The 251,864-nt window shown below is 42.9% G+C and overlaps 2 protein-coding genes across 5 annotated transcripts in view; one reads left to right on the top strand and one right to left on the bottom strand.

Moving 5' to 3' along the window:
• pde1ca (phosphodiesterase 1C, calmodulin-dependent a) overlaps nt 1-24,987 on the top strand; it is a 292,700-nt gene extending 267,713 nt beyond the window's left edge. For both annotated transcript variants that reach the window (XM_063054745.1, XM_063054754.1), the window contains one exon: nt 16,559-24,987. In XM_063054745.1, coding sequence (XP_062910815.1) covers nt 16,559-16,590 — 32 coding nt within the window. In that variant the 3' untranslated portion in view covers nt 16,591-24,987. The remainder of the gene's footprint in view (nt 1-16,558) is intronic.
• Nucleotides 24,988-125,336: 100,349 nt separating this feature from the next.
• On the bottom strand, nt 125,337-220,091 carry ppp1r17 (protein phosphatase 1 regulatory subunit 17). 3 transcript variants are annotated; one of them, XM_063034230.1, is made up of 4 exons: nt 220,007-220,091; nt 202,042-202,145; nt 172,467-172,628; nt 125,337-125,636 (listed from the first exon to the last, which is right to left on the bottom strand). In XM_063034230.1, exons 2-4 carry the CDS (start codon nt 202,118-202,120, stop codon nt 125,566-125,568), a joined length of 312 nt encoding a protein of 103 aa, XP_062890300.1. In that variant the 5' UTR covers nt 202,121-202,145; nt 220,007-220,091; the 3' UTR covers nt 125,337-125,565. The 3 variants fall into 3 exon arrangements, with proteins under 3 accessions (XP_062890300.1, XP_062890231.1, XP_062890153.1); XM_063034161.1 differs by lacking the exon at nt 220,007-220,091 and adding an exon at nt 218,766-218,829; XM_063034083.1 differs by lacking the exons at nt 202,042-202,145; nt 220,007-220,091 and adding an exon at nt 180,320-180,578.
• Between the last annotated feature and the right edge of the window lie 31,773 nt (nt 220,092-251,864).

Raw genomic sequence — 251,864 nt, forward strand, 5'->3', positions numbered from 1 at the left:
ATTTGGATTTTCAAACGGCTTTTGACAAGGTCCCACATAGGAGATTAGTGTGCAAACTTAAAGCACACGGTATTGGGGGTAAGGTATTGATGTGGATAGAGAATTGGTTAGCAGACAGGAAGCAAAGAGTGGGAATAAACGGGACCTTTTCAGAATGGCAGGCAGTGACTAGTGGGGTACCGCAAGGCTCAGTGCTGGGACTCCAGTTGTTTACAATATATATTAATGACTTGGATGAGGGAATTAAATGCAGCATCTCCAAGTCTGCGGATGACACGAAGCTGGGCGGCAGTGCTAGCTGTGAGGAAGATGCTAAGAGGATGCAGGGTGACTTGGATAGGTTGGGTGAGTGGGCAAATTAATGGCAGATGCAATTTAATGTGGATAAATGTGAAGTTATCCACTTTGGTGGCAAAAATAGGAAAACAGATTATTATCTGAATGGTGGCCGATTAGGAAAAGGGGAGGTGCAACGAGACCTGGGTGTCATTATACACCAGTCATTGAAAGTGGGCATGCAGGTACAGCAGGCGGTGAAAAAGGCGAATGGTATGCTGGCATTTATAGCGAGAGGATTCGAGTACAGGAGCAGGGAACTACTACTGCAGTTGTACAAGGCCTTGGTGAGACCACACCTGGAGTATTGTGTGCAGTTTTGGTCCCCTAATCTGAGGAAAGACATCCTTGCCATAGAGGGAGTACAAAGAAGGTTCACCAGATTGATTCCTGGGATGGCAGGACTTTCATATGAAGAAAGACTGGATGAACTGGGCTTGTACTCGTTGGAATTTAGAAGATGGAGGGGGGATCTGATTGAAACATATAAGATCCTAAAAGGATTGGACAGGCTAGATGCAGGAAGATTGTTCCCGATGTTGGGGAAGTCCAAAACGAGGGGCCACAGTTTGAGGATAGAGGGGAAGCCTTTTAGGACCGAGATTAGGAAAAACTTCTTCACACAGAGAGTGGTGAATCTGTGGAATTCTCTGCCACAGGAAACAGTTGAGGCCAGTTCATTGGCTATATTTAAGAGGGAGTTAGATATGGCCCTTGTGGCTACGGGGATCAGGGGGTATGGAGGGAAGGCTGGTGCAGGGTTCTGAGTTGGATGATCAGCCATGATCATAATAAATGGCGGTGCAGGCTTGAAGGGTCGAATGGCCTACCCCTGCACCTATTTTCTATGTAACTCCTCCTTGGAGGGTCAGACACCCTGAGCCAATAGGCTGGTCCTGGACTTACTTCATAATTTACTGGTATAATTTACATATTACTATTTAACTATTTATGGTTTTATTACTATTTATTATTTATGGTGCAACTGTAATGAAAACCAATTTCCCCCGGGATCAATAAAGTATGACTATGACTAGATGGGCCAAAGGATCTGTTTCTGTGCTGTACTTTTCTATGATCCTACGTCTTACAGTGGGAAGGTACACATGGCCCTGAACAATTGTCTTTAGTTATTCTGGTCAAGAGATAAAGGGTTATGTTATTGATTCCTACCATGTAGGTACCAATGACATAGGTAAGAACAGTGACGATGCTCTGCGAAGTGAGTTCGAGAAATTAGGTGCTATGTTAAACAGCAGGACATCCAGGGTTATGATCTGATAATTACTACCTGTGCCACAGGCTACTGAGGCCAGAGAAAGGAAGATCATATGGTTTAGCTTGTGGCTAAGGAGTTGTGTAGGAGGGAAGGCATCAGATAGTTGGAAAATTGGGCTCTCTTCCAGTGAATGTGGGACTTGTATAGAAAAGACTGATTGTACCTGAACAGGAGGGGTCTAATATCCTTGCGGGAAGGTTTGTTCGTACTGCATAGTGGGGGTGGGGGGAATTTTAGAGTTGTAGAGTGATGGAAACCAGAGTGCCAGAACAGATGGTAGAGAGGTTATGGAGACAGATGTTGTTGAGATCTCAGACAAAGTAAGGAATCAAAAGGTTGAGCATGGTGTGACTAATGTCCACAGCTGTTTATATTTCAATGCAAGAAGTATTGTGAGAAAGGCAGATGAACTCAGGGCATGGATCAACACATGGAATTATGATTTTGTAGTACTTAGTGAGACTTGGTTGCAGGAGGGGTAGGACTAGCAGCCCAGTATTCTGGGGTTCTGTTGTTTCAGACAGAACAGAGCAGGAGGGGTGGTGTTGCTAGTTAGGGAAAATGTCACAGCAGTACTCAGGACAGACCAAAGAACTTGTCTGTGGGTGGAACTGCAGATTAAGAAAGGTATGACCATGTTAATGGGGCTATATTACAGATGACCCAATAGACCATGGGATTTAGGGGAACAAATTTGTAGAGAGATCGCAGACTGTTGCGAGAAACATAAGGCTGTTATAGTAGGTGATTTTAACTTTCCACCTTATTGATTGGGACTCTCAAACTGTGAAATGACTAGATGGTAGAGATTTGTCAGATGTGTTCAGGAAACTTTCCTTATTCAGTACATAGAAGTCCCAATGAGAGAGTGTGCAATAATCTGCTAAAAGGAAATGAGGCAGGGCAAGTGACAGAAGTTTGTGTAGGAGAACAATTAGTGATCATAATGCCATTAGTTTTGAAGTAAATATGTAAATAGATAGGTCTGGTCCTCACGTTGAGATTTCAAATTGGAAAAAGGCCAATTTTGATGGTATTAGAAGAATTTGGGAAGTGTAGATTTGGACAAGTTGTTTCTCTGGCAAAGGTGTACTTGGTAAGTGTGAGGCCTTCAAAAGTGAATTTTTGAAAGGACAAAGCTTGTATGTGCCTGTCAGAATAAAAGGTATTTTACACATTTAGGGAACCTTGGTTTTCAAGAGATATTGAAGCTTTTATTAAGAAAAAAGAAGTTGCACAGCAAGTATAGACAGGCAATACAAATAAGGTATTTATGGAGAATAAGAAATGCAAGAGAATACTTAAGAAACTGGGAGCAGGGGGTGGGGTGGGATGCTAAAATAAGGCATGAGGTTGCCCTAGCAGATAAGGTGAGGGAGAATCCTAAGGGATTCTGTAGATATGTTAAGAACAAAAGGATAGCAAGGACAAAATTGGTTCTTTGGAAGATTAGAATGGTAATTCACCTGTGGAGCCAACAGATGAGGGAGATCTTAAATGGATTTTTTGTATTTGTATTTATTCAGAAGATGGACACAGAGTCTATAGAAGTGAGGCAAAGCAGCAGCGAGGTCTTGGCCCTTATACAGGTTACAGAGGAGGAGGTGTTTGCTGTCATGAGGCAAACTAGGATGGATAAATCCCCAGGGCCTGACCAGGTGTTCCCTTGGACCTTGTAGAAGGCAAGTACAGCAATTGCAGGAGCCCTAGCGGAGATATTTGAATCATCCTTAGTGACAGATGAGGTACTGGAGGATTGGAGGGTAGCTAATATTGTTCCGCTGTTTAAGAAAGGCTCTAAAAATAAACCAGGAGATTATAGAGAGGTGAGCCTGACATCAGTAGTGGGTAAGTTAGGAACCCTGGAGGCTTGTGACTAGTGCGGTGCTGCATGGTTTGGTGCTGGGTCTGTTGATGTTTGTCATCTATATTAATGACCTGTATGATAATGTGGTTAACCGGATCAGCAAATTTGCAGATGACACCACGATTGGGGGTGTAGTGGACAGCGTCGAAGACTATCAGGGCTTGCAGCAGGATCTGGACCAGCTGAAAAATGGTAGATGGAGCTTAATGCAGTGAAGTGTGATGTGTTGCCATTCTCTGGGACCAGCCAGGGTAGGTCTTAACAGTGAATGTTCAGGCACCGAGGAGAGCTGTGGAACAAAGGGATCTGGAAATACAGTCAATATTTTCATTGAAATTGGTGGCACAAGTCATAAAGAAAACTACTGGCATATTAGCCTTCACAAATCAAAATATTGAGTACATGAGATAGAATGATAAGACATTGATGAAGTCTAATTTGGAATACTGTGTGCATTATTGGTCACCTACCTACAGGAAAGATGTAAATACTTTGAAAGAGTACAGAGAAAATTTACAAGGATTTTGCTGGGACTAGAGGCCCCGAGTTACAATGAAAGATTGACTAGATTAAGACCTTATTCCTTGTAGAAGACTGAGGGGAGATTTGATAGTGATATACAAAGTTATGAGGGGTATAGATAGTGTAAATGCAAGCAGGCTTTTTCATTTGAGGTTGGGTGAGACTATGACTATAGGTCATGAGTTAAGGGTGAAAAGTGAGAAGTTTAGGGGGAACATCAGGGGACGAGCTATCAGCACAAATGATGCATACAAGCTCAGTTTCAAAGTTTAAGTAGAAGTTTGGATAAGTACCCGGGTGATAGTGGTATGAAGGGTTACCATCTAGGTACAGGTCGATGGAAGTAGGCAGCTCAAATGGTTTAGCATGGACCTGTTTCTGTACTGTACTTTCCTATGACTTTAAGGGGGAATCTGATAGGAGAGGACAGTGGACCATGGGAAGGAGGAGGGGCATCAGAAAGAGATAATAGACAAGTGAAGAGAAGAGGTGTAAGAGGGGAGCCAGAAGGGATAAGATAGGAGCCCTCCCGTTTCCTTTCCAAAGTTGTTGATAGGTCTCATCCAAAATGCCAACTATTTATTCCTCTCCAAGAATGCTGCCTCTTCATCCTCCAGCATTCTGTGTGTGTCGTTCTGGATTTCCAGCAGCTGTAGAATCCCGTGTTCATAATTTAGAACTTGCCTTCCTGCCATTTGGCACAGAAAGTTTGGATGGCAACCTACAGGAAGTCACCAGCAGAATGGCAGTGGTGGGACCACAGGTGTTCACTTTCTGAAAGGCAATTGTTGATTCCTTCTTCCTGGAACCACTAGTGGTCATCTTTAAAGGCCTTTTTGAGTTTTGACAACCAGAGCCATTATGGCTTAGTTTGAACCAATGAACGAATTTGCAGCAATGAAGTCTGAGCTCCCGCCTGAGTATGCAGATGTTAGATGATTTCTGTTTGTGCCTAATGGGAGCTGAGGCAGAATGTTGGAGGATTGATTGATCTGCAAGTATTGGAACCACCATGGCATGCACACTCTAAAGAATGGGTCCACAATCCTTGCAGATTATGTGTGAAATTCAGCTTGTTTGTATCCCTTAATATTTCACACATTCTTCTGGAGTAAATTCAGGGATATAAACAACCCAATTCGCCCACTCATGACCTTTTGGGTTGGACATCTGCCTGCTTTAACCATCTGGCTAGTACATTACTCTTGGTCCACAGCTGTTCGCCAAAAAGGGAGTAGGCACTAGATTACTCAGTTCAAAAGCAATGATTATGCTCTCCTTATGAATGATTTCCTCACCATGTGTGTGAAAAAGTAATTAAAAGCCCCAAGCAGGATAATCAACACATCAACTCTCATTACTCAGGCCATCAGCCAGCTTTGGAATGCTGCCACATTACAATTCTCGTTTTAGTTTTCTGGAGATGTTTTCATTTGAGTCCTTGCCTTCTGCTAACTTGGCACCTTGGATGGTCTTTCCTTCATCCTATATGAGTCATACATACATCCAGTGATCCACAAAAGCAGATCCCAAATCTAAACTATTCTCTTTCACATGCAGCATGCTAATTTCCAAAAGGGGAGCTGAACTCTGGAAAAGTAGTCACATCCTGGCCAGGTGGAAAAAGAAAGGCACATGAATGGGTTATGGTGTGAGGAGGGAGTGGTTTGAAATAAGGGATACAATTTGGGATGAGAGGAATGTAAAGGCATGGCTTAGACATGAGCTCTGTGCTGCCACCAGAGTGGTAGGTTGTTGGACCCTGGCTTGTCTGCAAGAAATATCATTTTGTTTCTTAAAAGAGAGAGAAAATACAAGAGAGTGACAATCTGCTGGAGAAACTCAGTGGGTCAAGTAGCGGAAAGAAAGTAATTGTTGATGTTTCGGGTTGAAACCCTGCATCAGGACTGAGAGGGCAGAGGGGAGATGGCTAGTGTAAAGAAATGAAGTGGTGGTAATGGAGTCCGAGGTGGTTGATGCACTGAGGAGGTACTGACAGGTAGGCTGCGCCAAGTAGAGGAGGGGAGAAAATATGGAGCTGGGAGACAGTGGGAGGTGAATAGCAAAAGAAGCAGACAAAGAGGAGTGGGAGATTAAGAGAAAAGGAACAAAGAGCAAGCGGGAGGAGGAAGGAGTGAACATTGTTGGTGCAGAAGGAGGGAGGAGTGGACATTGGAGATGCAGGAGGAAGGAGTGGACATTGGAGACGCAGGAGGAAGGAGTGGACATTGGAGACGCAGGAGGGAGGAGTGGATATTGGAGACGCATGAGGAGGGAGGAGTGGATATTGGAGACGCAGGAGGAGGGAGGAGTGGACATTGGAGATGCAGGAGGGAGGAGTGGACATTGGAGACGCAGGAGGGAGGAGTGGACATTGGAGACGCAGCAGGGAGGAGTGGACATTGGAGATGCAAGAGGAGGGAGAGTGGTCATTGGAGACGCAGGAGGGAGGAGTGGACATTGGAGACGCAGGAGGAAGGAGTGGACATTGGAGACGCAGGAGGGAGGAGTGGACATTGGAGATGCAGGAGGAGGGAGGAGTGGACATTGGAGACGCAGGAGGGAGGGAGGAGTGGACATTGGAGACGCAGGACGAGGGAGGAATGAATATTGGAGACGCAGGAGGGAGGAGTGGACATTGGAGACGCAAGAGGAGGGAGAGTGGTCATTGAAGACGCAGGAGGAGGGAGGAGTGGACATTGGAGACGCAGGAGGGAGGAGTGGACATTGGAGACGCAGGAGGAGGGAGGAGTGGATATTGGAGATGCAGGAGGAAGGAGGAGTGGACATTGGAGACGCAGGAGGGAGGAGTGGATATTGGAGACGCAGGAGGAGGGAGGAGTGGACATTGGAGACGCAGGAGGGAGGAGAGTGGACATTGGAGACGCAGGAGGGAGGAGTGGACATTGGAGACGCAGGAGGAGGGACGAGTGGACATTGGAGACGCAGGAGGAGGGAGGAGTGGACATTGGAGACGCAGGAGGAAGGTGAGTGGACATTGGAGACGCAGGAGGAGGGAGGAGTGGACATTGGAGATGCAGGAGGAGGGAGGAATGGACATTGGAGACGCAGGAGGGAGGAGTGGACACTGGAGATGCAGGAGGGAGGAGTGGACATTGGAGACGCAGGAGGAGGGACAGAAGCAGCAAAACAAAGGTTCCAGTAGTGTATTCTGATGTAAAGGAGATGAGAAAGTGAAAGTGAACCATTAAAGAGACTCAGACTCATACAGGTCAGAAGCAGACCCTTCGATCCAACTGATCCATGCCAACATAGATTCCCATCTCGCTGTGTTTGGCTCAATTCTCTCTAAATCTTTCCCATCCATGTATCTGCCCAAGTACTTTTTAAAGGTTGTTAATGTATCTGCCTCAACCACTTCATCTGACAGCTCATTGCATATCCCGACCATCCTCTGTGTGAAATCTCTTCCCTTTCACCTTAAGCCTATACACTTTACTCTTGAATCCCAAACCCTGGGGCAGAAAAGATTGTGGATTCATCCTATCAATGCATCTCATAATTTTATATATTCTAAAGATCCCCCTTCATTACTCTGTGCTTCCATGGGAAAAGGTCCAAACCTGCTTGACCTTTCTCCATAACTCATTCTCTCAAACCCCAGCAACATTCTTGTAAATTTCTTCTGTACTTTTTCCAACTTAATGGCATCTTTCCTACTGCAGGGTGACCAAAACTGAACACAATGTTCCAACTGCAACCTCACCAATGTCTTATACAACTGCAACATAAATCCCAACTTTTATTCTGTGCTTTGACTGATGAAGGCCTGCGTGCCCAAAGCAATCTTCACTATTCTTTCTGCCTGCAACACCAGGAACTGCATACTTGAACTCAAAGGTACATTTAATGTCAGAGAAATGTATACAATATACATCCTGAAATGCTTTTTCTTTGCAACCACCCACAAAAACAGAGGAGTGCCCCAAAGAATGAATGACAGTTAGATGTTAGAACCCCAAAGTCCCCCCCAGCTCCCCCATCCTGCGTGTAAGCAGCAGCAAGCAACAACCCCCTCCCCCATCTGCAAAGAAACCGCATCGGCACTGCATCCGAGCACTCAGCGTGAGCAAAGCAACAGCAAAGATACAAACTTGCAGTTACCCCAAAATCTTGCGTTTCACCCGGTATTCGACATATCACAGGTTCTCCCTCTTTCTATTAAGGGAGAAAGAGGTTTCTCTATTTTCCCAACAAGTGGGGAGACATAACAAACAACTCGCTGGTTTACGATGTTAAAAGTCCATCACGTCACTTTTTATCGAGCTCTGTGCCCAAAAAACTGGGCACACAACTGCAGATATTCTGATTCCCCCGACGACACATGGGTCTCCTGTTGTGACACCGACCCCACGATCTGTCCGTCTCCAGAGCCCTGAGATCCTAGGCTTCTGAATCCGAGCCGGACTCTTAGGCTGTCACTGTCTATGGCATCACCTATTTCAGTGTCATCTGAAAACTTACTCATCATTCCTTGTATATTTTCACCCAGATCATTACTATATGGATGAAAAATAGTTGTGAGCCAGCACCCAGCCCTAGGGAATAATGTGAGCCATGGGACTCCAGTCCAAAAAATAGGCTTCTACTGTCCCCCTCTGCTTCTACCACCATGCCAAGCCAAATCCAATTTGTCAGCTCTTTACTGGATCCCATGCATTCTAAATTTCAATTATAACCTACCATTTGGAAGCTGATTAAAGGCCTTACTGAAGTCCTCATAGACCCTGTGTACTGCCCTGTCCTCATCAACCTGCTTGGTTACTTCTTCAAAGAAACTCGTTCTTCGGACATGATGTCCCAGTCACAAAGCCGTGCTATCTTTAATCAAACTCCGCTTTTCCTAATGCTGGTATATCTCATCACATAAAGGCACAGCATTTGCCACCAACCAGTCTTCCACCACTTCAACCCCACCTAAAAAGCCGACGCATATCTAGCTTCCCACAATGATCTTGTGTATACTTGATCAGGCCCTGGAGATTTATCTACTTTAATACATTTAAAACATCTAATAGCTCCTCTGCTCTATTGCAGACTAGCTCTAAGACTTGTCATTAAATATCTCAAGGTCCAAAGTCCTTCTGCATGGTAAGGCCTTCATTATTTGTGTACGGCAACTTTCTGGAACACAATTAACACATTGTACCCCATCTAAGGCCTTGGCACTATGGCAGTCCCATTCTATATTAGCAAAGTTAAAATCCCCTATGATGACACCCCTATTATTCTTGCAACTTCCTGCAATCTCTTTGCATGCTTGTTCCTCTAATTCCTGTTGACTATTTGGAGATCAATAGCACAATGCCAACAAAGAGACCATCTCCTTCTTGTGTTTCAGTTTCACCCATAATGCCTCAATGGATAATCACTTAGAATTTCATCTCAGACAACTGTAATGTTCACTTCAATCACAAATGCAACCTACCCCCTCTCTTTCATCCACCTCTACCCTATCTATAGCACCTGTACCCTGGAATTTTTAGCTGCCAGTCCTGTCCCTACCAAGAATATGGAGAGAATAACAAATGGGATTCATGGAGAATTATAAATGCTTCATGGTCAGCACAGACCATGATGCCGAAAGTCCTGTTTCCTTGCTGTTTCCCCCTATAATTTCTATTAGTAACCATCAATATATGTCCACCTAAGTCCAAAGTCTCTCCGTGCTAGCCCTTTCCACTTGTATGGCTATGTGTTAGTTGCTGTTGTATAGAAAATTGACATAAAATCAGTGTTCTGGCCTCTAGAGGCACAGTTCTTTTTGTATGAGTATCACATCCAACACTTAAGCAGTTTTTTTTACACTACTTCCTGCACAGTTTGTTTTAATTCTGATTTGAAGCATACAGTGGAAAGACATTCATCTCCATCCACTCATTATTTGCCCTTAAGACAACAGTATCTGTGAGTCTTACATTTTTGTTGATAGAAGTAGACATTTAATAGGTATATTTTGAACAAAGTCCCACGTTTAAGTTTATCTTTGCGCCACGTGTTTACTCTTTTTTATACGGCATAGTTATGGAGTGTTGCATACGTGTACTTCTGTGGTTAACACCTGTTGTGAGAATAATCAACAGCATTAGTATATTCAGGCATACAAAGATTCTGAATTGAAGCTAATACGCATTTTGCTTAGCTTTCTGCAGTTTCCCCCGAAAAAATCTCATTAAAAAACCCTCAAAGAAAGCTTCCACCTCGGGTGATTTTTGAGAAGTTATTTAGATAGCTACATAGCTGTGTCCACATGCACAGTGTGGGCAGTAGAATTAGTAATCAGATGACTTGTCAACCTGTCTAGCAGACTGATGTGCCAACCAAACTGTACACTTCAAAATCTTTTACAAATGTGTTTTACACCAATCTGTACTCTGATGGATATCAGTGAACTGTGTTCTGCTGTACCTACTGTCCACTGGGTTTGGACAACACAGTGGCACAGATGATAGAGCTGATGGAACTTCGGTGACCGAGGTTTAATCGGGACCACAGATGCAGTCCGCTTGCTATTTATATGCAGGAGACTGAGACTGGGTTTTCTATGCATAATCCAGTTTACTCCTCCATTCCAAAGGAAGGCAGGTCATGTTGAGGAAGCAGGGAGACTGCAGAAAGACTTAGACAGATTAGGAGAATGGGCAAAGAGATGGCAGATGAAATTCAGTGTCTCCAAGTGTATGGTCATGCACTTTGGGAGAAGGAATAAAAACATAGATCATTTTCTAAATGGGGAGAAAATTCAAAAATCTGAGGTACAAAGGTAATTGGCAGTGTTTGTGCAGGATTCCCTAAAGGTTAATTTGCAGTTTGAATTGGTGGTGAGGAAGGTGAATGTAATGTTCAAATTCATTTAAAGAGGACTGGAATATACGAGGGGTGATTGATAAGTTTGTGGCCTAAGGTAGAAGGAGTCAATTCTAGAAAACCTAGCACATTTATTTTTCAACATAGTCCCCTCCTACATTTATACACTTAGTCCAGCAGTCGTGGAGCATACGGATCGTGGACCTCCAGAAAATGTCCACAGATGTGTAACTGGTAAGTTCGTAGCCTAAGGTAGAAGGAGATGAGTTATACAGCTCTTGTTACATGCACATGCAGGTCAACTCTTTGAGTGATTATGCAGAAAGTTTGAAGTTAATAACTCATCTCCTTCTACTCTAGGCCATGAACTTATCAATCACCCCTGCTGTGGACACTTTCTGGAGGTCCAAGATCCGTATGCTACACAACCGCTGGAATAAGTGTGTAAATGTAGGAGGGGACTATGTTAAAACATAGATGTGCTAGGCTTTCTCAAATTGACTCCTTCTAACTTAGGCTACGAACTTATCAATCACCCTTTGTTAAAGCAAGGATGTAACGTTGAGGCTGCATAAGGCACTGGTGAGGCTTCACTTGGAGTATTTTGAGCAGTTTTAGGCTCCTTATTTAAGAAAGGATGTGCTGATATTAGAGAGGTTTGAGAGGAGGTTCACGAGAATGATCCTGGGAATGAAAGATTTATCATACGAGCATTGATCGAAGACTCTGGGTCTGTACTCACTGGAACTTAGAATGAGGGGAGATCGCATTGAAACCTATCAAATGTTGAAAGGGCTAGATAGAGTGGATGTGAAGGGAATGTTTCCTTTGGTGGGGGGAGTCTAGGACCAGAGGGTACAGCCTCAAAATAGAGAGAAGTCTATTTAGAACAGAGATGAGGAGGAATTTCTTTAGCCAGAGGGTGGTGATTCTGTGGAATTCATTGCCACAGGCACCTGTGGAGGCCATGTTACTGGCTGCACTTAAGGCGGAAGTTGGTAGGTTCTTGATTAGTCAGGCAGTAAAGGTTATGGGAAGAAAGCAGGAGAATGAGGTTGAGAGAGGAAGGGAATAGCTATGATGATATAGCAGAGCAGACTCGATGGACTGAATGGCCTAATTCCATTCCTATGTCTTATGGTGTAAAGACACATTATTTGGTAGGTTTATTAGCAGAAGTAAAATTGCCACAGTGTGTAGGTGAACAGTAGATTAGGGAGAGTCTATGGGAAAACAGGAAGAATAAAATAGGATTAGAGTTATGAATTATCAATGAATACTCACTTGTTGGTGTGAACTTGGTAGATCAAAGCACCTATTTCTGTATACTATGACTATGAAAACTTTGGCACTTCAATTTCTAGAAACTGAGTTACTATGACATTTCATTTGCTCCACTAACCATGATCGATATCACCAGACAAGGAAAAATTCTGCAGATGCTGTTAGTCAAAGTAATACACACAAAATGCTGGAAGAACTCAGCAGGCCAGGAGCACCCATGGAAAAAAGTAAACAGTTTGCATTTCAGGCCAAGACCCCTTATCAGGACTGAAAAAGAGAGATGAAAAGTCAGAGTGAGAAGGTGGAAGGAGAAGAGAAAGAAGTACGAGGTGTGAGCTGGTAGGTGAAACCGGGAGAGGGAGGAGGGGTGAAGTAAAGAGCTGGGAAGTTGGTTGGTGAAAGAAATAAAGGGCTGGAGAAGGGAGAACCTAATAGGAGATGATCGAAGGCCTTGGAAGAAAGGGAAGGGGGCAGGAGAGCACCATGCACCATAGAGAGGTGATCGGCAGGTAAGGAGATAAGGTGAGAGAGGGAAGTGGAATTTGGGAATAGTGAAGGGGGGGGGCGGTAATTACCAGCAATATCACATTTAGATACAAAATGATAATATTGAAATGCATATTTTAATGACTATCTAAATGTTACACTTTGTAGTTTAAATAGTAGGGCTATTTTTATAACTATGCTTTCCCTCCATTGGGGTGGAACTTTTTAGTTGTTTTCCAACAAACTGCTGACTGATAAGGAAATTAGGTGAAATATGACTTGGTTCTAGACTCCAGCACTCAGTGGGGAATGGCAAGGACACCAAGTGATAGCTGTTGCTTTGGTGGCAAGCTAATCATTTCCTACTGGCAATATTTCTTAGAGTCATTCAGTGGGTCCAATAGTGATGACTATGGTTGTCAATTTTAAACAAAATATTTTATTTTTATTTATTTATTGAGATACAGCACGTAAAGGATTGACGGTGGATATGCAATGGCAAGCATTTAAAGGTTGCATGGATGAACTACAACAATTGTTCATCCCAGTTTGGCAAAAGAATAAATCAAGGAAGGTAGTGCACCCGTGGCTGACAAGAGAAATTAGGGATACGATCAATTCCAAAGAAGAAGCATACAAATTAGCCAGAGAAAGTGGCTCACCTGAGGACTGGGAGAAATTCAGAGTTCAGCAGAGGAGGACAAAGGGCTTAATTAGGAAGGGGAAAAAAGATTATGAGAGAAAACTGGCAGGGAACATAAAAACGGACTGTAAAAGCTTTTATAGATATGTAAAAAGGAAAAGACTGGTAAAGACACATGTTGGTCCCCTGCAGACAGAAACAGGTGAATTGATTATGGGGAGCAAGAACATGGCAGACCAATTGAATAATTACTTTGGTTCTGTCTTCACTAAGGAGGACATAAATAATCATCCAGAAATAGTAGGGGACAGAGGGTCCAGTGAGATGGAGGAACTGAGCGAAATACATGTTAGTAGGGAAGTGGTGTTAGGTAAATTGAAGGGATTGAAGGCAGATAAATCCCCAGGGCCAGATGGTCTGCATCCTAGAGTGCTTAAGGAAGTAGCCCAAGAAATAGTGGATGCATTAGTGATAATTTTTCAAAACTCGTTAGATTCTGGACTAGTTCCTGAGGATTGGAGGGTGGCTAATGTAACTCCACTTTTTAAAAAAGGAGGGAGAGAGAAACCAGGGCATTCTAGACCGGTTAGCCTAACGTCGGTGGTGGGGAAACTGCTGGAGTCAGTTATCAAGGATGTGATAACAGCACATTTGGAAAGCGGTGAAATGATTGGACAAAGTCAGCATGGATTTGTGAAAGGAAAATCATGTCTGACGAATCTCATAGAATTTTTTGAGGATGTAACTAGTAGAGTGGATAGGGGAGAACCAGTGGATGTGGTATATTTGGATTTTCAAAAGGCTTTTGACAAGGTCCCACACAGGAGATTAGTGTGCAAACTTAAAGCACACGGTATTAGGGGTAAGGTATTGGTGTGGGTGGAGAATTGGTTAGCAGACAGGAAGCAAAGAGTGGGAATAAACGGGACCTTTTCAGAATGGCAGGCGGTGACTAGTGAGGTACTGCAAGGCTCAGTGCTGGGACCCCAGTTGTTTACAATATATATTAATGACTTGGATGAGGGAATTAAATGCAGCATCTCCAAGTTTGCAGATGACACGAAGCTGGGTGGCAGTGTTAGCTGTGAGGAGGATGCTAAGAGGATGCAGGGTGACTTGGATAGGTTGGGTGAGTGGGCAAATTCATGGCAGATGCAATTTAATGTGGATAAATGTGAAGTTATCCACTTTGGTGGTAAAAATAGGAAAACAGATTATTATCTGAATGGTGGCCGATTAGGAAAAGGGGAGGTGCAACGAGACCTGGGTGTCATTATACACCAGTCATTGAAAGTGGGCATGCAGGTACAGCAGGCGGTGAAAAAGGCGAATGGTATGCTGGCATTTATAGCGAGAGGATTCGAGTACATGAGCAGGGAACTACTACTGCAGTTGTACAAGGCCTTGGTGAGACCACACCTGGAGTATTGTGTGAAGTTTTGGTCCCCTAATCTGAGGAAAGACATCCTTGCCATAGAGGGAGTACAAAGAAGGTTCACCAGATTGATTCCTGGGATGGCAGGACTTTCATATGAAGAAAGGCTGGATGAACTGGGCTTGTACTCGTTGGAATTTAGAAGATTGAGGGGGGATCTGATTGAAACATATAAGATCCTAAAAGGATTGGACAGGCTAGATGCAGGAAGATTGTTCCCGATGTTGGGGAAGTCCAAAACGAGGGGCCACAGTTTGAGGATAGAGGGGAAGCCTTTTAGGACCGAGATTAGGAAAAACTTCTTCACACAGAGAGTGGTGAATCTGTGGAATTCTCTGCCACAGGAAACAGTTGAGGCCAGTTCATTGGCTATATTTAAGAGGGAGTTAGATATGGCCCTTGTGGCTACGGGGGTCAGGGGGTATGGAGGGAAGGCTGGGGCGGGGTTCTGAGTTGGATGATCAGCCATGATCATAATAAATGGCGGTGCAGGCTCGAATGGCCTACTCCTGCACCTATTTTCTATGTTTCTATGTTTCTATGTAAGCCCTCCGAGCTTCGCTGTTCAGCAACCTGAGTTAATCCGAGCCTAATCATGGGACAAAACCCAATGAACAGTTAACCTACCCATTGGACTGTGGAAGGAAACCGGAGCACCTGGAGGAAGCCCATGTGGTCAAAGGGAGAACATACAAACTCCTGACAGGCAGTGCCAGGGACTGAACCTGGGTCGCTGGTACTGTGAAGCGTTGTACTAACTATTGTGATATACTGTTCATCAACATCTATGTTTATTCTCTCACAAGGTACAAAATCCTGGACTTAGTTCCACTGACCTTCTTTTACCACTAGTGTGACTGACCACTGGTGGACCAGGGCAGAACAGTAATGATTTGAACTGAGGTGCCAGGTACATTTCACATCTGGCTACTCAACTTTATAGCAGCCTGGCTAGAACACCCCATTCGTTTTAATTAAGGTTTCAACCTTGAGCATAAAGATAAATGTAGGAAAATGCACTGTATATTTTTCTTTGTTTTACTCTTAAGTTAATTTAAATTAATTATCAATTACAGGTAGTTACTGCCTGTAATGCCTCTGACATTCATGGCAACAATGAAGGTCCTCCATCTCTGTCTGTCCTTGGCCATCTTGGTCTTGGAGGTGTTCAGGGCTTCCTTCATCATGCCAGTACTTCATCTCAGTCTTCACTGTCAGTCATGCAAATCCTGGGAGGAGACTCAGGAATACCGGTGCACACAGACCCTTCATTGCTGTTTCTGAAACAGTTTTGTTTTATCAGTCAGGGTCGTTAGCTCTGAGCGGAACCCCTGAACCTGGAGGTCTGGTGGACCACTCTTAGTCTGGCCTTCTCCCTTTGATCTGTTTGGCATGGATTTAGCAGTTCAAGTACAAGGCCTTAACTCCAGCCAACATATCTCTTCGGATCATTGAGACACACAAGCCTCCAAACCCTATGACAAGGTTGTGATCCTCTTGGAGGATTAGTTATCAGTACTTAAAGTTGTAAATATTATCCTATTGTTGAGATTATATAAAACTACATTTTAACTTTTTTAAAAAGTAAAGAAAACAGCTCATGGTCTGTTGACAGCAATGAGTCCTCACTTCATTCCCTAGTCACTGCTCATTGCCTGCTCTGCTTTATAGGACATAGAAACAGAGAATCAGCTTGGTCAGGCGTCTTGTTTCCAGATCCAGTTAGTGTGGTTGGGCTGGGGAGGGGGATGGTTGGGTGATGACCTGAATGTTATACAGTGTAGCTCATTGTATTAACTTGTTGCTGCATTCCTTCCCTATTAGCTCTCATAACCATAACCAGAATATGACACTGATGTCTGCTTCTTTCTCTTGCAGGGTCAGACGTGCAGCCTGCCACTGGAAACTAGCGCCCTCGTGCTTGTTCAGATTGTCAGTTTTTTTTCCGTACAAAGTCTGGCTGACAGATGAAAGCTTGAACTGTGTTTCAAGTACTGCTCTTCCCATTGACCATTTTAAAAAGACTTACAGCTAAATTCACTGTTTTTTTTATTTAAGGTGTTCATCATTTTTGTTTAACATTGCATTATTTTTGGAGAGGTAAAAATAGTTCTCCATGTTTTTACTTTTTCTTTTAAGTCTGGGCCCTAATTCTCCCATTGTAATAACTGGTGTTTTAAAGTGTTATCCTGATGGCAGATCTTAGGAATTAAACTTGAATGCGTAAATGCTATGAAGCTATGTTAGAAATATTCATTGAATGCTGGTAAAGCACAAAGAGTGGAATTAAGGATAGCACAATGTAACATTTGTGTGTTATGCTATATTGATGCTTCTCTGCCAGAAAAATTTCTTTAGAACCGTACTGTAGCATATGTAGGAATAAAAGATTCAAGTAGAACCTTTTTTCATGAAATAGCACCATCTTCCTACCAGTTTAAGCTGGAAATACAATTTGATTTACTCTATTCACTTATATAACACTACTATATCATTTTGGAATCATTTTGTGTCCTTATTTGCAAAACTATAATTGACTTATTCATTTCATTCCTAAACCCACCACTTCCACCTCTGATATCATCACATCTCGACTTACTTGCTTTTGAAACCCATGTCTTTGCAAATGCTGTCCCACAAGTTTTAGTAAACACAAGATCATCCAAAACATTTCTGCTTGTTTCCTGATTGGAAAGTCCTGCTCGCCATTCCTGCTGTGACCTCTGCTCCCAGTTCTGGCAGAATGCTGATTTCAGTACTTGTGTCCACCATGACCTCCCCACCTATGACCATTAGGATCTCTGTACTTCTCAAATTTTAATGATTTAAGCATAATTAGGAATAAAAAATTGCAGATGGTGGAAATCTGAAATAAAAACAGAAATTGCTCTATAAACATTCAGCAGGAACTGGTTCAGACAAATGGTCCTGGGCGGGAGGGAACGTTGATCTGGACCATGAGAGGCCTGCGCCAGGCATTTTCATGCCTTACAAGGCGCAGATTGGAAGTCTGTGTGGGGCGCCACTCCTCGCAGACACTAGAACAATGAGTCTTGCTCAAGGACACAAACACGCTGCCACAGCTGAGGCACGAACCAGCGACCTTCAGCTCACTAAACAAACACCTTAACCACTTGGCCAAGCGTCCAACACGTGCCCTGGGTCTACAGTAACTGTTCCTCTTTTCACTGAGTTTGCTGTATTAATTATTCCATCTGTCTCTGCGGTGTAAGCTGCCAAGACCTAGAACACTACAGTTGTTTTCCTTACCCCACCAATCCACCCTCCTCTTCTCTAACCCCCCCCCAAAAATACTTATATTATCAACATGTTTTTTATCTGCCCTATTTATGTGATCTGATGTCTTTGTCACATTTCACTTGTTAACATTTCTATGAAATATTTTACAACATTAAAAGCACTAGATTAAAGTTGATGTTCATATACATTATTTTTGAGAGACAACACACTAACTTTGCATAAATGGACTTTGAATCATTGTAATCTCTGAGGTTGAGATGTAGGATAAAATGCTCCAGGATTTTCACTCAAGGTATATCAAAGAAGCCTGAAGATTGCTACAGGGCATTTTGTAGATAACAGTAGTGGAGAATGTGAAAGTTTTAAATGCTGGATGACCTGGTCATAAAGTGGGCTGGTTTAGAACATAGATCAGTATGCAGCACAGGAACAGGGCTTTTGGCCCACTACATCTGCACAGATAAACTAAATAATCCCATCTGCTTTATCCATATCCCTCTGCCTGCTCATGTGCGTGTCCAGATGCCCAGGAAACATTGCAATTGTATCTGCCTTTACCACCTTTCCTGGCAGTCTGTTGCAGGCACCTGCCACTATCTGTGTAAACAGAAGCTTGCCTCGTAAATCTTTAAAATTCTGCCCCCGCCCCTTAAACCTATGCCCTCTAGTATTTGATGTGGATACGTTGGGGGAAAAGGCTCTGATTATTTATCAGAAATTCTTCTCAGAATTTTATATGCTTCTATCAGATCGCTCCTCAGCTTCCAACACTCCACACAAAACTATCCAAAATTTGTCTAACCTCTCCCTATTTAAGCTTTAATCTGATTAACCTCTTCTTGTGCCTCACCAAAGCTCCCACCTCCTTCCTATAGTGTGGTGAGCAGAAATTGAGACAACACTCCAAAGATTTATGCAACTACAACACAATTTCCCAATTTTTTAAGTCGCGCACACAGTCTGTTTTCTTTATCACTCTATCCACTTGTGTTGTCACTGCAGGGAGCAAAAGGCTTGCACTCCAAGATCTTTCTGTAAATCAATGCTCCTGAGGATCATGCCATTTACTATATAGTTTCCCCCTTACATTTAACCTCCCAAATGCATCGCCTCACACTTGGCCAGACTGAGCTCCTCCTGCCATTTCTCCAACCAGGTTTCCAACTGATACTGTTCCTGCTATGTCATTTGACAACCTTCCTCAATATCCTCAACTTCACAAATGTCCATATTGAGTGCAAACTTACTCATCAATCTCCTGACATTTTCAATCTAATGATTTATAGATATAGTATATTACAAACAACAGTGGTCCCAGCACTGATACATGTCTAACACCACTGGGTACAGACCTGCAGTCAGAAAAAAATACTCCTTCATCACAGCACTCCATCTTTTATCTTTCATAACCAACCTAATTTTGTATACAATTTACAGTAGATCCCATGTGACTTAATCTTCTGGAACTTTTCAAATGTTTTATTCAAGTCTGTGTACCCTCATCAATCACCTTTGTCAAACCTCAGGAAACTCGATCAAATTTGTGAGACAGGACCTCAGCTCCACGCCTCCCCACAAAAAAAAGCTTATACTAACTTTTTCAAATGGGAGTAAATCCCGGATAGCATCATGCTGCTTGAGTTTTGACACAAATGCAGGTAAATGAAGTGTTTTCCACCATTCTCCTGATGAACTCTATTGATGGTGAAAAAGATTTGTGGTATTGGAAAATGGGGAAAAAAAACAACATTCAACTTTTTCTGGCTAGAGTAATTATATGTCATGTCCAATTTGATTTTGGGTCAGCGTTGAGAACAAGATACTGATCAGAGTGGGTGTAGTAGTGAGAAATACTTAGTATTTCTCATTAGCTAGCAAATGTGTGCCCCTGTTATCGTTCATAGAGCAATTGAGCGTTTCTTTCGAGCAATCCAGTTAGCTCTATCCCCATGGCCCTTCAAATCCATTTCCACAAGTACTTATCTAATTTGCTTTGAAATCATTGATTGTCTCAGCTTTTATCACCCTCTCAGACAGTGAAATCCATATCACTATAATTCACTGTGTAAAAAAAAGTTTCTTCTCAATTCCCCCCACACCTTATTGATTTTACTTATGAAGCCAAAAATTGTATATACTGTAATTTGCTAAATATGCTCTCAACATGTCTGCCATTCTCAAAGATCGATGCACTTGATCTCAGTTTTTGTCATGAAATTGGGCATTCATGTGTCTTTATCTTCATTTTCTAATTGCTCTTCATGTAAAGCTAAGTAATTGTGGCTATGACAAACTATTTAGATCGAGAACACTGAACCAAGTTCCTGACATGCACATCTAAAGCATTTACTATAGGATTCTGTGAAGAAATACAATTAGTAAAGACAGTTCTCTCTGCATTTTCCAGGAAAACAAAATTTTACCTTTTAAAAAAAATCATTATGGAAAATCATGATTTTCTTGGAACATTCATTGTCATTGGAGAAGGTGGCTAGTAAAACAGTACTTCAGCTTAATTGTTACATCTGCCTTTTTCCTCAATGCGCAATGAAACTGCTTTAACTCAAACTCCATTGATTGTAGTTGCCCAAATACATAGCAACTCCATGCCTGAAATGACCTGGATCTGTAGGTTGTTTTAGTTACAGCTTGAGAATATTATTCATACTAAAGTTACATTGTCTGTTTGTCGTTTGCCAAGATTGCTTGATCACCTATAATCTTTAGCATGTCGTTGATGTAAATTGTCAATGTTAACCACTACACTGTATGTCTTCTACAACAATATTCTAAATAGTAAGTGTGGATGATTAACTAGCACTACATTGCGCAATACGTGTCAAGACAATAAGATTTGCCATTAACTGCAGATTCGTCACCACCACCACAGTGATGTAGAAATGATCACTTTCAACTGTATACTAATGAAATGATTAACAAAGTCTATAGTAAGGAGACTCTTTTCAAGATATTCTACTTTTGTCCAATAAATGCTGTTGAACATTTAAAATGCAAAACTAGTAAGAAAATAGAAGCCAACAGTAGACAATAAGAATTAAGATTCTAGTTGGTGCCACACTTAATTCATGCATTCCACTGTTCCATCTCTGGATACTGTAAGAATTATTAAAAGATATCAATGTTATTCGTGGACTTAATGAAGTCAAAAGTAAAAGTAATGTTTGAAATCATACTCCTTGAGGACTTTAGTGAAGAATACTAATTTAGTTACTTGCTAAAATACACAAGTTGTTCCTGTGGTGGAATGTAGCTGGCTTAAAATTTTAGGCACAGTAAAATTTATCACCTATCACAACATTTATGTGCACTACTTGGTCAGGGACATAGCACATTAATCCCAACATTAGTGAGTTTGCTTCTGGGTTCTCATCCTGTGTGTGGATGCCATTGGACAAGCCGTATAGCATGCATTTAACATGTGATGATTCTTGTAAGTAAAAGTTTATTGATTAGTGCAGCTTTTCATCGGCCCCGTGCACTCCATCCATTCTAATTCTCAAACTTAACTTGGCAAATCTCAAACAGCAGCTTGTGTGATCTCCCTTGAATTCGACTTTAAGGTCATGGTCAACCCCACTAATGCCTGACTCATATACCTGACTCATTTCCTACTGCCAGAGATGTCCTTTCTGCAACATTTACAAACCCAGCCTGTACTCATATCTTTCTTGCTTTCCACTGCTCCTCAGCAATACAAGAAAACTTAAGTAAAATATGTTCTTTTTCACACTCTGCTTTGATTACTCAGTTTTACTTCAGAGTAGCAAATCCACACACATAGTAACAGTGGCCCTTTTAACCCATGAATTCTAAACTATTATTCCCCTCAGTTTTATTGTGATATCTTGCAAGTCCTGATCAAAACCTTAGCTTAAAAACAACAAGCTGAATTTTATATGAACATCTGATAATCGAGAGGAAACACATACATGCAGTGGTGTTCTGGAAAATATACTGAAGCAGTTTGGATATTATCTAAAACCCTAATGTTACGCTGTGTTTCCTAAATGGAAAGATAGCTAAAAGAAACATTTCTTTTGTGCTGTTGATTTGAAGTGAGACATCCCTGATATAATTAACCATTTGTTGGGACTTTTCACTCTGATATGTATAATAGATATGTCTGAGTGAAGATTAATGGTTGCATAGTTATATTCACTTGGGACTGGATAAATAAGTGATCATTTATCTCTCTGAGCAGATGCACACGATACAGCAGAAATGTTAGGAATTGTTATAACGATATTGTTACATAGGATGTTAATATTTTTAGCTCTATTATATGTAAATAGGTTAAGTGTTTGCGTATTGGATAATGTCTTGATGTTACCACTCCAGTCTTGCAGATGATACCAAGACTGGTGGAGTTGTGGTTAGTGTAGAAGACTGATAAAGAATACAGCATGATATAGATTAGTTGCAGATATGGGCAGAGAAATGGCAGATGGAGTTTAACCCTGATAACTGCAAGGTGTTGTACATAAGAAATAGGAGCAGGAGTAGGCCACTTGACCCGTTGAGCCTGCTCTGCCATTCAATAAGATCATAGCTGATCTGACCATGAACTCATTTCCACCTACCTGCCTTTTTCCCCATAACCCTTAATTCCCCCCTACTATGCAAAAATCTATCCAACCTTGTCTTAAATATATTTACTGAGGTACCCTCCACTGCTTCATTGGGCAAGGAATTCCACAGATTCACCACTGTCTGAGAAAAGCAGTTCTTCCTCATCTTCATCCTAAATTGACCCTCCCAAATCTTGAGGTTTTGTCCCCTAGTTCTACTCACAAGAGCAAACAATTTTCCCACCTCTATCTTATCTATGCCTTTCATAATTTTATGTTTCTATAAGATCTTCTCTCATCCTTCCAAATTTCAGCGAGTACAGTCCCAGGTGACTCAACCTCTCCTCGTAGTCTAATCCTTCATCTCTGGAATCAACCTGGTGAACCTCCTCTGCACCACCTCCAAACCTCCAAAGCCACCTTGGTAGGGCAAATGCAAGGAGACAGTACTCTGCTAAGGACAATACCCTTAACAGTGTTGCTGAGCATGGAGATCCTGAGGTCGAAGTTCATGGCTCCATGAAAGTGGTTCAGAAGGCTTTTGGAATACTTGCTTTTATTAGTTGATGCATTGAGTTCAAAAGTCAAGGCTTTATGTTGGAACTTTATAGAACTTTGGTAAGGCCACATCTGGAGTATTACATACAGTTCTGGTACCCCACCATAGGAAGGATGAGGAGGATTTGGAGAGCGTGCAAAAGAAGTTTACCAGGATGCTGCCTCGTTTAGGGGGCATTTGCTATCGTGAGAGGTTGGACAAACTTGCGTTCTTTTCTTTGGATCAGTGGAAGCTGAGGGCAGATCTGATAAAAGTTTATAAGATTATGAGAGATATAGATAGAGTAGACAGGGTGTAGCTTTTTTCCCTGCGTTGAAATGTCTAATATCAGAGGGCATGCATTGAAGGTGAGAGGGGGTAGGTTCAAAGGGAATATAGGGGGTAAGTTTTTAATTCAGAGTGGTGGATGCATGGAATGCACTGCCTGGTGTGGTGGTAGAGGCAAATACTTTAGAGGGTTTTAAGAGATATTTAAATAGGCACATGGATATAAAGGGGGTGGAGGGACATGGACATTGTGAACAGAGGAGGGATTAGTTTTTGTGGGTTTTTGATTTACTGTTTAGCTGATTCAGCACAGCATTAAGGGCTGAAGAACCAGTTCCTGTGCTTTACTCTTCTATGTTTTATATTCTAAAGTGTGGGAAGTGAGTGGATTAAAAACATGGAATTTTGATTTGTGATTAATGCAATGGTATCATTTTTATAACTTGTGGTTTAAAATATTTTTAATCAATTGATTCTAAATGAGTAATGGAGCATTGGGAAGATTTGCCATCAATCCACCATATATCCAGTGATTGCACAGAAATAATAAGGACTAATAGACCTTTCTCATGGATGAACTCTAAAACTGCACAGGTTAGTTTTCTTTGTGGTCTTTTAATGCCCAGTTACTGCAATTCGCTCTTTAGGGAAAGCAAAACCAAGTTGCATCTTATTGAGAACAGGAGAACAGTTTTAATGTTACTTGAGAAACTGTTGGACGACACAAGATGGCAATTCATTCAGCAGCAAAGTTCAAGGAAAATGCCCACTATAAGGAAAATCTGACTTAACTTGGTGTGGTAGCAAATGTTGATACTTATATGACAGTCTTTCCTTATTCTGATAAGTCCTTCATAGCATTTGCAAATTAGTTGCTGAGTTTTACACAATAAAATCTTTTTTTATATATATAATTTATCTTCTATACTGGATATATACTCCATTTCAAGATCTTAAGCTAATTAGATCTATTCAACACTCAACACTTACCAGGTTTATTTTATAAGTGAACCACTTTAATGAGTGCAGATTTGCTCCACAATTTTGCTTAAGTGCACTTTCATTTATCCGCGATGATGAAGTGGCAGTGTTTGTATTTTTGGTATCTTAGATAAATGGAATGTTGATAGGGGCTACAGAGGAGTAGCTGCCTGAAAGAACAACATATTAAAATATCATAGCCAGTATGGTATGTGTGCTTCAAATCTAAAAGTCTCCTATAACATACTACTGGATGCACCAGTTACGTGTTTGCAGTTTTCCCTTGCTTGAACAGTTCAGAATTCACTGCTTCATATGTAATGTTAGTTATCGTAGAAAACAGTTGAATAGTTCCCCCCCCCCCCCACTGTAAATCATAAGGCTGGTGAGAAATATGTTCGTTGGCTGTGTATACCTGTTTGTCATGCTCAATAGTTAACATATGAAAAACAAGGTCTCGCTCATTCGACAGAGTAAAAATGCACAAGGTAAACCCTGCTTATCGTTCCTGTCTCCACATTCTCATATTGTGTGTCGCATGTGCATATTCAGTCTTGTTCTTCATGTCATTCGATGATGAAATTGGATTCTGAATGCATTTCTTTTGTGTGGCTATCCCATCGTGTAATGTGAAAATAAACTCTGTGGAAACTGGCTGTCTGTAGTGATTTGTTTGATTTAATTGTCTTTTGAGTTATGCAAGTAAATCTGAAATGCCAGTTCATAGCTAGTAGTTTTGAAATGGAATAATGGAATCAGCTCTATAAGAATGGGATTTGGCTGCGTTCAGAGACAGAGCTCCATGTGGCAGGTGATGTAACTGATAAGTAGCTTCAGGTGAGCATATCTACTACCATGGTTTGATAGCTAATATAACAAAGGAAAATAGAACTTTAAGCAACACACACAAAACTCTGAAGGAACTCAGCAGGTCAGGCAACGTCCATGGAAATGAATAAACACTCAATTCCCTTAAAAGATCCATCATTAAGGACCCCCATCACCCAGGACAACATGTCTTCTTCTCATTGCTACCATTAATGAGGAGGAGGTACAGAAGCCTAAAGTCGCACACCCACATTTCAGGAACAGCTTCCTCCCCTCTGCCATCAGATTTCTCAATGGACATTGAAACCATGAACACTACCTCACTACTTTTTTTACACTACTTATTTATTATATATATATATTTACCATAATTCACATTTTTATTAATATGTATTGAAATGTTCTGCTGCCACAAAAACAACAAATTTCAAGGCCGATATTGTTGATATTAAACCTGATTCTGATGTTTTGAAGAAGGAGGAATCTGATAGGAGAGAACCGTGAATCATGGAATAAAGGGAAAGAGGAGGGATTCCAGACTGAGGAGATGGGCAGATGAGGAGAAGGGGTGAGGGGTAACCAGAATGGGAAATGGTAAAAGAGAGTGGGGGGGGGAGGAAAGAGAGGAATTACCAGGAGTTAGAGAAATCGCTGTTCATACCATCAGGTTGAAGGCTACCCAGATGAAATATGAGCTGTTACTCCTTCAGCTTGAGTTTGGCCTCATCAGGGCAGTAGAGGAGGCCATGAACAGACAAGTGAAAATGGGAATGGAAAGTTGAATTGAAATGAGTGGTCACCAGGAGAGCGTTTTTTTTTACAGGGGACAGAATGAAGGTTCTCTATGAAGCAGTCCCATGATCTACACTGGGTCTCAACTGGAGATGCTTAGAAGTCATGGTCAGTGAAATAAGGTTGCTAGACTAATTAATATTAATTAAGTAAAAGAATGGGGAGCAATTTAAAGATAATTCTTGGTAATGACAGCTTGAAAACGTGAAAAGCACCTCACATGCAATGTGGGAAGCAAGACACATTTCCAGCATCGAGGCCCTACATTTAATGGTATTGCGACATGGCATAAAAAATGTTGGGAGTCCCTAAATTCTAGAGTGAACAATTGTGCAGGAAATATCTCTAAATCCTCTCACTGGAAGTCTACATTTATGAGCTGGTACTATGACCGGAATCACTGGTGAGCATCAACGAGGCCAAGATCTTCATAGATAGCACAAAAAAATGTACAGATTGAAAGCAAATAAATGATCTCCAGGCTACAGAAGAATAAGGAGATTTGAACAGGTCAGAATTCACTGTTTCATAGGTGATGTCACTTATTGTAGAAAACGAGGAAGAAGTAGTCAATAATTTGAATTGTAAAGGCCAATGAGCCTAAAGCTTTCTTTATGACCCTATCTACCTGTGACATCACTATCAATGAAGTAATGGACCTGTATTCCCAGATCCCTTTGTTCTACCAAACTCTTCCATGCCTGACCATTCACTGTGCAAGACCTACCCTGGTTGGTCCTACTGAAGTGCAACACCTCACACTTGTCTGCATTAAATTCCATCTCCCATTTCTCAGCCAATCCAGATCGCTGTTCAAGCCTTTCCCACTATCCATCACATCTCCAATCTTGGCGACATCTGTAAATTTGCTGATTCAGTTAACCACATTATCATCCAGATCATTAGTATAGATAACAAATAAGAAAGGACCCAGCACTGATTCCTGCAGCACTCCACTAGTCACAGACCTCCAGTCAGAAGGGCAACCAGCTCCTACCACTCTCTGGCTTCTCCCACAAAGCCAATGTCTAATCCAACTTACTACCTCATATTGCTGAGCAACTGAACCTTCTTGGCCAACCTCCCATGCAGGACCCTGTCAAATACCTTGCTGAAGTCCATGCAGAAAACACTTGTCTTCATCCACTTTCCTGGTAACTTCCTCGAAAAACTCTAAAAGATTGGTTAGACATGACCTACCATGCACGAAGCCATACTAACAATCCTTAATCTGCACATGTCTATCCAAATATTTATATATCTGGTCCCTTAGAATAGTTTCCAAACACTTTCCCTCTAATGATGTCAGACTCACTGGCCTATAATTTCCTGGTTTATTTTTAGAGACTTTCCAAAATAGTGGAATAACATCGGCCATCTTCTAATTCTCTGGTACCTGACCTGCGTTAATGATAATTCAAATATCTGTGCTAGGGCCTTGGCAATTTCTTCACTTTCCTCCCGTAGGGCCTGAGGGAACACCTTGTCAGGGCCTGGGGATTTATCCAGCCTAATTTGCCTCAGGAAAGCATAAAACTTCCTCCACTGTAATCTGTAGAGGGTCCATAAAGTTGATGCTGCTTTGTCTCACTTCTGTACTCTGTCCATCTCCTGAGTAAACACTGATGCAAAAAATCAGTTTAAGATCTCCCTCATCTCTTTAGGCTCCACACATGGATTACCATTCTGATCTTCCAGAGGACTAATTTTGTCCCTTGCAGTCTTTTTGCTCTTAACATTTTTGTAGAATCCCTGAGGATTCTCCTTCACCTTGTCTGCCAAGGCAACCTCATGCCTTCTTCTAGCTCTCCTGATTTATTTCTTAAGTGTTCTTTTCCATTTCTTATACTCCGTAAGCATCTCATTTGTTCCTACCTGCCTATACCTGCTATGCACCTCCTTTTTTTTTCTTAAGCAGGGCCTCAAAATCTCTTGAAAACCAAGGTTCCTACACGTTATGTTTACCTTTTAATCTGAGAGGTAAATACAAGATTTGTACTCTCAAAATTTCACTTTTGAAATTCCTCCCACTTACCAAGTACACCTTTGCTAGAAAACAGTCTGCCCCAATCCACTCTTGCCAGATCATTTCTGATACCATTACAATTGGCCTTCACTCCATTTATAGTCTCAACCCGTGGACCAGACCTATCCTTTTGCATATTTACTGAGAAACTAATGGGATTGCGATCACTAGATGCAAAGTATTTCCCCGCATAAACTTCTGTCCCCGCCCTGTTTCATTCCCTAATGGGAGATCAAGTACTCCACACTCTCTTGTTGGGACTTCTACATACTGAAGGAAACTTTGCAGAACACATTTAACAAACTCTTTCCCATTTAGTCCTTTTACAGTATGGGATTCCCAGTCAATATGTGGGAAGTTAAGATCACTTACTATAACAACCTAATGTTTCTTGCAAAAGTCTGTGTTCTCTCTACAAATTTGTTCCTCTAAATCCTTAGGACTACTGGGTGGTCTGTAATATAGTCCCATTAACGAGAACATAGATTTCTTATTTCTCAGTTCTACCTATAACACCTCACTAGACAAGTTCTCCAGTCTGTCCTGACTGAGCACTGCTGTGATATTTTCCTTGACTAGTAACACCACCCCTCCTCCTTTAAACCCTCCTGTTCTCTTGCATCTAAAACAACCAAAACCCAGAATATTGAGCTGCTGGTCCTGCCCCTCCTACAACCAAGTAACACTAATGGCTACAACATCATAATTGCAGATGTTGATCCATGCCCTGAGATCATCTGCCTTTCCTGCAATATTTCTTGCATTAAAATATATGCAGCCCAGGACACCAGTAGCACCATGCTCAACCTTTTGATTCCTGACTTTGTCTGAGGTCTTAATAATATCTACCTCCACAACCTCTCCACTAACAGTTCTGACACACTGGTTCCCACCTCCTGCAACTCTAGTTTAAACCCCGCAGTGCAACGCTAGCAAACCTTCCCCCTTCCAGTTCAAGTGCAAGCTGTCCCACTTTCTATGAAAGGGAGCTCACTGATCCAAAAATCTGACACCTTCCCTCCGACAACATCTCCTTAACCACATATTAAACTGTATAATCTTCCTATTTCTGGCCTCACTAGCATATGGGATGGCTAGCAATCCTGAGATCGCATCCCTGGAGGTCCTGTCCTTTAACTTAGCACCAAACCTCTGAAATCCCGATGCAGAACTTCATCACCCTTCCTACCTATGTCGTGGTACATGGAGGTACATACATGGACCACAACTTCTGGCTGTTCACCCTCCCGCTTAAGAATGCTGAGGACTGATGCCCTGGACCCTGGCATCCGTGAGACAACATACCATCATGGAACCTCGTTCTCATCCACAGAACCTTCTTTCTCTTCCCCATACTAATGAATCACCTGCTCACCTCTTTTCCTCCCTTCCCTTCTGAATAACAGAGCCAGGCTCAGTGCCAGAGACCCAACTGCTGTGGCTTTCTTCTGTTGGGTTATTCCCTCCCCCCCCCCAACAGTATCCAAACTGATATACCTGTCATTGAGGGGGATGGCCACACAGGTACTCTGCACTGGCTCCTTAACTCCTTTCCCCTTCCTGATTGTCACCCTATCTCTTGTGTCCTGCACATTGAGTGTAACAACCTCTCTACATGTCCTATCACCCTCTCAGTCTCCCGAATGATCTAGAGTTCATCCAGTTCCAGCTCCAACTCCTGAACGTGGAATGCTGGAAGCTGCAGCTGGATGCACTTCTTACGCCTGTAGTTGTCTGGGACACTGGAGGACTCCCTGCCTTTCACATCTGGCAAGAGAAGGATTCCACTATCCTGCCTGGCATCTCTACCATTCTAGCTGAGCAAATATAAAAAAGGAAGAACAATAAACTATGGTGAGGGGGGGGATGGGTAAATCTACCTACAGCTTTTTGCCTTCTCTCACTCACGCCCCTCCTTGCAGAAGCCTCAAAATCACCACTCTAACTCTGACCACTCCAACGATGGCCGCTCCGTTTGCCCCTGCCTTACTTTAATCTGCTCTTGCCAATCAAACCCAAAAGTTGTTTGGGCACTGCTCAGAGCTCCCAACTGCCATGAGTTTCTGCAATCAGATAAATTGAGTGAGCTAAATTGGAGGCTTCCAAACGCCAATTGAGTGCTGCTCAAATATAGGCAGGAAAAAAAAAATCAGGATTTCACAACTGGATTATTCATAACGTTACACACTGTTAAGAACAGAAACAATAAGAAAGATGAAATGAATGTGTGACTCGAGGGATCATGCAAGAGGGTGGGACTAAACTTCTAAGATATTGAATGGAATCTCAGAAATTGGGTCTTATTTACATCCAGTCAGCTCTACAACCAACATTCTCACCCTTTTTAAGTATCTCAATATTTTACTAGTGGAGATTTTATGGGAAACTGCTTATTATGAGCATGTGAAAAGTAATGAATGACTGGAGCTCTGAACTTCTTAAAAATTGAACATCTCTGCACTATCTGCCACAAGCGGGACATCCCAGCGGCAAACATTTTAATTCCAATCCAATTCATGTCCAATGTATGCCAAGAGGAGGCCACCCTCACAGTGGAGGAGCAACGCCTTATACTACTTCAGTGTAGCCTCCAACCTAATGGCATGAATATTGATTTCTTCTTCAGTAAACAAATCCCCCTCTTACCTTTTCTTGCCTCGCCAATTACTTCCTACTGGGACCCCTCCTCTCTCCCTTTCTCCTATGGTCCACTCTCCTTTCCTATCAGATTCATTCTTCTCTAGCCATAAGACCATAAGATATAGGAGCAGAATTAGGCCATTCAGCTCATCAAGTCTGCTCAGCCATTCCATCATGGCTGATCCTGGATCCCATTCAACCCCATACACCTGCCTTCTCACCATATCAGAATCAGATTTATTATCACCGGCATGTGATGTGAAATTTGTTAACTTAGCAGCAGCAGTTCAATGCAATACATAATCTAGCAGAGAGAGAGAAATAAAATAAAACATAATATTAAATAACCAAGTAAATCAATTACGTATATTGAATAGATTATTTAAAAATGTGCAAAAACAGAAATACTGTATATTAAAAAAGAAGTGAGGTAGTGTCTAAAGCTTCAAAGTCCATTCAGGAATCAGATGACAGAGGGGAAGAAGCTGTTCCTGAATCACTGAGTATGTGCCTTCAGGCTTCTGTATCTCCTGCCTGATGGTAACAGTGAGAAAAGGGCATGCCCTGGGTGCTGGAGGTCTTTAATAATGGATGCTGCCCATTATTAAGGATCAAAGCCCATCCTTTGATGCCCTGACTGATCAGGAAACTAACAACTTCTGCCTTATATATACCCATGGACTCGGACTCCACTAGACTGTGTGGCAGAGCATTCCACAGATTCACTACTCTCTGGCTAAAAATATTCCTCCTCATTTCTGTTCTAAAAGGTTGCCCTTCAATTTTGAGGCTGTGCCTTCTAGTTCTGTATACCCCCATCATAGAAAACATCCTCTCCACATCCACCCATCTAGTCCTTTCAACATTTGGCAGGTTTCAATGAGATCCTTCCACATTCTTCTAAACTCCAGTCAGTACAGGCCCAAAGCTACCAGATGCTCCTCATATGTTAACCCCTTCATTCCCAGAATTATCCTCATGAACCTCCTCTGGACTCTCTCCAATGGCAAGATATCCTTTCTGAGATATGGGGTCCCAAACTGTTGATACTGTAAAGCCCTTGACCTTTCCCACCCACCCGGCATCAGCTATCTCCTTCCAGCTTGCCTCTTTCCCTTCGCCCCCACCCTGTTATGCTGGCATCTCCCCCCTTCCTTCTCAGTCCTGAGGAAGGGTCTAGCATGAAACATCAGTTATCTACTCATCTCCATAGATGCTGTCTGACCAGCTGAGTTCCTCCAGCATTTTATGTGTGCCGCTCTGGATTTCCCACATCTGCAGACTTCCTTGTGTTTATTCTTAAAAGTCAGTTTGAGTTGTAAGAATGATCAGTGCTGAGTACTGGGAAATTACGTTTTGTGTCAGCTGTAAAATGTGACAAAACACTTCTCTGTGGCAGCAAAGAAGCCATTTGATTGCACGGATGTAGCCCAAGAAGTGTGAGGAATGGGCCTGAGATTAAGAAAGAATCTGTGGTGCAGACATCTCTTTGTGGTCAACCTGAGGGCATGGCCTTTGTTAGATTCTGGATTAAAGTTTGTGTTTGCATTTGGAATGGAATAAATCAGAAGTAAGGAGAGCAGGCAGTTAGTGTAGGATTCCCTTGTGGCTGTTCCCCACAGGAACGAATGTGCTCTGTTTGCATACTGCTAGTGGTGGGGAGGGAGAGCTGATCATGCCACAGCAGCGGCTGGTCTGAGGCTCAGGCAGAGCAACAGTGACAGGGGACTTGATAGTTAGGTGGGGGAACAGACATGATATTCTGTGGTTGTGAAAGAGATGCCATGATGCTGCATTGCCTCTGGCATGCTAGCATTGAGGATGTCTCAAATTGGCAGCATAACACTCTGAAGGGGGAGGGGAGCAGCCAGAAGTTGTGGTGTATATTGGCATCAATGACATAGAAAGAGGGAAGAGGTCCTGGGTAACGAGTATAGGGATTTAGGAGAGGCTGAAAAGGTAGGACCTTGAAAGTAGTAATCTCTGGATTACTCTGTGCCATATGCTGGTCAACAGGATTTGAAGTTAGTAATCTGTAATCCCATATTCATGCATAGGTGATACAGTGTTCACTATTCATACAGTGCATGGGAAAGATGTTCGACTGATTGCAAGTCTGTACTGGCATCAGAAAGCAGTAATAAGAACTAGGGGTGGGAATTCACCGGCAGTTGAGATCCAAAAAAGGGGTTCGCCAGGGATGCATTATCTCTCCTTTATTACTTAACATTTACTCAGAGGTAATCTTCAGGGTGTTGAACGATGAAGCTGGTGTCCAAATTGGTGGAGTGACAGTGAACAACTTGAGGTATGCAGATGATTCAATGTTGTTAGTCGAGACTGAGGACGAGTTACTCAGAATAGTAGATAAGATAAATGCTGAAGGTGAACAATTTGGAATGAAAATAAATGCTGCAAAGATGAAGATGATGGTAGTATCACGGAAGAAAGAAGTCCCCAAATCAGTATCAAAATTAACGGTGTAGGCATAGAGCAAATCAAGAAGTTTGTGTACTTGGGACAGATGGTCACAGAGGATGGGAAATGTGATACAGAAATTAGACGAAGAATTGAGATGGCAAGGTCAACGTTCTGGAGCCTGAGTGATGTGCTGTGTGGCAAGAGATTGGACTTTGGGCTGTGTTGTAGAATTTGGAAATGCTATGTCTGGAGCAGTCTGTTGTATGGAGTCGAATCGTGGACCTCATGCAAGGAAGCATGACGACGACTGGAGGCATTTGAAATGTGGTGTTTAAGGAGAATGCAGAAAATTAGATGGGTGATGAAGGTCAGTAATATGGAAGTGTTGAAGAGAGCGAGGAGAGAAAAGGAGTCACTGAAGAATGTGCAGAAAAGGAAGCTGGAATATGCCGGGCACTTGTTAAGAGGTGGTAGACTGCAGAAATTGTTATTGGAAGGGATGATAGAAGGAAAGAGGGAAAGAGGAAGACAGAAAACCACTTAGTACGATAATGTGAGGCAATGGACTAGGCTGAGTTATGCTGAGGCCAGAAAAAGAGCACAAGATGGAGGTGCATAGCAGCCAACCCTGGATTCGGGACGGCACCCACTGACTGACTGAATCTGTAATCTCTGGGTTACTCCCTGTGCCATATGCTAGTCAGTGGGATTTGAAGGTAGTAATCTCTAATCTCTGCATTACTCCCAGCACCATATGCTGGTCTGGGCAGGAGTAGATAAATGCATGCATGGCTGAGAAAAAAGTCCAGGGGAAGGATTTCAGATTTTTGGATCATTGAAACCTCTTCTGAGCAGCTGTGACCTGTACAAGAGGGATGGGCTGCATCCTGACTGGGGGGGGGGGGGGGGAGGGTTCACTACTGCTACTCAGGAGGTTTTAAACTAGTTTGGCAGGGGAATGGGAACCAGAACACCAAGTCAGAGAGTGGTGGGGTTGAGAGCAAGATAGTTGTCATGGCTAATAAGGACCGACAGGAGCAAGGTAATGAACACAATGGGATTGACAGGTTGAAGTGTGTGCATTTGAGTGGTAGGGATATTATAGATAACTCATTATAGATCAGTGCATGGGAATATGATGTTGTGGCAAAAACAGACGGCTGAGAGTGGAACAGGAATGTGTTATTAATGTTACAGAGTTTCAATGTTTTGCATAACCTCATACAGATCAATTCATGGTACTTCATGAATGCTCACAAACTCCGCAGGTCAGACAGCAACTATGGAAATGAATAAGCAGTCGATGGTTCAGGCCAAGACCCTTCTACAGGACTGGAAAGGAAGAGGGTAGATGCCAGAATAAAAAGGTGGGGGGAGGGGAAGCAGCACTAGCTAGAAGGTGAAGCCAGCTGGGTGGGAAAGGTAAAGGGCTAGAGAGGAAGGAATCTGATAAGAGAGGAGAGTGGACCATGGGAGAAAGGGACGGAGAAGGGGCATCAATATTACATATTGATTTAAGCAAGATGTTTAATTCTGTAAAGTTGATGAAAGTTTCAATACAATAAGATTTAAGATTAGTTTAATTTTAAAGAACAAGTTAGGTAAGTGGGTGGTTACTTAAGCCCGAAGAAAGGAATTTTTACTTGCAAAGAGTGGGTGTACTTCTGGAATGGGGACATTATGGATGCTGGATCTCTGGAAGTATCTAAGGATGAGAAGGGCCTGTGCTTATATATATTTTATAATTGATGTTGATAAATGTTTGAAAGATTGAGGAATTGAAAGCCATGGTGAACTCAGGGATCCAGTTGCAGAGGCTGGTGATGACTTCGAGATCTCAGAGTTTGTTGAAGAGCTTGACCATAATACCATAAGACATAAGAGCAGAATTAAGTTGTTCAGCCCACTGAGTCTGCTCTGCGATTCCATCATGGCTGATTTATCATCCCTCTCAATCTCATTCACCTGTCTGCTCCCTGTAACCTTTGACACCCTGATTAATCAAGAACCTATGAAACTCCACTTTAAATATACCCAATGGCTTGACCTCCACAGCCATCTGTGGCAATGGGCAATGAATTCCAGATTCACCACCCTACAGCTAAAGAAATTCCTCCTCAACACTGTTCTAAAGGGATGTCTCTCTATTTTGAGGCTGTGGCCTCTAGTCCTAGACTCCCCCACTATAGGACACATCCTCTCCATATGTACTCTATCTAGGCCTTTCAATATTCAATCAGTTTCAATGAGATCCACCCTCATTCTTCTAAACTCCAGTGAGTACAGGCCCAGAGCCATCAAATGCTCCTCATACATACATTAACCCTTTCATTTCTGGAATAATTCTCATGAACCTCCTCTGGATGCTCTCCAGGGATAGTCAACATGGCATTGTTCAGGGCTGGTCATTTCTTACTTGGTTGTGTTTTTTTGAGGAGGCGATGGAGCAGATTGATGAAGATCGAGCTGTGGATGTTGTCTGCATGGATTTTAGTAAGGCTTTGACAAGATCCTTTGTGGCAAGCTTTAGAAGTTGAAGACTCATTGGATTCAGAGTGAATTGATTGTTTGAATGCAGAATTGGCTTGCCTATAGAAGATAGAGTGGAGTAGTTGATGGAACTTATTCTGGATGGAGGCTTATAACTAGTGCTGTTCCACACAGATCTGTATTGGGACCTCTGCTGTTTGTGATACATGACCTGAATGAAAACATAGATGGGTAGGTTAGTGCATTCGCAGACAGTATAAAGATTGATCATGTTGTGGATAGCATAGTAGACTGGTGAAGGATACAGCAGAATATTGATCAGCTGTAGAAATGGCAGATGGAGTTTAACCTGGCCAAATGTGAAATGTTGCACTTTGAGCGATCAAAAGTAAGGAGACAGAAAACTGTCAGTTTCAAGACTTTTAACAGTGTTGAGAATAGAGGGATTTTGAGGTCCAAGTTCATAGCTTTCTGAAAGTGGCTACACAGATAGATAGTGGTTAAGAAGGTATATAGTATGCTTCTTAACCACTCTATTGAACACCTCCGGACCATCTGCCAAAAGCCGAACTTCCTGTGGCCAAACATTAATTCCAATTCCCATTCCAACATGTCCGTCCATGGCTTCCTCTTGTGCCATGATGAGGCCACCCTCAGGGTGGAGAAGCAACACCTTATATTCTGTCTGGGTAGCCTCCAACCTGATGGCATGAATATTGATTTTTCCTTCTGGTAAAAAAAAAATCCCCCCCCCCAACCTCTTCTTCTATTCCACACTTTGGCATCTTACCTGCCCATCATCTCCACCTGATGTCTCTCCTTCCCTTTCTCCCATGATGCACTCTCTTCTTCTATCAGGTTCCTTCCTCTCAAGCCTTGCCTAACCACCTGGTTTCACATATCACTTTCTAGCTATCCTCCTTTCCCTCCCCCACCTTTTGATTCTGGTGTCTTCCCCCTTCCTTTCCAGTCCCGAAGAAGAGTCTCAGCTTGAAATATTGACTGTCTTTTCATTTCAATAAATGCTGCCTGACCTGCTGAGCTCCTCCAGCATTTTGTATGTGTTGCTCTGGATTTCCAGCATCTGCAGATTTTCTGGTGTAAATGGTATGCTTGCCTTTGTTAGTCAAGGAGCTGAGATCAAGAGTCAGGTTGTTACATTGCAGGTCTATAGTCAGGCTGCTTCTGGAGTATTCATTCAGTTCAGCTTGTCCATTATAGGGAGGATGTGGAGGCTCTGGAGAGGATGCAGAAGAGGGTTACGAGGATGCTGCCTGAATTAGAGGGCACATGTTATAAGGAGAGGGAGGACAGTTGTACTTGTTTTCTCTGGAAAGGCAAATGCTGAGGGAAAATCTAATGGAGGTTTATATGATTATAAGAGGGATAAAAAGAGTAAAGAGATTCCTCATTCCAGGGTCGAAAGGTCTGATATTAGAGGGCATGCATTTAAGGCGAGAGGGGTTAGGTTTGGAGGAAGCTTTTACCGCCCCCCTCCCCAGTGTGTACTTGGAATGTGCTGCCTTGGGTGGTGGTAGAGGCAAATACAATAGAAGCATTTAAGAGACTCTCAGATAGGTACATGAATGTGTAGGAAATGGAAGGAAGTGGACATTATGCAGGCAGAAGGCATTAGTTTAGCTGGACATTTGATTACTAATTAAATTAGTTTTGCAGAACATTATGTCCTGAAGTGCCTGTTCTTATGCTACTTCCTACGTTGAAAACTGGTTGGCATTTTGAAAGATTGCACATGACCAAAATGGAATGAATGTAGAAGTCAATCTGTAGAGTAATCAAAAAGAGAGCCCAATGCATTATTAAATAGCAATAATACGTGTATGCCAAAGGAAGTATAACATTTTTGGTGATTGTAAATTCTGCAGTTAACTTTATGGATTCAATGAACTCACTTTCCAACATGCTGTGGTTCAGCATGCAAAAATATAGTCTCAGTAATAGTAAAGCCTTGAGAAGATTTGAAGTGCTACAGCTGAAGATCAAAGATTTTTGTGTGATTTTCATGACTGCACTTACTGCCCACCTTTATGACTTTGATTTTTATTTATTGAGATACAGCGTGGAATAGGTTGTTTCGTCTCTTCGAGCCACACCGACCAGCAACCCCTAGTTTAGCCCTAGCCTAATCACAGGACAGTTTACAATGACCAATTAAACTACCAACCAATATGCCTTTGGGCTGTGGGTGGAAACCGGAGCATCCAGAGGAAACCCATGTGGTCACAGGGAGAACCTACAAACTCCTCACAGACAGCAGTGTGAACTGAACCTGGGTTATCTGTAGAGCGCTGAGCTAACCACTACACTACTATGCCACTCTGTAGGGATGACCTCTGCCCTGCCCTTGTGAAGACCAAGTCCCATCTTGATCTGACTCTTCACCCTCAGATGAAAGTTTGTGTTTCACTGTGCCAATCCATTCATGATTTCTGAGAGCAAATTTATGGCTCTTTATTCAACTGTGTAAGGCAATGTGTTCTAGTTGCCAGCAGGTGTCTTCTGAGTATGGCTGTGCCCCAGAGAACTATTATAAACTTGTGCAAATTTTCAGGATTTATTTGAGCAGCAATTCTCCTGCTTTCATAAATATCAGGGAACAAGAAAATGAAATTGTTCATGAACTCATTTTCAACTAACCAGAAACAATGGTATTAAGTAACACACACAAAATGCTGTAAGAATTCAGCAAGTCAGGCAGCATCTATGCACAGGAATAAGCAGCTAATGTTTCAGGGCAAGAACCTTCATTAAGACTGGAAAGGAAGGGGGAAGAAGCCAGAGTAAGGATGTGGGGATGGGAAAGTAGTTCAGGCTGCTGGGTGAAGGGTGAAACCAGGAGAAAGAGAAGATGGGTGGATGTGGAGAGAGGGATGAAGTGAGAAGCTAGGAGGTGATAGGTCAAAGAGGAAAGGGAGTGAAAAAGAAGGAATCAGCTAGGAGAGTGGACAGTTTGAATAAGTTGTCTGGATCTGGAAAAGTTTATGGAACTGTGATAAAGAGCCTTGGACTTCTTTTCCCCCTTTTGCCAAAACATTAATTTGACAGCAGACTGTTTATCTACACTATTTCAACATAATAGAGTCATAGAATATACGAGCAAGGAATTTATAGTACAATTTTATGAAACATTGCCTTGGTCACAGCTGTTAAATGTGCAGTTCTGCTCATCATATTTAATGGAAGGATGTGGTTGCACTGGAGAACATGCAGTGGAGATTCACCATGATTCTACCTGGGCTATAGTGTTTCAGTTATGATAAAGATTGAATAGGCTGTGTTTGGTTTATCTGGAATGGAGGAGTTGAAAGGCATTCTGATGGAGGTACACATTATCTGAGGTGACTCATTTTACGAAGGGGTAGTTAGCAGGAAACTTTTCTCCAAGGCAGAGGCATCTATAGGAAGAAGGTCTAGTGATAAGGTAAGATATAAGAAGTTAGGAAAATGGTTTTCCATCAGAGGGAGATTGGGACCTGGAACACACCACCTGATGGATGGAGGAGGCATTTACTATCATAACATCTAGAACACACTGGAATTGCAAAGGCAGAAAAGGTTACAGACCAGTGATGGCAAATGGGATGAGCATAGATGGGTAATTGATGGTTAGGGTGAAGGGCATGTTTCTCTGCCGTAAGACTCTATAACTATAAATCAGAATATAAATCTTGCCATGATAGTAGGTCTGACAAAGTTGGAGATAAAATCTGACAATCCTAAAACAGATCCCCAAATACATTGCCACTTAGCACATTGTTCCTTAAAAGAACCATGGATTTGTATTGTTTTCATAATTACTATGCCGATTTAATTTGTAAGACACCAAATATATAGCAGGTATGTTTATAATCAATATCAAGTTGCTGGCTAGTTGAACTAGAGATTATTTGAGATTGATAGATGCAAACTTTGCTGTCATATGCATAAAACCACCCGTCGATCATCACTGCATTTCATAAAAATAATGAAACCATTATGTGCTTCTAGTTCAATAAACATGATTCTGGAGGAATTCAGCAGGTCAAGCAGCATCTGTGGAGGTAAAGGGGTTGTCTAACTTTGCATCAGGACAGAGGGTGCAGCAGGGGCGAGTGGAGTCAGTTGAGGAGGGTTCTGATGGGTAAATGAAGGGGGGAAGCAGTGGACTTAGGAGACAATTATGGGTGGATGATTTTTTAAGAGATAGATAAAGGGAGAGAGAAATAGGAGTACGTAAACTATATAGAGAAGAGTGAATGGAGGTTGGAGATAGAGACAGAGCCTAGAAAAGTAAAAAGTGGAGATGCGGCACAGGAGGCTGCAGCTAATGGAATCTGATAAGGGAGGAACTAGATGAAGGAAAGAGATGAATAGATGGAATGAGTTTGGCAAGGAAACAAGAGAACTAGTAGATGAGGTGAGTCATTGATAGGTGGACGGAACCAGGTAGGGAATGGGAACAAAACTGGTTGTTGGGTTGGGGAGAGGTTGAGAGAACCTAGGTAGATCCATAAGATATGGGAGCAGAATTCAGCCATTCAGTCTATTGAGTCTGCTCTGCCATTCAATCATGGCTGATTTATTATGCCTGTCAACCATATTCTCCTGCCTTCTCCCTGGAACTTTTACCCTGATTAATCAAGAACCCATCACACTCTACCTTAAATATATCCATGCTCTCTGCTAAAGAAATTCCTCCTCATCTCTATTCTAAAGGGACACCCTTGTACTCTGAGGGTCTTCCCTCTGGACCTAGAATCTCTCACTATATTACACAATGTAGGCCTTTCAATATTCGATAGATTTCAATGAGATTTTCCCCTCATTCTTCTAATCTCCAGCGAGGACAAGCCTACAGCCATCAAATGCTCCTAATCATTTCCCTTTCATTCCTGGGGTCATTTTCAATAATCTCCTCTTGACCATCTCCAATGCCAGCCCATCCTTTCTTAGATAAGGGGCTCAAAGCTGCTCACAATCCTCTCTGCAGTTGGACCAAAAGTTTATAAAGCATCAGCATTATTTTCTTGCATTTATATTCTAGTCCTCGTGAAATGAATGAGAATGTTGAATTTGCCTTCCTCACCACAGACTCAGCCTGGAAGTTAACCTTCAGGGAATCCTGCATGAGGACTTCCAAGTCCCCTTGCACCTCTGATTTCTGAATTTGCTCTCCTTTCAGAAAACAGCATATGTCCTAGCTTCTTAAGTTCTCTCTTCATGACCTCCTCACTTTTCATACCCATATCATGTACACCAATATGTACCAAGACTTCTAGCTGCTCACTCTCCCCCTTTAAAATGTTGTGGACCCAGTCTGAGAAGTCCCCGACCATGGCACCTGGAGGCAACATACCATCCAGGTGTCTCTATCAGAGGCAAACCCCTCCCCAGTTGTGAACATTCACATGGAGTGTTGCTACAAGAAAGCAATATATATCATCAAGGACCTTACCATCTAGGTCATGCTCCATTTTTGCTAATACCATTGGGTAAGAGCTACAGGACCTTAGGTCCTACACCACCAGGTGCGGGAATAGTTATTACCCTTTAACCATCAAGCTCCCGAACTGGCAGTTCCAAAGCTGCAAATTGCTTGGAGAGTAAATCACTCAGTCAACGATGCAGTTAACTTGTGCTTTTATTACATTCTTCAGCATGTGGACTTCTGCAACACCTATGTGAGGATCTTCTTTGCGGACTTCTTCTCTGCATTACACACTATTGTTCCAGAGTAGCTTCACAGCAAGCAAACACAGCTAGTTGTACACGACGGTGTCTGTCAGTGGATTACGCACTTCCTGACAGGAAGGAAGCAGTATGCAAGGCTGGGTTCCTACTTGTCCGATCCAATGTCTACAAACACAGAATCTCCCCAGGGCTGTGTTCTTTCACTCTTCCTATTCGTCCTTTATACAAATGGCTGCACCTCCACAGACAAATCTAAGTGTAACCCCCTGGGAAAGGTTTCATTGTTACTGTAATGGTTTTTCTGTAGCAGCAGTGTTTGGGTTGTGAATAGCGATAACAGGGGCTTTGGAATGTGCGCTGTCCAACGAACGGAGTGTTTTTTCTTGTTGTGTGCCTGAGAACGAGGTGATTTGGTGCTTTTGTTCAGTGGAAGATGAAGAGAGAAGATGCCTGAAAGGAGAGCTCCCCATAATCCTTCATGGGTGCATTAGCGAGGACTATGCAAACTGGATCAGGCATTTGTTGCATAAAGAGTTCTTTAGAAATGAAACAGAGAGGGTGACTGGCCAGTAGAGAGCAAGTAGTCCATTAGTTTTGAAGCCCTAGCATCACCCAGGCCAGGCAAGGAGAACAACTGCTTGGCGCTCAGACTCAGACAGTCCAAGAGTCTGTAATAGGTGAGTTTTCAAAGTGACATATTTATCACCTGCAGGCGGGTCTTCTAGTAAACTCACCACTCTGGCTGCAGTGGAACTACATAGTAATGCTACAACATAGTAAAATTTGGTATTGACTATGGTGATTTCCTGTGGCACAAACTGCACTACCACCTGTGCAAACCATGCCACAGCCATAACAAAAGCCACAGCCCTTTAATTCCACTATGCACAAACCAAAAGCAGTCACCTTACACTAACATCATTACATCAGAGACTGTCTCTAAAAGTGAACAAAACAATTCAATGAGTGTTTGTGAATTATGTAGAACAGTTTCTATTATGTGTCATCGATCACCCATTACATTACCCTACACCTCTATCAAATCTCCCCTCACTCTCCTATGCTTCAGGGAATTCCCCCTTTCCCTCTCATTCAGGGCTTCAAATCCTGGCAATACCCTTGTAAATTTTCCCTGTACACATTCAGTCTTATTGATATCTTTCCTGTAAGTAGGTGACCAGAACTGCACACAATCTTCCACGGTATTATACAACTTCAACATCTCAACTGCTACATTCAGTACTCTGATGTATCAAAACCAATGTGTCATGAGCCCCATTTACAACTCTATCTACCTGTCACACCACTTTCTATATTCCCTGTTCCCTCTGTTCTACCGCACTCCTCAGTGCCCAACTGTTCACTGTATATGTCCTATCATGGTTTCTCCTCCCAAAGTGCAATACTTATCTGCATTAAATGCCATCTACCATTTTTCCATTTGGTCTAGAGACCACTGCAAGCTTTGATAGCTTTAGGGGCTTGTGACCAACATTGACGGTATTTTAGCATGGAGACTTGAGACCAGTGGTGTCCTTTTGGGATTGGTGCCACATCCACTGTTGTTTGATATTTGTAATAACAGAAACAGATCCTTCAGCCCAACTTGCCTCTGCCAGCCAAGACATCTATTTGAGTAAGCTCATTTCTCTGCATGTGGTCCATATTCCTCTGAACCTCTCCAATCAATGCATCAAGTTCTTCCAGCATTTTCTGTGTGTTGCTCGGATTTCCAGTGTCTGCAGACTTTCTCTTGTTTGTGATTGTCCCAACCTCCACCACTTCCTCTAGCAGCTCATTCTCTCTGACCACTCTCATGAAACAGTTTCAGCTCAGATCCATTTTAAATTTAAATCTTTCCCCTCTCACTTTAAACCTACTGGATGTTCTCTATTTTTGACCCTGTACCCAGGGGAAAAGTCTGTGACCTTATCTATGTCTCTCAAATTTATGAGCTTCTATGACATCACCCTCAGCCTCCTATGCTCCAAGGGGGGGGGGGAATTCCAATCTATTTGTTTCATCTAACTCCAATCTCTCCCTACCTACACCCACCAACCACTGTTTCCCAACTCTTCTACACCCCCCGCCCCATTACAGTCCACTTATCCATCATCCCCCACCACCTGGTTCCACCTCCCGTATCTCTCAAGCTTCTCACCCCTTTCTCCCCTCCACGCTCTGTCCTGATGCAGGGTACACACCTGAAATGTTGACCATTCCTTTCCCTCCACAGATGCTACTTGACCTGCTGAGTTCCTCCAACAATTTGCTTATTGCCCCTGGTTACAGCATCTGCAGTCACTTGGGTCTCCTGTGATTATTGTTATTTGAAGGTGATCTGTGTGTCCTTGATAAATGGTTTGTCTCTGTCAACATGACCAATACCATTAATATCTATGTATGCTTAAAATAATACATTTCATGTCAGTGGAGTACAGTGTATAAGATTAAATCTACTTTTGCCTGTGTGCTCTAATGTGGCAAACCAAAGGAACTGAACTAAAATTCCTCACATCGACATATCTCTTTTTAAAAAAAAGGCTGAACTCAAGGATTTGCTAAAAAACTAATGCAGGACCACTTCTTGTTTTTCCATCATATTGTGGGGGGGGGGGGCAGGGGAAGGGAGGGCATGGCTGAATTGTCCTGCCTGGACAAAGTAATATTAGCCTTTAGTTATTAGGACATTACATACATCAAGTATGGTAATAAACTATCCTCAAGAAAGATAAAATGGCTGTCTGTGGCTCAATGATTGGGAGCAAGATCTCATGACTGATCGACCATTGTGAGGGCCAAGCATTGACTGACAATGGAACATCCTGAAGAATATCAAATTATTGTCTTAAGCCAGTGGTCCCCAAGCTCTGGGCCATGGACTGATACATTGCCGCGAAAAATGCAGGTAATTAATTAGCTTGTTTATTTCGGCTTTTTTCTTAAAGATGTGCCGGGTGCGTCCCGGCCACCGCTGCACCCCTGCATGCTTTGCAGCAATGTATCGGTCCACGGCCCGGAGGTTGGGGACCACTGTCTTAAGCACTGAACTTCAACCAGTAGAACATCTTGAGAATGGAACTATCCTAATCCCCAAATGAATATGCCAGCAGAGTACAACGTTATCCACTAGTATTCAGCTTATGATTGGTATGGGAATATGAGCAAAATTCTAGGCAGTAACAGGGGGCTACAAGCCAGTGTGCATATTTTTGCAACAATTTTCACAAAAATATCAGGAAGGCTTTACCACCATACATTATTCTACAAAGAACTACTTGCATTTGCTTGTTCTAAGTTAAAAGTACATTTCATATCAAAGTATAGAACCTTGAGATTCATCTCTTTACAGGCAGCCACAAAACAAAGAAACCCATTAAGAAAAAGACTATAAACACCCAATGTGCAGAAAAAAACCAAATCATCCAAACAACAAAAGTAGCAACTAGCATTCAGAACTGAAGATGATGAGTTTCTGATGCAAGTTTTGTACATTTCATAATAGTTTTTGCTGATAAACTTAATCGTAGTATTGAAGTGAATTTAGTGAGTGCATTCCATTCTCATCCCACCCCAACATCGGAGTTTCAAAGTACCAGAGAGATGTACAGAAAAGGTGATGGTCTGCATTATGACCATCTGAAGTGGTCCATGAGAGTGTGATGAGTTATCAATTTGGTCTGTAGTCTGTTTCAATCAACGAGAATGGCAAATATTAACAGATAGTTGAAACAACAAAAAAAAAATCGTAATGTATGCCAAGATGAGGCCTCCATTAGGGTGGAGGAGCAACACCTTCTATTCCATCTGGGTAGCCTCCAACCTGATGACATGAATATCGATTTTTCCTTCCAGTAAACAAATGCCCCCGCCCCACTTCCTCTATTCCCCACTCTGACCTTTTACCTCTTCATACCTGCCTATCACTTCCACGGGTCCCCTCCTCCTTCCCTTTCTTCTACAGTGCACTCTCCTCTCCAAGCAGATTCTTTCTTCTCCAACCCTTGACCTCTCCCACTCACTTGGTTTCACCTATCATCTTCCACCTAGCCTCCTCCTCTGCCCACCTTTATATTACGGCATCTTCCCCTTTTCTTCTCAGTCCTGAAGGAGGGTCTTGGTCTGAAACATTGTCTATTCATATCCATAGACATTATCTGCTGAGTTCCTCCAGCATTTTGTGTGTGTTGGCAATGTAGCTAATTAATTAATGAATCCAGCAGACCGCTTACAAAACTAACATTGAGCTATTTCAGATTCCGCTGTCTCTAATGCCAGCGGTCCTGGATGCTTACAGACTATGATCCCCGCTGCCGCCTGCTTAGACCTCAATACCATCAGATGCCCCCAGATTACAAATCTCTCTGAATCCATCCCTGGCCCCAATGTCTCTGGATACCTCCATATCTAACATTGCCAACACCATATCAGTGATCCCGAGCGGATTCAGAACCCCAATTCCAGTGGCACCAATACCAGTTCCAACGGCCCTGGACACCTTCAAACTGCTAAATGCACAACCTCCAACTCTGGCTGGACCTTGACCACCAGCACCTCCAGGCCGAGATTTTACACACTGCCACTGGAACTCCCACCTCCTCACTTTCCCTGAACACCCCAACCTTCCTCTCTCCTCAGACACTACCAACCCTCTTCCCCACCTTTGATCTTAGCTCTCATCCATGCCGGGTTTTCACCATTCTCTCCAACCTTCCTCTTTCTGAGGCAGAATGTTCTGTCCTCAGTAAGGGCCTCATCTCTGTTCCCCTGCACCCACACCTCAGTGAGCTCCATGCCTGCCATGAAGCCAAGCTCGTCTTCTGTCATCTCTGTGCCTACTTCTTTGGCAAGGACTCTCCAGCCCGTACTGGTGACCCCTTCTCTCATCTTCAAACCTCCACCTCTTCCAGGACAACCCGTTCTGGATCTTTTTAAATCGCTAACTGCCGGTGTGACATCAAACATCTCAACACTCCTCTCTCCAATTCTAACTTCCTTCTCTCTGAATCCACTGCTCTCCATACTAGTCCCAATTTCACTATCAAATCTGCAGATAAGGGAGATGCTGTAGTAGTCTGGTGGGCTGACTTCTACCTTGCTGAAGCCAGGTGACAACTCTCAGACACCTCCTCTTACTTACCCCTCAAACAGGACCCCACTAAGGAACACCAGGCCATTGTCTCCCACACCATCACCAATCTTAATCAACTATGAGGATCTCCCATCCGCCATCACCAACCTCATAGTTCCCTCACCTCACACCTCCCTGTTCTACCTCCTACCCAAGATCCACAAACCTGCCTATCCAGGTAGTCCTACTGTTTCTGCCTGCTCCTGCGCCACTGAGCTTGTCTTCATACCTCAATTCTGTTTTACCCCCCCCCCCCCACCCCCTGGTTCAGTCCCTTCCTACCTACATCCGTGACACTTCAAAAGCTCTTGATCTTGTCAATGACCAAGTTCCCTGGCCCTAATTATTTCATTTTCACTAATAGATGTCCAGCCCCTACACACCTCCATCCCCCAACAGGACGGCCCTCAAGCTCTGTTTCTTTCTGGACAACAGACGCAACCAGTTCCCCTCCATCACCACTCTCCTCTGTCTAGTGGAACTGGTCCTCACTCTGAATAATTTCTCCTTTGGCTCCTCTCACTTCCTTCAAACCAAAGGGCACTCACATGGGTCTCAGCTATACCTGCTTTTTGTTGGCTACATGGAACAGTCCATGTTCCAAGCCTACACCAACAACACTCCCCAACTCTTCTTACGCTACATCAACTGCATTGGTGCTGCTTCCTGCACCCATGCCGAGATCACCAGCTTTGCCTCCAGCTTCCACCCTGTTCTCAAATTTATTTGATTCATTTCTGACACCTCTCTATTTCTCAATCTCTCTGTTTCTATCTCTGAAGATAGTCTATCTATTGATATCTTTTATAAACCCATTGACTCTCACAGCTATTTGGGCTATACCTCTTCCCACCCTGTCACTTGTAAAAATGCCATCCCCTTCTCTCAGTTCCACCGTCTCATCATATCTGCTCTCAGGATGCATACAAAGTCAATAAATCAATGGAGTTACTAAAAGTAGTTATACTTGTCTAATAATTTATTCCCTAGATATTGATTAGATCTCACATTCTATATATTTCTGCACAAGTCCAGCAAAAGTTATCCAGCATCAACCTTTTAGGATTAATAGAATGGCTACATGGATGTCACAAATGACTCACAAATTTAATTTTTTTCAATCTAAGTCAAATGTATTGGAGAATACGTTGAATTTCTTTGAAAGCGGAGGTGCTGTAGAGTTGTATGAGGAAGAGCATGTCTGAAATTGTTTATTCTCTCCATAGAATGCAAGTATTATAAAAAGATGCTATTGCTCATTCAGAGTTGTCTTTGAGAATGTAATGGTGAGCTGCCGATCTTAAACAGTTGTGAAATATAAAATGCAAGTAAGTGAAGTGTTCCAGGATTTTGATCCAGTGTCAATAATCGATTAGAATCTAATGTGTGTTAATGTACAACGTACTTGTTCCTGCAACTCACTCAAGTCCCTGATGACCTTTTCCTTCTAGAATGGCAGATTCTCTCATTTGGAAGATGGAAAGGCCTTGTTGAGTTAGTCAGTAGTGTCTCATAAATACAGAACATTGTTGCTACTGTACAGAGTAGTGAATAGTTAAAATGATCGACGTTCATTTTATCTTTTATGCTTAAAAAATATCTTCAATCCAGTTGGAACTGAGCTCTTGCAGACCCATAAAGAGAATTCCATCTTCAGGCATGTCTTAAGAGGTGTCATACAGGCTTTGGAATTCAAAAGGCTTTCTATTGGTATAGTGACATTATTCACTTAGGCTGATTTTCTGGTTGAAGGTGATGCTGAAGATGTTTATGATCAATTCAGCATTGGTGATGCTGTTGAATTTTAAGGTGAGCTAGTAAGATTCTCTTTTTGAGGCAGTCATTAACTGACATGTGAGTCATTCACACTACCCACTATATATCAGCAAAAGTTTAAATATGAGTTGTGTCTTGGTGCGTTTTTGGCATCCACTTCCTCATTATTGCTCATTCTGAGTTGTCCTTGGTAAGCAATTGGACCTGCCCAATCATCATTCACGGATGAAGATGTTAAAATTAGGTGAAACTAGGACATTTGTTCTGACAAAATTCCCTTATGGACGATCAAGTGCTGAGATAATCAGCTTCCAAAGATAACTCTTTTAAGAGAACTATGATTCCTGCAAATCGGAGGGGGGGGGAGGGAGGAGAGAATTTCCTCTTACCTTCCAGTAATATCAGCTTTCCTAGAACTGCTTGATGCTGTTTTCTTGGGCCTCACTCTTGTGCCACGGCTGGGTTTCAGCTGCTTTAGTTCATGTTTGGATCGAAATTCTTCTGAGGCATAGAAGAATGCAAACCTTATACAGTATCATAACCCCTAACGATCTTATCACAAGCACAGGCATTTCCTGATATCGCATGGATGAAGATTGTCCTCTATGAAGGTAGGGATCTTAGTCTGGAGCTTCAACTGGATCGTCACCTACAGGGCATTCTTGTATTTACCCTGCCCCTACGCAGTGCTCTGCCACTATTTACAAATCATCGTTCAAGTCAACTCTGGAGTTAGAAACTGTTTCTGACGACACAGATGTCACCCGAGCCACTGAATATTTATCTGAACATACAGTAGCTTCCGAACTTTAACCTACTGAGTGTTTCAAGTTTTTATGTGAAAAGTTTTAGATCACCTGGTGAAGTAGACTTTGTGCAATGTTACTGCAGGGAGTAGGATGGAGTTATGTGAATAAAGCAGATATTAATTCAAACATGAACCTGGCTTCAGTTCTTACTGTAAATGTAAATGTTCAGGAAGCTTGCAGTTAGCCTTCAGTTATTTTTGTAAATTGCAAGCAGTATATTGAAATTAAGAGCATAGTCTGCAGCATAGACTAAGAGATTGCATATGCAATCGCCAAACATTAAGACAATGGTTTTCTGTTAATTGGATTGCATCAAACCAGCAATATGGCTAAATTATTTGCACTATTGTGACTTGAGTGCAAGCTGGCAGACCAGATGGATGTTGTCACTTAGCCTATCAAATATGGTCACAGGTATAGGCTATCAATACTTACCACTTCTGTGTACTCAGATACAGCCCAGACAACATCAATTTCAGATGTCTGGCTCTCTACCCTCAAAAGGTTTTAGAATATTGTGGCGAGCATTTGGTCTACAAGGACAGACAAGGAGGCTCGTTGAACTCAACAACCATTTTATTGTGATAAACACAAAACAGACCGGGCACCATGACCCGGAGAGTGAACCCAACCAGTCTCATGTAGATGGAGGAGGCGACCGTCACACCCTCCCGTTATAGTCACGTATAACCCAAGCTAAAATGTAACAATAAATGAACTGGAACTTCGCACCTTAATCCCACAAAAACAATAAACGGTGCTAGTCATTAGAAATGTGACCAATGGCTGACATGGTGCCAGCACTGCACGGCTTCCTTCCACTGCACCCGATATACCACATCGGAGATGCGGTCGAGCACCTCTCCCAGCACCTTCCAGTGGCTTCCAAGCCCGGGGGATAATCCCTTCTTCCGGGAGGGGCAGCAGACCCATACTGGAGCTCCCACCATGAACTGCTGCATTGACACCCTAGACCGGCGGCCCAGCCCCTTCTGGAACCTGGAAGCGTCGCAGCAGCGCACGAACAGCTCCATGTCCTGCCTGTACCCAGGCCAGTAGAAGCGTTCATGCAGCCTGCCCCAGCGTCTTTGTGACCCCGAAATGGCCGGGCCCCACCAGCCCGTCCACCGACAGCAGCACCGTGGCGCAGAACCCCTGGGAGACCAGCTGCAGGAGATGTCGGTCACCATCGGACAACTGCCACCACCTGAACAGCAATCCGTCGGGGACCTCCAGCGTTCCCCACTGCGAGTACAGGGCTTTGGTCTCTGGGTCCAGGGCAGAGACCTATGCCCACTCCGGCCGTCGTCCCACACTCAGCCATTCCCTCACCCGGGCCAACATCGGATCGCTCACCTGTTCGCTGCGCACTGCTGGTCCGTGGTGGGGAGGTGGTCGCCGGCGTCACCGTCACTTGCTCCTGGTTCAGCGGTGTTGCGTTGGGCCGCTGCCGGGTGTGCTGCCCTGCCCCGGGCTGCTGTGAAACCGGTGTGGTTACTGCTCCCACTGGGACTTGTTCCCGGAGCTGCCCTGCCGGAGAGCCACGGTTTCAGCACCGAGGTAGAGTGTTGCCCCGGACACATCCACACGGGCCTCTAGTGGGACAGCAGGTCCAGGCCGATGATTCAGGACTCTCGGATGTCGGCGAGTCACACCTCGTGTCCACTGCGATGCACAACCTCTTCTTCCCTCGCATCGCCGCACAGTCACGGACCGCTGCCGTTGTCCACCGAGGCGGGGATGGCTGGTCCGTGCTGGGGAGGACACCGGGACAGATGGTAGTGATGGTTGACCCCGTGTCCACCAACATACGGCACCTGATGCCCTCCAGCACGCAGGCATCAACGTGTAAGCCTTGCTCTTCACCCAAACAGCCCGCCCGGAGGGGTTCTGCTGCTTCTGAGCTGTGGCGTGGTGCCGGGGCGGGGTCGTCCCGGGCCAAATGACCGACCTCACCGCACCGGTAGCAGAGATCATTTCATAGCCCGCGGCGCTAGTCGGACTTGTCTCACGGGCTCCTCCTCGTCACTTTCCTCCTCTGCCTCGGTGACACAAGCCCGGGCTCGCTGGTGGGGGGCGACGCTGAAACACCTTGAGAGACTAAAATTGCTTCTGCCCTCCCTCTCCGCCTCGTCCAGTGATGATGGCGACGTCAGGCGAACATGCTGCCGAAGGCGCTTTGGCATCAGCGCCTTTACAAAGGCGTGGAGGGAAAGTTCTTCCTGGGCCGCGGGAGGGAACTAGGGCCGGGGTGGCCATGCCGAGCACAGTGGCGGAGATCAGCTGCTAGTGCCCCCAGGCTTCCTCCCATACGGCGCCGTCTGCTCCACAGTTCTTCCCTCATTGCTTCCGCCAACGGCCTCTGCTCGAAACGCCGCTCCAGCATCACTACGAGGGCCCGTAGTCACGCAGCTCCGCCGGCGTTAGGTCGAGGAGGGCCCGCAGGGCATCTCGTTCCAGTGCCGGGGCACGGTGCACCGCTGTCTCGGTGGGGCTCCACCCGTTGTGCCATGCGCCAGGTGAGGTTCCGCTCTGTCCCCCGGGTTGAGGAGCCTGGGTACACTCACTCCATTGGGGCTCCCTGGGAAAGCACAATGCTCGGTTCCCAGGTCCTCCCTCCGGATCTCGTCTGCTTGAGCCCTGCCCGTGGGTGTGTGGGGAGACATACTGCTCGGTCCCTCGTCTTATTACCCGGGTTTAAGGCTCTCTGTCCGACGTCGTAGCTGTTCAATCTCCCGCATTCCATTCCTGACACCAATGTGGCGAGCATTTGGTTCATAACAACAGACGAGGAAGCTCGCTGAACTCAACAACCGTTTGATTGTGATCAACACAAACAGACTGGGCACCATGACTGGGAGAGTGAACCCAACCAGTCTCTCCAGATGGGGGAGGTGACCATCATACACCCCAGTTACAGTCAGGGTGACCCACAAATATACAAGCGATAACTGTATAACCCAAGTTAAAATGTAACAATAAATGAACTGGAACTTCCCACCGTAATCCCACAAAAGCATTTTAACACAAGAACAATAAACAGTGCTGGTTATTAGAGATGCAGGGGCGGGCTGCCGACCACGCCTCCCAGAGTGTCACAATATTTTTGTTAATCAGCTTCTCCCAAAGGTATTTGGGCCTTCAGAGATGTCTTATCAATTACAATGTGCTTCCACTATGTATCTCAAAGGAACTGTTTATCAATCCAAAATATTGAAGTAAATGATACCACTGTAACTATTGAAACTGTATTGAATTAACTGCTGTTAGCATTGATCTTAAGGGGATAAAGATGTGATGTACCTTTGGGCTTGTGAGCCTCTACTGAGAGTGTCTCCAGAATGATGCCTGTTGTGCAGAACAAAGACTTCTACATCAGCAGCTTCAGTGTCTCTCCAATGATTCTGATCTGCCACAACATTTGGGGGCTTGTCCAGGATCCATTCGTGACCCCATACTGTGGCCAGTGACTTCATCAGTCTAAGGATTTTTTAAGAGTATCACCCATAGTTAGATCTGTTTGGGTCAGTGACCATGGGATCACGGAGTATCAAAGGACACAGTCGAAAGCTGAAATAGTCGATATAAAAGTGGTGTGTCTGTGTGCTTTGTGTAAGGGACCAGCTACCCGATAGTGCTGGGCACTTTGTTAAGACAGGCTCAGCACTCGTGAAAGTTGTTTACTGACCATTCAGGACACCAGAGGTGTGTGTATGCTCATTTGGTGGACAATGGATTAAGTGTAGGATGGTTACTGAGAACAGTTGGGTAGAGTGGGAGATACCATTTGGGATGCCAGAGGGTGTGTATATGCTCATTCAGGGTATTTTTTGTGTCTGAATGCGTGTGGAGAAAACCTGAAAGTCAATGTCTAAGATAGGTGACAGTGCCGAAACTTTTAACTCTTTACATGAAGAGTTTACATAAACTGTGGCTAAGAAGGCATTGGCCTTCATCAATCATGGGATTGAGTTTAGGAGCCGAGAGGTAATGTTGCAGCTATATAGGACCCTGGTCAGACCCTACCTGGAGTACTGTGCCCAGTTCTGATTGCCTCACTACAGGAAGGATGCTGAAACCATAGAAAGAGTGCAGAGGAGATTTCCGAGGATGTTGCTTGGATTGGGGAGAATGCCTTATGAGAACAGGTTGAGTGAACTGGGCCTTTTCTCCTTGGAGAGACGGAGGATGAGAGGTGACCTGATAGAGATGTACAAGATAATGAGAGGTATTGATCATGTAGATACTCAGAGGCTTTTTCTCAGGGCTGAAATGGCTAGCACGAGAGGGCAAGGTTTTAAAGTGCTTGGAAGTAGATATAGAGGAGATGTCAGGGGTAAGATTTTTACGCAATGAGTGGTGAGTGTGTGGAATGGGTTGCCGGTGGTGGAGGTGGATACGATAGAGTCTTTTAAGAGACTCCTGGATGGCTACATGGAGCTTAGAAAAATAGAGGGCTATGGGTAAAGCCTAGGTAGTTCTAAAATAGGGACATGTTCGGCACAGCTTTGTGGGCTGAAGGGCCTGTATTGTGCTGTAGGTTTTCTTTGTTTCTATAAAAAGGATACAGAAACATCATGGCCTCAGTTATGAAACGGGGAGAACTCACAGAGTATATACTCCATAAACCTGAGATGGTTGAACAGGGAATGGACAAAAACTGAGAGGGTTAAGACCTGGAGCCTGGATAGACAAAGGCAATGCTGGAAAAGCCAATCTAAGAGGAAGCGATATCATAAGAACATAAGAAATAGGAGCAGGAGTAGGCCATCCGGCCCATTGAGCCTGCCCCGCCATTCAATAAGATCATGGCTGATCTGTCTGTAAACTCAGCTCCATCTACCTGCCTCTTCTCTATAACCCTTAATTCCCTTACTATGTAAAAACCTATCTATCTGTTTCTTAAATATATTTAGTGAAGAAGCCTCAACTGCTTCCCTGGGCAGAGAATTCCACAGATTCACCACTCTCTGGGGAAAACAGTTTCTCCTCATCTCCATCCTAAATCTTCTCCCCTGAATCTTGAGGCAATGTCCCCTAGTTCTAGTCTCACCTACCAATGGAAACAACTTTCCTACTTCTATCTTATCTATCCCTTTCAAAATTTTGTTTGTTTCTATAAGATCCCCTCTCATTCTTCTGAACTCCAGAGAGTATAGTCCCAGGTAACTCAATCTCTCCTCATAGGTTAACCCCTTAATCCCTGGAATCAACCTGGTGAACCTCCTCTGCACTGCCTTCAAAGCCAGTACATCCTTTCTCAAGTATGGAGACCAGAACTGCACACAGTACTCCAGGTGCAGCCTCACCAGTACTCTGTATAGTTGCAGCATAACCTCCCTGCTCTTGAATTCAATCCCTCTGATTGAATTCAGATGAGCTTTGGAGAAAGATAGGTATGGTCCTTGCGGGAGAGTTTTAAATTGGAGTAGGGCAAATTATGAGGGTGTTAGGCAGGAACTAAAAAGTTAATTGGGAGCAGCTTCTTTTCTGGCAAGTCCACATCAGATACGTGGCAATCAATTGCACAGAGTACAGGAGAGGTATGGTCCTGTTAGAAGAAAGGACAGGGATAGAAAGATAAGAGAACCTTGGGTGTTCAAAGAGGTGATGAATTTAGTCAAGAAGAAAAAGGAAAAGTATGTAAAGCTTTCGAAGTTAGGATCAAACAAAGCACATGAGGAATGTAAATAAGTCAGAAAAGAACTAAAGAAAGGAATTAGGAAAGCTGGGGGGGAGGGGGGCATGAGAAGTCCTTGACAAGTAGGATTAAGGTGAATCCCAAGGCATTCTATACATACATCAAGAGGAAGGGGATAACTGGGGAGAGGGTGGGACCACTCAAGAATAAAGGGGGGAATATTTGCTTGGATGCGGAGAATGTGAGTGAGGTACTTAATGAGTACTTTGCTTCAGTATTTACCAAGGAAAAGGACAGGTTGGACCAAGAGATTACTGCTGAGTGAATTAATATGTTAGGGCATTAAGAGGTCAAGGAGGAGGAAGTGTTTGGTCTCCTGAGTATTAAGGTGGGTAAGACCCCAGGGCCTGATGGGATTTACCCCAAGTTATTGAAGGAGGCAAGAGACGAGGTTGCTGGGGCCTTGACCAGTATCTTTGTGTCCTCTCGAGGCACAGGCAAAATCCTTCAGGACTGCCGAGTGGCTAATGTTGTACCTATATTTAAAAAGGGAACAAGGCAAAATCCTGGGAACTATACGTTGGTAAGTTTTACATCAGTTGTAAGGAAATTGCTGGAGAAAATTCTTTGGGATAAGATATATGAGCATTTGCAAACCCATGGTCTGATTAGGGAGAGACAGTATGGCTTTGTGCTGGCCAGGTTGTGTCTTACCAACTTGATTGAGTTTTTTGACAAGGTAGGGCTGTGGATGTTGTCTACATGGATTTTAGTAAGGTGTTTGACAAAGTCCCTTATTGCGGGCTAATCCACGGCAAATTGGCTGTTTGGATTCAGAACTGGCTTGCGCGTAGAAGACAGAGGACAATGGTTGAAGGGACTTATTTGGGCTGGAGTGGGAATGAAGAAATACAAGATTGTAGGTGCTAGGTGAAACCATGAGAGGGGGAGTCGTGAAGTAAAGTGCTTGGGAGTCAATTGGTAAAAGAGATTAAGGACTGGAGAAGGGGGAATAGGAGAGGGCAGAAGACCATGGAAGAGAGAAAAGAGGTAGGAGCACCAGAGGGAGGTGATAGGCAGGTAAGGAGATAAGGTGAGAGGGGGAGAGGGGGAAATGGAATGGAGTATGGTGAAGGGGGGGCAATTACCAGAAATTCAAGACATCTATGTTCATGCCGTCAAGTTGCAGGATTCCGAAATGGTGTTGCTCCTCCAACCTGAGTGTGGCCTCATTGTAGTTGTAGAGAAGGACACGGACTGCCATGTTCAAAGGGGAGCGGGAAGTAGAATTGAAATGGGTGGCTACTGAGAGATCCTGATTTTTCTGGTGGACAGAACATAGGTGCTCGGGGAAGCAGTCTCCTAATTTGTGTCAGGTCTCCGCGATATATAGGAGGCCACATCAGGAACACCGGAAATGGTAGATGACCTCAACAGACTCACAGGTGAAGTGTCACCTCACCTGGAAATGCCTGTTTGTGGCCCCTGATTGGTAGTGAGGGAGGAAGTGTAGAGGCAGATGTAGCACTTGTTCCACTTGCAAGGATGAGTGTCAGGACGGAGATCAGTTGGGAGGGACAAATGGACAAGGGAGTCGCTTAGGGAGCGATCCCTGCGGAAAGCAGGAAGTGGGAAAGATGTGCTTGGTGGTGACATCCCGCTGGAGATGATGACAGAAGTTATAGAGAATTATTTGCTGGGCATGAAGGCTAGTGGGGTGATAGGTGAGGATGAGGAACCCTCTCCCTGGTGGGATGGAAGGTGGGTGGGGTGAGGGCAGACTTGTCTGAAATGGAAGAGATGCAGCTGAGGGCAGCATTGACTTGGAGGAAGGAAAACCTCTTCCCTTGAAGAAGGAGGACATCTCATTAGTTCTGGCATGAAAAGCCTCATTCTGAGAGCCGATGTGGTGGAGAAGGAGGAACTGAGAGAAGGGGATGGCATGTTTAAAAGTGACAGGGTGAGAAGAGATATAGTCCAGGTAGCCGTGGGAATCAGTGGGTTCATAAAATATGTCAGTAGATAAACTTATCTATCATCTACTACCTTATACTGCTTCCTCCTTCTTCCCCCCACCCCCACCTCTTTATTCTGACTTCTCTTTTTTCCAGTCCTGTGAAAGGTCTTGGCCGCCAACATCGGCAGTTTACTCTTTTCCATAGAAGCTGCCTGGCCTGCTGAGTTCTGCCAGCATTTTGTGTGCATTACCCTGATTTCCAGCATCCTCTCATCTTCTCTTGTTTGTGGACAAACTTGGGCTGTTTTCTCTGGAGCAGTGGAGGCTGAGAGGAGATTTGGTAGAAGTTCATAAGATTATGAGAGGCAGAGATAGAGTGGACTTACAAAATCTTTTTCTGAGAATTGAAATGTCTAATATCTGAGGGCATGAATTGAAGATGAGAAGATGAGAGGGGATATGTTCAAAGGGAGTGTGAGGGGTAACACTTTTACTCAGAGAGTGTCGGATGCCTGGAATGTGCTGCCTGGTATGATCGTAGAGGCAAATACATTAGAGGCTTTTAAGAGATGTTTGGAATTAGAGACGTTTATGAATATTAAGAAGATGGAGGAATATGGACATTGTGTTGGTAGGAGGGAATGGTGTTTAGGTGCTTTTTAGCTGGGTCAGCATATCATTATGGGCTTTTCCTGTGCTGTACTCTTCTATGTTCAATGTTCTAAATTGGATAAGGCCCAGCAGGAGGTTGCTCACTGGGCAGCAGCTATGGGAATAATTACTGAGGAAGGTGATGGGGTAAATTGGGAAGTGCAGGATCAGGGAGTTGAGAAGTGTGGAAGTACCCACAAACAGGAGAGATTATACCCAGTACTGCCTGTCGGAATGGCACCTATAGAGACCAGGCAACTAATGGCTCAGAACCCCAGTGATTCGAGACAGCCACTCAGACTCATCGTCACCATCCACAAACCCTTTACCCCAGAGAAAAAGCAGAGCATTTTATCCAAACTGCCCTCATTTTAGAGTTGCTTGTGGCAATGCAGAATTCTGGTGTAAGTTAGAGGAAATGATTGAAATCCACTGGATGCACCCCAAAGACATACACGTACAGTGCCTATTAAAAGTATTCTCTCTCCCCCTTAGAAGTTTCCATGTTTTATTGTTTTAGAACATTGAATCACAGTGGATTTAATTTGGCTTTTTTGACACTGATCAACTGAAAAAGACTCTTTCATGTCAAAGTCAAAAACTGATCCACAAAGTGATCTAAATTAATTACAAATGTAAAGCACAAAATAGTAGATGCAAAAGTACTCACCCCCTCTAATATGACATGCCAAATCATCACTGGTGCAGCCAATTAATTTTAGAAGTCACATAATTAGTTAAATGGAGATCTGTTTTTGGAGACCCGTGTGCAGTCAAGGTGTTTCAAATGATTGTAGTAAAAATCCACCTCTGTCCAGAAGGTCTAACCGCTGGTGAGTCGGTATCCCGGCAAAAACTACACCATGAAGACAAAAGAACACTCCATGCAACTCCATGAAAAGGTCTTGAAAAGCATAAGTCAGGAGATGGATAGAAGAAAATTTCCAAGTCACTGAATATCCCTTGGAGTACAGTTAATTCAATCATCAAGAAATGGAAAGAATATGGTACAGCTGTAAATCTGCCTAGAGCAGGCCGTCCTCAAAAACTGAATGACCATGCAAGAAGGAGACTAGTGAGGGAGGCCACCAAGAGACCAATGGCAACTCTGGAGGAGTTATAAGCTTCAGTGGCTGAAATGGGAGAGACTGTGCATACAACAACTGTTGCTGGGGTACTTAACCAGTTGCAGGTTTATGGGAGAGTGGCAAAGAGAAAGCCACTGTTGGGAAAAAAACTCAAATGAAATCTCAACTGGAGTTTGCCAGAAGGCATGTGGGAAACTCTGAAGTCAGCTGGAAAAGGTTCTATGGTCTGATGAAATCAAAATTAAGCTTTTTGGCCATCAGACTAAACACTATGTTTGGCATAAGCCAAGCATCGCACATCATCAAAAACACACCAACCCTACTGTAAAGCATGGTGGTGGCTGCATCATGCTGTGGGGATGCTTCACCACAGCAGAACCTAGAAGGCTTGTGAAGGAAGAGGGTAAAATGAATACAGAAAATACTGGGAAATCCTGATGGAAAACCTGATGCACTCTGCAAGAGAACTGTGACTTGGAAGAAGATTTGTTTTCCAGCAAGACAATGACCCCAAGCATAAAGACAAAACTACACTGGAATGGCTCAAAACAACAAAGTTAATGTCCTGGAATGGCCAAGTCAGAGTCCTGACCTCAATCCAATTGAGAATTTGTGGCTGGGCTTGAAAAGGGCTGTTCACTCATGATCCCCATGCAAACTGACAGAGCTTGAGCAGTTTTGTAAGGAAGAATTGGGAAAAATAGCAGTGTCTAGATGTGCAAAGCTGATAGAGACCTATCCACACAGACTCAAGGCTGTAATTTGTGACAAAGGTGTATCTACTAAATACTGACTTGAAGGGGTGAGTAATTATCCAATCAATTATTTTGTGTTTAATAATTGTAATAAACTTAGATCAATTTGTAGAAATTTATTTTCTGGTGATTGGTGTCAAAAAAGCCGAATTAAATCCACTATGATTCAATGTTGTAAAACAATAAAACATGAAAACTTCCGGGGGGAGTGAATACTTTTTATAGGCACTGTATTGGTTAAAGCTAAATGCCCGAGAATTACATGGGACAGTGTGACGCCAGGGTTGCAGAATGAATCAGGGACATCTCATGAGAATGCCAGCAATGAGGAAAGATATTGGAATTTTAAGGAAGAAGTAAGGCAATGACTTGGAAGAAGAGAGAGTAACTGAGAATGATGATGTCAGTTGTTCAGAAGGCCTATGAACCTGCCATGGATTATGCAGAGCAAAAATACCAGGCCTATGAGGTATACTTAGGGCTTGGTAATCCAGGGAAGGATGATCCAGTTTTCCAGAAAATGCTCAAGGAAGGTCTGAGCGCTGCCCAACAAAAGGTTTTAGACTTTGGGATAACGGTGTTATCTGCCTACTCCACAGTAGTTAAATAGGCCAGGGAAATCAATGGATAGACAGTGCAGAAGGGTCATAAAGGTACTAGACGTAACTGCTGTGAAGATGCAGGGACCTTGCTTTGTTTGCTACTAACCAGGCTGCTTATTGAAGGACTGCAGCACTGAGGAGGTAGTAAGTGACCACTGTGGTCCCCCTGGCACAATGTCCTAACAGGGGAAGGAGACATGAATATCACCCACCAAGTCAGGTAGGGACCACAACAGAACCTAAATCCCCAACCCCAATAATGGTCTCGCTGTTCAATCTGACTGCTGACCAGATTATGGAACTATGAGGCTATCGTTACTAGTTCCATAATCTGGCAAACGGCTGGCAGCAGCCTCTGTTGTCAGCACTGGTGGCCCATGAATATACACAACAACATTGTTAGTGGGCCTGCAATACAATATGCTCATGGGCATAGAGACATTGGTATCAATTGCTGACCTACCCTTGCCGATGACTGGAGAGGCTATATATGTTACAGGTGTAGGGGGAAAAACAGTGAAGGCAGAAAGAAGTGAATAATCAGTGGAATGCAGTTGAGTATCGACATAGTGAGAAAGGCAGGGTTGTTATAGACTCTGGAAAGGGAGAAGTAACATGGACAAGTCAGAGGCAGAGAACATGTTCAACCAATAGAGTACACAACCTAGCCAGCATAGTGGCAACCAGTCCAAGCATCAGGGACTGGAGCCAGGATTCCGTCTATGGGTTATTTGGTCTGCAGTTCCCAAAGGTGTGGGCTAGACACAAGCAAAGACTGTGCTTGGGCGAAGAAAAACATAGTTAAAATAGAGCCAGGGGAGGAGAGGTTCTGCATAAACCTCATAAGCAGAATCGCATAAAAGCTGATGCTCTGACTGCAGTCCAGGGTATAACGAAGGAACTGAAACTCTGGGGGATACTAAACGAGATTTCGTCAACCACTACCTCATTTATATGACCAGTAAAGAACCCAGATAGATCATATTGATTAACAATAGACAATACTGCACTCAATAAGACCACAGTGAGATGGCATCCCATTGTGGCCAACACTACCACAATCCTGAAGGGCCTGTTTCCAGATCATAAAATGTTCTCAGTTCTGAGTATTGCTGATGGATTTTGGGAGCAGTTCCCAAAGGTGTGGGCTAGACACAAGCAAAGACTGCTTTGCCTTCACCCAAGGTGGGCAGCAGTGTACACTGACCAGACTTCCCCATGGATTCCACAACAGCCTTGCCATTTTTCATAAGGTCATGGCACAGACTTTGGAAATGCTCCACTCAACCATCTTACAATATGTAGATATCTACTAATTGCCTCAGAGGCTGAAGCAGGTCACTTAGGGGTGATGGCTAGTGTTTTAGAAATTCTGTGGGATGAGAGGTTTGAATCAGCCCTCAGGCAAGGAAACATACTTTACAGTACGTAGGATACATGATTTTGCAGGGGAGGAAGGACATGCCAGATGACAGACATTCTGTAATTAGCTCCATGCCCCACCCAGTCAACATAAGGGGAGCAAGGAGGGTAATGGGTTTACTGTATTCCATTACTGCCATAATTTCATACCAGTGTTTTCATCACTAGTGGCCCCAATACAGGCCTTAATCAAAGCAGGGAAGCCTCCTATGGAGGAAGTAAAATAGAGGACAGATGAGGAAAAGGCCTTTACAGATATAAAGAAAGCCCTGCTCTCTGCATCTGTGCTGGTCACCCCTTTCATTTTTACTGCAGCAGTGAGGGAGGGTATTACAACGCAGTGGAGGTGCAAGCCCATGGGGACACAAGAAGAGCAGTGTCATATTATTCAACAAAGCAGGCGCCTGTTGTAGCAGGACTTCCCGCTGTGTAGCAGCTTTAGACTGAGCTGCGTGGGCAGTGTGAGTGAGCGAACACGTTGTAATGATGGGGCAGCTTGTACTACACACACTCTATACCATCGTAGAGCTCCTGAGTATGGGGAGTCTGAGAGCAGTCACTGACAGCAGCTTGGGCAGCTTGTGAGACAGTTCTCATCCCCACAGACAAGTCAATCACGATAGTTAGGGACACTGGAATGAATCCTGTGAACAGCATCCTAACAGAGGGGGAGGCACGTGAGTGCCAAATAGAAATAGAGCTTGAGGAATATATCTATGTGAGGGAAAAACCTCTGGATAGGGAGGCAGAGACATTTTTTATAGATGGGTTTCAGCAGTACATAGATGGGAAGCTGTGGTGAAGGAAGCATGTGAGGAATTAGGTTCAGGAACTGTGCCAGGGGTTTGCTCAGCTCAGGTGGCAGAACTGGTGGCCCTGATAGAAGCACCGTGCTACAGTAAGGACAAACAAGTGCCCCATGATTGTCTGATGAGGTGGGTACAATGAGGATTTGTAAGTTCAACAGGAGCAGGTATTCAGCACAGACACCTAATACAACAACTGCAGGAAGCAGTGAGTCTGCCCACAGAGGTGGCAGTAATCAAAGTAAAAGCTCACCAGAAAGGGGAGAGCAAAGAGCTGAAAGGGAATAACTGGGCGGACGTCAGGGCAAAAGGGGCAGCAGGAAGAAAAAGAGGCAACTGACATTGCAAGTGTGCATGAAGAAACCACTGGATCCACTTTAGTAAAATTATATGAAGTGGTGAGGCAGATGAAAAGGAGAAATGGAAGATAGAGGGAGCAAGGGAAGGACTAGCTGGGAGCTGGACCCATGGGGAAGCAGTAGCCCCACCATGATTTAGGCAGATACTACTGAAGTTATATCATGGGGTAATGCATCAGGGAAGGCACAGCATGATCATGACCTGGTGATGGCCAGGGAGGGGCAGAGATGTTGAGAAATTCTGTCGCCATTGTATCATTTGGCCCAGCATCACTCTGGCAAATTGTCAGGGATTTGACAACGACTCCACATACCCTACCATCAGAACTCAGGAATGGTAGAAATGGTAGAAATGGTAGAAAGGTGGAAAAAATCAAGACTGCCTCAGCTAAAACTATAAGAGAGATGGGAAGGACATGGGTTGATGTATTGCCAAGCATCCTGATAAGATTGCAAGCAACACCAAACCGAATGCTGGGTCCTGGCCTTACGATTTATATAACCATATAACCATATAACAATTACAGCACGGAAACAGGCCATCTCGGCCCTTCTAGTCCGTGCCGAACTCTTACTCTCACCTATTCCCACTGACTTGCACTCGGCCCATAACCCTCCATTCCTTTCCTGTCCATATAGCTACCCAATTTAACTTTAAATGACAACATCGAACCTGCCTCAACTACTTCTGGTGGAAGCTCGTTCCACACAGCTACCACTCTCTGAGTAAAGAAGTTCCCCCTCATGTTACCCCTAAACTTTTGCCTTTTAACTCTCAACTCATGTCCTCTTGTTTGAATCTCCCCCATTCTCAATGGAAAAACCCTATCCACGTCAACCCTATCAAACCCCCTCATAATTTTAAACACCTCTATCAAGTCCCCCCTCAACCTTCTACATTCCAAAGAATAAAGACCTAACTTGTTCAACCTTTCTCTGTAACTTAGGAGATGAAACCCAGGCAACATTTTAGTAAATCTCCTCCATATTCTCTCAATTTTATTGACATCTTTCCTATAATTGGGTGACCAGAACTGTATACAATACTCCAAATTTGGCCTCACCAATGCCTTATACAATTTCAACATCACATCCCAACTCCTATACTCAATGCTCTGATTAATAAAGGCCAGCATACCAAAAACTTTCTTCACCACCCTATCCACATGAGATTCCACCTTCAGGGAACTATGCACTATTATTCCTAGATCCCTCTGTTCCACTGCATTCTTCAGTGCCCTACCATTTACCATGTATGTCCTATTTTGATTAGTCCTACCAAAATGTAGCACCTCACATTTTTCCAGCATTAAACTCCATCTGCCATCTTTCAGCCCACTGTTCTAACTGGCCTAAATCTCTCTGCAAGCTTTGAAAACCTACTTCATTATCCACAACTCCACCTATCTTAGTATCATCTGCATACTTACTAATCCAATTTACCACCCCATCATCCAGATCATTAACAACATTGGACCCAGTACAGATCCCTGAGGCACACCGCTACACACCGTCCTTCAATCTGACACACAGTTATCCACCACTACTCTCTGGCGTCTCCCATCCAGCCACTGCTGAATCCATTTTACTACTTCGATATTGATGCCTAACGATTGAACTTCCTAATTTACTGATGGGGCAAGCAATGAGACGCCCTTATGAGGTGACTACAGCTTGCAGTGAACCTAGAACTTACAAGGTAAAATGACTCAGTGTGTAAAGGACCTCTGTAACCAGCTTAACGTGTTGAAGGGCTGAGCAAAACAACATTGCTGATTAGAGAGAACCACAGGGAGAGAAGATAATCCTTCCCACAGCTGAGAGACTAAGTCTTGGTAAGGGAGCTGCTTGAAAAGGCAGGGTTTGCTCCCAGATGGATAGGACCACAGGTGGTGTTTCTGACACCTGACACTTGTTGTGTTTATGTACAGACCTGGCAAGGCAGCCAGTGGAAACACTGGACTCGCGTTAAACCGTTTGACTCACCTTCTGGTCGCCTTGCAGACAGAACAAGAGATCAAGTCTGCCCAGTGACAAAGAATGTAAGTGATGATGTCACATCTGACCACACCTGATGGAAGTAAACCCACAGACGAAAGAGAACAGAAACACGAATGCAGAGGACAGAGAGAGAGAGTATGAGAGCAAACCGCGAATCAAGTGCAACAGTAACTAAACTTTGTAATGATGGTTGGCTCTTGGAGATAGATGATTGGTTGTATAGATCACAATAGAAAGATATTGGGGAAAACAGAGGGGAAGGGATTTGAGTTCAGGCAGGGATATCAAGTTCCACCTCAATGGACTGAGAAATAGAGAAGAAATCGCACAGGAGTGGAGGGCAGCCACCCCAGCTGAATGGGAAGTAAACACAAGTAACCTGGGCCCTTTCAGTGGTTGAGCCAGTGATTGAAAAGACAGTTTGGGAAGAGGTGCCACTGGGGCGAGGTCTTTGCAGCTATTGGAATGGAAACCATCCCAAACCCTCCTGTAGCTCGATCAAAAAAACTGGTTGTCAGTATCACTCTGATAATCTTCTGTCAAGGCATAGAATATCAAATGTTGCCTGTGACCCTGAACCAAAGTTACCTTGTTGTGATCCTACTCACAGTGTAGCCTCTGTCAGCCATTACTGAGGGATTGAAGGATGTGACCAGATTTCTGGAACGTTTTATTGCCATCTCTGCGCTGGTGAACATCAGTAACTTCTGTCTGGTGGCCAATGAAACAAGGAAAACAGCTAAGAACTTTGTTGATCAGTTTTTCTGGTAAATGATCATCACAAACAAAAGCCTATAAATTCCCTTTGGACCTGGAGGCAATTCAATGTGGCAGAACTGAGGTGAGGCGAGGCAGCGGACCCATCGCCGAGAGGGAGGAAGACCCAAGGTTCAATCGATTCAATGAATCGGAAAATCCAGGTACAGTCTGAATCAAGGCAGCGGGGTCCAGGTCCCAGAGCATATCGAAGTGATTGAACCCAGTGTTAGGACGATGATTGAAGCACCAGGCCAGACTGAAAAGGTCAGGGTGTCAGGGCCTGAAGCGAGGGATGTGTTGATTCAAGCTCGCTGCTCCGCTCCGTGTTGAACTAAGTGCGTATGGATGGACTGCCCTTGTGGAGTTCAGTTCAGAAGGCTATGTACTTGTGCTTATTGTTTGCATGATTTGTTTCTCTCTGCACATTGGTTGTTTGACAGTTTTTAAAAATATTTTCTTTTGGCTTTCCTTGTTTTGTGGCTGCCTGTTAGGAGACGAATCTCAAGGTTGTATAATGTATGCAACACGCACAAAATACTGAGGAACTCAGCAGGCCAGGCAGCATCTATGGAAAAAAGTACAGTTGACATTTTGGGCCAAAACCTTTTGGCAGGGCAAAGGGTTATCAATGTATATATACTTTGAACTTTGATAGCCAATCAGAGACGTTAGGTAGTGTAAAGATAGGCACACATAGGTTGGTATTTGGAGAAGGGACCCAAATTGCATTTTCAAATCTTTGTTACAGTTTGTCCTTCTTGGGACAAATTTCTATCCAGGGGCCAAGAGGAGGGTATGAGAGAGAGTATTCTGGAATTATGTGAATATAGCAGATAATAATTCAAACAAGGACCAGGCTTCAGTTCTTATTGTACATAAATGTAAATGTCCAGGAAGCTTGTAATTGGCTTTCAGCTTTTTGTAAATTGTAAGCAGTGAATTGAAGTTAAAAGCATAGGCTGCTCCACAGACTTAAAGATTGCATATGCAAGAGTGCCATCCGATTCCTAAATGGACTTTGAAGCTTTGGACACTACTTCACTTTTTTTAATACACAGTATTTCTGTTTTTGCACATTTTTAAAAATAATCTATTCAATTAACATAATTGATTTACTTGTTTATTTATTGTTTTATTATTTTTTTTTCCCCTCTCTCTCTGCTAGATTATGAACTGCTGCTGCTATGTTAACAAATTTCACATCACATGCTGGTGGTAATAAACCTGATTCTGATTCTGATTAATTGGGTTATGTTAATAGGCCTGCATCAAACCAGGTGACATGGCTAAGTTACTTGCACCATTGTGACTTGAATGCAAGCTGGCAGCTGGGATGGATGTTGTCACTTAGCATATCAAAGATGGCCACAGGTACTGGCATAAGTACACAGTATAGAATTCGTGTACTTATCATATTTATGTATTCAGAGGCAGTCCCGACATTAAATTTGGGTGTCTGGCTCTCCGACATCAAAAGGGTTTTAGAATATTTTTGTTAATTAGCTTCTCCCAAAGGCGTTTGGGCCTTCAGAGATGTCTTATCAATTACAATGTGCTTCCGCTATGTATCTCAAAGAAAATGTTTTCCAACCCAAGATATTGAAATAAACAATGATATTGTAACTATTGAAATTGTATTGAATCACCTACTGTTACCTTTGATCCTAAGGGCACAAAATTCTGATGTAGCCTCTGCTGAGTGTCTCCAGTATGATCCCTGCTAGTGCTGAATAAAGGTTTCTATGTCATCAGCTTCAGTGTGTCACTAGACTCAAGACTATCAAGTGGAATTGGTACCCCATTCCACTGATGTCATTAAAGAGAGATTTGTTGATTTATTGTACCTCCTTTTGCAATATTGACACAAGGCAGGATCTAACTCAAGTGCTCTCCATCTTAAGGTGAAGAAAGACTGCAATAACTTAGTAACACTAAGCCTTGGTTTATTAACTAGGACTTTATAGAAAGTAGGAAACACCAAATATGTGGAACCTTTTCCTTGGGAAACAATAATGTGGTGAAAGGGAATATGAACATTTCATTTATAATTTGGAACCATTCAGGAAGCTAGTCCAAGGAAGTAGTTCAAAGCAGCCCGGTAGTGTAGTGGTTAGCACTTGTGACTCAGGTTCAATTCCCACCGCTGTCTGTACGTTCTCCCTTTGACCTCATGGGTTTCCTATAGGAGCTCCGGCTCCCCCCCCAATTCCCAGGACGTACAGACGCAAACAGGAGGAATTCTGCAGATGCTGGAAATTCAAGCAACACACATCAAAGTTACTGGTGAACGCAGCAGGCCAGGCAGCATCTCTAGGAAGAGGTACAGTCGACGTTCATGATGGCATGAACATTGACTTCTCAAACTTCCACTAATGCCCCACCTCCCCCTCGTACCCCATCTGTTATTTATTTATATACACACATTCTTTCTCTCACTCTCCTTTTTCTCCCTCTGTCCCTCTCACTATACCCCTTGCCCATCCTCTGGGTTTCCCCCCCCTCCCCCTTTTCTTTCTCCCTGGACCTCCTGTCCCATGATCCTCTCGTATCCCTTTTGCCTATCACCTGTCCAGCTCCTGGCTCCATCCCTTCCCCTCCTGTCTTCTCCTATCATTTCGGATCTCCCCCTCCCCCTCCCACTTTCAAATCTCTTACTAGCTCTTCTTTCAGTTAGTCCTGACGAAGGGTCTCAGCCCGAAATGTCGACTGTACCTCTTCCTAGAGATGCTGCCTGGCCTGCTGCATTCACCAGCAACTTTGATGTGTGTTCCCAGGATGTACAGGTTGGGAGGTTAATCGGTCTTTGTAACTTGTCCCGTGATTAGGCTAGGTGACGTGACTTGAAGGTCTGCTAGGGCCAGAAATGCCCATTCCACATTGTATCTCAATAAATTAATACACTTATTGTAAAAGTACGCATGTAGACATTACTATATTTTACCTTGAGATTCATTTTCTTGCTCGCATTTACAGGGAAAGGAAGTAGTACATTAGAACTTCATGAAATACTATACATGAACAGAGACAGACAAGCAACCAATATTCAAAAAAACACTGACAACGTGAGTTGTAAGGGTTCCTTGGAAGTGAGTCTGTAGTTCATTGAATCAGTTCAGTGTAGCGGTAATTGAAGTTATCCACGCCAGTTTGGGTGCCTGATGGTTGGAGGGTAATAACTGTTCCTGAACCTGTTGGTGTGGGACCCGAGCTTTTTATCCATCTGTCTGATGGTCATAGCAAGGAGAGGACTTTGCTTGGATTGTGGGGTTCTTTGAAGATGAATGCTACTTCCTTCTGGCAGTGCTCCATGAAAATGTACTTATAGCAGAACACTTCCAGACACATTTTGGCATTAAGTCTCTCAAAGAGTGACTTCCTTTAGAGTTCTAAGATTTTGTGAGAGGCAAAAATAGACTTTGTACAAATGGAAAGTCTGGGTTCAGTGGAACTAGTTACAACAATTGAAGGCAAGAGATTTCCCACAGTGATACTCCAAAATCCAGAGGCGAGAAGAACCGATCAATAAAGAAGTAATTAAACTTTGAACCTGTCAGCTGGCCAGAGATACATAGCTTTATTTCCTCACGTATTTGCACTCTCTGACACATTGAGAAATGGCAAAAGTGCCACATGAAGTTCTCTGCCTTAATATTGGAAATTGTTCTTGACTGTACATTTGAAAACTAAAAGCAGGCATTTTTTATATTCTCGTACAGTCTCTGATACCAATGAACATTCGTGATAGAGCCATTGTACTGTGAGTAATCTGGATGTTGAAAAGGCTGAAGGGATTGCAGCTCTAATTGATGTATGTATATATGATAGAATTATTGATAAGATTTGATGAATTGATTAGGCCATTAACAAAAAGTGTAGAATAATAGAGCCTCAGGAATTTTATATTAATAAGAAATATGTTAATATTGATCCATGAGTTACATCAACAGGAACAAACAAGTAGCTTAATGAGGATTACCGAAGGGCTTACCTGGGAGCAACCTCAGACATGCAGTACCTTAAAATAAAGTGCCAACTTGCTGCCACATTAACACAGAACTACAAAAAGACAAAATGGTGAAAACACTCAGTAGATCAGAAAACAGCTGCAGAAAATGAAGCACAGTTCATGTTTCACATCAAAGACCTTTTGTCAGAAATGGGGAGATAGGTGAAAACTAAATTAATTTTAATTTGCAGACAGGGTTAGAGAGAAACGGATAAATCAAAGGGGACATACATGGAGGATGGGATTGCAGAGGAAATCTGCAACTTCTTTAGCAAATAGTTGACAGATGAATGAGGGAATTTGAAGAGAGAAAACAGGAATGTTGAAGATGTGTAACACAGCTCTGAGCAATACCTGAAACCAAAAGTAGAATGGTGGAAATCAGGCAGATTCTCAGGAAGGTGACATTCCAGAGAGATAACCTTTAGGCAGCAATGGCATTTCATGTCTTTAACACGCAGACACGAGGAAATCTGCAGATGCTGGAAATTCAAGCAACACTCACAAAAAAATGCTAGTGAACGCAGCAGGCCAGGCAGCATCTGTAGGAAGAGGTACAGTCAACGTTTCGTGCCGGGACCCTTCATCAGGACTAACTGAAAGAAGAGATAGTAAGAGATTTGAAAGTGGGAGGGTGAGGGGGAGATCCAAAATGATAGGAGAAGACAGGAGGGGAGGGGTGGATCTAAGAGCTGGAAAGTTGATTGGCCAAAGGGATACCAGGCTGGAGAAGGGAGAGGATCATGGGACGGGAAGCCTGGGGAGAAAGACAAGGGGGGAGGAGAGCAGGCAAGGAGTTATAGTGAGAGGGACAGAGGGAGAACAAAGAGAGAGAGAAAAAAAGTGGGAAATATATATATATATATATATATATATATATATATATATATATATAAATTAAATAAATAAGGGATGGAGTGTGAAGGGGAGGTGGGGCATTAATGGAAGTTAGAGAAGTCAATATTCATGCCATCAGGTTGGAGGCTACCCAGCCGGAATATAAGGTGTTGTTCCTCCTACCTGAGTGTGGCTTCATCTTGACAGTAGAGGAGGCCAAGGATAGACAAATCAGAATGGGAATGGGACATGGAATTAAGATGTGTGGCCACTGGGAGATCTCGCTTTCTCTGGTGGACAGAGCGTAGGTGTTCTTTAGCACTTCTGTTTTCTCTCTCCAAATTCCCTCATTCTGATGTGGACTGAAAAGGGGAATGATCTGAAATTGTTGACTTTGTTATCTTTTATTGCTAACATGTGTTATAATTTTGAGGCTGTGGCCTAGGTCCAGCACATAAGTGCCATTACAAATAATAATAATAATTATTATTATTGAGATACAGTGTAGAATGGGCCCTTCTGGTCCTTCAAGCCACACTGCTCAGCAACCCCAGAGTTAACCCAGACCTAACCATGGGACAATTTATAATGACCAAAGACCAGGGCACCTTTGTACTGTAGGAGGAAACTGGAGCACCTGGAGGAAACCCACAGGGTCATGAGGAGGACCTACAAACTCCTTACACACAGTGGCAGGAATTGAACCTGGGTGACCTGTACTGTAAAGCGTTGTGCTAACCACTATGCTACTGCACTGCCCCATAAATGCAACTGATGAGCATGTACCGTAGTCACAGGAAAGCAGCATCCATCATCAGGGACTCCCACCTACTCTGTTCTTGTTCCTGTTGCCATCAGGAAGAAGGTATGGGAGCCTTAGGGCCCCACACCACCAGGTTCAGGAACAGTTATTACCCCTCAACCATCAGGCTCTTGAAACAGAGGGGATAACTTCACTCAACTTCACTTGCCCCATCACTGAACTTCACTTGTCCCATCACTGAACTATTCTGATAATCTATGGATTCACTTTCAAGGACTCTTCATCTCATGTTCTTGGTAATGCTTTTTTAAATTATTATTTCTTTTTGTATTTGCAGTTCATTGTCTTTTGCCCACTGGTTGTCCACCTTGTTGAGGTGGTCTTTCATTGATTCTATTATGGATATTGGATTTATTAAGTATGCCTGTAAGAAAATGAATCTCAGGGTTGTATATGGTGATGTGTATGTACTTTGATCATAAAGTTACTTTGAACTTTGAATATGTGGAAAGTTAATAAGTCAATATGTGAGGACTCTTATCAGCAGTAATAGGAAGGGAGGCATGGTCAAAGAAAAAGGGTAACATCATCGAGGCACCAATAATAAAGGGTTTTCGACTTGACAAGTTAACTTCCTTTTTTTTCTAGATGTTGTCTGACACGGTAAGTGATTTTACTTCAGGTTCCTATTATCTGCTTTTTTAAGTTTTTAGAATACTATTACAGATCCCACAACCCGCCTGGGTTGTAGGGGCGCTGCACAGATGAATGAGGCACCAATGGCCTCCATTTCTCATGGTTGTGGGTAAATGCCTGAACAAACAGAAAAATTCTCTCCGGTCCACTCTGCAATGTTGTCCGTCCATTTCGTCTGTGTGTCCCTTTTTCCTTTCCCCTGCACCGTTCCCTGAAGACTGTTTTTGAGAGTCCACTTTCTTGTTATGTGGCCATACCATCTCAATTTCCTCCTATTTACTGTGGACAGTAGATCTTTATATTGTCACATGTGTTGGGCTTTGTCATTTGAAGCATGGTCTGTGTAGGAGATGCTGAGAAGCCTTCTGAAGCACCTCATTTCTACTGCCTGGATCTTTTGCAGTTCTGCTGTCAAAGTCCATGATTCACATGCATACAAGAAGATGGAGGGCACAAGTGCATGCAGGAGTTTCAACTTGGATTTTCAACATAGGCATATACGACATATTTATTAATCTGTAAAATAGCATGAAGATGCAATGGGTAAGTAAAGAGGTTTAAAAAGGGCAAGTACAAGAAAAGTAAGTGGAGGAACAGGATTACTCTGAGAGCCAGCATTGATTTCATGGGCTGAATAGCTTCCTATGTCATAAGGAAAAATTGAAGTACAGTAAAATCTCTTGGAATTCTGGTGGTGCTGGAATAGCAGATTTTCAGGACTAATAAACATTACTCTCTATTAACATTTGAACATATGTTTATTTCACTTTTTTATGTGTAGCATAATGGAATCTGAAAATAGAACCCTAGATTTTCAGCTTGTGTTTGAACAATGGCAGGGACCAGCTATAAGTGTTAAAGATAAGGCTGAAAAAGGTCTGATTAACTCCAGAGCTCCATTTACAGCCTTGGTCCAAATATGGACCTAAGAATCAAATTCTGGAGATTGAGTAAGCCCTTGATACAAAGCCAGCATTTTTTTTCCAAATTACGACTCCGGTAAAACTGAAGTCAATGGATGTCAAGGGGAAGCTCTCCAGTGACTTGAGGTGCACCCTGTATGAGGGGTGATTGTTTAGTTTGTTCAGGACATCATTGAAGGAGCTCTTCAACAGTTCCCTGACTTATCCGTCATAAACTCCTTCATCTGCTTCCTTCCATCATAAGGCCACAAATATAATGTTTCTTGATGAATGTACAATGTTCAATTCAAAACCCCACAAAAATGAAGCAATTCATGCTTACGTGCAGCAAGACCCAGAGATCATTCAGGAATGGACTGATAACAAGCAGTAAGATTTGTAGCTATCTCCAGCAGAATCAGAATCAGGTTTATTATCACCAGCATGTGACGTGAAATTTGTTAACTTAGCAGCAGCAGTTCAATGCAATACATAATCTAGCAGAAAGAGCGAGAAAAAAATAATAATAATAAATAAAATAAAACATAATAAATAAACAAGTAAATCAGTTACATATATTGAATAGATTATTTAAAAATGTGCAAAAACAGAAATACTGTGTATTTAAAAAAAGAGATAGAAACATAGAAACAAAGAAAATAGGTGCAGGAGTAGGCCATTCAGCCCTTCAAGCCTGCACCGCCATTCAGTATGATCATGGATGATCATCCAACTCAGAACCCTGTACCAGCCTTCCCTCCATACCCCCTGATCCCTTTAGCCACAAGGGCCATATCTAACTCCCTCTTAAATATAGCCAATAAACTGGCCTCAACTGTTTCCTGTGGCAGAGAATTCCACAGATTCACCACTCTCTGTGTGAAGAAGTTTTTCCTAATCTTGGACCTAAAAGGCTTCCCCTTTATCCTCAAACTGTGACCCCTCGTTCTGGACTTCCCCAACATCAGGAACAATCTTCCTGCATCTAGCCTGTCCAATCCCTTTAGAATTTTTTACGTTTCAATAAGATCCCCCCTCAATCTTCTAAATTCCAATGAGTATAAGCCTAGGTGATCCAGTCTTTCATCATATGAAAGTTCTGCCATCCCAAGAATCAATCTGGTGAACCTTCTTTGTACTCCCTCTATGGCAAGGATGTCTCTCCTCAGATTAGGGGACCAAAACTGCACACAATACTCCAGGTGTGGTCTCACCAAGGCCTTGTACAACTGCAGTAGTACCTTCCTGCTCCTGTACTCAAATCTCCCTGCAATGAACAACCAGGTCTCGTTGCACCTCCCCTTTTCCTAATTGGCCACCATTCAGATAATAATCTGTTTTCCTATTTTTGCCATCAAGTGGATAACCTCACATTTATCTACATTAAATTGCATCTGCAGTGTCCAAATCTTCAATGTCCATTTAGGAATCGGATGGCAGAGGGAAAGAAGCTGTTCCTGAATCGCTGAGTGTGTGCCTTCAGGCTTCTGTACCTCCTACCTGATGGTAACAGTGAGCAAGAGAGAATCTAATCATCTACCCTTACCATTCCATCTGGCATAGTTTGCATATAGTTGTTTGATTGTTTGTGGTTTTTGTATTGCTATATTTATGCTCTATTCTTGGTTGGTGCAGGTGTAACGAAACCCAATTTCCCTCGGGATCAATAAGGTATATCTATGTATCTATCTATCTAATACTATCACTGGTGGTCTTAGCATCTTAATGCTGACCTGCAACTCAGTGGGACGAACCATATGAATATGGTAGCTTCAAGAGTAGGTTAAAGGTCAAGACAGCATGATCCTGTCCGTAAAACAGGTGTGTGATTAAAACTCTGTTTTCCTGAATGAATGCAAGTCAAACTTGACACTATTCAGGACAAAGAATACGAATGGGTTCTTATATCATCCGCTCTTTAAAACTTTTGTCCACTCAACTACTAGCAAACTGTGGCTGCATTGTGTATCAAAGTGAACAATAATTACTTGCCTCTACTCTACCACAATCTACCAGACCTTAACACCAGAAAGAACAGAGACAGCAGCTTCAAATGCATTTACCATCTCCCCCCTCCAATAGGTTGAGCGTCAAGCTAGCAACTCGGCCTCATAAAACAGAATAATGCTAAAGAAAAGGCAAAGATGCCCTCCAATGTGCCTGAAGGTATGGGGAGGAACTTTACCTTTTTTTAAAACCTTCTCCAAGTTAGACATTATACTGACTTGGAAATATAAAACACTAATACACAGTTTTATAATACTGTAGTAGTATTGGCAGTGTTCTAATTTGTTCTGTATTTCATTTAAATACATAATTTGTTACTCAGTTAAATGGTAGCTTTGATTCAAAGGCTTGCCAGAGCTAATTGTTTTGCCCAAAGCTGCTTCTTGAAAAGTGCTCAGCAAAATAATTTTATCAATATAAATGTTTGATAATGTAATTACTGACTCTGCCACAGAAAAGTATCTATCATAAAAAAGCTGTCTGACAAACTCCATTGAATTATTGACCAGATTATCAATCAATAGAATAAAGCCAGGACCATTACTCTGCATCATGTTATATACAATCTGTCAAAATCAAGCAATCCAAAAGATATAAAGGTGATACAAGCTTTCCTATATTGCCTCTGTGTTTCAGTGAATTTTGCCACATTGGGAATTGGCTAGGATCTGTGAGAAGGACTAATTCCATCTATTGCAATGGTTCTGATTTAAAAAGAAAACTGCCTTATGTGCAATTTTTAATGTCTGCTGATCAATTAGTGGTTTAGATAATGGAGCTATTCCGTAACCCAGGTGTTCACATTGACGATATGTGATACAGCATTGGCTTAGATTCTGTGGTCAACAATGAAGTAATCATGTTCGCTATGACATTAAGGAAAGTTGCCAAAATGGTCTTCAGTGAGAGTCAGACAGTATGAAATAAAGGCATTCAGCTTACTGAGACCACCCCCCTTCAAGCTCACACCTAGACAAAACTGTAAACACCAGAGATTCTGCAGATGCTGGAAGTCCAGAGTAACACACACAAAATGCTGTAGGAACTCAGCAGGTCAGGCAGCAATCTATGGAAATGAAAAACAGTTGACATTTCAGGGCGTGAGAGCATAAGACATAGGAGCATATTGAGTCTGCTTTGTCGTTTCATCATGGCAGATCCCAGATCCCATTCAACCTCAAACAGTACACCTGCCCTCTCACCATATCCTTTGATACCCTGACCAATCAAGAACCTATCAACTGCTGCTTTAAATATACCCAAGGAATTGGCCTCAACTGCGGTCTGTTCCAGAACATTCCACAGATTCATCACTCTTTGGCCAAAAACATTCCACCTTACTTCTATACTAAAAGGTTGCCCCTCAATTTTGAGGCTGCACCCTCTAGTTCTGGACACCACCATCAGAGCAAACATCCTCTCCACATCCACCTTATCTAGTCCTTTCAACATTTGGTAGGTTTCAATGAGATCCTCACGCACTTTTCTAAATTCCAGTGAGTAAGGCCCCAGAGCTGCCAAACACTCCTCATATGTTAACCCCTTCATTCCCGGAATCATCCTTGTGAACCTCCTATGTACTCTCTCCAATGACAATACATTCTCCCCCTCCTGTCGTCTCCTATCATTTTGGATCTCCCCCTCCCCCTCCCACTTTCAAATCTCTTACTATTTTAGTTAGCCCTGACAAAGGGTCACTGCCCAAGACATCGACTGTACCTCTTCCTAGAGATGCTCCCTGGCCTGCTAAGTGTGTTGCTTGCATTTCTGATGTTTGGTGACCCTTCATCAGGACTGGAGAGGAAAGGGGAAGATGTCAGAATAAGAAGGAAGGGTGAGGGGAAGGAGGACAAGCTAGAAGGTGATGGGTAAAGTCAGGTTGGTGGGGAAGGGGGATGAAGTAAGAAGCTGGGAGGTGATAGATGGAAAAGGTAAAGGGCTGGAGAAGTAAGAACTTTTTTAAGATATTCCTCACATCCCCACTAACTTCCCTCAAATCCTACCACTCATCCACACACTAGGAAAATTTATTGTGGCCAATTTCCTGCCTGCCTACATCTTTAGAATACGGATGGAACAGAAGCACCTAGTAGACACCCATTCTGTGTGAGAGAATGTACATTGAATGCCGGTGGTCAGGACTGAACGGGTATCACTGGAATCCTGAGACAGTAGCCCTGCCAGCTGTGCCACTTTGCCATCTTTAGATGAAGTGCAACTTTGGATGCTGTCAGTTACTAACGTTAGGTAACTCTAGCATTCAAAAGTAATGATGGTATGATTGAAAGGAAAAACATGCATGGACAGGTTAGTGAACACAGTGGGATTGATGCACTGAGGTGTGTTTATTTAAATACAAGGTGTATTATGGGTACAGAAGATGATGTTATGGCCATAAAGGTACTTGGTTGTGAGAGGAAAGGAATGGCAGCTCAGTATTCCTGGCATTTGATGTTTTCAGGTGTGAGAGAGAGGTAAAGGGGGTGGAGGGGTTTCAAAACTTACCGGGGAGAATGTCACGGCTGGACTCGGAAGACAAACTAGAGGGCTCATCTGTTGTGGCAATATGGAAGAGCTTAACAATAAGAAAAGTACAATCATAAGACCATAAGACAAAAGAGCAGAAGTCAGCCATTCGGCCCATCGAGTCTGCTCCACCATTTTATCATGAGCTGATCCATTCGCCCAGTTAGTCCCACTCCCCCGCCTTCTCACCATAACCTTTGATGCCCTGGCTACTCAGATATCTATCAAATCTCTGCCTTAAATACACCCAATGACTTGGCCTCCACTGCCGCCCGTGGTAACAAATCCCATAGATTCACCACCCTCTGGCTAAAAAAATTTCTTCGCATTTCTGTTCTGAATGGGTGCCCTTCAATACTTAAGTCATGCCCTCTCATCCTTAAGTCATGCCCTCTCGTACTAGACTCCCCCATCATGGGAAACAACTTTGCCACATCCACTCTGTCCATGCCTTTCAACATTCGAAATGTTTCTATGAGGTCTCCCCTCATTCTTCTAAACTCCAACGAAAACGGTCCAAGAGCGGACAAATGTTCCTCATATGTTAACCTTCTCTTTCCCGGAATCATTCTAGTGAATCTTCTCTGTACCCTCTCCAACGTCAGCACATCCTTTCTTAAATAAGGAGACCAAAACTGCCCACAGTACTCCAAGAGAGGTCTCACCAGTGCCTTATAGAGCGTCAACATCACATCCCTGCTCCTATACTCTATTCCTCTAAAAATGAATGCCAACATTGCATTCGCCTTCTTCACCACCGACTCAACCTGGAGGTTAACCTTAAGGGTATCCTGTACGAGGACTCCCAAGTCCTGTTGCATCTCAGAACTTTGTATTCTCTCCTCATTTAAATAATAGTCTGCCCATTTATTTCTTCTGCCAAAGTGCATAACCATACACTTTCCAACATTGTATTTCATTTGCCACTTCTCTGCCCATTCTTCCAATCTATCAAAGTCTCTCCGCAGACTCTCTGTTTCCTCAGCACTACCGGCCCCTCCACCTATCTTCGTATTGTCAGCAAACTTAGCCACAAAGCCATCTATTCCATAATCCAAATCGTTGATGTACAACGCTAAAAGAAGCCGCCCCAATACGGACCCCTGTGGAACACCACTGGTAAACGGCAGCCAACCAGAATAGGATCCCTTTATTCTCACTCTCTGTTTCCTGCCAATCAGCCAACGCTCTATCCACGTATGTAAATTTCCCGTAATTCCATGGGCTCTTATCTTATTAAGTAGCCTCATGTGTGGCACCTTGTCAAAGGCCTTCTGAAAATCCAAATATACAATATCCACTGCATCTCCCTTGTGTAACCTACTTGTAAATTCCTCAAAAAATTGTAATAGGTTTGTCAGGCAGGATTTTCCTTTAAGGAATCCATGCTGAGTTCTGCCTATCTTGTCATATGCCTCCAGGTACTCTGTAACCTCATCCTTGACAATCGACTCCAACAACTTCCCAACCACCGATGTCAAGCTAACAGGTCTATAATTTCCTTTTTGCTTCCTTGCCCCATTCTTAAATAGCGGAGTGACATTTGCTATCTTCCAGTCCTCTGGAACCATGCCAGAATCTATCGACTTTTGACAGATCATCGCTAATGCCTCCACAATCTCCACAGCTACTTCCTTCAGAACACCAGGGTGCATTCCATCTGGTCTGGGAGATTTATCTACCTTTAGACTATTCAGCTTCCTGAGTACTTTCTCTGTTGTAATTGTGACTGTGCACACTTCTCTTCCCTGCCACCCTTGAGTGTCTGGTGTACTGCTGATGTCTTCCTCAGTGAAGACGGATGCAAAATACTCGTTCAGTTCCTCCTCCATCTCCTTATCTCCCATTACAATTTCTGCAGCATCAATTTCTATCGGTCCTAAACCTACTCTCACCTGTCTTTTACTCTTTATATACTTGAAAAAGCTTTTAGTATCCTCTTTGATATTATTTGCTAGCTTCCTTTCATAGTTAATCTTTTCCCTCTTAATGACTTTCTTAGTTTCCTTTTGTGAGCTTTTACAAACTTCCCAATCCTCTGTCTTCCCACTAGGTTTTCCTTCCTTGTATGCCCACTCCTTTGCTTTAACTTTGGCTTTGACTTCTCTTGTCAGCCACGGTTGCATCTTTTTTCCATTTGAAAATTTCTTCTTTTTTGGAATATACCTGACTTGCAACCTTCCTCACTTCTCACATAAACTCCAGCCACTGCTGCTCTGCCGTCTTTCCCGCCAGTGTCCCTTTCCAGTCAACTTTGGCCAGTTCCTCTCTCATGCCACTGTAATTTCCTTTACTCCACTGAAATACCGACACATCAGATTTCGGCTTCTCTTTTTCTAATTTCACAGTGAACTCAATCATGTTATGATCACTGCCTCCTAAGGGTTCCTTCACCTCATTCTCTCTAATCACCTCCAGTTCATTACAGAATACCCAATCCAGTAATTGTATAATCACTTTGTGGTCTACCAACAGCCACTGGGGTAGGGATATAGGCGTGTAGATTGATTATCGAGGGATGTATAACTAATAGAGTTGAGATAGTGGGTGACTTTAACTTCTCCAATATTGACTTGGACTTTCTTATTGGAAGAAGTATGGACAAGGCAGAAATTCTGCAGTGCACCCAAGACCACTTCTTGAAATAGTATTTGGAAGTCCAACAGGAGGAGCTAATTGTTGGATGTTGTTTCATGAAATTAACCTGGCAAGATGACTGGTCTCTCAGTCGGAGAGCATTTTGAAACCAGTGATCAAAATTCATAGGAACACAGAAAGGCATATAAAACTTACAGGCTCTTTGGCCCACAATGCTGTACCGAACATGTCCTTACCTTAGAAATTACCTAGGGTTACCCATAGCCCTCTATTTTTCTAAGCTCCACGTCCCTATCCAGGAATCTCTTAAAAGACCCTATCGTATCTGCCTCCACCACCGTTGCTGGCAGCCTATTCCATGCACTCACCACTCTCTGCATATTAAAAAAAACCTTACCTCTGACATTTCCTCTGTACCTACTCCCAAGCACCTTAAAACTGTGCCCTCTCATGCTAGCCATTTCAGCCCTGGGAAAAAGTCTTGACTATCCACATGATCAATGCCTCTCATCATCTTATACACCTCTATCAGGTCACCTCTCATATGCATTATGATCAGAGATTAAGGGAGCTAGGGCTTTACTCTTTGAAGAAAAGGAGGATGAGAGGAGACATGATAGAGGTTTACAAGATATTAAGAAGAATAGATAGAGTGGACAGACAGCGCCTCTTCCACAGGGCACCACTGCTCAATACAAGAGGACATGGCTTTAAGGTAAGGGGTGGGAAGTTCAAGGGGAATATTACAGGAAGGTTTTTTACTCAGAGAGTGGTTGGTGCATGGAAAACACTGCCTGAGTCAGTGGTGGAGGCAGATACACTATTGAAGTTTAAGAGACTACTAGACAGGTATATGGAGGAATTTAAGGTGGGAGGTGGTTATATGGGAGGCAGGGTTTAAGAGTCAGCACAACATTGTGGGCCAAAGGGCCTGAACTGTGCTGTACTGTAATATGTTCTATGTTCATCCTCCATTGCTCCAAGGAGAAAAGGCCAAGTTCACTCAAGCTATTCTCATAAGACATGCTCCCCAATCCAGGCAACATCCCTGTAAATCTTCTCTGTACCCTTTCTATGGTTTTCACATCCTTCCTGTAGTGAGGTGACCAGAACTGAGCACAGTACTCCAAGTGGGGTCTGACCTGGGTTCTAATGGCTACAACATTACCTCTCTGCTCCTAAACTCAATCCCATGATTGATGAAGGCCAATGCATCATCTGCCTTCTTAATCACAGAGTCAATCTGCGCAGTATTTTTGTGTGTCCTATGGACTCAGACCCTAAGATCCTTCTGATCCTCCACACTCCCAAGAGTCTTACCATCAATGCTATATTCTGCCATCATATTTGACCTGCCAAAATGAACCACCTCACACGTATCTGGGTTGAACTCCATCTGCCACTTCTCAGCCCAGTTTTGCATCCTATCAATGTCCCACCGTACCCTCTGACAGCCCTCCACATTATCCACAACACCCTCAACCTTTGTGTCATCAGCAAATTTACTAACCTATCCCTCCACTTCCTCATCCAAGTCATTTATAAAAATCATGAAGAGTAGAGGTCCCAAAACAGATCCCTGAGGCACTCCACTGGTGACTGACCTCCATGCAGAATATGACCTGTCTACAACCACTCTTTGCCTTCCGTGGGCAAGCAAGTTCTGGATCCACAAAGCAATATCCCCTTGGATTCCATGCCTCCTTACTTTCTCAACAAGCCATACATGGGGTATCTTGTCAAATGCCTTGCTGAAATCAATATACACTACATCTACTGTTCTACCTCCATCAATGTGTTCAGTCACATCCTCAAAAAAATCAATCTGGTTTGTAAGGCACAACCTGCCTTTGACAAAGCTATGCTGACTATTCCTAATCATATTATGCTTCTTCAAATGTTTATAAGTCCTGCCTCTCAGGGTCTTTTCCATCAACTTACCAACCACTGAAGTAAGACTCACTGGTCTATAATTTCTTGGGCTATCGATACTCCCTTTCTTGAATAATGGAATAATATCCGCAACCCTCCAATCCTCCAGAACCTCTCCTGTCCCCATTGATGATGCAAAAATCATTGGCAGAGGCTCAACAATTTCCTCCCTCTCTTCCACAGTAGCCTGGGGTACATCTCGTCCGGTCCCGGTGACTTATCCAATTTGATGCATTCCAAAAGCTCAAGCACATCCTCTTTCTTAATATCTATGTTCAAGCTTTTCATCCATACAAGCAAATGTAAGTCATCCATACAATCGCTAAGATCCTTTTCTGTAGTGAATACTGAGGCAAAGTACTCAGTAAGTACTTCTGCTATCTCCTCTGGTTCCATACACACTTTTCCACTTTCACACTTGATTGGTCCTATTCTCTCACATCTTATCCTCTTGCTCTTCACATACTTGTAGAATGTCTTGGGGTTTTCCTTAATCCTGTCCGCCAAGGCCTTCTCATGGCCCCTTCTGGCTCTCCTAATTTCATTCTTAACTTCCTTCCTGCTAGCCTTATAATCTTCTAGATGTCTATCATTACCTAGTTTTTTGAAACTTTCTGTGGTCGTGACAGAGAATCCAGGATGGTTTGTTGCCTCCTGGGTGCCAGGGTCAAGGATGTCTCTGATCGCTTGCATGACATTCTGAAGTGTGAGGGTGATCAGCCAGATGTCCCGTGGTGCACATCGGTACCAATAACATAGCAAGGAAGAGTGAGGAGGTCCTGGAGGGTGAGTATAGAGAACTTGGTAGGAAGATGAAAAGCAGGACCTCAAGGCTGGTAATCTCAGGATTGCTACCTGTACTACGTGCCAGTGAGGGTAAGAATAGGATGCTCTGGAGGATGAATAAGTGGCTGAGGAACTGGTGTAGGGGGCAGGGTTTCAGATTTCAGGATCATTGGGACCTCTTCTGGGGCAGGTGGGACCTGTACAAGAGGGATGGGTTACACTTGAACTACAGGGGGATCAGTATCCTTTCAGGGAGGTTTGTTAGTGCTATTGGGGAGGCTTTAAACTAGATTTGCAGGGAGATGGGAACCAGAGTGCCAGAGCTGACAGTGTGGCTGGGGTGAAAATAAATGATGTTAAAAGTTCAAGCAATTCCGCTAATAGAAAGGTTGTGAGTGGTGGTAAAAATCTTCTGAGGTGTATATATTTCAATGCTAGGAGTATTGCGGGGAAGGCGGATGAGTTGAGGGCATGGATTGACACGTGGAATTATGACGTTATAGCAATTAGTGAAACTTGGCTACAGGAGGGGCAGGACTGGCAGCTTAATATTCCAGGGTTCCGATGTTTCAGATGTGATAGAGGCAGAGGAATGAAAGGTGGGGGAGTAGCATTGCTTGTTAGGGAAAATATTACAGCAGTGCTCAGGCAGGACAGATTAGAGGGCTTGTCTACTGAGTCCTTATGGGTGGAGCTGAGAAACAGGAAAGGTATGGCCACATTAGTGGGATTGTATTACAGACCACTCAATGGTCAACGAAAATTGAAGAGCAAATCTGCAGAGCGATAGCAGGCAACTGCAGGAAACATAAAGTTGTGGTGGTAGGGGATTTTAATTTTCCATATATTGATTGGGACTCCCATACTGTTAGGGGTCTAGATGGTTTAGAGTTTGTAAAATGTGTTCAGGAAAGTTTTCTAAATCAATATATAGAGGGACCATCTAGAGGGGATGCAATATTGGATCTCCTGTTAGGAAACGAGTTAGGACAAGTGACGGAAGTCTGTGTAGGGGAGCACTTTGGTTCCAGTGATCATAACACCATTAGTTTCAACTTGATCATGGATAAGGATAGATCTGGTCCTAGGGTTGAGGTTCTGAACTGGAAGAAGGCCAAATTTGAAGAAATGAGAAAGGATCTAAAAAGCGTGGATTGGGACAGGTTGTTCTCTGGCAAAGATGTGATCGGTAGGTGGGAAGCCTTCAAAGGAGAAATTTTGAGAGTGCAGAGTTTGTATGTTCCTGTCAGGATTAAAGGCAAAGTGAATAGGAATAAGGAACCTTGGTTCTCAAGGGATATTGCAACTCTGATAAGAAGAGGGAGTTGTATGACATGTATAGGAAACAGGGAGTAAATAAGGTGCTTTAGGAGTATAAGAAGTTCAAGAAAATACTTAAGAAAGAAATCAGGAGGGCTGAAAGAAGACATGAGGTTGCCTTGGCAGTCAAAGTGAAGGATAATCCAAAGAGCTTTTACAGGTATATTAAGAGCAAAAAGATTGTAAGGGATAAAATTGGTCCTCTTGAAGATCAGAGTGGTCGGCTATGTGCGGAACCAAAGGAAATGGGGGAGATCTTAAATAGGTTTTTTGCATCTGTATTTACTAAGGAAACTGGCATGAAGTCTATGGAATTAAGGGAAACAAGTAGTGAGATCATGGAAACTGTACAGATTGAAAAGGAGGAGGTGCTTGCTGTCTTGAGGAAAATTAAAGTGGATAAATCCCCAGGACCTGACAGGGTATTCCCTCGGACCTTGAAGGAGACTTATGTTGAAATTGCAGGGGCCCTGGCAGAAATATTTAAAATGTCGCTGTCTACAGGTGAGGTGCCGGAGGATTGGAGAGTGGCTCATATTGATCCGTTGTTTAAAAAAGGATTGAAAAGTAATCCGGGAAATTATAGGCCGGTAAATTTTACGTCGGTAGTAGGTAAATTATTGGAGGGGGTACTAAGAGACAGAATCTACAAGCATTTGGATAGACAGGGACTTATTAGGGAGAGTCAACATGGCTTTGTGCGTGGTAGGTCATGTTTGACCAATCTGTTGGAGTTTTTCGAGGAGGTTACCAGGAAAGTGGATGAAGGGAAGGCAGTGGATGTTGTCTACATGGACTTCAGTAAGGCCTTTGACAAGGTCCCGCATGGGAGGTTAGTTAGGAAAATTCAGTTGCTAGGTATACACGGAGAGGTGGTAAATTGGATTAGACATTGGCTCAATGGAAGAAGCCAAAGAGTGGTAGTAGAGAATTGCTTCTCCGAGTGGAGGCCTGTGACTGGTGGTGTGCCACAGGGATCAGTGCTGGGTCCATTGTTATTTGTCATCTATATCAATGATCTGGATGATAATGTGGTAAATTGGATCAGCAAATTTGCTGATGATACAAAGATTGGAGGTGTAGTAGACAGTGAGGAAGGTTTTCAGAGCCTGCAGAGGGACTTGGGCCAGCTGGAAAAATGGGCTGAAAAATGGCAGATGGAGTTTAATACAGACAAGTGTGAGGTATTGCACGTTGGAAGGACAAACCAAGGTAGAAAATACAGGGTTAATGGTAAGGCACTGAGGAGTGCAGTAGAACAGAGGGATCTGGGTATACAGATACAAAATTCCCTAAAAGTGGCGTCACAGGTAGATAGGGTCGTAAAGAGAGCTTTTGGTACATTGGCTTTTATTAATCAAAGTATTGAGTATAAGAGCTGGAATGTTATGATGAGGTTGTATAAGGCATTGGTGAGGCCGAATCTGGAGTATTGTGTCCAGTTTTGGTCACCAAATTACAGGAAGGATATAAATAAGGTTGAAAGAGTGCAGAGAAGATTTACAAGGATGTTGCCGGGACTTGAGAAACTCAATTACAGAGAAAGGTTGAATAGGTTAGGACTTTATTCCCTGGAGTGTAGAAGAATGAGGGGAGATTTGATAGAGGTATATAAAATTATGATGGGTATAGATAGAGTGAATGCAAGCAGGCTTTTTCCACTGAGGTAAGGGGAGAAAGAAACCAGAGGACATGGGTTAAGGGTGAGGGGAGAAAAGTTTAAAGGGGACATTGGGGGGGCTTCTTCACACAGAGAGTGGTGGGAGTATGGAATGAGCTTCCAGACGAGGTGGTAAATCCGGGTTGTTTTTTAACATTTAAGAATAAATTGGACAGATACATGGATGGGAGGTGTATGGAGGGATATGGTCCGTGTGCAGGTCAGTGGGACTAGGCAGAAAATGGTTCGGCACAGCCAAGAAGGGCCAAAAGGCCTGTTTCTGTGCTGTAGTTTTTCTATGGTTTCTATGGTTTCTAAGCACTTCTTTTCTTCTTGACTAGAGTTACAACAAACTTTGTAGACCATGGTTCCTGTACCCAACCATCCTCTCCCTGTCTCCTTGGAACGTATCTATGCGGAACTCCATGCAAATATTCCCTGAACATTTGCCACATTTCTTCCGTATATTTCCCTGAGAACATCTGTTCCCAATTTAAGCTTCAAATTCCTGCCTGATAGCTTCATATTTCCCCTACTCCAATTAAACACTTTCGTAATTGTCTGTTCCTATCCCTCTCCAATTCTCTGGTAAAGGAGATAGAATTGTGATCACTATCTCCAAAATGCTCTCCCACTGAGAGATCTGACACCTGACCAGGTTCATTTCCCAATACCAGATCGAGCACAGCCTCTCCTCTTGTAGGCTTATCGACATATTGTGTCAAGAAACCTTATTGAATACACCTAACAAACTCCACCCAATCTAAACCCCTCACTCTAGGGAGGTGCTAATCAATATTTGGGAAATTAAAATCTCCCACTACAAAAACCCAGTTATTATTACACCGTTCCAGAATCTGTCTCCCTATCTGCACCTCAATATCCTCAATATTTGGAGGTCTATAAAAAAAACACCCTGTAGAGTTATTGACCCCTTCCTATTCCTAACTTCAACCCACAGAGACTCCATAGACAACCACTCCATGACTTCCTCCTTTTCTGCAGCCTTGACACTATCTCTTAACAGTGCCATGCCCCCACCTCTCTTGCCTCCCTCCCTGTCCTTTCTGAAGCATCTAAAGTCTGGCACTCGAAGTAACCATTCCTGCCCGTGAGCCATCTGTCTCTCTAATGGCAAGAATATCACAGCTCCAAGTACTGATCCATGCTTTAAGCCTATCCACTTTGTTCATAATACTCCTTGCAGTAAAATAGACACATCTCAAACCATTGGTCTGAGTGTGTCCCTTCTCTGTCACCTGCTTATCCTCCTTGTTGCACTGTCTCCAAGCTTTCTCGATTTGTGAGCCAACTGCCTCTTCCTCTGTCTCTTCAGTTTGGTTCACACCCCCAGCAATTCTAGTTTAAATTTCCTCAATAGCCTTAGCAAACCTCCCCGCCAGGATTTAGTCCCCCTGGGTTTCAAGTGCATTCCGTCCTTTTTGTACATGTCACTCCTGCCCCAATTCCTTTTTTCTAAGTTAGTTACGTTAACTATTGTTTAAGTCTAGACTTATCTTTATTCATAAGGGCAAGGAGATGAATGTGAGACAATAATAAATTGGGAAGGGGAAATTACAATGTTGTTATTGGAGCTGATGGTAGTTAATTGGGAGCACCTATTTTTATTGGTCAAGTCCACACTGACATGAGAGTTGTTTAAAGACCAGTTCAGGGCCAGCAGGTTTCAGTTAAGCAGAAGGACAGGGATAGTAATGTATGGGAGTCTTGAATACGGGAGAAGCTGTGGATATAGTCAGAAAACAAAAGGAAGCATATTTGGGGTTTTACAAGCTGAAGTCAGACTGGACCCTTGATGGATATAAAGACATCAGGAAAGATAAGCAGGGGATAAGGAGGACCAGAAGGAGCACTGAAACGACCTTTGTAAGTTGGATTAAAGAGAATCATCAAAGTTCAAAAAGTTCAAAGTAAGATTTATCATCAGAATACATACATGTCACGATAGACAACCCTCAGATTCTTTTTCCTGTGGTCACCATCTCAGAGAACCTGTTTATGAACTCTGACTATACTTGTTGCTTGTTAATTTTGCCCATTTTCCGCATTTTTTAAACTCGACCAATTCTCTCTCCCCTTTTGACGAAACTTGTGCTACTCTTGTTTTTAGAACTCAAACATCTCTCTCTCTCTGCCTAAGAAAAGACGTGCTAAGCTTCAACAGGCCAATAGTCATCTCGAGTTCATTTTAACATTTCCTCATTGCCACTGTTATATTTTGTAACTTCAGAAACTAATCAAAAGAAAAACGCAGGAGCCAGGATTGTCGTTTACTCAGGTTTCATAAAAACATAGAAACATAGAAAATAGGTGCAGGAGTAGGCCATTCGGCCCTTCGAGCCTGCACTGCCATTTATCTTCCTGCATCTAGCCTGTCCAATCCCTTTAGGATTTTATACGTTTCAATCAGATCCCCCCTCAATCTTCTAAATTCCAATGAGTACAAGCCCAGTTCATCCAGTCTTTCTTCATATGAAAGTCCTGGCGCTCACTTGTGACATGGTGGTGTAATCACCTATGCCATTCGCGTACTTCTTGCATATAACCCATAATGAATATGTAAACAACAAAAAATGCTTAATCAAACAATATATTTACAATATTACTCAAATATTACTGAAATACTAAATACATCACACAGAGTTTTATAAGTCTACAACATATTCATGCATTATCATTCTCCAACACCATATTCAAATTTGCTGATGACACCACTGTTATGGGCCGTATCAAATGTGGTGATGAATCAGCATACGAGAGGGAGTTTGAAAACTTGGCTGAGTGATATCACAACAACAACCTTTCACTCAATGTTAGCAAGACCGAGGAACAGACTGTGGGCTTTAGGATAGGGAAACCAGAGGTCCATGAGCCAGTCCTCATTGAAGGATCAGTGATGGATCAATTTCCCCCGGGATTAATAAAGTATGACTATGACTATGGAAAGGGTCAATAGCTTTAAATTACTGGGTGCCACTACCTCAGCGGACCTGTCCTGAACACATTGTATAAATGTAATTGCAAAGAAACTCAGGAGTCTGTGGAGATTCAGCATGTCATCAACAACCTTGACAAACTTCTACAGATGTGTGGTGGAAAGCGTACTGGCTGCAGTATGGCCTGGTATGAGAACAGCAATGCCTTTGGTGGAAAATCCTATGAAAGGTAGTGGATTTGGCTCAGTTCATCACATGCAAAGCCCTGCCAACCATAGAGCACATCTACATGAAATGCTGTCATAAAAAAGCTGTCACCATCAAAGATCCTCACCACCCAGGCCTTGCTCTTTTCTCGCTGCTGCCATTGGGTAGAAGATACAAGAGCCTCAGGACTCACACCAACATATCTAAGAACAGTTACTACCCCTCAACCATCAAGCTCTTGCACAAAAAGGGGGTTAATTACACTCATTCTATTTCTGGTGTTCCCACAACCAATGATCTCACTTTAAGGACCCGTTACCTTGTTATTTCATGCTCTCATTATTTATTTATATTTGCATTTGCACAGTTTGTTGCTTTCTATGCCCTTGCTCTTTCATTGATCCTGTTCATAGTTACTATTCTATAGACTTGCTGAGTATACCTGTAGGAAAATGCATTTCAGGGTTGTATGAGGTGACACGTATGTACTCTGATAATGAATTAGGGTACTTTGAACTTTTGAACTTGGGACATTATAAAGTTGCAACTATGGTGGTTTGCAACACTTTGTGCATGCCCATTTTAATCAGTCATATCTTCCTTAGATGTATCTAATTTACCATGATATTAGGAATATCTTCACTTGCAATATTATGCTTTGTTGGTCCCCGCCTAAGACCTAGTTTCTATAGGTCAAAGTAATTCTTTACATGCAATAGTGACCACCACCCAGGAAGCCACTTCATCAGGCAGGCTAAGGAGAGGCTATATGGTATAGCTCCAGCACTTGGTGAGGTGTGGACACTGCCTTTCTCTGCCATTGTGAGCATTGTGGTCATGGTAGAGGACATCAGATTGATTCAATGGTTCAGCAGAATGATAGGTACGGGAAACTCAAGACTCGATCATGACACTATCGTTATCATCTACTGCTGAGAAAAAAGTTTCTACTCTTGAAACCAGTGGTGACCAGTGATGTGCCTCAAGGATCTGTTCTGGGACCCCTACTCTTCGTGATTTTTCTAAATGATCTAGATGAGGAAGTGGAGGATGGGTTAGTAAATTCGCTGATGACACAAAGGTTGGGGGTGTTGTGGATAGTGTGGAGGGCTGTCAGAGGTTACAGCGGGACATTGATAGGATGCAAAACTGGGCTGAGAAGTGGCAGATGGAGTTCAACCCAGTTAAATGTGAGGTGGTTCATTTTGGTAGGTCAAACATGATGGCAGAATATAGTATTAATGGTAAGACTCTTGGGAGTGTGGAGGATCAGAGGGATCTTTGGGTCTGAGTCCATAGAACACTCAAAGCTGCTGCACAGGTTGACTCTGTGGTTAAGAAGGCATATGGTGCATTGGCCTTCATCCATCATGGAATTGAATTTAGGAGCCGAGAGGTAATGTTGCAGCTATATAGGACCCTGGTCAGACCCCACTTGGAGTACTGTGCTCAGTTCTGGTCGCTTCACTACAGGAAGGATGTGAAAACCATAGAAAGGGTGCAGGGGAGATTTACAAGGATGCTGCCTGGATTGGGGAGCATGCCTTATGAGAATAGGTTGAGTGAACTTGGCCTTTTCTCCTTGGAGCAACGGAGGATGAGAGGTGACCTGATAGAGGTGTACAAGATAATGAGAGGCATTCATCATGTGGATGGTCAGAGGCTTTTTCCCAGGTCTGAAATGGCTAGCATGAGAGGGCACAGTTTTAAGGTGCTTGGAAGTAGGTACAGAGAAAATGTCAGGAGTAAGTTTTCAACACAGAGTGTGTGGAATGGGCTGCCAGCGATGATGGTGGAGGCAGATACGATAGGGTCCTTTAAGAGACTTCTGGATAGGTACATGGAGCTTAGAAAAATAGAAGGCTATGGGTAATTTCTAAGGTAAGGACATGTTCAGCACAGCTTTATGGGCCGAAGGGCCTGTATTGTGCTGGAGGTTTTCTGTATTTCTATGTTCTAACATTCTTCCTGGGTTTGGTTACTGAAAGAGTGCTGCTACCCATGTATGACGGACTTCACATTCTGAAAAAAAAAATTGCTTAATGGTTTTCATTCATAAATCTCATTCCCCAAACATTCATTAATCCATGTCCAAAGGCAATTGGAAAGGTCACAGTTTCAGATGGTCGCTGATAGCTGTGGTCACCATAATGTATAACGGTGGCTTTGGGATTGGTGGTTATTCTTCACTAGCTCTGGGCAGAATTGTTTAGATTCATCTCAGGTGAGTACCAGCTACTCTTTTAGGAAAATGGTGCTCATTATTTTAAATGGTGGGCACTAGAGAAAGTGCCATAATCACTGCCTGCTGCAATATAAATGATATGTCAGACTACTGCAACAGGCCGATAATCCTTATAGTATTGAGAAAATGTCAAAGATCATCCTGCAGCCTCTTGGGCAGAGATGGAGCACAAGAGCCTGGAAAAAAATATACTGGACTTGAGAAATTGCTAGCACCAATATTGATTCAAAGAACAGTTATTATCAAAGTCTGCGTGCAGTATATAGCCCTGAGATTTGTTTTCCCACAGACAGCATGAAACAAAGAAACCCATGGAACCTGTTCCAGGAGAAACGTCAAACCCCCAACGCACAAAAAAAAAACAAATTGTGCAAACAGCAATAGAGTGAAAAGCACAAAATATGAAACACCAAGCCACAATGTCATCAAAAGAGTCCAGACATATTTACTTTAGCTGAGTTCAGTTCAATCTAGCACTGTGTCATTCAGACCACAGAGACTGGCTGCCCTGTTCAAAATTGCACAAAATAGCAACAAAAAAAGGAGCAACCAGAAACCAGAAACACATCATTCCCTGAACTACAGAGTCCGATCGGTAAACATGTTGATTAAACCTTGCCCCCATGACCCAGGACTCCAGCACCATCCTCTTGCAGCATCTAGTAAGAGGGGGAAAGAGAGACCATTTGAACACACGGACCATCCTCCGGGAGCAGCAGGCTAGAGGGAGAGAGAGAGAATGAAAACGCTGGACACTTGCCTGCATTCTGCTCTCATCCATGATGATTTTCAATCTTCCTCAATGCTTTAATCAGCGGGATCAGCGAGAAATAGAGTCGAACATGGGCTTGCGCACCATCTCCAGGCTTCTTGGCCTTGAGACCGCACACTTCGCTTGAAATCTCACCAATCCCCATCCGAGAAAACAAAACACCAGATCGCTTAATCGGCCTGAAAACACAGCAACAGTAGTAGAACCACATTTGAACTAAAAAGAGGATGTAAAAGAAAGCTGTAAAATAAAGAAAGAAGTAGTTTTGTGAATCCTCTGAAATAAATTGTCCTTGATCATGTTCTTCACTGACGCCATTTTCTTTAGGAAAGGATTTGAATGTCTTTAAGCAATGTGACCCTTTGGGTTCCATTACTGTAGTGATTTAACATGCAGCATGCAGAGCAGAATAATGCACTGGGAACACTGATGCCTCCAAAAGGCGTTTGGTTTCTTGGAGATTCTCTCAGAGTGAACATATTTTGTTGAAGAATATGCACCTGGACTGAAACATCATATTTATTTACCCATGTTGTTCCCCCTTTAACAGAAAGAGACCACAATTAACAAGCTTTACTGACTGACTGATTTTCAAAGTTTCCTCCACCTTTACTGTATGTCGCTTGTATCTGCTATAATTGTTCATTTTGATCAGCATATATTTTTGGTGTACATATGTTTCTGGCCTCGATAAAGCTATCTCTTTTTGCCTCTGTTCAGTTATGCTGTATTGCCACTTCACTCGGAAGCCTCCAGTATTCTGTTACTACTCCTGTGGTGAGTGAAAATCAGAGATCATAGCTAATGGTGTAGCAATCTCTTCCCTCACTTCCCATGGTAACCTGAGATATATTCTGTCTGGCCCAGGGAACTTAAACGATCGTAATATTTTTCAAAAGTTCCAGCACATTCTCTTTCTGAATATCTTCACATTCCAGCATATTTACCTGTTCTACGCTGTACCCACATTTATCACGGCACTTCTCAGTGTAAATACTGAAGCAAAGTATTCATTAAAGGCCTCTCCTACCTCCTCCACCTCCATGCACGCATTTGTCCTTTATCCTTGATCAGACCTACCTTCACTCCAGTCATCCTCCTGTTTTTCACATACATGTCAAACCCTTGGAGTTTTCCTTAATCCTGCTCACAAAGGCCTTCTCATGTCCCTTTGTAATTTCCTAAGTCCCTCCTTAAGCACCTTCCTGGCTACCTCATAACTCTCAAGAACCTTGATTCCTACTTCCTATGCTTTGTATGCTTCCTTCTACCTCTTGACTGGGTGTTCCACATCTCTTGTTAATAATGGTTTCTTCACTTTTCCTGCTTCAACCCTATCTAGAATCCTATACAAGGCTCCCTAAACAAACTTCACATTTCCATTGTGCACTTCCATGTGTGTATCTGTTCCCAATTTGTGCTCTCAAGTCCCTGCCTAATAGCATCATAATTTTCTCTCCCCCTTTTAAATACTTCCCCATACCATCGGCTCCTATACCTGTCCAAAGCTATGGAAAAGGTCAGGGAGTTGTGGTCACTCTCTCCTAAATGAGAGAACTATCACCTGTCCATGTTCACTGGCTAGTACCAGATCCAGTGTGGCCCCTCCTCTGATTGGCCTGTCCACACATTATTTCAGCAGTCCTTCACACCTAACAAATTCTGTCCCAACTAAATCTTTTGCACTAAGAAGGTGCCAATCTATATTACGGAATTTTCTTGTACTGAAATTAAATGGCTTGCATAAGCCATTCCGAATCACTCAGCCACACTTACAGAATAATTACTGGAAATACATCTCTCTTACCGCAAATGCCCTCAAGAAAATGAATCTCAGGGTAGTACTTGGAGATGTATATGTACTTTGATAATAAATTTACTTATTTGAACTTTAATACACTATGTTCTCAACTTCAATCGACCTGGAGTCATTGCATGAGCTGTATCTTGCATTCAGTATGTCTTCACTTCATTGCAAGAGTCATGATGTCTGTTTTGTTTCAATGGCTTTTCTACTAGCCGCCTTTCTGGTTCAACTTTCCTCCCAGACAAAGACTCAGACATGTCCTGGGTACTCTATATATCTGCACATGTAAGTCGGTCCTTTCATGGAATATATGCTGTCAACTTGTAGATCAGAATAAACCCTACATGTTTATACTTCAAGTCAAAACCAGATGTGCCTTGCATTAGTTGTTTCTTTAGAGGGGCTTTCATTATTTAATACTCATTCGGATTCTGTCTGAGGATGAATGTGAAGTCAAGTGTGATTTCTGAATGGACATTGAACCCTTACTTATACATACTTCCTGTACTTCACAGTTTTCATTATTATGTACTGCATTGTACAGCTGCTGCAAAAACAACTAATTTCATGATAAATGCAGGTGACATTAAACCTGATTCTGATTCTGAACAACATACATCAAAGTTGCTGGTGAACGCAGCAGGCCAAGCAGCATCTGTAGGAAGAGGTGCAGTCGACGTTTCAGGCCGAGCCCCTTCGTCAGGACTAACTGAAGGAAGAGTGAGTAAGGGATTTGAAAGTTGGAGGGGGAGGGGGAGATCCAAAATGATAGGAGAAGACAGGAGGGGGAGGGATAGAGCCGAGAGCTGGACAGGTGATAGGCAAAAGGGGATATGAGAGGATCATGGGACAGGAGGTCCGGGAAGAAAGACAAGGGGGGGGTGACCCAGAGGATGGGCAAGAGGTATATTCAGAGGGACAGAGGGAGAAAAAGGAGAGTGAGAGAAAGAATGTGTGCATAAAAATGAGTAACAGATGGGGTACGAGGGGGAGGTGGGGCCTTAGCGGAAGTTAGAGAAGTCGATGTTCATGCCATGAGGTTGGAGGCTACCCAGACGGAATATAAGGTGTTGTTCCTTCAACCTGAGTGTGGCTTCATCTTTACAGTAGAGGAGGCCGTGGATAGACATGTCAGAATGGGAATGGGATGTGGAATTAAAATGTGTGGCCACTGGGAGATCCTGCTTTCTCTGGCGGACAGAGCGTAGATGTTCAGCAAAGTGGTCTCCCAGTCTGCGTCGGGTCTCGCCAATATATAAAAGGCCACATCGGGAGCACCGGACGCAGTATATCACCCCAGTCGACTCACAGGTGAAGTGATGCCTCACCTGGAAGGACTGTTTGGGGCCCTGAATGGTGGTAAGGGAGGAAGTGTAAGGGCATGTGTAGCACTTGTTCCGCTTACACGGATAAGTGCCAGGAGGGAGATCAGTGGGGAGGGATGGGGGGTACAAATGGACAAGGGAGTTGTGTAGGGAGCTATCCCTGTGGAATGCAGAGAGAGGGGGGGAGGGAAAGATGTGCTTAGTGGTGGGATCCCGTTGGAGGTGGCGGAAGTTACGGAGAATAATATGTTGGACCCGGAGGCTGATGGGGTGGTAGGTGTGGACCAGGGGAACCCTATTCCTAGTGGGGTGGTGGGAGGATGGAGTGAGAGCAGATGTACGTGAAATGGGGGAGATGCGTTTAAGAGCAGAGTTGATAGTGGAGGAAGGGAAGCCCCTTTCTTTAAAAAAGGAAGACATCTCCCTCGTCCTAGAATGAAAAGCCTCATCCTGAGAGCAGATACGGCGGAGACGGAGGAATTGCGAGAAGGGGATGGAGTTTTTGCAAGAGACAGGGTGAGAAGAGGAATAGTCCAGATAGCTGTGAGAGTCAGTAGGCTTATAGTAGACATCAGTGGATAAGCTGTCTCCAGAGACAGAGACAGAAAGATCTAGAAAGGGGAGGGAGGTGTCAGAAATGGACCATTTTGTAGGGAGCGATCCCTGCTCTGATTCTGAATCTGTTGCTTCCTGAGGGACTGCATCAGGTACAATTTAGCTAATTTCAAATTGAACTTTTGGAACAAAATAGAAGTATGCTTGGCTTTACATTCATCCATAATCAAGTGATTATGATGTATCAGACCAGGTGTGTGTTCTTTAACAAAAAATGTTCACTCTGAGGAGAACTTCAGAGAAACCAAATGCCTTTTGGAGACACCTGTGTTTCCTGCCTATTAATCTGCATGCTGCATGTTACAACACTACAGATGTGGAACCCGTAGGGTCATGAAGTTTAAAGATATTCAAATCAATACTGGAACTAGAAAGTTCTCAAGCCAAGTGTAATTTTCCCAGGCTCTCGTGCTCTATCTCTACTACCATCCCTGGCAGTGGGTTCCATGCACTCATCACTCACTGTGTGAAAAAACCTACCTCAGATATGTCTCCTGTACTTTCCTCCAACCACCTTAAAATGATAGCCCCTTATTAAGGCAGAAGTATGCCACTAGGTCCCTCAAGCCTATCTGGCCATTTAATGTGATCATGACTGATATTTTCTGGCCTCAACCTTGCACCATTTCTCCATATCGTTCCATTCCCCAATGTAGCAAATATTTACCCACTTTCACTTTAAATACTGTGAATGGTCCAGTTTGCCACACCTGCCAGGGCAGAGAATTCCAAAGGTTCACCACCTGCTGTGAGAAGGAATTTCTATGTACTTCAGTTTTAAATATTTGCTTCTTATCTTGTATCGTGACCTCTTGTTTGTGATTCTCCAATTAGTGAAAACAGCCCAATATCCATCCTGTTGAGTTCCTTTAAGGGCTTATGCTTAAATAGGCCACCCCTCATTTTTCTAATTTTTTTTGTGTACTGTCCAATACCCTGGCAGATTACTGAAGGACATTGTAATGGTGTTGCACTAACTGCTGAAGAAGAATGAAACACAGTGTTGTGGAAAGGAAAAACAAAACATTTGTAGGCCTCAGATGAAAAATGAATGGGCTGAACAAAGGCAAATAGAAGTTAATGCAGTGAAGTGTGAGGTGTTGTACTTCAGGAGGACAAACTAGGGTAAGACTTACACAGTGATTGGTAGGACACTGAGGTGTGCAGAAGAACAAAGGGACCTGGGAATACAGATCCGTAACTCCTTAAAAGGGGCACCACATGTAGATATGGTCATAGAGGGAGCTTTTGGCACATCGGCCTTCAAAAATCAGTGCATTGAGTACAGATGTTGGGATGTTATGCTGAAGTTGTAGAAGATGACGGTGAGGCCCAGTTTGGAATCTCGCATTCATTTTTGGTCACCTATCTACGGGAAGGATGCCAATAAGGTTGAAAGAGTGCAGAGAAATCTGACATGGATGTTGCTGGGACTTGAAGACCCGAGTTATTGAGTATGATAGGACTCTGTTACCTGGAGTGCAGGAGAATGAGGGGAAATTTGATAGAGGTGTTCAAAATTGTCATGGATATAGGTAGGGTGAATACACGTAGGCTTTTTCCCTGAGGGTGGGTGTGACTAGGCCATGGGTTTAGGGTGAAAGGTGAAATATTTACGGGGAATCTAAGGGGGAACTACTCACTCAAAGAGTGGCACGAGCGTGAACTGTGCTGCCAGCAGAAGTGGCAGATGTGGGTTCAATTGTAATATTTAAGGGAAGTTTGGATAGGTACATTGATGGGAGGGGTATAAAGGGGTATATTCTGGGTGCAGGTAGATGGGACTAAGCCGAAAACCAGGCTGGCAAGGTCTAGATGAGCCAAGTTTCATTGCTATAGCACTTCATAGTGATTCCTTCTAATCAATGGCCTTCAGGCTTGTTACAGCAGGTTTCATCATGATCAACAGAAGGTGGTGAGCATGACTGTATGATCCAGGTAGTATGTCAATCTCATCTGTAACTATTACTAGATTAATCATACCAGCAAGGTTACAGTCCTGAGCCCTACATCCTAGAACGAAGCAGCCATTCTGCTCACCCAGCTCACCCAACCCCCTCTGCCAGAGGTAGGCTCTCCACACCGAGCCGTGGGGCAGCACCACGGGCCTGGCATGGTGGCACTGCATTTATATCTAATATATAAAGACCATTTTAGTGCTAATTTAATTATTGCTGGTTTTTCTGAGGATACATCCAAAGCCCTTAGTAAGGTCTGGGTAAGTGTAGAGAATTCCTTTACTCCCCAGACCTGTATTTTGTAGTTGAGTGATCATCTTTGAGAGTTATGATAGGATTGCTGGTCTCTGGCCTGTCCTTGCAGCTACGCCATTTATACTCTCGTCAAGTTGAATTTCTGGTCAATGCAGACCCACGAGGTTATGACTGTGACTGACTTGGTGATGAAAGTTCACTTTAATAGCTAGGGTAAGTGTGTACTATCCTGTTGGAGATGCTATTTTGTGGCACAAATTTTGGAATCATAGACTCGTACATTGTGTAGCAGCACACTCGAAATGCTGGAGGAACTCAGCAGGCCAAGCAGCACCTATGGAAAAGAGTACAGTCGAGACACTTCAGCAGGACTGGAGAAAAAAAAGAGACGCCTTCATACAACGTGGCACATTGCTTACATATTGCTGCCCTGATGCAATGTGTAAGTAGCCCATTCAGCCTACCACTGACGAGTGGGCACCAGTCTGTATTCCCTCTTCTACCCCCTTCCCTTCTAGTCCTGATAAAGGGTCTCAGCATGAAACATCGACTGTTTATTCCCCTCCATAGATGCCACCTTACTTGCCGAGTTCCTTCAGCATTTTGTGTATCGCTCTGGATTTCCAGCATCTGCAGAATCTTTTGTGCTAATGGGTCTGTATTAATCCCATCTTCAGCATTTGACCTGAACTCTTCTGTGTTTTGATGATTTAAATGCTTATCTAGATCGCAGTTCTGATGCCAATATTTAGTACCACAGCCAGGTTGATGACTGGTGCCTTAGCCTTTGCTGCATGCAGTAGTTTAACCATTCCTTGAAATTGTTTTAAAATGAATCAAATCAGCTGAAGACTGACTTCTTTTACAGTAGGAGTCCTGAGATGGGTGAAAACTCAGCACATCTTGTTGAAATGTTTAAAGATAAGGGGTTGTTTGTTTGAAACAAAATGTGGTCTTTCAAGAGTTTGAGACTTCGGAAATCTCTTCCTTGCAGTCGGGTAGATGCTGAGTCCTTGCATATACATATTTTTCAGGAGGTAGATGGTTGACATTCAGTGGGTTAGAGGTCAGAGCAGGTGGATGCATATGCTGAATTGAGGTTTTTGTAAAATCAGTGATAATCATATTAAGTGATGAAGTAGTGGCCTACTCCTGTTCATAACTCAAAATATTTTTGTGCTAGTGCATGATATTTTATTGATGTCTTGAGTTCATACAATACTGAACATCAGACATTCTGCAGAACACTTCAAGATGCTTCTGTTTTGTCTGCTTGAGAATCCCTGTGTAACTTCTATGTTAAGCTGCCAACAACTGCATGTCTCCAGTTTTCAATGCACTACCCAGCACAAAGAGAGGTATGGATTAGGTTGAGAAACCTCCTTACTCTCCAACTCTTCCTGAAACTAGGAGACTGAAATGTCACAAGCTTCCTGAAGCTGATAGAACAATATTAGATCCTTTGACTGATGGCATCTACCACAAGGGCTTTGTGCTCAGAAGCTAGTGCAAGCTGTAGTTTCATAGGATGATAATGCTGGCCTCAGATAGGGCACTCTGTTGCTGAAACTTATCACTGCCCTAGATCTCTGGGAAGTTCACAATCCTAGTTGTTGCGCATCCTTGTTAAACCACGATCCCTTCTCCAGAAGGTAATAAGATTGTCAGAGATGGCCACAATGTATGGCGAGCTGAAAACAGGGAAATGTGATTTGGATCAGTTGATACTGCTTGGAATGATCTGGACGTGAATTTCGAGTAATAATGACCTTCACTGGAACAATTAGACCAATACATGTACCGCTGCACTGGAACTCTGCAGGAAGTTACACTTCTCTGCGACCACTGTATTAGTAAATCGTAGACTCTAGATTCATTGTTTTTTATAGAACTGGAGATAGGAGCACATTTCTGGAGAAGGAGCTGTAATACCAATAGCCATTCTTGTCAAGCATATGAGGGCTTCAATCTGATGAGTTCAGTTTTGTTGTGCCATTTCCTCTTAGTACCTCTTGTACATAAACCCTAGTGAAAATACCACTGAAACAACTATTTTTTGTGCTTTACTTCTGCAGTGTTGTCTGGATTTCAAAATGGCTCTAACAGTGCATCTACTGTCCAAGATAGTGAGCGTCCGGTAAGATGCAATGCTTGATCAAAACTTCTAAAAATGGCGGGCATTGCTGCACTGTGTATAATACTTTTTATTAATTGCATATCCTGACATACATCACAGGCAATCTTTCTGTTCAAGTTTACACTTCAGTTGCGTGAGCTCTGTCATGCATACTGATGTGCCCGCATGCGCACACACACACACATGCACACACAAGTGCACACACAGGATGAATGCAAACGTAACTAGAAAAGTCTTGGATTATGCACAATATTCACAATTAACACATATTAAAATATTCACAACATTCCCCTCAATAACAAGTATACTGTTTTGGATACTGTTAGAGAGGTGAGGGGAATGACCTAGCATAGGAAAGCCACAGTGGTCAGGTCTCCGGCAGTGAGTCTGGTTCTGTGACTCAGGATGGAAGTGCGGGGAGAAGAGGCTAGATGTGGTAATAGGAGATTCAATGGTTAGTGGACCAGACAGGAGGTTCTGTGGAGGAGAACAAGTTCCAAGATGATGTGTTACCTCCTGAGTGCCAGGATCAGGGACAACGAGGATCGAGCGCATAGCATTAAGTGGGGGGGGTGAACAGCTAGAGGTCACGGTCCATGTTGGTACCAATGACATGGGTAGGATGGGTGCCAAGGTCCTGCAAAGTGAGTTTTGGGAGATAAGTGCTAAATTTAAGGACGGGACATCAAGGGTTATGAGCTCAATATTGCTACCCGTGCTATGTAGTAATGAGGCCTAAAATAGGAAGAAAATATAGTTTAACGTGTGGCTAAGGAGATGATGCAGGAGGGAGGGCTTCAGATTTTTGGATCACTGGGGTCTTTTTCAGGGAAGATTGGACCTATACTGGTTGGACAGTTTGCACCTGAACTGGAGGGGGACTAATATTGTTGTGGGAAGGTTGGCCAGCGCTGCACTGAGGAGCTTAACCTAGAGCTACAGGGGGACAGGGCTCATCAGCCAGGTTGATAGCCCACCTAGGAGAAGGTGAGCTATATCGTATATATCCATATCGTGCTGCCCTGGTTAGTGCACTGACCTGCGTATCACATAGGCAGCTGGGATGCACCATCCATGGTATTTACAACCTATGGAGGGCTTCAAGCAGGGGGATGAGCAAATAGTGGAGTGGTTGTGGGAAACAAAGTTGTTAAGCCCACATACAAAGTCAGGAACTGAAAGGTTGAAGGTGGTAGGAATAACATTTTGAGTTGAGTTTATTTCAATGCGAGGTGTATTTTAGGTAAGGTGAATGAGTTTAGAGCATGGATCAGCACATGGAATTATGACGTTGGAGTGATTAAAGAGATTAAACTGATGGAGGGGCATGTTCTGGCATTTCATTGTTTTAGACATAATGGATGGGGAGCAATTAAAGGGGAAGAGGTGACATTACTAGTTAAGGAAAATGTCACGGCAGTGCTCAGACAGAACAGGCTTCAGATCCCCTGATGAAGTCTGGCTCGTGAACCTCTGGTTTCCTCCTCCTATAGTCAATAATAAACTCCTTGGTCTTGCTGACATTGAGTAAGAGGTTGTTGTTGTGGCACCACTCAACGAGATTTCAAACCAGATGGCATGGACATCAATTTCTCTAATTTCCGGTAATTTTCCCCTCCCCTTTCCTCTTAGAATCATAGAAACATAGAAAACCTACAGCACAATACAGGTCCTTCGGCCCACAAAGCTGTGCCGAACATGTCCCCACCTTAGAACTACCTAGGCTTTACCCATAGCCCTCTATTTTTTAAGCTCCATGTAGCCATCCAGGAGTCTCTTAAAAGACCCTATCGTTTCTGCCTCCACCACCGCTACCGGCAGCCCATTCCACGCACTCACCACTCTCTGCATAAAAAACTTACCCCTGACATCTCCTCTGTACCTACGAGGGGTGATTGATACGTTCGAGGCCTAAAGTAGAAGGCGTAAATTTTAGAAAACCTAGCACATTTATTTTTCAACATAATCCCCTCCTACATTTACACACTTAGTCCAGCGGTCGTGGAGTACACGGATCTTGGACCTCCAGAAAGTGTCCACAGATGGGTGATGAATAAGTTCGTGGCCTGAGGTAGAAGGAAATGGGTTATACAGCTCTCATTACATGCACATACAGGTCAACTCTTTGAGTGATTATGCAGAAATTTTGAAGTTAATAACTCATCTCCTTCTACCCTAGGCCACGAACTTATCAATCACTCCTGCTGTAGACACTTTCTGGAGGTCCAATATCTGTATGCTCCATGATCACTGGACTAAGTGTGTAAATATAGGAGGGGACTATGTTGAAAAATAAATGTGCTAGGTTTTCTAAAATTGATCCCTTCTACATTAAGCCTCGAACTTATCAATCACCCGTCGTACTTCCAAGCACCTTAAAATTATGTCTTCTTGTGCTAGCCATTTCAGCCCTGGGGAAAAGCCTCTGACTATCCACGCGATCAATGCCTCTCATTATCTTGTACACCTCTGTCAAGTCACCTCTTATCCTTCATCGCTCCAAGAAGAAAAGGCCGAGTTCACTCAACCTATTCTCATAAGGCATGCTCCCCAATTCAGGCAACGTCGTTGTAAATCTCCTCTGCACCTTTTCTATGGTTTTCGCATCCTTCCTATAGTGAGGCAACCAGAATTGACCACAGTACTCCAGGTAGGGTCTGAGCAAGGTCCTATATAGCTGCAATGTTATCTCTCAGGTCTTAAACTCAATCCCATGATTGATGAAAGCCAATGCACCGTATGCCTTCTTAACCACACAGTCAACCTGCACATCAGCTTTGAGTGTCCTATGGACTCAGATCCCAAGATCCCTCTGATCCTCCACATTGCCAAGAGTCTTACCATTAATGCTATATTCTGCCGTCATATTTGACCTACCAAAATGAACCACCTCATACTTATCTGGGTTGAACTCCATCTGCCACTTCTCTGCCCAGTTTTTCATCCTATCAATGTCCTGCTGTAACCTCTGACAGCCTTCCACACTATCCACAACACCCCCAACCTTTGTGTCATCAGCAAATTTTCTAACCCATCCCTCCACTTCCTCATCCAGGTCATTTATAAAAATCACAAAGAGTAGGGGTCCCAGAACCGATCCCTGAGGCACACCACTGGTCACTGGCGTCCATGCAGAATATGACCCGTCTACAACCACTCTTTGCCTTCTGTGGGCAAGCCAGCACTGGATCCACAAAGCAATGTCGCTTTGGATCACATGCCTCCTTACTGTCTCAATAAGCCTTGCATGGGTTACCTTATCAAATGCCTTGCTAACATCCATATACACTACATCTACGGCTCTACCTTCATCAATGTATTTAATCACATCCTCAAAAAATTCAATCAGGCTCATAAGGCACAAACTGCCTTTGACAAAGTCATGCTAACTATTCCGAAATACATATTAAGCCTCTCCAAATGTTCATAAATCCTGCCTCTCAAGATCTTCTCCATCAACTTACCAAGCACTGAATTAAGACTCACTGGCCTAAAACTTCCTGGGCTATCCCTACTCCCTTTCTTGAATAAGGGAAAATATCCGCAAACCTCCAATCCTCCAGAACCTCTCCCGTCCTCATTGATAATGCAAAGATGATTGCCAAAGGCTCAGCAATCTCCTCCCTTGCTTCCCACAGTAGCCTGGGGTACATCCCATCTGGTCCCAGTGACTTATCCAACTTGATGCTTTCCAAAACCTCCAGCATATCCTCTTTATTATCTACATTCTCAAGCTTTTCAGTCCACTGCAAGTCATCCCTACAATCGCCAAGTCATCCCTACAATCCATAGTGAATACTGAGGCAAAGTATTCATTAAGTACCTCTGCTATTTCCTCCGGTTGCACACACACTTTTCCGTTGTCACACTTGATTGGTCTTATTCTCTCACGTCTTATCCACTTGCTCTTCACATACTTGTAGAATTTCTTGGGGTTTTCCTTAATCCTGTCCGCCAAGGCCTTCTCATGGCCCCTTCTGGCTCTCCTAATTTTATTCTTAAGCTCCTTCCTGCTAGCCTTATAATCTTCTAGATTCATATCATGACCTAGTTTTTTAATCCTTTCATAAGCTCTTCTTTTCTTCTTGACTAGATTTACAACAGCCTTTGTACACCACAGATCTTGTATCCTACCATTCTTTCCATGTCTCATCGGAACATACCTACTCAGAACCCCACGCAAATATCCCCTGAACATTTGCCACATTTCTTACGTACATTTCCCTGAGAATATCTGTTTACAATTTATGCTTCCAAGTTCCTGCCTGATAGCCTCATAGTTCCCCTTACTCCAATTAAACCTTTGCCTAACTTGTCTGTTCCTATCCCTCTCCAATGAGATAGAATTGTGATCACTATCTCCAAAATGCTCTCCCACTGAGAGACCTGATACCTGACCAGGTTCATTTCCCAATACCAGATCAAGTACAGCCTCTCCTCTTGTAAGCTTATCTACATAATGTGTCAAGGAACCTTCCTGAACACAACTAACAAACTCTACCCCATCTAAACCCCTCACTCTAGGGAGATGCCAATCAATATTTGGGAAATTAAAATCTCCCACCACAACAACCCTGTTATGATTACTCCTTTCCAGAATCTGTCTCCCTATCTGCACCTCAATGTCCCTGTTACTATTGGGTGGTCTATAAAAACACCCAGTAGAGTTATTGACCCCTTCCTATTCCTAACTTCCACCCACAGAGACTCCGTAGACAACCCCTCCATGACTTCCTCCTTTTCTGCAGCCGTGACACTATCTCTGATCAACAGTGCCACGCCCCCATCCCTTTTGCCTCCCTCCCTTTTCTTTCTGAAACATCTAAAGCCTGGCACTTGAAGTAGTTATTCCTGCCCCTGCACCATCCAAGTCTCTGTAATGGCCACAACATCATAACTCCAAGTGCTGATCCACGCTCCAAGCTTATCCGCTTTATTCATGATAGTCCTCGTATTAAAATAGACACTCCTCAAATCATCGGACTTAGTGTGTCCCTTCTGTATCACCTGCCTCTCCTCCCTTTTTCACTGTCTCCAAACTTTCTCTATTTGTGAGCCAGCCTCCCTTTCCTCCATCACTTTAGTTCGGTTCCCACCCACCAGCAATTCTCGTTTAAATTCTCCCCAATAGCCTTAGCAAACCTTCCCGCCAGGATATTCATTGCCCAGTCTAGCTCCCATATCACCTCTCCTCATCTCCTTACCTGCCTGTCCCTTTCTGCTGCTACCCCTCCTCCTTCTCTTTTTCCCATGATCCACTCTCTTCCCCTATCGGATTCCTCCTTCTCCAGCCCTTTACCTTCTGCACCTCTCACCTCCCTGCTTCTTGCTTTCTGCCCCACCCACCTGGCTTCACCGATCACCTCCTAGCTTGTACGGTTTTCCTTCACCCACCTTCTTATTCTGGTTTCTTCACCCTTCCTTTTCAGTCCTGATCAAGGGTCATGGCCAAAAATGTCAACTGTTTACTCATTTCCATAGCTGCTATCTGAACTGCTGAGTTCTTCCAGCATTCTATATGTGTTGCAATTGTCTATGCTCACCATGTTAGCCTAGATACTACCCTGAGCACTTCACTACTGCACTACTGAGAATATCTAGTAGTACTCTTTGCTCCAACTGGCCAAATGAAAGCTTTCACAGGATCTCTCTGCAGTGAGACGTGAGGCGAAACAATGCTGGATTCTCATCAGCTTCCCAATATTGCAGCCAGAGGAATATGTAAGGGAACATAACAAGGTCTTTTCACAATAGAGCTATGAGTATTGCATTCCATTGACACCTTCATTCCTGGAAACATCTGAAAAGATAATGGAGATTATTTTGTTTTTGCTTCAGTGCTCTACATTGACAATATAGCCATTATACCCTCAGTACTAATCAACAGGCACCGAACCTGGGCCTCTGTACCTCAATCTGCCACTGGATCCATGACTTCCTCATCAGCGGCCACAGTGAGTGCAGATCAGAAATAACATCTCCTCACTGACAATCAACAGTGTGCTTCAAGGATGTGTGCTTAGACCACTGCTCTAGTCTCTCTGCACCCACAACTGTGTGGCGAGGCACAGCTCAAAAACCATCTAATATGACTACTATTGTTGGCGGAATTTCAGATGGTAAATAGGAGGCATACAGGAGAGAGATAGATCATCTGGTAGAGGTATGTCACAACAACAGCCTTGCACTCAATGACAGTAAGACCAAGGAAGTGGTTGTGGACTTCAGAAAGGGGAAGTCACGGGAACACACACCAGTCCTCATCGAGGGATCAGCAGTGGAAAGGATGGACAGTTTCAAGTTCCTGGGTGTCAACATCTCTGAAGAACTAACTTTGGCCCAGCATATTGATGCAATTACAAAGTAGACATGACAGTGGCCATATTTCATTCGAAGTTTGATGAGATTTTGTATGTCACCAAAGACTAGCAAACATCTACAGCTATGCCGTGGAGAGCATTCTAACTGGTTTCATCACTGTCTGTTATGGAAGGGCTACTATACAGAATCAGAAAATGCTGCAGAAATTTGTAAACTCAGCCAGCTTCATTATGGGCACTAGTCTCTCCAGCATCAAGGACAATGCCTGAAACCGGCTGCATCTATCATTAAGGACCCCCATCAACCAGTACATGCCCACTTCTCATTGATACCATCAAGGAAGAGGTACAGGAGCATGAAGATGCACAATCAGCATTTTAGGAACAGCTTCTTCCCCTCTGCCATCAGATTTCTGAATAGACAATGAACCCACGAACACTACCTCACTCTTATTCTGCTCTCATTTTGCACTATATCTTTAATTTATTTCTTTTAATACAGTGGATTCCAGTTAATTAGGAAATCAGTTAATCAAGAACAAAACACTTAAAGAACAAATCGAGAAAACTAGTTGAGAAACTAGCCACAATTCCCTTTCTTATTTGGGACGCTATGCTGCTTAACTGGGGCAGGAGGCTTCTGCTGAATGGTTTCTCACTGCTGTCATATGCCTGTATTTGTGTGCCCATTAGACCCTAGACTGTATTTAAAGCAAACAGTTTTTAAATAGCAAACAAGAGAACATCTGCAGATGCTGGAAATCCGAGCAACACACACAAAATGTTGGAGGAACTCAGAAGGCCTGGCAGCATCTATGGAAAAAAGTACAGTTGATGTTTCAGACTGAAACCTTTCAGCAGGACTGGAGAAAAAGAAATTGAGGGGTAGATTTAAAAGGCAGGGGAGGGGAGAGAGAAACACAAGGTGAGAGGCGAAACCGGGAGGGGGAGGGGTGAAATAAAGAGCTGGGAAGTTGATTGGTGAAAGAGATACAGGGCTGGAGAAGGGGGAGTCTGACAGGAGAAAACAGAGGGTCATGGAAGAAAGAAAAGTGGGGCAGGAGCATCAGAGAGAGGCAATGGGCAGACAAGGAGATACGGTGAGAGAGGGAAAAGGAGATGCGGAATGGTGAAGGGGTGGGCATTACCAGAAGTTCAAGAAATCGATGATCATGACATCAGGTTGGAGGCTACCCAGATAGAATATAAGATATTGTTCCTTCAACCTGAGTGTAGCCTCATCATGACAGTAGAGGAGGCTGTGAATTGACATACAGCTACGTCCGGAGGACTGGAAGATTGCAAATGTCACTTCGCTATTTAAGAATGGGGCAAGGAAACAAAAAGGAAATTATAGACCTGTTAGCTTGACATCGGTGGTTGGGAAGTTGTTGGAGTCGATTGTCAAGGATGAGGTTACAGAGTGGATTCCTTAAAGGAAAATCCTGCCTACCAGTAGGCTAGACAAGGGAGATGCAGTGGATGTTATATATTTGGATTTTCAGAAGGCCTTTGACAAGGTGCCACACATGAGGCTACTTAACAAGGTAAGAGCCCATGGAATTATGGGAAAGTTACATACGTGGATAGAGCGTTGGCTGATTGGCAGGAAACAGAGAGTGGGAATAAAGGGATCCTATTCTGGTTGGCTGCCGGTTACCAATGGTGTTCCACGGTCCGTGTTGGGGCCGCTTCTTTTTACGTTGTACATCAACGATTTGGATTATGGAATAGATGGCTTTGTGGCTAAGTTTGCTGATGATATGAAGATAGGTGGAGGGGCTGGTAGTGCTGAGGAAACGGAGAGTCTGCAGAGAGACTTGGATAGATTGGAAGAATGGGCAAAGAAGTGGCAAATGAAATACAATGCTGGAAGTGTATGGTTATGCACTTTGGCAGAAGAAATAAACGGCCAGACTATTATTTAAATGGGGAAAGAATTCAAAGTTCTGAGATGCAACGGGACTTGGGAGTCCTCGTACAGGATACCCTTAAGGTTAACCCCCAGGTTGAGTCGGTGGTGAAGACGGTGAATGCAATGTTGGCATTCATTTCTAGAGGAATAGAGTATAGGAGCAGGGATGTGATGTTGAGGCTCTATAAGGCACTGGTGAGACCTCACTTGGAGTACTGTGGGCAGTTTTGGTCTCCTTATTTAAGAAAGGATGTGCTGACATTGGAGAGGGTACACAGAAGATTCACTAGAATGATTCCGGGAATGAGAGGGTTAACATATGAGGAACATTTGTCCGCTCTTGGACTGTATTCCTTGGAGTTTAGAAGAATGAGGGGAGACCTCATAAAAACATTTTGAATGTTGAAAAGCAGGGACAGAGTGGATGTAGCAAAGTTGTTTCCCATGATGGGGGAGTCTAGTACGAGAGGGCATGACTTAAGGATTGTAGGGCGCCCATTCAGAACAGAAATGCGAAGAAATTTTTTTAGTCAGAGGGTGGTGAATCTATGGAATTTACTGCCACGGGCAGCTGTGGAGGCCAAGTCATTGGGTGTATTTAAGGCAGAGATTGCTAGGTATCTGAGTAGCCAGGGCATCAAAGGTTATGGTGAGAAGGCAGGGGAGTGGGACTAAATGGGAGAATGGATCAGCTCATGATAAAATGGCGGAGCAGACTCGATAGGCTGAATGGCCGGCTTCTGCTCCTTTGTCTTATTGTCTTATGGTCTTATGGTCTTATATCAAAATGGGAATGGGAAGTGGAATTAAAATAGGTGGCCACTGGGAGATCCCACTTCTTCTGGTGGACGGAGTGTAGGTGCTCGGCAAAATGGTCTCCCAATTTACATAGGGCCTCTCTGATATGCAGGAGGCCACAACAGACACAGTATATGACCCCAACAGACTCACAGGTAAAGTGTTGTCTCACCTGAAAGGACCATTTGGGGCCCTGAATGGTAATAAGGGAGGAGGTGTAGGGACAGGTGTAGCACTTGTTCTGCTTGCAAGGATAGGTGCTGGGAGGGAGATCAGTGGGGAGGGATGAATGGACCAGGGAGTTGTGTAGGGAATGATCCCTGTGGAAAGCAGAAAGTGGGGGGAGGGAAAGATGTGCTTGGTGGTGGGATCCCATTGGAGGTGGATGCAGTTCTGGAGAATTATGTACTGGACAAAATGAAATAGTTTTGGAATGGTGTCAATTGCATGTGCTTCTGTTCAAAAAGCAATGATTTTTGTCGCTGATAGTTGATGAGAAATAAGCAATAAGACAATTAGGAACTGTTTTGCTCATTGTGGTTTCAAACATTCAGGCTTGGAGATGCTGGGAGTGAAAATGAAATGATTTCACTACTTCAATAAGTTAGGAACTATGAGGAATTTGAAAGTATCAACAATAATCCTGATTGGTACAATAAGTGAAGATTTGGAGGATGCAATTGTACGAAAGCAGTCCATTATGTACACTAGGAGTCTGCTTATTTGGTTAATTTATAGACAATCAAAAGAACATGACAGAATACAGTGGATGAATTCCTTCATTGAGAGCTATTAGGGACCAGAAAACTACTTTATAGTAATGTAGTAGTATTGGTAGTGTTCTAGTTTGTACTGTATTTCATTCAAATACATAATTTGTTACTCAGTTAAACAATACTTTGTATTTTATACCTTTTCAGCTATTTCCATGAATCTTCAGCTAATTGAGGCAACTACTTAATTAGGCCAAAATGTACTGGTCCTGATGTGTCCTAATTAACTGGAATCCACTGTATATATTTCTTATTGTAAATTACCATGTTTTTATTACGCATTGCACTATACAGCTGCCACAAAATAACAAATTCCATGACATTCGCCAGTGATATTAAACCTGATTCTGATTCTGGAGAAATTGGAAAGGTATCTTTCTTTTTCTTCATGGTATATTTTGTCCCTTTATTTTTCACTTCTATCTAATTTCCAATCCATTTACCAAATACAAAATTACCAGAGGTCCCCAAGCTCATGGAGATGGATAAATCTCCAAAACCAGTCCAAGTACATCCTCAGACCTTGTGGGAAGCTGGAGAGGAAATTGTGGAGGCCCATCCAGAGATAGTTCGAAGTAAATTTATTATCAAAGTACATCTATGTTACCATATACAACCCTGAAATTTATTTCTTAATGGGCATATGCATATATCGAATAGTGACTATAACAAAATCAAAATGAAAACCTGTCTAACTAGGTTGTTCAACCAGGGTGCAGAAGATAACAAACTGTGTAAATACAAATATATAGGCCTCCAAATAGTAGCCAAGATATGGAGTTAAGATTGCAAAGGCAGCTGGAAATGGCTTGTCATAAGGGCAATGACACAATTGTATGGGGGACTTCAATATGCACGGGGATTGGGAAAATCGGGTTGGTGTCAGACCGCAAGAGAGAGAATTTGTTGAGTGCCTACAAGATGAGTTTTTAGAGCAGCTTGTGCTTGAGCCTCCTCAGGGAAAGGTTATCTTAGATTGGGTGTTGTGTAATAATACAGGTCTTATTAGGGAGCTTAACATAAAGGAACATTTAGGTGACATTGATCACAAAATGATTGAATTCATACTGCAATGTTAAATGCAAAACTCACATGTATGAGTATCACAATGGAATAAAGGGAATTACAGAGGCATGAGAGAGGAGCTTGCCCAGGTGGATTGGAGGAGGATTTTGGCATGGACGATGCCAGAGCAGATATGGCTGATATTTCTTGGAATTGTTCATAATAGTTCACAGGATAGACATGTCCCACAGAAAAAGAAGTTCTCAAATGGCAGGGGTAGGCAACCATGGCTGACAAAGGAAGTTAAGGACTGCATAAAAGCTAAGGAAAGGGCATATAAGGTAGCAAAAGTGAGTGGGAAGTTGGATGATTGAGAAACTTTTAAAACCCAACTAAAAATGCTATAAGAAGGGAAAAGATGAAATATGAGGGCAGACTAGCCAATATATAAAGCAGAATACCAAAAGCTTTTTCAGTTATGTAAAGAGTAAAAGAGGGGTGAGGGTTGATATTGGACCACTGGAAAATGATGCTGGTGAGGTAGTAATGAAGGACAAAGAAATATCAGATGAACTTAATGGGTACTTTGCATCTGTCTTCACTGTGGAAGACACTACCAGTGTGCCAGAGGTCCGTGAGTGTCAGGGAGCAGGAATGAGTGCCATTGCTATTACAAAGGGAAAAGTGCTAGGCAAAATCAAAGGTCTTAAGGTGGATAAGTCACCTGGACCAGATGGACTACATCCCAGAGTCCTGAGAGAGGTTGCTGAAGAGATAACAGATGCATTGGTCATGACCTTCCAAGAATCACTTGATTCTGGTATGGTCCTGGAGGACTGGAAGATTGCAAATGTCACTCCACTAATTAAGAAGGGAGGAAGGCAAAACAAAGGAGATTATTGGTCAATTAGCCTAACCTTAGTGGCTGGAAAAGTGTTGGAGTCTATTATTAAGATTTTGAGGTACTTGGAGACTAATGATAAATAAGTCAAAGTCAACATGATTTTTGTAATGGGAAATCTTGCCTGACAAACCTGTTAGAGTTCTTCGATGAAGTAACAAGCAGGGTGGACAAAGGAGAAGCTGTGGATGTCATTTACTTGGATTTTCAGAAGGCATTTGAAATGTCAGACATGAGGCTGCTAAACAAGATAAATTCCTATGGCATTACAGGAAAGATACTGGCTTGGATAGCAGAATGGCTGATAGGAAGGAGACAGCGAATGGGAATAAAAGGGGCTTTTCTGGTTGGCTGCCGGTGACTAGTGGTATTCCTCAGGGGTCAGTATTGGGACTGCTGCTTTTCTCATTGTTTGTCAATGATTTAATAATGGAATTGATGGCTTTGTGGTAAAGATGATATGAAGATAGGTGGAGGGGTAGGTAGTGCTGAAGATGCAATACGATTGCAGCAGGACAGATGAATTAGAAGAATGGGCAGAAAAGTGGCAGATGGGTTACAGTGTTAAGAAATATATGATAATGCATTTTGGTGAAAGAAACAATAGTATGGACTATTATCTAAATGGGGAAAAGGTTCAAACATCAGAGGTGCAGAAGGACTTGGGAGTTCACGTACAAGACTCCCAGAAAGTTAATTTACAGTTTGAGTCTGTGGTAAAGAAGGCAAATGTGATGTTGGAATTTATTTCAAGGGGAATAGAATGTAAAAGCAAGAAGATAGTGCTGAGCTTCTTTAAGCCTCTATAAGACACTAGTCAGGCCTTGCTTGGAGTATTGTCAACAGTTTTGGGCCCCATATCTCAGAAAGGATGTGTTGTCATTGGAGAGATCCTTTAGAACAGAGGTAAGGAGGAATTATTTTAACCAGAGAGAAGTAAATCGGTGGAATGCTCTGCTACAGATTGCGTGGGAGGCCAAGTCTATGGGTATATTTAAGGTGGAAATTGATCTTTTCCTGATTGGTCAGAGCATCAAAAGATATGATGAGAAGGCAGGTGAATGGGGTTGACTGGGATCTGGGATCAGCCATGATGAAATGGCAGAGCAGACTCAATAGACTGAATGGCCTAATTCTGCTCCTATGTCTTATGGTCTTATGGTCTAAATATGAATAGAAAGGCAATAAATATTGCGAATATGAGAGGAAGAGTCCTTGAAAGTGAATTGATTGGTTGTGGAAAAATTTCAATGATGGGGCAAGTGAAGTGAGTGAAGTTATTCCCTTTTGTTCAAGAGCTTGATGGTTGAGGGGTAGTAGCTGTTCCTAGACCTGATGGTATGAGACTTAAGGCTCTTTCTTGTACCTTCTTCCAGAGGGCAGTAGTGAGAAGACAGAGTCCTTGGTGGTGGGGATCCCTGATGATAGTTGCTGCTTTCCTACAACAGTATTTCACATAGATGTGCTAAATGGCAGGGAGGGCTTTAATCCATGATGGGCTTACTGCATCCATTACTTTTTGGAGGAACTTCCATTCAAGGGCATTGGTGTTTCCATACCAGCCTGCCAGTATACTCTCCACTACACATCTGTAGAAGCTTGTCAGAGTTTTAGATGTCATGCTGAATTTCTGCAATCTCCTAAGGAATTAGAGGCACTGTCGTGCTTTCTTTGAAATCGCACTTATGTGCTTGGTCCAGGACAGGTCCTCTGAAACAGTAATACCCAGAAATTAAAGATGCTACCCCTCTCCACCTCTGATCCTCCAGTGAGGGCTGGCTCAAGGACCTCTGGTAACCCACTCCGGCAGTCTTTAATCAGTTCCTTGGTCTTGCTGACTTTGAGTGAGAGGGTGTTATGAGAGCACTCATCCAGACATTTTCTTCATCTTTAGTCACAGGTAAGATCCTGACCTGGAGTGTAGCTAATTTTATTAAGCACAGCAAAGACAAGCCAGGGAACTACAGTGAGCAAGAGACCGCTGGTGGGTAGGTTACTGGAGGGCATTTTGAGGGACATTATCTATCAACATTTGGAGAGACAAGGACTGATTAGGGATAGTCAGCATAGATTTGTATGTGCGAAGTCATGTCTCACAAATTTGTTAGAATTTATTAAGAGGTAACCAATCAACGAGGGTAGTGGGCTAGATAGAGTCATAGAACACTATAACATGAAACCAGATCCTTTGGCCCACCTACTCTGTACTTCTACATCTCATCGACCTGTACTAGCACTATACCCTCCATACCCCTCCCATCCATGAACATATCTAAATGTTGAATTAGACCCTGCATTCACCACTTGCACTGGCAGCTCGTTCCACACTCTCACCACCTTATCACAGGTCTCCAGTCAGAGAGGCAACCCCCTACAACCACTCACTGGCTTCTTCTACAAAACTAATGTCTAATCCAATTTATTACCTCATCTTGAATGCCTAGCAACTGGTCCTTTTTGACCAACCTCCCATGCAAGACCTTGTCAAAGGCCTTGCTAAGGTTCATGTAGATAACATTCACTGCCTTGCCTTCATCAACTTTCTTGGCACTTTCTTGAAAAATTCTATAAAATTGTTTAGACACAACTTAGCACACACAAAGCTATGTTGACTATCCCTAATCAGTCCCTGTCTATCCAAATACTTGTATATCTGGTCTCTTAGAATACCTCCAATAACTTTCCCACTACTCAGTGAAGCTCACTGGTCCATAATTTCCTGGCTTATTCTTAAATAATGGAACATCTCCAGCACCTCATCCTTGACTAAGAATATTTTAAATACCTCTGCAGTTTCTGCACTGGCCTCCCACAGGGTCTTAGGGAACACCTTGTCAAGCCCTGGGGATCTATCCACCTTAATTCGCTTCAAGACAACAAACACATCCTCTTCTGTAATTTGTATAGGGTCCATGACCTCCCTGCTGTTTTGCCTCACATCTATAGACTCTGCGTCCATCTCCCAAGTAAACACAGATGCAAAAAAATCAATTTAAGGTTTCCCCAATCTCTTTTGGATTACCATTCAGATCTTCCCCAGGACCAATTTTGTCCCTTGCAATCCTTTTGCTCTTAACATATCTGTCGAATCCCTTAGGATTCTCCATCACCCTGTCGGTTACTAGAGCAACCTCATGCCTTCTTTTAGCCCTCCTGATTTCTTTCATAAGTGTTCTCTTGCATTTGTCATAGTCCTCAAGTACCTCATTTGTTCCTACGTACCTATACCTGCTGTGCACCTCCTGTTTTTCCTTAACCAGGGCTTTAATATCTCTCGAAAACCAAGGTTTCCTAAACCTGTTATCCTTGCCTTTTTTCTGACAGGCACATACCAGCTTTGTACTCTCAAAATTTCACTTTTGAAGTCCTCTCACAAGTATACCTTTGCCAGAAAACAACCTGTCCCAATCCAGACTTGCTAGGTCCATCCTGACACCTTCAAAATTGGCCTTTCTCCAATTTAGAATCTCAACGTGAGGAGAAGACCTATCCTTTTTCATAATTACCTTCAAACTATTGGTATTATGATCAATAGATGCAAAGTGCTCCCCCCTCAGGATTTTCTGTCACCACCCTGTCTCATTCTCTCTCTCTCTCTCCGGTTGGGACTCTTATGCACTCATTAAGAAAACTTCCCTGAACACATTTGGCAAATTCTTTCCCATCCAGCCCTTTTACAGTACGAAAGACCCTATCAATACATGACAAGCTAAAATCTCATACTATTACAACTTCATGTTCTTGCAACAGTCTGAATGTGATCCCTCTACAGGTTTGCTCCTCCAAGTCCTGCAGACCGTTGTGCAGTGTATAATATTAAAATGGGCATAACTTTCATACTTCTCAGTTCTACCCATAAAGCCTCTCCAGTCTGTTCTGATGAGCACTACCATGACTAGTAATGCCACCTCTGTAGCTGTTCACTATAGAGAATTTGGCAAGGCCTTTGACAAGGTACTGCATGGTAGACTGCATGGTTAGATCAAAGAAGAACTAGCTAGGTCGATATCTCATTGGTTTGATGGTGGGAAGCAGAGGATGAAGGTTGTTTTTCAGACTGGTAGCCTGTCACTAGTGGTGTGCCCTGGTGATCAGTGCTGGAGGTATCGTTGTTCATCATTTATATAAATTATTTAGATGATAAGGTTTTAAAAACATCTTTCCAAAAATTCTCCAAATTTATCCAAGACTAAAACATGTGAGTTAAAGTGGCCACCTGAGTATTACATCTATCACAAATAGGATTAATATTGGGAAAAATACGGGCTAATTTATCCTTTGTCATATGGGCCCGATGCACTACCCTGAACTGTATCAAGGAATGACAGGCACAAATAGGTGAAGTATTTACCAGATGAAAAATTTTACTCCATTGATTATCTGAAAGTAACTCTTGAAATTCCAATTCCCAGGCGGCTTTAATTTTATCGTTAGATATCATTTGTAAATTCAATAACCATTTATTAATTGTAGCTATTAATCCTTTTTGGAGTGGTTTAACCTGGAAGAGGGTATCTATTATATTAGGTGGATAAGCGAGGGATAACTTGGAAGCAAAGTATGTTAAAAATTCCTAATTTGTAATTATCTAAAGAAGTGTACATTGGATAAATCAAATTTATCCACTAGCTGAGTAAAATACATTAAACAAATCCGAAAAAGTTATTATTTCTTTGGTTTTCCAAATTAAAAAAAGCCTGATCTAAAATTGATGGTTTAAAAAAATAGTTACAATATATTTTTGGAGAATTTTTGGAAAGATGTTTTTAAAACCTTATCAAAAGTGCTGGATCTGGATTTACAACCAAACTTATTTACAGTTATTTTTGGGATTATTCCATCGGAAACAGGATATACTCCTGCTTCCACTCTGCGGATGATAGCCTTTTCAACCTTATTGACTAGGAAAGCCATTTTACTTAAATGGAAGGACCCTAACCCTCCTACCGCTTTTTATTGGCTTTCCTCTATCATGTCCTGTTTACGTCTAGAGAAAATAAGAAGTCGGACATTGGATACATCCTTTAAATTTGAAGAAATCTGGTGACCTTTTATTAAATATTTTCATATGATCTGATTTTTGTACTGATTCTCTTCCAGATATTTTTTTAGAGCCTTGGATTTGATCAGAGAGTCTCTCTTCTCTTGGTTTTTCTCTCAGGATGGACTGCCTAGTCTTTTTTTTCTGTTTAAAATAGTGTTTTTTTTTAAATATAAAAATTTCTAATAGTCCTTCCTTTTCTTCATAAATTGATAAGAGAAGAATGAATTACATTTTTTTCTGTATTATACATTCTATATTAAATTTATACTTTGTAGATCAACACTATGTGTGATTCTGATATTGTTTATTTTACCTTCTGTATGTACTGTTATTGACATATATACCAGAGATATTCTCCTCCTGTTTGTATACACCTTTTTATAAAAAATCAATAAAAAGATTGAAAAAAAATTATTTAGATGAAAATTTGCAAGGCATGGTTAGTAAGTCTGCAGATGATACTAATATTTTTGGTACTCCAGACAATGAAGATATTATCAAATATTACAAAGGGATCAGCCGGGTAAATGGGCTGAAGAATAGCAAATGAGTTTAACTCGAATAACTATGAGGTGTTTCATTTTGAGAAGGCAAACCGGAGCAGGACTTCACAGTGAACAATAGGGCACTGAGAAGGGTTGTACAACAGAGGCATTCTAAGAGCACAAGTACATAATTCCCTGAAAGTATTGGCACAGGAAGATAGAGTGGTGATGAAGGCATTTGTCACACTGGCCTTCATCAATCAAAGCAGTGGCTGTAGGAGTTGGGAGTTTATGTTCAGTTGTACAAGATATTGCTGAGGCCACACCTGGAGTCTAATGTTCAGTTTTGATTACCCTAATATCTTCAAGCTGGATAGAGTGCAAAGAAAATTTATGAGAATGTTGCCAGCATTGGAGAGATTGAGTTATAGGGAAAGGTTTGTTTAGTGTATCCAGGAATGTTTCTTAAATAAATATGTGGACAGTCCAACGAAAGGAGGGGCCTTACTGAACCTGGTCTTCAGCAATGAGCCTAGTCAGGAAACAGTCAGAAAACAGTGCCCACAACTCCTTAACTTTCTGGATAGCTGTAGATAAAGATAGGTATGGTCTTTGCGGGAGAGTTTTAACTTGGAGTAGGGCAAATTACGAGGCATGAGGAAAAGCTAAGAAGAGTTAAATGGGAACATCTTTTTTTCTGGCAAGTCCGCATCAGATATGTGGAGGAGGTTTAAAGATCAATTGCACAGAGTACAAGAAAGGTATGGTCCTTTTAGAAGGAAGGGCAGGGATAGAAAGATAAGAGAACCTTGAATGTCCAGAGAGGTGATGGATTTAGTCAAGAAGAAAAATGAAAAGTATGTAAAGCTTCAGAAGTTACGATCAATTGAAGCATATGAGGAGTTTAAAGAAACCAGAAGGGAACTAAAGAAGTGAATTAGGAAAGCCAGGAGGGGCCATTAAATGTCCTTGGCAAGGTGAATCCCAAGACATTCTTATACATACATCAAGAGCAGGAGGATAACTAGGGAAAGGTTGGGACCACTAAAGAATAAAAGGGAGAACATTTGCTTGGATGCGGAGAATATGAGTGAGGTACTTACTAAAAACTTTGCTTCAGTATTTACCAAGGGAAAGGACATGGAGGACCAGGAGATCAGTGCTGAGTATATAAATATGTTACGGCATTAAGAGGTCAAGGAGGAGGAAGTGTTTGGTCTCCTGAGTATTAAGGTGGGTAAGACCCCAGGGCCTGATGGAATTTACCCCAGGTTATCGAAAGAGGCAAGAAACAAGATTGCTGGTGCCCTGACCAGTATGTTTTTGTCCTCTCTAGCCACAGGCAAGTGGCTAATATTGTATCTCTGTTTAAGAAGGGAGTAAGAGAAAATCCTAGGAATTATAGACTGGTGAGTCTTACATCAGTTGTAGGTAAATTGCTGCAGAAAATTTGCAAACCCATGGCTTAATTTGGGAGAGCCAGCTTGGCTTTGTGTGAAGCAGGTCATGTTTTACCAACTTGAGTTTTTTATCAAGGTGCTGAGAGAGATTTAGGAGGGTAGGACAGTGGATGTTGTTCCCAGAGCCCCTCATGGGAGGTTAATCTGGAAGATTAAGATGCATGGGGTTAGGGGCAAGTTGACTGTTTGGATTCAGAACTGGCTTGTGCATAGAAGACAGAGTAGTGGTTGAAGGGAGTTATTCTGGAGGTCTGTAATTAGTGGTGTTCCACAGGGACCTGTGCTGGGACCTCTGCTGTTTGTGATGTATATAAATGACCTGAATGAAAATGTAGGTGGCTGGGTTAGTAAATTTGTGGATTATACCAAGATTAGTGGAGTTGTAGGTAGTGCAGAAGATGAGCAAAGACTACAGCACAACATTGATCAGTTGCAGATTTGGGCAGCAAAATGGCAGATGGAGTTTAACCCAGATAAATGTGAGATGCTGCACCTTGGGGGAGAAAATGCAAAGAGACAGTACACTGTTAAGGGCAAGGTCCTTATCAGTGCTGCTGAGCAGAGAGGTCTTGGGATCCAGGTTCACAGCTCCTTCAAATTGGCAACGCAGGATGATAAGGTGGTTAAGAAGGCTTGTAGAATTCTTGCTTATACTAGTTGAACTGAGTTCAAAAGTCAAGAGGTTATGTTGCAACTTTATAAAACTGTGGTTAGGCCACATCTGGGGTATTGCATACAGTTCTGGTCACCCCACTATAGAAAGGATGTTAAGACTTTGGTTGAACAGGATGCAGCCTAGTTTAGAGGGCATGTGCTATCATGAGAAGCTGGATAAACATACGTTGTTTTCTCTGGAGTGGCAGAGGCTGAGGGGAGATCTGATAGAGGTTTATAAGATTATGAGAGGCATAGAGAGACTAGAGAGTATCTGTTTCCCAGTGTTTAATACCAGAGGGCATGCATTGAAGATCTAAGGAAGATGGAGGGATGTGAACATGGAGTAGGTAGAAGGGATTAGTATTTCAGTGTTTTTGATTTGCTTTTTAGCTAGTTTGGCACAACATTGTGGGCTCTGGCCCGTTCCTGGCCTACACTATTGTGTGTGTTTTTTTAAATCCCTTTAGAAAACTTTTCCAAAAATTCCAAAAGGTTTGTCAGACGTCCCATGCGCAAATCCATGCTGACTATTCCTGATCAGGCCTTGACTATCTTAGTGTTGGTAGATCTTGTCCCCCAGAATCCACTCCTGTATCTTCCACACAATTGAAGTAAGTTTCACCTCTCTGTAATTCCCTGACCTGTTCACATTTCCCGTTCTTGAGCATGTATAACATTTGCTCATATTGTGGATAAGATGCCTTTTCTCATAACTGTGAACATTAAGTAGCCCAGATCTCCCAACAATTCCCCAGACATTTTGTGTGGGCTGAGAATGCCAATTTGCTTTCAATGAGGTGCAAGATAAGTGTATCACTTCTTATGGAAATAGACAGAAGAATACTGGAGGCTTCTTTGTCTGCCAGATTGAAGAATCCTCAATGAATCATACAGCACAAATCATTAAACAGAGAAACATAGAAACCCTACAGCACAATACAGGCCCTTTGGCCACAAAGCTGTGCCCAACATACCCTTACCTTAGAAATTACCTGGGGTTACTCATAGCTCTCTATTTTTCTAAACTCCATGTGCCTGTTCAGGAATCTCTTAAGAGACCCTATCGTATCTGCCTCCACCACTGTGGATTAGATTATATCATGCAATGAAAATGAAAATTGTCTCTCATAATAACCACACTGCTTTTTCAATAAACTTTTGTTTGCTAAAATTATGCATCCCAATTCTTTAAAATTTGAGTGCATATACAGGTAGAGTACCCCTTATCTGAAATTCCAAAATCCGAGAACTGCTGAAATCTGGATATTTTTTTGAATGCTGGCATGGAGTCACAAATGGAAAATTCCACAAGATGCTGGGAGTGTTCCCAGGTGATGCACAGGTCTCTGTGCACCCCAGTCAGTTCAGAGAAGTGACCTCACATATGTAATATATATATATATCCTAAAGGGATTGGACAGGCTAGATGCAGGAAGATTGTTCCCGATGTTGGGGAAGTCCAGAACAAGGGGTCACAGTTTGAGGATAAAGGGGAAGCCTTTTAGGACCGAGATTAGGAAAAACTTCTTCACACAGAGAGTGGTGAATCTGTGGAATTCTCTGCCACAGGAAACAGTTGAGGCCAGTTCATTGGCTATATTTAAGAGGGAGTTAGATATGGCCCTTGTGGCTACGGGGATCAGGGGGTATGGAGGGAAGGCTGGGGCAGGGTTCTGAGTTGGATGATCAGCCATGATCATAATAAATGGCGGTGCAGGCTTGAAGGGCCGAATGGCCTACTCCTGCACCTATTTTCTATGTTTCTATGTAATGAACTGAGTTAATGAAAAATAGAAAAACAATGTATAAAGCAAATAACGAAAATTTTGACCTTTTATCGTCAGCAGCAGAGTGAACATTGGCCGCTTAACGGTATGGTGATCATGAAACAAGCAAAGATCTATCATGATGAACTAGAAATTGAAAGTAGTTGTGAATATTTGACTGGGTGGATGCAGAAATTTAAGCATTAAATTTTAAAGCATTGGCTGATCAGAAAAATCTCACACCAGAGCAAGTCTTCGAAGTTGATTGTTTTTGTACTTTACATAAAAGCTAAAAAAAGTAAAATACAAATACAGTGAACTGTAACCTTAATCTAAACACGGCGTCGTAGGAGGAGACTGAAAGCCTGCCATTGTTTGTTGTTGTTCAACAGAAAATTGAGGTGTTCTCCTGATGCTGCTGTGCTGCTTTTGTTACCCTGCACACGTTCTATTTTCGCATACATTAATAGTATGTAATAATTTTTACTGTTAAATACATTTGTGTGATGACTAAGTGTAAGACAAAGACTGCTTACTGGTAGCATATAAATTCAAATTTGGAAATTATTGTGCTTCCAGAATCCAAAATCCAAACCACTTCCGGCTCCAAGCATTTTGGATAAGGGTACTCAACCTGCGGTAGGTTTTCTGCAGATATGAATGTGACCTGTTGTTTGTTCTCCCACAAGGCCAGGCACAAAGCCATTGTTGGAGCTCTGGAGCACAGCTTTGAAGAGATGATAAGGCACTTGTTTAGTGGTTCATGTATGGAGGGAGTGGGGCCAGGGTATTAATTAGATGCTGGACAATTGGGTAACAACTTCTTCTGTATGGCTGTTAGACTTCTTAACACCCTGTTTCCAGCCAACACTCATGTACTGTTTGTCTGAATGCCCTGCTGCTCACCCTGCTCCCTCCAACTCACAAACACACTCTCAACCTGCACTGCTTACTTCTCATCATTTATTTCAGCTGTTTTACATATTTAAATGATTGCGTGTTTTATTATAATTGCGCCAATAACACTATACTGTCCCAGGTAATGTGTGTGTGTGTGTGTGTGTGTGTGTGTGTGTGTGTGTGTGTGTGTGTGTGTGTGATGTATGTACTGTGTCTTGCACCTTAGCCCCAGAGGAATGATGTCTAGTTTAGCTGTTAGATGTGCATGGTTGAATGACAATATACTTGAATTTGAATTTGAATTTGAACTTAAACACAAGAATATCTGCAGATGCTGGAAACCACAAGCAACTCATACAAAATGCTGGAGGAACTCAGTCGGCCAGGCAGCTTCTAAAGAAATTACTAGAAAGTCAACAATGCAGGCTGAGACCCATCTTCAGGACTGATATCTGTTGTTTTTGAGAGTTAGGTTGGGGAAAGATCATTACTTGGACAGATTTAGTGAGATTAACGAGTGGTGGGAGGGAAATCATCTGGTCAGCTCATTGCCAGTCTCATGGAGTTCAAAGGCATAGCTCTACTCTGTATTAATTTCCCATATTGATGGCTAGGAAGTCTATAGCTGAACCTGCACTCAGTTTAACCTGTTGCATTTGTAGCAGTCTTATTAAAATGAATGTGTGGTGCGTGGCCAAGTGGTTAAGGTGTTGGGCTCACGATCTGAAGGTCGTGGGTTCGAGTCTCGGCCAAGGCGGCGCGTTGTGCCTTTGAGCAAGGCACTTAACTACACACTACTCCAGTCCACCTAGCTGAAAATGGGTACCGGGAAATGTTGGAGGTTAACCTCGCGATATACTGGTGTCCTATCCGGAGGGGAGTCTCATACTCTCAGTTGTTTCACGCCACAGAAACTGGCATAAGCACTGGCCTGATGGGCCGCAAGGCTTAGGACAGACTTTAACTTTTTTATTAAAATGAATGGGACCAATTTCATTTAGTTAGGTTAATTGCTTAAGTTTTTCATCTTCTAAATTTTTATTTTACAGACTCTGACCAATTTTTAATCTTCTTCAAACAATCAGACAGTTTTTCTAGCCTGGGAGCAGAGGAATGGGGGTTCATCAGCCCTAACATCTGTTCTGGCATCACAAATGGAGGCTTGTACAGGAATGCCCTACAAATGGATAGGGCCTTGCTGGTGTGCTGGAGCTGATGGTATAAGAATACACCCTAAACCACTTTGAAGGAAACATTTTAGGCGAAAGGAAGACTACTTGCATTCTTGGGCAGCAGTAGATATGCCAAGTTAGTATTGGTTTGTAATGAATGCAAGTCTAATTCCTGTACTGAGCACAGAAACGATTGCAGTAGTTAATCCTGAAGGGTACTCTTGGTTAATTTCCTTGGATAATTAAAAGAAAAAATATCAAATCAAGATGGAGAGAACAGGATCGTGGTTGTTAACATAAGTGGCACAGTAGCACCTCGATACCTGGATGCAATTTTAATGGCATAGGTCAGATGAATATATTTCATAGAAAAATTGATGCAATTTCACTTTAATATTTATATTCCATTGTCAGATTAAGACATCTCCCCTAAGCTCATGGATTTTAGGATAATTGAAACTACAGTGTATGAACATGTGGCTTTTCATCTGATTTCTCATCTTTTTTTCTAGTCCCGATGAAGGGTCTCGGCCCAAAATGTCGACTGTTTACTCTTTTCCATAGATGCTGCCTGGCCTGCTGAGTTCCTCCAGCACGTTGTGTGTGTATTACCTGTCTACAGCATGCAGTTACTTCTTGTCGCTCACACTACCATAATAAAGCATGCAGTGTTGCCAAGAAACAGGTTATTTTGAATCATACCATATAGAAACAGGCCCAAATGGTACACCTCATCAAGATTCCCCATCCAAGCTAAAAGGCTACTTTTAACTAAAAAGACCCTATCTGAGCCCTTTAGGAAGTTACTCCCGAAAATAACATTCATTTACATTATAGTCAATCATCAATTTTAAGCATGTTCTCCTCTTCTATCCATGTTACCATTTATGCCCATTTACTGCTCTTTCCTCTGCCCATTTTGTCCCGTCAGCATTCTTCCACTGGAAGTATTTAACTGGACCTGGGGAATGGGCTTGAAGAGATGGTGATGCTGCTCTGTCTGATACTAGCTTCATTGCTGCATGTTCAACTCTTTCGTATTGATGTTTTCCAAAAGTGATTCCATTAGTCATGAATATATTTTCCTGCTTAGGCAAAGTTTTTGACAGCTCTCTAAGGGACACAACATCCATTCAGGCAACCTGCAACGAGTTGTCTGTGGACAAGTCTGGCCTATCTGGGAAGTTTAAAGCCTGGGTCTATCAGCATGGCATTCTTCCCAGAATCCTGTGGCCCCTCCTCGTCTATGCAGTTCCGATCTCGACAGTCGAAACCTTAGAGAGGAGGGTTAGCAACCACCTCAGGAGATGGCTGGGGCTGCCAAAGAGCCTGAGCAGCATCGCACTCTATGGACACCACAACAAACTGCAACTGCCCTTCAAATCCTTGGAGGAAGAATTCAAGGTAACAAGAGCCAGAGAAGTGCTACAGTATAGGGACTCAAGTGACCCGAAGGTGGCTAGAGCAGGGATACTGGCAGGAAGTGGAGGGCAGAGGAAGCTGTTCAGGAGGCAGAGGCGAGGCTGCATCACAGGAGGCTGGTGGGAGTGGTCACACGAGGCCGAGCTGGGCTAGGATCCTTTCCAACTCCCCAAATGGACACTAGAGGGAAGGAAAGGCGTCGTCTAGTTCAGGAGGAGGTGAGAGCAGTAGTGGAGGAAATGAGAGCCTGCAAGGCGGTGAGAATGAAGCAACAGGGAGCTTGGACAAGATGGGAGAATGCAGTTGAGAGGAAAGTGACCTGGGCTGATCTTTGGAAATCCAAAACACACTGTATGCAATTTCTTATCCAGGCAGTGTACGATGTGCTTCCAAGCCCATCAAACCTGCACACATGGGGCAAGGCAGAGTCACCTGCGTACCCACTGTGCTCCAAGCAAGGAACACTGGAGCGCATCCTCAGCGGCTGCGCAAGGGCACTTGTTGAGGGATGGTACAGGTGGAGGCATGATCAGGTCCTGAAGACCATCGCTGAAGCCATCAGTGCAGGAGTTGAGTGGGCGAAGCGGTCCCGACCCTCCAAGCAGACCATTGCCTTTCTCAGAGCTGGGGAGCAGCCAATGCCTGCCAAAAGAACACCTGCAGGCATTCTGACCTCTGCAAGGGACTGGCAGCTGTTGGTGGACCTTGAATGGCAGCTGAAGTTCCCCAACCATATCGCAGCCACCACCCTACAACTAGACATTGTCCTAGTGTCTGAGTCTACTAAGCAAGTGGTGCTGCAGGAGCTGACAGTCCCCTGGGAAGATAGCTTGGAGGAGGCCTTTGAAAGGAAGCTCTCCAAGTACACAGGACTGGTCAACAGCTGTTAACAGGCTGGATGGAGAGCGAGGTGTCTCCCAGTCGAGGTTGGTTGTAGGGATTCGTATCCTGTTCTTTAGTTAGAGCCTTCAGCATTTTGGGCATCGAGGGAGAGAGGAAGAGGAGAGCCATCCGCAGTACCACCAATGCGGCAGAGAGGGCCTCAAGATGGCTGTGGCTCAAAAGAGGGGAGCCATGGAGTCATAAGTAGCTAGCCATCTGGACACAAGCTGGGGTCTGATCAGCCCCGGCTGGGTCACCTGGAGGAGGTTGTATGATGTTGAAAGACCCAAAACACCCGATGATTCCAGGAACATCACTGAAGATGTGTCCAGAAGCATCAATAGACAGCTGGTTCCATACATTTTAACTTATCAATTTGGAGTTACTCAAGGTGAAATTATTGTGGAATTTATATTAGTGAAATAGTACTTGTCTTCTCAGAGACTTCTAGGTGTATTACATATTGGCAATTGTGAAGTAAAGCAAAATTATCCTTCAGCATATTACTTCTTACATGAAGCAGTAAATGAAACAATTATCAAGGCTTTTCATTATCTATTTTAATCTAACGATTAGCATTTAAAATTATCTAATAGCAATGTACCAATGCTATTTCATGTTCTGATAGAGTTCAGCAAAACTACAGTATGTTCTTGGTTCCCGATACAGTTTATATGAATACATGCTTAACAATGCAGTACAATAAGCACACACTCTTGCAAATGGGGTGAAATCAGTGAATGCTCTCGCTGTTCGAAAATGATTTAGTAGTTTATTTTTCTGCATCCTTTTCATCATCTTCTGCAAGCACTGGTTGCTTCTCCTCTCTCATTAATTTTACACCTGGAATGAAAAAAAACAAAACGATGTATTAACTATCCCCAAGTCAGGTTAAAAAACATCATACTGCTTCTTCCCATATAACCATATAACAATTACAGCACAGAAACAGGCCATCTCGGCCCTTCTAGTCCGTGCCGAACGCTTACTCTCACCTAGTCCCACCGACTTGCACTCAGCCCATAACCTTCCATTCCTTTCCCGTCCATATAGCTATCCAATTTAACCTTAAATGACAATATTGAACCTGCCTCAACCACTTCTGCTGGAAGCTTGTTCCACACAGCTACCACTCTCTGAGTAAGGAAGTTCCCTCTCATGTTACCCCTAAACTTTTGCCCTTTAACTCTCAACTCATGTCCTCTTGTTTGAATCTCTCCTCCCCGCAATGGGAAAAGCCTATCCACGTCAACTCTATCTATCCCCCTCATAATTTTAAATACCTCTATCAAATCCCCCCTCAACCTTCTATGCTCCAAAGATAAAGACCCAACTTGTTCAACCTTTCTCTGTAACTTAGGTGATGAAACCCAGGTAACATTCTAGTAAATCTTCTCTGTACTCTCTCTATTTTGTTGACATCTTTCCTATAATTCCAGGACCAGAACTGTACACAATACTCCAAATTTGGCCTTACCAATGCCTTGTACAATTTCAACATTACATCCCAAATCCTATACTCAATGCTCTGATTTATAAAGGCCAGCATACCAAAAGCTTTCTTCGCCACCCTATCCACATGAGATTCCACCTTCAGGGAACTATGCACCATTATTCCTAGATCCCTCTGTTCTACTGCATTCTTCAATGCCCTACCGTTTACCATGTATGTCCTATTTTGATTAGTCCTACCAAAATGTAGCACCTCACATTTATCAGCATTAAACTCCATCTGCCATCTTTCAGCCCACTCTTCTAACTGGCCTAAATCTCTCTGCAAGCTTTGAAAACCTACTTCATTATCCACAACTCCACCTATCTTAGTATCATCTGCATACAGTACTTACTAATCCAATTTACCACCCCATCATCCAGATCATTAATGTATATGACAAACAACATTGGACCCTGTACAGATCCCTGGGGCACACCACTAGTCACCGGCCTCCAATCTGACAAACAGTTATCCACCACTACTCTCTGGCGTCTCCCATCCAGCCACTGCTGAATCCATTTTACTACTTCAATATTAATACCTAACGATTGAACTTCCTAATTAACCTTCCGTGTGGAACCTTGTCAAAGGCCTTACTGAAGTCCATATGGACAACATCCACCACTTTACCCTTGTCAACTTTCCTACTAACCTCTTCAAAAAATTCAAACAGATTTGTCAAACATGACTTTACATGCACAAATCCATATGGACTGTTCCTAATCAAATCCTGTCCATCCAGATAATTATATATACCATCTCTAAGAATACTTTCCATCAATTTACCCACCACTGACGTCAAACTCACAGGCTGATAATTGCTCGGTTTACTCTAAGAACCCTTTTTAAACAATGGAACCACATGAGCAATAGGCCAATCCTCTGGCACCATTCCCGTTTCTAATGACATTTGAAATATTTCTGTTAGAGCCCCTGCTATTTCCACACTAACTTCCCTCAAGGTCCTAGGGAATATCCTGTTAGGACCCAGAGACTTATCCATTTTTATATTCCTTAAAAGTGCTAGTACTTGCTCTTCTTTAATCATCATATTTTCCATAGCCTCCCTAGATGTTTCCCTTACCTTACACAATTTTAAATCCTTCTCCTTAGTGAATACTGAAGAAAAGAAATTGTTTAAAATCTCCCCCATCTCTTTTGGCTCCACACATAGCTGTCTACTCTGATTCTCTAAGGGACCAATTTTATCCCTCACTATTCTTTTGCTATTAATATAACTGTAGAAACCCATTGGATTTATTTTCACCTTACTTGCCAAAGCAACCTCGTAACTTCTTTTAGCTTTTCTAATTTCTTTCTTAAGATTCTTTTTACATTCTTTATATTCCTTGAGCACCTCATTTACTCCATGCTGCCTATATTTATTGTAGATATCTCTCTTTTTCCGAACCAAGTTTCCAATATCCCTTGAAAACCATGGCTCTCTCAAACTTTTAACCTTTGCTTTCAACCTAACAAGAACATAAAGATTCTGTACCCTCAAAATTTCACCTTTAAATGACGTCCATTTCTCTATTACATCCTTCCCATAAAACAAATTGTCCCAATCCACTCCTTCTAAATCCTTTCACATCTCCTTAAAGTTAACCTTTCTCCAATCAAAAATCTCAACCCTGGGCCCAGTCCTATCCTTCTCCATAATTATACTGAAACTAATGGCATTGTGATTACCGGACCCGAAGTGCTCCCCAACACAAACCTCCGTCACCTGACCTATCTCATTCTCTAACAGGAGATCCAACACTGTCCCTTCTCTAGTTGGTACCTCTATGTATTGCTGCAAAAAACTATCTTGCACGCATTTGACAAACTCCAAACCATCCAGCCCTTTTACAGAATGCGCTTCCCAGTCTATGTGTGAAAAATTAAAATCTCCCACAATCACAGCCTTGTGCTTACTACAAATATCTGCTATTTCCTTAAAAAATTTGCTCCTCCATTTCTCGCTTCCCATTTGGTGGTCTATAATACACCCTTATAAGTGTTACTACACCTTTTCCATTCATCAATTCCAACCAAATAGCCTCCCTAGACGAGCCCTCTAATCTATCCAGTCAGAGCACCGCTGTTATATTTTCTCTGACAAGCAATGCAACACCTCCCCCTCTTGCCCCTCCAATTCTATCACACCTGAAGCAACGAAATCCTGGAATATTTAGTTGCCAATCACACTCCTCCGGCAACCATGTTTCACTAATAGCTACAACATCATACTTCCAGGTATCAATTCATGCTCTAAGCTCATCCACTTTTCTTACGATGCTCCTAGCATTAAAATAAATGCACTTAAGAAAATTTTCACCTCTTACTCTCTGTTTATCACTAACGATGCAAACAACTTTACTATCTCCTTTTTCTTCCTTCTCCCCTACATCTGTTCCTGCTGTCATGTCCGGATTGGGGTCTCTTTAAATTTACTTTGCTTATGTTACGATCCGGACCGTTGACTCCCTGTTTCCCTTTGGTTCCCTGTTTTCCCGTGTCCCTTGGCCTTGGTGATTAGAGGCAATTTACTCTTGGCTGAACCGGTAGTTTATAGTCTCCGGCTTTCAGCTGTTTGGCGTGGGAGCATTTGCAAAGTCACCAAGGTATGGCGTGCCAATGTCATCTGGCTGGAGCAAGCCTAGTCTCCACCCGAAGCGAGTGCCAGTAACTCGCCTTTCCTCACCGGAGCAACCATGTCAAGTTACCTCGCCAAAGCGAGCCTGCAAAGTTCCTCACCGAGCTGGGTCTGTCAGTTAACCCTCTGGAGGGAATCAAGAACCGCTGTCTACTGTTCCTGGGCTGAGTTGAGAGCTTGCCACTACCCGGAGGCTCCAAGTCAAGTCCTGGCTCCGGGGCATCCAAGTACCAAGTCATGACCCAGTCCTGCCGGCATCCAAGTTCCGAGTCAAGTCCTGGCCCTGGAGGTCTGTGATGCCTGTCCTACCCCCCTGTCTGAATCCCTTCTCTGCTCCTCTCGTCTCTAGCCCTCGTCTGCAGCCTTTGCCTGCACTTCGGTCTAGTTCTATCACTGGAGCTAGATAGGTACTGTCTGGTGTTCTTTCGTGTTGGTCTTGTCTTGTGCTCGCCTCCGTGGGGTAAGTCTGGCCGCCTTGCCATTGCCCCGCAGGGGGTCATGTCTTGTCTTGTCTTGTCCTCGCCTCCGTGGGGTAAGACAGGCCATCTTGCTGTTGCCCCGTGGGGGGTCATGAGTCCCGGCCCTATGTCCTGTACCCAAGGAGGGGTCCTGGCTCTCTGTTCTGTGTGTGAGTCCCGGTCCTATGTCCTGTCCCCAAGGAGGGGTCCCGGCTCTGTGTTCTGTGTATGTGTCCATGGTTCCATGTACCTGCTCTCCCGAGACCGAGGCTCTGTTTTCCATGTTCCTCCTCTCCCTAGCCCATGTCATGTCCATGCCTGGTTCTGAGGGCTGAGCCCGAGGCAAGACCCAGGTACTGGGTCCTTGCCCAGTCTCTGGCTCGGAGTCCATACCTCAGCCTCTTCATGTCGCTTCTAGTTCTGGGATCCGATTCCGAGTCCAAGCCCAGACCCTTGGTCCCAGCCTAGTCGTAGTCCTGAGTCCCTGTCCAGTTCGCTATTCCTGCTCCTGCCTTGTTCTCCTGGTATCGAACAATAAGCTAAATCTCATTAACCTCACAAAATGTGTCTTGTATTTGGGTCCACCCAAAGCCACTGGAAGGGGCTGGGAGATGTGCTCGACTGCATCTCCAATGTGGTATATCAGGTGCTGTTGCCTGAGCAGCAGAAGACAGTTGTACTACACTGGGACCGGCTGGGGCAGTATCAGTGTTGGCCATCACAGACCCAGTGAAGCGGAAGGAAGAGGTAATACTCCGAGTGTCCTGCCTCTTGCCTCACCAAACAGTGCTTTCCCTGGGGGAGGGGGCTACAGAAACACCTCCCTGCGCCCCTGGCAGCAGCGTTGACCACCATTGGGACTCTCCAATTTTATTGTGGACTCTTAGGATGCCAGGGATGGCTGCCCCTCAGGTGGGGGCAGTGTGGTGCTCCGGGGGCCTGGTCGACAACTTGCCCCAGCATTCTTAGCAGCCAAAACTATTTGTTCTTCTTGTTTTAAAGTGCTTTCATGGGACTATGGTGGGATGATGTTCAAGTTCATTTATTGTTACATTTTAGGTTGGGTTAATCACTTGTGTGTTTGTTTGCTACTCTGAATGTAACTGGGGTGTGTAATAATCATCTCCTCCGTCTGTATGGTTCTCACTGTGTGATGGCACTCTGTCGTTTATTGTGCTTGCCATAATAAAACCAGCAGTTGAGATAAACAAGCTTTTCTCATCTGTCATCATGGACTGAATGCTTGCCACAATATACTTACTGTAATTCATAACATATATGATACTAAATCTGATTCTGATTTTGATACTGTAGACAAATTCAAGGTGTGAGGCTTCGTGTTGTTCCTTTATTGAATATAGCATTGGTTGCAATGACTAACCGACAGTGACAGCAGCATTTTCATTCCAAGGGTTTAAAACTACCTGTGTCTGATCATTTGAACATAAATTCTGCAAAGGTTGGTGGTGTTGTAGATAGTGTAGAGGATTGTCAAAGATTGCAGAGAGACATTGATAGGATGCAGAAGTGGGCTGAGAAGTGGCAGATGGAGTTCAACCCGGAGAAGTGTGAGGTGGTACACTTTGGAAGGACAAACTCCAAGGCAGAGTACAAAGTAAACGGCAGGATACTTGGTAGTGTGAAGGAGCAGAGGGATCTGGGGGTACATGTCCACAGATCCCTGAAAGTTGCCTCACAGGTGGTTAGGGTAGTTAAGAAAGCTTATGGTGTGTTAGTTTTCATAAGTCGAGGGATAGAGTTTAAGAGTCGCGATGTAATGATGCAGCTCTATAAAACTCTGGTTAGGCCACACTTGGAGTACTGTGTCCATTTCTGGTCACCTCACTATAGGAAGGATGTGGAAGCATTGGAAAAGGTACAGAGGAGATTTACCAGGATGCTGCCTGGTTTAGAGAGTATGCATTATGATCAGAGATTAAGGGAGCTAGGGCTTTACTCTTTGGAGAGAGGGAGGATGAGAGGAGACATGATAGAGGTATACAAGATAATAAGAGGAACAGATAGAGTGGATAGCCAGTGCCCCTTCCCCAGGGCACCACTGCTCAATACAAGAGGACATGGCTTTAAGGTAAGGGGTGGGAAGTTCAAGGGGGATATTAGAGGAAGGTTTTTTACTCAGTGGTTGGTGTGTGGAATGCACTGCCTGAGTCAGTGGTGGAGACAGGTACACTAGTGAAGTTTAAGAGACTACTAGACAGGTATATGGAGGAATTTAAGGCGGGGGCTTATATGGGAGGCAGGGTTTGAGGGACGGCACAACATTGTGGGCCAAAGGGCCTGTACTGTGCTGTACTTTTGTATGTTCTGTGTTCTATGTTCTAACACTGATTTCCCATCATGGAAACAATCCTGATAGAACAGTGAGGTGAGGAGTATGCGAAGAGCATGATATACACCTTCATTATTCACTTTGTGGAACTTGCTTTCTGAGAAATATTATTTAGTGCTTTAGCTGTATTAAATATTGAAGAGCAGAAGTGGGACTGCACGAAAAGGGAGGCATAAGGTGCAGGGGATAATGGGTGATAAGCCCTGTACCATATGTGGAAGCATGAATAGAAAGTGGCAACATCTTTTTGTTTTAAGGAGGTAGGAGAATGTCTGTTTAGAGCAGATAAGTTGAAGAATTGAGGTTATAACAGTGTTTTTAAACAGGATTATGGATTGACTGTACTGAATAGAGCTAGAGCAGAATTTGGAACTATTTAAGATACGAACAAATTAGGATTAGTTGAAGTATGTACAGGATAATATAGCTCAGGAGTCTAGCAGACAGGGGACTGGAAAAGAAGCAGAATGAGGGTGTAGATTAAAAATCAGCAATAATAAGGTGAGACTGGGAAGAAGACAAGCAATTTTGTCCATCATTTAGGGGAATTTTAATGTAATACGGGAGAAGCAGCTTTCTGCAGGGGTTGCTCCCTACACGATTCCTTTGCCCATTACACCCTTCCCATTGATCTCCCTTCTGGTACTTATCCTTGCAAGCGGAACACCTGCTCTACACCTCCTCCTTCACTACCATTTAGGGCCCTAAATAATCCCTCCAGGTGAGGCGACACTTCACCTATGAATCTGTTAGGGTCACCCGCCACATCTGGTGCTCCCAGTGTGGCCTCCCGTATATTGGTGAGGCCGGACTTAGAATGGGAGACCGCTTTGCCAAGCACGTACGCTCCGTCTACCACAAAGAGCGGGTTCTCCTGGTCACCACCCACTTCAATTCTACTTCCCATTCTGACGTGTCAGGTCATGGCCTCCTCTATTGCTGCAATGAGGCATGCTCAGGCCGGAGGAGCAACACCATATATTCTGTCTGGGTAGCCTCCAACCTGATACATGAACATCGATTTCTCGAACTTCCGGTAACTTCCCTCACCCCCATCATTCCCATTCCTGTTTCCCTCTCTCACTTAATCTCCTTACCTGCTCGTTACCTCCCTCTGGTGCTCCTCCCCCTTCCCTTTCTTCCATGGCCTTGTGTCCTCTCCTATCGGATTCTCCCTTCTCCAGCCCTTTATCTCTTTCACCAATCATGTTCCCAGCTCTCTACATCACCCCTCCTCCTCTCCCAGTTTCACCAACAACCTTGTACTTCTTCCTCTCCTCCCCCCACCTTCTTGCTCTAATTCTCATCTTTTTTCCAGTCCTGATGAAGGGTCTCGACCCTCAGCGTTGACTGTACTTTTTTCCATAGATGTCGCCTGGCCTGCTGAGTTCCTCCAGCATTTTGTGTGTGTTGCACAGATTTCCAGCATCTGCAGATTTTCTCTCCTTTGTGGGAGGAGAAGCTGTGTGAACAGCAAATAAGTGAATGTGACTTGTACTGAAGAGACAAACGATTGATACATTTTAGAAAATAAGAAAGGGATGTAGTTTTGAGCGCTGTAGTTACAGTAAGGTTTTATGTACCTTTTATTCCTCTCCATTCATTCTGCCTGACCTGATGAGTTTCTCCAGCATTTTGTTTCTGTTACTCTGTATTGCCAGCATCAGCAGAGTCTCTGTTTGTTTGTTTGTTTGTTTATTTATTTATTGAACATGGAATAGGCCTTTCTAGCCCTTTGAGCTATGCTGCCCTGATTTATTCTTAGCCTAATCATGAGACAATTTGCAAGCCTACCTACCAGTACATCTTTGTACTGTGGGAGGGAACTGGAGCACCTGGAGAAAACCCGGATGGTCACCGGGAGAATGGGAAATGAACCCAGGTCACCAGTACTGTAAAGCCTTGTGCTAACCACTACACAATCTTGCTTTAAGTACTAAAATGGTATTCAGAAAGCATATCGTTGTAAGACTGAACAGCATCATTTCATAATTGTGCAAACCTGTACATAAGAACTTTGGGAAAATTAGGCTTGACACCAGGTGATATCTATCTATTTCAAGAAATGGAAGACTGAAATGGTTCATGGGATTTCATCAAGTATTTATATTTCAATTAACTAACAGGTAGTTCCAGCTGACACCTGAATTTGTCGTTGCATCAGGAATTGCAGTAGGTAACAGGGTTTAACTTTCACAGATGCATGGCCCATTGACTCCCTGATTTCATAAAGACAATTTTCTTTCAATTTCACGTACTTCCTTTAAAGCTTAGCACACTTGGAATGAAATGCTTATGTTCAATTGAGACAAACTTCTTCATTTATTTTGATACAATTCTTCTGGACGATAGAAACAGTGTCTTGCCAATAGGTTGAAGGAGAGCCTGAATTATTTTTGTGAAATGGATGTGTCTAAGGGGTTCTATGGGTATGTATACATTCCATATTGTGTGCTTATGCAGACATGTGGTATGTATATTTGCATGCATGTGCCTGAATATATATATTATGGTTGTCAATATTTATGTTCTGTTTAGTCTTAGAGAGCCATCTTCTTTGTTTTCACCTCTTTCTGCAGAAGTTAAGTGTACCTCTGCAGCTGTCAGGCAATGCTGGAAAGAGTCCAGGAACCATAAACCACATAAAGATTTGCACCCAGGGACTTGTATTTGATTTAATTTACACTACAACTTGGGAGAGCAAATGTGACTCTTTTTAAATCTTCCAATGAATGATAATTAAGATTCTTCTCTAAATGTATGCTTTTCCATTTGCTACATAATTTCACTAATATAAAATATTTATTACCCCATGCCAGAATGAAGAATATCAAATGAACGCAATGGCTTTTTTCTTGATTCTTTCTATCAGTTCTATATTCTATAGATATTGTATGACTGGTGGTCTTGTAGGTTTTCACAAATAAAACGATGCGAGGCGTTTTATGTTTAAGAAAACCATAACAACTCATTTATTGTACTCCAAACACTGAACAAAAAAGGTGCGGTTAGAAGAACTTCACGTAATACTTCATTGTGTCAGACCAGCCTCTTAAAGTGAACCCCAATTCAACATCAGTGATTGTGAATTATGTACGTTTCCACCGTACAGTCTGTTCTGGGGGGGTGGGGGTGGGGGAGGGTGGCGTGGATTCCGTAGAATAAACTGAGGATCTGGAAGCAAAGGTTGCTCAGCAAAGCTGAATCTGAGGAAAGTGCTTGGATATTAAGCAATGACCAGCCTAAGTACCTATTAAATGTTAATTGCCTATGTAGGAGTGTATTCAATGTCTTTATATCCTGAAAAATACTGGTCCTATGACATGTTACAATGCCGGGCAAATTGGGCTGAAATTGATTCTCTGTGCTCTGCCACACATGAAAAAACAAATATTCATAATTGCACAAGGGAAATATCACAAGCCATTTAGGATGTTACAGAGTATTGCAAGTATTTACAAAGGAAAATAAAATAGAAGCAATTCAGCTGGCCTACAGTTTGGTACAAAACTGTTACATAAGTGACCTTTGGTTTTAATGATATTAATTATATTTTAAGCATCACTTAGAGATAGATAATTATACTGCCATTAAAAGGTTGACATAAACTGTCACTGTATTCAGCACTGCATAATTAGAATTTAGATTCCTGAATGGTACAGTAAACTTATTATTACAAAGAACTTTTGGAGCAGAAGCATTTGGAAACTGACTGCAGCAACTAAAAGGAATTCAGTTAGGCATTTCTTCTGGGATGGACAACATTTAGGGAATTTAAAAATATGAAAAGTTGACTTTAATGTACAATAAGACATGATTTTAGTCAAAAATTTGGTTTGCAATGCTGTTTTGTGGCAGCTTTTAATTTTGCACTATGGCCATGAAATGATAATGAGAGTTAGCAACGGAGAAATAAATAGTCCATTTGGTCAATGTCAGCTTCTGGTAGAACATTCTTACCTGTACCATTCCCAACTCTCTTCCCATTGCCTTCAACATCATCCTCTCTCTATCTAATTGGAGTTTGAAGGTATGGATTGGTTCTATTTTCTACCTAGTCGTAGTGGATTCCTCATGGAAAGCATGGGGCTCAGCAGTTAGTGATTGTGTTCAGCCTGGTTGCCTCATTATAGGAAGGATGCGCAGGTTTTTGAGAGGGTGCAGAGGCCTGGATTAGAGTGCATGTCTTGTGAAGGTAGTTTAAGCGAGCTAATCTTTTCTCCTTGGAGCAAAGGAGAATGAGAGGTGATGATAGAAGTGTGTAAGATGATGAGGGAGCTAGATTGAGTGGATAGCCAGGGTAGAAATGGCTACTATAAGGGGCAGTATTCTGAAATGATTGGAGGGATATATCAGAGTCCTGACGAAGGGTCTCAGCCTGAAACGTCGAGTGTATCTCTTCCTATAGATGCTGCCTGGCCTGCTGCGTTCACCAGCAATTTTTATGTGTGTTGCTTGAAATTCCAGCATCTGCAGATTTCCTCGTGTTTGCGGAGGGATATAGATTTTTTTTTACGCAGAGAGAGATGGGCGTATGGAACATGCTGCCAGGGGTGGTGGTGTTGGCAGTCATGTTATGGGGCATTTAAGAGACTCTTAGATAGACAGAAAGATGAAAGAAAAATGGTGGGCTATGTGGAAGGGAAGAGTTAGATTGTTCTTAAAGTAGGTTAATGGATTGGCACAACATTGTGGTCAGAAGGGCTTGTACTGTGCTGTACTGTCTTACGTTCTGTGTTCTAACTCCTCAGACTCGACTTGATCCTAACATTGGGTGCTGTCAGTGTGCATTTTTGTCTGTGACTATGTGTGTTTCTACTGGATGTTTTTGTATCCTCCCACATCCCAGCAATATGCTGTAAGCAATCCCCTGTTGTAGGTAAGCCATAAAAGTACCAAAAGGAAATTGATAGGCATGTGTGACAGAGTATATGCTGCAGGGAAATGGGACTTTACTGGAAACTGCCTGGACCTGATGGGCTGAATGGCCACAGTGCTTTTCTAGCACTTCCCTGATTTACTTGCTCAAATAATTCCAGTCAATTCAAAGGTGTGATCTATTACTTTTGAAAAATAAGACCATAAGGCCATTCGGTACATCAACTCTTCTCCACCATTCCATCATGGCTAATATATTATCCCTTTTAACCCCATTCTCTTTCTTTCTCCCTGTAACCTTTGCACCTTTACTAATTAAGAACCTATCAACCTCCACTTTAAATATACCCAATGACTTAGCCTCCATACCCATTTGAGGCTATGAATTCCACAGATTCACCACCCTCAGGCTAAAGAAATTCCTCCTTATCCCAGAGTACTCAAATGCTCCTCAAATGCTCACCTTTTCATTCCTCAGATCATTCTCATAAACCTCCTCTGTACCCTTCCTAATACTAGCACATCCTTTCTTATAAAGCCTCAGTGTTACATCCTTGCTGTTGTGTTCTAGTCCTCTTGAAATGAGTACTAACATTGCATTTGCCATCCTTATCACCAACTCAACCTACAAGTTAACCTTCAGGGAATCTTGCAAAAGGGCTCCCACATCCATTTGCACCTCTGATTTCTGAATTTGCTCCCTGTATAGAAACTAGTCTACATCTTTATTCCTTCTACCAAAGTGCATGGCGTTACGCTTCTTTACATTGTATTCCATCTCTGCCCATTCTCCCTGTCTGTCCAAGTCCTTCTGCAGACTGCCTGCTTCCTCACACTACCTGCCCCTCCACCTACCTTCATATTGTCTGCAAACTTGGTTACAAAGCCATCAATTCTGTCATCCAAATTATTATTGTATAGGATTAAAAAAAGTGCCCCCCCAACACAAACTCTCGAAAATACTAACTTCTTACAGAATTTGCCTTCTACAAGTATCAGTACAATACTCTATTCATTTACAGAATAAAAGAACTTTACAGCTCTGAAGAAATCTATTCAGACTTTGAGGTTGGATTGAAAGAACTGCAGGTATTCAGCAGGAACACTCCATCATGCCATAACTTATAGCTGCACTGGATCTTGTTGGAATTGAAATATACCCTGCTCTATATCAGGGAGCAATGTCTTGTCAGTCAGTAGGTAGTGCTGCTGTCAGAATGCCCTGGCAGTTGTTGAGAGAAGACAATGATAAAAACCTCTAATAATCTTCCACCAATACTCAACATTTTGTCTATATTTTGTAGAACCAGTATTGTTAGGAGGTGACAATAGTGTAAATCCCTCATTTTCTTTAACATATTTCCTTTAAAGAAATAACTTACGATCTATTTAGCTTGGAAGTGCATGTGGGTTTAGATGCAGGATGGCTCCAGCACATTTTCAATTCAAATTTCAAAGTTCAAACTCCATTTATTATCAAAGTATGTATACATTATAGAACTTTGAGATTTGTCTCCTTACAGGCAACCACAAAACAAATAAACCCGATAAGAACCCATTAAAAAATGACCATCAAATATCCAATGTGCAGAGAGAAAAATAACCAAATCATGCAAACAATAAAAGTAAGTAAATCCAGAAATGAACTTTGCAAAAGTTCACACAGTCACGAAGCCAGTCGTCACTGAAGCCAATCCAGGAGCACATTAGTTGCAGGCCACAGCCTCAGTTTAGCGCAGAAATAAGTAGACCACGCAGAGCGGCGAGCTGCATTGGCCTGTCCCTTACTTCCAGCCACGACACCCTGACTTTCTCAATTTTGCTGCTGCTTAAATCAGACTTCTAGTCATTCCTCGTTTTCAGACCTGGGCCTTGCCGCTTTGATGCGGTCTCAGGCCTGGCCCTGCCGCTTTGATGCAGTCTCGGGCCTGGGCCCTGCCGCCTTGATTCAGATCATACCCAACTTTTCCAATTCGGTCCAACACCTAAGTTGATCAAACTTCAGGACTTCCCTCGCTTTTGGGCTCAGGTTCGGGTCCTGCCACCTCGACTGGGCCTTGCCTCGGCTCTGTTGCATCAAATCGTCTCCAAGTCCACTCCAGCAATGGCTCACTCTCTGCTCTCGGATCCATGCCCCACCACCTCAACACAGCCTAAACCCGCCATGCTGCAACAGGCCTGCACCCTCAAGACTTCAGTTCTCTCCAGAAAAATGCCAGTTTAAAAGCTCAACTCCGAGAAGTTACAGGCTACTGATTGCAGTGATTGTTTACCAGAAAAAGTGTGATGAATTCAGTAATTTATAGTTTAGTTTGCTCACTTTTGACATTCTTAGCTGTCAAATATATTTCTCTTTTGTTAGTTGGACAAAGAAATGATGCAAGAAACCTTTTGAAGAGATGGGCCCAGCCTACCAGCGTCCTTTATCCTGTATTTCTTTATAGCTTCCTGTGGCAAGAAAACCTTGCCTTTAGGTTTCCTCTTTTGCTCTAGGGGATAATGGGAGCTCAAAGATTCAAAAAATTCGAGGTACATTTATTAGCAAGGTATATATGCTGTATACAACCCTGAGATTCATCTTTCCCACAGAGAAAACCATGGCACCTGTTCAAAGAAAAACATCAACATCACCCCACGTACAAAGCAAAAAAATCACGTTAAAAAAAAGAGCTAAAAATACAGAATATAACACACATGATTGAAAGAGTCCAGGTATTTTCAGTTCAGCTTAGTGTTTGTTATCTTCAGGCTGTCCCAATTCAGAACTGCCCAAAATAACAATTTTTTAAAAAAGCTGCGAGCAGAAACCAGAAACACATCATAAAGGGAACTACAGAATCCAATTCACAACCATCTGAGGTTACAAATCCCAAATTTAAGAAGAAAGGCTTGAAGGTTTTGGGGATCCTTTCAAACAGGACAGGGTATGGATTCCAAATGCTATAGAGCCATGCTTCACTTCTTCTTCATTTCACATGCATGAACATTTTTATGAAGCAGTTTTGCAAAAAAAAAGAGTGAGAACATCAGCAAATGAAAACCAACATCACTAGCTACCCATTCTGCATACTTCAGGTAAGCATTTTGAATATGGACAGCTGCAATGTTGTAATCGATAAGAAAAATCTAAACTCTAACCTATTTGAGACTCATAGTTGCGTAAAAAGTTATGAATGCTCAATTCAGGTCCAGACTATCACCTATTCACATAGTTCATCCTTCATTCTTAAATTTCATCAGATATATTCCAGTAAAAAGGGAGGTTAAGGACATATTTAAGGCTAAAAACTAAAATCAAACTGAACCCTTGAGAATTATGATGAAGCTGGAAAAGAACTGAAGAGGAGAATTAGGAAAGCTAGGAGGGGCTATGAAAAGTCTCAGGTAAGTATTAGTATTGATATTCGCTTATTACTGTCAAATGTATCATGAGAGGCATTGATTGTGTGGATAGTCAGAGGCTTTTTCCCAGGGCTGAAATGGCTACCAGAAAAGGGCACAGGTTTAAGGTGCTTGGGAGTAGGTACAGAAGAGATGTCAAGGGTAAGTTTTTTATGCAGAGAGTGGTGACTGCGTGGAATGGGTTGCTGGCAACGGTGGTGGAGGCGGATATGATAGGGTCTTTTAAGAGGCTCTTGGATAGGTACATGAGCTTAGAAAAATAGAGGGCTATAGGTAAGCCTAGTAATTTCTAAGGTGGGGACATGATCGGCACAACTTTATGGACTGAAGGGCCTGAATTGTGTTGTAGGTTTTCTAAGTTTCTACGTTTCTACGTAGTGAAAAGCTTGCTTTGCATACCATTCATGCAAATCAGTGCAAGATCATAATGAGGTAGATAGTGAGGTCGAGAGACCATTTTTTCGTAAAAGCAATCCGTTCAAGGGTCCGATAACAGTGGGATAGAAGATGCCCTTGAGCCTGCTGTTTTCAGACTTTTAAATCTTCTGCCCAATGGGAGGGGGGAAGACAGAACATTCGGGGTGGGTGGGGTCTTTGATGATGCTGGCTGCTTTACTGAGGCAGCGAGAAGAGTAGACAGACAGAGTCCATCGAGGGGAGGCTGGTTTCCATAATATGCTTAGCTATGATGATAACTCTCTGCTCTGGTCACATACGGAGCAGTTGCAATAGCAAGCTGTTATGCCTCCAGATAGAACGTTTTCAATGATGCATTGATAGGTATTGGTCGGGAATAACAGGGACAGGCTAAATTTATTTAGCCTTCTGAGGAAGTAGAGCTGCTGTTGAGCTTCGTCGGCCATGAGATCAACATGGTTGGAATAGGACAGGCTATTCATGATGTTCACAACTAGGAACTTGAGGCTATCAATCCCTTTAGCTAATCATCATTGATGTAGATGGGAGCATGTGCATTACCTCCCTTTATGAAGTCAATGATTAGCTCTTTTGATTTGTTGACAATTGAGGGGAAGGTTTTTGTTGTGACACCATGTCATTCTGTTGTCTATCCCCTTCCCATGCTTCAGCTTGTCGTTATTTGAATGACAGCACACTGAGGTGGCATTATCTGCAAACCTGTAGGTGGAATCAGAGCAGAATCTAGCGATGCAGTCATGAGTGTACAGGAAGTAGAGTAGGGGGATATGGACACAACCTTATAGAGGACCAGTCTTTAGAATTGTCTTGCTGAGGCCTCGCTGCCTATTCTTTCTGGCTGCAGTCTCTTGGTAAGAAGGCAAGGATCCAGTTGCAGAGGGAGACATCGACTCCCAGACTCTGAAGGTTGATTAAGGAGAATCACAAGGCATTATATACATCATCAAGAAGATAACTGGTGAGTGGGGAGGAGCCCTCAAGGATAAAGGAGCGAACATATGCTTGGAGGCAGAGGATATGGGTAAGGTTCTAAATGACTACTTTTCATCAGTACTTGCCAAGAGAAGGACATAAAGGATAGTGAAATCAGCGTGGAGCATTTGAATACATTAGAGCATTTCAAGATAATGAAGGAGATAGTGCTGGCTCTCTTAAAGACATTAGAAACATAGAAAACGTACAGCACAATGGAGACCTTTCAGCCCACAAAGCTGTGCCGAACAGGTCCCTACCTTAGAACTACCTAGGCTTTACCCATAGCCCTCTATTTTTCTAAGCTCCATGTACCTATCCAGGAATCTCTTAAAAGACCCGATCATTTCCACCTCCACCACTGCCGCCGGCAGCCTGTTCCACTCACTCACCACTCTATACATAAAAACTTACCCCTGACATCTCCTCTGCACCTGCTTCCAAGCACCTTAAAACTATGCCCTCTCATGCTAGTCATTTCAGCCTCTGACTATCCATATGATCAATGCCTCTTATTACCTTGTACACCTCTATTAGGTCACCTCTCATCCTCCATCACTCCAAGGAGAGAAGGCCGAGTTCACTCAAGCTATTCTCATAAGACATGCTCCCCAATCCAGGCAACATCCTTGTAAATCTCCTCTGCACCCTTTCTATGGTTTCCACGTCCTTCCTGTAGTGAGGCGACCAGAATTGAGCGCAGTACTCCAAGTGGGGTCTCACCAGGGTCCTATATAGCTGTAACATTGCCGCTCGGCTCCTAAACTCAATCCCACGATTGATGAAGGCCAATGCACCGTATGCCTTCTTAACCACAGCATCAACCTGCGTAACAGCTTTCAGTGTCCTATGGACTCTGAACCCAAGATCCCTCTGATCCTCCACATTGCCAAGAGTCTTACCATTAATACTATATTCTGCCATCATATTTGACCTACCAAAATGAACCACCTCACACTTATCTTGGTTGAACTCCATCTGCCTCTTCTCTGCCCAGTTTTGCATCCCATCAATGTCCTGTTGTAACCTCTGACAGCCCTCCACACTATCCACAACACCCCCAAGTTTACTAACCCATCCCTCCACTTCCTCACCCAGGTCATTTATAAAAATCACAAAGAGTAGGGGTCCCAGAACAGATCCCTGAGGCATACTACTGGTTATCGGCCTCCATGCAGAATATGATCTGTCTACAGCCACTCTTTTCCTTCTGTGGGCAAGCCAGTTCTGGATCCACAAAGCAATGTCTCTTTGGATCCCATGCCTCCTTACTTTCTCAATAAGCCTTGCATGGGGTACCTTAACAAATACCTTGCTAAAATCCATATACACTACATCTACAGCTCTACCTTCATCAATGTGATTAGTCACATCCTCATTAAGGTAGATAAATCCCCATGGCCTGATGGGATATACCCAGGTTATTGAAAGGGGCAAGAGATGAGATTGCTGGGACCTTAATCACGATCTAGTCACAGGTGTGGTCCTAGAAGATTGTTATGGGAAAGGACTTTTAGGGATAGGATTCATGAGCATTTGGGAAACCGTGGCTTAATAGTTTTCCAAATGCTCATAACTCCTATCCCTAATAGTCATCATGCCTTGTACGGGAACTAACCTGAATTACTTTTTTCAATGAGTTAACAAAAGTGAATGATGAGAGTAAAACTATGTATGTCATCTTCCTGGATTTCAATAAGGTAATTGACAAGGTCCCTCTAGGGAGGTTCGTCCAGAAGATTAAGAAGAGAAGATGGCGGCGTGATGCAGTTCGCAGCAGCCACTCCGGTGGTGATGTCTGTTATTTGTCAAGTAGGGTGCCGTGCACAATCCTGATTTGATGGAGACGGATGTGAGAGCACGGAGGAACAGCTGGTGAAACTCCTGAAGTGCCTGCTTCGCTGCTGCTGCTACTGTGTGGTCCAGAATCTCCGGAGGAGTAGGCCCCGAGTCCTCGGCTTTGCTTGTTGCTCGGCGGCCGGGGTGGGGTCGAAGCGCTCGGCAGAGGATGGTGCTCGGAGAGGCTCTGTCGGAGGCTCGAAATTTTTGGATGGACTCAGAGTCGGCTGCGGTTGGGTGCTTCCAATGGTGCTGCATCGGCAAGTTGGCGGCGCTTGGAGGTTCATGCCGGGAGAGTTCCTCCCTTGTGCCGCCTGCGTGAGACGATAAGTCTATCGGGACTTTGAGACTGTTTTTTACCGTGCCCATGGTCTGCTCTTTATCAAATTATGGTATTGCTTTGCGCTGTTCCTAACTATATGTTATAATTATGTGGTTTTGTCAGTTTTAGTGTTGGTTTGTCCTGTGTTTTCTTGTGATGTCATTCTGGAGGAACATTGTATCATTTTTTAATGCATGCATTTCTAAATGACAATAAACGAGGACTGTGTGTCCTCATAATCTAATGTAATCTTATCCATGAAGGCTATTGAGATTCAGAATTGACTTGCCTATAGAAGACAGAGGGTATGGACAATGGGATTTATTCTAGCTAGAGGTCTGTGATGGGGATCTATACTGGGACCACTGATGTTTGTGAGAGATATACACACACACACACACACACACACACACACACACACACACACACAAATAAATAAATAAACTGGATGCAAACTTAGATTTAGTTTGGTGACATAGTAAGTTTGCACTCAATACAAAGATTGGTGGCATTGTGGATAGCATAGAGGACTGGAAAACTATACAGTGGGATATACTGCAGTTGTAGATATTGTTACGTACCCCGTAACTGGGTTGCCAAACCAGCAGAAATGGATCACTCAGTTGGAGTCTGGATTACTAGAACTAAGAAAGTTTTATTAAAGAAACAAGCAACACAGTAATCGAAAGGATAATAAATGCAACAGTTCAGCAATGATAAACACACATGTGCACAGAATTAAGATAACAGCATCAATCAAGCTCTATCGTTGTCTAGGGGTAAATGACCAATTTCAAAGTGACACAAAAGTCCAGTTCGATTTAGTTCAGTTCACAGTAATCGTTGCCATGGCAATGGACAACGTGGGGGGAGGGAGAGAGAGGACGAGAACGACTGATCATTCAGAAACGGTTTCCACTCACAGACCGGCGATATTGCTCACAAGCAGCTTTCAGGCGGGTCCTTTGTGATGTCACCTGAGGTCACCGACTGTGACTCCTCCTCCAGATGCGGTCGATCCTCTGCAGTGAACCCGGCACCCAAGCAAGGGGGGACACACACCGGGTTCCCGCTGATCGTACCTTTCCACCCTGTGCGTTTATGGTCCGATACTTCCCACCGACTCGTGAGAGGCGCACCGCTTCCAGGGTCTCGTTACCTCGGGTGTCGTGTGTGTCCTGCCTTAGCGAACCTGTCCCTTTTTATCCCCCTGCTAGGGTATCACCTGTCCATCACTTCAAACAGTTCAGGGTTCAAAAGGGGAGCCGCTCTAGACAGCTCTCTCTCCCGTCCCTTCATTACACATCTCCAGATGCTGCTTCATTGTTCCTTATCTCTCCTTCCCCTGAGGACAGGTGGCAGACCACTGCTGATGCCACTGATGCTAACCCAGGCCAGCAAACATCTTAATTTATGTGTATTCTCCTCACAATATGGTCGGAGAAATGGCAGATGGAGTTTAATCCAGCTAAATGTGAAGTGTTGCACTTTGGTAGATGAAGTGTAAACTGTACACTGTTAATGGCAAAACCCTAAACAGTGTGGTTGTGCTAAGTAGCCTTGGGGGTCCAAGTCCACAGTTGCCTGAAAGTGACCACACTGGTTGACAAGATAGTAAACAAGGCATATGGCATGCTTGCCTTCATTAGTTAAGGAATTGAATTCAAGAGTCTGGAAGTTTATAAAACTCCAGTTAAGTTGTCTCTGAAGTATTGCATTCAAGACGGGTTGGCCCATTATTGAAAGTATTGAACGCAGAAGAGGTTTTTCAGGATGCTGCTTTAATTAAGAGCATGTGGTATAAGGAGAGGTTGGACAAACTTGGGTTGTTTTCTCTGGAGTGGTGGAGGATGAGGACAGTCCTAATAGTTGTTTATAGTGCCATAAAGTAGGCAGTCATTGTGTTTTTCACAGTAATGCCACAGGCTGTGCATTTGAAGTAAAAGGAGATAAGTTCAAAGGAGATGTGTGGAACAAGTAATTTACTCAGAAAGTGATGGATGCCTAGAATGCAATTCCAGGGTAGTGGTGGAGGTAAATACAACAACAATGTTCAAAGGTTTCTCTAATAGGCACATGAGTGTGTAAGAAATAAAAGGAAAAGAACATGGCAGAGGCAGAGACAGAGGCATTAGTTTAGCTGGACAATTGATTAATAATTTAGTTAGCTCGACACAGAATGTGTGCCAAAGACCTTGTTCCTGCACTGTACTATTCTATGTTCTGCTCCTGGAATCTCACACCCCTGGAGCTGTTATAAGTGTATTATTAAGACATTAGGTTAATTAACATTCTACACTGTTAATAAACCTCATCAGTTGATTTTCTGTGTTACCATTTCTCATACCTGAGATTTCTTTCCCTTAAACAAATCAAACCCTGGAATTTGGCCACTGTTCACAAATGCATCCATCCTTTGGGATTTACCCATTATTCATCTCATTGTTACCCATTGTTCATAAACCGCAGGCAAGGATGCTGATCCATTTATACCTGGTATTTGCTCATCTAAATTAAACTTACTCCTGGGATTTGTACGCATCTGGGACTCATTTATTCATTGTAAATAAAAATCACTTCTCTTTTGTTCATTTTCAATAAATCTTATTTTTGACATTTGTTCACATTTAATAAATGACACTCCTGGAACTGGTTCACTATTGATTAATCTCACACATTTGTTCACTGATATTAAATCACAGACCTACTAATTAACCAATGTTAATGATCACTGCACCACACCAGTGCTTTGTTTGTTTTTGTGTATCTTATCACCTGGGATAGGTCAAGAGTCAATAAATTCTACATTTGTAATTTATCCATTTTAACAAACTCCACATCTGTCATTATTCCACTGATAATAAATATTATATCTGTGACTCATTCATTCTCAATATATTTCACATCTGAGATGGTCCTGATTATAACAAAAACACTCAAAAACTTCTATACACGTACCCTGGAGAGCATTCTGACAGGCTGCATCACTTTCTAGTATGGTGGTGGGGAGGCTACTGCACAGGACCAAAAGAAGTTGCAGAGGGTCATAAATTTAGTCGTTCCATCTTGGATACTAGCCTACAAAGTACCCGGGACATCTTCAAGGAGCGGTGTCTCAGAAAGGCAGTGTCCATTATTAAGGACCTCCAGCACCCAGGGCATGCCCTTTTCTCACTGTTACCATCAGGTTGGAGATACAGAAGCCTGAAGGCACATACTCAGCGATTCAGGAACAGCTTCTTCCCCTCTGCCATCCGATTCCTAAATGGACATTGAACCTGTGAACACTACCTCACGTTTTTATTATATATATATTCTGTTTTTGCATGATTTTTAATCTATTCAAAATTAAATTTAATAATTCAATAATACAGTAACTGGTTTATTTATTTATTTGTTTATTTATCTTCTTCTATATTATGTATTGCCTTGAACTGCTGCTGCTAAGTTAACAAATTTCACGACAGATGCTGGTGATAATAAACCTGATTCTAATTGTCCACCCTCAGTAAATCTTACATCTGATCTGTTCATTATTTATATGTAAGACAAATAGACTTTAATAAACCAAACCCATATAATCTGTTCTCAATTGATTCAATCTCATTCTTGGGATTTTGCTGTAGTTTTATAAAACTTACACCTATAGTTTCTTCATAGTTAACAAATCAAGTGTTTGCGATCGGTTTGCAATCAGCCTTACGAACTGATACAGCCAACAAATGTCCACTGTACCATGACAGGAATGAGAACACTTCTGGTAAATGTCACAGCTGAGATTTTCTCATGCTAATAAAGCTCATAAGTGGAATTTGTTCACTTTTAGTACATGTCTGGGATTTGTGCACTTTTAATAATTCATACACTTAATATTTGTTTGCCTACCTGTTATCTGTCCACGAGGATTTGGCAATCATTAATAATTTACACAACTGGGAAATGTTTACAGCAGTGATCTATAGTTCTCAAGTTATATAGCATTGAACAAGTCTTGTGTCCATACATTAATGCCAGTCTCTTTGCCCATCCACACTAGTCCAATTTGCTAACATTGGGACAATGCTCACCTATCCTTTGCTTATTTAAGTGCTTAGATACCTCTTAAATATAGTAATTGTATCAAATTCTACTCCTCCTCCTCCAGATATTAATCGTGAAAAAAATTCTCCTCAAATTTCCAATCCACACAATACCCTGCTGAATTTTCTCTACAGTATAATCATATCCTTCTTATTGTATCTGAAACAAAACTACACACAATATCCTCATCTGGCCTAACCAATGTTTTGCTATCTAATTATCTATCTATCTAACATGATATTAGGCCCTTCCAGCCCAGCGAGGCTGTGTCACCCAATTACACATGTGTCCAATTGACTTACTGACTTGTACATCTTTGGAATGTGCAGGGAAACTAGAGGACCCAGTGAAAACCCATGCAGCCACAGGGAGAACATACAAACTCCTTACATACTGCGGCAGAATTGACCCAGGCTGCTGGTGCTATAATAGCATTATGCTAACTGTTGTGTTAGCATGCCGTCCCAAATTGCAACGTAAGATCTTAACTGTTACATTCTATGTCCAGAACTATGACGGCAAGCATGCCACATGTTGTCTTTTTTAGGGACGACATGTGGCATGCTTGTGTTATCATTTTTACTTGTGTTATCGTTTTTAGGGAACTATACTCACAACATGCTGGAGGAACTCAGCAGGTCGGGCAGCATGCATGGAAACGAACAGTCAACGTTTCGGGCTGGAACCCTTCGTCAGGACTGTAGGGGGAAGGGGCAGAGGCCCTATAAAGAAGGTGGGGGGAGGGTGGGAAGGAGAAGGCTGGTAGGTTCCAGGTGAAAAACCAGTAAGGGGAAAGATAAAGGAGTGAGGGAGGGGAAGCAGGGAAGTGATAGGCAGGAAAGGTGAAGAAGGAATAGGGGAAAACACAATGGATAGTAGAAGGAGGCGGAACCATGAGGGAGGTGATAGGCAGCTGGGGAAGGGGCAGAGTGACATAGGGATAGAGGAAGGGAGGGGGAGGGAATTACCAGAAGTTGGAGAATTCTATGTTCATACCAAGGGGCTGGAGACTACCTAGACGGTATATGAGGTGTTGCTCCTCCAACCTGAGTTTTGCCTCATCATGGCAGTAGAGGAGGCCATGTTAGGGAACTATAGACTTGAATCCTAGGACTCTCAATATTCCCCAGTGTTCTTAGTGTTCTAACTCTACATAACTTATTAAAATGTATCACCTCACACTTGTCAGTGTTAGGCCTACGTAGGCAGGCTCCTTCCAGTCTCTAACCAGCTAACAGGAGTCATCTGCTACTTGATTCCAACTCATCACCTGCAGCCTATTTAAACCCAACTTGTTTCCACTGTTCTTGCTCCTTCATTTGAACCATGCAGCCTCAGCGAATTGTTCCTAGGCTTCAGTTATCTTGTTGCCTTGTCATGTTAAGCATCGTTTCTCTCTTGTTTTGTTGCCCCTTGTGTCTTGGTGTTTTGCAGTTTATTATTAAAGTTATCACTCACCGCTAAATCATCTCCACTGCTCTATGTTTAGGTCAAGCCTCCTCTTGACCATTCATGACAGAATGAGTGAGCCATCGATTCACCCAGCAGAGTATGCTTGCCTAAAATCAGTTATCCGTAAACATGAGCACATGATCCAGAAGCAGCTTTTTAGTTGGGCAGTTTAACATGGGCAGTTTAACACGGGCAATTTAACACAGACATCTGCTCTCCACTCTCTTCCAACTCTCCATCTTGATACAGCAACTCCACGACAGTCAATCTCCTCCCTCTCTCCCCAGTTTCTGTGCCTGAATGTTTTGATGGGTCCACAACCTGATGTCACAACTTCCTGTCCCATTGCATCTTGCACTTTAGCTCCATCCATCTCTGCATTCTACAGACTGAGCCAAGATTGCCTTTGTCATCTCGCTCTTGACTGGGTGAGCTCTGATCTGGGCCACCACGAACTGGGACAATTAAACTACCATTTCTAATAAATATGAGGAAATCACTGCTGCGATGTGCCAGGTTTTGAAACATCCAGGAAGTGGTAGCGAGAGGTGGGGCAGAGGATCGGATATTTCATCCACATCAAGTGCTGGATTACACCGTAGAATTCAGGATCTTCACTGTAGAGAGTGGCTGCATTACATTAGTGCTACTGGCCCGTTACCATCACAGCCTCATGGCTTGACAAACCAGCTGTCTACCCAGGAGATGCCCACTGACCTTGAAAGCCTCATCACTCTGACCCTTCGAATTGACAAGTGTCTGATGGAACGACCCTGCAGATCACCACCCAGAGCCTCAGTTCTGTTTCCAGAGCCATTTCAGGGTGCAGGACCTTCATCTTCATTGCCTGCCCTACAGCAGGAGTCTGCTCTGGCTGACACACTGGAGAACTGCATGTATGTATCACCCTGGCTATCCAGACAAATGACAGACTTTGTGTTTTCTGCGATGCCAGGTCTGGTCTGGTGGCCCACCGTGATCGCAGATGTATAGCAGTTTGCAGCTGCCTGCCCTCAATGGACACGGTCCAATTCTTCCAACCATTGGCCCTCTGGGCTCCAGTACCTTGACACCCATGGTCCCATAACACCATGGATTTCATCATGGTTTGTCACTTTCTGATGGGGCCATGGTGAACATGAGAGTTCTCCAAGCTGGCCCACTTCATTGCCCTTCCCAAACTTCTGTCAGCCACTGAGATGTTAGACCTGGTTCCCCAACATGTTCACCTGGTTCACCTCCATGGCTTCCACCAGGACATTGTGTCAGATCGAGGCTCACAATTCATCTCTCACTTCCAGCAAGCCTTCTGCTCCCTCCCCTGCACCTCAGTGAATTTGTCCTCTGGTTATCTTCTGCAGGCCAATGGTCAATCAGAAAGAGACAATCAGCAAGTGAAGAAGTTTCTGTGATACTTTGCTGCCTTGAACGCTTCCACATGGAAGAAATATCAGCTCTGGGTCAAGCTGTCCCATGACTTACACACCACCCTTGTCACAGGTACTATACAGCACCCTTTGAAGTGCTTTATGGCTATCAATTCCTGTTGTTCCTCATGGAGGAGCCAATGGTGGGGATCTCATCCACCAGGGTCCTGGTTTGCTGATGCCGGAATACTTGGAAGAGGGCTCGGGGGGCCTTCCTAACCTGTCAACTGTACCCACAGCTGCCAGCCTAACTATCGTTGGCACCCAGCCAGACTAATCTTGCCTAGGGACCATGCCCGGCTGACCATTTGGGATCTGTCCAGTGCATTGACTCCCACAAGCTCTCACTCAGTTTATTGGTCCCCTTAAGATTACCCGTCGCATCAATCCAGTCACTTGCCAGCTCCAGCTGCCACAGTCCCTCAGGATCACACCTACCTTCCATGTGTCCTGCCTTGAGCTTGTTGTCCATGGACCCACCTGAGCCTGTACCTCTGGAACCTAGGATGGTGGAAGGTGACCATGTACAACGTTTGCTTGTGGATGGATTCACATCGTTGTGGATGGGATGTTCAGTACCTGGTCGCCATCCAGTTTTACTTTCGATCCATCAGTCTTCAAAGAGTCCCATTTGGATTGTTCAGAGCCTTCAGGAATTGGCCATGGGGGGGAGTGTGTTACATAGAAAAAACATAGAAAACCTACAGCACAATACGGGCCCTTCGGCCCACAAAGTTGTGCCGAACATGTCCCTACCTTAGAAATTACTAGGCCTATCCATAGCCCTCTATTTTTCTAAACTCCATGTATCTGCAAATCTGCAGAGAGATAGCAGACAACTGCAGGAAACATAAAGTTGTGGTGGTAGGGGATTTTAATTTTCCATACATTGATTGGGACTCCCATACTGTTAGGGGTCTAGATGGTTTAGAGTTTGTAAAATGTGTTCAGGAAAATTTTCTAAATCAGTATATAGAGGGACCAACTAGAGGGGATGCAATATTGGATCTCCTGTTAGGAAACGAATTAGGGCAAGTGACGGAAGTCTGTGTAGGGGAGCACTTTGGTTCCAGTGATCATAACGCCATTAGTTTCAATTTGATCATGGACAAGGATAGATCTGGTCCTAGGGTTGAGGGTCTGAACTGGAAGAAGGCCAAATTTGAAGAAATGAGAAAGGATCTAAAAAGCGTGGATTGGGACAGGTTGTTCTCTGGCAAAGATGTGATTGGTAGGTGGGAAGCCTTCAAAGGGGAAATTTTGAGAGTGCAGAGTTTGTATGTTCCTGTCAGGATTAAAGGCAAATTGAATAGGAATAAGGAACCTTGGTTCTCAAGGGATATTGCAACTCTGATAAAGAAGAAGAGGGAGTTGTATGAAATGTATAGGAAACAGGGGGTAAATCAGGTGCTTGAGGAGTATAAGAAGTGCAAGAAAATACTTAAGAAAGAAATCAGGAGGGCAAAAAGAAGACATGAGGTTGCCTTAGCAGTCAAAGTGAAGGATAATCCAAAGAGCTTTTACAAGTATATTAAGAGCAAAAGGATTGTAAGGGATAAAATTGGTCCTCTTGAAGATCAGAGTGGTCGGCTTTGTGCGGAACCAAAGGAAATGGGGGAGATCTTAAACAGGTTTTTTGCGTCTGTATTTACTAAGGAAGCTGGCATGAAATCTATGGAATTGAGGGAATCAAGTAGTGAGACCATGGCAACTGTACAGATTGAAAAGGAGGAGGTGCTTGCTGTCTTGAGGAAAATTAAAGTGGATAAATTCCCGGGACCTGACAGGGTGTTCACTCGGACCTTGAAGGAGACTAGTGTTGAAATTGCGGGGGCCCTAGCAGAAATATTTAAAATGTCGCTGTCTACGGGTGAAGTGCCGGAGGATTGGAGAGTGGCTCATGCTGTTCCGTTGTTTAAAAAAGGATCGAAAAGTAATCCAGGAAATTATAGGCCGGTGAGTTTAACGTCAGTAGTAGGTAAGTTATTGGAGGGAGTGCTAAGAGACAGACTCTACAAGCATTTGGATAGACAGGGGCTTATTAGGGAGAGTCAACATGGCTTTGTGCGTGGTAGGTCATGTTTGACCAATCTGTTGGAGTTTTTCGAGGAGGTTACCAAGAAAGTGGATGAAGGGAACCAGTGGATATTGTCTACATGGACTTCAGTAAGGCCTTTGACAAGATCCCGCATGGGAGGTTAGTTAGGAAAATTCAGTTGCTAGGTATATATGGAGAGGTAGTAAATTGGATTGGACATTGGCTCGATGGAAGAAGCCAGAGAATGGTGGTAGAAAATTGCTTCTCTGAGTGGAGGCCTGTGACAAGTGGTGTGCCACAGGGATCAGTGCTGGGTCCATTGTTATTCGTCATCTATATCAATGATCTGGATGATAATGTGGTAAATTGGATCAGCAAGTTTGCTGATGATACAAAGATTGGAGGTGTAGTAGACAGTGAGGAAGGTTTTCAGAGCCTGCAGAGGGACTTGGACCAGCTGGAAAAATGGGCTGAAAAATGGCAGATGGAGTTTCATACTGACAAGTGTGAGGTATTGCACGTTGGACGTACAAACCAAGGTAGAAAATACAGGGTTAATGGTAAAGCACTGAAGAGTGCAGTAGAACAGAGGGATCTGGGAATACAGATACAAAATTCCCTAAAAGTGGCGTCACAGGTAGATAGGGTAGTAAAGAGAGCTTTTGGTACATTGGCTTTTATTAATCAAAGTATTGAGTATAAGAGCTGGAATGTTATGATGAGGTTGTATAAGGCATTGGTGAGGCAGAATCTGGAGTATTGTGTTCAGTTTTGGTCACCAAATTACAGGAAGGATATAAATAAGGTTGAAAGAGTGCGGAGAAGGTTTACAAGGATGTTGCCGGGACTTGAGAAACTCAGTTACAGGGAAAGGTTGAATAGGTCAGGACTTTATTCCCTGGAGCATAGAAGAATGAGGGGAGATTTGATAGAGGTATATAAAATTATGATGGGTATAGATAGAGTGAATGCAAGCAGGCTTTTTCCACTGAGGCAAGGGGAGAAAAAAACCAGAGGACATGGGTAAAGGGTGAGGGGGGAAATGTTTAAAGGGAACATTAGGGGGGGTTCTTCACACAGAGAGTGGTGGGAGTATGGAATGAGCTGCCAGACAAGGTGGTAAATGCGGGTTCTTTTTTAACATTTTAGAATAAATTGGACAGATACATGGATGGGAGGTGTATGGAGGGATATGGTCCGTGTGCAGGTCAGTGGGACTAGGCAGAAAATGGTTCGGCACAGCCAAGAAGGGCCAAAGGGCCTGTTTCTGTGCTGTAGTTTCTATGGTTCTATGGTTCTACCTATCTAAAAGTCTCTCAAAAGACCCTATCGTATCCGCTTCCACCACCGTTGCCAGCAGCCAATTCCACGCACTCACCACTCCCTGCGTAAAAATCTTACTCCTGACATCTCCTCTGTACCTGCTCCCCAGCACCTTAAACCTGTGTCCTCTTGTGGCAACCATTTCAGCCCTGGGAAAAAGCCTCTGACTTTCCACACAATCAATGCCTCTCCTCATCTTATACGCCTCTATCAGGTCACCTCTCATCCTCCATCGCTCCAAGGAGAAAAGGCCAAGTTCACTCAAGCTATTCTCATAAGGCATGCTCCCCAATCCAGGAATATCCTTGTAAATCTGCTCTGTACCCTTTCTATGGCTTCCACATCCTTCCTATAGTGAGGCGACCAGAACTGAGCACAGTAATCCAAGTGTTCCTGACAGGTTTACACTTGCAAGCTCCTCCCATTCTCCATCCAGCTAACGGGAGTCACCTGGCACTCATTCCCAAATCATCACCTGCAGCCTATTTAATCCCAGCTGTCAGGTATTGTTCTTGCTCACTTATTCGAACCAGCCAGCCTCAACCATTTGCTCCTAGCCTTCAGTTACCTCGTTGCCTTGTCGTGTTAACTATCTGTTACAATCCTGGGAGGGAAGACAGTGGCGCAACGCAACTCTCAGCGGCCACTCCGGTGGTGATGCCTGTTATTTGTCAAGTAGGATGCCATGCACAATCCTGATTTGATGGAGACGGACGTGAGAGCACTGAGGAACATCTGGTGAAACTTCGGAAATGCCTGCTTTGCTGCTGCTGCTACTGTGTGGTCCAGAATCTCCAGAGGAGAAGGCCCCGAGTCCTCCGCTTGCTTGTTGCTCCGCGGCTGGGGCGGGGTCGAAGCGCTTGGCAGAGGATGGTGCTCAGAGAGGCTGTGTCGGAGGGGCTGGCCAGAGGCTCAAAGTTTTCGGACAGACTCAGAGTCCGCTGCAGTCGGGTGCTTCCAAAGGTGCTGCCTCGGCGAGTTGGCGGCGCTTGGAGGTTCGTGGCAGGGAGAGTTCCTCCCTTCTGCCACCTGCGTGGGATGATGAGTCTATCGGGACTTTGAGACTTTTTTACCGTGCCCATGGTCTGCTCTTTATCAAATTATGGTACTGCTTTGCACTGTTGTAACTATATGTTAAAATTATGTGGTTTTGTCAGTTTTAGTCTTGGTTTGTCCTGTGTTTTCTTGTGAGATCATTCTGGAGGAACATTGTATCATTTTTTAATACATGCATTTCTAAATGACAATAAACAAAAACCGAACTGAACTGTTCGGTCTTGTTTTGTAGCTCCTTGTTATTTTGCAGTTTATTATTAAAGTTGTCACTCACTACTAAATTATCTTCTCTGCTCTGTGTTTGGGTCAAGCCTCCTTCACATTTCCCAATAGTCAGGATAAATTCCATACACCAAAGCTGCATCCATCTTGGCACCTGATGTTATGTCCTTAGATAACCTTCACAAGAACAAGTGAAAACAGGAGTAGGAGGCTCTCAATTCAATATGATCTGTGATGGCCTCGATTCCTCTTCTCTCCTGGTTCCCCATAACCTTCAATTTCTCAACTTTTCAAATATTTATCTATCTTCACCTTAAATATAAATAACAATCTACTCTAACTCATCTTTGGAACTGATAAATTTGCTCAAGCACCTTGAAGGTGTGACAGGGAGAGTTAATAGGGTTTGAGATTCATTTCTGAGAAAATAAATTTCTACACACTTTAGTTTTAAATGACTGGCCACTTGTTTTATAGCTATGTCTCTTTTCGTGACTCTCCCACTATTGGCAACACATCAACATCTCCCCTGTCAAACCCTCTATGGATGTTATATGTCTGAATAAGTTTACTGCTTATTCTTCTGAACTCCAAGGAATACAGACCCAAGCTCTTTTGATAGGACAGCCTTGGCATCCCAGGAATTATTCTGGTGAATCTCCTTCAGGCCACTTCCAATGTTACTACTCTTTCTTTAGGTAAGGGAGAAAAAACTGTACGCAGTTTTCCAAATGTGTCATCACCAACACCTGTACAATTGCAACAAAACTTCCCTATTCTTAAACTCCAACTCCTTTGCAATAACAGTCAACATACTACTTGATCAACCAGCCAACTAACTTTTTGAGATTCACATGTTAGAAATCTGGATCCCTCTAACCTTAACTTATTTGCATTTTGATAATAATTCACTTTTTGATTCTAGAGTCCATGAGTTCCCACTTCCCCACATTAAACTTAATTTGCCAGGGTTTTGCCCAGTCACTCAATCTGTCAATATCATGTTGCAGAATCACACTGTCTTCTGCAAACATGCCTTTCTACCTATTATTGTATCATTAGGTTGGCTGGTGGCGCAGTGACATCAGCGCCGGATTCCGGAACGGAGGTTCCAGGGTTTGAGTCCAGTCGGGCCGTTCCCGAATACGCTTTTCATCCATGCCGGGTTGAGTGTTGAGCTTGCAACTCGACCTCGTAAAATAAAGAGACATACTGTATTGCGAAATGTCTGTGCAAGGGGTGGCGCACCACATAGCCTTCCGATCCGTGCCTTGTAAGGCATGAAAATGCCCGACGCTGGCCTCTCAGGCCTGACTCGACATCATCATCATCATCATCATCATCATCTTCACTGTATCATTGAGCAAACTTGGAGCCCTTTTATTTCAACTCATCTTCAGTTCATTGGTATATATAGTGAAAACTTGAGGGCCAAGAACAGGTACCTATGGTAGTCCACTGGTTACAGTACTTCCCTCCAGCCTGAAAAAGGATCCATTTATTCCAACTCTCTATTTTTTTCTATGTGACAGCTGGCTTTCAATTCAATAGACAATAGGTGCAGGTGTAGGCCATTCGGCCCTTCGAGCCAGCACCGCCATTCACTGTGATCATGGTTGATCATCCACCATCAGTATCCAGTTCCTGACTTATCCCCATAACCTTTGATTCCACTATCTTTAAGAACTCTATCCATCTCTTTTTTGAAAGCATCCAGAGACTTGGCCTCCACAGCCTTCTGGGGCAGAGCATTCCATATATCCACCACTCTCTGAGTGAAAAAGTTTTTCCTCATGCTAATACACTTCCTCCAATTCTCTGAGCTCTTAATTTATGCACTAGCCTTTTATATCACATCTTTTAGGAATCTAGCTACACTACATCAACAGGTTACACTTCGTAAATTCTCCTTGTCACATCTTCAAAGAGCAAATTTATCAAGTCTGACTTACCTTTCAAGAAATATCATTAACTAGGCTTGATTATGTTCTGCATTCCCAAATAATTAATTCTTGCCTCTTTGATTATTGACTTTAGTATCTTGTCAATGATAGATGTTAAGTTAACTGACCTATAGTTCTTTGCTTTCTCTCTTCTCTTTTTGAACTGGCTGTTTTCCAATCCTCTGATACTCTCTGAATTTTGAGAGTTCTGAAACTTTCCCAAAATAGACTCACTACCTCTGCAGCCTCTTCCTCTAAATCCCTTGGGTCACACTATTGTGTCGTCCATCTTTGGCCATATGAGCTTCTGTAATACTTGTTCCCTTGTGATCTAGATCTTTGCAATTAGCTTGCCCTTGAGGACTAACTGATCTTTATGCACTCCAAGACAGCAAACACCTACATTTTCTTAGTATTGACATGGTTTGGAGTCACAACTCCTCCCAGAATTTAGTATTTTCCCTGTCCTTCTCCATGGTGAATACTGAGGGCTTGACTGAAAAACCAGCACCAAGGCCGTTTACAAGAAAGGGATGAGCAGACTCTATTTTCCAATGAAACTGAGATCCTTCAGTGTGTGTAGCAGGATGCTGGAGATCTTTCATCAGTCTGCTGTAGTGAGTGCACTCTACTTTGCTGCTTTATGTTGGGGGAGCAGCATTGGTGCTGGTGATGCAGAGACTAAACAAACTCATCAAAAAATATTGGATCCATCCTTGGCTACAACCCGGACTTTTGAGTTACTGGTGGAGAGGAAGTCACTAAACAAACTAATATCCACTATGGACAATCTGGCATATCCTTTCCATGACCTACTGAATAAGCAGTGGAGCACCCTTTCGAACTGACTCATTCAGCTCCACTGTCACAAGGATCATTACAAAAAATCTTTCCTATCAAATGCAATAAGCGTATACAACAGTTCATCTGTGTGTGACAGGAGAACACACATCATAGTACTATAGTCTCTGTTTTATTATTTCGTACATTATTATTGCACATTGGTACATTATTACTGTGTATATTATTATTCTGTACTTTATTATTATTAAGTCTGCACACTGCTAGGTGTGTTGTTAAATGTTACTGCTGTAACGAAAGAATTTCCCACTCGGGATCAATGAACTATTGATTATTATTATTAGTAGTAGTAGTAGTAGTATTAATGTTAGTATTATTATGATTATTAAATATACCTTTAGGCCAACAACCTCTGATTCCATACATAGATTACCCCATTGCTTTCTAAGGAGATCCACCCTTTCCTTGCACCTAATATACTTAATGAACGAATACCATCATTCCCACAATCCTGATTGAGACGTTGCAGAACCTGGGTCTCTGTATCGTCCTCTGCAACTGGATCCTCGACTTCCTAACCGGAAGACCACAATCTGTGCGGATTGGTGATAACATATCCTCCTCGCTGACGATCAACACTGGTGCACCTCAGGGGTGTGTGCTTAGACCACTGCTCTACTCTGTATATACACATGACTGTGTGGCTAGGCATAGCTCAAACACTATCTATAAATTTGCTGATGATATAACCATTGTTGGTAGAATCTCAGGTGGTGACGAGAGGGTGTACAGGAGTGAGATATGCCAACTAGTGGAACAGTACTGCAGCAACAACCTGGCACTTAACATCAGCAAGACGAAAGAGCTGATTGTGGACTTCAGGAAGGGTAAGACGAAGGAACACATACCAATCCTCATAGAGGGATCTGAAGTGGAGAGAGTGAGCAGCTTCAATTTCCTGTGTGTCAAGATCTCTGATGATCTAACCTGTTCCCAACATATCGATGCAGTTATAAAGAAGGCAAGCCAGTGGCTATACTTCATTAGGAGTTTGAAGAGATATGGTATGTCAACAAATACACTCAAACACTTCTACAGGTGTACCATGGAGAGCATTCTGACAGGCTGCATCACTGTCTGGTATGGGGGGTGGGGGGGGGGTGTCTTCTGCACCAGACCGAAAGAAGCTGCAGAGGGTTGTAAATCTAGTCAGTTCCATCTTGGGCACTAGCCTTCAAAGTACCCAGGATATCTTTAGGGAGCGGTGTCTCAGAAAGGTAGCATCCATTATTAAGGACCTCCAGCACCCAGGGTATGCCCTTTTCTCACTGTTACCATCAGGTAGGAGGTACAGAAACCTGAAGGCACACACTCAGTGATTCAGGAACAGCTTCTTCCCCTCTGCCATCCGATTCCTAAATGGACATTGAAGCTTTGGACACTACCTCACTTTTTTCTAACATGCAGTATTTCTGTTTTTGCACATTTTAAAAAATCTATTCAATATACGTAACTGATTTACTTGTTTGTTTATTATTGTTTTAATTTTTTCCTCTCTGATAGATTATGTATTGCATTGAACTGCTGCTACTAAGTTCACAAATTTTACATCACATGCCGGTGATAATAAACCTGATTCTGATTCTGATTCTGAGGATTCTGTCTGATCTCACCCACCGAGGATATTTCATGGACTCTTTTTGTCCTCTGAATTCCTATCCTACATTTTCAAGAGACTCATTTGATTGTAGTTGTCTATACTGGTAATATGCTTCATTTCTTACACCTGATCTTGATATTTTTGTTTGTACCCTAACCAAAATGTACTGCCCTGAATTCTTGCTACCTCTCTTTTAGGGGATTCCAACTTGTCTGATGTTCATTTACCAACAAGCATCTGCTCTTAATTTAGCCCAAGTTCTGTCTTGTGCTATTGAAATCTGATTTTGAAACTCAACTTGGGAAGAAACATTATTACTTTCCACAACTATGTTGAAATTTAGATAACTGTGGTCATTATTTCCAAAGTACTTCAAATGACATTTCCCAATATGAGATCAAGTACAGTGCCTTCCAAAATAGAGTCTCAAAACCTAGCCTGGATGCAGTTAACAAATTCTAACCCATCTAAGACTATTGCACTAAGGCAATCCCAGTGAATATAGATGATCACACATTACGGTAGGATAGAGCTTTTAGAAAATTGTTACTTCTATGATTTTCCATTATGCAAAGCCATAACATCTGTGCATGTGATAAAAACATGAATTGAAAAAGAAAACATTGTGTTTAGTTATTTACTTTTTTCCCTACAGATTCTGTGGGAGAGAATTTTACTGCATATTTCAATTTTTGGGTAATGATTTGTGAATTCTGTAAGGTAAATTTCCATTGCTTAAATTGCTATATGGATTGCATGTATTGTGAAAATTAATATCTTCACTATTACTTTATTGCTTTTATTGATTTTACATATTACTCTTACACCTTTCTGTGACTTGCTTACATATCTGTCCCTCTAATTCCCTCTGATTATTGGGAGGCCGAGAGTACCTCCCAATAATCTCAGCAAAACAATCACCCCACTCTTCTACCTAGATCCAACCCATTTGGCCTCATTGGACATACCCTGCAGGATATTGTTGTGCTGTTCTTCCCCCAACCAGAAGCTTCACTTCCCCTCCTCTCTCACACCTGAAACTTCTATATCTCAGAACATCCTGCCCATAGTTCTATGATTGCAATAATATTGTAATTCCATGTGCTGATCAATGATATAAGACCATCTGATTTGCTTTAAGACTCCTTGAATTAGGGTAGATCAGGATGAACCTACCACCCCCAGCATGTCCTCTAACTTCCCTCTGCTTGCTCTGCTCACTAGATTTGTCTGCTTTATCCTTTACATTCAAGTCAATCTGACCACCTGCCACATTTACTGAGCTTTCGACCCCCGCCAAATTAGTTAAAACCTTAGTGAGCAACATTAACAAAACTCCTGACGAGGACATTGGTCTCTTTCCAGTTTCAATCTTTATTTGTTCATTGTTTATAATTCTCAGACCTATAATTTGCCTACAAATATCTCATATCTGTGACCTGATCACTGTTATCATGCCTTGACACCTGTGATTTGTTCATTATTATTTATTTTGCCTTGTGACTCCTCCACTGCCAATCAATTTCACACTTAGGATTTGTTCACTATTAATAAATCTGGAATATGTAGGATTTCCTAACTGACAAAAACTACATGAGGCTTTGTTCAACATTAATAAATCACACATTTATTTTATTTGTTTACTGCGATACCACGCGGAATGGGCCCTTCCAGCCCTGTGAGCCACACTGCCCAGCAATGCCCTGTTTTTATCCTAGCCTAATCATGGGGTAATTTACAATGACCATCCAGTATGCCTTTGGATTTTTGATGTATTCTTTCCTAATAGATATGACATATGATAATTGTTCAGATACCTTTAGAATCAAAGAGTCGTGCAGCTGAGAAATAGGCCCTTTGGTCCATCCCAGCTATACCAACCCCCTGGCCTATTTATACTAATCCCACCCATCTGTGTTCATCCCACATTCTTCGATATCTGTTCATTTAGGTACCAGTCAAGCTGCTCCGTAAATGTTGTTATTGTTCCTGTCTCTACCATGTCCTCCAGCAGCTTGCTCCAGATACCAGCTATTTCGTTGTTATCCTCAAATGTACTGAACTTGATGCCTAAATTCTTATCCAAATCATTCATCAACTGTATATATCTGAAAGCAAAGGGGATGCAGCATGAAGTATTTCTTGTTGCAAGTCACAACCCTCTACTCCGAACACCAACCCTCCAATGCCACCATATGTCCCCTTCCACTAAGCCAATTTTGTATCCAAATGGCTAATTCATCCTCGACCTCACAATTTGAACCTACTAGACCAGCTGACCACTTAAGATCTTATCAAATGCCTTGCTAAAATACATATAGACTAAGTCTTCTGCCTTGACTTCATCAAACCTTTCAGCCACTTCTTCAAGTATATTAACCAAATTTCTGGGGCATGACCTCTCTTGCACAAAGCCATGCTGACGTGACTATCCCTAATCAGTCCTTGCCTTTCCAAATGCAATTAAATTCTCTCTCTCAGTATCACTTCCAATAATTTTCCCATAAAGATGTAAGGTTTACCAGCCTGTAGTTCCCAGGCTTATCCCTAAAGACACAACATCAGTAATCTTCCAGTCTTCTATTGCCTCACCTGTGACTGAAAAAGACACAAAAATGCCTGTCAGAGTCGCAGGACACTTCTCCCATGCATCCCTTATCACCTAGGATTCACCGATTCAGGCTCTGGGAATACATCCACCTTTATGTGTTGCCAGACCTGCAGTATCTCCTCTTTCACTGTCACTGAACATTATTGTCATACATTGGAATACCTCACTGTTAAACTCTCAGCTGTTTGATTTCATTGCTAATAAATCTCACACCTGAGTTCTGATAACTGTTAATCTCACATCTTCAAATTATGCACTGTTAATACATCTCAAATTCAACATTGGTCCACTAGTAATTCATCTCACATATAAGTTTATCTGTTTTAATAATTTTGACAATTATGATTTGTTCACTTTAATAATTCTCATACCTGGGATTTGTCATTGTTGATAACTCCCACAGTTTATCTCTCTGTTAATAAATCTCATTTGTGTGATTTTTTTTTTCAATTGTTAAATCTAACCCTTGATATATGTTGACTGTTAATAAATATTACACCCTGGGCTTCCCCTCTATTTTAAATGTCACTTCAGATGATTGTCAGCTGTTTACTAACCACATCCCTGGAATTTATTCAGCATTTATAAATCAGACACGATCGGGAGCTTCTTGATCTAATTAAATCAAATAAAAAATATTGTTTACTGTTATTAAATTTAACATTACCTATTGTTAATAAATCCCAAAGTTTTCACAAGTAATTTATCCAATTACTAATTGTTATGCCTAGTATTTATTATCTATTGACAAATCTCACATCTAGGAATTTCTGGCTGTTAATAAAACTTATCTTTGAGGTTTCTTCCCTATAAATAACCCCAATCATTGAGTTTTGTTCACTTTTGGTAGACCTAACACCATCAATCTGTGCATTCTGATATACTCAGTGGCCAGTTTATTAGGTACCTCCTACAGCAGTACGGTTGTATTCCCACATGGATCTCAGCCTTCTCCATTCCCAGGGTGTGACGGAACTTAAGATGGACGAACAGTACCCGATGTTCCAACTGGACAGCCCTTGGTATGGTCACTGACTTTTTCAATTTCAGGTGATCCATTTCCTGTGCTCCTTTCCCACTCCTTCCCATCCACCGAGGATCTCTCTCCCTTTGTTTACCTTTCTGTCATGGTCGGGTCCGTGAAGTCCGCATTATGATTTACGGTCTGGTCCGTGGACTCAGGACTCCGGGTCTTCCAGCTGTCCCTCGTTTGGTTGAGTTAATCATAGACACCTGATTCCCATCTTTGGGCTTGGAATATAAGTAGCCTTGAGGTTGAGTGTGGGCTGTTGGTTTGTCTTGTTAAGATCCCCTAGGAATAACCTGCCCCTGGGAAGGCTAGAGCAGCCAATTGCCATCTTTAGGCTGCATTGGGGAGCCATTCCCTCATGGAGCCTTGCTGTCAGTAGTCGGAAGCTGTCTTTGCGGTATGAATTCGGCTGTTTCCTGGGCCAGCTGAGTGGCTGCCAGCTACTCTGAGGTAGGTAGGGATCTGGCTGTTTCCGTAGCCAGCTGAGGTTGCACCCTGAACTGAGACTCGGAGCTACCCTGGAGCAGAGATGGAACTGATTGTTGTTCTTTGGTGTTGTCTCTTCTTGTCCTTGCCTCTGTGGGGTAAGCCAGGCTGTTCTGCTGTTGCCCTGTGGGGATCTGTCCTGTCTTGTCTTGCCCTTGCCTCTGTGGGATAAGTCAGGCTGTTCTACTGTTGCCCTGCAGGGGGTCTTGTCTTGTCTTGTCCTTGCCTCTGTTGAGTAAGTCTGGCCGTTCTGCCGTTACCTGATGGAGGGACCTGTCCCACCTTGGTATAGAGATGAAGTTGAGTCCCGGCTTGTCTTAGGATAAGTCCTGGCTCAATGTCAATCTTCTGTCCTGTCTCATGTTAGCGTTGTGTTAAAGATGAGTCCGGGCTTGTCAAAGGATAAGTCCTGGCTCTATGTTAATGTTCAATTCCCAGTCTCTCTGTGAGCTCCAAGAGCCCAAGCCCCGAGGATCCCGCAGCTAGGCTGCAGCCAGGCCCTCGCCCCGAGGCCCCAGGCTGCAGCTAAGTTCAAGAGCCAGGACCCCAGCCTGCCTCCAAGCTCAGGCCTCTAGGACCCTGCCCCGTCCTGTCTGGAAGCCATGTCATGTCCTTGCCTGATTTTGGGTTCCGAGGCAAGACCCAGGTTCTGGGTTCTTGTTCAGTCTCGGGCTCGGAGTCCAAGCCTTGTCTCCTCGTCCATGGTTCCTAGTCCTGGTCTCGCTTTCCCTAGCCCAATTCTGCATTCTTGTCCCTGCTCCTTGCCTGTACCCTGTCACGTCCCTACTCTCGTCAAGTCCTGTTCCTTGTACTTCAGTGTCTGTGTCTTGCATTTGGGTCCATTCCCAATGCCCCATTGTGACACTTTCCACTTTGCCTATCACACACATACCTACAGGGGTTTCTTCTGCTTCAGCTTACCCTCTCTTCCATCCCTCCCATGGTTCCATCTGCCCATCATCACTAATTTAATTTCACATCAACTTCCAGCCTCCCTCCCATCCCCACCTGTCCTGTGATTATTATTTTCTCTTACCTATCACTCACCAGCCTCTGTCTCCAAATTCCCTTGTTGCTCTTTCCCATCTTCCTGCTTTCACCTACTCATGATCTCCCAGCTCCCTGGTTCCAGCCCTAGCCTCACCCCTTCATACCAGATCTCTTGCGTCTCCACTTTCAGCCCTGATGGCATGGGCTGAAATGTTAATAACCCTTTGCCTCCACAAATGCTGTTTGATCTGCTGAGTACTTCCAGCTGTTTTTTCTTATTTGCTCCCATACTATACTTAATGTCTTCATGAATATATTTAATGTTTTGGTCTCAACTGTCTTCCAGACCCAGCTGTATTTGGTTTCTTCCCCCTTCCTTTGCAGTCCTGATGAAGGATCTTGGCTCAAAACATCAACTCTTTATTCCTTTCCATGGATGCTGCCTGACCTGCTGAATTCCTCCAACATTTTGTGTGTGTTGTTCTGATTTTTATTTTGTCTTTCAATAAATCTCACACCTAGCCTTGGCATCTATTTAAAACAAAAGTAACACTTGCTGTTTGTTCACTGTTATCAAATCACTCAGCTAGAATCTGTCTGATGTGATTGACCCTGACACATCTGGAACTTGCTTGATATAATTTAATCAGATCCAGGTGTTAATTTTCTCTTATTACTGAAAGTGTGACAATTGATGTTATTCTGTACATTATTAATAAATTTCACAGCTGGGATTTGATCATTCTTGATAAAGCACAAATTGGAGAATTGTTGAATGTTAATAAAACACACAAGTTTGGAATTTATCTTACCTTAGTGAATATAACACATGGTACATATCCAGAAACACTTTTCACTCTAAACTTTGCATATTCAGTTTTCTCCACTGCTAATAAATCTCATATGTGGAATTTGCACGCTGTTAGAAAATCTCAAACCTAGTCCTTTTTTAATTGATACTCACACATTGGAGATTTGTTCAGTGTTATTACCCTGCACATCTGGAAGTCATCTGACCTTAATAAATATAATGCATGTTCAGATACATTTGCTCACTATCAAGAAACCCCACAGATTCAAATATTCAGTGTTAGTAAATCTCAAACCTATATCTGTAACATCTTTATTGTTAATAAAGTTCACACCCTTGATTTAAATGGTGGTGAATTTAAAAAATACAGTTGGTTCACTGTTAGACATATAATCTTACACTTCTGTACTTTGTAAATAACTTTGACAAAAATGATTTGTTACATATTACTAATTCCTATTTCTGGGATTTATTAACTATTGTCAAACTTTCTTCTTGGACTTGTCACCTGTTAATAAATCACATTTTTGAGATTTACCTACTTCTATTAAATTTCACATCAGGGATTTGTTTTCATTGTGAGGTAGGTACATACAGTACCTCACACATTCAGTTTGTTCCCTGCTGATAGATCTCAAAGATGTGATTTGTTCACTGTTAGTAAATTTCACATCTGGAGTTTTCATACCATTAACAAATCTCACCCCTGGGAATTTTTCATCATTGAAAAATCTCACACCAATGATAGTTCATTGCAAGAAACACCTCAAGCCTTCAAGTGGATTGCCATAAAGCTCACATCTTTGATTTATTCTATGTTGAAAATTTAATCAACTGTGATTTGTAACATAGAAACATACAAAACTGACTGCACAATACAGGCCCTTTGGCCCATAATGCTGTGCCAAATATGTACTTACTTTAGAAATAACCTAGAATTACACATAGCCCTCTATTTTTCTAAGCTCCATGGATTTGTCCAGGAGTCTTTTAAAAGACCCTATCGTATCTGCCTCCATGACCATCACCGGCAGCTCATTCCATGCACTCACCACTCTGTGTAAAAAAAAAAAAAAAAAAACTTACCCCTGTTCCTACTTCCAAGCATCTTAAAACTGTTCCCACTCATGTTAGCCATTTCTGCCCCAGGAAAAAGCCTCTGACTATCCACATGATCAATTCCTCTCATCATCTTATACACCTCTATCAGGTCACCTCTCATCCTCTGTTGCTCCAAGGAGAAAAGGCCAAGTTCAATCAACCTATTCTCATAAGGCATGCTCCCCAATCCAGGCAACATCCTTATAAATCTCTTCTGCACCCTTTCTATAGTTTACACATCCTTCCTGTAGTGAGATGACCAGAACTGACCACAGTACTCTAAGTGCAGTCTGACCAAGGTCTTGTATAGCTGTAATATTACCTCTCGGCTCTTGAACTCAATCCCATGGTTGATGAAGGCCAATGCATCGTATGCCTTCTTAATCACACAGTCAAACTGCGTAGCAGCTTTGAGTGTCGTATGGACACGGACCCCAAGATCCCTCTGATCCTCCACAATGCCAAGAGTCTTATCGTTAATACTATATTCTGCCATCATATTTGACCTACTAAAATGAACCACCTCACACTTATCTGGGTTGAACTCCATCTGCCACTTCTCAGACCAGTTTTGCATCCTATCGATGTCCTGCTGTAAACTCTGACAGCCCTCCACACTATCCACAACACCTCCAACCTTTGTGTCATCAGCAAATTTACTAACCCATCCCTCCATTTCCTCATTCAGGTCATTTATAAAATCATGAAGAGAAACGGTCCCAGAACAGATCCATGAGGCACACCACTGGTCAGCAACCTCCATGTAGAATATGACCTGTCTACAGCCACTCTTTGCCTTCTATGGGCAAGCCAATTTTGGATCCACAAAGCAAAGTCCCCTTGGATCCCATGCCTCCTTACTTTCTCAATAAGCCTTGCATGGCGTACCTTATCAAGTGCCTTGCTGAAATCTATATACTGTACACTACATCTACTGCTCTACCTTCATCAATGTGTTTAGTCACATCCTCAAAAAATTCAAACAGGCATAAGGCATAACCTACCTTTGACAAAGCCATGCTGACTATTCCTAATCATATTATGCCTCTTCAAATGTTCATAAATCCTGCCTCTCAGAATCTTCTCCATCAACTTACCAACCACTGAATTATTGGTCTATAATTTCCTGGGCTATCTCTACTCCCTTTCTTGAATAAGGGAACAACATCTGCAACCTTCAAGTCCTCTGAAACCTCTCCTGTCCCCATTGATGATGCAAAGATCATCGCCAGAGGCTCAGCAACCTCCTTCCTCGCATCCCACAGTAGCCTGGGGTATAGCTCATCCGGTTCTGGTGACTTATCCAATTTGATGCTTTCCAAAAGCTCCAGCACAACCTCTTTCTTAATGTCTACATGCTCAAGCTTTTCAGCCTGCTGTAAGTCATCCCCACAACTGCCAAGGTCCTTTTCTGTAGTGAATACTGAAGCAAAGTATTCATTAAGTACCTCTCCTATCTCCTCCGGTTCCATACACACTTTTCCACTGTCACACTTGATTGGTCCTATTCTCTCACATCTTATCCTCTTGTTCTTCACATACTTATAGAATGTCTTGGGGTTTTCCTTAATCCTGCTCACCAAGGCCTTCTCATGGCCCCTTCTGGCTCTCCTAATTTCACTCTTAAGCTTCTTCCTGCTAGCCTTATAATCTTCTTGATCTCTATTATTACCTAGTTTTTTGAACCTTTAGTGAGTTTTTCTTTTCTTCTTGACTAGATTTTCAACAGCCTTTGTATACTATCGTTCCTGTACCCTACTATCCTTTCCCTGTCTCATTGGAACATACTTACTCAGAACGGCACACAAATATCCCCTGAACATTTGCCACATCTCTGCCGTACATTTCCCTGAGAACATCTGTTCCCAATTTATCTTCCAAGTTCCCGCCAGATAGTATTATATTTCCCCTACTCCAATTAACCGCTTTCCTAACTTGGCTGTTCCTATCCCTCTCCAATTCTATGGTAAAGGAGAATTGTGATCACAATCTCCAAAATGCTCTCCCACTGAGAGACCTGACACCTGACCAGGTTCATTTCCCATTAGCAGATCAAGTACAGCCTCTCCTCCTGTAGGCGTATCTACATACTGTGTCAGGAATACACCTAACTGAACGCACCTAACAAACTCCACCCCATCTAAACCCCTTGCTCTAGGGAACATTGGGGAAATTAAAATCTTCCACAACGACAACCCTGTTATTATTACACCGTTCCAGAATCTCTCTCCCTATCTGCTCCACGATGTCCCTGTTACTATTGAGTGGTCTATAAAAAACACCCAGTAGAGTTATTGACCCCTTCCTGTTTCTAACTTCCACCCACAGAGACTCAGTAGACAATTCCTCCATGACTTCCTCCTTTTCTGCAGTCGTGACACTATCTCTGATCAACAGTGCCACACCCCCACCACTTTTGCCTCTCTCCCTGTCCTTTCTGAAACATCTAAAGCCTGGCACTCTAAGTCACCATTCCTGCCCCTGAGCCATCTGTCTCTGTAATGGCCACAACATCATAGCTCCAAGTACTGATCCATGCTCTCGGCTTATCCACTTTGTTCATGATGATTCTTGCATTAAAATAGACACATCTCAAACCATCAGTCTGAGCACATCCCTTCTCTATCACCTACCTATCCTCCCTCTCGCACTGTCTAGAAGCTTTCACGATTTTTGAGCTAACTTCCCCTTCCTCTGTCTCTTCAGTTCAGTTCCCACCCCCAAGCAATTCTAGTTTAAACCCTTCCCAGTAGCCTTAGCAACCCTTCCCGCCAGGATATTGGTCCCCCTCAGATTCAAGTGCAACCCGTCCTTTTTGCACAGGTCACACCTGCCCCAAAAGAGGTCCCAATGATGCAGAAATCTGAATCCCTGCCCCTGCCCCAAACCCTCAGCCACGAATTTATCCTCCACCTCACTCTATTCCTATAATCACTGTCACGTGGCACATGCAGTAATCCCGAGATTACTACCTTTGAGGTCCTGCTTCTTAACTTCCTTCCTAACTCCCTGCAGTCTGTTTTCAGGACCTCCTCCCTTTTCCTACCTATGTCGTTGGCACCAATATGTACCATGACCTCTGGCTGTCCCCCTTCCCACTTCAGCATATCATGGATGCGATCAGAAACATTCTGGACCCTGGCACCTGGGAGGCAAACTACCATCCGTGTTTCTTTCCTGTGTCCACAGAATCGCCTTTCTGACCCCCTAACTATTACGACTGTACTATTAGTAATTATCATCCCAAATATAATTTAACAGATTTATGTTTATAAGAAATAATGTTAATATATCTCACTTCAATGTTTGTCCATTGTTAATAAATTATGCATCTGACATTTGTCACTGTCATTAAGTATCACCTCCCATATTTTGTGCATTTCCCATACCAGAGGTTTTGCTCCCTCCAACCCGTACGTAAAGATTACAGATGGGATTTGTTTACTGTTAATAAATATCAAGGAAATAAATGTAATATACATTCAGTGTGATTAATTTTCATAACTAGTTTTGTTCACAGGAGATTTATCCTCTGGTCAAATAAATAGGAAACTAGAATGCTTTTCAAATGTTGAGTGATCGAGGTGTTGTTCAAGAGAATCTGGATATCACTGTACATGAATCACCAAAAATAAACAGATAGCTCCATTTGGCAACAGGAAAGGAAAACAAGATAAGAATAATGGAAGGATGTGAAATACTTCCAACAATTAAGAGACAATTGTCTTACTAACTTCAAGATATCATCAGTTATCAGAATGAAGTATGATTGACTTGTCATACCTCCTTTATGAATGGCAATTAATACTTCCATTATGAATGGCAATTGATCTTGCAAGTAAGGAATTCAAGCATATATAATTTTCCAGATGGTCAATATTCATAACTGATAAGCCAATTCTGTATAAAAATAGCAGTTTTCTGCCCTGGCTTCAGAACCAGGGATGCAGTGCTAGCCGGAGCACACCGGAGTGCGTCCGGCACATCCTTACGAAAAAAGCCGAAATAAACAAGCTAATTAATTTGGTGCCACTCAGAGTGATTTGAGTATCTCAGAAACTGTTGATCTCCTGTGATTTTTATGCACAACAGACTCTGGAATTTGCAAAGAATGGTGCCAAAAACAAAAAATACATCCAGCGAGTGGATTTAACAAAATCCACAGAACAGCTACTCGCTGGATATTTTGTTTTTGGCAAGCTTGAGAGGTTTCACCTAAAGTGATTATTTCTTTATGACATGGAAAGTAGCTACTGAGTCAAATTCTTGAGCCATCTCAAGAATTCTTTCACTCAGGTTCCTGTAATATGTTCTCCCAAACACAGGCCCATTTGCACCACCCTCATTCTCCTACTGGCTATCAACATTGGGAGGATCAGGACATTTTAGGAATATGGGAAAGATTAGATTAGATTAGATTATGAGGACACTCAGTCCTCGTTTATTATTATTTAGTAATGCATGCATTAAGAAATGATACAATGTTCCTCCAGTATGATATCACAGAAACACAAGACAAACCAAAACTAAAACTGACAAAAACCACATAATTATAACATATAGTTACAACAGTGCAAAGCAATACCGTAATTTGATAAGAGCAGACCATGGGCACGGTAAAAAAACCTGGAGGGCCTAGGAGAAGCACACGGGGACATGTGCAGACTCCACATAGACAACAATATCTAACTGGCAGCTGCACTGCCTGCAGTGTGACTGTGCTACCCTACAGCCTCTTTCTGTTGTGCTACCTCACTATTTTTTCTTTTAATTTTTTTTGCTTTCTTTTTGCACTACTTATTTAATGATATATGTTTTTCATGATAATTTATGCAATTTATAGTTTTTTAAAATTATTATGTATTGTAATGTACTGCTGCCACAAAATAACAAATTTTGCAACATATTGAACTTGATACTGATTCTGATAAGATTCTGTATTCATTAGATGTAATGTTCTGGAATCTGAGATGATCAAGAATGGAGAGCTTGTGGAAGGAAAGTATTTGTTCTAATTACTGTTATTTACTCATGGATTGGCAGCACTGGCTTAATGCTCTTACCTGCTCGGTCACTGTCATCTCCCAAACCAATCCAAACTTCCCCAAAGTGACAATTGAGTTGCAAGAGGACAATAATCCAGATAACATGGCTCTGACGGATTTGTTGGAAATTGAGGAATACATGCACAATTTGTTTGTAAGAATATTTGGTCAGTAATATTCCCTCAATTTCCTTCAGTAATGAAAATAGCGGTGTTACCAGATACTGCGATTCAAAATGTACCTGGGATAACAGGAGGGATATTTTGAGCGATTGTTTCTGGCAGGGTACTTTCTTACTTGACTGAATTGTGACCATGTTATTTGTTGGGAGTTACAGATTCTAGTCACAGTCAGTTTCTAACAATTTTAACAGAGTATAAAGTATATGATTCCATTATAAAAATTGGAAAAAAGTTGTTAATACACTAGGAGAAATTAAAGTAGAAAATGAAAAAATAATGATTTACAAAGTCTACAAATCAATGCTAATGTGCATCTTCAATACACATTAACACCTATTTTATTACTGACAAATTATTGTACCCTGGCCTTACTGACAGCATCAGATGCAGGTCTGTAAACATACACTCGAGAACATAAGAAAACTGACATAATACTGGCAAAAATTGATAGCACATTTGTGCACTGAAGAATCCAGTTTAATTTTGCCAGGAAGAACAGAATATTTTGAATAGAGCATAATTTCTGCACTCTAAAATTACACTCAGATAGCTGCATTAGAGTCAAAGTACAGTTCTGAAGCTGATTAGACTGAACGCCAATAACTCAAGAGCCATGGTACCTGGGATGAGAGGTGGGACATATTGCACTGGGGTGTCCTTTCTCCTTGGCTTTTTCTGCTCAAGCTCAATATCCTTTGACTCGTCTTCAGATGTATCTTTTTCAATTCCCTCATTTATTTCACAGGTTTTTACTAGCTGCTCTGAAAGGTTTGAAAAATCATCTGTCGGGAAGAAATGCGCAGAAATATATTTACATGAATGGTTCAGGTGATAATCATCAAAAGCACAAGTTAAAAACAAGCTTAAAAGAAGTTAATGACAATCTTATTCACAGTAAAAGAAGAATTACTTTTACAGCAGCAAACAATTCTGGTGTTTGAGAACAAGTCCACTGAAAATTTTGATTTGCAAGTGGGAGAAGGCACCATTATCTTTGAAATATTCCAGCATAAATGGGGTTTGCATAGTTTCAATTCCTTCTGGTCCTTGATTATATGTGTTTGTTGTTCAGCTTCCAAAATCTATGACACTGCTGTATTAAAATCTCCCATTTGCGGTTTGGGACCTTGCCTGTACTTCATGGCACTTCATCAACATGTCATATCCCCAAACCAGCACCAAAAACAATATGGAAGCCAATGGGAGTTCAGTTTATTGCCATAGGCAAATGTATTCACAGAAACGGCGAGAAACTTAAGTTGTAGCAGCATCACAGGTACATAGCATCAGTTAAGCAGCATTCACAGGAAAAAACATAAATTATGAAACAATTTTTACAAGGAAGAACAGAATTGGAACTAAAGATAATTCTGCCAGAAAATGGCAAGGCCCATATGGAGGTGATTTTTGATGTTAGACATTGGCCCCTTGAGATAGCAGATACTAGCGTCAGTGGGGAGGGATGTCCCCATGAGGGACAGGGCTGAGTCCATTACTCTCTGAAGCTCCTCGTCTTCCAGTGCATTCAAACTGCCACAACAGACCATGGTGCAACCAGTCAGGATACGTTCTGTGATACATCTGCAGAAGTCTGTTAGTGTGTTTGGTGACATGTTGATCTTCCTTAACCTTCTAAGGAAGATCACTTTCCTATTCTTGCATAATTCTGGGTATCTCTTCCCTATTTCTTTCTCTCGACTTTAATGATATTGCTCATTCTGTACCGTTTCCACTCGTTCCAAATGCAGGACAAATGGTTGGGTTTACTTATATTTCTCATTCTCACTAACATACCTGCCTCCTGCCATCATCACAATTCTACTTTGATAACCCTGCTCTCTACTTTCTGAACACATGATCACTACCCAGCTAAATCCTCAAGTAGCAATATTTCAAACACAGCCTATTTGTAGGTTCAGAGTTAGTCCTGATGGAGGGTCTCAGCTCAAAACATCAACTGTACCTTTTCCTATAGATGCTGCCTGGCCTGCTGAGTTCACCAGCATTTTTTGTGTGTGCTATTTGTAGGTTCTTTTATTTTGCTTCTTGCAACAAAGGCATGCTTATCAACAATGTATCTGAGTCATGCTTCCTGCTTCACTCAGTTCTGAAATCTACCCATATACTTATGTACACAGTACTGCAGAATAAAAAGGCTTATAGTAGCTTCCAGAAGACTCCCTGAAGCACTGGAGAATGAGAGGATATTAGAGAGAGAGATACAAAATTATGAGGGGTATAGATAGGGTAAATGCAAACAGGTTTTCCGCTGAGGTTGATTAAGACCAGAACTAGAGATCATGGGTTAAAGGTGAAGGGTGAAATGTTTAAGGAGGAACTTCTTCACTCAGAAGGCTGTGAGAATATGGAACGAGCAGCCAGCAGAAGTGGTGGATGCGGGTTCGATTTCAACAATTGAGAGAAATTTAGATTGGTATGTGGATAGGGAGGGGCGTGGAGGGCTATGGTCTGGAAGGGACTGGGCAGTTTAATAGATTGGCATGGACGACTGGTGCTGAAGAGCCTGTTCCCGTGCTGTGGTGGTGCTGTAATATTCTACCACTCCATGGCTCACCAATCTCTCATATACAGTTTGTAATAATGAGATTTAAATGACAAGGAAATGAGAGATTGACAATTTTAAACTATCCAATTGCTTTGCACAACAATTTCCCATTAACACTTCTGACATATCTGCAATTACACATGGAAACAACAATACCCTTGAATGGAATATCCTCCAAAAAGTTGTGGGTATGACTCAGTCCCTCCTGGGTAAAGCCCTCCCCACCAATCGGCACATCTACATGGAGTACTGTCACAGGAGTGCATCATCAGGAACCCCATCACACAGGTTAAGCTCTCTTCTCGCTGGAAGTAGGAACAGGAACCTCAGGACGCACACCACCATGTTCAGAAACAGTTATTACTCCTCAACCATCAGGCTCTTGAACCAGAGAGGATAACTTCACTCACCACAACACTCAACTGTTCCCACAACCTTTTGGCTCATTTTCACGGACTTTTCATCTCATGTTCTCAATATTTATTGCTTATTTATTTATGAATATTATTTCTTCCTTTTTACAGTTTGATGTCTTTTGCACATTGGTTGTTGTTCCCACTGGATGCGGTCTTCCATTAATTCTGTTATGGTTATTGGATTTACTATCGCTGCAAGAACAAGTTTCAGGGTTGTGTATAGTGAACACATGCACTTTGATAATAAACTTGCTTTGAACTTTGAAATAGTACAGATGATAAATGAAGTGTGGCCCTCTTGTAGCCAACCTGCTTTGGCCAACTTGCTCCCTATCAGCTGCTAAGGATCTTATTTGCCATCTTATTATATCCTGCAAGAAAATAAGATGCATATCAAAGTTCGAACAATAAGTAATTTTACAGTTGCGCATGTTATTGTAGAGTAGTGTTACTGATGTCAGATGTTCAAGTTCAAGTTTATTGTCATGTGATTCTACTTAAATACAACCAAACAAAACAATGTTCTTCCAGACCATGATCCACCCAGAAAGCATATCACACACACAGAAAATAAACTAAAATATTACCACAAATAAATTCACAAAATATAACTCCAAATGCTTGCAGTGTCCAGCAGAGGTAAACAGCAAACAGCTCATTGTCCTAGTGACAAGACCTCGGTGATGGCAGGGTATTCATTAGTTTCCCAGCCTGAGGGAAGAAGCTGTTACCCAGTCTGGCAGTCCTAGTCCTGAGGCTCCTGTGCCTCCTTCCTGACTGTAGAGGGACAAAGAGATTGACGGATAGGTGGTCAACACTGCTTTGGGCCCTTCGTATGCAATGCTCCTGGTAATTGTCACAAATGGGGAGGGAGGCCCCGGTGATTCTCTGGGTGGTTTTTCCTATCCTCTGTAGGGTCTTGCAGTCTGCTCCTTTGCAGCTTCAGTATCACACAATGATGCAGTCAGACAGGGCACTCTCGATTGTTCTCCTGTAGAAAGTTGTTAGATTGGGGTGGGAGAGTCTTGCACATCTCAGTCTCCTCAGATAGTGTAGATGCTGCTGTGTTTTCTTGACTACTGAGGAGGTGCTGTAGAGTCCAGGCTAGATCATCTGTTATGTGCAATTCACTCAATCCACAGCAGAGCCATCGATGTGCAATGGAGATTGTCAACCTGTGCCTTCCAGAAGTCCACAATCCTCTCTTTTGTCTTGTCCATGATGAGACTCAGATTGCTGTTCTTGCACCAGTAGACAAGCCTCTCTACCTCCACTTGTATACCGACTCATTGTTGTTTCAGGTAAGGCTGACGTATCATTGACGTATCATTAGCGAACATGATTATCCGGTTTGAGCTGGATCTGGCAGTGCAGTCGTGAGTCAGCGATGTGAACAGCAGCAGGCTGAGCATGCAGCCCTGGAGAAGGGGTACGAGTGCTCAGCATGATGGAGCTAGAGATGTTGCTGCCAACTCAAACTGACTAGGGTCTTTCTGTCAGGAAGGCCAAGATAGAGTTCCAGAGAGGGTACTGACTCCCAACCAAAACGGCTTACCCACTAGCCTGTGAGGGACGAGGGAGATGTCCTCCTTTTTTAAAGAGAGGGGCTTCCCTTCCTCCACTATCAATTCTGCTCTCAAACGCATCTCCCCCATTTCACGTACATCTGCTCTAGCTCCATCCTCCCGCCACCCCACTAGGAATAGGGTTCCCCTGGTCCTCACCTACCACCCCACCAGCCTCCAGGTCCAACATATTATTCTCCGTAACTTCCGCCACCTCCAACGGGATCCCACCACTAAGCAGATCTTTCCCTCCCCCCCCCCCGCTTTCCGCAGGGATCACTCCCTACACGACTCCCTTGTCCATTCGTCCCCCCCATCCCTCCCCACTGATCTCCCTTCTGGCACTTATCCTTGTAAGTGGAACAAGTGCTACACATGCCCTTACACTTCCTCCCTTACCACCATTCAGGGCCCCAAACAGTCCTTCCAGGTGAGGTGACACTTCACCGGTGAGTCGACTGTGGTGATATACTGCGTCCGGTGCTCCCGATGTGGACTTCTATATATTGGCGAGACCCAACGCAGACTGGGAGACCGCTTTGCTGAACACCTACGCTCTGTCTGCCAGAGAAAGCAGGATCTCCCAGTGGCCACACATTTTAATTCCACATCCCATTCCCATTCTGATATGTCTATCCACGGCCTCCTCTACTGTAAAGATGAAGCCACACTCAGGTTGGAGGAACAACACCTTATATTCCGTCTGGGTAGCCTCTAACCTGATGGCATGAACATCGACTTCTCTAACTACCGCTAGTGCCCCACCTCCCCCTCGTACCCCATCTGTTATTTATTTTTATACACACATTCTTTCTCTCGCTCTCCTTTTTCTCCCTCTGTCCCTTTGGCTGTGCCTATTGCCCATCCTCTGGGTTCCCACCCCACCTTGTCTTTCTCCCTGGGCCTCCTGTCCCATGATCCTCTCGTGCCCCCTTTGCTGGTCATCTGTCCAGCTCTTGGCTCCATCTCTCCCCCTCCTGTCTTCTCCTGTCATTTTGTATCTCCTCCTCCTCCTCCCACTTTCAGGTCTCTTGCTGGCTCTTCCTTCAGTTGGTCCTGACGAAGGGTTTCGGCCTGAGGCGTCGGCTGTGCCTCTTCCTGGAGATGCTGCCTGGCCTGCTGCGTTTCCAGCATCTGCAGAATTCCTGTTGTTTGAAATCTGTGGATGCTGGAGTTTCGGGCAGCACACATGAAGGTTGCTGGTGAGCACAGCGGGCTGGGCTGTGTCTCTGGGAGGGGGTGGAGTTGACGTTTTGGGCCGAGACCCTTTGTTGGGACTGGCTGGGGGGGGGAGAGCTGGTGGGAGGTTTGGGGGTGGGAGGGGGAGGGGGAGATCTGAACTGGTGGGGGAAGCGGGAGGGGGAGGGATGGGGCCGGGAGCTGGACGGTTGATTGGCGGGGGGGGGGATGTGGGGGGGATCATGGGACGGGAGGCCTAGGGAGGGGGAAGAGGGGGAGAAGGGGATAAGCCCGGGGGATGGGTGGGGGGTGTGGTGGGAGGGACGGAGGGAGAGAGAGAGAAAAAAATGTGTGTATATAAATAAATAATGGATGGGGTACTTCCACGTCCCATTCCCATTCTGATATGTCTATCCACGGCCTCCTCTACTGTCAAGTTGAAGGAACAGCACCTTATATTCCGTCTGGGTAGCCTCCAACCTGATGGCATGAACATCGACTTCTCTAACTTCCGCTAATGCCCCACCTCCCCCTCGTACCTCATCCGTTGTTTAGTTTTATGCACACATTCTTTTTTCTCTCTCTCTCCTTTTTCTCTCTCTGTCCCTCTCACTATACCCCTTGCCCATCTTCTGGTTTCCCCCCCCACCTTTTCTTTCTCCCTGGGTCTCCTGTCCCATGATCCTCTCGTATCCCTTTTGCCTATCACCTGTCCAGCTCTTGGCTTCATCCCTCCCCCTCCTGTCTTCTCCTATCATTTTGCATCTCCCCCTCCCCCTCCCACTTTTAAATCCCTTACTCACTCTTCCTTCAGTTAGTCCTGACGAGGGGTCTCGGCCTGAAACGTCGACTGCACCTCTTCCTAGAGATGCTGCCTGGCCTGCTGCATTCACCAGCAACTTTGATGTGTGTAGCCTGTGAGGGATGATCGTTTAAATGCTGAGCTGAAGTTGATGAACAACATCCTGGCGTATGAGGCATTGTTTCCTCGGTGGGACAGGATGGAGTGGAGGGCTGAAGCTATGGCATCATCAGTGGACCTGTTTGAGTGGTAGGTGAAATGGAAAGAGTCCAATGTGGCTGGAAGGTGGCATTTTATATGATTCATTACCAGCTGCTCAAAGCACTTCATGATTGATGAGCTCAGTGCCACTGGGTGGTAATTGTTTAGGCCAGTTACTGTCAGTCCCTTGGGCACTGGAATGACGGTGGCTACATAGAGAACATAGAATAGTACAGCACATTACAGGCCCTTCGACCCACAATGTTGTGCCGACCCTCAAACCCTGCCTCCCATATAACCCCCCACCTTAAATTCCTCCATATAACTGTCTAGTAGTCACTTAAATTTCACTAGTGTATCTGCTTCCACCACTGACTCAGGCAGTGTATTCCACGCACCAACCACTCTCTGAGTAAAAAACCTTCCTCTAATATCCCCCTTGAACTTTCCACCCCTTACCTTAAAGCCATGTCTTCTTGTATTGAGCAGTGGTGCCCTGGGGAAGGGGCACTGGCTATCCACTCTATCTGTTCCTCTTATTATCTTGTTACCTCTATCATGTCTCCTCTCATCCTCCTTCTCTCCAAAGAGTAAAGCCCTAGCTTCCTTCATCTCTGATCATAATGCATACTCTCGAAACCAGGCAGCATCCTGGTAAATCTCCTCTATACCCTTTCCAATGCTTCCACATAGTGAGGTGATCAGAACTGGACACAATACTCCAAGTGTGGCCTAACCAGAGTTTTATAGAGCTGCATCATTACATCACGACTCTTAAACTCTATCCCTCAACTTATGAAAGCTAACACCCCATAAGCTTTCTTAACTACCCTATCTACCTGTGAGGCAACTTTCAGGGATCTGTGGACATGTACCTCCAGATCCCTCTGCTCCTCCACACTATCAAGTATCCTGCCATTTACTTTGTACTCTGCCTTGGAGTTCGTCCTTCCAAAGTGTACCACCTCACACTTCTCCGGGTTGAACTCCATCTGCCACTTCTCAGCCCACTTCTGCATCCTATCAATGTCTCTCTGCAATCTTCGACAATCCTCTACCTCAAAGCCTGCAGGGTCAGTGGACTGCTTGCAGTGCAAAGAGACACTGAAGATACCTGTTAGGACCTCTGTTAGCTGGGCTGCACAGTCCCTCAGCACCTGACCGGTATGTTACGTGACCCCATAGCTTTACGTGGGTTTACCGTGGCGAGGGTCCTCCTCACCCCGGCTGTGGCCTGAGGTGCCTGTTGCTCAGGAAGAGAGGGGGCTTTCCGCAATGTCACATCACTCATTGTGCCAATTGTGCATAGAAGGCATTCAGCCTATTAGGAAGGGAGGCATCACTGTCGCCGGGTGGACTTGTAATTGGTTATGGTTTGTATACCTTGCCACATGTGCCGCATGTCCCCAGCGTCACAAAGACATCTGTGAATTTCCTGTGAATACACTTGCTTTGCTTTCCTGATGGCATGGGAGAGCTCTTGCTGACCTTAGACTTGTCCTGTCCCCTGATCTGAAGGCAGTGCCCCAAACCCTGAGCAGTTAGCCATGGTTTCTGGTTTGCCTTGACAGTGTAATATTTAATCACTGTAACATCCTCAATGCCAGTCCTACATAGCCAGTCACTGATCCAGCATATTCATCAATGTTGATGTGATGATCGTTGCAGTGGGCCATTGCTACTGAGGCATTCACACGCCAGTTCTTATTGACGTAGACACACAGACCTCCTGCTCGGGTCTTACCGGAGGTTGCAGCATTTCTGTTCGCCCGCAAGGAGTTTAAACCTTCCAGCTGGATAGCTGAGCCTGGAATGGTGTCCTTAAGCCAAGTTTCTGTCAGGACGAGTTGGCAGCAGTCCCTCATCTCCCACTGTTTTAAATGCAGATGCAGGTAATCCAGTTTATTTAATCAGTTGTTAGCGAGCAGAATCGTCGGGGTGCAGGCCTGCAGGGATCACTTTAAGTCTCGCTCAAATACCAGCGAGCTTACTGCGCACTTGTGTCCCCGCACTCCGCTCCTGACGCCTGCTTCCTTAAGCAGCTGGAGTAGGGCGTGGGGCAGAGCGAGGGCCTGCTCCACACACTTGGCAGTAACTGTGAGGTGAGAAAAGGCTGAGATCTATGATTGGAAGAAGTAGGTAGAGCAGGAGCGAGTAAATGATACTTGAATGATTCAGGCAGTGTGCTGGAGGAAGGAATTGCAATCAGAGAATTACAAAGCACAGAAACCACATCCAAACTCATCACAAAGTGCTTATCTATACAATTCCCATGGACTGTCAGTTGCTCTACAGCCTTCCATGCCTCAGTAATTCAAGTGTTCATCTAGATATTTTTAAACCCCCACCACCCCCTCAGATAGTGGCTCCAGAATCCAACCAGGCTCCAAGTGAATAGGTTCTTCCTACAATTGCAGGTATGAGAAGCAAATCATCAGATAAATCCGTGTGGGTGAACTAAAGAGCACAACGAAAGGGGCAAGTATTCTGATGGCACGCTACCTCCAAAAAATAGGAAATAGAAGAGCAAGTTTCTGACAACTGCATAAAGACGTGGGTGTTATAAGTAGGAGATTTCAGTGGCACTGATGTTTGGGCAGCACAGTAGTGTACTAGTTAGCACAACACTTAGAATACAGGCAACTTGGGTTCAATTCCCGTCGCTGCCTGTGAAGAGTTTATATGTTCTCCCCGTGACAACGTGGAGTTCCTCTAGGTACTCCGGTTTCGTCCCACAGTCCAAAGATATACCAGTTGGTAGATTAATTGGTCATTGTAAATTGTTCTGTGATTAGACGGGTTAAATCGGGGGATTGTTGGATAGTGGGGCTCAAAGTGCTGGAAGGGCATATTCCACACTGTATCTCAATATATAAGATAAATAAATGGGATACGAAGTACAGAGCATTCAGGAAATTTTTCTTAACTGGTCAATGGTCATTAGAAAAAATGTTCAAAACTGTTACTAAACACGTGATAACAGGGCAGTGCAAAAATTCATGGTAATCAAGTAACCAGCATTTTAGCAGAAAAAATGAAAAGCATATTATCCAAATGGTGAAAGATTGTGGAGTTCTGAGATGCAGAGGAGACTGGGTGTCTAGGTCATGAAATGCAAAAGGCTGATACACATGTAATAATAAGGAAAGCTGATAGTACGGAATTGATTATTGCTGGGAGAAATGAAGGAAAAGGTACAGAGATTGAGCTTTAGTTGCATTGGACATTCATGCGTCCACATCTGGAGTACTGTGTACTGAACTGGTCTCCTGATTTAAGGAATGATGTTAATACACTGGGGGCAATTCAGAGTAGGCTTATGAACAGATAGAAGGAATGGGTTGCATTGTGAGGAAAGGTTGGACAGAGCTAACTTGTATCTGCTCAGGTTTTAGAAGAGTGAAGGTTGAGTTGATTGGAAGATTAAATATGCTCAGTGGCCACTTTATTAGGTACACCTGCTCATTAATGCAAATATCTAATCAGCCAATCATGTGGCAGCAACTCAACGCATAGAAGTATGCAGACATGGTCAAGAGGATTAATTTGTGGTACAGACCAAACATCAGAATGGGGAAGAAATGTGATAGAGGAGACTCTGAATGTGGAATGATTGTCGGTGCCAGATGAGGTGATTTAGTAACTCAGAAACTGTTCATGTCCTACCTAGGATTTTCACACACAGCAGTCTCTAGGTTTTACAAAGGATGGCGCAAAAAAGCAAAAAAAAATCTAGTGAGTGGTAGTTCTGTGGGCAAAAGCACCTTGTTAATGAGAAACGTCAGGGGAGAATGGCCGAACTGGTTCAAGCTGACAGGAAGGTGACAGTAACTCAAATAACGACATGTAACAGCACTGGTGTGCAGAAGAGCATCTCTGAACGTACAACACATTGAACCTTCAAGCAGATGGGCTACAGTGGCAGAAGACCACGAATGTACACTGAGTGGCCACTTTGTTGGTTACAAGAGTTACTGATAGTACATAATAAAGTGGCCACTGAGTTCATTGAAGATACATATGAGACATAACAGTGTGGATGCTGAGAGGATGCTTCAACTTATTGAAGAATGTGTAACTAAAGGGTCACTGTTTAAAATTAAGTTGTTGGTTGTTTAGGCCAGAGACGAGGAGAAGTATTTCCTCTCTGAGGGTGGTGAATCTTTGGATTTCCTTACCTCAAAGAGCAGTGACAGCAGAGCCTTTGAATATTCTTAAGCAGGAGTAGCCAGATTTTTGACAAGCAAACGAGAGAATGGTTACTGGAGTTAGGAAAGGAATTTGTGTTGTGATACAGGCTGATAGGCCATGATTTTATCTAAGGCTCAAGGAGTTGCTCCGAATTCACGTGTCCATCTGTTTGCAACTAACATTTGTGAGGCCATGTCGATCTATAAGGAAGGATGTCATTAAGCCCAGGAGAGCAGAAAAAAAACATTCACAAGGCTGCTTCTCGAGCAGGAGAGCTCATGTTTTGTGCAATTTTGGGCTCCTTATCTAAGAAAGGATGTGCTGACATTGGAGAGGATTCAAAGGAGATTCATGAAAATGCTTCCAGGATTGAACGGCTTCTCAGATGAGGAACATTTGATTGCTCTGGGTCTGTACTCACTGGAATTGAGAAGAATGAGGGGTAGCCTCATTGAAACCTATCAAATGTTGAAAGGCCTCGATAGAGTGGATATGCAGAAGGTGTTTTCTACGGTGGGGAAGTCTAAGACCAGAGGACACAGCCTCAGAATAGTGGCATATCCTTTTAGAATGGAGATGAGGAAGAATTTCTTTAGCTAGAGAGTGGCGAATCTTTGGAATTCTTTGCCACAGGCAGCTGTGGGGTCCAAGTCTTTGCATGTATTTAAGGGAGAGGTTGATAGTTTCTTGATTAGTCAGGGCATGAAGGGATACGGGGAGAAGGCAGGAGATTGGGGCTGAGAGGGAAAAAAGATCAGCCATGATGAAATTGCAGGGCAGACTTTGAAGTGCCAAATGACCTAGTTCTGTTCCTATACCTTATGGCCTTGTGTTGTAAGGAGAGACTGAGGAGTCTGGGGCTTTTTCCCCTGGAATATAGGAGACTAGGCAGTAGAGGTATTCAAAATCAAGACACTTTTTACAGGTACATGGATAGAAAATGTTTCGAGGGATTGGGTCGAAACATGGTTAAGTGGATGACTTGGATGGGCATGGACCAGTTGGCCTGTTTCTGTGTTCACGGACCTTCAAGGCAAATAATAAGCAGCAGGTTCTAGATTTAGTTTTAGGAAATAATACTAGTAGGTGGAAAGATATCCAACAGAGATAATGGTTGTATTGTGATAATAATTCATAGATATAAATTGTAGGGAATGAGAATATACCTTGTGTTGGGGTAACACATTGTATTGGGCTGTTATCTGAGAAGCAGTTTAGCAAAATGAACTGAATTCAGCTGCTTAAAAGTAAACACATGAAATTCTGAGGATGCTGGAAATCCAGAGCAACACACATAAAATGCCGAAGATGTTGCTGGGACTGAAGTACTTGAGGTATGAGGAAAGATTGAATAAGTTGGGATTTTGTTCCTTCAAACATAGAAGATTGAGGGGAGATTTGATAAACAACATTATGAGAGCTATAGATAGGGTGAATGTAAGTAGGCATTTCCCACTGAAGTTGGGTGGGACTATAGCTAGAGGTCATGGCTTAAGGGTGAAAGTTGAAAAGTTTCAGGGGAACACGAGGGGAAACTTTTTCACTCAGAGGGTCGTAAGAGTGTGGAACGAGCTGCCAGTGCAAGTGGGTCACACGAGCTTGATTTCAATGCTTAAGAGAAGTTTGGATAGGTACATGGATGGTATGCATCTAGAGGGCTATGGTCCTGGTGCATGTTGATGGGAGTAGGCAGTTTAAATGGTTCTGCATAGACTAAATTGGCCGAAAGGCCTGTTTCTATGCTGTACTTATGATTCTCTGACACTAGGTACCTATAGGGGCATACCATTGCTGTTTGCCAGATGAAAGGATATCACCAAGAACCTTCTCAACTGTCTCTTTCCAGTGGCTGAAGCAATGTTCTTTGAATCAGAGCATGGAGTCCATCCATCCAGGTGAAAAACATCTTATTCATGCAATCTTACCTCAAACCTATCCCCTCTAGTTTCAAGGTCCCATAGCCTGGGAAAATAAATGTGACTGTCCACCCTAACTATTGTCCTAATTATTTAATAAACCTCTTTAACAGGGGTTCCCAACCTGCGGTCCACAGACCCCTTGGTTAATGGTGGGAATCCATGGCATAAAAAAAAGTTAGGAACCCCTTCTCTATAGGGCTTCTCCATCAACTTCCTCAACTTCTTGGAAAACTGTCCAAATCTAATCTGTGTAGTCCTGATGCAAGGTTTTGACCCGAATCAGAAAATTCCTTTTCCTCCACAGATGTTGCCTGACCTGTTGAGTTCTTCCAGCAGATTGCTTGTTGCTACAATCTAAACTGTCTTGCCTTATAACTCAAGGCTTCCAGTCCCAACAACATCCTTGTGAATTTTTTCTGCATCTTCTCCAGCTTAATCGCACCCTTCCTGTAGTCTGATGACCAGAATGGAATCTCAGCTTCTCTACGCAGTGTCCCAGAGATGAATACAAGCACTTCAAGCACCATCTGCACCATCTTCACCATTCTGTCCACCTTTGTCACCACTTTCAGGGATGTACTTTCACCCATTGTATGCTATGTCCCTCTTTGCAACAACACTGCCCAGGTCCCTGCCATTCACTATGCAAGTCCTGCCCTGAATTAACTACCCAAATGTATCACTTTGTACTTGTTCAAGTTAAATTTCATCTGCCAGTCCTTTTCCAACTTTCCCAGTTGATCTAGATTATGCTGTAGCATTAGAGTTACAAAATACACGTGGACTAAGATATTAACTGTCCTGTGCTATCACCAGTGGGATCATCAGTTGATCTGCCCCCTGTCTTCAGGAGTTTCAGCCCACTTATGATCAAGACTCCCTTGAGGTGGTGGGCCAGCAGTGCTAAAGCACCACCTCCCACTGGTGAGCTTAAAAACTTGGCATCTGCCTCTATCAGAGTTGTTGCTCGCTTCCATCCAACAGACAGTCTGCTCTTCAGGTGTCTATGCAACTACTGAAGGGTTTGCAAGATATGTATACACTGTCTGACTATCTGCCCCTCTGGACATACTTGGTCCACACCCATGCTGATCCTTTCTCTGCTGCCTCAGCTACAGCCCTGCTGATTGACTGATCACTCTTCTAGTGAAGCCAAGGTCACGCAGCCACTTCTGGAGGGTGAACGCAATAAACCCATGGCAGCCTACTTCGAATGGATAGCATGAGACCTTCCACCCTCTGTCTCTGCACTCTGATCTTAATTCTGCATACTTGGTTAACTTGTGCTCATGGGCTTCATCGATGTTGTCTTCCCAGGGGACTGTGAGTTCACCAATAACCACTTCTCTACTGGTGTCAGACCATACGATTATATCTGGACACAATGTTGTGAAAGCTATTTGCTCCGGGAAACTGCCTTTCCCGTCCAGGTCGGCCTTGACACACCAATCATTGGCTGAAGAAAGCATGCTTGATCGTGAGCCTGTGCTGTACGCCCTTGACTTGGAGCCTTCTTTCACAAATGATATGCGATGTTCTGTGCAGCATGGGGCATGAGATAAGTTCCGCTCAACCGCTTCTGTTACAACTTTGAGAACGTTGTTATGTCTCCAAGTGTACAGGCCACTGGAAAGATTGACTCTGCATGCACTCAAGATATGTTGAAGTGTTCCCTTCTCGCCACAAGCAGCACACCTGTCTGTCTTATCTTCATACCAGCTGCTGAGGTTGGCAGGTGTTGGGAGCAGATCGTACGCTGCTCTGCATAGAAAAGAAATGCGAAGCGGTTCCATCTGCCACAGAACATTCCAAGATAGATGTCATTGTTCAACACCTTCCCACCAGGTCCAAGCCCCTTGTTTGGCCAGGCCAGCTATTTTAGTTAACCTCTTCTCCTCTTCTACCTCTCGTATTTCTTGTGTTACAAGCTCACGGCACTCCTTACCTGTAGAAGATGACCACCACTTGTGGGTTGTCCATCCAAGTCCCTGGTGGCCTAGCTGGATGGCCCCAACCGTCTCCTTGTGCTTCGATCTAGACTCTGCCTCATCAACTGCTACACGGGCTGACCACTTCCTGCCTGATCGCACATCCAGCTGGGTGTTCTTAATGACAGGGTCTTTTGAGTCTCGAAGCTTCAAGAATGATCTTAGCTTGGCTATCTTGACCTCCTCAACAAGGGATTGCAGTGGGATGGTAAGCTTTGTCTGGCTACTGTGGATTGCAACATTGGTGAGGCTGCTCGGTACTCCAAGCCACTTCTTCACATACTTGTTGATCTTCTGTTCCATCGCCTCAACGTGGGACATTGCCGCTTCATAGACAGTTAATGGCCACATTATCCGTGGCATCAGTCAGTACTGCAAGCACCACAACTTCAACTTGCCAGGCAAGCTACACTTGTCAACAGACATCGGAGCTCTGCTGATCTGTTCTCCTGTCTCTTGAACCCTCTTGGTGTCTCTCAGCTCCTCTGTGTATCATCGCCCGAGGCTCTTAACTGGTTGGTCCTGAATGGATGGAATCTCCTCTCCACAAAGGGTGAAATGAAAGTCAACCAGCTTTCCTCTCCTAAGAACAAGGCTCCTTGACTTCCTGGTCTTGAACTTCATTCTTCCCCAATCCATTAGCTCCTTGAGTCTAGATAGTACATTTTCCACTGCCTCCATGCTGGGACCCAAAAGGGTAGGATCATCCATGAATGCTCGTATTGGTGGTAACTCCTCTCCGTCATCAAGTGCGACACCTGGTCCCACTGATTCTGCAGCCCTCACAATAACGTCCATGACTAACACAAAAAGGATGGGTGAAATCGCACATCCCATTGGGATTCCAACATCCAAGCTCTGCCACCTAGTTGAAAACTGCTGAGTGGAAAACCTCATCCGGAAATCGTTGTCATACTGCATAACAAAGTTCCTCACCTTAGCAGGAATCCATAGGATTTCCATCGCAAACTCAACCAGGACATGGGGAACAGAACCATACGCATTTGCCAGATCAAGCCAAACTACAGCCAGATTTCTTCTCAACCTTTTTGACTCCTGGATGGTATGCCATATCATACTAGAATGTGCAAGGCATCCTGGGAAGCCTGGTACTCCTGCCTTCTGCACAGATGTATTTATTAATCCATTCTCTATCACAAATGAAGATATTCTTTCTGCCAGAATGCCAAACATAATCTTCCCCTTTACATTCAGGAGTGAAATTGGTCGGAACTGATTCAATGTAGAAGAATTCTCTTCCTTCGGGATGTATACTCCTTCAGCCTCACTCCATGACAAAGGAACACCACCTTGTCTCCACACCACCTTTAACAATCTCCACAAGTGTTTCCTCAGCTATTCACACTTCTTGAACACCTTATACGGCACTCCATTAGGTCCTGGCACTGAGCCTGACCTTGCGTTTCTGATGAACTGTTCGAATTCTGCCAATTTGGGTTCTGACAGATTGAACTTCACTCCTGGCTTGGTAGGCTTCACAAGCCCTGAAATGTCAAGCAAAGGAGCCTCCCGCTGTTCGTTAGAGTAAGTGCTTGCCAGGTGATCCTCAAGTTCTTGTTGAGAGATGTTAAGCTGCCCACTCTTACCTTGTTCAAACAGTTTCTTTGTGAACTCGTGAGGGTTCTCAAAGAATGACTTTCTTGCCTTCTCTCTCTTCTTTCTCTTTTTACGTTGCGACTCTGATGCTAACTTTATTCGAAAATTCTCTCGGAGATCAGCAAGCCCTGGCTTGTCACCCTCACTTGCTACCTTTCACCTCTGTCTCAACGATCTAAGCTCTCTCCTCAACCTACTAATCTCCTTCTGGCACCTGCTTGGTTGCTTTGTAGGCTTTGCTTTCTTCAACTCAACCAAACCAAACCTGTACTATCCAACATTGTAAATCATATCGCCCATCACTTCCAACTTTCTCTTTGATGTTCCCCTGAGAGTGTTCTCCAACATCATATTGATATCCTCATCAAATACACGCCAAGCCTTCTCATCTGCCATTGCTGGCCACTTGACCTTCCTCTTCTTCTCTACCTCCTCACCACCGCCATCATGCGAAGGATCTACCTGGGTACTGTGGTCTGAAACCTGACCTGGGTTATCTCTCGTCTGACCTGGAGTATGATGACTCTCTCCAGAGCGAATCGCTGTGGCTTGTGAATCAGTGGTTGAAAAGACCACATCATCTGTGCTTGGTGAAGTAATCTCATCTTCATCCACTGGGATAGAATAGCACTTCAACTTTGCTCAGTGGACTCGTAAACCTTTAATGCTGGAAAAAGCTCTTCCACACCAACATACCTCTGTATGTAGATAATCTTCTTCAGGAATCCGGAACTGCCCCAGGATGGAAGTACCATAGATACTCCAAAGGAACAATGCAAACACTAGAAAAATATTTTGCTCAGTTATGACACCATGGACGAGGTGGCTGTTATGAGATTTAGCATGTGAAAACAGTTCATGATACCATAAGCTTAAAAGAAGGCCAAACAGAAGTGAAAATTCCAGGGTACAGTTTACCTTGCAGGCAAAGTTCATAATAATTCTGCAGCCAGCTTGCCAGTAATCATGTATTTTAAACATGAGGAGGTTGCAGACTGGGTGATCCTGGATATGACACTGTCACAGTCCTGGCACTTAACCTGGAGTAAAAATGTTGAGGGTCATGTAACTTAAGACCAAAAGACAATAAGATTTAGGAGCAGAAGTAGGACATTCAGCCCATCAAGTCTGTTCCACCATTCAATCATGGGCTGATCCACTTTATCCAGTCATCCCCACTCCCCTACTTTCACCCCATACCTTTTGATGCCTTGGCTAATCGAGAACCTATCTATCTCTGCCTTAAATACGCCCAATGACTTGGCCTCCACAGCCACTCATGGCAACAAATTCCACAGATTTACCACCCTCTAACTAAAGTAATTTCTCTGCAACTCAGTTCTAAAAGGACATCCTTCAATCCTGAAGTCGTGCCCTCTTGTCCTAGATTCCCCTACCATGGGAAATAACTTTGCCATATCTAATCTGTTCAGGCCTTTTAACATTTGGAATGTTTCGATGAGATCTCCCCTCATTCTCCTAAACTCCAGGGAATACAGCCCAAGAGCTGCCAGGCGTTCCTCATATGGTAACCCTTTCATTCCTGGAGTCATTCTCGTGAATCTTCTCTGAACCCTCTCCAATGTCAGTATATCCTTTCAAAAATAAGGAGCCCAAAACTGCACACAATACTCCAAGTGTGGTCTCACGAGTGCCTTATAGAGCCTCATCACATCCCAGCTCTTACATTCTATACCTCCAGAAATGAATGCCAACATTGCATTTGCCTACTTCACAACCGACTCAACCTGCAGGTTAACCTTTAGACTCTTTGCATCTTTCTATTTTGAATTCTCTCTCCATCTAAATAGTAGTCTGCATGTTTATTTCTTCCACCAAAGTGCATTACCATACACTTTCCCACATTGTATTTCATTTGCCACCTCTTTGCCCATTCCCCTTAACTATCTAAGTCTCTCTGCAGGCTCTCTGTTTCCTCATCACTACCCGCTCCTCCACCTATCTTTGTATCATCGCCAAATTTAACAACAATTCCCCTAATACCGTAGTCCAAATCATTGACAATCAACTTAATTCATGTGGCCTCGAGGTAATTGTTGTGGGTAATATTTCCTGTGACCTCTACCATCTTGTGCTCTGCTCTCTATATGATTTTGAACTGTATGTTGGTGCTTGTGTTCAGCTTTTTGGTCCTTCCCCACGGTCCCCCGTAGAGCACCTGAGAGTCCACTCCACTAAATAAACACAAGAAATCCAGAGTAACACACACAAAATGCTGGCGGAACTCAGCAGCTCAGGCAGCATCTACAGAGAGGAATAAACAGTTCACATTTCAGGCCGATCTTTCATCTGGAGCTGTTGAGTTCCTCTAGTATTTTGTATGGGCAACACATTGAATCAACTTGCAGTGATTCAGAAAAGAATGTAAATTCTCAGCAGAAGTATTAGGATTTTTTTTTCCAAATGTAGGTGAGTGATAGCCAAGTGTTTATCAATGGTGAATGAACAATGAGATGAAAAGGAAGAAACTGTGAAGTGAAGTAACAGAAGAAAGAAAACATATATTCTAGTAACTAGATGATGAAGTCTGGGTTCAGAAAGCAGGGGGTACATTGATGCTGTCAGGTAACTTCAGTTTGCCAGTGAGAAAAATACTGCTTCAATGTCAGTCTTCAGCTCGTAGCATCATTTTCAGTGGTGTAGGCTCTCAATTGTGCACAGTTCTCAGAGTGAATTGTAGTCACAACAATTTTCATAATTTTCAGCAGTTACCTAGGGTCAAGGGTGATTTATGTCCACTTCAGCTATGAGTGTTCTCAGGGTGTCTAATGACACCAAAGTGGGACTCGGAGATCCTGCTTCAGATGTTTAGTGGGGCGAGCTGAGACTATGGTGATGCTTTGTCTGTTTTTTCACTGAACTTCTGAATATTCAATACAAAGTATTGTTCCCAAAGCTCATTTTACAATTTAGTGGTTAAAAGGTAACTATTTCAATACTGGAGATGTTGACCTGAAAGAGGACACTGTCTTTAGTTCATTTATCTTGCTAAAGGATTTGGAGGAAGCATGCCTTTGGTATCTCTCCAGTGGTGTTGTATAGACCGTGATACTGTGTTTGAATTCTTAATCTTCAATGTTTATTCTCCGATGGCCAATTACATTAACTCTTTCATTCTCAGGATCCTTATTGAGATACGCTTCTGGACCCTCTCCAATGTTAGCACATCCTTTCTTAGATATGGTGCCCAAAACTGCTCACAATACTCCCAGTGCAGTCTGACTAATGCCTTATAAAGCTTCAGCATTGCATCCTGCGTGAGGACTCCCACATACCTTTGCACTTCTGATTTCTGAATTTATTCCCCATTTAGAAAACAAGCTACACCTTTATTCTATCAAAGTACATGCCCATATACTTCCTGACACTATATTCCATCTGCCTAATTCTTAGCCTGATCTTCTAATTTGTCTAAGTCCTTCTGCAGACTTCCTGTTCCTTCAACATTATCCACCTCTCTTCTTGTCCTTGTATTATCAGTAAACGTGCTGCAAAGCCATCAATTTCATCATCCAAATCATTGACATACGGTATAATGTGAAAAGAAGCAGTCCCGACACCAATCCCTGTGGAACACCACGAGTCACTGGCAACCAATCAGAAAGGTCCCCTTTGTTTGCATACTTTGCCTCCTACCAGTCAAACAATCATCAATCCATGCTAGTATCTTTCCTGTAATAACATGGGCTCTAATTTTGTTTTGCAGCCTCATCTGCAGTACCTTGTCAAAGGCCTTCTAAACATTCAAGTACTCAACAGCCACTGACTCGCCTTTCTCTATCCTGCCTGTTACTTCCGCAAAGAATTCCAACAAATTTGTTAGACAGGATTTCCCCTTAAGGAAACCATTCTGACTTTAGCCTATTTTATCATGTACTTCCAAGTACTCTGAAACCTCATCCTTAATAACAGATTTCAACATCTTACCAGCCGCTAAGGTCAAGCTAACTGGCATATAATTTCCTGTCTTTTGCCTCCCTCTCTCCCTGCTTAAAGGTGGAATGACATTTTCAAATTACTACCCTGAGGAACTATTCTAGAATCTAGTGATTCTTGAAAGATCACTACTAATGACTCCACAGTCTCTTCGGCTACCTTCTTCAGTGTAGTTTATATGGTCCAGGTGACTTACAGTACCTACTTTCAGAACTACACTCACTTCTGACCCAAACACTCCTGAATTTCTGGCATACTGCTGGTGTTTTCCACAGAGATGATTGAAGTAAAATAATAATTATTAAGTTTGTCTACCATTTTCCTGTCCCCGATTACAACCTCACCAGCATCATTTCCAGCAGTCCAATATCCACTTTCACCTCTCTTTTACTCTTTATATAGTGTAGAGAAAGGAAGAGGAAGGCAGTAGTGATAGGGGACTCTATAGTTAGGGGATCAGACAGGCGATTCTGTGGACGCAGGAAAGAAACACAGATGGTAGTTTGCCTCCCAGGTGCCAGGTCCAGGATGTTCCTGCTCACATCTATGATATCTTGAAGTGGGAAGGAGAGCAGCCAGAGGTCGTGGTACATATTGGTACCAATGACATAGGTAGGAAAAGGGAGGAGGTCCTGAAAACAGACTACAGGGAGTTAGGAAGGAAGTTGAGAAGCAGGACCACAAAGGTAGTAATTTTGGGATTACTGCCTGTGCCATGTGACAGTGAGTATAGGAATAGAATGAGGTGGCGGATAAATGTGTGGCTGAGGGATTGGAACAGGGGGCAGGGATTCAGATTTCTGGATCATCGGGACCTCTTTTGGGTCAGGTGTGACCTGTACAAAAAGGTTTCTTGACACAATAAGCCTGCAAGAGGAGAGACTGTACTTGATCTGGTATTGGGAAATAAACCTGGTCAGGTGTCAGATCTCTCAGTGGGAGAGCATTTTGGTAATAGTGATCACAATTCTATCTCCTTTAGAGGGATAGGAACAGACAAGTTAGGAAAACGTTTAATTAGAGTAGGGGGAAATATGAGGCTATCAGGCAGGAACTTGGAAGCATAAATTGGGAACAGATGTTCTCAGGGAATGTACAGAAGAAATGTGGCAAAAGTTCAGGGGATATTTGCATGGATATTTGCATAAGTATGTTCCCTTGAGACAGGGAAAGGATGGTAGGGTACAGGAACTGTGGTGTACAAAGGTTGTTGTAAATCTCATCAAGAAGAAAAGAAAAGCTTATGAAAGGTTCAAAAACTAGGTAATGATAGAGATCTAGAAGATTATAAGGCTAGCAGGAAGGATTTTAAGAATGAAATTAGGAGAGCCAGAAGGTGCCATAAGAAGGCCTTGGCGGACAGGATTAAGGAAAACTTCAAGGCATCCTACAAGTATGCGAAGAGCAATAGAATAAGACGTGAGAGAATAGACCAATCAAGTCTGACAGCAGAAAAGTGTGTATGGAACCGGAGGAGACAGCAGAGGTTCTTAATGAATATTTTGCTTCAATATTCACTACAGAAAAAGATCTTGGTGATTTTGGGGATGACTTACAGTGGACTGAAAAGCTTGAGCATGTAGATATTAAGAAAGAGGATGTGCTGGAGCTTTTGGAAAGCATCAAGTTGGATAACTTACCGGGACCAGACAAGATGTACCCCAGGCTACTGTCAGAGGCAAAGGAGGAAATTGCTGAGCCTCTGGCGATGATCTTTGCATCATCAATGGTGATGGGAGAGGTTCCAGAGGATTGGAGGGTTGCGGATGTCATTCCCTTATTCAAGAAAAGGAATAGAGATAGCCCGGGAAATTATAGTCTTACCTCAGTGGTTGGTAGGTTGATAGAGAAGATCCTGAGAGGCAGGATTTATGAACATTTGGAAAGACATAATATGATTCGGAATAGTCAGCATGGCTTTGTCAAAGGCAGGTTGTGTCTTACGAGCCTGATTGAATTTCTTGAGGAGGTGACTAATCACATTGATGGAGGTAGAGCAGTAGATATTGTGTATATGGATTTCAGCAAGGCATTTGATAAAGTACCCCATGCAAGGCTTACTGAGAAAGTAAGAAGGAATGGGATCCAAGGGGACATTGCTTTGTGGATCCAGAACTGGCTTGCCCACAGATGGCAAAGAGTGGTTGTAGACGGGTCATATTCTACATGGAGGTTGGTGACCAGTGGTGTGCCTCAGGGATCTGTTCTGGGACCCTTACTCTTCGTGATTTTTATAAATGACCTGGTTGAGGAAGTGGAGGGATGGATTAGTAAATTGGTATCCTCTTTTAAATTATTTGCTAGCTTTCATTTATACTTCATTTTTTTCTCTCCTTATGGTATCTTTAGCTGCTTTCTGTTCCTTTTTAAAAAGTGTTCCAATCTTTTTAACTTCTCACTATTTGTTGCTATATTATATGCCTTCTCTTTTGCAATTATGCTGTCTTTGACTTTGCTTGTCAGCCATGGTTGCTTCATCCTCCCTTTAGAGTACATCTTCTTTGGGATGCACCTCCTGAATTGTTCCCAGAAACTCCAGCCTTTGCTATTGTTCCATCATCCCTGCTAGTGTCCCCTTCTAGTCAATTTTGGCCAGCTCCGCTCACATGCCTCTGTAGTTCCCTTTACTCCACTGTAATACTGGTACATCTGATTTTAGCTTCCTCCTCTCAAACCAGTTAACTTGCATTTATTTTGAGAGGATTAGAATATAAAAGCAGGGATGTAATGCTGAGTCTTTGTAAGGCATTGGTCAGACCACACTTGGAGTTTTGAGAGCAGTTCTGGACCCCTCATCAAAGAAAGCATGTGCTGGAAATGAAGAGGGTCCAGAGCCAGATCTTGGGAACGGTTCCAGGAATGGAAGGTTTAACTTATGAAGAGCGTTTCATGGCTCTAGGCCTGAACTCACCGGTTTATAAAAATATGAAAGTCAGATCTCATTGAAACATATTAAATATTGGAAGGCCTAGATAGAGTGGACGTGGAAAGGATGTTTCCTATAATGGGGAATCTAAGTTTAGATTGCCACTGCCTCAGAATTGAAGGATGCCTATTTAAAACAGAGATGAAGATGAATTTCTTTAGCCAGAGGATAGTGAAGCTGTGGAATTCATTGTCACAGACGGCTGTGGAGACTAAGACATTGTGTATATGTAAAGTGAAGCTTGATGGGTTCTTGATTAGTAAGGGTGTCAAAGGTTACAGGGAGAAGGCAGGAGAATGGGGGTAAGAGGGACAATAAATCAGCCATGATGGAATGGCAGAACAGACAATGTGTTGAATGGCCTAATTCTAGTCCTATGTCTTACTGTCTAAACTACAGGGTGAATTCCATTGTATTATGAATAGTTGCTCCTAAGGGTTCCTTTACGTTAAGCTCCATAATCAAATCTGATTCATTACACAACACCCAATCCAATTTCTTACATAACACCTGATTTCTCTAGTACTCTCAACCGCAAGCTTCTCTAAAAATCGTCTTGTAGATATTCTACAAATTCCTTCTCTTGGGATAAAACACCAACCTGATTTTTTCATTCTACCTGCATGTTGAAATCCCCAATGACTATCATAACATTGCCATTTTTATATGAGTTTTCTGTCTCGTGTTGTAATTTGTATCCGACATCCTGGTTACTGTTCAGAGGCCTGCATACAGTATAACTCCATCAGGGTCTTTTTACCCTTGCAGTTTCTGAACTCTGCCCACGAGGATTCTACATCTTCTGATCCTATGTCAATTCTTTCTAAGGAATTGGTTGTATGTTTTACCGGAGCTACCCCACCCACTCTGCCTATCAGCCTGTCCTTTCAATACAATGTGTATTCTTGGATGTTAAGCTCCCAACTATGATCTTCCTTCAGCCATGACTCCGTGATGCCATAACATCATACCTGCCAATCTCAAACTGCCCTACAAGATCATCTACCTTTTACCGCTTAATGCATGCATTCAAATATAACACCTTCCATCCTATGTTCATCACCCTTTTTGATTTTGCACCCATATTACCAGAGGTTAAATTCTTATTCTTTTCTCAACTTTTCACCTTTCTATTTATGTTGGACTCTTTTATAACCTCTTCTGCACTCTCCTTCCCAATTACTTTATCCTCACTTTTCTAAACTGTTGAACTATTGAACCTACTATATAGTTTAAAGGCATACTTCAGCCCATCCTGTTGACTGCAGTTATGCCCTATCATCCATGCACCATAAAAAGGCTTTCTATCTGGATGCATAGTGTCTTGGCATTGTAACTGCTCTGACCCTGAACACAGGAAACTGCAGAGAGTTGTCAACACATCTTAGCACATCACAGTAACCAGCCTCCCCTCCATCAACTCTGTCCATACTTCTCCCTGCCTTAGTAAAGCACCCAACATAATCAAGGTCCTACCCACCTGTGTCATACTCCCTTTTTCCCCCTTCTCCCCCCCACCCATTGGACAAAAGATGCAAAGCAACGCATACAAAATGCTGGAGGAATTCAGTATGTCAGGCAGCATCTATGAAACACCCTTCTTCAGGACTGGAAAGGAAGGGGGAAGGTAGGGGGAAGGTGGGGGGAGGGGAAGGCAATAGGTGAAGCCAGGTGGATTGGAAAGGTAAAGGGCTGGAGAAGAAGGAATCTTGTAGGAGAGGAGAGCAGAGCATAGAAGAAAGGGAAGGAGGAGGGGACCCAGGGGGAGGTGATAGGCAGGCAAGGAGAAGTAAGAGGCCAGAGTGGGAACAGAAGAAGAGGGGAGGGGGAGGCTTGAAAGTACAATCATCAAGCTCAAGGAGAATTTCTACTCTTGCTGTTATAAGACAAATGAACAGTTGCCCTGTACAATAAAATGGACTTTTAACGTCTCAATCTACCTCATTAGGACCTGCTACCTTATTGTCCATTGTACATGTGCTTCACTTTCTCTGTAGCTGTTACACTTTATTCTGCATTCTGTTATTGCTTTATCTTGTACTACAATACCTCACACACTATGATATGAATTGATCTTCATGAACAGTATGCAAGACAAGCTTTTCACTGTACCTGAGTACATCTGTTAATAATAGACAAATTGCAATTCAAATTCCAATATCCTAGTTTCTTCTCTCCATCTCAGACCCCCGACACAACTTTCTGATTGTACATTTCTGACACCACAGAGCCTTGCTCGAAACTTTTGACTGTGATGATGATTTCCGAGCCTCAGGATCATTCCAGGCAGTAGCTGGTAAATATCATAAGCCATGGCTAGCAGTGCACCACTGCACTCCCGATGTGACAGAAGCCCCCCACTCAATGATTTCCACTCCTGAAAGTGGATTTGACCGGACTGTGTTTTTCCAGCTAATTCAATGTCACTGTCAGATTTGTGTGGACCCCAGCTTGTTCCAGTATTGAAAGGACGATCATGATGGGCATTCGTTGAATGTACAAATAAAAAGGCACACTGCCAAGAAGCTCTTATTAAAGATGGATTTACTGTAAGCCTGATATTTCCTTTGGCTGTGACACCCAGAGCCTGAGGCAAGAATCTTAAGACAGTGGTCTATTAAACATTCTGTTGATTCTCTTTGGCACTCTCTTCAAGGTCTTCCTATCTTTGTACAGCACTCTGCCCAGAATTAGTCATAAAATTCTAGTTGCATTTGAAATTTTTTTCACGACTTCATCACGACATCTGTGCTCATGTATTCATAACCCCCCAAATATGCATGCTTTCTAAACTGCTCTTTTCAATGACTTATTCCAGTCTGACACAGCTCTCTATATTTGTGCATGTCTTTTAAAACAATGACTCTCCACATTCTTTCCACTGAAATTTAATTCCTTTTTCTGATTTAATTTTCTGTCCCTCATATCTGTCCCTTACACCTGCCCGCATTGTTCACTTTTCTTTCAAGTTTCTTCTGAATTTATTTTAAAAATTCCAGCCATTTCCTATTTTCCTTCTACCTCAGTCCATGTCCCCCAGTATCACCAGTCTTGACTTTTGAGGATCTTCATGATTTCTCTACAGATTTGCTCATCTGTATCTTTCCTATCAGTTGGCAGCATAGGGCTTTTAAGGGGGCTTAATTATGGCAGGACAGACACAATGAATAGTAGAACCATAGCAATTAATGAGGAAATGGGAGTTCCTTGGTGTCCAAGTGTTCCCCTAGTCTCTAGATAAGGTTGTGAAGAAGGGAAAAGGGGCACTGCATATTACTAGGGGTTTTCGTTTTGTTCTGAAGCTGCATTAGTCCAAGTAGGTTTTAAAATATTCTTCCAAGTATAGGTTAATAGTTCTCTTCAATGTTACTGGATCTCGTTCAGTAAATACTGAGAATATTCTTCAGTGTTCAGGAGTACACTCATTCAAGCTATTGGACAGTGTTACTTGATACCATTGACTGTTGCCTTGTTCTTGGTGAAAAGGCTGGGGACTCAACAGAGAATATTCAGCCTCTAATGCAAGGGATCCCAGCTTTTTTTTATGCTATGGAACCTTACCATTAACTGAGGGTTCCGTGGCCCTTAGGTTAGGAACCCCTGCCTAATGTTTTTTGCAGCCATTTTAATTATGTTTAGCTATGAACTCTCAGCTTCTTATTTTACCTCCCTCCCCCAACCACCTGTCTTCACTTATTACCTTCCAGCTTGTACTCTACCCTCTCCCCATCCCATCTTCTTATTCTTGCTTCTTGTCCCTTCCTTTCCAGTCCTGATGAAGGTTATCGGCCCAAGATGTCGACTGTTCATTTCCATAGATGCTGCCTGACCTGCCGAGTTCCTCCAGCAATGCTTGTGTGCTGCTCTGGATTCCAGAATCTGTAGAGTCACTTGTGATTGTAATTATGTGTCTGGTCCAGGTAAACCTCAGATCAGTACTCAGACACAGATATTTATGGAGAGGCTTCAGTGAATGCAATGCACATTAATCCACTCTTGTTGGAGATTTTTAATACTTGTGTGCTACAAATGTTACTCCCAACTCATCTGCCCAACCCTGAAATTTTACCAGCTCTTGATTACCTTTTCTCTTTGCCTTGTTGATGATACAAGATTCTTCACTGGCAGCACAGAGTAATTAAATGGGCCTATTTAGCACGGCCAGAGATGGGTTCTTGCTATTCCCTGACATACCTATCCCTCCTAATCCCTTCTTTCTTTTCTCCTGTTGTACAGCTACACTTGATGGCTCTGCTCCTTTGCCATGAGACAGTGGGGGACTCAGCAAGTGACAGCAAGAAGAACTGCTCGACAAACCAGTGGAAAAGTAGGCATAACTGGGGCCCATAGCTACACCTTTGATTTGGTGGAAGTCCAAGGAGTGAAAGGAGAGAAGGCAGATGTTCCCTGAGCCAGTATCTTGTTTTTGCTCTGGATTCTAGCACCTGCAGTCTCTTCTGTCCCCCAAGCAATTTCTCTTTAGTCTCCTTCTACTTTCTGTAAACCAAAGGTGCAGCCATAGGCACTTGCATCAGCCTGAGTTACACTTGCCTTTTCTTGGCTATGTGGAACAATCCATGTTCCAAACCTACTCAGACACTACTCCCGACTCGTTCTCTGCTACACTGAGGACTGCACTGATGCTGTTTCCGGCAACTGTGCAGAGCTCATCAATTTCATTACCTTCACTATGAATACCCACCTCACCCTCAAATTCATCTGGTCCATTTCCAGCACCTCTCTCCCCTCTCTTCAGCTCCATTTCAGGGGTCAGATTATCTACCAACATCTACTACAAACTCTCTGATTTGCACAAGCCTAGACTATAGCTCTCTTGTGAATATCTTATATCGTAATAGCTTATATCTCACCGTCACTTGTAAAGATCTTATACCTTTTTCTCAGTTACTCCACCTCCACGGCATCTGTTCTCATGATGAGACCTCCACTCCAGGACGTCCAAGATGTCTTCCTTTTTCAGAAAACATGGCTCATACCCCCCCATGCTATTGATGGAGTTCTCAGTCGTATCTCATCTCCCACACTTGTGCCCTTACCCCATCAACACATAACCTCCGCCACCCAGACAGAGCAGTGATGCAGTTCCCCCACACATCCAGTACCTCATTCTTCAGAGTTTCCACCAGCTACAACATGACCCTACCTCTCTGCACTCCTTTATACAGGGACCTCTCTTTCTGGGACTCCCTGGTCCTCTCAGCTTTCTCCACTCTTCCCAGGGACTTTCTCCTGTAGCTATAAGAGGTTTATTACCTGTCCCTACACCTCCTCCCTCTCTAACACCTAGGGCCCTAAATGAGACTCTAGATGAAGCAGATTGTTACATGTAAATCCTCCAGCCCGGTTATTTACATCTGATGCTCCCGATGTGGCCTTTTCGGCATCGATGAAGTGAGGTGCAAACTGGACAATTGCTTCACGGCACTGGAGCTCAGTGCACTATGGCTATCTGGAGCTCCTGGCCACCAGTCATTTCATTTCCTCTCCCCAGTCCCATTCCAAAATGTCTGTCCTCGGCCTCCCCCACTGCCAGGATGAGATAGAGTACAGACTAGTGGATCAGCAAACCATATCCCACCAGGGGCCAGTCTACAACCCAACAGCATGGACATTGAGTTCCTCAACCTCCAGTAAATGCACCACCTCTGACTCTTTTCTCTGTCTTTATCATCTACCTGGTTCTTCTTACGCTAACCTCAGTCCCCAAACCCTATTTCTTTCTCCTCCTCTATCTATTACATCTGCCCATCACCCACACACTCCTCCCCCACTGAATCCACCTGCCCTCCTCATCTTCCTTATATGGCTTCAAAATCCACCTTCCTCTCAAATCAGATTCCATAGTCTACTGTTTTTTGTTGGGTCCAATTATAACCTCCCAGCTTCTGTTGCTCATTCCACTTTCCTCATCCCCTCTCATTACTTGGATCCACTTACTAGTTTTGGCCCCTTCCCTTCACTTCATCTTTTCCCATCTAAATATAAATGGCTTTACTGTCAGAATACAAAGTCATATTTACAGATGCAGCAAATAACTGAGGATGATGGCAATCAACTGGAATGGGACATTGATATTCTAACAAAACGGGCTGTCAAGTGACAGATGACACATTACAGTGATGTGTAAAGTGAAAGAGGCAAAAAGACTTAGTGACACAGTTGTAAAATGTGTGCAGAATAAAGGGACTTCAGAATTCACATGGACTAATCTTTGAATGTGGCAGGACAGACCTTAGGCTTCATGGAATAGACATAGAACAGAAAAGCATGAAAGTTGCTTTGAATGTTTATAAATCTCTGGTTAGGCCACGACTAAAATACTACAACAAGTTTGACCAACGTACTTTTGGAAGGATATGAGTGACATTAGAGGATGTAGGTGAGGTTTTCCAGAATACTTACAGAAATTATGCATTTTAGCTACAAGTTGAGAAAATATATTTAATACTGGACACAGCCCTCCATGAGAACATTTTTCATCTGCCATCAGTTTCATTCCTTGTATATGAATTTGCATATTATGTACATTTGCAACTAATCAAAATACATTGATAAATAGTCCATTAATAGAATGCATATTATCTATTGCAAACTAAATAATCTGTATTTTGTGTCAAACATATTGACTTCTAGTACATGGACAATGAATACAATGTGTACTTTGAGCATTTGAAGAGATGCACCTTCCATCTGTGAATCCATCTGGCTGGTTTGCCAATCTCATACCCTGGAGCAAACATCACTCATGTTTCAAAGGAGCATCTTGCATGCTTTCAGCCTGAGTGATCAAACCTTTTTACATTGGTGTAATAAACTGTCATTGTGGACATCACACCAGATTAATTACCTAAGTGCTTGCCTAGCTGATTGCTGCTGTCAGGCATATCATCTTGTGCTTCAGATGACCACACATACTCTGTTGTCATGGTGATTTAGATCCTTGTTTTAAACCTGTAATAGAGCAGAGTAAGAAACTGAGATTAAAATGGAAAATTCAATTCAGTTTTTAAGAAGAATGAAAATGTATTCACTTATTAAAATATTTTTCCAGTCCAGGAATTTTTAAATGCGGGAAGCAATCAGTATTGTGTGCCACAGTAGGGTAGAGGTTAGCATGACGCTATTAAAATGTGGAGTTCAGTCCTGGTGTCATCTGTAAGGAGTCTGTAAGTCCTCCCCGTGGAATGCGTAGGTTTTCTCTGCATGCTCTGGTTTCCTCTCACACTGCAAAAGCAGACCAGGAGGTTGTAAGTTCCCACTTTCAAATCTCTTACTAACTCTTCCTTCAGTTAGTCCTGACGAAGGGTCTCGGCCTGAAACGTCGACTGTACCTCTTCCTACAGATGCTGTCTGGCCTGCTGCGTTCACCAGCAACTTTGATGTGTGTTGCTTGAATTTCCAGCATCTGCAGAATTCCTGTTGGTTGTAAGTTGTCCTGTGATTAGGTTAGTGTTAAATCTAGGGCCGCTGGGCAGTGCAGGATAAAGGACGGGAAGGGCCTATTCTGCGTTGTATCTCAATAAAATAAAAATTTTAAAAATTCAAGAAAATTCCCAGATTTAATACAGGTCACTGTCTGAAAGAGTGGTGGGGGCAGAAAGTCTTGCCATGGTGAAGAAGTGCCTGTGAAAACACTTGAAAAGCCATGGACTAAGAACAGGGCAGTGGAGCTAACTGGATAGCGAATCACCCACAGGTGAAACAGAAACAGAAACTGCTGGAAATATGCAACTTGTGAAGACAGAAACATGTTTAACATTTCTAATCAACGATTTCTCACCAGAACTAAGAAGACGTTAGATAGCACAGGTTTTAAGTTGCAGCGAAGGGCGCCGGGTGGGGAAAATAAAGGAGCACATACAATGGGGAGGAAGTCAAAGGATGCTGTGGTGGAGCTGCCAGATGAATAAGGGTGCAGAGGCTTTTACCACCCTCTGTCACTCACTGCTCCCAAGGGAAGGTCCTTGCGTTTGAGTGATATCTCTCTCTCCCCCTCGGTGCTGTCGGCATATGGGGCTGGAACAAGGTTTAATTGACGCAGATTGTAGATTTGGACTCTAATTCAGTTTTTATGATGTGTTCTAGTTTCTAGTTCAAGCTTTGATCACTCCTTTTTTGTTACTACTTTTGAACGATCGGCTTGCAGAAAATGAATACTAAACTGAACTGAAATTCCTTTTGATTTTGTGTATTTATCTCTTTTTGTTGCTGTTTGCATGATTTTATTTGCGAATGGGGCAGAGGGGTTTGAATGTGTTTGTTCTTTGTTTCGTGACTGTCTGCGGGAAGACAAATTTCAGGGATGTATACTGCACACATACTTTGCTAATAAATGTACTTTTGAAACTTTGAGCTGCAGGTCTATCGAGGAGAAATGTAAACCAGAGGTGAAGGAGGCCAGGGGAGAAATGTAAAAGCAGAGTGCTCAAAGTGTGAAACACAATTCACTGGAATTGCTGGAAATCTGAAATAAAGGAGAACACTGGAAATATCAAACCATGAATCTGTGGAGAGAGAGTAAGGGTTAAATGATATAGACTGAGAGACTGGAAAAAACTGTTTGTTCTGAAAATGATGAACCAGTATTGAGTCCTGAAGGATTAACACTGTGGTCGATTGACCATTTCCTGTGCTGTTGAATTCTAGGATTCTGTGCCTGTATCTGATCGTTATATTCTTGGTTGGTGCAACTGTAATGAAACCAAATTTCCCTCGGGATCAAAAAAGTATGGATGCCATGCATCATTTTTACTCCTCATACTAGCGGACGGTCAGCTACAGCAGAATCAGAATCAGGTTTATTATCACCGGCATGTGACGTGAAATTTGTATTTAACAATTTGTAGACAACAATTTGTATTTATTAAGGATCGTTAATGTACCAATATATTTCAATGTACTTCAAAAGATTTTCGACTCTGAGCCACTCATTATGATTACTCAACAGAACTCAATGAACGGAAGTTTTAGGAATTATCATAAATGGGAAAATAAACAGTGAGGGACTTAAGCCAGGAACCATGGCTTGGACCATTCTAGATTAAGTCATGGCTACCACTTCAGGAGTGGTCAAAATCCATTATGCTGTCAGGCCTAAATTATCAGAATGCAAACCTCTTGGACATTGTAAAAACCTAGAGCAATTATACATTTAGTGAGAGGATTCGCAAAGAAGGTTTTAATACTATGGCATAAACAGGGAACAGAAATTTGGAGGATCTCAGATTTACAGAGAGGAATGGGTAGACCAAAATTGGACACTGATCGACAATCAAGTTCAAAGAGTAAAGTAACAGATGATCTGAGATAAAAGCACTGCTGGGCAATGTCATTATGGAAAAAGGCATTCTTAGTGGTATGATTGGAAACTAATCTCAAGGTGAAAAATGACACCAGGATTTCAAAGACACTGGTTAAACAGCCTAACTCAATACTACGAAGTCTGAGATTGTGAAACTTCAGACTTCCAAATCATTCATTTCAATACCTGTCTTTACCACTTATGGATTAGAATAAATTTACAAGTCCATGAGTCTAACATCAGTGGTAGGAAAGTAACTAGAGAAGATTCTGCGAGTCATATTTTTCTGCGTTTTAAAAGGCAAGAACCGATTAGGAACAGAGCATGGCTATATCCATGGGAAATCATCAAGTATTTGAGTTTTTTTAAAGGGGTGACTAAGCACTGAAGCTAAAGCAGTAAACCTTATCTACATTGCCTTTAGCAAGGCCTTTGACAAAGTCTTGCAGACTAGGCTGGAAGGATGGATCACGTGAGATCCATGGTGAGGGAGCTAACTGGAGTTAGAGGGGTGACAGTGAAGGGATGTTTTTCAGACCGGGGGCCTACAAACAGTGGTGTTCCCCACATGTCAGTGCTGGGTCCCTGTTTGTCATATATATATTAACAATTTGGATGAGAATGTAGGTGGTCTGATCAGTAAGTTTACTGATAACAGCAAAATGGATACGGATAATCCCTGGCCAAGATGGCACCGCGTACAGCAGCCACGTTGCGAGCTCTGTACCAACTTTACAGTGTACTGCTAAATTCTGCAATTTCCTTCACATTTCTTGTTCAAGAAGCTGATAGTCACATCAGATATGATTGTCTGACACTTTTGAACATGGGGAAGACGGCATTCACCTACAACATGCCGCCTTTCCTACACTGGGAACCCCTGCTTACACGAACCATAGGAGGCTCATTTACTACACTGTCACTACCTTGGAAGCCGCGCCATAGGCGAAGGAGAAGCACTGACGTCCCGGTGAGGATAAGACGTCGTGCTAATTGGCTGCTGCTCCCTAGCATTCTCTGGGTTGAAGTTCAGTCCCTAAGCAGCAAGCTGTGTGAACTGTTGTTTCCAGTGGGAAACAAAGGAATGTAATGTTTTGTGCTTTGTGGAGACCTGGTTGACGGAATAGATTCCAGATCACACCATCGAGCCCTCCGGATTCTCCCTGCTCTGCAGACAGGTCTAAAAACCTTTCTGGGAAGAGTAAAGGAGGTGGGGTATGCTTCATGGTCAATAATACTTTGGGACCCCTGGAATGTGCATACCCTCAAATCCTTTTGTTCCCCGGATCTGGAGTACCTGGTGCTGCTGTGTGGACCTTTCTGGCTGCCTAGGGAGTTCACGGCTTTTATTATCATCGCTGTGTATATTCTGCTGCAGGCTGATACCGACCTGGCTCCCAAGGAACTGTAGGAGACCATCAGCACCCTGGAAACTGTACACCCGGACGCTGCTTTCATTGTTGCTGGAGACTTTAGTAGAGCGTCACTGTCTGAAGTCTCTCTGAAGTTTTGTCAAAACATGCTAACACTTGAGCACATGGAGAGATAGCACACCCGACCACTGCTATTCTCCCTTTCACAACGCTTACAAGGTGCTTCTCCATCCACCGTTTGGGAAGTCTGACCACTCCTCCATCCTGCTTCTGTCTGTGTACAGGCAGAAGCTAAACAAGAGGCGGCATTTGTTAAAACCGTCCATTGTTGGTCTGACCAAATCAGTCTCCATGTTACAGGACTGCTTTAGTGACGTCAGCTGCAATGTTTTTCATGATGAGGATGTCTCCAAGTTCACGAAAGGGGTCACAAGTTTCATCTGGAAGCGCATCGAGAACGTTGTCCCCCAAAAATCGGTCAGGGTCTATCCAAACCAGAAGCCCTGGATCAGCAGTTCCGAGCACGCTGCACCCACTGAGCGAGACAGAACTTTCACTGCTGGTAACCACCAAGAAACGCAGCTACAACCTACGCAAAGTTGTCAAGGCAATGAAACGACAATACAGGGACAAGATCCAGACACAATTCCCCACCAACAACACGAGTAGCTTATAACAAGGTCTGCACACCATCGCAGACTTCAAAGCTAAATGCAGTGGTGCTGCCAACATCACTGTCTCTCTCCCAGATGAGCTAATCTTTTTCATGCTCGGTTCAATGTCGCCAACACTGAGCCCCAGAGGAGAGTCGTTGATGTACCTGCACCTTGGTCATCTCTGAGGCTGAAGTATGCAAGTGTTTCCAACGAGTGGACAGTCACAAGGCTGTTGGACTGGATGGCATCCCAGGGCGGGTACTTAGAGTGTGCACAGCACAACTGGCTGGTGTGTTTGCAGACATTTTTAATCTCTCCATCTCCTAGTGTAGAGTGCCCTCCTGCTTCTAAACATCCACCACTGTCCCTGTACCTAAAAAGACCGAGGTAACGTGTCTGAATGACTGGCGTCCTGTCGCACACACCTCAATAATTAGCAAATGTTTTGAGATGCTGGTCAAGGACTACATCTGCAGCATGTTACCACCCACACTGGACCCCCTACAATTCACCTACCAGCACAACCGATTGACAAATGACTCAATAACCACTGCTCTACACACCGTCCTTACACCTCTAGAGAAGAAAGATGTTTATGTGAGAATGCTGTTCTTGGACTACAGTTCAGCATTCAACACCATAATTCCATCCAGGCTCGACAAGAAGCTCAGAGACCTCGGCCTTGACCCTGCCTTGTGCAGCTGTATCCTGGACTTCCTGTCAGATTGCTGGCAGGTGGTAAGAGTGGGCTCCCTCACCTCCAACCCTCTGACTCTCAACACAGGAGCCCCCCAGGGCTGTGTCCTAAGTCCCCTCCTTTACTCTCTGAACACCCATAACTTGGTCGCCACCCACAACTCCAATCTGATAATTAAATTTGCAGTTGATACTACATTGATTGGCCTTATATCAAATAATAATGAGGCAGCCTACAGAGAAGAAGTCATCACCCTGACACAGTGTCTATACAGGTTTGCCTCCCTTGTCAGGAAAAATGTTATACCATAAGAATATTAAATTCTTCACAGTGATTAAATCTTTAGGCCTGAGAATGGGACAATTTAATATTTAGTATGTTGTGTAAATATAGTAGTTGTATTATATTTCAAAGTTGCTGGTGAACGCAGCAGGCCAGGCAGCATCTATAGGAAGAAGCGCAGTCGACGTTTCAGGCCGAGACCCTTCGTCAGGACTAACTGAAGGAAGAGTGAGTAAGGGATTTGAAAGCTGGAGGGGGAGGGGGAGATGCAAAATGATAGGAGAAGACAGGAGGGGGAGGGATGGAGCCGAGAGCTGGACAGGTGATAGGCAGAAGGGGATACGAGAGGATCATGGGACAGGAGGTCCGGGAAGAAAGACGGGGGGGGGGTGACCCAGAGGATGGGCAAGAGGTATATTCAGAGGGACAGAGGGAGAAAAAGGAGAGTGAGAGAAAGAATGTGTGCATTAAAAAGAGTAACAGATGGGGTACGAGGGGGAGGTGGGGCCTAGCGGAAGTTAGAGAAGTCAATGTTCATGCCATCAGGTTGGAGGCTACCCATACGGAATATAAGGTGTTGTTCCTCCAACCTGAGTGTGGCTTCATCTTTACAGTAGAGGAGGCCGTGGATAGACATGTCAGAATGGGAATGGGATGTGGAATTAAAATGTGTGGCCACTGGGAGATCCTGCTTTCTCTGGCGGACAGAGCGTAGATGTTCAGCAAAGCGGTCTCCCAGTCTGCGTCGGGTCTCACCAATATATAAAAGGCCACATCGGGAGCACCGGACGCAGTATATCACCCCAGTCGACTCACAGGTGAAGTGATGCCTCACCTGGAAGGACTGTTTGGGGCCCTGAATGGTGGTAAGGGAGGAAGTGTAAGGGCATGTGTAGCACTTGTTCCGCTGACTCTCACAACTATCTGGACTATTCCTCCTCTCACCCTGTCTCTTGCAAAAACGCCATCCCCTTCTCGCAATTCCTCCGTCTCCGCCGCATCTGCTCTCAGGATGAGGCTTTTCATTCTAGGACGAGGGAGATGTCTTCATTTTTTAAAGAAAGGGGCTTCCCTTCCTCCACTATCAACTCTGCTCTTAAACGCATCTCCCCCATTTCACGTACATCTGCTCTCACTCCATCCTCCCACCACCCCACTAGGAATAGGGTTCCCCTGGTCCTCACCTACCACCCCACCAGCCTCCGGGTCCAACATATTATTCTCCGTAACTTCCGCCACCTCCAACGGGATCCCACCACTAAGCATATCTTTCCCTCCCCCCCTCTCTCTGCATTCCGCAGGGATCGCTCCCTACACAACTCCCTTGTCCATTCGTCCCCCCCATCCCTCCCCACTGATCTCCCTCCTGGCACTTATCCGTGTAAGCGGAACAAGTGCTACACATGCCCTTATACTTCCTCCCTTACCACCATTCAGGGCACCAAACAGTCCTTCCAGGTGAGGCATCACTTCACCTGTGAGTCGACTGGGGTGATATACTGCGTCCGGTGCTCCCGATGTGGCCTTTTATATATTGGTGAGACCCGACGCAGACTGGGAGACCGCTTTGCTGAACATCTACGCTCTGTCCGCCAGAGAAAGCAGGATCTCCCAGTGGCCACACATTTTAATTCCACATCCCATTCCCATTCTGACATGTCTATCCACGGCCTCCTCTACTGTAAAGATGAAGCCACACTCAGGTTGGAGGAACAACACCTTATATTCCGTATGGGTAGCCTCCAACCTGATGGCATGAACATTGACTTCTCTAACTTCCGCTAGGCCCCACCTCCCCCTCGTACCCCATCTGTTACTCTTTTTAATGCACACATTCTTTCTCTCACTCTCCTTTTTCTCCATTTGTCCCTCTGAATATACCTCTTGCCCATCCTCTGGGTCACCCCCCCCCGTCTTTCTTCCCGGACCTCCTGTCCCATGATCCTCTCGTATCCCCTTCTGCCTATCACCTGTCCAGCTCTCGGCTCCATCCCTCCCCCTCCTGTCTTCTCCTATCATTTTGCATCTCCCCCTCCCCCTCCAGCTTTCAAATCCCTTACTCACTCTTCCTTCAGTTAGTCCTGACGAAGGGTCTCGGCCTGAAACGTCGACTGCTCTTCTTCCTATAGATGCTGCCTGGCCTGCTGCGTTCACCAGCAACTTTGATGTGTGTTGCTTGAATTTCCAGCATCTGCAGAATTCCTGTTGTTAGTTGTATTATATTGTATACTATGTATATATACACACACACACACATGATGAGATGCATTCTATATAGATTTGGAGTTTATAGATAATGTGTTCCTTTGTCTTACCTTTCTTGAAAGCAACATTCAGCTCTTTTGTCTTATTGACGTTGAGTGCTAGGTTGTTGCAGTGACACCACTCCACCAGTTGGTATATCTCGCTCCTGTATGGCCTCTCACCTCCATCTGAGATTCTACCGACAATGGTCGTATCATCACAAATTTTTAGATGGTATTTGAGCTATGCCTAGCCACACAGTCATGGGTATAGAGAGAGTAGAGAAGTGGGCTAAGCACACACCCCTGAGGTGCACCAGTATTGATCGTCAGCGAGGAGGATATGTTATCACCAATCCGCACAGACTGTGATCTTCCAGTTAGGAAGTTGAAGATTCAACTGCAGAGGGAGATACAGGGGTCCAGGTTCTGTAACTTATCAGTCAGGATTGTGGGAATGATGGTGTTACATGCTGAGCTATAAGTTGATACAGGTTTTGTATAAAATCAAAATATTAAATAATTGGACAAGATATGATTAACATTGATGGATATGCTCCCAGTAAGGAATGCTAAACTACCCTCTACACTGGAGTGTCGACCTCTGCATCACCATGCTGTTTAACTGTGCTTCCCTCATGGTTGGCACTTTGTGTTATAACAGCGTAAGACAGAGGAGCTGAATGATGTCATTCAGCCAGCTGAGTCTGCTCTGCCATCCAGTCTATATTGATGTATTTTCCCTCTCAATCTAAATTTCTCTCAATTGTTGAAATTGAACCTGCATCCACCATTTCTGCTGGCTACTCGTTCCACATTCTCACAACCTTCTGAGTGAAGAAGTTCCTCCTTAAACATTTCACCCTTCACCCTTAACCCATGACCTCTAGTTCTGGTCTCACCCAACCTCAGTGGAAAACCTGCTTACATTTACCCTATCTATACCCCTCATAATTCTGTATCTCTCTCTCTCTAATATCCTCTCACTCCCCAATGCTCCAGGGAGTCTTTTGGAAGCCACTCATAAGCCTTTTCGTTCTGTCGCCACAAGAGGTCAACAGCAGATGCAATGTCAATGGCTCTTCACATGGCCTTAGACCACCTGGGCAATACAAACACCTATGTCAGGATGCTGCTCATCGACTATAGCTTAGCATTTAACACTATCATTCCCACAATCCTGGTTGGTAAGTTACAGAAACTGAACCTCTGTAACTCCCTCTGCAGTTGGATCCTCGACTTCCTAAATGGAAGACCACAATTTGTGCGGATTGGTGATAATATCTCCTCCTCACTGACGATTAACACTGGTGCACTTCAGGGGTGTGTGCTTAGCCCACTGTTCTACTCTCTCTATACCCATGACAGTGTGGTTAGGCATAGCTCAAATACCATCTATAAATTTGATGATGATAGTAAAGTCTCAGATGGAGACAAGAAGCTATTTCCCTGTGTTCACACTACATGCATTTTAAATTATGTTTATTAACTTATTTGTGATAATGTTTTGTTTAATGTGCTTTGTGTGATATATGCTATATGATTGCACTGTGTGCACTGTGGTCTGGAGGAACTTTGGTTGTATGTATGTACAGTCAGATGACAATAAACTTGAATTACCTCAAAGGGCTGTGGATTGAAGTACCCTACTCTTTGAATGCTTTCTTTAGTTCTCTGTGCAACTACTAATGAATTATGTGTACAATGTGTATGTAATACTTCAGTAGTAATTGATCAAATCTTTCAGCCTAAATGAGACAATTTGATATTTACTATGCTGTGGATGTCTGTATATAAAGGCTATATTATATAATACACTCTGTATATAGTTGCGGTGCATTTCCTATTGAATTGGACTTTATTACTAAGCACGGAGGAGTATTGTGTATTTAATATTTAAGTAAAATTTGAGTAATCTTGTATATTTCTTGGTTGATTAACCATTCTGGTTTGTTTAAATAATTCATTACACATTATAGGTAAAAATATGTTAATTGCATACGTCATGATGCTACCATTTCATACATGTGCGCCTCACTTAAAGTAAACTCGAAGTTACACCTGCATTTCGACTCCTGTATCTTCCATTGAATTAATTTAAAGTTTTGAAGTTACAAAACATAGCACGATGCTCTTCAGAATCATTTGCTTTGTGTAAAGCTGTTTACCTTCATCCCAATGTTGCATACTGTCTGACACCCCAAGAATACTACTGACCGTACACAAAACAAATCCATTTACCAAATGGTTGGTTAGTGGTCAGTGTGGCTTGGTGGGTCAAAGTTCCCGTTTCCATATTTTATTTCTCTTTGCCTGCCTCACATAGGAAGTGAATAATTTACATGACACTTTATATAGCCCCATGTTGATGGTGAAGCCCCTTTCGGCTAATGCTTGAGCTGCCCTTTTCTTTTTTCTCTGCCAGAGATGGGTATGAAGCATGTTTACAGTTTACATGAAGTGTGACTCACAGTTTACAGACAAACAATGCCTTCCTTTAAATTAACCTTTAAAAGTACCATTAAAGACAGCTTCTATTGCGTCCAGAGAGAGCCATGGATGTTTTGCAGAGTTCCATGAGGTACAAGCTCCTGCTCTGACGGCACTGGAAAGGCAGTAACAACTTTTCCCCAATTACATAACTGAAGACGATCCCTGGCACCAGGTTGATGTATTGGGCTGGTCCTTCAATTATACTGGGTATGCTGGTAGGTTCAAAAAAAAAATTTATTGACAGGAGCTTAAAACAAGAATATATGCTTTTTCAAGAAATAATAGCAAGGAACTCTAATAGGTTGGGGCTATTATATATTTTATATGCATGATGACATCATTAAGTCCTGAACCCACATGACTCATTTCCATAAATCATCACTAGGTACCAAGCAACAAAACAAGTAAGCAACTGGCCAAAAATGAGGTGACAGAGGTTACCCTAAAGAAGAGAAAGGAACTTAGGGAGGAACTTCCACAACATACACTGTAATTCGATACCTCCTGTACCTAATAAAGTGGGCACTCAGTTTATGTTCGTGGTCTTCTCTGCTGTAGCCTATCCACTCCAAGGTTTGATGTGTTGTGCATTCAGAGATGCTCTTCTGCACATCACTGTTGTAACACATGGTTATTTGAGTTACTATTGCCTTCCCTGTCAGCTTGAACCAGTCTGGCCATTCTCCTCTCTCATTAACAAGGCAACTTTGCTCACACAAATGCCATTTGCGGAATGTTTATTTTTGTTTTTCGCAACATTCTCTGCAATCTCTAGAGACCTGCACGTGAAAATGCCAGACAATCTGTAGTTTCTGAGATACTCAAACCACTCTATCTGGCATCAACAATAAATCTACAGTCAAAGTCACTTAGATCACATTTCTTCCCCATTCCGATGTTTGGTCTGAACAACATCTGAACCTTTTGACCATTCTGTGTGCTATTATACAATGAGCTGCTGCCACGTGATTGGCTGTTTAGATATTTGCATTAAAAAAGAGGCGTATAGCTGCACCTAATAAAGTGACCAGTGCGTGTATGTGCACAACAGATAGCGCAGATGTGTTAGCATTGGAGAGGGTCTAGAGGAGGTTTACGAGAATGGTTTATGAGCTGTGTCACCAACATGCTGGTATTAGAGAGGAGGCCGACAAGAAAGATAAGGGAGGAGCGTTTGATGGCTCTGGTACTGTACTTGCTGGAATTTAGAAGAATGTGGGAGGATCTAATTGAAACCAACTGAATATTGAATGGCTGAGGTAGAATAGATGTGGAGTGAATGTTTCCTATAGTGGAAGAGTCTCGAACCAGAGAACACAGCTTCAGAATAAAAGAATATCTTTCTAAAGTAGAGATGAGGAGGAACTTCTTTTGTCAGATGTTGGTAAGCCAGTGGAATTTATTTTCACAGAGTGCTCTAAAGGCTGAATCTTTGAGTATATTTAAAATGGAGGTTGACAGGTTCTTCACTTGTTTGGGTGTCGAACGTTATGGGGAGAAGGCAGGAGAACAGGGTTCTGAGGGAAAATACATGAGTGTAGATTGACTGGCAGAGTGGACTCACTTGGCCAGATGACGTCATTCAGCTCCTCTGTCTTATGGTTTTATAAAACAAAGTGCCAACGACGAGGGAAGCACAGTAAAACAGAGGGTCGCATGGTGATGTAGAGGGTAGTGTAGCATAGCAGTTAACATAACACTTTCAAATACAATAGCTAGCAATCGCAGATCAGGGTTCAATTCCCTGCTTTGCCTGTAAGGAGTTTGTACATTCTCGACTTGATCGCTTGAATTTCCTCCAGGTGCTCCAGCGTCCTCCCACATTCCAAGACATATGGTTGGGGTTATTGATGTCATGTTGGTACCAGAAGCATGGCAACACTTGTGGGCTGCCCATCACGATCCTTGCTTATTTGATTTGATGCAAAACAACACATTTCACTGTTTGTTTTAATGTGCATGTGATAAATAAAGCTAATCTTTAGTTGCTAGAGATAACAAATAAACTCTTCTCAGGCTTCCAGCTGGATACAGGTATCAATTTTATCCGATGTTTCGATGACAAATTCTGCCATTTTAATCAGGGATGACGCCTGGCATCAACGCTGCCAGGATCATCCCAGATGAAGATGGCAGAGTTTGTCATTTGAAATGTCGGTTAAAATCAATACCTGTACCAGGCTGAAAACCCAAGGAGAACCTATTCATCATATACGTTGGGAAAACACTTGATCCTCTTTGCTAGAGATAGTTTGAAAAAAATTAAAAGTCTACATTCATTCTATAGGCAGTGAATTACAGGAATTAAAAATGCAAATCAAGGAGGTGGTATATGAATGAAACAAGTAAATTTTATTGTTTTTCACTGACGGATGCATCTCACCAGGAATAGCTATAAGTCAGGAACTGGAAGAGAAGGAGATGCTCAGGAAAATGGCAGTCACTTGAGCAAATTGTCAGAGCTGTAGGTTGACAAAACTATCTGTCATGATTTCTTAAAGAGATCTGAAGATGAAGCTACAGCTAGTGAGATAGTTGATGTATTGATTTAATTTACCAAACTTCTATAGACCTGGGGAAAGTTTGGTGTTACATATTGGAAAATAACAGAAGTGGCTTCTAGATTCAAACAAGGATGGAGCTATAAAGTAGGAAACCACAGCCAGTTAGTTTAAAGTCTGTCATGAGGAAAATATTAAAATGTGTTGGTAGAGATGATATAGCTAGACTCTTGGAAACATTCAAGGTAACGAGACAAAGCTAGTATGGTTTTGTAAATGAGAAGTGGCATTTATCCATGTTGTTGGAGATCGTTGAAGAGGTAATGTACTGTACTGGGGTCTTCATGATACACAGATTTCCACGTGTGGCGGGGTAGAGCTTTTCTCTCTACCAAAGGAGGTGTAAGATGCACCTTCCCTCCACTAGCCTGTAGGTCACCTTTGGGCAAGGTGTAGAAAGTATGTGCTTAGAATCCACCCCCGGATCAGGATCATGTGAAGCCATGGGAGCAGGTGGTTGACGGTGCATATCACAATTCCTGTTTATGTGACGGGCACGGGTGAGTCCTGGGCTGCATGTCCTGCTCACTTAAGGAAGGTGAAGCATTTTCCATAGCCTCTCCTTTCCAGGTGTAGTGACCGCCACAGGACAACGGTTTGGCTTGCCATGCAGGAGATCACTTGCATACAGCCTCTCCTACACTACTGTGTCCATAGAAACGCCTTCAAGTGCTGTCCCTGTTCTTACTGAGTTTGCTGTGTCATGGCACGACCGAGTGTCCAGTGGAATAACTGGGCAGGCAGGCTGTGCTCATCAGCCTTTGTTGGCAGACAGTCTAGGAGAAAGACAACTCTGATTCCAAACCTGGGTAGATGGGACTCGTTAGCTTTGTCAGGCAGTCTGTCTAGAAGAAGGAAAACTCCGATACTCAACCTACAGTCTAGCGGTTGCTGCAGCCATCACTGCTCATTGTGCCATTGTGGAACGTCCCCCGGCCTATAGAGTGGAATCAGACCATGCACACCGATCCTCACAGTGCAGGCAGGAGGATGATCGTGCTGTCGCTCCTGAGGACTCTTCTCCTCTCAAGCGAAGAACCAGTCACCACCACCATATGTTTATGCAGCCACTGACATCAGGCAGACAATGTCTGAAGAGCATTGATAATGGCTGGGGCTCACCCAGCTTGTAAAGACACTTGCCCAGAAGGCAGCAATAGCAAACCACCTCTGCAGAAAAATTTGCCAAGAACAATCATGGTCATGGAGTCAGACCATGATCGCCCATGTCACATAATGATGATGATCTTGCCAGAGGGTGGTTTCTCCGAGCTCTTTGCAAAAACAGCTTACTTTCTTCCTCTCAATGTCTCTTTTTTTCCTTTCAAGGTGGATGGGGTTCTGTTGGAGTCTGTGATCTACAGTCACACTTAAATTGTGACTCTTTATGGCAATGGGAGGGGAGAGGGTTGATGCTTTGCTGCTGCTTGTGCATGGGAGGGAGAGAGGGGGCTTTGGGGTCCTAACATTTTACTCTCATTTATTTTTTCGGGTATTGTTTTGCATGGATATCTGTGAAGAGCAAGAATTTCAGGTTTCATACTGTATAGATTACAGATATTAAATGGAACCTTGAACCATTGATGAGATTTCCACAAGGCATTTGGTAAGGTGCACATTAGGGGTTAAGATTAAAGCTGGTGGTATAGGATATAGAATATAATCTCAGTTGAAGAAATAGAGAGAAAACTAACTAGCTCTTTTTTCTGGTTAGCAAAATGCAATATGTAGCGTGGCTTGGACTGAAACTTCTTAATATTCATATAAATGGCTTTGATGAAAATGTCAAAAGTAAAGTTTCTATATTTGCAAAGTCACAAAAGACTGGTAGGAAAGTAGGAGGACATAAGAAATTTGCAGAGGTATATGTAAGTGAATGGCCAAAGATATGCAAACTAAAATATAATGTAGGAAAGCGTAAAAGTGACAGGCTGAGGGATTTTATAGCTCTGACGGTGATCAGAATGTCCATGATTAGCAAGAGGCCAATTTTCAGGCATGGCAAACAATTAGGAAAGCAACAGAAGACTATTGTCTATAACTATGGGAATTGAATGCAAAGTTAGGAAAGTTATGCTTCAGTTACATAAGGCAACTGGAGTGTCAGGTACAGAATTTGGTAGCTATAGTTAACATGAACAAACTGGAGGCAATTTACAGAAGGTTTACCATCTCCATACCTAGAATGGACAGGTTGTCTCATGAGGTAAGTTTGGATGAATAGAGTCTGTATCTCCTCAAGCTGAAAGAGTCAGTGGGGTCTTGACTGAAGCATACTAAATCCCAAGAGAACTTGAGAGGGTGAATAGGGAGAGGAGGTTCCTTCTTGAACTAGGGATCACAGCTTAAAACTAACAGGTCATCTATACAAAACCAGCATGAAACAGAACATTTTCTCTCAGAAAGTCATGAATTTTTAGAATGTCCTTCACTTCAGCGGAAAACTTTCAGGACAGAAGTGGATGAAATATTGATAAATAACAAGTTAATATGGGTAGACTAATGTGAGAATGCAGAGTTAGAGTTACAGTTAGAACAGCTATGAACTAATGAAATGGCAGAACAGACTCGAGGCCAAATGGTCTGCCATTATTCCTCATATTCATAAATTACCACAATTACTGAGGCACAGTGAAAAGCCTGCCGTGCATATTGTTACATGGTGCATTGAGATAGGGCAGAATGCTGAATGAAGTGTAACAGCTAAAGAGAAAGTTTGGTGTAGGTATTGACAAGGTGTAAGTTAACAAAACAAACTCAAGCACAGGAATAATGTTCACTAGTAATTTTACAACACAGCATTTCCCAAGAACTGATGAACTTCAGCAGCAAATTTTGATATTCACTAACTATCTTTCAAAAGTATCTCACCCAGCTGCAGTTAACCCCACCATGACCACATTGCCCCACCCCTCTGCAGACGATCAGTTACCCCTCAAATCCTGCTGATCATGATTCCCATAGCCGTGTGAATTAGCATCTTCCCTCCTAGCCATGCAGTCTCCACTAATCCTTATTACAAACTGCATGGCATTGTAAAAACAGCAATGGTTTAACTCACACACGAGGAGATCTGCAGATGCTGGAAATTCAAGCAACACACACAAAAAATGCTGGTGAACACAGCAGGCCAGGCAGCATCTATAGGAAGAGGTACAGTCGACGTTTCGGGCCGAGACCCTTCGTCAGGACTTTGTCAGGATGGTTTAGCTCATTCATACTGTGGTACCTCATTAACCACTAGTTAGTTCAGTTCCCCTTCACAAAATTCTAGCAAAGGCAATCATTTGCACAGCCATAATAGGTTTATCCAAAGTCATAAGCATAATATTGGGAATCTAATGTAGGCATGTGAATAATATGGAATAATATTTGATTCCTAAATATTACACTGCCACATTTTTTCCTTCTACTCTCCTCTAATATCATAGGGCATTTCAAATATTGCAGAAAAATATATTGTTGGCCAGTGAAAGAAAAACTGTAATCGATCACAAATAGAAACAAAGTTTCTCACCAGTAAAGTTTGCAGCTTCAAAAGAAATATCTGATAGATAACTCTTCGTTCCTCTGTCAATTTCACGTACAGCTTTTTGTTAGACATTGTAGATAATACAACTATAGCCCCATCAAATCATAGTGCATCGGAAGGAAGTATTGGTTCGCCACACAATCTGCTTACAATCTATTCCTCTTACCCTCGGATTTTGGATAAACAATGAAACATGAATTTATGGCAAAGTATACATGGTAATGCAAAACTGACTTTTTAGAAATAAAGCCCATGCTTCTGAATCCACAATTTTATGCAAAGCCTTATCAAGATCATATTTACCCTATCTTGACAAACGGTTTAGTAATAAATATGTTTAATATTCTAGTATTAAAATATCAATAGCTTAGTTTTCATATTTTAGTGGTACAATGAAAAGCAGACACGGATTCAGCAATATAGAACTTCTCACCAACAGAAAGCTGACAGCTGTCTTCAGTGAAGGACAATCTAGATGCTCTACTGCTCAGAGCCTCACCTCAGGCTTATCTACCCTACAACAGTTGTTGTCATGGTAATACTGTGTTTCCATGGCTTTTCCTCACTTCCAATTAATCTCTTTCAAAACATTAATTATGGCCTGAAGATTTTCTTAAGAGTCTGGAAGCTATGGGATAGCATGTACCAAACACTGTGGCAGAAGTATATGTTAAGACAATTTGTAATGTCTGGCAAATTCAAGGACTCCTTTGAAAATCAATTAGTAGTATATTTTAAAAGAACTCTTGAATAATTCAATAATTAATTATCAGCAGCAAGTCCATCAATTGGAATTATTCCTTCATAGGAAGCTGTAATCATGATTCATACATACTTCTAAAGAATGTTCCAGAAATCTGAACAGATTTGCAAATAGTTTTAAGTTGCTTTTGACCCCCAGATTGTCCATTTAATGAAGAACAATGGTCAAATGTTTTAAAGATTACCCAAAGAAATAAGTTCAATTAAAATCATAACCCTTGAATTAATCCACTTTCACATTTGACTCTGTATTTGTTGCTCACTTGCAGTGACAACACATTTGTAACGTACCCTTGGATTAAAAATTCACTCATTCAGTCTCCCAGAAAGGTGACATGCTGTTGAAAATCGGAATAGAGCAATTGATGCACATTTATCACTCACTGGCAATTTTTAGGCCAGTTTTCAGCAGAATTTTTCTTTTACCCACCATGTTTCTTCCGATACCAAACATGGCCAAGTGATATCAACTGCACTTTTAGTGCAAAGCGATGAAAATTAATTTAATTTATTCACAGCACAATCGGGTTTTATCAGCCGCAAATATAAACAGAACTAACACACCAACATGTGAGTTAGGAGCAGGAGGTGCTCACAGCTGATTTGCCATTCAATAACTTAATGGCTAATTTGTCTGTAACCTCAACCGTGCCTTCCCCACCTATCCCCCTAACCTTTCAATTGCTACTTTCCTGCTGCTTTATACTTCCAGACTTTCCCCCCAACCTTTGGTATGATTTCCACTGGCAATTGGAAATAATATATTCCATTTAAGAGAACAGTAAAATAAAAGATGTTTTAAATCTTAAAAAAACCGGAAAATACTAAAAATATTTCTACTGGGAAGTCAACTCTTGTTCTCATACAAGTACTGATTACAAACACAAATAGTTATAAAAAAATGTGACTTACCCCTTTTTTTACTTTTCTTCCTCCTGGATATAATATCTCCATTAAAATGTGTGAACAGGTCTAAACGGGCACAGGATCCATCGGTGAATGCAAACCCGCATCTCAGCTCTGGATTCCATGTGGATGGGGGTAGAGTTAGATGCAGCAGCAGGAACCTGTCAGCTGTTCCAGCACTTCTATCATCAGATATGCATCTGTCAAGTCTTGAACTTGCTGGTATTTATGTTCAAACGGTAGTAGTTCTGGATGAAATTGTTTCTCCCAAAACATAGAAGAATCTGTATCAATGTCATTTTTATGCATGTTATTAATTTGATGTTTGATTCAGGGAGCACTTTTTCCCATGAGGGAAGGCCTGAACTTTACTTACTATGTGATGACCTGTGCATGTCAAGGGGCACTCTCCATTGAGAGCATTGTCTCTTCCTTCATGGTTTGAGGTTTTAAAGTCAAGACAACAGATGGTATACGGCAATAAGAATTCTCTGAGTTTCTATGTGTAGGAGATGGTTCTCTGGGAATTAACTGTTCATCATTTGCAGTAAAATGTCAGCCACTTTCCTAGTAAAAATGTTGCATCCAGCATGCTTCCTGGAATTTCCACCCATAGTCCCTGCGGTCCCACATGCAGCTAGTCTTGAAGCAAAGGCCCAATGTCAGACCCTCTAGAGCAGGGTTTTATGCCTTAGACTCTTACCATTAGTCAACTCCAAGTTGGAGACCCTGCTCTAGAGCTAGGTTTGGAGAGGTCAGGCATAGTGAGGACTACAGCACTGACTTAGCCTCAGGTAAATACCTTGCTCCCGGATTGCCCTAACAGCCCATGGAAGAAAGCAAGCTGGGGTGGGGGGGGGTGGGGGAACCTTGCCTACTGTCAAAACTGTGAGGATTTTATTTTAATATCTTTAAATATCTCTTACATTCAGTTACATTAATTATTCCATAAATACACACTTTAAAATAAGAAAAGTTAAAAACTTTACAGTAAATGTATTTTCCTTTAAAAAAAAATCACTGACCCTTCCCATTCTCCAGGCTGAGAGTCCCATTGAAAATGAGAGGAGTATTGGCCCCATTCTATATTTGATGGGTGAAGGACTGGAGAGGCGGTGACCCAAGCAAAGTAGACCCAAATCCCAGCAAGGGCCTGAGCTCTGCCATCAAGCTCCAGGCCATGGCATCCATCACTCAGTAAGTCCCCCCTACTGTTCCCAACGATTTAATTATAGGAAGGCAGATAATGATCAGATCAGAATCACTTATTTCTTAGTTTTTCTCCATTACTATGTTGGAGCACTTTAATGGCCTGGGAGTGTATCCATCCGTGTTTATCATATCTTGTCTAATTATTTAATAATTTGATTTTATAAACAACCTTAATTCGGCTTTTAAAATAATGTTCACATAGAACAACTCCATAAATGCAGAATCTGGTTCAGAGTGAAGCTATTTTCTTAAAAGTCCCAAAATTAAGGCAAGGATACAATAGCCAGAGTCTGCATGAAGTTTTAAGGATGCCCAGGAATCTGTCCTCCAAAAGGGAATGTGAATTACTGAGCATCACTCTGAGGGGGCAATGACGGCTCGGGAGAGCAAACCCTTCAGCACGACATTACCGCCACTCATGTGAGATGGAATTCTTTGAGGCCAGGTCATCTGGGCTTAGAGTTACTGAAAGTGATTATTCATATCCATTTGCAGCCTCAGACACTGAAGCTGTGCATCCTCGATTAGCAAGCCACTAGGGACACACAGCATGGAAGTACGAGGCAGACCAAAGCAATGGAAGACAGAGACTAAAGTATCCACAACATAATTAATTGAATCTATAAACATGTATCTGTTATGCCTTGTAACTCCAGAAACTAATTAAAAGAAAAACACAGGAGCCTGGGGGTAGATGTGTCTACTTCATTTAGTTTTAGAGAGGTGTGCACTTGTGACATGGTAGCATAATGACGTATGCCATTCATGTACTTTTACCTATAACCCATGATGAATTATTTAAACAAAGAGTGCTTAATCAATATATTTACAATCTTACTGAAATATTAAATACACAACACTCCTCTCTGCTTATCAATAAACTCCAAACCAATATAGAATGCATCTCATCATATATACACACTATACAATATAATACAACTATTATATATACACAACAACATACCAAACATTAAATTGTCTCATTCAGGCCTAAACATTTAATCACTGTGGAGGATTTATTACTCTTGTGGTATTGCATCTTTCCTGACAAGGGGTGTCACTCTGCTTGGCAGGTGAGACTTGTGGCTGTGAAACAATCTGAGGTCAGGTTCTGTGTCCTCCTTCGTGGTGTTTGTAGGAGTTGACAGTGGTCTACAGGAAATGGTTCTGACAGCTCTGGACACCTCCCTTCTCTAGCAGTTGACTCTGCTCTCCTCAACTGATCTTCACCAGATGACTTCAGTTACAATTTCCAGTTCTGTCATTAATCTGTAGTCCCTCACCAGAACTGCTTGTCCAGGAGTGAAACATCAAACCTCCTTGTATAAGGAGCCTTCAATTTGTCTCAGCAGCTTGTCCTGCATATATCTTCTGAGATCGGGTTTGAGGAGATCCAAGCATGAGCAGAAGAGATATATATCTGTATATATGTCCTTGATGGCAGGTAGGCTAGTGCCAGTGATGTGTTGTAGAGCTTTCCTGTCTGCACTGAAGGTTCTGTATCACACAGTGATGCAGCATGCTGGGATGTCTCTACTGTGCAGCTGTAAGAGATCATTAGTATTGATATGCATTGTCCAGCTCTCCCCAGCTACCTGAGAAAATAGAGGCATCAGTGAGCTTCTCGATTCTGGATGATGTGTTTTGGGACCACGAGATGTGGTCTGAGATGTGCACTCCCAGAAGTTTGAAATTTCTTGCAGTTCCACTATTACATTATGCAAATCCAGTGTGTGGCAGTCCTGTGGGCAAGAACACCTTGGTAATGAGAGATGACAGGAGAAAATAGCCAGACTGGTTTTCAAGCTTCCAGGAACACAAATAACCATGCATTATAACAGTGATGTGCTGAAGAGCATCTCTGAATGCAAAACAAGTTGAACCTTGAAGTGGATGGGCTACAGCAGCAGAAGATCACAAATAAACACCCACTGCCACTTTATCAGGTACAGGAGGTAAAAAAAAGGATTGAGTGCTTTCCCGGCAAATATGATGAATAAATTCTTCTTGAGCTACCAGATTGGTACAGGTATCAATTTTTACTGACATTCCGATGACAACCTCTGCCATCTTCATCAGAGATGATGCCTAGGTATGTCTGGTCCTGTGGTATATTTACACAACTCCCATCATCCGTCCCTTCCTTCCTTCCTGATTGGTTCGTCGTCAGTCAATCAGGTTTCCACTGTTTCACCTTGTTTAAATTGAATTCCCATCGTTACTTAGTGTGAGGCATTCATCATTGTGAAAATTATTTTCTTCTAGGTTTATTTCAATGGCTTCTTTCACCAGGAGGTCCCAAAACCCAATAGTTTTGTGTTGTCGAAGTCAATCCTATGGTCATTGTGAATGCAGTGTTCTGCTACCACCGATTTCTCCGGGTATCCCAAATGGATACACCTCTGGCACTCCTTGATGCGGGTTTCCGCTTTGCGTCCTGTCTGGCCGATACACTCTGTTTCCCATTCACAGGGAATCTTGCAAACACCAGCCGTCCTGAATCTCAGGTCATCTTTGACCCATATAAGCTGGGATTTGAGCTTCCTTAAGGGTTTGTGAATGATATAAATCTGGTATTTCTTCAGGATCCCGGCAATCCTTCCAGAAACCGTGGAAATATAGGGACAACAGGTGGTAGTGACAGGTTCCTCTTCATTGTTAGGTTCCCTGGTTTTCCTGCTGGCCCCTTTCAGGCCCGTTTTTTAAGGGCCTGATTGATTTCCTTCACCTTGCAGCTACTTAGTAGGAAGTCATGCATCTTATTTCCTCATGGAGACACGCAAGGTCCGAAATAGTTTCGCACGGTTAATCAAAGTAGAAAGCTGCATATTGGGAGGCGTGATGGTGCCTATTATTGTTGAGGTACGAGTTCGTGTGAGTGGGTTTCTGACAGACACCATGCCCGGCTACTGTTGGATTTCCGTCATATTAGAATATTCAGGAACAAGAGGCAACTGTTCTTCTCTATCTCCATCGTAAACTAAATGTTTGGATGTGTGCTATTCAGATGATCATGGAACTGTTGGAGTGCCTGGAGTCCATGAGGCCACACTACGAAGGTGTCATCAACATATATGAATAAGCACTTGGGGCCTAAGGGTGATGATTAACCGTGCAAAAACTAATTTTGGAACTGAAGAGTCTCCATGGGGAAATAAGAATATTACACTCAACGTTCCCACAGAATGGCTATATGGCAAAAGAAATTATCGGGCCTTTAAAAGGAAACTTGATGGGAAAACCAGGAAACCAAACAACAAGGAGGAACCTGTCGCTGCCACCTGTTGTCCCTATATTTCCACAGTTTCTGGAAGGATTGCCGGGATCCTGGAGAAATACAGGATTAATACCATTCACAAACCCATAAGGAAGCTCAAATCCCAGCTTATGTGGGTCAAAGATGACCTGGGACTCAGGCCGCCTGGCGTTTATGGAATTCTCTGTGAAGGTGAAGCAGCGTATATCAGCCAGAGAGGATGCACGGTGGAAACCCTCATCAAGGGGCACAGGAGGTGCATCTGTTTGGGTTACCTGGAGAAATCGGCGTTAGCAGAACACTGCATTCACAATGGCCATAGGATTAACTTCGATGGCACAAAACTTCTGTGTCACGCCAATGGCTTTTGGGACTGCCATTGAAATAAAACCAGTGGAAGAATTCTAACAAAGATGAAAGTAAGAACTGGAATTCGATTGTAAGTAAGGTGGGACAGTAGAAACCTGATTACTTGAGGACTAACCAATCAAGAGGGATGGACGAGAGGGGTGTATATACCACTGGAGTAGATGTACCTGGACATCATCCCAGATGAAGATGGCAGAGTTTGTCACTGAAACTTCAGTTAAAATTGATACCTGTACTCTGCTGGTAGCCCAGGAAGAGTTTATTTGTACAGGAGGTACTTAATAAAGTGGCCACTGAATGCACGTTCTGCTTCTACCTCTACAGGCGCAACTTGAACACCATATTCCGTGTTTATTTTATGAAGGTTTATTAAAACTTACTTATCCTTTAACTCCACATCCAAATCTCAGCATCCCATACTCTTTTTAAACTGTATTCTCTAACTACCATGTCACTTTCAGCAGTTTATGTGTATATTCCGATCTCTCTGCTCCTGCATCATTTAAAAAATTTGTGCCATGTAGTTGCTTCTTCTGAATTTTAACACCTGACTTCTTCTTGTAAAATACCATCTGCTTCATGACCACCTACAGTATTTTACTAACCTATCTTCTGCTAGTCTTTAATCCTCTCCACATATTATTTTTGTATGTCCTAACCAATCTATTCTAGTTGCCAAATTACTTTTTAAAGTAATTTGTCATGCTCCCTAGAAGAGTTTCAGACCTTTAGCTAGTCTTCAAGGTGTAAATGAGTCTGGATGAAGTCCAATCATTATCACCTTTGAATCATTTGGTTATTAAAAACCCAGGATACATTTAAGAGACAAGCAAGTGCAACAACACTTGAATTTTAACATGATTCCAGATGAATGAATTAAAAATTGCATAATGGCCTTTCTCATCAGCTTTTTGTATGTTCATAAAAGATCAGTCAATGAACAGAATCTGTGTCTGCACCTCACGTGGACCAGCCTTTCCCAGTTTCAAAATGTACTCAGGAAACCAAGTCCAGATTCAAAAATCACTCATTTGCAATGTAATATTCTTGTAATTGATTCCCCCCCCCCCGCCCCGCCGCCGCCAAAATGGGCTTCACAATGTTTACGAATGTTGATGAGTGAGGGGATATACTATAACCATCTCAGGGTATGGAACTCTCCTCACGGTAGAGGGTTTGGGATTTATTATGTAGAAAATCAATTTGGATGCTTCATGCCCAGATGTTGATGTAAAATGATACCAGTGGAAACCTGAGACTTTAGATTTGTTCCAGTTGAGCTACGGAACTGAACCTGGAATAACCAGCCTGAGCACTATTCTTTAGGCCGGTAGTAAGGTCAAACTCTGTGTCTCTCTATATTCTGAAAAGGTCGAAGAAATGTATCTATTTACTAATTACATCATTTTCCCTTTGTTGCTGACTAACTGTGGATGATTTGTAAGTATATTATCAACGATGCTCTTATCATTGTTCTAATGCATACACTTTTCATAGACTCCAAACAGCAGTAATTGATATACATTATACCCCAGCAATCATTTGTGCAAATGCTCCTCCATGTTGCTGCTATAACTACTGAGATTATGCTAGTGAAAAATTGTTCAGTTAATTATTTTGTATGCTTGAAGTTGCTTTGTTCTTTTCAATCTCAGTATCAACCACAGTATTTTTCTATAATTCAGGGTGACATGCACGCATTTTGCAGATTGTTTTGTTTTTCCTGATATAGATTTCAGATTTATATGCAGTAATATTCTGGCATTCTTTTTAAATCAAAAATAGAGAAGGTTGCAAAATACAGGCCCTGCACTACTCACTCCTGCCTCTAAGGGAGAATCTGCTTCAAGAACTCTCTTGCTTAAAGCAGACTCTTTGAATATTTTTGAAGCAGAGGTAATAATTAATTGGCAAAAGAATGAAAGTTTACTGCGGGTAGACAGGAAAGTAGAGTTGAGATTACAGAAAGATTAGCCATGATCTAATAAAATGGCAGAACATGCTTGAGGAACCCAATGGCCTATTCCTGTTCCTAATTTACATTTTTTATGTTCTGAATATTTTAAACAAGATTTGTGTGTTTGATCTGATGTGATCATAGTTAAGCTTACTGCAAAAATTGAATGCATAAATAAAGGTTTAAGCTTTTCCATAAACCACCATTACTGTGCTGTGTATTAGTCTGATTATATTTCTTTTCAATAATTTAGCGTAGGGGTAGCACAATACTTTACTGTACAGAAGAACCTACTCTGCATCTCAATAAATTAAAAAAAATAAGTGTTCTTCCAGGAATATAACAATACCTTCAAGATTTTTTTAAGAATTAAAATCTCTTGTGTCTCCAATTTGAAAGTGAAGTTTTATTAATTCAGCTGAAAATGATCTTAGCACAAAACCAAATACAAATGTCCAGTCCTTCAACTACACCTACTCTGAACTTTGAAAATGACTTTGATTAAACTATGCTGAACCTTCTGGTAGTTGGAATCAGAATCAGACTTATTATCACTGATAGGAGACCTGTTTTGCTTCCTTAAGGTCATTATAGCCTGGAGTGGTAATGGGATAAGCTCCCTCCACCTGTCGAATGCTCCCAAATGCGTGCATCTCAAAAAGCCTCTGACAACCAAGGCCAGCTCCTAGCCTTTATGTGTGGCTTAGCTACTAAGCTCGATGGAACTGTTTCTACTGACAGGAAAGGGGGCAAAGGCTGGTTACTGGTGTCTTAAAACCAGTTGCTTTGAGGAGATGGGGCTCATCAGCTGTGGTTAGCAGTGGCTCATCCAGGAGAAAAAAAACTCTGATCTCAAACCTCCACTGTCCTGTGGCTACACCCACTCATGAGGAAGACTTCAGGAGTAAACCCGGAAGAAAAATCCGGAGCTGGAGTCTCCAGGGCAGTCCTACATTGAGTTCAACACTAACTGGCATCTCCTGCGATGCTGCTGGTGCCAAACTATATCAGTTTCTGCTGTTCCTTTAGATTCATCAGCTGTGTGGAGAGGGGTAGCCTGCTGCTTGGGCAACAGATTGTTCTCCATATCGTACTGTCCAGGCTTGCATATCATGTAGGCTGCTAGGATACAATATCCATGACCTGACCAACACAAGACTTCACAGTGCAAAGACATAAAATGACTATAAATTACAAAGATATATAAATAGTGCAAACAAATGGAATAACAATGCATGTTTATAGGTGCAAGGAACACTCAGAAATCTGATGACAAAGGGGAAGAAACTGTTCCTGAATTATTGAGTGTGGATCTTTGGGCTTCTATACCTCCTCCATAATGTTATTAACAAGAAGAGGGCATACCCTAGTTGGTGAGAGTCCTTGTTGATGGATGCCACCTTCTTGAGGTGCAGTCTTGTGAAGATGTCCTCAGTGGTGGGGAGTGTTGTGCCTGTATGAAACTATCTGAGTCTACCGCCGTCTGAAGCCTCTTGTGATCCTACGCACTAGAGCCTCCCTAAGATGCTGTGATGCAACCAGTCAGCATGATCTTCTGCGACACACTGAATCTCTTCAAGCTCCTAGCAAAGTGGAGCTGTCAGTGAAGCTATGGTGGTGAGCACATTAGTTTCTTAATAATCATACATTCAAATACTTTAAAAATGGCCTATTACTACAATGTTGCCTCTCAAGTCCAACCCTATGCCCCCGTCGTGAGAGGTGGAAATGGGTAAGGACGGCCAGCAGGGCTCTGGTGAAGCTGTATAGGCCAATCCCCCATACAGTGGATACATTGGATTACAGAAACGTTGACGAACCCCAACCATATCATTGACTTCAGAGGACGATGGAGATGGGAAATTATCGATGGCCTATGCTCCCCTGGGAGTTAAGGGCCCATGTGAGTAACTATTGACATAGAAAGATTATTATATTTTTAAAGCTTCTTCAAATTCCCTTAGGATTCACCATAAGAGGAAGCTTACAGTGGTGATTAGTTTTAATATGTGCCCACCTTTGTGAAATTACCTGGCTTCTTTAATTTTAATAAACTGACACAAACGTAAGTTCACAGAAACAGATTGCAGTGTGGTAGACTTCAACCCCAACAGTAGCCTAGAGTTGATAAACCACACTGACTGAACTTGCCAAGTCCTGGGTGCTCAGCTGCCAGAGGCAAAGATTAAATAAGCAGATCAAGAGATAAACCTATTTGTCATCCTTATTAATTTGAAAATTAAAACAAAACTGCAGCTGATAAAATCTTAAATAAAAACAAAAAATGCTTGGAACATTCAGTAGATTATGGAGCACCTGTGGAAAAGGAGACAGTGATAACATTTCGGGTTAAGAACCATCTGAAGATTCTGATGAAATGTTAACTCTCTTTCTCTAATGCTCGCCCAACGGTGTTTCCAGCTTTTTCCTGCTTCATCTGCTATTGTAGATTTATTTGTCTAAGACAGGGGTTTCCAACCTTGGTTCCAAGGACCCTTTGCTTAATGGCATTGGTCCATGACATAAAGAAGATTGGAATCGCCTGGTCTATGATAATATCGATGGAATTAATTACTCCATATCCATATACAGATGACGTATTCACATGCAGAATACAACCAAGGTTGTGGTAAATGTGAATGACTAGAACCGAAGTGGCCACTCAAAGCAGGATATCCATGGAAGTGAGTTATCATTAATCGGAAAATTACATCTCATCAAAATCTGAAACCTCATGCTCTAGCAAGCCATTCACTGGATTTCTGCCATGAACCAATCTGCTTCAATGAAGAATGTTTTAGTGCATTCGAGAAGTAGCAACTGATCCACTTAAAAATAATGATCCTGCTTTCTGCAGCTCAACAACTATAAGCATGCTAAAGAGTGAAAGTCAGAAATTCAACCAATTAAATGATGCATTCTTACAAATCAATTGCTTTTCAAAGGTAAAAGGTTAGTTGTACATTAAGTGTATTTTCTAAAATGTTGGTACTAATTTAACTGTTAAACATTCACATTTGGTGAATTTAGAATCTCAACATTGTTAAAGCAAGAAGAAAGCTGTTTAGTCCGTTCTAGTCAGGACCATTTCTTACACTTTTAAATATTTACCTCCTGCCTAAATCGGTATCTGTTACACTTTTGTGGAGAGCATTCCAGATCATAACTATTCATTACTTCAATTTGTTTTGCTTGCATCTCCCTAATCTTTTGTCTGTTTTTCAAGTCTTTTTCCTCTAGTCCTGGGCCCTGTGCTAATGGGGTAATGATCTCTTTATTGACCTTTTCTAAACCTATCAAGATTTTGTACATATTTCTGAAATCTTCTCTCAATCTTTCTGATGCAAGAAAACTTCCATATTCCTTTAATTATAATCAGTCATTTCTAGAAACAGTCCAGCAATTTTTCTCCACAATTTGTAGAGCCTTGACATCTTTCCTAAAGTGCACTGACTAGCTATAAACACAAACTTGGAGAAACACAGAAGTTCAGGCAGCATCTATGGAGCAAAATGAACAATTGACATTTTGGGCTGAGATCTTTCATCAGCTCCATAGATGTTGCCTCACCTGCTGAGATCCTCCTAAGCTTGTGTGTGTTCCAGCATGTGCGGTTCCCTTCCAGTCCATGTCTGTGGCTTAACCAGCTAACTGTTAAGATTGAAAGTAATCTTGTTGCTTTTGTACTTCATGATTTCTGAATTCCAGGATGTACATGGTGTATTAATTGTTTGGTCATACTTCAGAGATTTGTGCATAGATACATACAGAACTCTGTCCTGCACGCCTTTAGAAAATTGACTCTCCTTATTCGACTTCCATTCCTCTGTATTAACTTTCCTGTGCTCTGCATCTGTTCATCCACCAGTCTTTCTATGTCTTCAAGTAAATCAGCATCTATCCTCCTTGCATTTCCAAGATTTCTGTCACCTTTATAGTCTGAAATCCTAATTTGCTACACCCAGATCCAAGTATATTAAAAATAGCAGTGGAACCACAAAAATACTACTTTATATCCCACAGTACAAAAGAACATGACCGATGCCTTATAAATCTTCAACATTACATCCTTACTTTTATATTCTAGTCGTTTTGAAATGAATGTGAATATTGCATTTGCCTTCCTTATCACTGATTTAACCTGCTGGTTAACCTTTAGGGAATCCTCCATGACGGTTCCCAAGCCACTTTGCACCTCTGATTTCTGAAATTGCTTCCTGATTGGGTAATAGTCTACACCTTCATTTCTTCTACCAGAGTGCATGACAGTACACTGTATTCCATCCACCATTAACCATGACTTTTTTTGTTATCTGTTCATAGGACAATTTCTTATCCATCTAGTTTTGGCTTTCATTTAATGGCCTTCTGATTTGCTAATTATTCCCTGTTGTAGGATACCCAATCCCTTTTATCAATAAACAATCAGACTGGCAAAACTAAACTGCTTAACAATTCTAGTGTACCTGGCCTGAGGCCTCAGATACAATTGACCATGCTGTGGCTGGTATTGAGTGTGCTGAGGATACCAAAACACAAGGAGATGGTTGAGTAGAAGGATAGATTTAGGATATCAGCACATTGCATGAGTGATATTGGCACTGATGGATGTTCAGGGTTGGAGGAAATGAACCTTTGGGTGATTAAGACTCAGATGACAAGTCAAGGATAAAGGGGGGAGCATTGATGTGATGGATGTGGGTGATTTACATCAGTAGAGGGAGATCTGAGTGAGAGTATTAATATGCTAGACTTTATTCTAAAAATTAATCAGGTATAATTCTGGAAACTATAGACCAGTGAGTTTCACGTCAGTGGTCGGAAAGTTACTGGAGAGAATTCTTAGGGATAGGACTTATGAGCATTTGGAAAACCATGGCCTAATTAGGGAGAGCCAGTATGGCTTTGTGCAAGGCAAGTCATATCGCACTAACTTGATTGAATGTTTTTTGACGGGGTAACAAGAGTGTTTGATGAAAGTAAAGCTGTGGATATTGTCTTTATGAATCTTAATAAGGCATTTGACAAGGTCCCTTATGGTAGGCTTATCCAGAAGATGAAGATGCATGCATTGGCCATTGGATTCAGAGCTGGCTTGCTCATAGACAACAGAGGATGGTGGTCAAAGGGCCTTATTCTAGCTGGAGGTTTGTGATTAGTGGTGTTCTGCAAGTATCTGTGCTGGGACCTCTGCTGTTTGTGATGTACATAAGTGACCTACATGAAAATGTGGATGGTTGGGTTAGTAGGCTTGCTGATACTATGAAGTTAGGTGGTGTTGGGGATTGCATAGAAAATAGGTAAAAAATACAGTGGGCTAAAGATCAGTTGTTGATAAGAGTGGAGAAAAGGCAGATGTAGTTTAATCCAGCCAAAGGTGAAATGTTGCATCTTGGTAGGTCACGTTACACTCTTAAGGGCAAGACCCTTAATAGTGTTGATGAGCAGATGGATCTTGGATTCTAAATTCACAGCTCCCTGAAAGTGTCTGCACAGGTTGGTAGGGTGGATAGCTAGGCATATGGAACGCTTGCCTTTACTAGTTGAGGCATTGAGATCAAAATTCAGGAAAATATTCTGCAACTTTAGAAAACTCTAGTTAGGCCACTTCTGAAGTAGTGCATACAGTTCTGGTCATCCCATTATAGGAAGGATGTCAAGACTTTGGAGAGGGTGCAGAAGAGGCTTATGAGCATGTTGCCTGGATTAAAGTGCATGTGCTATAACGAGAGATTGGATCAACCTGGGTTGTTTTCTCTGAAGCCACTGAGGCTGAGGAGAAGAGTGATAGAGGGTTATAAGATTAAACGAGGCATGGATAGAGTAAACAGACAGCATTTTTTTCAGAGGGTTGGATTGTCCAATACCAGAGGGCATGCATTTAAGAAGATAGGGAGTCATTTTTGAGAGACAAGTGGTTTTTTTTACACAGTGTGGTGGGTGTTTGGAATGCGCTGCCTGGGGTGATGGTAGAGACAGAAACATTAGGGAATTTTAAGAGATGTTTAGATGGGTACAAGAATGTGAGAAAAATGGAAGGAAATGGACATTGTGTAGGCAGAAGGCATTATATTAGTTGGCCAGTTGATTACTAATTTATTTGGTTGAGCACAACTTGTGGCCAAAGGCCCTGTTCCGATGGGTACCATTCGACGTTCTATGTTTTATCTCCTATGACATTTGAGGGGAATACACATGGAGACAAAATGGATGGAGTGGGAAGTAGGGAAGCAGAATGCAGGGATGGGACTGGTGTCTGAAGAATGAAAGTGTGGATCTTGCAACCTTCCTTCTTATATTTTAATTCCTGAATTTGAGCTGAACAAAAACGCTGAATACAATGGCCAAGTCTACAACTAAGTGCATGGAAATGTTAATTCTACTTCCCCCTCTATAGGTGGTGCATGGTCTGCTGGGGGCTGCCAGCATTTTCTGCTTTTGTTTCCATATTCCATAAGCTTTTTATTGTTTGACAGGTAAAATGTAAACACAATACCATTCCTTTTAATTTCAAATACTAAACATTATTCATATACTGTTCTAAGCTTTAATGATTACGCATGGTGGTGATAATGCAGAGGAACCTCTCAACATCTCTATGTGAGACCAGCCATGTTCATAGTTCCCTTTCAAGTTGCTAAAAGTGGATTGAATGAAATAGGTTTTTATACTCATTTGTTCACTTGCTTTCACTTAGCAATGTAACCTTGACTAACTCAGTCTCAGTGCTTACTTTGAACTCCAACTCTATTAATGTCAGAAGTAAACTTGGCAGAGTGTAAAACTCCTCTCTATGTATGCGTGGAAAAGCAAAAAAAAATGTTTCTATAAATCTGAAATGAAACAGCAAAGTAAGAACTACAGGTAGATGACCATCACTCCTCCATTCATGACTCCATCTTCCAATACACTTAGCTCTCTCTCTTCCCGAACAAGGGTGAGGGTGGGGAGCCAATGCCACTGTGCGCTGCTGTCCCACAGTGGAATTCCTCCAGCTAAATGCACCATCTTTGATTTCCATCACAGACTTCATTTCCCCAGGCAAGAGTCATATCCTCCTTCATGGGAACTACATGAAACCATATCAAAAATTTGCAACCTTATTGTTAAACATGGCTGTGAATTTCAGACCCAAGACAACTCATTTCCATCTGTGACATATCATGATCCCATTCACGAAAAGTTCAGAGAGAGAAACAGTCCATTCCTGAATGCAGCAAGACCTCGTCAGTATTTGGAAATGAAATAGTAAATCATAAGTGACCATCACACCACACTTGGAAGATAGTGCTAGTTTGGACAGCCAGACCAGATAATCCAAATACTGCCAGAAATTCAAATCTAGACCAACCAAATTTCGCACCACAAGCAAAGATTCACGGTAGGAGCTCTGCCTGCAGAAGATCAAAGGCTTCACTGGCCGGTTCCTTTGAAAAGCTTTAACATTCAAGTTTTGTGGAGGGGGGCATTGTGTTCAGAAGCCTCCCTGAAAGTTAGACGTTCCTGGTTATATATTTTTATCAACCCCCTCCACCTCCACTTGCTAACCCTCCCCTTTATCCCTTCAGACGTCTGGCAAAAAGGCCTTGCCTTCAGATCCTATTCTTCTGGCCAGCAATTCCTACATCAAATTTTGTTACAAAATATGATAGCCTTCATTGCTATAATAGTAAATGATTCTGGTAACCCTCAATTTCAAAGTTCAAATTTGTTGTTAAAATACATACATGTCACCATATACAAACCTGAGATTCATTTTCTTGTGGGCATAACCTTAATGATGGAATCTATGAAAGATCACGTCCAACAAAGTGGACAACCAGTGTGCAAATGCAAAAAGAAAGAAGAGGTATAATAGTAATAATAATAATAATAAATCTATAAATATTGAGAACATGAGATGAAGAGCATTTGGAAGTAAGTTCATAGGTTGTGGGAACAGTTCAGTGATGGAGCAAGTGAATTTCAGTGAAGTTTTCCCCTCTGGTTCAGGAGCCTGATGCTTGAGGGGTAATAATTTTTCCCGAACCCAGTGGTGTATGTACTGAGACTCCTGTACCTTCTTCCTGATGGAAGCAGCGAGAAGAAAGCATGACCTGGGTGGTGGGGTGTTATGTTTGTTCTTAATAAGGACAAAGAGTGAGAGTAAAAATGCTAGCACATATTTATTTACAGAGAACTTCAGTAATATCTTCAGCTCATTATGAGTGTGTACAACCAGCTCCCTAATGCCACTACTGTTTCCGGGTGAATTGCCGACATTGCACACTGGGAAGTGAAGTTCTTTATTATGTACATACATAATAACACATCTTCCCAGTTTAAGGAAAAAGCAAACACAAACCTGCAAGAAACAATACTTCTTTTCAGCAAAGGTATTTACATTAACTTCAATTGTAATGAGCAAATAACTGTATTTATTCACTCATAAACTCTCAGTCAGTCTCTGAGGTGGCTTAATAATCCTTTTTGGTCTGCTAATTGTTGCCACAGATGTACTGCTTTCACTTCCTGTCTTTCTGAGAACTCTGAACAAGTTAATTTTTCACATCTGCTGGCCCCTTTGGTGCACTGATAGGTGACATTTCACAGCTACGTGTTGGAGCTCGTGGTCATAGATCCACACGGTTCCTTCACAGGAGGTGCTCCTCACTCTATCTGGATCTGGTAGGAATATCCAGCAGCTTCCTCTTGCACATCTGCTTGCATAGACCATGTGCCAGAAGCGTGATCTTGGATTTGCACTCGATCTCTAGGTTTCTGGACTGGTCGGTGTTTCATGGTCTTATCGTGATACTGGTTCTGCTTCTCTTTCCCTTTGGCTAATTTGGCCTTCTCAATCAGCTGTCAACAGGATTTCGTGCGTTGGAAGGTTAGTGAATATGCGCCAACCCATCAGCATCTGTGCTGGTGTAAGGCCATTCGCAGTGGCACACTTCTGTAAATCATCAGACTTTTGTGTAAGTCCTCTTGTCCATCATCCACCATCATGAGGACCTTCACTAGCTTGAACTCTCTGCTAGGCCATTAGATTTTGGGTGATGTGGGTTTGAAGTTATATGTCTATACCCCCAGTCATTGGCAAATTCACTGCTGGAAAATTGTGCACCATTATCTGATACCATTTCACATGGATCTCCATGTCTCGCAAACACAGCTTTCAGGAAGGTGATAACCGCTCTGCTGGCTGTTGATTGCAGTGTTGCAACCTCTGGGTGATCAGAAAAGTAGTCTGTTACAACAATATGACTCTTCCCATTACAGTCAAACAAATCCACTCCAACTGTGAAGTATGGCCCGTCTGGTACAGGGTGTGGTGTAAGCAGTTCTGCTTGCTACTTTGGTCCGTAGGTAAGGTATATTTCACACAAAGCAGTAATCTGGCTGATATCTTGGTTCATTCTTGGCCAGTACATCACTTCACAAGCTCTATGTTTACATTTTTCCTCACCAAGATGCCCATCATATGTATTCTGGAGCATTTCCTTGTGTAGTGACCCTGGAATCACAAATCAGTTCACTTTGAAGACTAAATCTTCCACTCCTGACAGTTCAGCTGTGCATACCCAATAATCCCGTGTACACATTATACAGGCCTTCTTAGCTGCTGGCCATTCTTTCTGTATTGTCTTTTTGAGTATATTCGTTGCTTTATCTGCTGCTGTCCTATCTTCTCTGTTCTATCAGGGGATACTGGAAAGAAGGTGACAATCATATCAACATTCAGTGGTTTAGACATAATTAAAACCAGTGGTTTACAGTCTGTCTCCACTTCAAAAGCTTGACCAAAGATATATTGATGGAACTTCTTGCATGCATATGTGTTGGCAAGAAGCTCTTTCTCTATCTGTGCACAGTTGGCTTCTGCACTTGATAAAACCCTGGATGCATAAGCAATATCATGGTGCATCAACCAAGATCCTGGTACATCTCAGTATGGTTCTTCAGTTAGGATTCTTTTCAGCATCAGGAAGCACTCTTCTTGCTTGTGAGATCAAATCCACTCATTTCACTGCTTAAGGAGTGACCTAAGTGGTGCTGACACAGTAGGCAGTTGAGGGATGAACTTAGCCAAGTAAGTCACCACCCCCAGGAGATGTCTCACCTCCTCTTTGCTTTGGGCCCTCTCCATGTTCTCAATGGCTGACATCTTTCTTAGGCTAAGCTTCACTTCCTCTTCCGACATGATATACCCCCGCCCCCAGAATAATTTTGTCATCCATCATGGTCTCAAAGCAGGTATGCCCTCAAAGCTTATGTGGATGGTTTTATGGTTGACCTCTGGAGCGGACAGGATCCATTACAGTAACTGAAGCAAGTGATATCTTCCTTCTGGTGTGTTCAAAGTGCACAGTCTCAAACTTGCCTCAGCAAGGTTCATATGCCAAAACTCAGACACTGCGTTGAGTTTGCTAAACCACTTGGCAACTAAACACCGAGACATGATCTCCTTCTGTGTTGGCAATTTAAGATGCTCTCTCAGTGGCTTTATTGAGATCTCTTAGGTCTAGACATATCCACAATGCTTCATTTTCCTTTTGCACAATGACCAATGAGCTCACCCAATCTGTTGGTTTTTCAATTTTTTGAATAACATTTATCTGTTCCATGCATGCTAGTTCTTGTTTGAGTTTGTCTCAAAGTGCAAATGGAACTTTCCAGCATGTATGGACAGCGGGAGCTACTGTCTCATCTACATGAGTTTTGTGTCCACCAGGTAAGTAAAATGTGGTTATCTTTGGACTGTAAAGCCACTACAAAAACTCTTTTCACCTGGTTGAGCTTTTCACATGCTTTCAGACCAAATATTGGCTGTACAGGTGTACTCTCTTTTCTACAATCAGTACCTGTGCCTTTAGTTGCTCCCTCTTATGCTTGAAGATCACTATACAGCCCCTTTTACTGGAATGTTCTCTCCAGTATAGGTCTGTAGACAATCTTTGAATTTTTCTCCATTTCCTCAGCAACTGTGTGCATCCTTCTCCTAGTAGCCCCAACGTGATAGCATTTTGCAAAATGGTTCTTTTCCCCAGAATTATTGCAGGACTTTCCATAAGCAGAACACATCTTTGGGATGTGCTTACCTCCACATTTGCTGCATTTGCTGTGTGAGCCTGTCTCTTTGTTATGCTTTTGCTTTGGGAAACACCTTGAGCTCTGCCCCTTTGTTTTCACAGCATGTACTGTTGTTTCTGTCCTGTGCAGCTCCTTAGCTTGTGCTTGTGTGGTCTCTGCTGTCCTGCATGTATCCACAGCCTTTTCCAGTAACACATCTTTTTCATTGAGCAGTCTCTCTCTGAGCCCATTATTTAGGATTCGCAAACTACTTTGTCTCTAACTAATGAGTCTCTCAAATCTCCAAACTCACAGGACTTACTCAGTGTGTGAAGCTCAGCTAGGTATTGGTCAAAGCTAACACCTTGTTTCTGGTCACAGGAAAAGAACTTATACCTTTCAAACGTGATGTTTTTACTTGGAACAAAGTAATCCTCATTTTTTTTTTCATCAGAGTGTCCAAAGTAAAGGCTGTCTCATTCAATTTGAAAGCTGATGTAGATATCCAAAGTACCTTCGCCAATTACATGTAGAATGTTAGATGCCTTCAATTTTGCATCCATTGCTCTGGCTCTACTCGCTGCTAAATATATAATCATTGTTTGAAGCATTTTCAGTTTTCAGTTAGATTGCTGGTAAACTGCAAAAGTGCGGGAGGGCTTAACTTATCCATGACTGAATTTTCGGTCTCTCACCTGAATCTCTTGGTGACATTGGTGAACAACGGCAGCTTCAGGACACAACGTGCTCTCTGGTCAGCATCTTCTCTCCATCGGAATATAGTGTCTCTTTCTTAATAACTCGTGGTACATTTTCCTGGTGTTTAGTCCTCACGCTGACTTCCGACACTATGTTATGTTTGTTATTAATAAAGACAAACAGCGTGGGTAAGAACACTGGCACATATTTATTACAGGACACTCCAGTAATAGCTTCAGCTCAATATGAGCACGAGCAACCAGGTCCCCAACATCACTTCTGGTCCGGGGTGAATGGCCCACATTGCACTCTGGGAACTGAAGTTCTTTATTATGTACACATATAATAATACAGGGGGCCCCAATGACGGATGCTGCTTTCCTGCGACAGCGCTCTGTGTAGATGTGCTCAATGGTGGGGAGGGCTTTACCCTGATGTACTAGGCTGTATCCACCACTTTTTGTAGGATTTTCTGTTCAAGGGCATTGGTGTTTCCACACTGGGCTGCGAAATCTGCTATGGAAATATGCAGCACAATTCTGCACAACTCAATTGTGCAGATCAACCCACAATAAATGTATAAGTAATTATCTTTAAATTGTGTGGCTGAAAGGTTTCTTCCTGCTGATCAGTCCACGATTCCAGGACATGACAAAGATTTTATGTTAAGATAGATGTCCCCATTGTAGACTGTGCTCTTGGGGTATGGTTGTTCAATGTAATGAGAAATACATGGTGGGTTAAGATGCAGTGTGATCAAAGTTGTGCATAAATGGGGACCAAAAAATGCCTGTCGCATGATTACATTTCCACTCCTCTAGGTCACAAATGAACTTAATGGGGCATTTAAGATAATTGTCTCCAACCAAACATGACTGTCATGTACAGCCTGCTACTTCAAGAGCAGTTTAGCAGATATCACATTGAATTGAAGAAAAATATGGATAAACTGAAAAAGGACTGGAAGGTAAAACTGATGAAATTAGTTGAGGGTTGATGGGGGTAAGGCTCATAAGAGGCACAATACAAACATGTGACAGCCAGTCTGAATGGTCTGTGTCCTTTTGTTCCACATGACAATATTGCTTCACAGCTTAGTGGTCAGTTTCTTAAAGAATGAATGCCAATGACATAATTGTATTTTTTACTAATCCTCTGTAGTAATCATCTACATTGCAAATTAAATGTTAGTGACAGACTTGAGCATTTTCAGGAAAAAGCTTGCAAATCTATAAGTGAAGATAACTATTAAGGAGTGGCACAGTGCAGAGCATTATAGATATGACATATAAAAAGTGAGTTTTCTATAGCATTATTTAGAGTCGTAGAAAACTGCAGCACAGAAACAGGCCCTTTGGCCCATCTAGCCCATGTCAGACCATCTAAACTGCCTTTCCCTTTGACTTGCACCTGGACCTTGGCCCTCCATACCTCTCCCATCTGTGAAACTACCCAAACTTCTTGAGTGTTGAAATCAAAATCACACCCACCACTGGCACTGGCAACTCATTCCACACTCTCACAGCCCTCTGAGTGAAGAAGTTCCCCCTCATGCTACCCTTAAACATTTCACATTTCACCCTTAACCCATGATCTCTAGTTGTAGCTTCAGCTCATAATTCTGTATACCTCTATCAAATCTCCTCTCGATCTTGTATTATTTGGAGAATAAAGTTCTAACCTATTCAAATTTTCTTTATAACTCTGGTCCTCCAGTCCTGACAACATCCTGGTAAATTTTCTCTGAACTCTTTCAATACTATTTGCTTCTATCCTATAGGTAGGTGACTCCTGTACTCAGTACTTTGATTTATGAAGGTCAATGTGCCAAAAGCTTTCTTTATGACTCTATCCACCTGTGACGTTACATTCAATGGATTATAAATCTGTATTCTCTGATCCCTTTGTTCTACTGCACTCCTCAGTGCCTTACTGTTCACTGTGTAAAACCTACCCTGGTTGGTCCTCCCAAAATGCAACTCATCACACTTGTCTGAATTAACTTCCATCTGCAAGGTCTGATAGCCTTCTTCGTTGTCCACTCCACCCCCAATCTGGGTGTTATCTGCAAATTTGTTGATCCAGTTACCCATATTATCATCCAGGTTGTTGATATAAATGATGAACAACAAAGGACCCATTGTGGATCCCTGCATCTGTCCACTAGTCACAGGCCTCCAATCCGAGAAGCAACCATCTACAGCCACACTCTGGCTTCTCCCACAAAGAATGTCCAATCCAATTTTCCTTGAATGCCAAATGACTGAACCTTCTTGACCATCCTCCCATGTGGGACCTTGTCAAATGCCTTGCTGAAGTCCATGTAGACAACATTCACTGCCTGACCTTCATGAACTTTCCTGTTAATGTCCTTGAGAATCTCTATAGGATTGGTTAGACACGACTACCACGCACTAAGCCTTGCTGACCATCCCTAATTTGTTCTTTCTTTTTAAGCTTCTTAGTTTTGTTCAGCTCAGATTTGAAAATACATATTGGTTTCTTTCTGTCCAATGATAATGAGCAGCTGAATGTTCATCCGACACGCTACTGTGTGCATGAGTGTGCATGTATTCATTAGGGCTGTGAATTAATTTCCATGCTCCTGAATAAAGGAATAAATTAACACAAAAGGCGGCCGTCTCTATCTTAACTCTTCCATTATAAAGTAGCTATTCAAACTGAAATGCAAATAAGATGCTGTTCACTCATTGTGAAAGGTATGTGCTAATGAGTTGCACACACAATTCATTTAGCAATTTTTGGCTATAGCATGCAATGTTCTAATTCGATATGTGATCTGCGTAATCAAAGGCACTTCTTTGTTTATGACATTGATGGCATTGTGTGTGGTACAATACACTCCTATTGTACTCCTAGCACGAAGAGCAGAATAAAAATTTACTCTGACATTTGAAAGGATTCAAAGCAAAATAGGTGTAGGCACCTTGAGTCTAACTGCTCATCAATCTGGTTCAATAGCACCATTCTGCCTATTAACTCAGTTGGCAGTCCTATTCCGGAACTGTTCTGTACTGTAGCTTTGCAGGAACTTAACTTATTTAGTCATTTGTGTGAGTGCATAACCCAGTAAGAGCATGGGCCAAGCTATCTTTCAGCTATCAATGCAGCTATAAAGAAGGCAAGACAGCAGCTATATTTTATTAGGAATTTGAGGAGATTTGGTAAGGCACCTAAAACACTGGCAAAGTTCTACAGATGTACCGTGGAGGGCATTCTAACCGGCTGCATCACCATCTGGTATGGGGATGGGGGGCGGTGGGGGGGGGGGGGGAAGGAGGATACTGCACAGGATCAAAATAAGGTGCAGAGTAAGTAAAGTAAGTCAGCTCCATCATGGTCACTAGCCTCTGTAATATCCAAGACATCTTCAAGGAGCGGTGGCTCAAAAAGGTGGTGTTCATTATTAAGGACACTTAATAGATGCCTTCTTCTCATTGTTACCATCAGGAAGAAGGTACAGGAACATAGAACATAGAGAATCTACAGCACATTACAGGTCCTTTGGCCCACAATTTTGTGCGACCATGTAACCTACTTTAAAAGCTGCCTAGAATTTCCCTACCACATAGCCCTCAATTTTTCTAAGCTCCATGCTCCTATCTAAGAGTCTCTTAAAAGACCCCGTTGCATCTGCCTCCACCACCTTCACTGGCAGTGCATTCCACACACCCACCACTCTCTGTGTGAAAAACTTACCTCTGACATCCCCCTTGTACCTACTTCCGAGCACCTTAAAACAAACCCCCCTCGAATTAGCTATTTCAGCCCTGGAGAAAAGTCTCTGACTATCCACATGATCGATGCCTCTCATCATCTTATACACCTCTATCAGGTCACCTCTCATCCTCCGTCGCTCCAAGGAGAAAAGGCCAAGTTCACTCAAACTATTCTCATAAGGCATGCTCTCTAATCTAGGCAACATCTTTGTAAATATCCTCAGCACCCACCCTATAGAATCCACATCCTTCCTATAATGAGGTGACCAGAACTGGGCACAGTACTCCAAGTGGGGTCTGACCAAGGTCTTATATAGCTGTAACATTACATCATGGCTCTTAAACTCAATCCCACGGTTGATGAAGGCCAACACACCATATGCCTTCTTAACAACACTGTCAACCTGCGCAGCAGCTTTGAGTATCCTATGGACACGGACCCCAAGATCTCTCAGATCCTCCACTCTGCTAAGAGTCTTACCATTTATATTATATCTGTCTTCAAATTTAACCTACCGAAATGAACCACCTCACACTTATCTTGGTTGAACTCCATCTGCCAATTCTCAGCCCAGTTCTGCATCCTATCGATGTCCTGCTGTAGCCTTTGACAACCCCGCAGACTATCCACAACACCATCAACTTATGTATCATCAGCCAACTTACTCACCCACCCTTCTACTTTCTCAACCAGGTCATTTACAAAAATCACAAAGAGGAGGGGTCCCAGAGCAGATTCCTGTGGAACACCACTGGTCACCGACCTCCATAATACAAACGATCCACAACCACCTTCTGTGGTCAAGCCAATTCTGGTTCCACAAAGTAAGTTCTCATTGGATCCCACGCCTCATTACTTTCTGAATGAGCCTCGCATAGGGAACCTTATCAAATGCCTTACTGAAATTCATATATATTACATCCGCTGCTGTACCTTTATCAATGTGTTTTGTTACATCCTCAAAGAATTCAGTCAGGTTTATAAACCATGACCTGCCCTTGACAAAGCCATGCTGACTCTCCTTAATCAGATTATGTCTCTCCAAATGCTCATAAATCCTGCCTCTCCTGACCTTCTCCAACAACTTGCCCACCACTCACTGGTCTATAATTTCCTAGGTTATCTCTATTCCCTTTCTTGAACAAGGGAACAACATTTTCAAACTTCCAACCCTCTGGTACTTCTCCCGTCCCTATTGATGATGCAAATATCATTGCCAGAGGCTCAACAATCTCCTCCCTTGCTTCTTACAGTAGCCTGGGGTATAACTCATCCAGTCCTGGCAACTTATTGAACTTAATACCTTTCAAAAGCTGTCACACATTCCTTTTCTTAATGCCTATACACTCAAGTATTTCAGTCCACTGTAAGTCATCCTTACAATTGCCAAGGTCCTTTTCTGTGATGAATACTGAAGCAAAGTATTCATTGATTACCTCTGCTACCTCCTCCAGCTCCATGCACATGTTTCCACTATCACAGCTGATTGGTCCTATACTCACACAGCTCATCCTCTTGCTCTTCACATACATGTAGAATGACTTGGGGTTTTCCTTAATCCAGCTCGCCAAAGCCTTCTTATGGCCCCTTTGAGCTCTTCCAATTTCATTCTTGAGCTTCTTCCTGGCACCCTTGTAATTTTCTAGAGCTCTAACAGTACCTAGTTTCTTGCACCTTTTGTAAGCTTTTCTTTTCTTCTTAACTATATTTTCTACATCCTTTGTACACCATGGTTCTTTTACCCTGCTATCCATTCCCTGTCTCAATGGAACATACCTGTGCAGAATGCCATACAAATGTTCCCTGAACATTTGTCACATTTCTGCCATGCATTTCCCTAAGAACATCTGCTCCTAATTTATGTTCCCGTCCTGCCTAATAGCATCATATTTAACCCCACCCCAATTAAATGTTTTCCCAAATTTTCTGCTCCTATCCCTCTGCAGCGCTACAGTAAAGGAGATAAAGTTGTGATCACTACCTCCAAAATGCTCTCCCACTGAGAGATCTGACACCTGACCAGGTTCATTTCCCAATACCAGATCAAGTACAGCCTCTCCTCTAGTTGGCTTATCTACATATTGCATCAGGAAACCTTCCTGAACACACCTAACGAACACCATCCCATCTAAACCCCTTGCTCTAAGGAGATAGAAACATAGAAACATAGAAAATAGGTGCAGGAGTAGGCCATTCAGCCCTTCGAGCCTGCACCACCATTTATTATGATCATGGCTGATCATCCAACTCAGAACCCCGCCACAGCCTTCCCTCCATACCCCCTGATCCCCGTAGCCACAAGGGCCATATCTAACTCCCTCTTAAATATAGCCAATGAACTGGCCTCAACTGTTTCCTGTGGCAGAGAATTCCACAGATTCACCACTCTCTGTGTGAAGAAGTTTCTCCTAATCTCGGTCCTAAAAGGCTTCCCCTTTATCCTCAAACTGTGACCCCTTGTTCTGGAGTTCCCCAACATCGGGAACAATCTTCCTGCATCTAGCCTGTCCAATCCCTTTAGGAGTTTATACGTTTCAATCAGATCCCCCCTCAATCTTCTAAATTCCAACGAGTACAAGCCCAGTTCATCCAGTCTTTCTTCATATGAAAGTCCTGCCATCCCAGGAATCAATCTGGTGAACCTTCTTTGTACTCCCTCTATGGCAAGGATGTCTTTCCTCAGATTAGGGGACCAAAACTTCACACAATACTCCAGGTGTGGTCTCACCAAGGCCTTGTACAACTGCAGTAGTACCTCCCTGCTCCTGTACTCGAATCCTCTCGCTATAAATGCCAGCATACCATTCGCCTTTTTCACCGCCTGCTGTACCTGCATGCCCACTTTCAATGACTGGTGTATAATGACACCCAGGTCTCGTTGCACCTCCCCTTTTCCTAATCGGCCACCATTCAGATAATAATCTGTTTTCCTATTTTTGCCACCAAAGTGGATAACTTCACATTTATCCACATTAAATTGCATCTGCCATGAATTTGCCCACTCACCCAACCTATCCAAGTCACCCTGCATCCTCTTAGCATCCTCCTCACAGCTAACACTGCCACCCAGCTTCGTGTCATCCGCAAACTTGGAGATGCTGCATTTAATTCCCTCATCCAAGTCATTAATATATATTGTAAACAACTGGGGTCCCAGCACTGAGCCTTGCGGTGCCCCACTAGTCACTGCCTGCCATTCTGAAAAGGTCCCGTTTATTCCCACTCTTTGCTTCCTGTCTGCTAACCAATTCTCCATCCACATCAATACCTTACCCCCAATACCGTGTGCTTTAAGTTTGCACACTAATCTCCTGTGTGGGACCTTGTCAAAAGCCTTTTGAAAATCCAAATATACCACATCCACTGGTTCTCCCCTATCCACTCTACTAGTTACATCCTCAAAAAATTCTATGAGATTCGTCAGACATGATTTTCCTTTCACAAATCCATGCTGACTTTGTCCGATGATTTCACCGCTTTCCAAATGTGCTGTTATCACATCTTTGATAACTGACTCCAGCAGTTTCCCCACCACCGACGTTAGGCTAACCAGTCTATAATTCCCCGGTTTCTCTCTCCCTCCTTTTTTAAAAAGTGGGGTTACATTAGCCACCCTCCAATCCTCAGGAACTAGTCCAGAATCTAACGAGTTTTGAAAAATTATCACTAATGCATCCACTATTTCTTGGGCTACTTCCTTAAGCACTCTAGGATGCAGACCATCTGGCCCTGGGGATTTATCTGCCTTCAATCCTTTCAATTTACCTAACATCACTTCCCTACTAACATGTATTTCGCTCAGTTCCTCCATCTCACTGGACCCTCTGTCCCCTACTATTTCTGGAAGATTATTTATGTCCTCCTTAGTGAAGACAGAACCAAAGTAATTATTCAATTGGTCTGCCATGTCCTTGCTCCCCATAATCAATTCACCTGTTTCTGTCTGTTGGAGACCTACATTTGTCTTTACCAGTCTTTTCCTTTTTAAATATCTATAAAAGCTTTTACAGTCAGTTTTTATGTTCCCTGCCAGTTTTCTCTCATAATCTTTTTTCCCCTTCCTAATTAAGCCCTTTGTCCTCCTCTGCTGAACTCCGAATTTCTCCCAGTCCTCAGGTGAACCACTTTCTCTGGCTAATTTGTATGCTTCTTCTTTGGAATTGATACTATCCCTAATTTCTCTTGTCAGCCACGGGTGCACTACCTTCCTTGATTTATTCTTTTGCCAAACTGGGATGAACAATTGTTGTAGTTCATCCATGCAACCTTTAAATACTTGCCATTGCATATCCACCGTCAATCCTTTAAGTGTCATTTGCCAGTCTATCTTAGCTAATTCACATCTCATACCTTCAAAGTTACCCCTCTTTAAGTTCAGAACCTTTGTTTCTGAATTAACTATGTCACTCTCCATCTTAATGAAGAATTCCACCATATTATGGTCACTCTTACCCAAGGGGCCTCTCACGACAAGATTGCTAATTAACCCTTCCTCATTGCTCAAAACCCAGTCCAGAATAGCCTGCTCTCTAGTTGGTTCCTCGACATGTTGGTTCAAAAAACCATCCCACATACATCCAAGAAATCCTCTTCCTCAGCACCTTTACCAATTTGGTTCACCCAATCTACATGTAGATTGAAGTCACCCATTATAACTGCTGTTCCTTTATTGCACACATTTCTAATTTCCTGTTTAATACCATCTCCGACCTCACTACTACTGTCAGTCAATATAAGGAAAGTTAATCTCACCCATCACAATTATTGCACCGCTCCAGAATCTGCCCCTATCTGCTCCTCAATGTCTCTGTTACTATTGGGTGGGGGGAAGAATAGTTCCATAAAGAAACACCCAGTAGATTTATTGCCCCCTTCCTGTTTCTGACTTCCACTCACACTGACTCAGTGGACAATCCTTCCATGACTTACTCCTCTTCTGCAGCCATGATACCATCCCTCCCCCACCTCTTTTGCCTCCTTCCTTGTCCTTTTTGAGATATCTAGAGTCTGGCACACTCAGCAGCTATTCCTGCTTCCCAAGTCATCCAAGTCTCTGTAATGGCCACAGCGTCATAGTTCCACATATTGATCCACACTCTAAGTTCACTTGCCTTGTTTATGATACTCCTTGCATTAAAATAGACACATCTCAAACCCCCATCCCCCTTTTCCTTCTCCCTGACCCTCCTGTCCCATGATCCTCTCATATCCCTTTTGCCAATCATCTGTCCAGGTCTTGGCTCCATCCCTCCCCGTCCTGTCTTCTCCTATCATTTTGGATCTCCCCTGCCCCCTCCCACTTTCAAATCTTTTACTATCTCTTCCTTCAGTTCGTCTTGACAAAGGGTCTCAGCCTGAAACGTTGACTGTACCTCTTCCTAGAGATGCTGCCTGGCCTGCTGTGTTCACCAGCAACTTTTATGTGTGTTGCATATACTTATTGTAATTGTTTTTCCCCCTATATTACATGTATAGCATTGTACTATTACCGCAAAGTTAACACATTTCACGACATATGCCGGTGATATTAAACCTGGTTCAGACTGTTTGGCAGTGAGTTCATTTGTACTGATACCAAATGGGCAACTTTAATTTATGGCCCCAGCTTCAACAAAATGGGCAGTTGCCTGACGCCAAGGCGAAGGTCCAGGCTGGCAGGGCCTATTCGGGTGCAGAGCAATCGGAAGAATGAATAGGGCTGAGCGAGGAACAGGTTTGTCCACAATGGAGGAGAGTGGTACATTTGGAGGGAATTGTGGGTGGGATTTCTCAAGGAAGCTTAGGAAACAGAAAGTACAGGCAGATTTCTAGTGGCCAGGGAGGTGGTAGTGGGGAAGGTGGGGTGTGTGAATACCTGAATCAGGAAAATTTGTGTTTATTTAATTCAATATTTCAAACAATTTGTTTCATATACAATATTGACAATGACTTCCCATTCTGCAAAGGCTTCTGCAAAACATTCATTTATCAAAGCATTAGTGTTATTGATCTCTTAATCTGGTTCTTTATCAGGCTGTTAATGGCAATTTTCTCAAACATTCTTTAAAGAATGATCAGCATCAATATACATTTTTGTTTCTGAATGTGCGACTGGTTTGTAGATTTGGTCCCATTATACAGATAAGAATTATATTCATCCTTGAGTGAAGTATGATTCCAGAGCCCTCCGACTTAATTAGATGTGCATTGAAATAAAACAAAAGTGAGGTGAAATGAAATTAGAGAATCAGGTGTAATTTTTCAATTTGCACAATTCATGTTGAATCTACAATGTGACTTTTAGCTAATCCATTTATGAATTTACTTTACTTTCCACTATATCTCTGACCCTGGGGATTCATAAACTTCTATGCCTGCTAAGGCATTCAGTGCCTTCTCTTTATTTATTGAGGCTTGCACAAGGCTTAAATCTTCCCCTTTGCTAAATTCTCCAACTACAAATTATGTTTTTTGGTCAATAATGATGAAAAACATTCATTTAAGACCACTGCTGTTCCTTCTACCTCCATTTACTGATTTCCTTTTTGGCTGCAATGGGCCTGCCTCTTCCCCGATTAGTCATTTGCCTTTAATACATTAACAGAATGCCTTCAGATTTAATGTACTCCTGTCAACCATTGTTATTTTGTGACCCTTTTTGCCTTCCTGAATACTTTTTTAAGTATCTCTCTGCAATTCTTGTAATCCTGACTAGTCATATTTGTTTTTAGTTCCCAGTACCTTTCATACAATTTCTTCCTTTTGATTGTTTTATCCTTCAATATCCAAGGTTCCTTGAGCTTCTTACTCCTGGCTTTTGCCCTCAAAGGAATGTGTTGGCCCTGATTTCGTTCACATTATTTGAATGCCTCCTGCTGCTTCCCTTCTAACATCACAGAGCTAGATTGAACTGAACTCAGCAGAACTGAATAAGCCTGGGTTGTGCATTGGTGTTTTATACTCCCTGTTTTTCATTTGTTTTACTTTTGCTGTTTGTGTGATTTTTTTTTGCACGTTTTGCGGGGGGGTTGATTTTTTAAAAATTCAAATGGATTCCATAGTGTTTCTTTGTTTCGTGGCTGTCTGTGGGAAGACAAATCTCAGGGTTGTATACTGCATACATACTCTGAGAATAAATGTCTTTGAATCTTTGCAGATACATGGATGGGAGGTGTATGGAGGGATATGGTCCGTGTGCAGGTCAGTGGGACTAGGCAGAAAATGGTTCGGCACAGCCAAGAAGGGCCAAAAGGCCTGTTTCTGTGCTGTAGTTTCTATGGTTTCTATATGGATCTACAGGATATGCTGCCTTAAGAAGGCAACATCTGATAACAAAGATCCCACAATCTGTGTAATGCTGTCTACCACTGTTCAGGAAGTACAGAAAGCTGAAGTCCCACACCAGCAGGTTCAAGAACAACTATTTTCCTTCAAGCATATGGCTCTTGAAGTAATGGGCAAAACTATAATACTTATAGGTTAGCAAAACTGTGAACACTTTGACAATCCAGCAAAATAATGGAGGATTTTTTGTTCTAATTGCATTCTGTGTAAAAAAAATTGCATACAATTTATGTTTGGTTTACATTATTCTCCTGAAGGATTGCATATATGATGCCATGTGCCTGTGATGCTGCAGTGTGAAGTTTTTCTTTGTACCTGCACATACAACAGTAAACTCAAATCTGGCAGGCAAGAATTTGATTTGTCTGCAAGTAGTTGCATCTGGCCAACATTTTACAGGCCACGGAGTCATAGAAAAGCATAGCACAGAAACAGGCACCAGGTGCACCGAGATGCAGCTCCTCAGGGACTGTGTTAGGGATCTGGAGCTGCAACCTGATGACCTACTGCTTATTAGGGAAAGTGAAGAGGTGATAGACAGGAGCTACAGGGAGGTAGTCATCCCTAGGCTACAGGGGTCAGAAAACTGGGTGACTGTCAGAAGAGGGAAGGAAAATGCCCGGATAGTGGAGAGCACCCCTGTGCTGTCCCCCTCAGCAACAAGTATCTTGCTGTTGAGGGGGATGACCTGACAGGGGACGCCCATGGTGACCGGGTCTCTGGCACTGAGCCTGGCGTTGTTGTGCAGGAGGGAAGGAGGGAGAAGAGGAATGCGGTAGTCATAGGGGATTCCATCGTCAGGGGAACAGACAGGAGATTCTGTGAGCGAGATAGAGATACCCGCATGGTGTGCTGCCTCCCAGGTGCCAGGGTATGGGATTTTTTGAGGAAATTACAAGTAGGCTAGACAAGGGAGATGCAGTGGATGTTGTATATTTGGATTTTCAGAAGGCCTTTGACAAGGTGTCACACATGAGGCTACTTAACAAGATAAGAGCCCATGGAATTACAGGAAAGTTACATACGTGGATAGAGTGTTGGCTGATTGGCAGGAAACAGAGAGTGGGAATAAAGGGATCCTATTCTGGCTGGCTGCTGGTTACCAGTGGTGTTCCACAGGGGTCCGTGTTGGGGCTGCTTCTTTTTACATTTTACATCAAAGATTTGGATTATGGAATAGATGGCTTTGTGACTAAGTTTGCTGATGATACGAAGATAGGTGGAGGGGCTGGTAGTGCTGAGGAAACAGAGAGTCTGCAGAGAGACTTGGATAGATTGGAAGAATGGGCAAAGAAGTGGCAAATGAAATACAATGTTGGAAAGTGTATGGTTATGCACTTTGGCAGAAGAAATAAATGGGCAGACTATTATTTAAATGGGGAGAGAATTCAAAGTTCTGAGATGCAACGGGACTTGGGAGTCCTCGTAGTGGATACCCTTCAGGTTAACCTCCAGGGTGAGTCGGTGGTGAAGAAGGCGAATGCAATGTTGGCATTCATTTCTAGAGGAATAGAGTATAGGAGCAGGGATGTGATGTTGAGGCTCTATAAGGCGCTGGTGAGACCTCACTTGCAGTACTGTGGGCAGTTTTGGTCTCCTTATTTAAGAAAGGATGTGCTGACGTTGGAGAGGGTACAGAGAAGATTCACTAGAATGATTCCGGGAATGAGAGGGTTAACATATGAGGAACATTTGTCTGCTCTTGGACTGTATTCCTTGGAGTTTAGAAGAATGAGTGGAGACCTCATAGAAACATTTCGAATGTTGAAAGGCATGGACAGAGTGGATGTAGCAAAGTTGTTTCCCATGATGGGGGAGTCTAGTACGAGAAGGCATGACTTAAGGATTGAAGGGCGCCCATTCAGAACAGAAATGCAAAGAAATTTTTTTAGCCAGGGGGTAGTGAATCTTTGAAATTTGTTGCCATGGGCGGCAATGGAGGCCAAGTCATTGGGTGTATTTAAGGCAGAGATTGATAGGTATCTGAGTAGCCAGGGCATCAAAGGTTATGGTGAGAAGGCGGGGGACTGGGACTAAATGGGAGAATGGATCAACTCATGATAAAATGGTGGAGCAGATTTGATGGGCCGAATGGCCAATTTCTGCTCCTTTGTCTTATGGTCTTATGGTCTTATGGATAGGTAGCCTTGAAAAAGCAGGGAAGCTATAGAAGAACAGATTAGGAGAATGGACAAAGAAATGGCAGACGAAATTTAGTGGAAACCTTTAGGGGATCCTGCAGAAATCCCTTT

This window comes from Mobula hypostoma, chromosome 1 (genome assembly GCF_963921235.1).
Source record: "Mobula hypostoma chromosome 1, sMobHyp1.1, whole genome shotgun sequence".
NCBI lineage: Eukaryota > Metazoa > Chordata > Chondrichthyes > Myliobatiformes > Myliobatidae > Mobula > Mobula hypostoma.

Bases quoted from the DNA above. Each gene is read 5' to 3' on its own strand.
- ppp1r17 (XM_063034083.1), bottom strand. From the start codon at position 180,440: ATGAGGGACTGCTGCCAACTCGTCCTGACAGAAACTTGGCTTAAGGAC. The intron at 172,629-180,319 runs GTAAGACCCGAG...TCTTCCCGACAG, and splicing joins CAGAAATGCTGCAACCTCCG to ATGATTTTTCAAACCTTTCA. The intron at 125,637-172,466 runs GTACCATGGCTC...TTTTCATTCCAG, and splicing joins TGTCCCACCTCTCATCCCAG to GTGTAAAATTAATGAGAGAG.